Source organism: Paroedura picta, chromosome 1 (genome assembly GCF_049243985.1).
Source record: "Paroedura picta isolate Pp20150507F chromosome 1, Ppicta_v3.0, whole genome shotgun sequence".
Taxonomy (NCBI): Eukaryota; Metazoa; Chordata; class Lepidosauria; order Squamata; family Gekkonidae; genus Paroedura; species Paroedura picta.
Window position 1 is genome coordinate 100,595,154 of NC_135369.1, and position 243,793 is coordinate 100,838,946.

Genomic DNA, 243,793 nt, shown 5'->3' on the forward strand with positions numbered 1-243,793 from the left:
CGTGCGTACATAGGAAGCGGTGGGGCATGCCACCCTGCCATAAGGACCCAGCAGCAGCAATCACTTTACAAATAACATTTTGAGAATTCCTTTATCTAACAAACTCTGCTTGCATACATTCATATGAAACTATGTTACATGGATTTAGGCCAGTAGTTCCATACTGTCTATTGGGCAGTGGCTGAGATCTTAGGGAGAGTTCTATAAATGTATTCTGTTTGTAGAATTCTGGATCTACCCTACACATATTATATAAAATAGCATAGAATATATTCCCCCTCCTAGAATGCTCCAGTGAAACAAAATGTCATCTCGTAGTTTCCTTTGGATTAAATCAGTGTAGTAAAATGTGTCCAGCAGAGTAAAATAATAGAAAGTAGTCTTGGACTCAGATTTGTTGCTGGAGAAGCAGGCTGTTGCTAAAAGTGCTAAAAGGATGTATTATTTACATCCACCTCATAAATTTTCTGCCTTCTGGACTCAGCTGACCTAACCATGCTGATCCATTCTTTTGAGATACCCAGGCTGGATTGCAGCAACACTGGCCTTGGAGACAATCCAGAAACTACAATTGGTACAAAATGCAGCCACCTGTCAAGGAAGCCCTGGCCCTCAGTTTGCAAGATCTGAGCTAGGATGTTAACAGTAGGATCCATAGGGCTGCCATAAACTGATAACACTTAACATAAACTGACTTGATGGCACTTAACACAAAGACACAGTAGCCTGGGTACTTTTGCTCATGGATTTTTAAAAAATAATGTTAACTGATGATCTGTGGAGGGTATTATCTGTATACTCTCTGTTCAGTATATGCCACGTTGATATTCATAAAAGCATGATAATTTAAAAAAAAATACATTATTATTTTAAAAAACAACTAAAAATAGAGTTGCCAGCTCTGGGTTGGGAAATACTTGGGATACTTTGTGGGTGGAGCCAGGAGTGGGTGGGATTTGGGGTGGGGAGATGCAGCTAGGCAAGATACAGGAGGACCTGTGATCAAATGACCCTGAGGGTATATTTTATAATTGATAAAATCTGTGGGAGGACCTGCATTGGAGAATGGCCATGAATCTAAGTAAGGGGAGGAAGATGTTTAACTAAACTCTTTCCTCAAAAGAGTTTCTTAAAAGTGAAATACTGAAGGCTCAATCACAAACAATTCCCTTGAGAAGAAAAGTTGGAAGGAGTCTAAGGAAGCCAAGGTGGCTCCTTAAGCAGCTGTCAAATGATTTGAGGAATAAAAAAGAGTAATTTAGGATATGGAAGGGAGGCCTTATTACCAAGGATGAGTATAAACAAATAACCAATGATTGTAGGGAGAGTGTTAGAAAAGCTAAAACTCAAATATGAACTTAGGCTAGCAAGAAGTGCTAAACATAGCAAAAAAAGGCTTCTTTAGTTATATTTCAAATAAGAATAAAAGTAGGGACTCTGTGGGACCACTGTAAGGAAGAGAAAGTGAAATAACAGGTGATGAAGAGAGGGCTGAACTGCTTAACCCCTATTTGTCCTCAGTCATCTCTTGTGAGGGAAATAGTGCTCAGTGTGGCAAAAACTTATCACTGTTGGAGCAGTCCACAAACACCTGGTTTCTTTAAATAAAACAAGGTCTTCTGGGCCAGATGAATTGCATCCAAGAGTACTAAAAGAACTTGCAGATGTCATCTCTGAACCTCTGTCCATTCTTTTGGAGAACAGGGCTTAGTCTGCACACATAGGATAATGCACTTTCAATGTGCTTTGGCAGCTGGATTTTCCTGTGCAGAACAGGAAAATCTACTTCTAAAGTGCACTGAAAGTGCATTATCTATTGTGTGCAGACTAGGCCCAGGTGAGGTGCCAGATGATTGGAGGCAGGCAAACGTTGTCCTCATATTCAAGAAAGGGAAAAAGGAGGATCCGGGTAACTACCGACCCATCAGCTTAACATCAGTAGCTGGCAAATTTTGGAACAAATCAAACAGTGGGTCCTTGAGCAGCTGGAACAGAGAGCTATGATTTCTAAGACTCAGTAAGGGTTTTGCAAGAATAAGTAATGTCAGACCAACCTTGTCTCTTTTTTCGAGAAAGTGACTAACTTGCTGGATCAGGGGGATGCTGTGGACATAGTGAAATTTGGATTTCAGTAAAACGTTTGATAAGGTTCTACATGATATTCTTGTTGACAAGTTGGTAAAATGCAGTATGGATCATAATTCTGTATTCTATCTTGGGTAGATAGTACCCAAAGGGTACTCGTTAATTGTTCAGCATCCTCTTGGAGAAGAGTGACAAGTGGAGTACCCCAAGGACCTGTCCTGGGGCCTGTGTTGTTCAACATATTTAGAAATCCCCAGATAAGGTTACCCTTACTGAAAAGACATATAGCTATCTCAAAGCAGAAGCACAAAAGAACCAGCCAAAAGACACATTGGTTTGTCTTGAAAGCAATCATTCTAAAACAGCTTCCCAGGAAAAAAATGGCTCTGACACACCCCGGATTGGAGACCAGGAGATGCAACTGTTTCAAGATTCATTGGTGAATATTCTGTGGAAAAGAACACAACTTAATTTTCTAAGCCCTGATATGAGACCTCCTTAAGACGATTGGGGGGGGAGGCAAGAAGGCCAAAGAGAAGGGGGAATACGATGTTTGAAATTTTTTCTGTTTTATTCTGTTTCTGTATACTTTTATATAGATGGCAAATAATACTTAAGGTAACTGCAAAGATTTTAAAACAATCTGAATTGAAGAATTAGGAGCTGGAAATGTCATAATAAAGGGGGTTTTCCTTTTCTCATTTCTTTTTTATAAATACTGGGTTAAAGTTCATATTGTTTTATAAGAAACGCTTAATGTTATGTACTTAAAAATGTTGTTGTGAACAAGTGCAGGAGGCAGCTGATTTCTTAGCTTAAGGATATGCCATGGTTCAAGTTTAAGGGTAATTTTCATAACACCCAAGGTTGATTGTAAGTGCTGGAACTAGTATGTTTATGGCCTATTATGCATGGGCCATAATGCCTACACTGGCGGTGGCAGCGCTTCGGGGAAAATCCCCAATAATGCTCGTCGCGTGGGCACATCCTGGGCCAGGGCTACAGGAGGCCCGCGTTAAGCAAACATGGGAACTTCTGCAGCTTCCTGGGTCCGCCGGGGGCTGGCAGGGGCTAAGGCGGGCCAGCGCTGTGCATAGTCGCCAGCGCCGGGTCTTTTGGTCCACCCAGCCCCGACCTATGGTGTCCCTGTAGGGACACCGCATGCCCCTGTGGACTCCGTGGAGCTGTGGAGCTGGCAGGGGCGACCCCCAGCCTCCACCAGTGTGTATGGAAGGGGCCTGCCCCCCACTCACCCCAGCCCCTCTCCAACCCCCCCCCCCCCACCGTTTCAGCTTATCTCAGCCAGCAGCAATCCGGCCCTCCTGGCCCCGGTGTAAAGTGTGCACACGTGTGCTACGCCAGGGCAGCCCAGCATTCCCTGCCCCTGTGTGCACATAAAAGTTCAAAGTGGGTTTCTTTGTTGTCGCTTTGTTTTTATATTTACAGGCAACAGATATTGGCAATATGAAACTTCAAGCAAATTGGGAGGTAGAGGAAGGGGTGATATTGTAATCAAAGATATTTTTCCTTGCTTTTTTCGTATCTATATAAAAAACATATTTATAAATGATTTGGATGAGGGATTAGAGGTGTTACTTATTAAGCTTATTAAATTTGCAGATGATACTGAACTGGGAGGTGTGGCAAACACAACAGAAGACAGAATCAGAATACAGGATGATCTTGATAGGCTCGAGAAGTGGGCTAAACTAAATAAAATGAAATTCAATAGGGACAAATGTAAAGTTCTGCATTTAGGTAAGAAAAACCATATACACCAATATAGGATAGGGGAGACTTGTCTTGGCAGTAGTATGTGTGAAAAGGATCTAGGAGTCTTAGTAGACCACACATTGAACATGAGTCAGCAGTGTGGGATTTTGGGTCGTATCAAATGGAATATAATGTCCAGGGCCTCTTTTGCACGATGGAAAAGCTAATGAAAACTCACTAAAAGCATTGTGGTTTTTCTGATCTCTGCACAGGTGAATGAATTTACTCTGCAAAACTGATTTTGATGTCTTTTTGCTTACAGTGTCTCTTCATCGTCGTTTCTGAAAGACGCTAAGAGCCGATTTATTTCTCTTCTGCCAGTCTCAGATCATTAGTCATGCAGAGCTTCCTTGGTTATGCAGATTAGTGACTGCATCAGAGAACAAATCATGTCACTGAGTTTCTAATAGAGTCTAGCAAGTGGAGTTGCCAAATCTACAGTGGGCAGGGCTATGAATTGTTCCATGCAGAAAGCATTGCAGCGTAGTTTTTCAAAAGAGTATATTCAATGCAAAACAACGATTGTAGTATAACAAAGCGGTCTAAACTGGTTGTTTTTTAAAATGTTTTATTTGGCTCCGTGCAAAATACATCCTGATCACAAGAGGTGATGGTACTGCTTTACTCTGCTTTGGTTCAGCCTCACTTGGAATACTGTGTTCAGTTTTGGGCACCACAGTTGAAGAGGGATGTTGACAAACTGGAACGTGTCCAGAGGAGGGCTACAAAGATGGTGAGGGATTTGGAGACCAAGACGTATGAAGAAAGGTTGGGGGAGCTTGGTCTGTTTAGCCTAGAGAGGAGATGACTGAGAGGGGATTTGATAACCATCTCCAAGTATTTAAAAGGCTGCCATATAGAGGATGGAGCAGAGTTGTTCTCTCTTGCCCTGGAGGGACGGTCCAGATCCAATGGGATGAAATTAATTCGAAAGAAATTCCGTCTAAACATCCGGCAGAAGTTCCTGACAGTTAGAGTGGTTTCTCAGTGGAACAGGCTTCCTCGGGAGGTGGTGGGTTCTCCATCTTTGGAAATTTTTAAGCAGAGGCTAGATAGCCATCTGACGGAGAGGCTGATTCTGTGAAGGCTCAAGGGGGTGGCAAGGTACAGTGGATGAGCGATTGGGATGTGAGTGTCCTGCATAATGCAGGGGGTTGGACTAGATTACCCAGGAGGTCCCTTCCAACTCTATTGTTCTATGAATCTATGATTCTATGAAATTCTCCTCCTCCTTCCGTATCAAAGCAGAAAACACACCTAAGCAATACAGTGGAACATAGGTGCCTCTATGACTGCAGGTACTTTTGTGATATAGCACTCTCAAGGTTCCAGCCAACCTTACACAAGCTAGGAAAACACCTCATTTTTAGATGGAGCCCATTCAGACTGTGAGGAGAGACTCCCATGTGATTAGAGTTTCAGGAACAAGTGCATCGTTGTAATCTTAAATGTTACACTCATGCTGATCAGAATGTTCTTTGTTGTTCCATCAAAAAAAATATTTTCTCCTGTATGGCTGAGGAAGCATCCAGACCTGTATTTCTATTACTCGATGCCAGCTGCGATGTTGTGATGATGCACATCCATGAACAAACAGTACAGCCAGAGCTTTTAATACTTCACACCACCCCAACACACACTATATTCCAAATGCGGCAACTTCTTCCTGCAGATGTGAGCAATCAATTATATCACTGAATGGAGAAATCATTGAGTGATGGACAACTACTTATCTCAGGAAAGTGGAAGACACAAGTATATTGCAACATGGAGGACTTGGCTCCATATATACACAAAAACATTAAAAACTTGTTATATAACTTATAAGTTTAAGTGTGTGGTCTACACACACTAGTAATTCTTCATCTCCTTGGTTAGACCAACCATTCCCAGAAGTCTGCATAAAATCAGCTTTTTCTACCAGGAGATATTTTCCTTATCACCCTTTGCCCTCTTCACCTCTCATCCATGCCTCAGGAGAGAGCCCTGGTTTCAGTCTCCTGCTTCACCCTTGACAGAGCTTGCTCTGCAAATGGCCCACAACAGTATACATTCTAGTTTCCTCCTGAAGCGCCCTCTCACAAAATATGCGAGGAAGTTGATAGATAAAGGCCTTTTTAAAACAGCAGGGAAAGGAATGAATACCATGAAGGAAGTGGGATTGTTTTATGCAAAAGGGCTCTTCCCTTAGCCAAGTCCAGTAATGAGGGCAACTACCACCCAATCTACCAGCTAATCTACTAAATGCTTAAATACATCATTATAACACAGAAATGGATAAAATGAACTTGACTATTATAGAGAGAGAACTGAACAATATGAAGCAAATCTCTATTCCAGCTGGTATTTCTCAGGCATCTTTACCAATAAAATAGTGATTTCATTCAAAAGAGCTGCTTCAGAGACCTCTGTTTGGTCTCATTTTTTTCCCTTTTGTGGCAAAGGATAGATATTTTCCATCACACGACTTCCCAACTATTTTCTTTGACAACATTTTGTGGTCATTTGCTACTATATGACCATTAACTTTGCCAGAACTTCGCTCTCAAGCTGTGTATATTTAGACCAAAATGTTAGCAATCTGAAGTTACATGGGCCCTGGGCAAGAGACCCCTGATACTCACCCCACAGGGCACATGGGGACGACTACTGCAGAGATAAGCTCCTACTCCTCCTGTGCTGTGTGTGTATGGCCAGTGATGCCCTCTGCTGCCATGGGCATCACTCTGCTGCCATGGCCATGAGGGTAGAAGGGACCTGGTGACAAAACCTATACTCAAATTGAGTGGAAAGAAAGGCAGACTAGGCAGAATGTACAAAGATATGCCCAGTATGGGACTGAAGAATTTAGACAGGAAATTAAGCATACCTGCTGGTTGGGACTATTCAAGTGGATGCTAGACTCAGAAACAGAGTTTAAAAAAATCAGAAATAGTTTTTCTTTCATTCAAGCAAAACTCTTAAATTTGGGTGTCATCGCACCCTGACATAAAGATTAGAATGGGTCCAAATGGTTTCTGCAGACCTCCATACAAGCTAAAGGCTCTCTGTACCTTGTTCCATTTATTCTTCTTTTTCCAATTACTTGGCCTGGCAGTGGTGGTTTAGTAAGAGCAGCCAAGTGGCCTTCCTTTTCTTGTCCTAACTGATGGGACTCTCCGAAGTGCCAAGGATCCTTGGCTGTTAGGATCTCTGGAATCAACATGTTACAGGACTCTTTACGCCTGGGATGCAAAGTCATTGTGCATTTCAGCACATACCAGTGGGAAAGGGGAGTTATTCTACAGTGCTGATTACAATAAGGATTAGAACATAAGAAGACCTCTGCTAGATCATACCAGTGGTCCATCTAGTCCAGCACCCTCTTTCTCACATGGGTCACAGTTGCCCTGGAAAGAAGACTTCAGTGTCCACACTGATGAATCTGCCTGTAGTCAGAACCTGGACCTGGCGACACTAGATCTCTCACACTTTACTGGCCCCACCCATAAAGCAGGCCACACCCTGGATTAATTTATTTATTTTTAGATTTATTTCCCACCTCTCCCGACAGGCTCGAGGCGGGTCACAACAACTAACCCCATTAAAATTCCCATTAAAACATCAATCTACTAACATGATGGCTAAAATATCCCATCGCTCCCCAGTTTGGATCTATGGGTCCAAATGGACTCCTGAATTATCTGCATGACCGAGTGCCCCCAGCGACTCACTCAATGACTGGAATAATCAGTTATCAGTGGCCATCAATACAATTGCACCTCAATGCCCTCTCCAATCCTGTTTCAAGTCAGTCCTTTGGTATACAGGGGAGCTGTGAGATGGTTAGAACAAGTTTGGAGGAAGAGATGGCAATGAAGGCAGCAAAGAGGGATTTCTATGCAGACTCCATTGCATCCACGAGCTCATACCCAGAGCAGTTATTTAAGGTAATTCAGTCCCTTACCACCCTTGAAGAAGGGCACTCAACTGGTTATCAATTGGCATTAAGCTGCAAGGCCTTTGCAACCACAGCCTTTTCCCAACAGTTGATGCAGTAAGAGAACTGGAGGCCCCTGGACTGTCTTCAGGGGTTGCTTTAAAATGCTTCAGGGGACTTTTGCAAGCTGAAGTGGACAGGCTCCTGACTCCAGTGAAGCTGACCACTTGCCCCTTAGACCCCTGTCCCTCATGGCTCCTTAGAACAGGCAATAAGAGGATCGGGATACCCCTTAGGGAAAGAATCAATCTGCCCCTAATGAAAGGGATATCCCCGAGTGAAATAAAAGAGGTCTCTGCTGAAAAATATTTCAAGTGTTTTTCCCCCATGTTCCTCATTCATTTCTGTCTTCCTTCAACTCATTTTTCTGTGTTTCCCCTCCCCCCCTTTTTTTTCATGTCTCATCACTATCTTGCTTGGTGACCAAATGTATTTAAGAGTAGTATAGTAGCAAACCTTTGTTAACAACATGAACACAAGGTTTGCTAGGCAACTGTACGTTGCACTACTTCTGCTGAGCTTCCATCCCCACCCCCCGCTTGGACTATGATTCTGTGATTGACATTGTTGCATTGTTGTGCATTGTACATTGCACTGGTTCTGTTGGGCTTGCAAAAATGCCTCCTCCTCCAGGTTTCTACTGCAGAGATTCCCTGGTTTGACTTTAGCCTTTGGAAACAATGGAGGAAGGGGGCACCTTCTTTGGAGCACCTTCTTGTCATTCAGTCTAGTGAAGCTAGACTGCTAACTCCTAAAATGCCTTGTAGATGTTTGGGATGTTCAGCTCTTGAGCTTCAAAATGGAGAACAGAAACCCTCCCAACTACCTCTTCAGAATACAAGTGATGTGATGGAAATTTTTAAAATGTCAAATCACAGCTGACTTATGGTGACCCTGTAGGGCTTTCAAGGCAGGAGGCATTAAGCAGTGGTTTGCTGTTGCCTGTCTCTATATCAGCCGTGTTTAGCTTTTGAGATCTGACAAGATCAGGCTAGGGTGGGGAGTGGCTCAAAATCTCCAATAAGCTTCCATGGCACAAGTGGGGATTTGAACTTGGATTTCCCTGTTCCTAGTCTGACATTTTGACGACTACACGACACTAACTCTCATGATCCCATGTTGGAATTAGATTTTTTTAATTGGCATGATTATATATATGAAGTCAAATAAAAGGGTTTTCAATCTCTGTGTTTCTTTTCTGGCCATTAAGCTTTGGGTCCAGGGGTACCTTGAAGTCCAAACTTTGTTCTGCTGATTCAGACCAACATTGCTACTTACCTAAATCTCTTTCCTGGCCATTATTATTATTTTTATTTCATGATTATTATTTAAAAGAATACATGGAGGAGGGGCCCTGACCTAGATAGCCCCTGCCTAGCCTGATCTCACCAGATCTCAGAAGGTAAGCAGGGCCATCATGGAGACAGGCGATGGTTATCCACCTCTGAACAGCTCTTGCCTTGACAACCTTATGAAGTCACTTGATGGCAAAAAAGTGAGGAGGGTGTATTAAAAAATCTGCCCCAAGAACCAAATAGGCTAGGTATGTCACTCCATGGGGACAGATCGAGAAAAGTAGCCATGTTGGTCAGTCTGTAGGAGCAGAAAAGAGCAAGGATCCAGAAGCCTTACTGGTCTCTTGTCTTTTTCTGCTCTAGCATGGAGTTTGTGTTTTTAAAATCACTGCCTCGTATTGAGTCATCGTTTCATCAAACTATCTACTATAAAAGAGCCTCTTGTGGCGCAGAGTGGTAAGGCAGCCGTCTGAAAGCTCTGCCCATGAGGCTGGGAGTTCGATCCCAGCAGCCGGCTCAAGGTTGACTCAGCCTTCCATCCTTCCGAGGTCGGTAAAATGAGGACCCAGCTTGCTGGGGGGTAAATGTTAATGACTGGGGAAGGCACTGGCAAACCACCCCATATTGAGTCTGCCATGAAAACGCTAGAGGGCGTCACCCCAAGGGTCAGACATGACTCGGTGCTTGCACAGGGGATACCTTTACCTTTACCTTTTTATCTACTATAAACCCAAGATCATTTTCAATATTTATCTCAGTCATTTCAGAACCCATCAGCCTCTATTTAAAGTTAGGTCCCCTCCCTGTGCGCATTACCTTACGCTTACTGATACTGAATTTTCACATGCCATATTGTTGTCTACTTACTTTTGTAACTTTTCAAAAACCTCTTTGGTTTTTATCATTTTGAAAAATTTGGTATAATCTGTAAGATTGCTTACCCCATTCTAATTCATTTATGAACTAATTAAATACCACCGGTCATCATCCCAGTCCTTAAGGGCAGTGCTCACTTTGATCTGTTGTGAGAACTGATTTGTTCTGCCTGCTTCCTGTTATTTAACCAATTTTTAATCCATGAAATCTATTCTCTTATCCCATGTCTGGTAAAGCTTACCCAAGAGTCTTAAGTAATGTGTCTTGTCAAAATCCTTTAAAATGTCTAAGTGAATAATGTATCTGAGAAAGTGTGCCTGCACACAGAAGCTCACACCTTGAATAAAACTTTGTTGGTCTTAAAGGTGCCACTGGACTCTTAATGCTGCATAATGTCTAATCATCCTTGTCCACATGCTTGTCAGCCTGCTCAAAGTACTCCTAAAGGCTAGTGAGGCATGGCTTCTCTTTGCAAAATGCCATGCTGATTTTCTTTCAGCAGGATTGTTCCTCAATGAGCATAATAATTCTATATTTAATAATAATACCTACTGATTTACCTGGAACAGAGATTAAACTAAATAGCATGTAATTCACTGGATCACCACTGGATTCTCTGGGCCACAATCCTTACAAAGATCAGATACATAGTATATGTCACTGAAGTACATAAACCAAGAAGAATTCTACTTTCTCTGTAAAATGTTATACTAAAAAGTGTCCTTTTCATCCATGAGAAATCCTGCTAAAACATTTTCATGTTTTGTTTTGTGATGCACATTCCCTGAAGCTGTTGAAAACCTGACTCAAATTCCTCAAATACCTCAGACTAGGTCTGGATTGTCTCTTCTCATCCATACTTTGCTTGTTTATTAAAAGGTGCTAATAAAAAGACAGAAAAGAATCAATTACAATAGGCAGAAAAAGAGATCATCAAAACAATCCAGAGTCTTATGTATACTCTAATACATAATATAGAGCTCATGTGCAATGTGCAGTTCAAGCTCATTCACACATGCAGGCTTTCCCATTCATTATAGTGGAGTGAACAAGTCCATTCATGCCTTAAAATACACTCTGTATTTTATGCACACAAACTGTGGCCAACTGAAGGACTGCTTGCATGCACCAGGATCCTCACCATTGGAATGGACAGCTCATTCAGAGCGATTACATGGAAGGAAATGCATGTATTATTATGGTTGTCATTTCTGGTACTTCTTCTATTTTGAAAATGCAAGATGCATAATCTTGGCTTTAACATATTCTTCTAACAAAACATCTGCAATCAAATTTGTTGCTAGCTATCCTAGGGTCAATTCCAGTTCATCTTGATTTTAGTCTGCAATGGCTTTTGTAGTCTGTTTTCAGAAACATAAAATCTTAAAATCCTTTCTGGTTAAATTCCTCTAAATCCAACTTTCAGCCAGAGAACTCTTGTAGAATGCAGAGGTGATGAAATGGAATCCTCACTCCAGAAACTGTTACTAAACAAAGGCCTTCAATGGAGGAGAGTGATTACAGAACCTCTGCCTACTACACTTATGGGCTCCATCGTGCTTTGCCTCTGAAGAGGCACAGCATGTGCCTTTGGCTGCAGTGGTCCTTAGGCAACAGCATGGATAACATTAGAAGAGCAAGTTGAGAATCTAGCCGCATCCCGCAAGCTGGTAGTTTCATCAGCTTTAGTGTCTCAAGGGTAAGTGGAATGCTGAAAACCTAGCTTCTGTTATTTTAAAGATGTTTTCACAAAATACAAACAGAAATATGAACCGACTGTTGAGCTGCAGCCTCCTGCTAACTTGCTGAGAGATGTTATATGTGGGTTTGGCTCCACACTCTGTAAATGTGGATGGAGTTTTGAGAACATCTGCAGGCTAAAGCATGGTATTTAGAGCATGAAGAAGAATACTCAACATCTCTAACACAGGCTTCTTTTCAGCAGCAGGTTAAAATAGTGTGTCCTGCTAAGATTCAGGCCTGGCTTCTAAATTACTTAACAGTATGTGCATGTGAATACAAACACGCAAACTGGGGATAGAACTATACTGGAAGAGGTTTGAGCGACATGCAGGCTGTTCCAGGTACGATCACCAGTATTTCCAGTTAAAAAGGATCAGGTAATAGGTGATGTGAAGACTTCAGCCTGAGACAATAGAGACTTACTGCTAGACTAAGTAAATACTGACACTGATAGACCAAGAATCAGATTCAGTATAAGGCAGCTGTATGAGTGTTTATATTTTTGTCCAGAGGTGATTATGCACTTACCTTTTCCCACTGAAATCAGTCTGCTTACCCTTTTAAATCATCCCTTTTCAAAATCGGTCTCATATACGCACATGTGCTGGTACTGCAGGGTTTCTTTTCTTTCTTTTTTTGCCTACTGTAGTAAATGATGATGCATTTGAAACATTTAAAATGACAAATCCTCAAAAACTGGGAAAACCTGATCTCAGTGGGAGGAGTCATTCCTACATTGTACTTGAGGCTCATTGGCTAGCTTTGAAAATAGATGTGCCAATAGTAATTGCTGACATTTTCCCCTTGGGTCTGCTACAGCATAAGCTGTCCAAGTTCATTGCAGCGCTAACAGTTGGCCACCAGAAGTGCTGAGGTCAGACTTTGAGCAACATGTAACAGCTAGCGCATCACATGCTATCACTTCGTAACAGACTGCTAAGATTTCTTCTTCTATTGCTGTACTTGGTTTTCCCTGTAAACTTGTATTGGGATATATCTTCTTGTTAGAAACATTTTCTTTCTACGATTACACCTACTCCATCTGGGGGAGCACAGTGAAGGGGGAGGGAGGCCATTACTTGCAGGCAATTGGTGGGGAGCAGCTACTGAGGCATGCAACTGTGATGTGTGTTGTCTTCAAAATGGAAGGAGTCCTAGCATGTTCAGATACACATGTGCATGCCATTTTCTTGGAGACATTTTTATCCACTCATCACATGTTTCTTGCCAAACTTATGTTTCATGGGACATCCTAAGCTACGCTTTCCCGACTGCTGTTGAGCAATACCAAGCAAGACAGCCAATACCAAGCAAGTCAGGCTGCTGTTGTGGTCTGACTTTGCTGGTCCAAATCCACTGTGTGTTTCAAAAAGCATGTATAAATGACAGCACTCCAGCCCCCCCCCCCCAATCATTCTGGCCACAAAGATGTGTGCTGCCTCTTAAATGGGACAGGTCCAAGTATGCCTAAACACTCATGGGTGGGTATGCAACTTCCTCAGCACCGTTCAATCATCACATGTTTCTTGCCAACCCATGAACCTTATGTTTCATTGGATATCCTAAACTAGGCTTTCCTGACTACTGTTGAGCAATACCAAGCAAGACAGTCAGAGGAGTAGGTGGCATGTCGCGAAGAGCGTAAGACATCTGCTGGCTGCAGTTACTGGCTGACTTTGCTGGTTCAAATCCCATGCTGGAAGGTTATGTTTTTGACTTCAATAATAAATGTAAAAGTGTTTGCATGCACAGCGCAGCGCTGAAAATAACTGTTTCTTAAAGGTGTCGCTTTAACTCTAAGGACATCCATTGGAGCTGTGCATGAACATGGAAGGTCATGCCAAGATCCCTTTAAGGAAACCTTCAGAAGTACTAACTTAGCAATAAAACCCTTAAAAAAAACATAGCCTCCATTCTCTGTTTTCGTTGCTGCCCGTGGATATGTCCCCTTCCAAAACTGTCATTCCCTCAGAGGCATTTTAATCCACTCTCAAAAAGGAACATTATTCTTCAGAGGGGTAAAGGTGGTAGTTTTTCCAGAGATACAAGTTGGCATTTAAAAGGCTGTGCGCCCCCAGGGGAATTTATTGCTGTTGAATAGTGATCTGGGTCTAACTCTGCACTCCCTGCTGATGTGATGTTGTAATAGCAGAGGTGGGAGGGAGGGCACAGAGCAAGGGGCACATCGACCTCCCATTGGTGGATGAGGGACTGCAAACAGAAAGGAGCTGTCCATTCACCCATTGGTGGGTGAGAGTATAGAGGAGAAGAGAAAAAAAAATACAGAATGTTTATGCATCCCGTAGTACCAGTGTAAAGGAAAAGCCATTGCAAAGCAAGTTTAAAATACTGTGATGAAACAACATGGAAAACATGCACTCACCTCCACAAGGAGAGAGTACCATGCAGAATTGAAATGGTATCATGGTGGGGCTTCCGTGAGGAAAATGGTGCCAAATGCAGAAACAAACAAACAACACGGCATTTTTTGCCAAGTTTTTGCGAGGTTTTCCCCAGTGGATTATTTCCCCAGGTGTCAACTTTGAGCAAATAGGGTTTTGCAACAATACAATAGTTTGCTCCCACTAGCATGACTTAAGGTGGGGGGAGGTCTTGTAAACTAATTATTCCAGTTATCACTTTAACATAATCTGGTTCTTAGCTCTCTGAAATTTTCAAGAGGAACCACTTTAGATCTCTATAATTTTAATATTTTAAACATTTCTTCTTAAATGAAGAGTTAACTTACATTTACAGCTAGTGGCTAATTTATAGGAATTAGATCTTAGTCATGTGGTTTTCTTTAATGCAGACAGCATTCTACTCTTTGCAGGCTTCAGTTTTCCTGTGCTTTTCTGCCATGGTTTTATAGATCAACAGGATATCATAAACGTTAGAATGTTCATATTCTGCTTCAGTTGTACATTCCTTCCATTTTCCTTTTTTATGCAAGAATTTTGCATCTTTATATGGTTAAGCCTGGGCATATTTTTCTGCTTTAGCATTTTCCAATGGTTCATACAACAGGGTATTAAATTGCTATAAGGGGCATTATATATAACAGCAATGTTAAAATTGAATGAAACAATGTAAATAAGGAACAGATTGCTGACAGGGATAAGCAACCGCTCTTTGCCGAATCTAACATTCCAGTACTATAATTGGTCAGGGGAGCGGGGAAAATGCTGATAATTTTTCAAGTTCTCTTTAAAGCAACCTACCCATGGACATGAAAGAACTGCCAAGTGCCCCTTTCCCCTGGTGTCATATAAATTTTAAAATCACCTCTTTATACTTCTGGTGAAGGAACATTCCAGCAGAGAAATAATAGCATCACAGGAATACATTAATGCACATTCCATCCAGTTCAGATTTGAGGATGCCACCCAAAGGGACATCTGGTTACATTGGCTTAAGATCAACCAAGTAATTCACTTGAGTTACTTTTTTGAGTTTCGGTGGCCAAATAAACCATTATGTAGTTCTAATGTCTCCTGTAGTCTCTAAAGTAAATCTCAGAATGCCAGAAAACTGTTGTGGGTGAGATCTTTGAACAGCCGGCTGCCATTAAGCTGCACAACCAGATAACTTCCATAACACAAACAACACGAGTGGATTCTGCCACTCTGAGAAGACACAGGAATGAAAACAAGGAAATAGATTCTTCACGGTCTGTCAAGAGAGGCTGAGATGCTAGTTTTGCTCATTCCTCCAAACAAAAATGTAACACTGATGAACATTTCAAACCAAGGTTTTAAAATTATTTCTTTTAAAAATACTTTTAAATCTGTGCCAGCAATAGGTTAGGGTTTGAGGTTTTTACTCAAGCTGTCAAAGATGCCTCTTAATTATCCCAAAAGCAGTTTCATCACAACAGGATCAAAAGATATCTTCTCCTCCAGGGTGGAAAAAGCAGGCCTCCACTCAATTAAAGCAGGGTCCATCTGGCTATGCTGGTAGCTCTTATTTTTCTGCTTTCCCATGTCATCATGAAGGTCTTTTAAATAAAAATACTTACTTCAATATAACTACAGCAGATTTTCAAGTTTCAAGATGACAGGGAGAGGGTCTAGACCTTACCAGTCCAAACAGCTAATACAAACTTTTCCATGGCCTTCCAATCTATGATTTCCAGGAAATGCTGTGCATTGCATACATAACAGCCAGTCAAACTAATCTGAAGGGATCTTGATCTCAGCAAGGTATTCACATTCAAGAGATGTTCATCCTTCGGCTTTCACTATTGGCAGCAATAGTTGCAGACTGACCACAGGGAGTCCTTTCCCTTTCCAAAGCCAACTTTGGGAATGCTTTTCTTGCAAGCGTGAACCTGCACTGCTGACTGAAACAGTAATACTGACATGTTTTTACTTTCGTAATACTGTATGTCTCAGAACCTACTGTTGAGAATCCTAGGAGGTTGTCTTTACACCATGAGTCTCAATGAGAAAGGCAGTCTATAAAGAAAATAAATAAACATTTAGAGGCATTCCCTTCCATTTTACTGTTTAGATGAACAAGCCCTAGGACCGGGTTTATTGACCACTGTACAAGGTGCTGTTTTTCCTTCTAGAGTTGGTTTAGACCATTCCTCATTCTGGTAGTCTTAACTCTACCACAGGCATCTTTATTGCATGACTAGGACTGTAAGTCTAAAAACGGTTCTCTGGGATTAAGTTCTAATGTATGAAATTGATCTTACTTCTGAGTAGACTGGCTAAGGATTGCTCCATAAGTGACCCAGTAGAAAACCTTGTTGTCCAATTAACAATTGTTTGTATTATTGGTATTCTAAATAAAAACCTACAATGGCCTTGGGACCAGTCTTTCCACGCCTTCTTACCCAATTTAATCAGCTATAGCAATTTAAAACCACAGGGGTACCACAAAACAGCTGGAAAAGATTATCTGATGATTTGTAAAGAATGTAGCGTTGTATCAGCTATCTCCTCATCTTATTCTTGTCCGTGCAACAAAGTATCAACAGCCAGTATTCGATTTTATGACTACTGACTTAATAGACAGTATTTCCTGGGGAAAATCTAACATCCAGCTAAGGTCACTGAATTCACTTTAAGCGTGTGGGGACTGTGAACCACCTGTGCACTATCCTGGCCTGAACATCCTACAATTGTAAGATTGTCTGGCAGCTGGGCAAGAGATGTGTGGAGGTGGTTTGCCATTGCTTGCCTCCACCTAGTGGTCTCCCACTCAAAGACTAACCAAGGTTGACCCTGCTTAGCTTCTGAGACTGGGAATGCCTGGGCTATCGGGGTCAGGGCTGCTCAGCTGCAGAGTAAGAGGATGGGAAGAGGGCTGCAGTTTATGGGTGGAGGCCTTATTTGGGCCCACCACCACAAATCTTCAAAAGAGAGTCAACTGATGTTGCATTCCAGGCCTGATCATGATGAGCCTGAGCATCACCTATATGGCATCTGGATGGAAAGACAACAGCTGGCCTCATTTGGCGATTCCTCCTCTGTGGACTGCTGTTGCTGTAATCCCCATGGACAGCTGATGGGGTCAGCTGCAGTTGCAAGGGGGCAGTCTCCTGAGTCCAGTCAAGCATTCTCAGAAAGCACTGCAGTCAATGGCATTTCCATTTGTAGCATGGGCAGATCTCTTTACACTTTGTATTGTATTGATGCCTGTAAGGCCTTATAGGGATAGAAAGCACATGAAACCTCAGGAGACCAGATTAGTCACCATTGCAATAGCCACTGGAAAACAAAGCTATAAAAATCTACCCACAGACAACAACACAACTTACTCTTTTCTACAGCAGCCAGAGAGGGGCCTTCTAAGCACTCTGAGGGGTCATCACTGCCTATTAAACTCAATGAGGTGTCTGTGGTATAAATGGTCAAGGAATCATCCCCTTTGAGGTCTTCTCCAGGGACTGTGATGACTGCATGTGTGCTCATGGACTATTAGCTACTATTTCCCCAGAAAACTATAAAGATGCCTTTCCATTGCTATTTTAAAAACACACATAAAACCTGACTCAGCCAGCCGTCTGAACTCCACTATGGCAAGGGGCTTGCACATTCTTCTCTGCTAGTTTTCCTGCCTTTATGTATCTTTAAAAATAAACTGTGGTGTAACATTACATACATGCTCACCAAGATAATTTTTCCATCATTGTCTCTTCCAGTAAAGCCTATTACCATGATTTCTTCAGCAACAATTCATCCCTGCTGCTTAGTTCTTCTATCTACTCCTGTCAGTATTTTCACCGCTCCATCCTCTTTCTTTAGAAAAGTCACATCTTTTCCTGCAGTTACACACCAGCCCTCAACAAGCATTAGTACAATCATTTTTTTTTCATTTCTTCATGGCTTCCTATAGGAAAAATGTTAGAGCCATGTATCATAGCTGCTCTTCTTTACTGAGACAGTGGCTCTCCCTCCCTCCCTCTCTATGACTGATTCCTAGTTTTGTTGGGACAGAAAGATCTGACCCCAAGGTCCCATGTGACTCACCATTGCAATTAACCATTGCTGGCCATCAGCACAGATTAAATGCACAGGTCTGAGGATCAAATGCAATGCAATGCAATGGGAGGGTGTCATTTTAAACAGATAAAAGTGGTGTGGTGCTGATTGTATTGAGGCAATGGCACTGTAGCAGGAAAGTTTAAGTCTTCCATTTCCATGGTTTTCCCCATCTAATTTGGCCTTGTCCAACACTACTAGTTATTCGAGGGTAGGGGGAAGCACGTACAAATACACATAGGTAGTATGGAGATCTCCAGTACTCTATTGTATAGTTTGTGCCCCAAAAGGTAACTATGCAATTTAATGACCTTCCTCTGATAGGGGGAGGGAGGAAGGGAGGGAGAGAGAGACACACAGACAGACCGTTTCTGCATGAGCAATATAGTATGGATTTTCTGTCCATTTCTGCATTCAAATTTGTCTTTCTAGGTGCAGACCCAAATTGCCCTCTGACTTACCAAGTGTTTAGGAAATTTCCGGTTACAGCGATTTCATCTGTCAAGGCAGAATCTAATTTGGGCCTTCCCAATGGGGAAATGCATGCATTCCAGTTTTGCCCCACATCCACCATTTTGAGTCATATGTGTCATATGTGCACACCCCTTTCATCATCACCATCCTCCCTCCCCCCTCCCGTGGGAAAGGTGCCCAAGTGCTCCCCTCTTCCATTAGCTGTGCATCTCACTCACCCCCCCACAAGCCTTCTTGGGAGCATCCATGAATCCACAGATGGCCTGAAAAAAAATGATAGGAAGGAACTCAAAAACTGAGCTGTACAATAAAATAATGTAAAAATGTTTATTATTTATTATAGTGCACAATTAAAAACAGAATAAAAACTTCATAAAAACTATTCAGAACTAACAGCACATAAGACCAAATGCATTTCGACCCTACTGGGTCTTCCTCAGTCGTCAGAACTGTGATAATACACTCTATATAAAATATTTATATTAAACTCATTAGAAAGTGTAGCTGAGTAGTTGAATGGGATCCTGGAAGATAAATAGATATTGAAAAATATCAGAATGAGCATGATTAAAAAGGAGAGTCTAATATGTAAATCATTCATAGTTCTGTATTGTTTTATGAAGTTTTTATTCTGTTTTTAATTGTGCACTATAATAAATAATCAACATTTTAACATTATTTTATTGTACAGCTCAACTTTTGAGTTCCTACCTGTTTAGGTTGGGTTGTGTTCCTTTTTTGATTTTGGTTTTGTATTGAAAAATATGACGCCTGATTGCACCTTTCTTTTAATAGCACCCCTTCATTCCAGGCAGCATTCTGTGCCCTCAGCCACCTCCTCTCTCCCCCAGGTATATTATTATTATTATTATTAATTGGATTTATATCCCGCCACTCTCCGTAGGCTCGTGGTGGGTCACAGCAGTCCTATCCCCATTAAAATACCCATTAAAAGACTTTAAAACAATCCCAACATGGCGGAACTTATTATTCCCACCCCTGCTATCAGAGCGGCAGGGAGGGTGGGGAGAAGATGCTAGGTCTGGGGGGGGGAGAATGTTGGCACTCATTCGCTGACCCCGGTCTCAACCAAAAACCCGGCGGAAGAGCTCCGTCTTGCAGGCCCTGCGGAAAGCTGGTAAATCCTGCAGGGCCCGCAGCTCACCCGGGAGCTCATTCCACCAGGTAGGGGCCAGGACCGAAAAGGCCCTGGCCCTGGTTGAGGCCAGGCGCGCTTCTCTAGGGCCAGGAACGATCAGGAGATTCTCCCCCACTGAGCGTAAAGCCCTGCGGGGGATATAGGGTGGTAGGCGGTCCCTCAGGTATGTGGGTCCCAACCCGCGTATAGCCTTAAAGGTCAAAACCAGAACCTTGAACCTGATCCGGGCAGTAATTGGCAACCAATGCAGCTGCCTCAGCACAGGCTGGATATGGGCCCTCCAAGGTGTACCAGTGAGGACCCGAGCAGCTGCGTTTTGCACTAGCTGGAGTTTCCGGATCAGAGACAAGGGTAGGCCGGCGTAGAGCGAGTTACAGAAATCTATTCTGGAGGTGACTGTTGCATGGATCACTGTAGCCAAGTGGTCAGGGGACAGGTAGGGGGCTAGTAGTCGGGCCTGGCGAAGATAGAAAAACGCCTGACCCGCTACTCTCTTGACCTGAGCCTCCATAGTCAGGGAGGTATCAATGGTCACCCCCAAATTCCTGGCCTGGGGCGCGATAGTAAGTTGCGTTCCTGCCAGGGTGGGTAAGCGCGCTGTCTGGTCCTGCCCTCTGCTTCCCAGCCACAGGACCTCCATCTTGGAGGGGTTGAGTTTCAGGTGACTCTGCTCGAACCATTCAGTCACTGCTTCCAAACATCTGGCGAATGGTTCCGGGGGGGAGTCTGGGCGGCCGTCCATGAGGAGATAGAGCTGGGTGTCATCAGCGTACTGGTGGCAACCCAGCCCAAAGCTCCGTACCAGTTGGGCCAGAGGGCGCAGAAAGATGTTGAATAACGTGGGGGAGAGGACTGCGCCCTGCCCCACAGGGGAGTCCGTAGGGATGCGAGAACTCTTCCCCCACCGCAACCCTCTGGGTCCGGTTCTGGAGAAAGCGTATCCAGGGCAAGGCTGTGCTCCGTATCCCTGTGCCGGTGAGGCGATGGATCAGAAGGTCGTGATCCATCATGGTCGTGAACCTAGGGAGGAGTTGATGATGTCTCTGAGCTGGCCTCCTATCCCCTGGCTGCCTCCCTTGAGGAGCCAGGAAGGGCAGGGATCAAGGGGGCAAGTGGTCGCCCTGACCGTGCTCAGCAACTTGTCCACTTTGGGAAGAGAGAGCCACCTGAAGCCATCAAACCTCACTACCAAAGGCGGCCAACAGGTCCCCAGTTCATTTACTGTATTAATTGTGGCGGGAAGGTCGCGACGGAGTGACAAGACTTTATCCGCAAAATGGCTCGCAAATGCCTCGCAGCCGAGTGCCAATTGTCTAGTATTTTGGCACCCCTCAAGGGCGGTGAGTGATCTAACTACCCTGAATAACTGGGCTGGGCGAGAGCTTGCGGACGCGATTTCCGTGGCAAAAAACTCTCGTTTAGCCACTTTCACCGCCATCTCATACGCCCTCATAAGCGTGCGATAAGATGTTCTTGTAACCTCGTCACGAGTCTTCCGCCACACTCGCTCCAGTCGTCTCACTTCCCTTTTCTTCTCCCGGAGCACCCCCGTGTACCAGGGGGCCCGTTTGAGTCGAGGGCAGAGAGGACGTTTAGGGGCGATCTCATCTATGGCAGCCGTCAGGCGGGACTGCCAGTCCTCCACCACGGCCGCTAGTGAGTTGCCAGGAGGCATCGGGTCCCGCATCGCATTCCGGAATCCAATCGGATCCATAAGTCTCTGCGGGCGGGCTAAAATCTGCCCGCCGCCCAACTGGGGAGGATGTTATTTTAAAAAACAAACCCTACGTTACCCCATTACAGTGTTGCTACTGCAAGATTGCTTTTTTAATCCATAGAAACAGCAAAAGTGGTGGGAGGCTGCTGCTGGGGGCATGGCAGCACACTCCCAAGGGGATTCAGCAAGAAGGATATAGAAGTAGAGTTGGTTCTTATATGCCGCTTTTCTCTACCCGAAGGAGTCTCACAGTGGCTTCCAGTCGTCTTCCCTTTCCTCTCCCCCAACAGACTCCCTGTTAGGTGGGTGAGGCTGAGAGAGCCTTGATATCACTGCCCGGTCAGAACAGCTTTATCAGTGCTGTGGTGAGGCCAAGGTCCCCCAGCTGGCTGCATGTGGGGGAGTGGGGAATCAAAACCAGCTTGCCAGATTAGCAGTTCGCACTCCTAACCACTACACCAAACTAGTTCTCCCCCAAACAACTCCCTTTTTGCAGGGGAGCGGTAGGCTTGATTGGCCCCTAGTGCAGAGGCTCCTTCTTCCTCACCAGTCTCAGCATCCACATCCAGGTGCAGGGAGAGGGCAGGGCAGGGCAGGGCAGGTTAGCAGCACCCCCTAACCTCTCCCCACACCAGGAGGTGGATACTGAGACTACCAAAGGCCCTGCTCACTTGAACCGCATGCTGTGTGGAGATGGATAAAAATCAAGGTGGGGTCTTTATTTTGGAAAAGATATAATATTTGATATTCCATTTCTTAAGAAAGGGGAGGCCAAAACAGGAGGTTGCCAAGCCCAAAGATATACGAAACTTTGTCTGTGTTAAGGCTGAGAGTGCACTTCTTTGATGTCTTTGAGCTCAGGGCTTTACTAGTCACTCAGCTAGTAGGGTATAATGCTAAACTGTCCGGGCATTTTCCTGTTTCATTTAAGACTCGTACGATTTGTCGCCAAGTGGGAACCAGGAAACACATCAGTAGATGCCATGGTGTCAACAGGTGTCACATGGATGACCATTGTGATATGGACAGGAATTGGAAGAAAATTATGTAGCCTTATACATCAGATATACAGCAATAGAAAATTCTACCTTCAGAAGAAATCAATACATTTGTAAAATACCCTTTCAACAAGATCTTAACAGACCCTCTGTATTTTTAATACCTGTGCTAGGAAGATTTAACATACTTGCTAAGGATCTGTCAAGTATTATGGCAACCCCCAACACCAAATTTTAAATGAATCAACTCTCTTCCTGTCAATTTTCTTCATTGTCCAACTTTCACACCCATTCTTACCACAGTTCCACTATATATTTTTGAAAGGGCCATCTGGGCGACACTGTCCAGGTCTCAGGGCTGCTGTCTGGGTCTCGGGGCTGCTGTCCAGGCCTGTCTGGCCCTCCAAAACCATAGGCAGCAGGGCAATAGGCCCCTAGAGTGCCCACCTCCCCCAGCAGCGGGGGACTGCTTGCCCAGCCTCGCCACCACACTGCTCATGGGCGGTGAGGGCTGCGCTTGGTCACCTTGCCTCCATCCTGGCTCCAGGCTGCCCCATCGCCCTCTGCCCACCCACTGCCGAAGCACCCGCTCCCAAAGAACATGGCCGCCAGGGATGGCCCGTGGCCCTCCGCCTGCCACGGACCCATCCGCTCCAAAAGAACTCACCTCTACAGGGGCCTTCCTGCCTGTAGAGCCCTGCTGCGGCCCTCTGCCTTCCCGCCATAGAGCTGCCCCCTCTACACAGGCCTTCCCACCTGCAGAGCCCCACTGCCTTCACCAGTTGCTCACTACGCGGCCAGGACACACTGCTGCACCCACCATTTCCTGGCCCCCGCCAGGACGCTGGCTCTTAGCCCTCCGTGCGGCCACCACCGCTTGCCCCGAACTCCAGTGGCCTGCCCGCCACCGACCACTCACTGCTGACGTGCAGCTCAACTCAGGTACGCCCCCCCTCGGCCAGGCTCTCCCTGCCGCTGCCTGCTAGTACACAATAATGGGGAATACTATGGTATGAATTATCTTGATCTTGGTTGCTAGTAACATTTCCTTACACTTAACAATCCTTTCTAGTTAGTTTGTGGCTGCCCTTCCCAGTCTCAATCTTCTTCTGATTTTTTAGTTACAGTTTCTCTTTTGGTCAACTGTTTGAAAACAGCAACTGTTGTTACTCTGGGAAGAATGTTCTAGTTAGGTAAAACTGTAAGCAGCAATTGACTATCCACATGGCCAAAACCACTGTCACCAATCACCAAGAGTGAAAACATATTATAAACAAGGAAAAAAAATTCTAGCAGCACCTACAGCAGTGTATTGGCTGAGAGGACAACCTGCTCCACCAATCACCAGCTAAACGATAAAAAGAAGAAAGAAGGTAAAAGTGTATATAAACCAATAATGGAAAGCTGTTGTGAACAAAAGCTCTCTTAATCTTACAGTTCTGTGATAATTATATTCAAATACATCTGCAGCAATACAATACAATAAAATACAATCTTAAAAAGACAGATATCCAGCAGTGACTCGAGAGTTTTATAGTGGGCATTAATGATTGTTGTGATCATGGCTCCCCCTAGTGTTTATAGGTACACATGAGAACCCAAGAAACAGTTAGAGGAATTCTCAGGGCCATTCCGCACCATTCTCAGGGCCATTCCTTGCTCTTGCTCTTGCTCTTGCTCTTGCTCTTGCTCTTGCTCTTGCTCTTGCTCTTGCTCTTGCTCTTGCTCTTGCTCTTGCTCTTGCTCTTGCTCTTGCTCTTGCTCTTGCTCTTGCTCTTGCTCTTGCTCTTGCTCTTGCTCTTGCTCTTGCTCTTGCTCTTGCTCTTGCTCTTGCTCTTGCTCTTGCTCTTGCTCTTGCTCTTGCTCTTGCTCTTGCTCTTGCTCTTGCTCTTGCTCTTGCTCTTGCTCTTGCTCTTGCTCTTGCTCTTGCTCTTGCTCTTGCTCTTGCTCTTGCTCTTGCTCTTGCTCTTGCTCTTGCTCTTGCTCTTGCTCTTGCTCTTGCTCTTATTGTTTAACATCAACAACATAGACCAAGTCAAAGTAATACAGGAAAGATTATCAAGTTGCTTCAGGTTTCTACATAACATTATACATTATTAAACTGATTGTTCAAAGGCCAAATACAGGTGCCAATGGTTCTGAAAGTTGCTTCCGCTTAATAAAGCTGCTGATTCACAAATGCTTGCCGTTTTCTCAGATTTATACATTTCATTGTATAACATCAACAACATAGACCAAGTCAAAGTAATACAGGAAAGATTATCAGGTTGCTACAGGCTTCAACATAACATTATATATAATATTGTACATTATTAAACTGCTTGTTCAAAGGCCAAATACAGGTGCCAATGGTTCTGAAAGTTGCTTCCGCTTAATAAAGCTGCTGATTCACAAATGCTTGCCTTTTTCTCAGATTTATACATTTCATTGTTTAACATCAACAACATAGACCAAGTCAAAGTAATACAGGAATGATTATCAGGTTGCTACAGGTTTCAACATATTATATATAATATTATACATTATTAAACTGCTTGTTCAAAGGCCAAATACTGGTGCCGATGGTTCTGACATTTTCTGGCAGTCTTGTCTTCATGAAGCTTGTCAATCTTGCTATCTTACTCAGTTTGCAAATTTCAGCAAGCCATCCAGTAAATCCCATTGTGTTTTCTTGCTTCTCTGTTCCGTTCTGCCTCTTGTCCTGCCAAGCTGGAGTGCCTGGTGGGAGACTGTGCTGAGCTGGGGGCTCCGCTAGAAGACCATGATGACACGAAGACGAAGCATTGGTTCTCATATTCCGCTTATCTCTACCCAAAGGAGGCTTCTAGTGGCTAACTGTGGTCTTTCCTTTACTCTCTCCCCAACAGACACCTGTGAGGTAGGAGAGGCTGAGAGATCCCTGATAACACTGCTTCGTCAGAACAGCTTTATCAGCACTGTGGCGGGCCCAAGGTCTCCCAGCTGACTTTTCTTAACTTTTTACCATTGAAATTTTTTAGCCTGAAATATTCTTCAGGCTTTGACAAACCCCAGACGTGGGATATCCAGGGATGCCAATCTCTAGGTGGGACCTGGAGAATCCCTAATATGAAAGCTCCTCTCCAAACTACAGAGATCAGTTCCCCTGGAGGTAAGGGCTGCTTGGGATGGGGGGGGGGGAGCTGTGTAGCACTCCCTTCTACAGACAAACAGAGAGAGAGAGAGAGAATACAGAAGAAAAACCATTCCTTCCTTCTCAAATAGCAAACCCTATTAACCATAAAATCACCTTTTCATGTAGGAAATACCTGAGTGTCTCCCACCTTGGATTGCTTTGAGAAACCATGGCTTGAAGGTCAATATTTAAAGGGAAAGAATGCCATAGCAGTCAGTGAGCTAGTAAAAAAAGACACCATCCTCCTGCAACAGCTTCTGCTGCTTGTGCTCTAGCTACGTCTCTTTCAAGCAATGGCAATTTGTACAGCTTGGTGTACTGCTGGGGTAGTCAAACTGTGGCCCTCCAGATGTCTATGGACTCATGGGAATTGTAGTCCATGGACATGTGGAGGGCTGCAGTTTGACTATCCCTGGTGTAGTGGTTAAGAGCAGCAGCTTCTAATGTGGTGACCTGGATTTGATTCCCTTCTCCACCACAGGCTGAGTGACCTTGGACTAGTCACAGTCCTGTTAGAAACTGTTCTCACTGAGCAGTTTCTCTCAGAGCTCTCTCAGTCTCACCTACCTTGTGGGAAGAGGATGGGAAGGCTATTCTAAGCCACCCTGAGACTCCTTTGGCCAATGAAAAGCAGGGTATAAAAACCAACTCTTTGTCTACCGGGAAGGTACTACTGGGAAACAGTAGTTTTCCATCCACATGACCTCATGGCATTTCTTTGCCCCATTTATAGTTTCCCCATCTTTCATGCCATTGGTCTCAAATTTGCTTTGTTGTGGTGGTCTTAGGAAGACAGCAGCAAGAACAAGTTGGTATCCATATTGAAAGGGAAAGTCTACATCTTCCCAGTCTCACCTACATCAGCATTAATTTCCCTGCTGTAATTGCGTGTGATGGTTACCCCCAAAACATTCCACCCTTCTCAGACTGCACATTGCAAACCTCACATGACTTACAAACCACCCCGTATTGAGTCTGCCATGAAAACGCTAGAGGGCGTCACCCCAAAGGTCAGACATGACCTGGTGCTTGCACAGGGGATACCTTAACCTTTTACCTAGCCAAACTCAAGCCCTTGGAGTCTAATGAATTTCAGTGGGATAGCTAGCACATTGCCAAATCTTTCCTTTTGAAATTGAAAGTGTTCTCTTTGGTTAGATCTTGAATACAGTCTGCTGCTCTGTGGGCAATTGGGATAAAGGCAGGCAATAATGCAGTCATGGTTGCCAAAACTAGTAAGCACAAGCTACAAGAGAAGCTTATTAAAGGGAATGGCAGAAATTAGCCTTGCAGTCTTGATGTATTTTGGAATTCACTATACAAGTGCCATATCTGTTAACTGAAGCATGGATCGGACCTCCTTTTCTCCCCTTCAGTTATGCCATGCTATTGTTTATCTACCACTACACTGAACATTCTTGGCAGGAATTCTGTTAGAGAACGGGGATTACCTGATAAGGCTGAAACCTGCTCCACATTCTGTGGATGCATGGTGCATAAGAATAAACATTCCCAGGGCAGAGGCTTTTCCTGGGTCCCAGAGGATCAGCATGGAGCTGTTTCAGAACCTCCCACATCCTCTGCCTCCAGAACACAGCTTGCTTTCCCCCATGCCCCCTGAGTTGAAAGAAGCCAGGGCAACTTACCAGCAACACAGCATGCTCTGTTCCTCTTCTTCTACCCATAAAACTTCTGAAACTTGCTAGAAGTTGGAGGCAGAGAGGTGAACCCTCCTGACTGAGGTTATACTATCAGTGTGGGTCAATTCTGGCTGAGGGCCATCTTTTATTGGGGGAATATTTCTGAGGGGACCAATCAGGTAGGGAGTAAATTGTCTGCATGCAATTTGAGTTGATTGGCCCTCAGAGTACAATTTGAACTGACTGCCCCTCATTGGCAGCTTGCAATTTGAACTGATTGGCAATCATTGGCAGAGTACTCTCTCCCTATTAGCAGCCCACTCCCAGGGACGGCTAATCAGGTAGGGGATTGTCTGCATACAATTTGAGCTGATTGGCCCTCATTGGCAGAATGCAGTTTGAACTGATTGCCCCTCAGTGGCAGAAAGCTCTCTATATATAGGTGGGACGAACTCAGGGAGGGCCAACCAGGTAGGGAGTGAGTTGTCAATGTGAGAATGATGATGATCTGTGGAGTTCCAACAATTCTTTTCAAGTTTTACAGATACAAACCAGGGAAAGTGAAAGAGAACAAGGGCCCAGGCTTCCTACTAAGTGTAGCTTCTCCACTGCTTTATTCAACAATGCCTAAGTGCTGAAATGAACTCTGATTCTTTAGTCCCTAGAGGCAGAGGTAACACTTTATTTTTATTTTGTTTATTTAGATTTTGTTAATTTAGATTTATTTAGACTATGTACAAATGTAGGCAAAGGCCTCTGTTGTCCTTACTGGATTTATATGCAGCTTTTGATTCAGTAGGGAATTTTAGGGACTTTCAGATAAAGGTCTCCCATCTGTACTGTTCTAAGCTCATGGACTTCAAATGATTTGTAAGACTGTAAATCTTCTTAGGAAGGCAGTGTTTATGTACCAATGTACTAAAAGGAGTAGCTTGGACCACAAACCATTTCAGAGCAGGAACCAAGTCAGACTGTCCTGAGTAAAGCACTCCTAAGAGCTGCCAGATGACACCAGTTCTCAGTCTTTTTATACAGTTGTGGGTTTGTTTTAACATTGGAGTTAACTACTCATATCTAACTTAAATGGCAATGCAAAGTGTGAAGAGGAACTAAAGAGCCTCTTGATGCGGGTGAAGGAGGAGAGTGCAAAAGTTGGCATGAAAGTCAACATCAAGAAAATGAAGATCATGGCATCTGGTCCTCTCAATTCCTGGCAAATAGATGGGGAAGACACGGAGGTAGTGACAGATTTTATTTTCCTGGGCTCCAAGATCACTGCAGATGGGGACTGCAGCAAAGAAATTAAAAGCTGCTTGCTCATGGGGAGGAAAGCTATGGCAAATCTAGACAGCATCCTAAAAAGCAGAGACATCACCCTGCCAACAAAAGTGCGTCTAGTCAAGGCTATGGTCTTCCCAGTTGCAATGTATGGCTGTGAAAGTTGGACCATAAGGAAGGCCGAGCGTCAAAGAATTGAGGCCTTTGAACTCTGGTTCTGGAGAAGACTCTTGCGAGTCCCTTGGACTGCAAGGCAAACAAACCGGTCAGTCCTAGAGGAGATAAGCCTTAGAAGGCCAGATCCTGAAGATGAAACTCAAATACTTTGGCCACCTCATGAGAAGGAAGGACTCCCTGGAGAAGAGCCTAATGCTGGGAGTGATTGAGGGCAAAAGAAGAAGGGGATGACAGAGAATGAGGTGGCTGGATGGAGTCACTGAAGCGGTACAAACTTAAATGGACTTCGAGGAATGGTAGAGGACAGGAAGGCCTAGAATCATAGAATCATAGAGTTGGAAGGGGCCATACAGGCCATCTAGTCCAACCCCCTGCTCAATGCAGGATCATCCCAAAGCATCCTAAAGCATCCAAGAAAAGTGTGTATACACACTTGGAGGATCATTGTCCATGAGGTCGCGATGGGTCGAACACGACTTCGCACCTAACAACAACAACAACTATTAGTATAACACTAGTATCCTGTAAGTCCCCTTTGGTAGATTTGATGTTAAGAAGTATGATGGCTCACTCACACATACAAATTACGGGGATGTATTAAAACTAAGGACGGTGACTGCCCATAGACAATATATGATTGCCCATAGGGAATATATACTTGCCTATAGGGAATAATGGGAAGCACAATTGCCTATAGGAAACAATGGAATAAATACTTCCCCATAGGAAACAAGGCAAATCACGTCTGCCCAAAGGGAATAAAGAAAAGCACACCTGCCCATAGGACATAAGGCAAAGCATGCCTGCCCATAGGGAATAATGCAAACCACAGCTGCCCATAGGGAATAATGGGAAGGTTGCCTGACCATAGAGAATAATGGGAAGCATTCCTGACCATAGGGAATAATAGAAGGTGTGCCTGTCCATAGGGAATAAAGCAAGCTTTCTGAAAGAGAAATGATTCAGAACATACTTGCCCTTCGAACATTATATGAACCACATTTGACTGAAAAACTGTGAGACATCTTTTGGAGAAATTAACAAAAGTAACCCTCTCAAAATCTCTATTGTTCTGTGATCCTCCACTATTCCTTTTTCAATAGACAGAATTTTCTTCAGAACCTAGTGGGTCTTTTGGAGTTGTATCATGGTAAATTTGCTGTGTACTATTATGAATTTGGTTATATCCCCTTATTGAAATGTACTGGTGTTTTGATATGGTCCCTCGAGTTTTTATTTATTTATTTAAATGTCTACACCCCATTCTGTGCTTGAACGCACTCATAAGTCCCACAATACATTACAATGTTTTAATACAATACATTAAAATACAGTTTAAATAATTCAAAAATCAATTCTCAACATTCTGCCCATGGCTGTAGAACCCTGAACCCAGTGTGGGGGTGGGATACTGGAGGGAGGACAATGTAATGTTGATGTTTTGATGTTCTATTGGGTATGATAACATTTATTGTATGTAGCCAAAGGCCGTTGCAAAACACAATTAAAACAATATGGCACAAATATAAATAAATAAAACAATATTTCTCCAATATTGTGTATCTAAAAATGTAAACATGGACTACTAAGTTACAATAAAAGGGATAAAATGGTGTATCAAGGTGGAGGCTTCTGTAAAAATGCATTAGCTCGAATCTTCCTGGCAGCCAGAGCAAAAAGTGCCACCCTATATGAGATATAGGGGTCGACATCTGATAACAGATAGGTGACTTTGTTAAAATCAGAAATAGGGTGAGAGTTTGGTAATAATTTGGCAAGGAATTTGCCCCTGGGTTCAGAGTACAGGGGACAAGCCAAAACATAGTGGGGCAGGTCCTCCACAGATGGATTTCCACATATACACAAGCGTTGGGCTGTGGGTATTCGGAGATATCGCCCAGAGAGCGTGGCTGATGGCATCATTTCAAACTGCAAAGATGTTAGGGCCATTCTAAGATTACGTGTTGTTATATATACTAAATATGATGCTCTAGAATGGTCTTTTTAAATTGTTTTATACCATGGGGCTGATTGTGATAGCTGAATTGAGGAGTGGTCAATCAGTGAGTCAGCTTTGAACACCCAGTCACGTAAATCGGAAATATTGGCTGATGTATGCAGTAAGTCATCTGGTATGGTATAGCGTGAAAGAATGGAGCTGAAAAAATCAGACCGAGTCCTGTCTTTGCTCAATAAGAGCTTAAAACTTTGATGGCTTAAAGAATCTAATTTAGTTGTGATGTCTTTCTTCCAAGATTTCAGAATAGCTAAGTGGGCACAGGCTTTGAGTGAGGGAACACCAAGCTCTGCCCTCATCAGGGCTGCAGGAGTCCCTTTTGGAAGAGCCAGGATATGTCTGAAGAAAAAGTTCTGAATGGGCTCCAAGCTATTGATTATTTGTTCTTTCCAGCCCCAGATGTCGATGCCATATACTAGGTGAGGAATGACCTTGGCTGCGAAGAGCTCTAGAGCTGGGTCAACTAGACACCCTCCCCTGGTGTAATAAAATCTCAGAATGGCTCCAATGATTTTTAGACCAGAGGCCTTTAAGGTTGCAAGGTGGGTATTCCAGTTTAGGGTCTCACTGTAAGTGATTCCAAGATATTTAAATACTGTTCTATAGGAATATTGTTTATACTCCAAATAAATTTTTTAGGTCTTTTCCCCAAAACCACAACTTTTGTTTTTGTGTAATGTTTTATTGGGTGTTTTATTGATGTTTTATTGATGTTTTATTGAGCTGTGTGCGGCTCCCTATTGGCCACTTGGCCCTGGAGTGCCACTCAGAGGGGCATTGGCCCCTCCAAGTTTTTATCATGGACTCAGCCCCCCTTTCTCCTCCCCCATTAGCCCTTACTCCTTTATTTATACCGCTCCACAGGAACAGTTTAAAGATATAATTTTATCTGCAAAGTGGTTCACAAATGCCTCACAGCTAACTGCTAATTGCCTATAATTTGCATGCCCCTCTTCAAGGGTGATAAGAGACCAAATTATCCTAAACAATTGTGCTGGACATGAGCTTGCAGATGGAGTGGAGGTTGCATAGAACTCTCTTTTCACGACCACCACTGCCATCTCATACATCCTCAGAAGCATATTTTAAGATGTTCTTGAAGCTTCATCATGAGTCTTCCTCCAAACTTGCTCTATCCATCTCAGCTCTTACTTCTTCTTGCATAAGTCCCCAGTGTGCTGGGGCACTTGTTTGAGATGGGGGCATAGAGGGCACAATCTCATAGATTGCTGTCAATAGCCAGTTATGCCAGTCACCAACCAGTTCATCTAATGAGTCATTTTAAGTCATGGCATTCTGCAGTGGAGTCAGGAAATTGATGGTTTCCATAATGAACATGGGGGAAAAACACGGAAACAGTCAACATATAATACTCACAACTGGAATACTAAAATTGAGGGGTACAGTGTATTCAGAAGGGACAGACAAGAAAAGAAGGGGGGATGTGTAGCAATATATGTTAGGAATCTTTATACTTGTGAAGAAATACAGGTACCTGAGCATGAAAGTTAAGTTGAGTGTATTTGGGTTAATGTAAAAGGAGTATGATATGAGAGTGGTATTATTGTGGGGGTCTGCTATAGACCACCAAGCCAGTCAGAGGACTTGAACGAGATACTGCTAGACCAAATTACACAATTTTCAAAAAAGGGGGAAACAGTGGGCATGGGTAACTTCAATTACCCAGATATCTGTTGGAAGACCAACTCTGCTAAAAATGCAAACTCCGTTAAATTCTTAACTAGTCTTTCTGACAGCTTCATTTCCCAGAAAGTAGAGAGGGGAACCAAGGGGTCTGCTATTTTAGACTTGATTCTCATCAATAGGGAAGAATTGGTAGATGAGGTGGAAGTAGTGGGCACACTTGGTAGCAGTGACCATGTACTTTTGGAATTTTCAATTGTGGAAAAGAGAAAACCTTTACATAGTCATACGTATAGACTGGACTTCAGGAAAGCTGATTTTCACAGACTTAAAGGTATGTTGCATAGAGTCCCATGGTCAGAAAGAATTAAAGAGATGGTAGTACAAGAGGGCTGGGAGCTTCTTAAAAGTGAAATACTGAAGGCTCAATCACAAACAATTCCCTTGAGAAGAAAAGATGGAAGGAGCCTAAGGAAACCAAGTTGGCTCCATAAGCAGTTGTCAAAAGATTTGAAGAATAAAAAAGAGTCATTTAGGAAATGGAAGGAAGGCCTTATTACCAAGGATGAGTATAAACAAATAACCAATAATTGTAGGGGGAGTGTTAGGAAAGCTAAAGCTCAATATGAGCTTAGGCTAGCAAGAAATGCTAAACATAACAAAAACGGCTTCTTTAGTTATATTTCAAGCAGGAAAAAGAATAGGGACATCATAGGTCTACTGCGAGACCAGAAAGCGAGACCAGTCTTCTCTTGTGAGGGAAATAGTGATCAATGTGGCAAAAACGTAACACAACATGGGGGACAGGAATGGTGGCCTAGGATCACTCTTGGAGCAGTCCACAAACACCTAGTTTCTTTAAATGAAACAAAGCCTTCTGGGCCAGATGAACTGCATCCAAGGGAACTAAAAGAACTTGCAGATGTCATCTCTGAACCTCTGCCCATTATTTTTGACACTTCTTGGAGAACAGGTGAGGTGCCAGACGATTGGAGGCGGGCAAATGTTGTCCCCATCTTCAAGCATGGAAAAAAGGAGGATCCGGGTAATAATCGACCCATCAGTTTGACATCTGTAGCTGGCAAAATTATGGAAAAAATAATCAAACACTCGGTCCTTGAGCAGCTGGAACTGAGAGTTGTGATTTCTAAGACTCAGCACGGGTTTCGCAAGAATAAATCATGTCAGACCAACCTTATCTCTTTTTTCAAGAAAGTAACTACCTTGCTGGATCAAGGGAATGCCGCGGACGTTTTATCTGGATTTCAGTAAAGCTTTTGATAAGGTTCCACATGATACCAGGTGCCCCCAGATGTCCCTCCAAAACTGGGAAGGCAGCAGCAATAGCAATAGCAATAGCAATAGCAATAGCAATAGCAATAGCAATAGCAATAGCAATAGCAATAGCAATAGCAATAGCAATAGCAATAGCAATAGCAATAGCAATAGCAATAGCAATAGCAATAGCAGGGTGTCAGTTCAAGGACTTCCTGGTTGCTAGGCTTCCCTTAAAGCGACTGTGCTCCAGAAGCCCTAAGAAAGAGCCTCCTGCTGCATTCGCCTTCCCTCCCAGCAGAGATTTGCCTCTTGGATTTATTTCCCCTCCTCTGCTGTCTCCAATCCTCTCCCCCGCTCCATTCTAAAAAAGAAAGAGCCTCCTGCTGCATATGCCTTCCCTCCCTGTTCTGAGCTTCCCCAATCACGCGCAGAACACTTTCTGTTTCAATGTGTGTGTATGTGTGTGGGGGGAAGTGGGGTTGAGGAAGACCTGAGTTCAAATTGATCTGTATCCAGCAGGATCCACACTGGAATAAACAAAGTAAGTGCAAAATCAGCCCAAGTGTTTTCACTTCTATATAACTATTACCAAACTTTCATTGACAACAAATATTTAATGTGGACAAAGACTATTAGGTACTGATCAGAAAATGTGCTTCTCTGCCCACCTAGGCCACATTTGGAAAAGTAGTTTAAGGTGACCAGATTGTCCCAGTTTTGGAGGGACTTCTGGGGGCACCTGGAAAATTGTACTTATGTTGCAAATAATATATATATATATATATGGGCACCAGGATCTATGTGGCAAATTGGTTGCGGAACGAAAAAACGCCATTTTAAATAGTGGAATTTGTCGTTATGCATCCCTGGCTTTGTAGTGGAATCCAGTTGCGTTTCTATCATTTCCCACAGGTTTCCAGTCTCGGCAAAAATCGCTAGCCAGGAAGCGATATTGCTGAGCTCGTTCCGCCCCTGGCCATCAAGCAGCCAATGGGCGGCCGTTATCATGCTCCCCAAAAGCCCCTTTCCCTTTAAGGAAGGTTTTTAAAAAAAAAACACATACACGTTGCAACGAATCTGCGTTGATTCGTTGCAACGGAGAGACCCATCCAGCTAGCAGGTGGTGTTTGAGCTGCTGTTTCATCGTTGCCACGCTCCCCCTGAGTGAAAAAAAAAATACCCCCCCTCCCGCACGGGTGCGATTTTCGGCCGAAAATAGTGTGAAAAATAAAGGGAAAATAAACCAGCAAACGGGGCTTGTTGCTTGTGCTTGGTGACTTTAAACAGAGGGACTGCAGCCGGGGAAGCCTCGCTGGGTAAATGAAGGCTTGCCGGTGTGTTGATCTCCGCTCGCTCGGAGAAAAAAAAATGGCGATCGCTTTGCCGGAAGATCAGAGGAGAGAGCCAGGGGGAGGGACTTTGCAGAAACCGCAACAATGGTAATGCACAGAACTTTCCCGCTAGTGTTGCTGATTGGTTGCAAGAGTGTAGCGCTTTCCGGAGGGTGAATCCACTTTTTGGGATTTCCCTGAAAGCGCCACAACGAAGCGCTTTTTGCGGATCGGTTTCAGGAGTGTTGCCGATTGTCAACGACATTGTGCATAATGGCAAAACTGTGGCGATTTCAATTTGTAACCATTGTGCTATTTTGGACGAATGCGGAATGGCTCCAAATTTTTAATCAAGAACCCTCCTGGTCAATGATGTCCTGCTTTACCAATGTTAAAATCTGGTCACCTTAAGTTAAGCACATCAGTTAAAGGAAGGATAACAAATAACAAATGTTACATTACGGAATTTTTTTTTAAGAACAAACACACAAACAAAGAAAGGTTTTGTAGACTTCTTTCAGCATTCCAGTATTTCAGATCCTGACCTCCAATTTACACTGATCGAAATCTTGGGAGACAAAGAGTTTTGCTTCATGAATTAGAAGAGACAATGCCCTTTTTAATTAATATTATCTGCTTGAGATCTTGAATGAAAAGCTTTGAGAAGGCTGGTAAGTAGCTGAGAAATAATTTCACCACCACCTCAAAAGCAAATTTACAGTATAGTTTCTTCTAGCTAAGTATTTGTTTTGGGAAATAGGTCTGCAAAAACTACACATGGAGGCAAAAAAAAAAAAAAAAAGTGAACAGGAATGAATTATCTCCTTAGCTTTTCTGCTGAATAAACAATTCTTGTTTCTGTATAACAAATGAAGCTCTTGTGCTGCAAATTCTAGATAATATTTTTTCCCTAAACAGGATGTTGGAACACCAAGAGGTAATATAAACAGACACGTTTCTTGAACTCCAGAAGGCAATTTTATAGAATGAAAACTCCAGCACTTAAAACCCAAGGTGAAGGGGGGGGGGGGAAGGTAGTGTTTCTCTGCTTAAAAAACACCCACACAGTAGCACTATGCTTGCACAGATTTGGGCATGATTTTAAACCATTGGTTGTGAGGAGGAGCAGAATCATGGACATATTGGACAAGCTCAACGGACTGAAGAGGAAGAAGGTAGGTTGCATGACAAAGAGATTTGTAGGCACCCTTTCATATTATCACCCAACTTCTGTAGGCTGCTCCAGTACAGAACGTGCGGGGAAATCTGTCCTTTCTCATCTCAGAAGCCAGCTAGACTTGCTGCATGGTTTGAACAGCTGCAATTTGGGGGACTGGATGCACCTTCTGCAAGAGGAATGGTGTATAGCCAAATTATTGGGCATCATGAAAGTGTATGTGTTCCCCCTGGGCCTCTATGTCTAGGCCACCTGGCCTTTGTGTGAGCTCAGCAGGATGGCTTGTACTCCACAGCTGAAGACATGCCTGTTTAGTGCTACTCTATGTTACCAGTTTCCTTCTGTTAAGGAACAAATACAGCACAACCACCTTTATGCAAAGTATTATTTTAAAAGGTACGCACATGTGGGCAGCTCCTGTTTTCCAACAGCAATAGTTGTACTACTACCATGCAGAAAATCAGTGCATAAGTTCGACACAGATTGATGATGCAGGCATGTGGGCAAGGAGGTCAGGTTACGTGCTCTGAACAAAGAGTGCCTGGCATCGGCTGCCATTTTGAGTGATGTACTTTCATGCAGCTGCTGCCTTCCCTTTATCGATCCCACACCAGGAATCTGAGCATTTTATGACTGGAGATTACAATTGCCATGTAGCCTTCCTACAGAATTTGATAGTATGTGATAATATATTACAATACTTGTGGTATTTGTGATAAAGCATTTATTGACTGCTAATAATTTCAAAAGGCAATGTGGACATTCCTGTTCTTTATGGAAGTAAGGGAAATAGTTATTTTCCTTTGAGTCAGAGTATTGTTTTGGAAAAAGAGAGCTGGCTGGACAATTATTCCTTCTCCTTCCATGATGAGGAGACATGCACAACTTTGTTTGACACTGTGATATTTATAAGACAAAGTTGAGGTCAAAGCTGCTGAAAACTTTCCAAATTCCAGTGCTGTACTTCATAAAGAGCCTTGCTGCTATTGAGTCTCTGTTCAGCTCAAGCTTCTGTCTTGCATACATAGGCCCAATCAGTCTCCCACACAGACACCCTCCTTTGCCAATACAAAAAATAAAAATCCTTATTCAGGATTTTCACAGAAAGTTTCCAACAAGCTATCCCTTTATTTGGAAGGAGCTTTTCATGCCCAGAAAGGACATGACCTCATAACCTTAAGCACATTCCAAACTTTGCAGGACAAATACATAGAGGACTATTTCAGCCATGTTGAAGAACAAGATTGGAAGAATCTGTCCTTCCATTCTTCAAACTCCGCCCCCCATTTTACTTGTCAAGCTTGGTGTAGTGGTTAGGAGTGTGGACTTTTAATCTGGCAAGCTGGGTTTGAATCTGCGCTCCTCACATGCAACCAGCTTGGGTGTCCTTGGGCTCGCCACAGCACTGAGAAAACTGCTCTGACCAAGCAGGAATATCAGGGCTCTCTCAGCCTCACTCACCTCACAGGGTGTCTGTTGTGGGGAGAGGAAATGAAAGGCAAATGTGAGCCATTTTGAGAGAAAAAAAATTCCTTGGCACAACTTTCCTGGCCCTTTCCTCACTTATGCAGTTTTCAGTTTTCTTAACGTTCTTCATAATAACCCGTCATGATCATCCTGTGTCCTTTGAGAAAGTCATTTCATTTGGAATAAACATTTTATTAGAAGTAGATGTTTTGTTTTGAATAAACCTGTGCATATGTGAACTGGAACCCTAGTAGCCATGGTCTTTAACTTTATCCAATTATGGAGGGTTGGTTAGATGAGTCTGGGGGTTCACATCTGTGTTCTTCACATTTCTCTGTACAACAAGAGGCTAGGCCAGGGGGATGGGGAGATGCAGCTGTGGTAGTCTACAACGGTTCCATCCATCAAGTCTGCTGTTTTTGAGTGTGTGTTCCTGTAGGTGGGACAGTGTGGGGGTTCTACTTGTGTACTATCCACCTGCTGCCTAGCTGTCGCTTTCTGAGCTTGCTGACCTGGTCTTGGGCATGCTGGACGAGACCCCAGGACTGGTGGTTCTGTTGACTAATATCTATACTGAAGCAGAGCATACTAGCTGGCTTGCCAACTTCTGGTGTCAGGTTACATACAGCATCTTTCTAATTCTCACAAATAACAAATACAGTGTCATTCAGGTTTCCAGGAATAAATCAAGGCAGTGTCAGCAGTTCAGCAATTGATGTAAACATTGCGTCCACATCCCAAAGTCTCTCTCAGGAGACTTCATAGCTGCTTGCCAAAACCTCGTGCATATAGCCAGCCTCTCAAGAGCAATCCTGCAAAGATTCAACTCCACTATCAGCAGGCAGCTGGCACTGAGTGGGATGCACTTTGCCTCATAGCCTGTAAATCCAGTCTCAGGCTCTTTCTGCAGCATTTCAGGGGAGCAGGTGAACCCAGAGGGTTGGGGGTGGGCAACTGACTTTTGTTTGTTGAATTAGAGCTGGAGGGTGGAGGTGATTCTGAGCCACCTTTCAGCTGCCCATCCGGGCATGCCTGCACTTCATTTGCCTGTTAGTGTTGACTCTGAGCTGGTACACAGGGCTCCTCCTGCTCTGGGGAGTCCTCTCTGTAGATGATCCCTGCTAGTCCATGACACCAAGCTATCAGGGGGCAGCTCAGGACTTCATGGCCTCCATCGACCTGTCTGAAGTAATTAATGGGCACACACTGGATCCAGTCAACTATACTGATGGGAAGGTGATCTGCAGTAGGGAAGTTAAAACTTGATCTCTTGCCATGGACAGATCACCTAACAGAGTTTAGACTTACTGCTTCGTCTACAAGGGAGATGGATCCTGATGGTTTCCTTTCAGCACTTGGGGATTTTCCTACCGTGCCTGCTGAACTATTCTACTGAGGCCCTGACTGCTCTCTGGAAAAGGGAAATGACCCAGGCTGTTGAAACAATCACTATTAAGCACCCTCTTCCTCCAGACAGGCTGTCTCCCTGGTTCACTGATGGCAATGAAGGGGGAGGGAAAAGGGCTGGAGTGCCCTTGGCAGAAAACTGGGAATGAGTCTGATTGAATGTGGCACAGAGCCCACATCAAAGCCTAGTCTGTGATAGGGACGATGTCACAGTCTACATTAGCACAACCATCCAGAGGAGCTGTTTTGTGTAGTTTTCAGGGGCTTTTATATTCTGACCACACACAGCTTACTTACTGTATTAAATTTGCTACTTACCTTGCAGAAAAAATTGCCCATAGCTTACATGCTGATGTGGAAGCTTGTTCAGATGATGGGCCATTGGCACTTATTTGTCTGATTTCTATGGATACTTTTCAGCTTGTGGAGTATGATGATGTGGACAATATATTTAGAGAGATGATACCTCCTGTGTTCTCTACCCTGGCTGATCAAGGCTCACAGAGAGGGACGGACTGAATGTGAGTAAATGCTTCATGGAGGGTGAGAGTTGTGCCACTTGGGCTCAAGAAGGCAGTGACTACACTGGTTTGGGAAAACACCTCCCTATGCCCTACTGTGTTAGATAACTTCCAGAGAGTTTGCAGTCTTCCATTCCTGGGCAATGTGCTGCTTCTCAGCTCCTGGGGCTCTTGGAAGAGATTGATTTCTGGCTCAGAGTGCTTTTGCTCAGCTTTGTCTGTTGCATCACCTACGTCTGTTGTGGGTTCAGTCAGATCTACATCTAGACCAGACTATTGTAAGCCCCTCTACTTGAGGTTATCTTTGAACAGTGTTCAGAAGTTGCAGCCAGTGCAGAATACTGTGGATAGATTGCTGGTTGAGGCGAGCTATTGGGAGCATGCAACTACAATATTACAGCAATTACATAGGCTTCCGATCCACTCCCAAGCCCAATTTAAGGTACTGTTTTTTAAAACCTTTAAAGACCTATATGACTTGGTATCTGAAGGATTATCTTCTCCCATGTGTTCCTGCCTGGGAACTAATATCACAGGAAGAGACCCTACTGACTGTCTCCTCAATAAAAAAAATCATTTGATGGATACACAGGATAGGAAGGTAAATAAACGGAGCTAAAACTGATCACGAATCTCTTAAGGAAATTGTTACTTGGGAGCCAGAAAATCTGTTCAATCCCCAATTCAGCATGTTTACATTCTAAAATCTGGCTGAGAGAGTATTCTCCTGACTTTCTGTAATCCCATTTTCTCAGATTAATTTTGGCTTTTCCTAACATCATAGCCACCTTTCTCTGCTGAAGTCAGCAGGTGATTTGGTTGGGTGTAGTCCAGCTCACAAGAGGGCTTGTCCTTAAATCCTTGTTTGAATTCTTCAGCAAAATACCTTCATTTAGGGGATCTAATGTTCTACCGTCCACTGTTGCTTTTTAGACCAATACTGATCGAGTCTCCTCCATTTTTGTCACTTAGGAAGTTCTTTGACAGCTTTTCAGCTAAGGAGTTCACTGTTGTTTTTTTGGAATTCTAGTTTTATATTTACTTGATCAATCTTCACATATAAATTAATGACAGTCTCTGTGATCAAGGTTGTTTGTTTGGCTAGCAGTTCCAATTTATTAATCTTTTCCCCTAAACTGGATACAACCTGATGACCCAAAGCTCTACTGGGCAGTGGAAGTGACTCTAAAGAGCCCTGAAATCTTGTTTCTCTGTCCTCTTCCTCCCTCCATGAAAATTCTTTCTTGCAAACTTCCCAATTTTGCTCCAGTTCCAAAAACAGATTCTTGTTTGCAGCTTAAATTCAACACAGAATTTTTATTTTCCAATAACAATTCCATCCCTAGCTGTTTCCCTGAGTTTTTCCTTGTTTCCTCTGAGGGAGAACATTGGCATTTTTGCCCCCATTGGGAAAACAGTAGCAACAGCAACAGCAAAACAGCCACGGAGGATTAATGAGGATAATCCATAAAAGCAGAGAAGCTAAGTCAAGGAGCTATATGGTCAAGCAGCATCGAGATATAATGATTTGACTGAAGTAAGCTAAGAATGAAACAAAACGCCGGTGCAGCGATAAGGGTCTTTAGCTGCCACCATTGCCAAAAGCAACAAATCACAAAGTCTGTCAGACACTCATTAAAGAACTCCATAAACTTATCTAAAGCGGATAAAAACCACTGTCCAAAAAGAAGCAGTCTTGATAAAAGCAGGGAATATAATAGTAATATTAATTAGAACTTGCAGAGCTCCAAAGGGAAACATCTGTAGGCCATAGCAACTGGAACCGGAACCCCATCATAACATTAGTCTTATAAATCCCAGGTCATCAGTCTTTTCCACTACCAGAAGGGCAACCAATATGTGCCAGTGGCTCTTTAGGTTTTTCATGCCTCCATGATACCTCGACAGCTCTTTGGGATCCTCTTGTGGATCCAGTCTCTTAATAAATAGGCTGTGTGGCTGCAGCTTTCTATAGCAGGATGCAGGCTTACCTAATTCTGTAACCTACTCTACTTTATGTGCTGAGCTTTGCCTCCATACTATAGAATCTCGAGCTTGGACTACATCCATTAAATACTGGCTCCATCTATTTTTTAGTCCTCCTTTAGTCCTTCTGCTTTTACTATCTGGCCAAAAGGAGGTTGAGAGGGGACCATGATAGCCCTCTTTAAGTATTTGAAAGGTTGTCATTTGGAGGAGGGCAGGATGCTGTTTCTGTTGGCTACAGAGGAGAGGACATGCAGTAATGGGTTTAAACTACAAGTACAACAATATAGGCTAGATATCAGGAAATTTTTTTTCACAGTCAGAGTAGTTCAGCAGTGGAATAGGCTACCTAAGGAGGTGGTGAGCTCCCCTTCACTGGCAGTCTTCAAGCAAAGGCTGGATACACACATTTCTTGGATGCTTTAGGATGCTTAGGGCTGATCCTGCATTGAGCAGGGGGTTGGACTAGATGGCCTGTATGGCCCCTTCCAACTCTATGATTCTATGATTCTATACTTCAAAATGATCTCAGGCCATAGTATTTAAAATTTCATCTATAGGTAGATTCCTTAGCCAACTCTGGAGAGAACCATATATTCCAAATCATCCAAAGAAGAATCTGGATATTGAACCTCAGGTAATTTATACTGGTGCAGATGGGTCATATTCTCCATGATCCCTTGGTCTTTCCTATATCTCAAATTTTATTATTCCAACCTAATAATATCATTGTGATGCAGAGTGTTTATGTTAGCTAGACCAGTGGTCCCCAACCTCTGGTCCAGGGACCGGTACCAGTCCGTCGATCAGTCAGTACCGGGCCGCAGCTCCTCCTCCCTTTGGGGGCTGCATCAGGGGCTGTCCTGCCACTTCGCCACCAGCTCAGCTTTGGTGCTATCTGATGGCCGCCATGGCTGGGGCTCCCCCTTGGCGTGGCACCGCACAGCTGCTTCTGGCAGTGCCCCCCAGTGGGCAGCGGGAAGTTAGGGGTGCTGACAGGAAAGCAAGTGGAGCAGGGGCTCAGGTGGTGGTGGCAACGTCCCTCGGCAAAAGACTACCCCTCCCCGGGCCTCAGTAAAATTGTCAAGCGTTGACTGGTCCCTGGTGATAAAAAGGTAGGGGACGACTGAGCTAGACTAAATGTGAGGTAGGTCGGTCTGAGAGAGCTCTGAGAGAACTGATTAGCCTAAGGTTACTCAACTGGTTTTATGTGGAGGAGTGGGGAATCAAACACAGATTTTTTTCAGATTAGAGTCCGGATTAGATTAAAGCTGGCTCTAAAAAGCTCTATACTGCCTCAGACCAATATACCTTAAGGATTGCCTATGCCCATATGAATGTATCTGATCACTGCAGTCAGGGGCCTTGTCATCTGAAGCTATTTGGGTAACCAAAATTACACCAAAATTATAAATTCCCTCCCTATATACTATTTAATGTTCTCCCAATTTTAAAGTAATATTTCATTGATTGATTAACATTAAAAAGCTGTCAGGACATAATATTTCTGAAGATAAAATATGCACAGCTCCCCCACTCCCAGCAACAGAGAAACACTCTGCATACAACTTATCGGCCTTGATTACAAGGTTGTACTGTGAATTGCCACACTGGAAACTTTTGAAAATATGAGTATTTATGGATGTTTTTAGAATAAAATCAATATGCCTACCATTCTCAACTTGACATTATTAGCAAAGTCATTATTTCTGTTAAAAAAGATACAGCTGGATTTAAAACACTTGCATTACTTTACTAGGCAGTTTTATTCTCCTGCTTATACATGGCATTCCACTGAAAGACACTAGCATGCTTCAATTGTTTTCATTTACTTTCACAATGAATACACCATGTGGATATTTAAACTGCAGGAATAATAATACATCACTTACAATAAAGAAGGATGCACACATAGACACAAAAATAAGACTATACTCTTTATCCTTGAGAATTACAGGCTTTTATTAATTTGCATGGTATTTAATTATTTTCAAATATTTTTTCTTGGAATAACAACATAAATTCAGTGTAGATTCTTTGAGCAACAAATAGTCAACACTATTCCTTTGATAATGCTGGTTTTGATTGCTTTTTATCCAGCAGAATCCATCCTTCTAGACTTAAAATAATAGTTTTGCTTTACTAGCCTGGATTATCAATTTGTACCACAGTATGGAAGCAAGCAATCACAAGAGCAGATGACAATGAATGTTCATAGAAAATAAAATGTTCCACATGTATCTTTTAGAGCAGTGGTCCCCAACCCCTGGTTTGGTGACCGGTCCCGGTCCGTAGATCAGTGGGTACCAGGCTGCGGCTCCTCCTCGACCTCCTCCCTGGATGCTGCCTCAGGGGCTGCCCTGCCACTGGCTCATGTTTGGTGTTCTCCAGTGGCTGCCATGGCTGGGGCTCCCCCTCGGCGTGGCACTGTGCAGCTGCTGCTGGCAGCACCCCCCAGTGGGAGGTGGGAAGTCAGGGGCGCTGGCAGGAAAGCAAGTGGAGCAGGGGCTCAGGCGGTGACGTCCCTTCACAAAAGACTCCCCCTCCCCCAGGCCTCAGTAAAATTGTCAAGCGTTGACCAGTCCCCGGTGATAAAAAGGTTGGGGACCACTGTTTTAGAGCATCAAAGACATTCATGGTGTCACGATGATGCAAGTGCATTTTGAGATAACAGCATCACTGCAGTATCTCCACAGAATACAATACATTAAACAAATGTACATTTTCTTAATACCATTTTGAAAGGGTTTTTTTTTTTTTTGCCATTAAGAGCATTTTACTTCTTGGGTTCATTTTTTAAAGAAAATTGTACATTTGCCTGGGGATTGCGGACAAATAGTGCCTACATATTATGCAGCATATCCTAATCTGTGTGATCTAGTTAAAAACAATGCATGACTCATAGCTCCTTTCACTACATGCCAATCATTATGCCGATGAACAGCACTACTATACGTTGTCGGGGCACTGCCGAGTGCTTGCTGTGCTCTTTGTACTATTTTTTAAAAGCTCTGCTTTTGAGCTTTGTACACCTCAAGGTATAACTTTGCGGCCAGGTAACTGAACATCCATGTCACTCTTAAGATCAGCCGCAAGCCAACCTACCCTAACTGGATCAATGACTGCAGTGCTGTAGGGGGGCAGGGTGTAATGTTTCCCCCATACACTGTTTTCCTGATGCAAATTACCACTACCAAAAGAGCTACTTACTTTGATAAGAAAGACATAAAGATACCTTTTCCTTGGAAAAAATTAAAGGGAAGATCCTTTAAGCATTGTGTCTGGAGAAATGGGAAGGACATTCTTTGCAATATGAAGAGTTCCAAACAGAACTATTAGTGGACTAAAATAGAAGGATTAAATGAATGGTTTATTATCTGAAAAAGTCAGTGAATAAGTTAATGAATATTTCATCCAAATATATGCTGCTTTCATTTACAACTAATGTACATATATATTCTCTTATTTTCACATATTCCAAGAACCCCCCTCCCCTCCCCCCTTACAGAGATTTACAGACAACAAGGATGGCACGTTCTAAAAAGCTGTCAGGGGCTGAAGGCAAGTAACAGCGATTTTCATTCTGAAAATAAAAATAACCATTAGACCAAAATAATATTATCTAAATGAACTCCTTTCCTGAGCAACTTATAATTTGGAATGTGCTGAAAAGTTGCAATAAATAAGTCACAAGATTAACAAGCTAAACTGTGCTTCTAAACCATTTAAAGTAAATTCTAAAATCTATTTCATGACAGATAAATGGCCTGTTGCATTATGAGTCTTAAAAGCTTATGTGCCAAAATAAATTTATAAAGTACCTTTGTGGGAGTAGAAGACAAGTTGCTGATACAAAAAATATACAACAATAAAACCTAGCAAGTAAATCAGCTGACAGCTGTTGCTTTTAACTTTGCAAAGTATTCATGGCAGAGAATAGTATTAAATAAACTGATAAAAATAGATTTAAGTGGCGGTAAAATAGCTGAAAAAGTTAGCATGTTAAATGATCCAGGACTCTTGTAACATGGATTAAAAAGTGAGCATTTTTTTAGAAGTGTGAATACTAATTTTCTTCCCAAAACAAAACAAGTCCACAGTGTGTAAACTAATCATTAATCTTCAAATGTAATTTCATAGAAACCACTTAAAATATACAATGCAGCATCTTGGTTAATTATTATTGACTATTTCCAGCTCCCAATATGTTCCTTCTGAGTAGTGCATTGGAACCATAACATTAGGATCAGCTAATGATAACAGAATTTGTTCACTAAATGCTAACCAATTATGCGTATTTACTTTTGCCCTCTAAATAGTAGAAAACAGAATACAGGATTGTGGTGAGTTACATTATCACTTGTGTTCAATGGGTTTCAGGAAGGGACTTTGGTGGAGATGTATGGACAGATGACAACAACATCAGAAGTAACACTAGATGCTGCCTCTGAAATGCCCTCCTCCCAACTTCCTTGTTCCCAGGAGTAGTAATTGAATACTATTTACCATAGTTGGTGACTTTACTACTCTGAACTGCGCCTTAAGAAGACACTTGTTATCCCATTGCCTTAAACAGTACCTACAAAGTCTAGACATCTGCTGTTGTTAAAGAGAAAAGGTTGATGGTTCTCTTGATGACTACACTAAAGTTGGTTCTGTACCTCCATAACCATTACTGAATATGTCCCTAGTTTCATTTGATACTGCAATATTCACTATATTCTCCAGAGTGCGAGACATATATCAGAGGGAGACAATGATCTTTTTGCAAGCCCATCCTCATATTACAATCAGGTAATGAGATAAGCAGCTCATACATATATGACATTACAAAAATGTTCTTTCAGCCAAGAACAACCCACATATTTCCCCCCAGCTACTTCAATATTCTGGCTCCAATCATTAAAAAATGTCTAATAACACACAGTAGGAATAAAATTATAAAGGTTTCTTCCTTTCTTATAAAAAAGTAACACCCATGAGTTCTTCAGTCTGATACCAGCATCCATGAATCACACTATCCTTTCTAGCTTTCCTCCACTTCGAATGCTGCTGGACTTTTCTTCATTATTTTAGTAAAAGGATACTTCCTATTTAGATGACGACACAAGTTTCTTGTACTGCCTTGTTAGTCCCAGAAGCTCAAATGAGAATGTGTACCCATTTGTATAAATACCATTACAGAAAAAAAATCATTTGTGATGAAATAAGGTATTTTTTTTTAGATGTATGCTCTAGTCACTATGATCCTATGGAGCCAAGAAAAACAAAACAACATCAAAAACACATGTAAACCCTCCCCAAATGAGGTCTCTACCTTTCTCTTCAACTTGGGAGAAAATGTCTTTATGCTGCTGCACGTTAAATCACTTCCTTAAGGAATTTTACTTTTAGTGTTTTTAGAAAATCTGGAGTTATTACCCATTTGGAGACAGTGATGCTTCCATCACCTCTTATAGATGTCTTCCAACCACTTCTCATCATCTTGTTCCTCATCTTCTGTTATTGGCTCTTCAGTTTCCAGAGGAGAAGGAATGGCAAATTCTGGCCTGGGGAAAGCATTACTGCTTGAAGATCGCAGTCCAAACTTGCGCTTTAACAGGTGAAACTGCTCTTTGACATAATAGTAAAACTCATATTCATATTTCATGCGCTGGTACAGGATCTGTATGGCTTCTGGAGAAGGGACGGTCTTTTTCACTGTCACAGTCAGATTTCCAAGTTTCCTATGCTCTGCAAGAAATTTACACATATTTGCAAAGATGATTCTGGTCAACATCTGTACAGTAAATATGTCATGTGCAAACAGCATTAAGTGGCTAACTAACAAGTAAATGGCAGGAATGTGACTGCCCTCAAATAGAAGTCAATGGACATGACATCCATAGTCCCTCCCCCAGGGACCACGCCAGTAGATGGAGAATGCGAGCAGCCTAGAAGAACAAGTGGTGGCTGGCTAGGCTCAGAACCAGGCCCCATTCACCATGTTACTGCCACCTGTCCTCCAAGACTGCCTGCACTCTCAGGAGAATGTGGGTGGCCACTGCCACTGCTTGTCCTCCAAAGTCACCCCCACCTTCAGCAGAGTGTGGGCAGCCTCAAAGATCAAGTTTCAGTAGCTGGCGAGCCCCAGAGTTCAGCCCTGTTTGCTGCACCATTGCTGCCTGCCCTTTGAGCCTACCCCTGCCTTAAGCACTGACAGGAGGAGGAGGCAGCGGCAGGAGCAGTGTGGTGGTCAGGATCTGGCACCCGGACTCACCAGCTGTTGCTCCGGCCATTACGTGGGGTATTTCCACATGATGGTCGAGAATCTGGCTGCCAGCACTTTTTTCATTATTGTATTACAGTTGCCAGCAACTTTTAACATTGAGTTTTTGTGCAAGGAACCATGTTGCCCTCCTCTTCTAGCAGTTTCCATGTCCCTTCTCCCATCAAAATAGAGGCCTTAGACAGCTAAGCCTACCTACATAGGTTGGAGATGCTTCAAAGAGGAGATCTGGGATCTATGATGTGATTAGGACAGAATTCCATTGTCTAAGAAAAAGATTAATTCCAGGTTACCCTGGACTATGAATAGAACTGGGGTGTCTGAGCATGTTGAGTGGTGATCTGAATTAAGGAATCATGATAGGGATGTCAAGCCTCTTGACTTGCTCTTCTTGAAATGCTGGCAGGAGGGAACAGGATGGGGAAGGTCAGGCGTTCCGACATCGTGCTGGTGTGCTTACATCGTTTTGAAAAACACTAGAGTGTCTGCCATGTCACTTCCAGTTTTTACCAGAAGTGACATAAACTTGCCAGCATGATGCCAGCCTTTCCTGCTGGGGGGGGGGGGATCCTGGCTGTGGCCTAAGATTACATGCCCTTAGCATTGCTCTAATGGTAAAACAATTTTCAGAGAAAGCCAACGCTCTATTGGAATCCTATGTAGAATAGCTGGTGAAGGGCCTCAACAACTCAATGATTAAACAGTGAGCCATATGCAATATTACTGGAGTGTGGAACAAGAAAGCAAAGGCTTTGCTAAGATTCCCTTGTAGGCGCGGGCTTGGGCATGCGTTCTTTTCCCCTGAAGGCCCAGAAATTCAAGTAAATAAAGAAGCATGTGAGGAGCCAGCTAGGAAATTCTTTTGAATGTGCATCAAGATTTTGTGAGATTTCCGCCTAGACATGTCTAACGTCCAATTGTTCTGCGAAATATTTGCATAGTGAGAAGCAAATTCTGCAAGATGTTTCTCATGATGTCTCTTAAAGAAAGTTTCTCTCTTTATTACGGCACACTCCAGGCTCCTCTTCTCCCAATTCCTCATCTTACTTCCAAATAGTAATATCTATTTTTAATGGCTTATAGTAAGCATCCTTCTGCAAATTGAAAGGCAAAAAAGCAAACCCAAACCCAATACTTTTGGTCATATTTGCAAGCAATGCTCCCGTACCATTATAGATTAACACAAAACTGGCAAAGCTTCTAGCCTCTACATTATTGCCTTCTTACTTGTTTACATTATTTTATACTCTCTTAAAAAGCCTCTTTTAATAAAAAACTGAAGTAACTCACAAATTTTCTCCTAAACCCTCACCCTTCCATCTATCAACTGCACATAATGGAAAAATTATGCATGCCTGGCTCTGAGCCAGACTAAACACTCTAAAAATGCTGTGTAAACCCAGCTGTTCCACCAGAAGACGGGGGACCCACGCTTTATGACCTTCCAGACAGTTAGCCATATGGAGGGCAACAAACTGCACTATTTACTTTCAAGACTTTATTTTTGTTTTACTGTGTTTGCTTTGGCTTTCACTTTAGGTTTTTTTTTTTTAAGTGTACTATAGTACTGTGACCAGGAGATACTTAAACCAACTGAAGTACAGCTTGCCCTTTTGAAATCTAAACTGGAATTAAAAGTAGAATGGAATCACAGGAGGTGGGAAAAATACATAAGGCAAAATGGTTATAAATATTTGTCAGGCAAATCTAAAAACAAAAACACCCTCTTACAGCAGTGGAAAAACACAGGTAACACAGTAATGAATGTTACATAGCTTTGGTTTCAAATGGGGGGGAATCTGTGGGATTGACTTGGTTAACTAAGCACATCTTTTTATAGTACAGGGAATCAAGGAAACATGGGTGGGCAGGTAGTTGTGAGTTCCAGCACTGCGCTGGGGGTTGGACTAGATGACCCTGAAGGTCTCTTCCAACTCTATGATTCTATGAACAATTTTAAACAAGAAATGTTACTAATTATCTGCCACTATGTATGTATGTATGTATGTATGTATGTGTGTGTGTGTGTGTGTGTGTGTGTGTGTGTATGTGTGTATGTGTGTATGTGTGTATATGTGTATATATGTATATATATATATATGCACGCCAAAATGCAATGGGCTCTAGCAGCCCCCAGGCGTGAGAGTGGGTATGGGGGGGGACTACCTTTTCAGCTGGGGAGCGGCTGGAGCCTTTGTCTTTTGTCAAGCGGCTGGCGAGCGGCTGGAGTGCTGTCCTACAGGAGAGTTCGACGCTCCACGTCCCAAGACTTCCAAGGAAGGCTTCCAAGCGTCCGAAGACTTCCAAGCATCAGGGGAGCAACTGGGAGCGTCAGGGCGCCGGGAAGCGAGTCCCCAGCAGCCGCGCTGCGCGTGACTGCCGGGGGCTCCCTGCCCGGCGCCCTGACGCTCCCAGTTGCTCCCCTGACCTCGTTGCTCGCCTCTCGCCTTTCGCCGTTGCTCGCCTCTTGTTGCTCGCCTCTCGGCGCGTCAGGGTGCTGGGCAGGGAACCCCCGGCAGCCGTGCTGCGCGCGACTGCTGGGGGCTCCCTCGGGTGGCGCCCTGACGCGGCGAGAGGCGCTTCGCGCCTCTTGCCGCATCAGGCCGGGAGCAACTCACAGTTCCTGGGGCTGGGAATCGGAGGGACCAATCGGTAGGCGCTTCGCGCCTGCCGATCGGTCCCTCCGATTGTCTGTCCTGAGGAAGGGTCCAATTCAGACCCTTCCTCATCACGGACACATCCTGCCTCAGGAGGGCTTAACCATTTATTTAGTCCGTGGCGCCCGTGGCGCCACGGGCGGTTTAAAGATATATATATATTTATTTTCATAAAGATAGAAATATAGAAATGAGACAGTATAAGTAGTTAATACAAAGAACAATAAAATATAGTCTTCATTTGTTACACTTACACCCCCTCCAATAAGTGCCTCCTTTTAGTTAAGCTTTGAGTTTAGGCTGGGAGGCCCTGCGGGGATATATTTAATAATACAGATTCAGCTTACATAGGAAATCTAAGACCCCACGTTAACTACACAATGGTATGAACTTTTGCCCAAAACTTATAAGCTTTTTCACATTTCCACCACATTTAGGAAAAGAAGCCTACTTTGTTACCACATTTCCAACATTTGTTAACATAGTTTTTAGCAATTTTAACAGTCACGTTTGGTGTCACATACCACCTATAAAACATTTTATACTTGACACAGTCTAAGAGCCATCCTGACAGATATTCAACACCATATTTTCAGATTTGAATTAAATGCTTAACATTATTATTATTATTATTATTATTATTATTATTATTATTATTATTATTATTATTATTATTATTATTATTATTATTATTATTATTATTATTATTATTTTGATTCATTTCCCGCCACTCCCAAATGGCTCGTGGCAGGTTACAATGTCTTAAAACCCCATTAAAACTCCCATTAAAAGTCTTAAAAATATCACAGCATGGCGGCACAATAATAAAATCCCCTTCCTACCCCCCTTCCTAAAAAAAGGAGGGGTGGAGGAGAATGAGGTCAACGGTGTTCAAGAAGAAGTCTGGAGGAGAGCAGTCGATGTACCACAACATTGAACATTTCTTGTAGAACAGTATGAACTTTGGCCCTATAACAATACACTAATAAAGAAGAATAAAATACACGGTGTTTCTTCTCTGTATAATCTATCCTGTACATTCACAAGTGCCATATTTAGATACAGTGAAAGAAAAATACTTTTTATGTAAAGACCTGAAACTTTATGCCCAGCTCCCATGGTTGATAATCTCCCAGCACAGAGGTAAAACTTATTTTAAAAGCATAAAACAAACAAATACATTAGCTAAATTTATAGAAATGGGGAGTACTGGTAGTGCATCAGCATGCAGCATGTTCAGACTGAATATACCTTTTTCAGATTAAAGATGTGCATTTCCTATGCATTTATTCATGTATTTACTATCCATATGAAAGCAGGGTCCATTTTTTGATTTACAGAGAATATAGGGAAATAAACTCTCTTTTCCCACCCTTCCCTATCATACTGCACTCTGCAGTATTTTTCTCCTGGCCCATTTCTGATATCAGAAGAGAGCTGAGTTAGAAGAAAATTAATTCAAGCAATGGAGCACAGTGACGTAACATAGGAGAGGGGAAATTCCGGCTGTTTTCTCTAAATTAGCTCTTCCTGCTTTATATGCTACTGGGTGAAGATGTAAATAAATGCAAGGGGATGTCCTGGCATGTTCCCTTTGGCTCTTGGAAACTAGTCTTCCTCAAAATGGCAGAGACTGCTTTTCATTACAGAATGTTTTGTGGCCAGTTGAGTCTGTACGACTTTAGGCTTGTTCAACATCTCAGAGGCTAAAGCTTTGCACTGCTGTTGTTTGATGACATAATGTAAATGTTTGACTTTAAGAGCACTAGCATAGCTAGTAACGCTTGATTTCAATAAGGCTTTTGGTAAGCCAAATTGTATATTATTGACAAGTTGGTAAAATGCGGTATGGATCCTAATACTGTTAGGTGGATCATTAACTGGTTATCTGATTGCCCTGAAAGGTTGCTTGTCAATGGTCTGTCATCTTCCTGGAGAGGAGTGACGAGTGGAATGCCTCAGGAATCTGCCCTGTATTGTTCAACATATTCATAAATGGTTTGGATGAATAGAAGGGGTGTTTATTAACTCTGCTGATGACACTAAACTGGGAGGGGTAGCAACCACTCCAGAAGACTGAATTAGAATAGAGGATGATCTTGACAGGCTAGAAAACTGGGCTAAAATGAATAAAATGAATTTCAATAGTGATACATGTAAAATTCATTTAGGAAGGAAAATCATATGCATCACTATAGGAAGGGTATGAGGGCGGAGGGGAGGCGTGGGCGCGCCAGCTGGCAAACACATGTGGGTGCAGAGCTCTGTGCGGCGCTGGCTGTTTCAGGCGCAAATGGCCGCTTTGGATGCCGAAGCGCCCAACCTACTCCACACCTTGCTCCCCTGTGCTTTGGTGTTCATTTGGCTATTCTACATCTTCTTGGAGAGGAGTGACAAGTGGAGTGACTTAGGGATCTGTCCTGGGCCCTGTGTTGTTCAAAATATTTATAAAAGACTAGCTGCAAAGCCCATTCATGGGGAGGGCCCCCCCAGGCTTCTGCGGCTCGGCGGTGGAGCGGGCAAGTTCCAGGGGGACCGGCAAGCTCTCCTGGTGGCTCTGAGAGGTGGCGGCTGTGCTTGGTGGGCCGCAGGGAAGCGGGTACGACTTTGGGATGGGGGGCACACTTGCCGGGCCATGGGGAAGGCCTCGCTTGGCCCCATCCCCCCGCCATGAGTCACTGGGAGTAGCGAAATAGAAATCCAATTAATATACAATAAATAAGTTGGCACGGCTTCCCCGTGGCCTGGCAAGCATGCTAGCCGCCTCTGTGAGGCGACGAGCACACATGCTGGGCCACAGGGAAGGCCTCCCTCCCTCCCGAAGTTGGCGGTGCTTTCCATGGCCCGGCAAGCATGGTCGCCTCCTCCACAAGGCGGGGAAGGGCTCATTGGGCTCTCACCTCCTGAGGTTGGTGCTACTTCCCCGTGGGCAGCTGCTGGGTAGGCGGCTGGAGGTGGCGAGGCTGACACCGAGAGGCACGGGCGCACTCTTGGGTGGCCAGCGACAAGCATGTCCGGAAGACACTGGTGTGTCTACTGGGGAGACCGGGGAGTGACAGGGCGGTGGCAATGGTGGGAAGGCCATTTGGGGGTGGCACGGTAGCCGTAGCGGCGCTGTACCAGAGGTGCGGGCGGTGGTCAGCGGCGACTGGTCTTACCGGAGGGTCCCTTGGTGGTGTGGTGTCTGGGCAGCGCGGCAGCTGGTGGGGAAGGGCCTTACCAAGGAGGAGTGGGTGCTCCAGGAGCACCTGCTCCTGGGGCTGTCCCAATCCGGCTCCTGGAGGCAAGTGCTCCAGGGGCCGGACCAATCCAGATGTGCCCAGCGAAACCACCTGGACAAGGTGGCCCTTTGCAACCTGGGTTGTTTCTAAAATATGGCTGTTTCTAAAATATAAGAGCTACCATGGTAAGGATTTGAATGAAAGAATAGACGGGGTCCTTACTAAATTTGCAAATGATACTAAACATACCAGAAGAAAGAATCAGTATACAAGATGATCTTGACAGGCTAGAAAACTCACCTAAAATGAATTTCAATAGTGTCCTTGCAAGGGCCTTCCTGTTTTAAGGAGGGCCACAAGGGTTTTTGCCATCTGTTAAAATCTTGTGTACTGTAATTGGGTTTTAATGGGGTTTTATTGAATTTTATTGTATAGATTTTTTTTTATGTGACCCACCATGAGCTAATTTTTGAGAGCAGTGGGCTATAAACAAACAAACAAATAAATAAATCCCAATGGGAACTAAATTGTGGAGTCCTGCAGGGAATGATCCTATCCCCAATGCATGCATTCATTACATTTATGTATCGCCCACCCCTGAGGCTCAGGGTAGTTTACATGGAACCAAGAGTACACTGAACTCAGTTTTGACAATAAACTGGAATATAGCAGTGGTAACAATAATAACAATAATAACAGTAACAGAAGATAACAGTTTAATAGAATGTAATCAAGCAGGTCCATGGTTTAGATTCGGATACATGGAGGGAAGTCCAGGGGCCCAGGGGGTGTTGCTGATTCTGGTGCTGGCAGAGTATAAGGCTTTTTGAGGGCTGTAGGCCAACAGGTGGTCCCTCAGGTACACTGGCCTTGGCTGTGTATGGCCTTAAAGGTGATTAGCAAAACCTTTAGCCTGGTCCAAAATTTGACTGGTAGCCTCTGTAGTTGGTGGAGGATGGGCCTCCCACATACACATATACTTAACCTCTAGCAGATGTTGTCAGGAGGTTTGGGGTTGGATGCCATCACTATGCTTATGACACCCAGGTCTACCTCCTGCTTGATAAGCAACCAGAAATCTCCTCCCTGGCCCAATACCAGGATAGATAACTTAAGCTAAACCATGCAAAAATGGAATTCACGTGGCTTAGAGTTTGCCACTCCCATCGTTCAAAAGAGCCTAGCTTTCTGCTGTGGACCCTGTGAAGAGTTTGGGGACATGGTCATATGCTTTCCATGGACAAACAGGTCTCCCTAGTGACTAGAATCCCATTTTTTGTTTTCACCAGGCCTAACAACTTCTCCTGTAGCCATCTCAATCCAACCTTGCCACATGGATCTATGTGACAGTAACCTCTTGCTTAGACTATTGCCATTCACTCTACATAGTCCTACCCTTGAGGTATGGAACATGGCTGCTAGGTCACTGATAAAGTCATCATCGTGAGCTCATATGATACCAATCCTGAAGCAGCTGCACTGGCTACCTCTTATTGTTGCTGTTGTTATTATTCCGCCACTCCCATAGCTGGCTCGTGGCAGTTAACAAATAACAAAATCCATACAGTGTAAAATCCCCATAACAGTTAAAACAATAAAAACAATTTACAACATATAACAAGGACTATTAGCAAATAGCAAATAACAAATGCCAGCAACCTAATATAACCATCTCCACTATTCCGGGCATCAATCAACTGAAAGCATGACATAAGATGGAATGAATCCAGCTGGAAGATGAATTTAGGCCTCACAACAGTCTAACACTGCAGTTCAGTCGGGACTTAAGAGGTGTGGGGGGGGGGGGACCTGGTCGAAAACCCCGGGAGCTCCTACCTGGCCTCAACCAAACACCTGGTGGAAGAGCTCCGTTTTACAGGCCCTGCAGAACTCAGAGAGTCCCAACAGTGCCCGCAGGAGCTCATTCCACCAGTTAGGGGCCAGGACTGAAAAGGCCCTGGCCCTGCTCGAGGCCAGGTGGGCCTCCTGAGCCCCCGGGACCTTCAGCAGATTCATACCGCAGAGTGAAGTGCTCTGCAGGAGGCATAAGGAGGCAGGTGGTCACAAAGGTAAGCAGGGCCCAAGCCGCGTAAGGCCTGAAAGGTCAAAACCAGAACTTTGAACTTGATCCGGGAGCAAATTAGCAGCCAATGAAGTTGTTTTAATAGTGGCTGCACATGAGCCCTCCAGGAAGACCTGGTAAGGACCTGTGCAGCTGCATTCTGCACCAATTGCAATTTCCAGGTCAGGGACAAGGGTACGCCCGCGTAGTGAGAGTTGACGAAATCTAGTCTGGAAGTGACTGTTGCATGGATCACAGTGGCCAAGTGTTCTAGGGACAAGTAGGGTGCTAGTAGCTGGGCTTGGTGTTGATGGAAAAACGCCGTCTGAGCTACTTTAGTGATCTAAGCCTCCATAGATAGGGAGGCATTGAAGATCACACCCAAATTCCTGGCTTGTGGTACAGTTGATAGCTGTATCCCATCCAGGCAGGGGAGTCGCACTTCCTGGTCTTGTCCCTTCCTACCCAGCCAGAGGACCTCCGTCTTAGAGGGGTTGAGTTTCAGGTGACTCTTCCTGATCCATCCAGCTATGGCTTCCAAACAACTGCCAAATTTTTCTAGGGGGGGGACTCTGGCTGGCCAGCCATCAGGAGATAGAGTTGGTGTCATCCGCATATTGGTGACAGTCCAGCGCATAACTCTGGACCAACTGGGGAAGAGGGTGCATATAGATGTTAAATAAGGTGGAAGAGAGCCGCATGACAGTGCAAAGGGGTCGGACAACTCATTACCCACTGCCACCCTCTGTGACCTGTTCTTAAGGAGGGTCAGCCATTTAAGCACTGTCCCTCCTATCTCCGTGTCAGCGAGTTGTTTGAACAAGAGCTCATGGTTGACCATATCAAAAGCAACCAACAGGTCTAACAACACGAGAGTGGCCGACCTGCTTCAGTCCAGTTGGCGCTGGAGATCATCCATCAGAACAACCAGCATGGTCTTCATCCCATGGCCAGGACGGAAGCCTGACTGGTACGGATCTTGGGCCGAAGTTTCATCCAAAAAAGTGAGGAGCTGGTCAGCCGTGGCCCTCTCAACCACTTTGCCCAGAAACGCAAGATGCAAGACTGGGTGGTAGCTGGCGGAGTCCTGTGGATTCAGAGATGGGTTCTTCAGCAGAGGACGGACCACCACCTCCATGAGTCGCTGAGGGAACTCCCCCGAAGAGTGAGAGAGGTCGATAATATCCCTCAGCAGTTTACCTATCAGCTGGCCACCTGATTTGAGTAACCATGATGGACAGGGATCAAGGGGGCAAGTGTTTGCCCTCACTGATCTCAGCAGTTTCGTGTATAGAGAGCCGCCTGAAGCCATCAAACCTACTCCCCTGCGACGGCCACGGAGTTTCCAGTTCATTATCTGCATCAACCATGACAGTAAGGTCACGGCGGAGCGACAAAACTTTATCTGCGAAATAGCCTGCTAAAGCCTGACAACCTAAGTCCAATTCACTAATATTTTGACGCCCTTCCTCGAGGGCAGTAAAAGTCCAAACTACCCTAAATAATTGGGCTGGGCGAGAGCTAGCAGACGCGATTTCCAGATCCATTTCAAGCTGTTGGTACTTATCTTTAAAGCTCTTAATAGTCTGGGACCCTCATATACCTTCCATTGTGATCCTTCCACCTCATTCATTCGTCTTCACACAGCTTGCTGATGGTCTTGGAACTTTCTTCCAGCAGGGGAGGGCCTTCATGATTGTGGCACTTTCCCTCTGGAATGCACTGACAGAAGTAATCCTTGAGCAACAGGATCTGATGATGTTTTGGAGACTCTGTAAGATTTATTCTGGCATGTATTTGGTTCATATCTCTCTATTGTGAAGTATAGTTGGCTGCAAGTATTGTAATATTTGATGCTATTTGCAGGGGTTCCTACAGTTTTAGAGATGGGAATAAACTGGCTTTATGTATCTGTATAACTTAATGTAATTATACAGGATATTACTGGATATTCATTAGATTATGTTTATACTGATGTTAGTTGATGTAATTGCTCATTGATGTAAACTGCTTTGAGCTCTTAGATGAACAGAAATGGTACAAAAATGAAATAAAAAATAAATATATATTATCACCATATTATGGCAGCATGGCAAATTAAAAGGGGCACCAAATTAATGAAGTAGGTTTTGATTAAAAGTAGCACCAATCATTCCTTCCACTCTAGTTTGAACATTTGACAGCACTTTGTATAATGGAAGTATGAGGGTGGTCAAAAACTGGGGACATCTGGCGCACATGGAAAACAATATCAAAAGGCAAAAAGAAACACCGAATCTTTAAAGCACACCGCCTTTGGCACTGAGCCCGAGTGTCCTGGCCTACAGCCAGCGGTTTAGAAGCAAGGCTCTCCTCACCCCAGCCGTGTAAAAACCAAGGAAAGCTGGCTTCAGAAAAGTGAAGCAAGTAAACAAAATTACAAGGGAACTCTGAGTAGCTCAAAGTTTCAAAATTCCCTAGTGAAACTAAAGTAGCTTTTTCCCAGGGTTCCGAGGTCCCTCGGAAAGGGAATTATTGACTCCATTGGATTACAGTTAAACAGGAAAGAACAGACTGGGAGAGGGGGAGTGTGTGAGTAATTTATAGATCTCCAAGTTTTATGGGCTGTATCCAAAGCCTGCTCTTTCATGAGCAGAAAGGTGCTTCTTCAAGGGAGGAGGAGCTAATTTCATCTCCCACTGCAGACCACCCACATCACATTCAGTGGTGTTCCTCAAGGACCAAGGTGGAGGCAGAAAGGTTCTGTTCTCTGAGCTCGGCTTGCAGCCCTTTCAATCTCGTCTCTGTGGATTTCAGTAAAAGGATGCAAAATAGATTTACACTGAATATGAATTGTACATGATATTGCTTTCTAGCCGGAAATTTTTACATATGGGGCATGCCCACTTCCAACCAACAGGAAGCAATTTTGTCAAAATAAACCACAGAGGTGGTCTAGATAACTGGTCATTTCCACAGCACAATTATAAAAATATATCTAGCCACTGAAGTGCACGACGCCTCTTAGGCAAAAAGACACATCCTTACCAGGCCACTGAGCAAAGTTTGAAACCCTGCGGCAGCATAAGGAGACTAGTGTGACGAGGCCTGGGAGCAAAGGATGACAACTGCTGTTTTAGGTAGTAACCGATTATGCATTTTATTATATGTTTTAATTAATGGTTGTCCACTGACCCAGGACGGCTGGGCCTTGTGTGGCAGTCTTATAAATTCAATAAGTAAATAACTCCAGTGTAAATGGAAGAAGAAACATTTAAGTTGGAGGAAAGTTCCTTGGGCAAGAATAAGGCTTCAGACTCTGTTCAGTAATATGAAGTGATAGGGGTAGGAGTCATTCTTCTGTCTTTCCAAAATGTTAGCTACCTTTGTTCACCTGAATCTTAGAGGAGTGAAACAGATCACTAAGAACACTGAAAAACAGACCTCTTGTCAGCGTAGTTCGTCTCCAGCCATGGAATACAAATTACTAATTGTGTAGATCACTATCACCCCACACTGTGAGTTCCAATATCCATTCTGTCTGCCTCCAGGGACATGAAGTCTTACCGACAGAAATTCCCATTTATTTTATGGCTGTGGAACAGATCACCCCAAAGAAGAAGAAGAAGAGTTGGTTCTTATATGCCGCTTTTCCCTACCCGAAGGAGGCTCAAAGCGGCTTACAGTTGCCTTCCCATTCCTCTCCTCCCAATCAGGAGAGTAAACAAGAACTGGAAGCCTTCTGAGGGGTAGGGAAAGCAGTATGGACACAAGGCATTTGTAGTGCGAAAGAGACACAACTCTTTCTGCAGCTGCTCCTTGAAACTATTGCTACTAAATTTATTTTTAAATGAGACAGGCATGCCTTTTAATATCATTAATAGTTTCCTCCTGGAATTCCAGTGAATAAAGGTTTATCAGTGGAGGAAGTTAATCTGTGATTGAACCATGGTTCAAGAATTACAATATCTATATAAAATATAATCTGATAACCAAGAAACTTCCACCTGTCGTCTAATCATACCCAGTTTTGGAAAGGTATTTCAAGTTGTCAAGCATGGTATGTCAATCATCAGAAAGGCCAAAGCTGAGAGTGAGCGATCTGCAAACATCTGGAGGACAATTTGGTGATCCAAGGAAGTCAGCATGGATTTGTCTCCAACAGGTCCTGTCAGACCAACCTGGTTTCCTTTTTTGACCAAGTAACAGGTTTGCTGGATCGTGGAAATTTGGTTGATGTCATTTACTTGGATGTTAGTAAAGCTTTTGATAAGGTTCCCCTTGATGTTCTGATGGATAAACTGAAGGATTGCAATCTGGATTTTCAGATAGTTAGGTGGATAGGGAATTGGTTAGAGAACTGCACTCAAAGAGTTGTTGTCAATGGCGTTTCATCAGACTGGAGGGAGGTGAGTAGCGGGGTACCTGAGGGCTTGGTGTTCGGTCCGGTACTTTTAAACATATTTATTAATGATCTAGATGAGGGGGTGGAGGGACTACTCATCAAGTTTGCAGATGACACCAAATTGGGAGAACTGGCAAATACTCCAGAAGATAGAGACAGAGTTCAACGAGATCTGAACACAATGGAAAAATGGGCAAATGAGAACAAGATGCAATTTAATAAAGATAAGTGTAAAGTTCTGCATCTGGGTCAGAAAAATGAAAAGCATACCTACTGGATGGGGGATACGCTTCTAGGTAACACTGTCTGTGAACGAGACCTTGGGGTACTTGTGGATTGTAAACTAAACATGAGCAGGCAGTGTGATGCAGTGGCAAAAAAGGCGAATGCCATTTTGGGCTGTATCAACAGGGGCATCACATCAAAATCACAAGATGTCATAGTCCCATTGTATACGGCACTGGTCAGACCACACCTGGAGTACTGTGTGCAGTTCTGGAGGCCTCACTTCAAGAAGGACGTAGATAAAATTGAAACGGTACAGAGGAGAGCGACGAGGATGATCTGGGGCCAAGGGACCAAGCCCTATGAAGATAGGTTGAGGGACTTGGGAATGTTCAGCCTGGAGAAAAAGAGGTTGAGAGAGGACATGATAGCCCTCTTTAAGTATTTGAAAGGTTGTCATTTGGAGGAGGGCAGGATGCTGTTCCCATTGGCGGCAGAGAAAAGGACATGCAGTAATGGATTTGAACTACAAGTACAACGATATAGGCTAGATATCATGAAAAATTTTTCACAGTCAGAGTAGTTCAGCAGTGGAATATGCTGCCTAAGGAGGTGGTGAGCTCCCCCTCACTGGTAGTCTTCAAGAAAAGGTTGGATACACACTTTTCTTGGATGCTTTAGGACAGTGGTCCCCAACCTTTTTATCACCAGGGACCGGTCAACGCTTGAAAATTTTACTGAGGCCCGGGGGGGTAGTCTTTTGCTGAGGGATGTCGTCACTGCCGCCTGAGCCCCTGCTCCACTTGCTTTCCCGCCACCCACTGGGAGGCGCTGCCAGCACCAGCTGTGCAGTGCCACGCCAAGGGGGAGCCCCAGCCATGGTGGCCACTGGAGAGCACCAAAGGTGAGCTGGCGGCAGAGTGGCAGGACAGCCCCTGAGGCAGGATCCAGGGGGAGAGGACGAGGAGGATCTGTGGCCCGGTACCGACTTATCCACGGACCAGTATCGGTCCCTGGACTGGGTGTTGGGGACCACTGCTTTAGGATGCTTTGGGCTGATCCTGCGTTGAGCAGGGGGTTGGACTAGATTGCCTGTATGTCCCCTTCCAACTCTATGATTCTATGTTTCTACAGGGCAATCAACGCACATTGCAGCTTACAGTATAATAAGCCATGCCAATAACATCTACTCTGAAAAATTTAAAATCTAAATGCCAACTCAGGTGAAGCCACTTGAAAAGGGGAAGTGGAAGATTTCAAAGCTGAAATGAGGGATTTGCGCTGAATCTGAGGGGAGGGGGAGACATTACACGGCATGTCTGCACAGCATGAGATGCATGATGGTGGCAGCTAAAATCATTATAGATCTAAGGCATGAGAATATAATAGCTGAAGTAGCCAAGGAGAGGTCTATTCACACCTGACTTTTCACTGCAGTGCAAAGAGGAACAGTCATATATTTTGCTATGCTATGTAGGAATACTATGTTCTACAGTAGTACAGCTAACCTTACTCCTGAATCAGCTTGGAAGGTAGTCAGGAAGGATGAACTAACAGCATAATACAAAGGCAGATATAAAGTCTATGTTCACTAGAGACACTTAAATTCAATGCATTAGTGATACAGTCATGAGCATTGGGTTCCATCATATTAGTCTGATACATTCAGGATTGTTGTTGTTGTTATGTGCGAAGTCGTGTCCGACCCATCGCGACCCCATGGACAATGATCCTCCAGGCCTTCCTGTCCTCTACCATTCCCCGGAGTCCATTTAAGTTTGCACCTACTGCTTCAGTGACTCCATCCATCCACCTCATTCTCTGTCGTCCCCTTCTTCTTTTGCCCTCGATCTCTCCCAGCATTAGGCTCTTCTCCAGGGAGTCCTTCCTTCTCATGAGGTGGCCAAAATATTTGAGTTTCATCTTCAGGATCTGGCCTTCTAAAGAGCAGTCAGGGCTGATCTCCTCGAGGACTGACCGGTTTGTTCGCCTTGCAGTCCAAGGGACTCGCAAGAGTCTTCTCCAGCACCAGAGTTCAAAAGCCTCAATTCTTTGACGCTCGGCCTTCCTTATGGTCCAACTTTCGCAGCCATACATTGCAACTGGGAATACCATAGCCTTGACTAAACGCACTTTTGTTGGCAGGGTAATGTCTCTGCTTTTTAGGATGCTGTCTAGATTTGCCATAGCTTTCCTCCCCAGGAGCAAGCGTCTTTTAATTTCTTTGCTGCAGTCCCCATCTGCAGTGATCTTGGAGCCCAGGAAAATAAAATCGGTCACTATCTCCATTTCTTCCCCTTCTATTTGCCAGGAATTGAGAGGGCCGGATGCCATGATCTTTGTTTTCTTGATGTTGAGTTTCAAGCCAACTTTTGCACTCTCCTCCTTCACCCGCATCAACAGGCTCTTTAGTTCCTCTTCACTTTCTGCCATTAGAGTGGTATCATCTGCATATCTGAGGTTGTTGATATTTCTCCCTGCAATCTTGATCCCAATTTGTGACTCCTCTAATCCCGCATTTCTCATGATGTGCTCTGCATACAAGTTAAATAGGCAAGGCGACAGTATACAGCCTTGCCGAACTCCTTTCTCAATTTTGAACCAGTCAGTGATTCCATGTTCAGTTCTCACTGTTGCTTCTTGACCTGCATATAAATTTCTCAAGAGACAAATAAGATGCTCTGGTATTCCCATCTCTTTAAGAACTTGCCACAATTTGTTGTGCTCCACACAATCAAAGGCTTTAGCATAGTCAATGAAGCAGAAGTAGACGTTCTTCTGGTACTCCCTAGCTTTCTCCATGATCCAGCGTATGTTGGCAATTTGATCTCTAGTTCCTCTGCCTCTTCGAAATCCTGCCTGTACTTCTGGAAGTTGTTGGTCCACATATTGCTGGAGCCTAGCTTGTAGGATTTTGAGCATAACTTTGCTAGCATGAGAAATTAGTGCAATGGTGCGGTAGTTTGAACATTCTTTGGCATTGCCCTTCTTTGGGATTGGAATGTAAACTGACCTTTTCCAATCCTGTGGCCATTGTTGAGTTTTCCAAATTTGCTGGCATATTGAGTGTAGCACTTTTACTGCATCGTCCTTTAAGATTTTGAATAGTTCAACTGGAATGCTGTCACTACCACTAGCTTTATTGTTGCTCAGACTTCCTAAGGCCCATTTGACTTCACATTCCAGGATGTCTGGCTCCAGGTCAGTAACTACCCCATTGTGGTCATCAGGGATGTTAAGCTCGCTCTTGTATAGTTCTTCTGTATAATTTTGCCACCTTTGTTTGATCTCTTCTGCTTCTGTGAGGTCTCTACCATTTTGGTCCCTTATCATACCCATCTTTGCATGAAACGTTCTCTTCATATCTCCAATTTTCTTGAAAAGATCTCTGGTCCTCCCCATTCTATTGTTTTCTTCTATTTGCTTGCACTGTTCATTTAAGAAGGCATTCTTATCTCTTCTAGCTTTTCTCTGGAATTCTGCATTCAGTTGGGTGTATCTTTCTCTTTCTCCCTTGCCTTTCACTTCCCTTCTCTCCTTAGCTATTTGTAAAGCTTCCTCAGACAGACATTTTGATTTCTTGCATTTCTTTTTCTTTGGGATGGTTTTAGTTGCTACCTCTTGTACAATGTTGCGAACCTCCGTCCATAGTTCTTCAGGCACTCTGTCTATCAGATCTAATTCCTTAAATCTATTTGTCACCTCCACTGTGTATTCGTCGGGGATATGATTTAGTTCATACCTGAGTGGCCTAGTGCTTTTCCCTACTTTCTTCAATTTAAGCCTAAATTTTGCAACAAGAAGCTCATGATCTGAACCACAATCAGCTCCTGGTTTTTTTTTTATTGACTGGATAGAACTTTTCCATCTTTGGCTGCAGAGCACATAGTCAATCTGATTTCTGTGTTGACCGTCTGGTGATGTCCATGTGTAGAGTCGTCTCTTGGGTTGCTGGAAAAGAGTGTTTGCTATGACCATTGTATTCTCTTGACAAAATTCTACCAGCCTGTGCCCTGCTTCATTTTGTACTCCAAGGCCAAACTTGCCTGTTATCCCGGTTATCTTTTGGCTTCCTACTTTAGCATTCCAATCCCCCATGATGATAAGCACATCATTTTTGGGCGTTGCTTCTAGAAGGTGTTGTAGGGCTTCATAGAACTGATCAACTTCATCCTCTTCAGCAGCAGTGGTTGGGGCATAGACCTGGATCACTGTGATGTTGAATGGTTTGCCTTGGATTCGAACTGAGATCATTCTGTCATTTTGGGGATTGTATCCCAAGACTGCTTTTCCTACTCTCTTATTGATTATGAAGGCTACTCCATTTCTTCTGCGAGATTCTTGTCCACAGTAGTATACCTGATGGTCATCTGAATTAAATTCACCCATTCCTGTCCATTTTAGTTCACTGATTCCTAAAATGTCGATGTTCAGTCTTCTCATTTCTTGTTTAACCACGTCCAGCTTGCCTTGATTCATGGATCTGACGTTCCAGGTTCCTATGGAATAAAAATCTTTACAGCATCGGACTGTCTTTTCGCCACCAGTTACTTCCACAACTGAGTGTCCTTTCGGCTTTGGCCCAGCCGCTTCATTCATTCTGGCGCTACTCGTACTAGCCGTCTGCTCATCCTCAGTAGCATATTGGACACCTTCCGACCTGAGGGGCTCATCTTCCAGCGTCATATCGTTATGCCTATTGGAACTGTCCATAGAGTTTTCATGGCAAAGATACTGGAGTGGTTTGCCATTTCCTTCTCCAGTGGATCACCTTTTGTCAGAGCTCTCAGCTATGACCTGTCCGTCTTGGGTGGCCCTGCACGGCATAGCTCATAGCTTCACTGAACTACGCAAGCCCCCTTGCCACAACAAGGCAGCGATCCTTGAAGGGGGACATTCAGGATACTGTGCTTTATGTGGCTGTCAACTTTTCCTAGACTAAATTAGGAAAACCCTGCAATCACACAGCATGAGATGGTATCCCATCCTATATTGAGCTCAACAGTCTAAAAACTTGAGCTTCTCTTCCTGGGGTAGACAAGAATAGGAACTGGTGCTACCACAATCCTTATGCAAATAATATCAAAGCACAGGGATGGAATACTACCCAGTGGTTTGAAATCTATTAGCCTTTTTGTTACCATACTCTTCTGATATAGTCAGTAGAGATATAGCATATTAAACATGCGATTCACAGTGCTGCCCTGAATGGAGCCAATAGGAGCTGGAAGGGTGTACACTCCACCATGGTATACAAAGACCTCCAACACAGTTGCATGAATTAAGTATCTTGGGTCTTCGACTTAAATTTCCTGTATTAACACACATATACCCTGACAGTTTTGCTCATGTCCTACTGAAAGCAAAAGAGAGCCTCTTCCTACTTGGCTCTCATCTTCTAGGAAACAATATTTATGATTACCAAGGAAGAGGACTCTGGCATTTGGCCATGAAGACTTCCAGACTAAACTCCTTGAGATGGCTGCCTCATCCATCTGCAATGCTGCTGACCCTGTCAAACTAGGTGAGACAAGAGATGAGTGGCATGAGGAGAGGAATTGAGCCAAAGCCAGAATAAAAAGCACTACAAATTGTTGACTGAAATCTATACTTCAGAACTGCATAATTAGCAAAAGAAAGAACATTTCTGAGCCAGCACAAATCAGGCTATAGTCTGCCTCTTGCTGCTAGGCATTAGTCAATCAGAGTGGATGCAAGGAAATCGATAGTATATGTAAGGCAGATGAATACACATATGGCACTAATGACTATGAATCAACTGACTCTCTTAGGAGAAAACTGATTGAGACTTTATTGCCATCTACTGGATATTAAGGAGAATAATTATCCTATCCCATGTGAAAATAAAGCATATTGTAATAATCCAGGGATTTTTGTTTTAGCGGTGCGAGTCAAGATTAATATGCAGTATTGATTTCTATATCAATCACAAGCAGTAGTTAAGGATAGACTGTACTATTCTGCATGCATACAATCCAGATTCTTCTTGTCTTTATACAGGCTAACTGTATTCCTGGGAAAGTCATTGAACTAAGTTGCTCAATGTATTATATATATTAACATGCAACAATGCAAGAGTGTTTTATGGTTCAGCATGCCCTTGACAGTTTAATCAAGGAACCTTTTAGCGGTTTCATTAAGCTAAATTAAGATCACATTTCCATTTATGCTGTTCTGGTGCTGGCAAAGAAAAAGAACCCCTCAATCCTGCTATTCTTTTATGGTTTTATCAGTTCTTCAAATGAAGTCAGTTTCTTCAGGCATGCTACACAGACAGCAGACTACAAACTTCCATAAACCAAAAGCATAACTGTATTGTAATATTCATGAAAGCATAGGTTTTCTGAGGAAAATGCAATCCATGGACAATCTTCCAGAAAAAAACCCCAATGAATGTAGAGGCTCTATATACCAATATCCCTGACCAAGACAGACAAAGAAACTCACTTCAGATCTGATAATAACTGATTCCTTCAGATTAATGACACAGTCACGGATACTCCATCTGTACACCGCGGCGACACGGACTAAATAAAACAGTAAGCCCTCCTGGGGCGGGATGTGTCCGGACAGACAATCGGTGGGACCAATCGGCAGGTGCTTTGCACCTGCCGATTGGTCCCTCTGATTCCCAGCCGCAGCAACTGCGAGCCGCGCACAGCGCGGCTCACAGTTGCTCCCGGCTAGACGCGCCTCTCGCCGTGTCAGGCCGCCGCCCGAGGGAGCCCTCGGCAGTCGCGCGGAGCCCGAGGGAACCCGCGGATGGCAGGGACTCCCGGAGCTCCGACAGACCCGGCAGGAATCGAAGATGGCCGCCGAGGGCCAGCCGAGGAGCCGAGGATGCCCCGCCGCCGCCGCCCGCCCTTGACAACGCCTCTGCTACGCCCAGCTGGCGGGTGCTCTTTGCCCGGTGGCCTGACGCTGCGGGAGGCTTCCCGCCGCGTCAGACTGCCGGGCAGGGAGCCCCCCGCCAGCCGCCCTGCACGCCGCTGCCAGGGACTCCCGTGCCCACCGGAATCGAAGATGGCCGCCAAAGGCCCGCCAAGGAGCCGAGGATGCCCCGCCGCTGCCGCCCGCCCTCTCTAAGGTCAGCTTCCTTGCTGCACGGTGCCCTGTCCCTCCCTATCCCCCCATTCTAGCGCCCGTTGTATTTTGTTTACAATGGGCTCTTTTACTAGTTATGCTAATATTTTCATGAGTGATTTGGAACCCCACCTCCTCAGCTCCTATCCATTAACAAATATCTTGGACTCAAGATATACTGATACACTTTTTAAAATCACCTGAACACATGGAGGAAAGCCCTTGAGAAATTTCACCAGGACCTCAGACACTTTTACTCTACCATCAGCCTATGAATTAATTATACACTTTCTGGACAGTACTATAAAAACACATGATGACTGCATAAACACCATCTTATGCCAGAAAGACTACTGATTGTCAAATATACCCACTTGCATCCAGTTACTATTCAAAGCACACTGAACAATCTTACATGACAGCTGCGCCCATTGACAGAGATTCTCACCTTGGGGATCTTGGAATTAAACTATCAACTTAGTTAGGAAACAGACTTAAAAAGCGACAATGGAATTAAGGGATAACCTGCTACAAGTGAGGCTCAAACAAACAACAACAGAATAGCACTACTGGCCATATGCAGCTTACAGCTCAAACTGGTTCAATACGTCATTATGACCTGCAACTTATGCTTCATAATGATATTTTTCTCTCACAGAAACTTGGAGGCAGACCTTTTCTTGTCTAACAGCAGCCCTTTTAAATTAAACAACTTCTGACTTCTAATAATGTACTATCTAATGTGGACACAGACTCTGAAACCAGGGCCTGTGGTATATCAAGACAACTACTTTGTCCCCATATATACTCTAACAACACAATCTCCTTTCCTAACAACACCAGCTATACCAGCTCACTCATTTTCCAATGTTACATATATTATCCAGTGTTAACAATGCTCTTCTGCTCTCTACAATGGACAAGTAGGCCAGTCCCTATACAAAAGAATAAATGGACCTGCCATTAAAAATTAAAATGTTCAGAAACCAGTGCGAGGATGTTTTAACCTTCTAGGACAGTCCATTCCTGATCTGTGGCAGTCCTCTGACAAAGCTTCAAAAGGAGAGTACAATGTATACCTGCTGAACTCAAATTTGTTAACAAGTTCAGAAAAATGGATGCCACCACCTCTACACATCTCCTAGTTTTAAACAAGCTGATTATTTTCATTTTACCTCTGTATCTCAACTAGGCTGTCTTTGAAACACCCCTCCCATTTTCCAACATGAATAGAATGGCTGATGGACCTTTATTCTGTGTTCACAGGTCCTGAGTTTATTATAAATACATAATCTCAACCACTAAACCTCTGAAAATATATCAAGTTTGCTGCTAATCTGCTATACACAGTTTTGAAAGAGGGTGATATTATTAAAGCAGCTTTTAAGAGTCACCTAAACTCAAGAATGAACTTGAAACTCAATGGAAAAAATTTAGCTGAAGCCATCATATTTTGGACTAACTCAAATTACAACCATGAAAAATTTGCTGAGCATGGTTTCTAATAAAACACTAACATCTTTTCTGGAAGATGTGGATGGGGTTGCTTGTAATTCAGATCAGATTTGAAACAAATGGCAAGCTTTTGATTAGTCAGAACAGAAACTCAGACTCATGAAAATATTTTAAACCACTGCTTGTACAGATTGGTTAGTTATTTAATAGACCAATGTACATATAAACCAGAGTATTTGCTGACAGTAGTCCCTTCATTTAAATTTGAAATGTATCCATTTCCTCATTTCTGAATTCCAACTATGGCCATAAACATCTCATTGGTGTACCCAGGATAGAATTACACCAATAGGAAGCAAGCAGACTAACCTATTCCATTTGTACAAATAAACAAGATCTTCTCTCTAGCAAGTTGAGGAATTTTCTCCTATCTACTGCCGTGCATTTTTTATGGGTGGAATCGGTGGAACAAATACCAGGGCTACTTCATCTTCACTGTGTGAATCACTATAGCTCTATGGACAATATTGCCAATCTCCATTATACCATTTTGAATGCTAAATGCAAGAATAAGCCTGAGATTTCTATTTACAATTCCAACTTAACTCAGACAGGAACAGTGACCAGTCATAACAGATGTAATCAGTGATTACATTTAAGTTTTACACAGAAATAATTATAGACTTTACTGCTTCCACTTCATAGTCTTTTAACTCTACATTTTTCCCTATAATTGTGTGCAAGTGAGGAGATCCTGGTGGCTTTGAAAATTCAAATAACACATCTGGAGTTCCAGTCACAGAACTCCAACATCACCTGTAGTTTAATATCTATCAAAGTCCAAGTCAGAAGCTATTTTAATATCATTTGAAAATAATAATCACATCCACAGATATTTTTCAGACATTTTTCAATAATTTAGAGTGGATGTGTTTGCACATCCTAAATATGGCAACTGTATTCTCCAGTTTTTAATCATTGGATATTGAAATAATGAAACCACTCAAAGAAACTTATTGATTAACATTGAGCATTGATGCATAAGCAATATTCTGAATAGGCATGGGCGGTTCGTCTTATATAACTCTTCCCCTCACCTCAAACTTTGGCTATTTACTTTCAGCAGGTTCAGGCACCTCATCCAATAAATACGATATTCCTGCACTACTACATAGAATCATAGAATCATAGAATCATAGAATCATAGAATCATAGGGTTGGAAGGGGCCATACAGGCCATCTAGTCCAACCCCCTGCTCAACGCAGGATCAGCCCTAACCATCCTAAAGCATCCAAGAAAAGTGTGTATCCAGCCTTTGCTTGAAGACTGCCAGTGAGGGGGAGCTCACCACCTCCTTAGGCAGCCTATTCCACTGCTGAACTACTCTGACTGTGAAATTTTTTTTCCTGATATCTAGCCTATATCATTGAACTGGTAGTTTAAATCCATTACTGCGTGTCCTTTCCTCTGCAGCCAACGGGAACAGCATCCTGCCCTCCTCCAAATGACAACCTTTCAAATACTTAAAGAGGGCTATCATGTCCCCTTTCAACCTCCTTTTCTCCAGGCTGAGAAAAGGTGCTTGCTGTGCTTGCTAGATTCAAAATCACCAGCTCCCTCAATTTTTCCTCATACGACTTGGTCTCCAAACCCCTCACCATCTTTGTAGCCTTCCTCTGGACACGCTCCAGTTTCTCTACATCTTTCTTCAGTTGTGGTACCCAAAACTGAACTCCAAGTGAAATCTAACCAGAGTGGAGTAAAGTAGTAACATCACCTCGCATGATCTGAATACTATGCTTCTTTTAATACAGCCCAAAATCCCATTTGCCTTTTTAGTTACTGAGTCACACTGCTGACTCATGTTCAGTATCTGGTCTACTTTTTTTTAAAATAAATTTTATTATAATTAATAAATAACAGACAATCAACAGAAACGCCCCACCCCCCAAAAAATTCACCGCAGCATATCTGGTCTACTAAGACCCCCAGATCCTTTTCACACATACTATTGCCAAGACAAGTCTTGCTCATCCTAGGTGTAAACTGCACGGAGCTTTTATTCCAACCCCAGATTGATTCAGTCCCTGCCCTCTACACAGAGTGCGATTTCTGTTTGGATTTGGGGTAATTTTAGTTTTCCTTCTGCAGCAAGAAGGATTGATCTGGAGTGACCCTACCTTTATTGTGCGATATCTCAGACTGCTTTTAATCCTGAATATCCAGCTTGGGAAAGAAAGCTCCATAGTAGAGAACCTCTGATAGGCTACACCTGGTCATGTGACACACTTGCCTTAAAGGAGAAGCCCCTAATTTCTCTCAACTTCTGTCGGTCCTGGATTTTTCCTCCCTCCTCTGCCTTTTTCGATCCTCTCCCCCTCCCCTCCAAGAAAAGAAAGAGGCTCCCTGCCTGGCTTCTCTCCCCCCCCTTCAAGAAAAGAAAGAAAGAGGCTTGGCTCCCCCCCCCCCCACCTTCTGAGCCTCCCTAACCACGTGCACTTTCCTGTTTCAATGGGGAAGGGGGGGAGAGAGGAAGACCCGAGTTCAAAGCGATCTGAATTCAACAGGATTGACAATGGAATAAAGAAAGTAAGTGCAGACTCTGCCCTATTGTAATGCATATGATTTTTCCTACCTAAATGAAGAACTTTACATTTATCATTATTGAAATTCATTTTAGTTCAGTTTTTTAGCCTGTCAAGATCATCTTGTATTCCGATTCTGACTTCTAGTATGTTTAATGTCATCTGCAAATTTAGTAAGGACCCCCTCTATTCTTTCATCCAAATCTTTTATGAATATGTTGAACAACACAGGGCCCAAGACAGATTCCTGGTCACTCCTCTCCAAGAAGATGTAGAATAGCCAAATGTACACCAAACCACAGGCGAGAAATGTGTGGAGTAGGGTTGGGCGCTTCGGCACCTGAGTGTACGTGCCAACTGGCACACCTGCACCTACGCCTCCCCCCTGCACTGGCTGCTTCGGGCGTGAACGACCGCTTCGGACATCAAAGAGCCCAACCCTAGTGTGGAGTATAGAATGTACTAAAAATAACATTCTCTCATACATAGGATTAAACTAATGAGATGCTTGCCAAAAAGGAAGGCCAGTATTACAGTATTGTTCCTAGGAAGAGGCCATGCTGGGATACAATGCTGCTGCAAATTAAGGCAGGAAAAGCTGACCCCACTAATAACTTAGTGTATATGTTATGAATTCCTGAACCCCTGATGCAAGGCACGGAGGCTAATTACTCTCTGGCTTTAAAGTTTTCAGAGAAATGCACACAATCACATGCACTCTCTTTCACCTTGCATCTGTGTTTTATATATATTTGTAATTTTATATTCATGCCATTTGCAGCTGGTGAATCAAACATCTTGTGAGTGAGTCCAAAGGAACTCAAAAGACAAGGCACTGGAGCTCATATGGAATTTATCTACAGAAAGGGGGAAGGACATAAACTGAGCAGCTATGTTATTTTAAATGGGTTTTATGTTTTATATATGTACAAGCCAGAACTGGAATTTCATAGCTGGCATTTGCTTGCATTCATCATAAAGCATGTTCTTTGAGGAGCTGCTGCTGTCACTGCTGCCACTAGCAAAACAGCTGCTGCTTGAAAAGCCAAAGGCCAGCACTCTCAATGGTTCTTTTTACCTCTGGCAACTTAGCATGTCTGACAAACGAAATCCAGCATTTTAGTAAAAAATAATAATAACATTGTATTCCTTTATCCCGAGCTGCCAGATTTAGCAGGAAATATTCCAGAAAGTATCTGCAAGTTAGAGCCAAGTCAACCCAAACATTCTGACTCAAAACACATATAAATTTAAACAGATTTGCTGATTTTGCACAAATTGTATTTGGAGGTTGCATCAGTAGCTGTATAACATGGTGTCTGTTTTCCAAGAAAGCACTCCCCAATTGAATTGTCCCATCGGTTATGGTTTTAACAAAAAGTATTTGAAATCCAGAACAATATTTCTCCCTACTTGTTTTTAAAGCTTTGCAAAACTAAAAGCCACATTTGGCACTGACCTATATGGAAGCTTGTGCCACAAGCCCAAGTCCTTATTGACTGGGAGATTATTTTTCAAAACAGAAGCAATCAACAGACCCAGCATTTCCTGGCAAGGTCTTCAGTGACTGCACTAAGGGCTGCTTGATACAAGGTTTTATTTATTGCACTTGGCTAGGATGCAGATGTATAAAATACGTGCATTACACGTTGGATGTGAGGCACAAACACATGTACTTGTCACTCCGCGTCCCTATGAAATATAGATGAGTGCATGCCGAATCCTTCCCCAGTAACAGCTTCTGCACATTTTACAAAAGACGTGGTAAAAAACACATGCATGTGTACTTCACATATGTTGCAAGTATTTGGCTTTATGCTTTTAAGCTCAAGTCTTCTAATCTGAAATTCTTCATGAAATTGAAGTTTGTTAAAATCTAAAGTGAAATTTGAACGAGGCATTCAAGCTTAGGGCACGAGACATTTGTATATATACAGTAAGGAATACAACGGGCACTCGATTAGGGCGGTGGTGGTGGAAGAACTCTGTGGATGGCTTCCCCTTCCCCCCAGGACCTGGAAAGGCTACAGGCAGCTGTTATGGAGCAAGGGTTTGCAGCCTCCAAGCCTCAGAGGGAAGTGGAAGGGGGTGATCAGGGGTGGGGGACGGAAGGCGATTGGCTGGCCACTGGACAGACAGACAAGCTGGTTGGAGGAGGAGGCACTCAGGGATGAGACAGCCACCCTGAATGGGTGTTAAGCACTGAGTGGCAATTAAGCCATTGAGACACGCTCCTCATCCAACGCCTTACCAGAAATATATAGTGGAACAGATATATCAAGGATAATTAAGCCTTCATAATCATCTTTAGATTATGGGTGGAATATATTAAAAACCCTGCACTGATATGGTGGTTAAGAGTGGAGTGCCCTCTAATCTGGAGAACAGGGTTTGATCCCCCACTCCTCCTCCACATGTAGCCAGCTGGATGATCTTGGGCCAATCACAGTTCTTATAGCTCTCTCAGTTCTCTCAGCTTCACCTACCTCACAGGGTGTCTGTTGTAGGGAGAGGAAAGGTAGGCAACTGTAAGCCACTTTGGGACTCTTTCAGGTGGTACTAAAATGGGGTACAAAAATAGCCTTTCTTCTTGATGCAGTTTTACTACAGTACATATCTAGTATACTTCCTTGGTAAGCAGCAAAAAGCTCCTATAATCAGACATAATAAAAGGTGCAGGGTACTTCTGATGATGTGCTGGCCCTCTGATTGGTCCTCAGAGGGAGGGCCCATCCTCCCAAGGGCTACTCAGAGGAGTTGGTGTGACATTGGGAAGCACTGGGGGCCTTCCCCTCACTGGGAGGGTCCTCTCCCCAGTGAGAGCCAATCAGAGGGCTGCTGCATTGTCTGAAGGCACATCCCATGCCTGAGGAGAACAAGCCACCACCAGGTCAGGCCAAAAGCTGGGGATGGCCCTTCAGGAAGCCTCCAATGCACCCTGCCAAAACAGTGGCTCAATTACCTCCGCTCCTAACCATGGAGAGGCTAACCATGGCTATCCAGCCTACCCCCCATGCTGCTCGTCCACCATGTGCTACTACCACTCCTTGCTGTGAGGAGGGTGGGGACAGGCAACCAGCCATGCTCAGTGCCAGCAGCACCACTCTCCTCTCTAAGCCAGGAAAGGTGGCAGGAGGCCAAGCATGCGCTCCCCCTCTCTTCTCTCCACCGTGTTGGAAAATGCTGTGGGAGACTGAGCATGTGCTCGACTGACCTTCCCCCCTCCCCAGAAAGGCAGTGGGAGTCCGACCACCTGCTCCACTCCGGCTCCACCGCTTTTGTCCCTGCCCCCATGCTGGGAATGGAGGCATGAGATTGAGTGCATGCTCAGCTGCTCTTCTCCTCCCCCCCAGCCCAGAAAGGTGGTGGGATTCCAATCCCCACTTGCTCTGGCCCCACTGCTCTTCTCCCCCCATACTGTGAGTGCGCTTTCATTGCCAGACCTCTGATCTTTTGTCCTCAATCTGCTAAATGCCCGGATAGCTGGGAGGGCACTAGTGCCTCCAGCCCATTTTAAAATGGGCTGCACAACTAGTGTAATTTATACAATTCACATGTATTCTGTCTGGTAAACCAATGAGAAACCAATAAGGGAATACCACAACCAGCTCTCCACAAATCTGCTTTCCAGGGGCAATTACTTCTGGCCTTTTTGAGGCAGCATACAGATACCACCCCCCCTTCTCCAAAATACAGACATCCGGCAACACGGATGTTTTCTTGATTCTGATTTCTCATGTGATCTCCAAGTCACTTCTGTCTAGTGATGGACTGTCCCCACAGATCCTGACTGGCTCTGTTGTACCTTACAGACCTGCTACTTATCTGACCCTCTCAATAGACTGGACTTCTGTAACTTGCTCTTCGTAGGCCTATCTTTGATGTGGAAACTGCAACTGGTCTGGAATGCAGGAGCCAGGTCCTTATGGGCGGTGGTCCCGCAAAGGCCCTGGCACCGAGCCGCGGCTCCCTCTCCCTGCCCCCTCCAGTAAGAAACTTCCCAGGCCGCAAGGAAATTGGCCGTAAAAGCGGCCAATTAGCTTTCGGCCCGGCAAGCTTCTTTTTGTGGGAGGGAGGAGTGCCGCGCATGCGGGATCGCCCACCCCGTCCCCGCCGGTCCGCAGCCTCAAGAACGTTGCGGACCACTGCTTATGGGTACACCTTGGAGGGTGCACAATCGACCTGTGCTCCAGCTACTGTACTGGCTCTCAGTTGAATTGTGAATCAAGTTTCAGGTACTGGTACCCATAAGATCATTTGCGGTCTGAGTTCTAGGAGACCAACATTCTATCTATACCCTCTGAAGAGCACTTTGCTCTGCAAACATCATCCAGTTGGTGGTCTCTGACCTCAAGGAGGTATGTCTGACCTCAACCAGAGCTAGGACATTCTCCGTCCTGACTCCTGCCTGGTGGAATGAGCTCCTGGAACATATCTGGGCCCTGCCAGAGCTGGCACTGTTCTGCAGGGTCTGCAAGACAGAGCTCTTCCTCTAGGCCTTTAGTTGGGGCCTACTGAGGCCCTACCTACCTACTTACTCATCATAAGAAACCTCAGATTGTAACCTGGCCTTGGAGAGAAAATCATCAACTACTCCAAAAATGGGTTGTTGCTGCTGACACTTTAATTGACTACTCTGACTATCTTGAACTAATTTTAAATGTAACGTTATCTTAATTATTGTATTTCATATATAATGTTGTGAACTGCCTTGAGCTGGCTTGCTGGGAGGGTGGTATAAAAATAAAAATAAATTAATTAACTACTCTCTGGACACTGTTTTTGTGCTTTGGTTGATGAACCACTCAGGGCACCCTCCAATAAGATAAGAGTCAACCACAGTTCTCCGTGTGCTAGTCATGTACTGGCCTGAATGTTCTGAAAATACAACAGCCAGGATGACATGATGAAGTGATTATTTCACATTGCTGAAATATCTTCACTGGTAGCCAGTCTGTTTCCATGAATAATTCAGGCACTGGTTTTGTCAGAGAAAGCCTGGAATGGTCTAGACCAGGGGTAGTCAAACTGCGGCCCTCCAGATTTCCATGGACTGCCAGCGGGGCTCATGGGAATTGTAGTCCATGGAAATCTGGAGGGCCGTAGTTTGACTACCCCTGGTCTACACAAAGAGTATCTGCAGGACTGTGACTTCTCCTATGTGCATGTCCAAAAACTGAGATCTTTTGGTGGGGGGAAACTTTTCTGGTCAGGGGCTGATTGCCAGTGAGAAGGCCTACTCAATGGTGGGGTATCAACGCTCTCTACTGGGGACCCATTCTCTCTGAATGGTACCATCTTCACCGTCATCACTAAGATGACAAGCTAAGCTCTAGCTTTCCACATCAGCAGCCATCAGTCTGATAAATTCAGCTGGAACTAGATCTGAGAGCCAGTTTGGTGTAGTGGTTAGGAGTGCGGACTTCTAATCTGGCATGCCGGTTTCGATTCTGTGCTCCCCCACATGCAACCAGCTGGGTGACCTTGGGCTCGCCATGGCACTGATAAAACTGTTCTAACTGAGCAGTGATATCAGGGCTCTTTCAGCCTCACCCACCTCACAGGGTGTCTATTGTGGGGAGAGGAATGGGAAGGCGACTGTAAGCCGCTTTGAGCCTCCCTCGGGTAGGGAAAAGCGGCATATAAGAACCAACTCTTCTTCTTCTGCCTGCTGGTTTAGCAATACCGGATTCTTCTTTGCTTACCATTTTTATATTTAAATATCTGTAAGATACCAGAAGCTCTTCGAAGTGGAGCACATATCTGTACACAGCCCGTGGCGCCACGGGCGCCACGGACTGTATAAAAGAGTAAGGGGTAGTGGGGAGGAGTTAGGGCGGGCTCGGTCCGGGATAAAAACTCGGAGGAGCGAATCAGGAGCCGCAAAGTGGCTCCTGATTCGCTCCTCCGAGTGTCAATCCTGGACCAAGGAGGCAATGGGGAGGCGCGCGAAGCGCGCCTCCCCATTGCCTCCTTGGCCGCCATTGTCTCCGAGTCGATGCGGGGGAAGGAGCAGGGCTGCCGCGTCGCAGACGCGGCGGCCCTGCTCCTTTCCAGCCGCACAGCCGCCCGAGTCGATGCGGGGGAAGGAGCAGGGCTGCCGCGTCGCAGACGCGGCGGCCCTGCTCCTTTCCAACCCCACAGCCGCCCGAGTCGATGCGGGGGAAGGAGCAGGGCTGCCGCGTCGCAGACGCGGCGGCCCTGCTCCTTTCCAGCCGCACAGCCGCCCAACTGTCCGTTCTCCCGGCCGCTGGGTCGCTGGGGGGGGGGCCGCGCCGCCTTCTCCCGCCTGGTCCGATGGCCGGGACCCACCTGAAGACTGCTGCTGTCGCCGGGCTCCACCGTCTCCCCTTTTCGCCTCCAGAAGCCTATCCATGGCTTGGGGTGGGGAGGCGCGCCGCCTTCTCCCGGCCGTTCCAATGGCCGGGGGGCGGCTGAAGATCGCTGCCGTGGGCGGCCCCCGCCCTCCCGCCTTCTCCCCGCCGCGCTGGAAGAAGCCTCTCCATGGCTCGCGGTGGGGGGGGGGGCGCGCCGCCTTCTCCCGGCCGTTCCAATGGCCGGGGGGCGGCTGAAGATCGCTGCTGTCGGCGGCCGCCGCCCTCCCGCCTTCTCCCCGCCGCGCTGGAAGAAGCCTCTCCATGGCTCGCGGTGGGGGGGGGGGGCGCCGCCTTCTCCCGGCCGTTCCAATGGCCGGGGGGCGGCTGAAGATCGCTGCCGTGGGCGGCCCCCGCCCTCCCGCCTTCTCCCCGCCGCGCTGGAAGAAGCCTCTCCATGGCTCGCGGTGGGGGGGAGCGCGCCGCCTTCTCCCGGCCGCTCCAATGGCCGGGAGACGCATGGAAATGCCTGTCGTGGCCGCCCAGGGCCCTCCCGCCGTCTCGCCGCCGCTGCAGCGCCCTTGCAGCTTTGGGAACGTCGCCCCACTTCACCTGAGCTGACAAAGAACCACGGATGACGCCCACAAGGTCAGTCTAGCGCCCATTTTATTAAAAACTAAAATGGGCTTAAAATCTAGTACCTTAAATAAATAACCTATACTGCAGTAGGAGAAAAAGTAACATAGGACAATCTCTTTTGCTTCCTGGCAGGAACCAAGTTTATAGGTGACCAAAGTTTTTTAAAAAAATCCTAATGTAAATGAGGCCACTCAAGTAACCATTCACTTTTAGTTCACAATTACAAAAAATACATAAAAGAGGCAGCAAATACCTATCAATGGAAATGGACCATCACAGCCCTTACAAAGCATAAACATACATTCAGCGCATACCCAATCAAAACAGGATGCTTTACAGACATGGTTATTTAGTTCACAGTTTTTACAGTATGTTAGCATTCTTCTATGGAATTCAGGATTTTATAGAAACCAAAGGAAGGGCAGATAATGAATTTTAGATATGCATTTTCCTTTTGTTTAAATGCATGTAATGTGAGAACTGCATTATAGGGATATGGAAATCCATGTGTGCCATTTCCAGATAAAAGTTTTGTGATGTTTGCAGAAATGTTAGGAAATGATGCCACCTTCTGGTCAAATTTAGTTACCAGCAAGTAAAAGGATCAACAGATTTATATATATATCCCACAGACATGGCCCTTTAAAACTTTTTTTCTTCATTTACCTTCCTTCAATTTTGAGGTTTAGCACCTTTCTCAATAATAGATTAAGCTTATCTGTAAGAGGTTTTTAAAAATTTGATTAATAAATACTGGTACTATATTTTTAAAAATTGCGTTCTACCCTGTACAGGCTTAAGTTCATTCCCCTTGCGTTGACCTTTTTAGGTTATTGTGCTATACACAGAAACCAGGAAAAAAAGATCAAGGTTAAAGACAGATGCAGTATCTTTAAAGCAGTGGGGTGCCTTCAGTGTGCTCAATCCAATTATTTAGGGTTGAGTTCTGTGTGACTGGGTGGGAGAAATCCAGTGCAGCAAGTTCATAGCATATATCAACTGTGCATGGCTATGATTGATCAGGCACCCGTGAGGACAGCAATAAATCTTTTACTGACTTCATTTATACACTGCATTTCTTGCCAATAGGGACTCAAGGCAGCTGACATCTTTCTCTTCTCATCCATTTTAGGCTGAGAAAGTATAACTGGCCCAAGGTCACTCAGCTAGAGAGCCAGCTGGATGTCGTGGTTAAGAGCAGCAGCCTTTAATCTTAAGAACCAGACTCGATTCCCCTCTCCTCCATCTGCAGCCAGCTGGGTGACACTGGCCAAGTCACAGCACTCTCAGAGCTCTCTCAGCCTCACCCACCTCGCAGGGCGTCTGTTGTGGGGAGAGGAAGAGTATGTGATTTTAAGCCACTTTGAGACTCCTTCGGATAGTAAAAAGCAGGGTATAACCCCCCCCCCAGTTCTTCTAGTTTCTATTGCAGAATGGGGATTTAGACATCAGCCTCTGAGATCCTAGCCCAACACTTTAATCACTACTTCATGCTGGCTCTCCATCTACTTGCTGTCCCCAATAAAGTAAGAAAATGTCATTTTCATCCCCAACTAATGATTGATGCTTGTATTACCAGTGTTTTTCTCCTTAGATATATACTATAAATGACTGGAAAAAAATTTCACAATGCCCAGGGGGCATCCTTCCAATAATAATAGCAACCACAACAAATGGGATAAATGAAGCAGGCTACTTAACACAAAATAGTTCTTGGGACTTTGGAAAAGACAGGCCTCTACTCTGCGTGATCTTGAACACAAATTAGGGTGTGCAGGATTTGTTTTTATAAGCATGCAGCACCAAAAGTAGATAAGAAAATAAATGGGAGGTTGTTCCATAATAAATATATCAGTAATAAATAATTCATATAGTAAATATTTTAATCTTTAGGATAGTGTATAAAATAAACTTACACTGAAAGGCTAATCCCTTATGTCAGGATTGAATGTTTACAAAGTAGCAGTATCTTCTAATCCTTTGGTATGTGTTTAAACTACATGTCTGTTTTGTTGTTCTTCACTGTATGCTTCAATATCCCCACCACATTTTCGTCAACTTTTAAAGCTCTTTATCAACACGCTGAAGACATTAATGTGGTGTGGGTAGTAAAGTATTTAATGAGAGCCAGCTTGGTGTAGTGGTTAAGAGTGCCAACTTCTAATTTGGTAAATCAGGTTTGATTCCCTGCTCCCCCACATGCAACCAGCTGGGTGACCTTGGGCTCACCACAGCACTGAGAAAGCTGTTCTGACTGAGCAGTAATAGGGTTCTCTCAGCCTCGCCCACCTCACAGGGTGTCTGTTGTGGGGAGGAGGAAGGTGAATGTAAGCCTCTTTGAGACTCCTTCGGGTAGAGAAAAATGGCATATAAGAACCAACTCTTCTTCGTCTTCTAGTGAGCCTCATGTGCAAATCCTGATTTGATGACCTCAGTCCAATTATTCTCTCTCAGCCAAACCTATGTTACATTTACGTTGTGAGGATAAAACAGAGAAGGGGACAGGCAATGAACCATGAGCTACTGGGGGAAAGGCAGGATAAAATATACTGACAAATTGCCTAAGTGATTAATTTCTTCCTTTCATAGGCATTTCACTTAAATATTACATCTTAAAAGGTATCCTTAAGCACTATAGAACTAGAAGTTTAATTTTTTTCATGCACCATCCATAACAGTATCATTCTAATATATAAATATGACAACTATTACTGCATATAAATACCATAAAACAGTAGCCCAGTTTAATGTATCTTCCATTATTAACAGTAAACACCAACCACTGCAACAACTTCCCATTTTTAGGCTCTGCAGTGTGCTGTATTTCAGTCAGCAGATTAAGAAGATGTGGCAATTTGTAGCTTAATCCAATGTAAATATAAATTTTAAAAAAATCTGAACATTTACAATTTGGTTATTGCTTGTGTAGTATGTATGTGACATTTATGAATCTTAAAAAATAATTCACTCCTAAAGAAATAGAAACCCAAACCAATTATTGTTAACAGATGACAGGCTTTGTATAAAAAATTACCTGGGTTTTTGTAGATGCTAAGTACATCCTTGAAATAATGAGGTAAGAATCTTTCTAGTAAAAGCAGCACATCCTCCAATTCTTCTAGAATCCCCACAAGTAGAAAGTTTTCATTCACATTCACTTTTGCTCTCTCGAGGGCCCATTCACCAGGCTCCCTAAAAGAACGTTAAATAAAATCTTGTTTCATCTGAGCTTTGCACATGAAAACTGATGAAGTTACAGCATAACAATCTGTTGGCAAACCTTTCAATAACTGCAGAGTAGCAGTCATTTTTGATAGATAAGTGTTATTGGCCATCATAATAGTGTCAAATCTACACATTTTTAACAGTATCTAGCAATACATTTTCTGAGTCACATGCAAATTGTTTTGATCACCTTCTTGAAAACTGATTCTTTTAAACTCTGATGAGGGAACTGTGATTCTGACATACATAAGAAGGCCTAGCCCAAACAGCATATATGTTTGTTTGGTAATTTAACGAAACAAAGCATTCACATGATCATTGTCCTCAAAACAGCAGCCTACTGTAGGGGACAAAAACACTTGTGTTTCCAATACAGTCTAAAGAGTCAATGAAGATTTAATGGGAATCAGTAAGAGGAAGCTTAACAAAGTCACCTCATTTTTATTTTCAAGGCTCAGCTGCTCAGTTTAGGAAGAAGGACTTCATAGCCAAACTGTTAGATGGCACTGAGGCTTATATTGTCCCCAATAGTACATGGCGTAGCTTGCTTGTTGATGACACCATTGGCCTTTTGCACAACATCTTGTCCTTCAGAATTACTCTGATATGGCTCTCCTGCTGATTGCTGGGTACTCTAAACCCCTCTATTTCTGTTAACAGCTAATTTAGCAATAATCTTGTAACATCTGGGCAGAAAAAGGGACAAAGTTACCTGCATCTTGGATGCTGTCCACAGAAATATGGAATAATATAAAATAACCTGGGATTGGAACATTCAGGGTAGTTCTCAAGAATACATACATTAATATCCTAAAAGAAGAGGGAAGAAGAAATAACATGGTCAGAAGTTTAAAGTTCCCTGTTGTCTTCCATAGATCTGATTACAGGCAAAATCAGTACAAATCAGCATCTTGTTATGTGAGCAGAAAGTCAGCCTTGTGGCCTGCCCATCACAGGTGACGTCGCCCCCCAAACAGTCGAACTTCAGCATCAGTGACTGCAACCCACTGCTGAACCAATGTTCCATGTCCAGGAAGGATCTGCCAAGTGCAAGTGCTGGGGTGACTGAAGCAAGCTACTGGCTGTGACCTGGGATCTGTGGAAGTTTCCCAAATCACCTTAACATTACATGGTATAAAGCTGACAAGCTGGAACTGTGGCCTGGAAAAGAACACAAATTGCCATGGTAAGGAAGACAACTCAACCTGGGAACTAGGAAGCCATGCTTGTCTAGCTCTTCCAGAATCACCCTGCCAGCGCTGTGGAATCTTCCGCCATCAAATGCCTACCCCCACCCAGCGCTGCTGCTCACCTCCTTCTTAGCAACAGACAACCAGAACTGGGAATTCTGGCCTTTCCAGACTCTTATTGGACTGCACGCCTCCCTCCCTCCTCATCCCACTCTTCCCCAGCTTATTTCGCCTGCTGTTGCCTCCAGCTGCATCCATGGCTATGAAGCTGATACACCTCTTTGCAGAGGCTGTATTTCCACTGAATGAGGTGCACGTTACAGAAGGCAATGCTGCCCTTGATCAGGGGGTCACAAATGCAGGCCAGCTTGTACTCCCACTCTTTTGTAGAGAGGATGCAACCTCTCATTGATGACTGTCTGCAACCTGACTGCCATGGCCCCAACTTGTGAGAGAACTAGCATCCCCTTGGGGCCTGGCTGCACCATGTCACCCAGAACCTGTTCCAACACTTGAATGAGGGGAGATGACCTGCCCTAGGGTGGCCATGTGGGCACAGAGCACATCAGTGGTCTCTTGGAATGGCTTTAGAACACACTCAATTTGGGAGACGGTCACCCAGTCACTGGAGCTGATGCTGAGCTCCTCTACTCTGTGTTTTAGAGTCACAGAGGACGTGACATTGTGTACCATGCTCCCCTGCTTCACCAAATGCACAATCATGATGTACGTGGATTTCCACCGGCTGGCCATATCGAGCATGAGCTGGTATTCATGCTCTTCCCTCTCTCCCTGCCTCTTTGAATTGCCAAGGGAAAGCACCCTGAGTTAGTGATTAATTTGTAATAGATACTAAGGGTATGTTGATATGGGATTTTCAATGGTGCTTCCTTTAATATTATAGCTGCTATTGATACATGTAGGCAAACAAACAACTAATACACTGAATACTAGGATTTGTCCATCATGACCAATGTTCTTCTACATTGTTAACAAGTGGCTAAATTGCTATGTCAAGGAGAATACAGACTATCAGTATAGATACTATGAGAAAAACACCCAGTTTGGCTGAGGGAAAATTTGATACAGTCCCCACATGTTGTTGATAAAAAAGTGGGACAACAAGCCATGGAGCTTAGGAAGTGGGTGGTTGGAAATTGCTAAGGAACTGAATAGGAAGAAAAACATACAACTCCTAATGAAATCTCATCTGTCAACATTTGACAATTTGTGATGATAAAGAACTGTGCATATATACAAAAATTAACTACACAGTAGATTAACTAACAGTAGACTTTCTGAAATTTTAGTCTCAGCAACTTCCACATCCAAACATCCAAACCATAGGAGTGGGGACTTTTTTGTTTCTATATCTACAGAATTTAAGTTACCTTGCATTTAAACTAACAAAAATTTTTTTTGAGCTGCCGAACAACACATGGTTAGTAGATTAATGACCAGTTTCATTTAATGCCATACGCGGCTTGGGTTCTACTTACTGGCGGGACCGTTTGGTTGCTTATGCCCCCCGCAGGGCTCTCCGCTCTGCTGGTATGAATCTACTGACTGTCCCGGGCCCCCGGGATGTTCGCCTGGCCTCGACCAGGGCTAGGGCCTTTTCGGTCCTGGCCCCAACCTGGTGGAATGAGCTCCCGGAGGAGCTAAGGGCCTTGTCAGAACTACCATCTTTCCACAGGGCCTGTAAGACAGAGTTCTTCCGCCAGGCATATGGTTGAGGCCAGGGCAGAGCCCGGGTTCCATCCAAGATCCCTAATCCATCGGCTAGTCTTTCTCTCCTCTCTCTCTTACAGGATTAACGTCTGACCTCTCTCTGAACAAGCGGGGAAAGTGAGGAGAGTTATAGAATAGAATGCCATCTTTTTATTGTAATAAGGGGGCATTTATGGGATTTTATGTGATTTTACTTTGATTTTATATTTTATTGTGAACCGCCGTGAGACCTATTTGGCGAACAGCGGTATATAAATACAACTATAAATAAATAAAATGAATAAATAATGTAAAGAGGCATCTAAGCAATGGCAGATATTGCTTTGCAAATTTATGTTAGGGCTGTTTTCTTTGTCTTGGGAACACAGCACACACAGTAAATAACTTGTCCAGGACAGAGTATACTACTGAAAATGTTTTATGACTATGAAGAATATGTACATTTACCTACAAATACAGATTTTATGAACTTAGGCAGACTGTGAGTGAGTGGGCAAGAAGGGATGTGCCAGTGTTTGTCTCTTGTGGCCCATCCTTGCATACCCAGGGAACTGCTTATCACCATCGTGGGATGGTAGGTAAATTTCCTCCAGGCCAGGTTGGATTCTAGAGATTTTTGGTGGTGGTGGTGATTGCTTGGGCATGAAGTTTGGGTCACTGTGGGTGGGCAGGTACTGCACTGTGCAGGGGGTTGAACTAGATTACCCTGGAGGCCCCTTCCAACTCTATGATTCTAAGAAATATCTTTAACCACTCCTGCAGAGCGGAATAAATAAAAGAGTAAGCCCTAAGGGGGAGGAGAAAGGGCGTGCTCAGTCTGGGATAAAAACTCGGAGGGACTCACCGCACACAAGGAGAAGCAGCCTTCCCCGACGGTGAGTACTCCCACTGGCTTCCCCTTGCCCTCGCGAAAGGAGCAAAGACACCGTGTCCTTGCTCCTTTCCTGCCCAGGGTCCCTTCCTGAGAGCCATCGTGCCGCCGGCGCTTCCCCGCACCCAGACACACACACAACCCCCCTGCCCGCCCCCCATCGCGCCACCGCTGCTTCCCTGTGCCCAGAGACGCGCACACACACACAAACAGCCTCACCAGCCAACCCCCCCTGGCCGCCCCCCACGATCGCCCCACCGCTGCTTCCCCGCATCCACAGACACAAACACACACAGCCACCCGCCCACCGCACTCTCCCACCCCTTCCCCCACCCCGCACTCCTCTCAACCCCCTCTTCCCTCATCACCTCCCCCCCAATTTGCCCCCCTGCGATTCCCCCCACCCTTCAGACACACAGTCCCCTCCCCTTTCACCTACCTCTCTGCCTGCCTTCCTTTCTTCCTTCTTACTTCCTGACTTCCTCTATTTCTCCATCACCTTCCTGTCTCTCTGTCTCTCCCTCTCACTTGCTTTCTGTCTTTCTCCTTTACTTCCTTTTTTCCTCCCTTCTACCCCTCCCTTCAACCACCCCTTGACCTCCTTTCTCTCTCCCATACCTCCTTTCCTCTTCTTCCTTCCTTTCCTACCCATCAGCTAGCGCCCACTGTATTTCTTCTACAGCAGGCTTAATTTCTAGTTTATTATAAAAATTTGTGTGGATATGTCTTGCACTTCTGAGATGTATCTGTATAGTTTTATGATGAAAGACTAGGATCGTTTACGCGTGGGAAGGGAAGGGTGGGCCAGCCACCTGCATGACAGTGGAGCTAATCCCTGCTTATGCACAACGCCAACGCTGCACAGGCTCCCTCCTGGACTTGGCACGCTTTAGGGCCCCTAATGGCCTGCTGGACCTGGCCTGCTTTAGGGCCCCTGACTGCCACAGGAGCCATCACAAAACACCCCATTCAACTTTGCAGTGCTGCAGAGCCAAACAGGGCCTTTCTATAGCCCCCATGATGGTGGGATAACTGCATGTCGCTATCCCACCATTCTGCGATGGGATCCCTGTGCTCCTCACCTCCCTGTTGTTGCTGCAAGACTCAGTGGAACCTTCCAACCCTGGAGTTGTGTGTAGACATGCACAAATCCAGGGCAGACTGTGTGTGCCGGGGGATTCCACCCCCCGTGCCTACACGGGAAGCGGCGGGGCATGCTGCCCCACTGCAACAAACTGGCAGTGGCCCAGCACAGCCTCTGTCATGCATAGTTGGTCTACATAGCAGGTGGTATGTCATGGACCAATTTGGTTTGTACCAATCTATCATTGTCACTCCACAGTATTTTTCTGAAACAGTAGACACCCTATGCTGTCCTTCCCCTATTTGTTAGGAGTAAGAATCTCTTCAATGGAAAACCCACAAGAGATTAACTTTTAATAGCCTTATATTAAACTGAAGAGTGCAAAATACTTGGTTAATGTATTGCCAATAATCTTTCAAGATATAAATTACACTTTCCTATGTACTAACCTGATCCTCTTTAAGCATTTTAAAAAAACTTTAAATACTTCCCTAATAATTTCTGAACATTTTTTTGGTAAAATGCTAAAAGATTTGTGCAGTCTTTCCCTTTTATTAATAAGCTCCATTAACTAAAGGTCTTCAGCATAAAACCAGTATAAGAGAGAGCATATAGATTTTTTCCAATGCTGTGCAAGTTTTATATTCAAAGGAACATTCAAATTGGAATCCTCTATATTTGGTACAGCTCATGTTACCACCTCATTTCACCCTGTGAGCCCCTACAGTTCCTACAACAAAGTGCCAAGTTGGAGGTGATTTATGGACACAGAGGAAACAATTACATACTCTATTTAAGTAGCTGCCATCACTTGGTATGCTACCACAACTATTTCACAGGGTAACTGAGAACAGTTTTGCCCATTCAGGTTATGAAACAATGATTAAGGATATCATTTGGATAACATATGAACACATATGAACACACTCTTAAGGTGGCACATGGAGAAAAACTACCAATGAAAAATATTTATATGCTAATAGCCAAGTCGGCTAAATCTGAGGATACTTAAATCCAGTGATTAAAGCCATAAGCAAGCCAGACATATCTTTCTATAAATTTGAAAAATGCTCCAAACCTGCAGATAAATCTGTAATCTAAAAAAAAATAATACAAGGAACAGATTAAAAAAAAACCCCAAACGATACAAAAGATATAAAAGAGGAACCTATAGCTTTAAGAAACAGAAGCCCTGGGTAGCTGTTGTTAGGCAACCACAGGATTCTCTGCTCAGTTTTGGTCAGCAAAAGGCAGGGAGCATGGGCAGGGCCATTTCACTTACCACTTACCAATACCTGACTTATATGAGTCAGTTATACTTGGCTGCTTGATACCGTTCAACAGTAGCCAACCTAAGAAAGCCAGTGTGGTGTAGTGGCTAGAGCCTCATGCTAGGGTCTGGGAGATCCAAGTCTGAATCGCCGATCTGCTATGGAAGCTCAACAGGTGATGTAGGGTCAGACACACAGTTTCAGCCTAACCTACCTCACAGGGCTGTTAAAAGGGTAAAAAGGACAAGCGGAGACAGAATTGCCAACTTTGGGGCTATGGCTAAATAACTTCTGGGACTACAAATGATCTCCTGGTGACAAGAGACAAGTTCCTCTGGAGAAAAGTGATGCTTTGGAAGATGGACCTTATGACATTATAACCCAATGAAGTCTCTCCCCTTCCCAGATTCCACATCCAAAATCTCCAGAAATCTCCCAACCTGCAGCGGGTAACCCTAGGAGAATAATGTAAGGTGCCATGTTCCCACTGTGGAGAAAAGTAGGGTAAAATAGACAAAACCAAATAAAAAATATAGCTGAAGATGGGAGGCAGATAAAAGTTAGGTTGGAGAATGGCTGAGGAGTGGATGAGGCAGGGAAGGGCCAGAGGATATTGGGGCTGCCAGGAGGAGGGAAAAATGAAATAATACAGGAAAGGAAATAACAGGGCATAGTGATGTCCTCCCCCCACAAGTTGCAAGGGTACCCTATCATTCAAGTGTACCTGGGCCAACAGTTAACAGCCTACAACTGGGCCTTAGTTTTCCTAGGTAGAGGCTGCAGGGGGCAACTAAAGACATGGTGCAGCTTGGCTGTTGAGTGGAAAGGGGAGAAAAAAAGCAGGAAGGCTGTAGAGATTTTCAGGGAAGGAGAGGAAATATGGGGAGAGGGGAGTTAGATATCCCTCATAAGTCCTTGCAGGTTCCCACTTGTATTTTTTAAAAACACATCGAAAAATATTTTTATACCCCATTTTATACCCCATTTTTATACCCCATCAAAGACGTCTCAAAGCAGCTTACAATCGCCTTCACTTTCTTTCCTCACAACAGCATCTGGAAGAATGGGAAATCAAACCCCGTTCCCCAGATTAGAAGGCTCTTCAAATTATGTTTAAATTGTTTTTCAAAGATATTTTATTTTTAGCCACTGTTGTGTAAAACCTGGAAAATTAGAAGTTTTTAAAAATGAGCAAAACATGTATCCATTTTTAAAGATGAATAAGCAATCAGGTTTCTATAAAATTCATTAGCCAGAAGGAACACTCAGAAAGCCTCATAAATCACAGTATAAAACAAATCTTGATATGAATAATTTCCTGGTTCAGTGCCTTCAGTGCCTTCAGGAACTGAAGTGAATGTAACTGTGCAATCCAACTGTGCCATCTTTTCAGGGGGATGAATTCTGACAAAAACAGAATATCCAAACTAAGTGCATCATAAACTTTTGGATTAGTTATTATTCCTTTCTTTATACCTCTTAATGTTAAAATTGAAGAAAAAGGGGCCCCAACTTCACTAATGCCTTACACAGAATACTGTTTTTTAACTGTACTTTCCCCACTGCACATAAAACAGTGCAGGGATTTCCTCCAATCGCACTGCCTTTGGTGCAGTAAATAATTCCTGGGATAGCCTATGGCAAATTCTGACCCTGGGCTGTTTAAACAAACAAAACTCTTTTCAGCTTCATCTATTAGTCCAACACTGCCCTCCTGCCATATTTGTAGTTTGGGTTTCTGAATCCATGTATTTTCCTATTACAACCAACCTTCTTCCCTATGTGGTTGGCATTTTCTAGCACCCCTATCTCTTCCATTGTCTCCTGCTTAAACCAATTTATTCCCTGTCTGTGCTATTGAGATGTACCTCTGGCTTTTGCCATTTCTGGATCACAACAATTTCCTTGCATATGTCACAGAAACTGGGGCCCTAGAATGGGAGGAATTAGTCATACAGTCGCTTTCCCCTATGTCTCCTTTTCTGTTTCCTTCCCACCATCTTGCTTATTCACTGAGAGGGTACAGTAAGGCACAGCTACCATCCTGGATTTGGAAATTTTATTTTACTGAAGGAGGAACAGGTTACCTCTCACTTCATCGTCCGATTCCCTTGGGTGAGCACTGTTTATTATAAGGGGTGGCTAGACTCAGCCACCAAGCCTGAGGTACACAGAAAATCCCTGTGAGATTTGAAAAACATTTAATAAAACAGGTTACATCTCATTGTACGCTTATGAGGGTGTATGAAATAGCAATTAGGACAGGCAAACATGAGTCTTAAGCCACCTCTATCATGTCTGTGAGCTCTCATCTGGCCCAATTATTTAGAGTAGTTTGATCTCTGACCGCTCTCACAGTCAATTAGCTCTTGGCTGTGAGGCACTAGTGAGTTTTTTTGCAGACCAAGTCTTGTTGCTCGACCGGGACCTTCCTGTCACCTTTAATACAGAGTGGGAACTAGAGGCATCTTGGCTATCTTGGAGGGATACATTTGGTGACTTCAGGCAGCCCTCAGAAACTAAAGTGGATGAGTCGCTGGGGTCAGTGACGGCGACCACCTGTCCCCTTGATTCCTGTCTGTCTTGGTTGCTCAAGACGAGGGACCTGCAGATAGGAAGGCGTCTTGGAGAGATTATCAACCTCTCCCTGTCTACTGGGGAGTTCCCAGAGGTGCTGGAAGAGGTGGTGGTTTTTCCCTTATTGAAAAATCCATCACTGGACATGCAGGACCCAGCCAGCTACTGCCCAGTTTCACATCTTGCATTTCTGGGAAAGGAGGTTGAAAAGGCTGCAGTGGACAAGCTCCTGGCATACTTGGAGGAAACTACAGTCCTTAACCCATATGAGTTGGGCTTCTATCCTGGCCATGAGGTGGAGACGGTGTTCGTCGCCTTGGTGGATGATCTCCAGCACCAGCTAGATTGGGGCAGTTTGGCCATCCTCATGATGCTCTGTCGGCCATGTCTGACATGGTCGACCACGAGTTGTTGGCCCATCACTTTACTGAGGCCAGGATTTGGGGGACAGCCTTTCAATGGCTGTGCTCCTTTCTCTGGAACCAGACACAGAGGGTGGCAATGGGGGAGGAATTATCGACTACCTTGTGAGGTCCCACATGGGGTGGTAGTCTCCCCTATGTTATTTGACATCTTTATGTGCCCTCTGGCATAGTTATGGGCCAAACTGACACACAGCCCTATCTCTTCATGGACAACTCTCCCTGGATACATTTGCCAGATGTTTGGAAGCCATTTCTGGATGGTTAGAGCATAGTCACCTGAAACTCAACCACTCCAAGATGGAGGTTCTGTGGCTGGGCAGAAAGGTGGCAGACCAGGAAGCGCATCTACCCACCCAGGTCAGTGCACAACTTAACATCTTGTCCTCAGCCAGGAATCTGGGGTTGATTCTGGATACCTCCCTTTCTGTGGAGGCCCAAGTCACAATAATCTGCACTGGGTTTTTTCCCTTTTGTTAGGATAGGCTACTAGCACCCTATCTTCCCCTAGACTGTCTAGCCACAGTGATCCATGCAATTGTCACCTCTAGGCTAGATTTATGTAACTTGCTCTAGGCAGGACTACCCTTGTCTTTCACCTGGAAACTCCAGCTATTGCAGAATGCAGCTGCTAGGGTCCTCATTGGTACATCTTGGAGGGCCCATATCCAGCCTGTGCTGAGGCAGCTGCATTAATTGCCAGTCCTGACCCGGATCAGGTTCAAGGTTTTGGTGTTGACCTTAAAGGCCATACGTGGCTTAGGCCCTGCCTTTCTGAGTGACCGCTTGTCTCCTTATGCCCCCAGCAGGGCTCTCCACTCTGTGGGTGCTAGCTGACTGGGGGTCCCCGGCCTTAAAGAAGCATGCCTAGCCTTTGGCCTGGGCCTTTTCAGTCCTGGCCCTGACCTAGTGGAATGAGCTCCCCAAAGAGCTGAGGGCCCTGATGGAGTTACCAGGGTTCCACCAGCCATGCAAAATAGAGCTCTTCTGCCAGGTCTTTGGTTGAGGTCAGAGCCAGGAACAATGAGGGACTTGCTATTGGCTATTCCATGTTCTTCACACTTTCAACTAGCCATCCTGTATCTGCACCATTTTGTATGTACAAGCTATAGTATACTATTGGTACTTGCAATGCAAGTTTTAACCAAGTGAACATATTCTGATGTCTCAAAGTAGCTGAGAGGGAAGCCCTGGAGGAGCAAAAAGTTTGAGCCCAAGGAAAGCCCCTGAAGCCACTGCCATGCTGCATCCATGGAATGTATCTCAATTTATGTTACTTAAAAATGTATATACTGCCCTCCCCATACAGGCTCAGGGCAGTCCACAACAGTACTTCTAATGCTGCTAGGAGCTCAGAGAAGGTAGAACTCGGTCTGCTCTAGAGATGGGCACACATTGACTCACAGAGCACAAACTAAAGTTCATGATGAATTTTCCTTGTTTCCTTGTTCAATCGGCACAAACTTTCCATGAATTTTCAAGTGATTCATGGTGGTTTATGAACCGATCAATTTTCAGACAGACTGTCTCTACTCAATCAAAGTCAGGGTAAGGTTCCATGTATGTTTGCTGTGTGTATCTAACGTGTGTGGGTGTGTGAGGAGGGCACCTAGTATTTCCTCCAAAAGCATTTTCCTGCTGTCACCTTATTTGGGCTGTCATAACTTGAACACCCTTCACATATCTTGCGGGGTATGTAGAAGAGCATCAGGGGAAGGTCCCTTGTGAGTTTTATGTCTCTAGTTTGCAAAGAAACAATTCTCTATGTCCTGAACCAGCACCTGCTAGTTCCTCTGAAAGCTCTTTCCTAGAGGCACCTTTTTGGGGGGATGTGTGGCTAATTTGGTTCCCATAAATCCAATTCTCACCCAACTTGGAGAGCAGGTGGAGAAGAGTGGGATGGAGCTCCCCTGTAAGTTCGATATCTCTAGCACACAGGAGGGCCAATTTATTTTCTAATGAACCTCAGAAATCTCACCAGTTTGTTGGAGCCTAAAACTCTGAGATGGTTCACGGCTCATGAACTGGGCACACCACAAACCAAAACAAACCACATTTTCTTGGTTCGTGTTCATCACTAACCTGCTCTCTATGCCTTTCTGTAAAGTTTACTACAAGGAGGCAAATATTTGCATATCCTAACCCAACACCCCAGCATTGGAGTAAGACAAGACTAGCTCAGCTCATCAGGCTGCAGTCTCCATTCCAGGTTGTTATTTCTAGCAGTTTGCTTCTCTTACTTTCCTTCCACTTAGCTCCATAGTTCTGTTTGCTGAGCCAGTTCTTGCAAAGCCCTGTTAGTGTACTGTAGAGAACAAAACATCCTCTTCATTTCTCTTCCTCTTTTCCATGCCATGCTCCTCCATTTTGCTCACTTCCTTTCGTGATCTTCATTTCTCTCTCTGCCTTCTAATTCTCTGCCCCCTCTTTATTAGTCTTGATTTCAATCCCACTCATTCCCATCCTAGTTGATAATTTATAATGAATTTAACATATAACAGCAGACTCTTGCTAATATTATGAGGTCAAGTGGAGGAGCGGAATTAATATTTCCCTATGAATTTTAAAATTAGTAAAAGCGTGCCTCCCCTTTACATGCATGGTAATGGACTGCTGATCTCTTATAACTGTTACAAATGTGGAACGGAAGTTAGATGCCCCCTTGTTGGACTTGATTATGTTTGACACTTGCTTCAGGGAATGGGTTATTGTTGTTGTATTGGTTGGACATTATCTCTTTGTAAATTCTACTTTGATACTGTAGGCATTAAGCTTCATGTTATATGACAAACTAGAAGTAAAGCCCGGTGCATTTGGAAATGCACCAGGAGCTAGATAGGGGCTTGGGCTGGAGTGGGGCAGAGGAATCTGGGAACTACGCAGTGCCCCTCCCCAGCAGAGAGGCACTTCCCGGCTCCCGGCCCTGCCATCACAGAGCACAGGGAGCTCCCTCTCTGTGCTCTGGGGGGGAGGGGGACTTCTCCCTGTACTTCATGGGGGCAAGGGACTTCTGCCATTGTGCCAAACATTCAGAAGGCTCCTGGAGGGTTGAGCTTGCTCCGGAGACTTTTGAATGTCCAGTATGCAGTCGGAAGTATGAATCAGAAATGATGTATAACCTTCTTAGAGAATGTCAACAAAACCAATCCCAGTGATCCCAGTATTCTTCATTCAGTACTACTATGTAATCAGTTTGTCCCTGCTTTTGTGCTAGATAAAGGTACATGTGTAAACTTAAATAGATTTCTTGCTGATTCACTTCCTAATGATTTAGTGGCATTATTGTTTTTGTGAACTATAGCTCACTTCATCAGATGTAAGAAATATGTCCTATATTGTGACACATATAAAAATATAAAATCATAAAATTAGACACATGGTTTGGATCAGGGTCATACGGAGGGGGCAAGTGGAAACTTTGTGTGGAGGCTCATGGTGGCTCTCAGCAGCCCTACTGATTCTAACTATAATGGGAAAAAGTTTAAACAAACCCCACCCAGCTAGTGGGATATGGCATAGATGAACATCACGTTACCAAATGCCAAGTTGATAAAAATGAGACCAGAGCATCCGTATCTATTTTCTCTAATGCTTAGATAAAAGAAATTTCAGCAGCTGCAGCTTTGCCTACTCCCAGTATGCCAAGCCACAATGTCAAATTTCTTTATTCTGCACAATTATTAACAGACCCAGGAGTCTACATCTTGTCACTCCAGTAAGAGCATGGTTTTAAAATCATTTCTACCCTACATGCTTAAAGTAAGTTAATAGCTGCTCCATTCTCTCCCACGGACCTGTAGTTCTGTATGAGTGGCTACAGCTCTCAAGTGGAGAATTCTCAGCACTTTGACCAAGGAATAATTCTCAGGATTCTTTGGGAGCAGCAGTGACAGTTGAAAATAAATATCAGCATGAGTTTTACGCAGAGCTTCCCAAAACACTCCTGTGCCAAAACAAACAAATGTTCCCTGCTGAAAGTTTTCACATTCTGCATTCCCTCCTCGACAGCAATCTTTACACCACACAACCAAGAAGAGCGTTTCCCTATATACTACAGGCACTTGACATTTCATTTAGCATTTATTTCTCTTTCTACTCACTATTCTTGTTGCATTTTCAGTGATGATTTGTAAGCTGTTGGGAAATTCCTTAAAAAAAATTCTTCTCCTTCTGCAAAATTAGGAACCTCATAAACAAAAACAAATATGAAGGTTTTGTATCAAAAGCTGCACTACCCCAACATTGAATGTCTTGTATTGGGGGACTTCAAACATAGGATCCTGCCTTACATCAAATCAACAGTCCATCTAACTCCACACTGTTCAGAGATGGAATTACACACAAGTCAAGTGTCACACCTATTACAGCCGTAGACTTGGGATACTGTGCTCACCTGTACTGGAGGCACCCTCCCTATTTCCTCCTCAGCTAGTGAAGTTGCCTTAGCCCACTCCAAATTCACGCATCATTTTCCCCAGCCTACATCAGACCTCAGTGCCTTCTTCCACTGAGTCCAGCCCCCAATCTACACTCCACAACTTTGTACCTGTTCCACAAGTCTCCTTATAATCCTGAAGCCATCCCCAGATATTTATCCCTGGCCCCTCAGCCCTTCAGACAGACTCCTTCCCTGCAGTAATTCAGCTCTCCTTAGCTCATGCCCCCTCATCATTGCCTCCCCTCAGTCCTACCGTCTAACGTTCTGCTCACTGAGCATCCCAGGTCCTCTTTGGGCCTGGAGTGGGCTGCAGTCTCATATCCATCTCCCTGGTTTCCTCCATGTCTGCCCACTGGCCTCCAATTGCTTTGGAGCCTTGTTTGCCAGCACCTCCCCCAGTAGTCCTGTTGGCAGCTCTGCATCTTCCCACAACCTCCCTGGCTGGCTGCTGACTTTTCATCCACCTTTGGTGTCAGGAGTGTGCCCCCCCACACAATACCTCACTCTGCCACACTACTCCTGCGTATCATTGCAGCTGTTGCCTACAGGACCTTCACCAATCCCACACCAATTTCCTTGGCTACTGCCTTCCTTCTCTCGTCATCTCCCGCACTCATTTTAAATTCCCCATATGTCAGGCTGGATGACACCTCTGTCATTGGTGGAGGACAGTCATTTCTGGCTTAGTTATTCTTATTTATAACACTTCCAACCAAGCTGGGTGAGACCGCTGGCCATCAATCAAGCTTTGTGGGACCAGCTTTTTTCTTTGGACTACCCTCCCACTTGAGATTTATCTGGTTCCTGTTTATTGTTCTTCAAGTGCCATGCCAATACATTTAACTTTAGCCTGGCTTTTAGTGGAAGAGTTTTGTTTCTTAAAAGCTGTATTCTGATTCTAGACTATGTGTTGTTTTACAGACATAACTTTAGGATGTTTTGTGTTCCTGTTTTAATGCTGATAATTTTTAAGTGTTTTTTTCATTTATGTATTATTTTACATTGTAAACTGCCTTCAATAGGTATCTGAAAGGGCAACATATACATTTTCTAAAGAAATACATAATATTCTATACGTTTCCAGGCCAGGATCTAGCTTGACCTCTGCATGATCTAAAAGCATTCCTCCTAACAGAGGAGGGAGAGAAATGGGGTGCTAGTTCTTTTTTTCTGCAGGTACCACAGAGAGACCATTTCTATACCAGACGCTCTGCACTGGGCTGCAGGCTGGAATTTGATCCGGCGCAGGTTGCCATGCTTCTTCCTGCTCCTGCATGGGGGAGCATTTGGCCCGGTGTACCATATTTGTGCTCCCACACGGGAGCCAATGCAAGCGAAGTTCCCAGTGCAGAAATGGTCAGAGAGAAGCAGCCAAACCACTGCAGTAGGAAGAGGGGCCCAAAGAATTGCCTTGTTCCCCAGCCACGCATCAAGGGAAATTTAAACAACTTCTCAGAAAACTACATTTTACCACTTTAAAAATATATCAATTTTTGACTGTTAACAGAATTTAGTCTTTCTTATGAACATAAGGGGTTGGCTAAAACGATCCATATGGCGAGCAGATGCAGTGCAAACCTGCCTGCATGCGCTGGCAATGCTACTCAAGCTGAACATTTTGCAGCCAGTACTATTATGCCATGGGGTCCACTTCAAAGAGGTATGCTAGTGAGCAACCACCATGCTAAACTGTATAACTATTTTGTAAAATGGCAAAGAGTCCTCTGGATAACAGAATAAGGCTAGCAGCGCTATTTAAGTTCCTAAGCTAGTTTGTTGAGGTGTGAGGGAGTTACATTCATTCTACAACCCCAGTGGCCACACTATTACAACCAAACTTAAGGTGAACAGCAACAAAACATACCACTTGTTGTCCCTTCCTATGTTGTTAAATTAAACATGCAAAATTACTAATGATTACTAAAGCAAGAATTCTTTCATGGGGAAGCAATTTGGCCCATGGTCAGGGTTAGTCAAAGTTTAGTCGTCAGCCTGTGAAGATACCCATGAAATATGTATTTTATTATTAGGCAAAAATATCAGGATTGGTAGCATTGGCTGAAAAATGATGAGATCAGTACCACTTACATTTTTTCTCCTCCAAGTGCAAAGTCTAGAGAGAATGTAACACTGGATGGCTCAGCTATGAGTGTGAGATTACAAAGAGGCTGTGAGATTATTCAACTCCTGCCTTCCCTGAAGCAAATTTCTCTTTTAAGTGTAGTTAGTTATTTGAATATTATGATGAATGACATTCAGTTTTAAATTCCTTTCTAAACTATTTACACTTCTCAATCATGCTGAGAGTCTGGCCTTCAACTGACATGCAGCCTCTGAGATAATTTCCTTTATGAATCAGTTCCATTTTTTAAGATAAACATTGTTAATGAGAAACATTCTCCAGCTTTTCTGTGCATTTTCCTCCCTGTATTTTTCTCTTTAGATGTGCTGGCCTTATCATGCATTAAGCATTTAGTGTTACCTACCTAGCTGCCAACTTTCATTGTCTTGTTCCAAGTTCTGGAAAAATAATCTTGCCCTTTGTTCTTGGCATAATTACAATAGCAATAAATATCAACTTATACGTGTGTCCAAATAACTGTACAAGTGAGTGTTACTAAGAATCCATAGATCACTTTCTAAACATATGAGAAAAATCTGGCCTGTTGGTTTCTCTGATGAAGATTTTCTAGTTGTGGTTCTATCATGATTTTGAGCGACAACTTGCCAATATCCAGTTAGAAAGCAATGTTTAAAAGCTGTTAATTTTCTCACATCCAATGGTAATTGGGAAGTCAATATGGATAATTGCACTGAAAATGCAAATACAGCAAGCATTAGAGGAGTATAAAGATGTTGCAGACTATGCAGATAAACATGCTCAACTGGCAAGCACAGTTTTTGACAGCCATGATCATTAAGAGAACTGATTCCTGATCTCCTTGTCTTGTTGTCATCTGATTTGAACAGTATTCTCCTGGATTTAATTTTCTTCTGTCTCGCAGCTGCCTTTATTTGCACTGGCAGAGAATGGTTTTCCCCCATCCCCAGGTTCATGAATAGCTGGGTGAAGTGATTAAGTAACTATGGGGAAGGAAAACTTCAACTCTCATGAGGCTCTTTGAAAATGCGCATGGACTAGGAATATGCATTTAGTGTGGCGCAGGGTGGTAAGGCAGCAGAAATGCGGTCTGAAAGCTCTGCCCATGAGACTTGGAGTTCAATCCCTGCAGCCGGCTCAAGGTTGACTCAGCTTTCTGAGGTCGGTAAAATGAGTACCCAGCTTGCTGGGGGGTAAATGGTAATGACTGGGGAAGGCACTGGCAAACCACCCCGTATTGAGTCTGCCATGAAAACGCTAGAGGGCGTCACCCCAAGGGTCAGACAAGACCCGGTGCTTGCACAGGGGATACCTTTACCTTTACCTTTTTATATCAAAACTGAAAAAAATAGCCATAAAATACTGTATCGATATTTTCCAGCTATTCTTTTAGATAGATATAGATTGGGGCTGTATTTCAGCTATCCAAAATGGCTGACCTTGAAAAATCCCAAAAATATTCAGGTTTCTTTGAGACAGTTGGATAGTTGAATTTAGAGGGCTTGTAGGCTCTTTAAATGGGATTGTAGGTTCTTTAAATGGCTTCCAGGTAAACTTGCAGCTTGCAGAAAGCAGTTAAAGCAATATTGCTTTAAACACCTTCATAGTTCATTTATGTGTTCCCTTTAAACCTCCCTCCTTTCTATGGAAAGCCTATGGAATTGTATCTGTGGTCCAATCTTTTTGAAACATTGGTTTGTTTTTTTAAGAAAGGCATCAGCAGCTATGCTACGAATTTGGTGCATCTACCTCAAAAAACACCCCACGCCCAAAAGCCCTAGATACTCCTGGATTGATTCTCCATTATGACTATAATGGTCCACAGAAGGTATAATGGAGTAAAAAAGAAGGGGGGGGGTTCAGGAATATTTATAGATTCTGAGTATCATATCATTAGTCAGGATTAAAAGAAAATACTGATTTTTTTTGGGTTCAATAAACCCAAACCTGAAAATGCCTGGGTTTATTTTTGCACATCCCTACCATAGACAATGCTAGGTTGATGAGCTCCCTGCTCATAACCACTGATTAGAATGTGAGTCAAACTGATGGCATTCAAACTTAGATAGAGTTCTGCTTTCCCTACATGCTTGTTCAATTTCCCTACAGTGGTCTTAGTGCACCGGTCTGAAATATAAATATAATAAATAAATTAAGTTACAAAATAAGGCTTCTTTAGGTAACATAAAAAAGAGTAAAAGTTGAAAACAAGAATTGATGTGTTAGATCCAAGGGTGAAAACACAGACAACATCTTGTTTTCATAACAGGACAGCTAATATTTATAATACAGTGTTTGGCTGAGGGTAGCTGAAACAAAATTCCAATATACTCTTTTGTTTAAGAACTTGTGCATCTACCTCCATGTATAAACTACAAAAATTATAGCACTACATGAACACTAACACAACACTGTCTGTAGCTATTCCTTTCTGTTTATGTTTCTTTGGATCAAAACTATGTCCCCCCAAGACACTGACAGATATTAAAATAAACATGAGAGTGCACAATACTACGTGCTTTTCAGCAGTGTCACTGTCAGTAAAAGTGAAATACGTGTATTAACTTAGACCTTTTCATGATTGGAATACTAGCTATTGTGGGAGATTTATTGCATTTGTGGCTCCACAAGTTCTTTCTCTTCTCAGTTTGAATTTCTGAAGAATTATGCAAAGAATTATGCAGGCTTTTCCTTGCCTCAGGATGGGCATGTCTTTAAAAAAGTACTTGCATACAGTTCTTTTACAGGATCCATGCATGCATTACTTGTATCCACAACCTCTAGGCTATGTGAAATGTTAACATTCTCATTTTACAGTCAGGAATCTAAAACTTGACTTGACTTTTTCAAGTTCATTGAATGATTCCATGACTCAGCAGTAATTTCACTTTAGCCCTCTCCCAAACACTCTACCCAAGGGATTCTGGCTCTTCCTGAGCAGTTTGAGGGACTGCTTCTATCGTCAGCACTATTTTTCACAGTCTATGGAAGTAACAATACAAGTTGTTACTTTAGGAAGAAAGGATGTCATAGAGAAATTGAGGAAGATCTTGTCTATTTCAGAATCACATAATCATAGAGTTAGAAGGGGCCATACAGGACATCTAGTCCAACTCCCTGCTCAACACAGGATCAGCCCAAAGCATCCTAAAGCATCCAAGAAAATGTGCATCCAACCTTTGCTTGAAGACTGCCGGTGAGGGGGAGCTCACCACCTCCTTAGGCAGCCTATTCCACTGCTGAACTACTCTGACTGTGAAATTTTTTTTCCTGATATCTAGCCTATATCATTGTACTTGTAGTTTAAACCCATTACTGTGCGTCCTTTCCGCTGCAGCCAACGAAAACAGCATCCTGCCCTCCTCCAAGTGACAACCTTTCAAATACTTAAAAGAGGGCTATCATGTCCCCTCTCAACCTCCTTTCAACAAAGTTTGATAGAAATGTGCACAGCAACCTGTCAGTATTTACTTACATGCAAATGTTATGAAGTTTCTAATAACAAAAGCAAATTTTGCAAAACTGGTTGACTTCAAGAATACTGGTTTGGGAATGTATTCAATGAATTTCTTGTGACTGACTTACTCTTTCACTTCAAGGGGAAAGAAAATTAGTGTTTTGTGCTTTAAAGTCAACTGACAATAGGCAGTTGTTAAACATAGCTTTCCCCCCATTTTACTTATTGAAGGAAAATGATGGTAATCCAGGATTACACTTCAACAAAAAGTTCCAATGCCATTTAAATTATACTATGACAATCAATAGTACTAGATGATGATAATCCCAGAAACAACCAGTTTTACCAGCTCTCTAAATGGATGTGGACATGAACAGAGAAAGCACATCCACAGTTCCAGCATTTCCCCTCTGTTTCTGGCAATGACTGAAGGGAAAACCTGGAGCACAACTTCCATACCTTGCCATGCCCAGAACTTTTTAGATGGGAGGTGATCACATGGGGATCCATTATCTGAAATAGGAGGCTTGTGCATGCTTCTCACAGAAAGATTCAGCTTCATCGCATTTCCCCAGGGCTCCTCCATGTGCGAGCTCAGATCATGTGGCTGGGAAACACTGAAATGCTATCTGAAGAATCACTCCTGAGACTCGATGGTGTCCAACTGACAGCTGTAGATTCTATAAAGATCCTGGGGTGTGGTTTGCACTATCATTGGATGAACAAATGTTCATGGTAGTGCAGTCAGCGCTTTTTTCACCTGCACCAGGCCTGCTAGCTGGCCCCTTATTTACCTTCAGATTGGACTGCTGCAGTTTACTCTACGTAGTTTACTCTGCAGTTTACTACTGTAGTTTACTCTGTGCAGTGTACTCTATGTATGTTAAGAGTTTTAGAGCAAAATCTGATTCAAACCACCACCCTGTCATAAACACAGTTACACATTTTCAGCCTATCTTACCTCCCAGAGTTGTTGGAGGAACGGAGAAGTAGGCAAGCTACTTTAGGTTCCCATTGTGAAAAAAACAAGGTATAGAGTAAATAGGTAAACAAATTGAGAGCAATTAAAAAGTGGGTGGGTATGAATAAGAGAAAAGGAGGAGGGAGGAGAGAAGGGAGGAGAAGGAGGAAGGAAAGAGAAAACTATGTCAGGAGGGAAATACAGAGGAAAGTGAGGTTCCCCATACAGGTGCTTGCAAGTTCTCACTGCACAACTGGGCCTGGCCCAGTAACTTGTACCGTGCAACTGAAGAGGGTGTTCAGTCAAAATGAGTTTGGTCCTTTATTACTTTTAATAATGTGAATGCTTATAAATATTTTGTGTATCAACTAAAGTAGAGATTTATTTGGAATACATATGTTTCTGAAATAGACTTGAGTGTTCCTCAATCTTGATCTATTAAACTGCTAAACTATTTATAGTGGGAGTTGCCAGTGCCATTGTGTCCTCATTCTTGTTTGTTTAAATGATTCTGAGACACAAAATTTTCATTACACATATACTAAGGCTGGAAAAGAAGTGCTATGATTTAAAAACAAGAGCCTTATAATACTTTTTATTATGACTTAGTGGGGTTTTGGCATGTGTGTGTGGGGAGAGCGGATTGCTTGTTTTGTTTTGGCGGAATACCTCCATGTTCTGAGCTATCTCCGTAAGGCAATCAGCCAGCAGAACTTTGGGCTCTTATTTCATGGATTTTTCTTAAGGTTATTTCTAGATACTTCCAGAGTACAGCTGTATATGCAGAACTGCACTATAAATTTATAGTAACTGAATTATATTGCAGGATGAAATTTGTAACCATTTTTACAGTGTAGAAAACTAAATATTAAGTAAATTCTTGTTTTATGTGTGATATTTTACCGTACGCTGCAGAGATATTGCATTTAGATCTTCACAGGTCAAAATACAAACTACCACAATTGTTTACATTAAGGGAAGCCTATTGGATGTTTTGTTATACATGGTCAGCACCTGTACTTAAGAACTTGATTAAAGGCTTTGATCAGTACTAGGATTATTCTATACCCCAGAAGAAATATATTGTTGTTGTTGTTAGATGCGAAGTCGTGTCCGACCCATTGCGACCCCATGGACAATGATCCTCCAGGCCTTCCTGTCCTCTACCATTCTCCGGAGTCCATTTAAGTTTGCACCGACTGCTTCAGTGACTCCATCCAGCCACCTCATTCTCTGTCGTCCCCTTCTTTTTTTGCCCTCAATCGCTCCCGGCATTAGGCTCTTCTCCAGGGAGTCCTTCCTTCTCAAGAGGTGGCCAAAGTAAAATATATTACATTACAGCAAATACAAGGAAGCAGCATACTTTGGAGGAATAATTAATGTAGTAAAAGGAAACTGCTGAACATACACATCCCCCATCATGAAGAACAAGGAAGTTTTTAAATTTGCCATCTGACAAATGCTACAATTGGAAATCACTTGATCTGCATTCTAAGTGTCAGCAGCACCACCTAGAGCATTATGGTTGTGAGACTGTTAAAGAATTTGTATGTTGTGAGGAACTTATTTTTAGCTACATAAAGTTAAACTGAAGACACCTGAAGCAAATTGCCGGCTGTCTTCTTCCCACATTGTCAAATGCTGTCTCGATAGGTGGCATATTATTGCAACTATACAATATTAATCAATATGTGAATCCAACACATAACAATATACCTCCTCTGGAAGAACAGTGACAAGCAATCTAAGATGTGGGGTATGAAATCCTTTTTTCCCCACCTAAGTACTATTTTCTGAAGAGCAGATTTCTGTCCATTGAGCCCCCCCTCTCCCCCCAAAAAACAAAAAACCATCAAGTCTCACCTACAGCTCCAACAGAGCCCTGGATAAGAAGCATCCAGCACTAAATATTATCTCATTCAGATATTCACTTCAACCTGCTCAACACTGGTAGATGACTGAGAAAGACAAAGCTTTAACTTTCCCCAAAAGTCAATTCAAGTAGCGAACTTACACTATGCAGCAGCTGCTTATGTTGGATTTGTCATTGGACAAAAAATCTGCTGGCTTTGAGTGAAGACCTAATAAACACAGACATTCACAAAAGCACTTAAAACAAGTTTATCCAACATTTTGTATAAATTGCTGTTTTCTCTGGAGCAGTGTCAAAGCTTCAAACTATATTTACGCAAAGATCCCAACTGGTCAGTGGAATTTTCCACAACAATTTCTGATATTTAAAAGTCTACAGCCTCTGGACTTTCAGACATAAGTGATTCACACTCTCTAATACAGTAGATACTGGAAATTTTATTCTTGGTTTCTAGCATGGCAAACAGGATACATGTTAGTTGGTGAAAAAATGTGGAAAATAATCAACCTAAGATTTAATTCTATGCTTTAAACCTGCCTTTCTCAACCTTTATTTCTGCTGAGAAACTTCTGAAACATTCTTCAGTCTTCAAGAAACCCCAGAAGTGGGGTGATCGTGCAGAATAGAATTGGGAAGCATAGTCATGTACATGCCCAGTTGGGGCCCCTCTCCTTACCACCCTCTCCAGATCCCATCACTGGCCATTTTGGAAGGGGGGGGAGAGGTTGACATGACCGTATATGGTCATATCACCTGATAAATGTTTAACATATTTTAAAAATATATTAAAATTAATTAATTCCCGCCCTTCAAGAAACCCTTCCAGGGACGTAACGAAACCTTAGGGTTTCATGAAACCCTGGTTGACAAAACCTGAGCAAATATGTTTATATGCATACATTTAATCTTGAGCATACGGAGGTAACTTCCACTTTTTTTGAAGCAAAAAACGGTCATATCAATTTAAAAAATGGAGACAAAAATCTATGGAGATTTATAAACTGATAAAATTGACTGATTTAAGGAATGGGAAAGATCCACAGCAAATTGTAATGGAACTCTGTAATACGAGAGCAGTGTCATTTTGTTGTATAAGTTGTTTTATATCTTCTTTATTGCTGTTGTTCTTGTGGCATACTTTTTTCTTTTGAAATAATAAGTGAGAACCCACAAGGACTTGTGGAAGCAACTAATTTCCCCTCATCCACTATTTCCTTTTTCTCTTACTAAAAGCCCCCTCAGCTTGTCCTCTTTTCCTGCTTCCTTCTCTCCTTCCCACCGAACAGCCAAACAACCTTTATCTGTGGTTGCAAGCTCTGGGTTGGGAAATACCTGGAGACTCTGGGGGCATAGCCAGGATTGGGCTGGATTTTGAGTGGGGAGGGACCTCAGAGGAGTATAATGTTATGGAGTCCACCCTCCAAAGCAGTCATTTTCTCCAGGACAACTGATCTCTGTAGCTTGGAGATGAGTTGTAAAACTGGGGAGCCTGTGGTCCCACTTGGAGACTTCTATACTTAGCCTCAACATAAGAAAATTAAGTCTAGTTGTGTGGTGTTGTCGGGGGGGGGGCAGCCCAACTAACTTGGGAGGTAATCTTCAAGGGGGGCACAACATTTCCTCCTTTAACCCCTCCCTACACTATTTCCTCTTTGTCTCTTCCTGAGTACTCCCATATCCTTGCCCCTTCCCGGCCTCATTCTCACCCATTCACCAACCTACCATTCAACTACCTTCCATCTTCAGCTACATATTTTATCTATATTTTTCATTTATACACCTTTCTCCACAATGGGGGCCAAGGCACAATATATCATTCTCCTTTAGGGCTGCCAGCTCCAGGTTGGGAAATTCCTGGAAATGTGGGGGGTGGAGTTTGGGAAGGGTGGGACTTGGGGAGCAGTATAATGCCATACAATCCACCTTCCAAAGCTGCCATTTTCTCCAAGGGAACTGATCTATCAAATGGAGATCATCTGTAGTCCCAGAAGATCTCTAGCCATCACCTGGTAGTTGGCAATCCTGTCACTTCATTTTTATCCTCACCACAACTTCATGATGTAGGGTAGACCTAAATTATGCGATTGGACCTACATCACCTGTTGAGTTTCCATGGTAAACTGGTGATTTGAACCTAGGTCTCCCAAATCCTAGAAGGAAACTCTAACCATTCTACCACACTAACTTTCATAGGGTGGCTACTGTTGAATAGTAGGGAGTAGCTAGGCCTGGATGAGTCAGGTAGTAGCAGGTCGCATAATGGCCAAATGAGTCCTCTCTCAAAGAACAAAACAACCCTAGAAAGGGCCCTGCCTTTTACTGACATAAACGGAGCCTGGGATGCTATAGTTGCCTAGGAGCAGCCATTGAGGGTTTCTATACCTATATCTCAAAGCTTGTTGTTGTTGTTAGGTTCAAAGTCGTGTCCGACCCATCGTGACCCCATGGACAATGATCCTCCAGGCCTTCCTGTCCTCGACCATTCCCCGGAGTCCATTTAAGTTTGCACTGACTGCTTCAGTGACTCCATCCAGCCACCTCATTCTCTGTCGTCCTCTTCTTCTGCCCTCAATCGCTCCCAGCATTAGGCTCTTCTCCAGGGAGTCCTTCCTTCTCATGAGGTGGCCAAAGTATTTGAGTTTCATCTTCAGGATCTGGCCTTCTAAAGAGCAGTCAGGGCTGATCTCCTCTAGGACTGACCAGTTTGTTCGCCTTGCAGTCCAAGGGACTCGCAAGAGTCTTCTCCAGCACCAGAGTTCAAAAGCCTCAATTCTTTGACGCTCGGCCTTCCTTATGGTCCAACTTTCGCAGCCATACATCGCAACTGGGAATACCATAGCCTTGACTAAATGCACTTTTGTTGGCAGGGTGATGTCTCTGCTTTTTAGGATTCTGTCTAGATTTGCCATAGCTTTCCTCCCCAGGAGCAAGCGTCTTTTAAATTCTTTGCTGCAGTCCCCATCTGCAGTGATCTTGGAGCCCAGGAAAATAAAATCTGTCACTATCTCCATTTCTTCCCCATCTATTTGCCAGGAATTGAGAGGGCTGCATACCATAATCTTCGTTTTCTTGATGTTGAGTTTCAAGCCAACTTTTGCACTCTCCTCCTTCACCCACATCAACAGGCTCTTTAGTTCCTCTTCACTTTCTGCCATTAGAGTGGTATCATCTGCATATCTAAGGTTGTTGATATTTCGCCCTGCAATCTTGATCCCAATTTGTGACTCCTCTAATCCCGCCTTTCTCATGATGTGCTCCGCATACAAATTAAATAGGCAAGGCGACAGTATACAGCCTTGCCGAACTCCTTTCTCAATTTTGAACCAATCAGTGATTCCATGTTCAGTTCTCACTGTTGCTTCTTGACCTGCATATACATTTCTCAAGAGACAAGATGCTCTGGTATTCCCATCTCTTTAAGAACTTGCCATAATTTGTTGTGCTCCACATAATCAAAGGCTTTAGCATAGTCAATGAAGCAGAAGTAGATGTTCTTCTGGAACTCCCTAGCTTTCTCCATGATCCAACGTATGTTGGCAATTTGATCTCTAGTTCCTCTGCCTCTTCGAAATCCTGCCTGTACTTCTGGAAGTTCTCGGTCCACATATTGCTGGATCCTAGCTTGTAGAATCTTGAGCATATCTTTGCTAGCATGAGAAATGAGTGCAATGGTGCGGTAGTTTGAACATTCTTTGGCATTGCCCTTCTTTCGGATTGGAATGTAAACTGACCTTTTCCAATCCTGTGGCCATTGTTGAGTTTTCCAAATTTGCTGGCATATTGAGTGTAGCACTTTTACTGCATTGTCCTTTAAGATTTTGAATAGTTCAACTGGAATGCTGTCACCACCACTAGCTTTATTGTTGCTCAGACTTCCTAAGGCACATTTGACTTCACATTCCAGGATGTCTGGCTCCAGGTCAGTAACTACCCCATTGTGGTCATCAGGGATGTTAAGCTCGCTCTTGTATAGATCTTCTGTATAATTTTGCCACCTTTGTTTAATCTCTTCTGCTTCTGTGAGGTCCCTACCATTTTGGTCCCTTATCATACCAACTTTGCATGAAATGTTCTCTTCATATCTCCAATTTTCTTGAAAAGATCTCTGGTCCTCCCCATTCTATTTTTTCTTCTATTTGTTTGCACTATTCATTTAAGAAGGCATTCTTATCTCTTCTAGCTGTTCTCTGGAATTCTGCATTCAATTGGGTGTATCTTTCTCTTTCTCCCTTGCCTTTCACTTCCCTTCTCTCCTTAGCTATTTGTAAAGTTTCCTCAGACAGCCATTTTGATTTCTTGCATTTCTTTTTCTTTGGGATGGTTTTAGTTGCTACCTCTTGTACAATGTTGCGAATCTCCGTCCATAGTTCTTCAGGCACTCTGTCTATCAGATCTAATTCCTTAAATCTATTTGTCACCTCTACTGTATATTCGTTGGGGATATGATTTAGTTCATACCTGAGTGGCCTAGTGCTTTTCCCTACTTTCTTCAATTTAAGCCTAAATTTTGCAACAAGAAGCTGATGATCTGAACCACAATCAGCTCCTGGTCTTGTTTTTATTGACTGTATAGAACTTCTCCATCTTTGGCTGCAGAGCACATAGTCAATCTGATTTCTGTGTTGACCGTCTGGTGATGTCCACTTGTAGAGTCGTCTCTTGGGTTGTTGGAAAAGAGTGTTTGCTATGACCATTATATTCTCTTGACAAAATTCTACCAGCCTGTGTCCTGCTTCATTTTGTACTCCAAGGCCAAACTTGCCTGTTATCCCGGTTATCTTTTGGCTTCCTACTTTAGCATTCCAATCCCCCATAATGATAAGCACATAATTTTTTGTGTTGCTTCTAGAAGCTGTTGTAGAGCTTCATAGAACTGATCAACTTCATCCTCTTCAGCAGCAGTGGTTGGGGCAGAGACCTGGATTACTGTGATGTTGAATGGTTTGCCTTGGATTCGAACTGAGATCATTCTGTCATTTTGGGGATTGTATCCCAAGACTGCTTTTCCTACTCTCTTATTGATTATGAAGGCTACTCCATTTCTTCTGCAAGATTCTTGTCCACAGTAGTATACCTGATGGTCATCTAAATTAAATTCACCCATTCCTGTCCATTTTAGTTCACTGATTCCTAAAATGTCGATGTTCAGTCTTGTCATTTCTTGTTTAACCACGTCTAGCTTGCCTTGATTCATGGATCTGATGTTCCAGGTTCCTATGGAATAAAAATCTTTACAGCATCAGACTGTCTTTTTGCCACCAGTTACTTCCACCACTGAGCGACCTTTCGGCTTTGGCCCAGTTGCTTCATTCATTCTGGCGCTACTCGTACTAGCCGTCTGCTCATCCCCAGTAGCATATTGGACACCTTCCGACCTGAGGGGATCATCTTCCGGCGTCATATTGTTTTGCCTTTTGGAACTGTCCATAGAGTTTTCATGGCAAAGATACTGGAGTGGTTTGCCATTTCCTTCTCCAGTGGATCACCTTTTGTCAGAGCTCTCAGCTATGACCTGTCAGTCTTGGGTGGCCCTGCACGGCATAGCTCATAGCTTCACTGAACTACGCAAGCCCCCTTGCCACAACAAGGCAGCGATCCTTGAAGGGGGATCTCAAAGCTACAGGCAATTAAAATTTTGTTTAAAAAAAAACCCTCAATGTTTTTGGGTTTTTTATATTTCAAAGTTTGTTGCAAACTTGGAGCCTTTTTAAGTTTGTAGAAAGTTCTGTCTTGCCATTCAGAGTTCCAATCACCACATTTAAGTATCCTCAGATTTAGCTGTCTTAACTACTAGTTTATAGATGATTTAAAACTAATAATAATTTCATTTTTTTCACTCCTATAGCCATATGGACCCTTAAAGCAGCTTATAAAAAACAAAACCTCAAATAATTTCACATAAAATGAATATCAAAATATGATAATTAAAACATACAATATGCTTCCACGGTGTCAGAATCACTCCACCATCGCCTTTTTAAGGTATGAGCACCTCCACAGTTTCTTTAAAAAAATCACAAGACAACTTATCTTGTGAGTCTTTCTGGGGAAGAAATTTTGCAACAAATGATGTCACCATTGAAAAGACTCTGTTCCTTGCCACCTCTAGGCATGTGCAAATACAACAACAACAACAACAACAAAACTGAACTGTTTCAGGCAGAATCCAAAGCATCCAAAGTGTCCTAGCTCAGTTATTCTGCAAATTTGGTGCTTCTATCTCAAACCTCTGCCCCCTTCTCAGATCATTGAATGGACAGAAAAGGGAAATTTAAGTCCCTTTAATCTGCCTGATTCCCTGCATGGCTGAATCATGCCCAAAGTGCCGTTCAGCAATTTGGCCAAGGCTTATTTAGGAATTTTGACTAAGAGGAATGATGCAGACTGGATCACTCCCAAGTGTCTGAATCATCATTGATTTGGGTACTTTTCGGACTATCCAAACCAAATCGCACATGCTTCATCATCTTCAAGATATGAGGAGGGGATAATGCAAGACAGCTAAAGTTCACCAAGGAACCATCTAGGTATAGTGGATAACTGCAGCAGCAGTTAACCCCCCCCCCCCCCCCCGCAATAAGAAACTTCCCAGGCCGCAAGCAAATCGGCTGCCAGAGCCATGCGCAGCTGCAAACGCACATGTGTGGCAGTTTCTCAGATGTGCACATGAGCATGCGCTGCCGCTGGATCGCCCTCCCCCACCCACTGGTCCGCAGCCTAAAAAAGGTTGCGGACCACTGAATTAGACTATTAGTCAGTCAAGTCAGTAAGCTGGTCCCTGCTGTTCAGGGCAGAATACAACAGGAAGCATAGTGTGATGCTATCAGGAGGGCAGGTTGCCATTATCTTCAGCAGCAGCTGCTTTCAAGAATCTTCAAAGGCAGCTTTACACAACACATGCATAGATGGCTTTAATTTTCTTCAGGGCTTTTTGAAACAACAGTTCATAACGGGACCTACTTAAAAGTACCCCTCGGAAGAATGTCGCATAACATTTGGATAAAGATCACACCTTAACAAACAAACTAACAAACAAAAACCTTTACCATTTATAACAACCAACTTTTGTTACCAAAAATTTTACTGGTAACAGGCCAGTACTTTCCTCAAACAAAAACAACAGTATCCTTTGAGCAGGAGAACTGAGAAGCAGAGACTGCCAAAAGGAGGAGGATGACAATCCAATAAAAAGATCAGGCTTTTGCACAAGACCTTGGGAACAGTGAGTATTTATTCTGAAAAAAATAATTGAAATTAATGAACAGAATTTAATACAACAAGGGTAGAAACTCTTAAAGACTTTGCATTGTAACAACACAGTCTCACATGGTGGATTTTAAAATCTGCCTGGCAGCCTTAAGCTTCATGAAGTATTGCCTAGCTTTTTGACTTCAAGAGAATGCTTTTGAGATGCAGCCAGCACCCTTGAATCCCACTTAACATGAAAGCAGAACGGATCCAGTGTTTTGTAAAGTCTTGAGGTACAAATTGTACTAGCAACGTTTGACTTTTTCTGTAGTAAATTTCTGATGACTCTAGCATCAGTATGCTTTTCCAAAGCCTTCTGCCTCATGTGCAAACCAAGAAAAAAAAAACACACACACTCAAATTACACACACAATGGAAAGCTGTTAATATGCTTTCCAACACTCTCATAAATGCAGAATCTCAGGGGGCTCCTTCAGAAAATGCAATACTTATGTTTTTAATGATCTAGAAGATGGCACAGTAGTCTAAAGGAAGCAGTAAAACAAAACCCAAAAGATTAACTAGCATACCTACTGACCTAGAGGAATTCAGGCTGCCAGGACAGTTCGCATAGAGCCACATCAAAATATTTTTGCATCCTTATATTCATCACAAGGCAAGTGGTGTTTTGAGTTTCTTGCCTAGTCCATCCCATGTAATATGTACTACAGAAATGTATCCTTGATAAAGAGGGTAAGAACCCTCAGTTCTAAGATGGGTCAGATCTTCTGCAATAATTCCAGCTAATAAAAGTGCTCAACCAACAACACATGGTCCACGAGGATGTTAAGGCTCTCCAATTGCCTGAAAAATTCTCTGCCTAGCATGAATGATAAGAACTCCCTCAAGAGTTCTTATCACTCATTATCCACTAGTATCAACCTGCCTCAAAAATAATATCCCTGCTTTTCTATGCTTGAGTTTATTTGACCCAATTCACTTACAAAAAGTTTCTAAACTTTAAATGCTTTTGCATATATGGAGAGAAATCTAGAGCTGGATGCTATTAGCATATTAACAGTACTCAGTTCCAAAGCTGTGAATGCCAAAATTAGTTTGCCCACAGAGGCACTATGGTTTAATTGAATTATAGCTACTTCCTCTGCTTTTCCAGATGTACAAAGTGGCAAAAATATATAAACTTAAGAGGATACAATGTCCCTAGGTACTAAGAACTTTAAAAATAAGATATTTAAGCTTCATGGTTAAGAAGCTGGCAGATGACTGTTTAATATCACAAGATATCCCATGCCCTGGGGACGCTGAATTGGGTGGGAAGGCAGCATAGGAGACAACTCCCTTCCCTCCCATTGGCTATGTCCAGAGTCAAATGTCCCTATCCTTCCAACTGCAGCATAAAACCTGTGAATCCTTTTATGCAGCTATTGAGGGCATACAACAACCCTGATGGCTCAGATAACGGACTGGATCCATCTTACTAAAAACACTACAGAAAAATTGCTCTGCACATGCAGGTGACAGTGCTATTGCTAATCTAAATTGAAATAGATACAATAAAAACAGTTAAAACAATGCATTTCATAGCTTGTTGGAAACCACCCCAGGCAAGCTTGGTTGGAGAATGCAGGCTAAATAAAAATATGGACTCTAGCAGGTCTGGGAAAACATTAGCGAGGAGAGGCAAATAAAGACCTATTAACTATTGCATTCTGGACTAAGCACGAGAGCATATTACATTATAGTCTTACGCATACCACTCCATAAAAATTGATTTAATTTGTTTCAGAATTTCTATTGTACCTCTCATTCATTAGATTAATTTTGGGGGTTCTGTCTAAGACATAGCTGCATAATAAATCAATTAGACATTCCGACATCGGTATGTGCCAGAACTGCCTTCCGCTGGCTGTTGAATTGTTTAAAAGGAAGTGCTGCTATGACTCCTCCAAGAAATAGTCATTATCAGGACAGCAGGGAAAGAAAATGTGAACCCATAAATCAAAAACAACCATGTTCAAAGCAGTTTCCACGGTGACCTGGGTTAATACACTGAGTTGAACCACTGTACACAAGTGCACATCAATTTTTCACTTGGTAACAAGACTCTATTTCTTGCCTATAATGGATTTCTATTAAATATAAATTATGCAAACTAGATAATTTCCTTTTCCAGTAGGTTACATTATTTTCTTGTCTTGGACATAAATGAGTATAATGTATTTGGTGATCAACAGAAAAGCTTGATTTCAAGAGACAGTGTGGTATAGTGATTAGAGTGCGGTACTAGTACATGAGAGACCCAGGTTCAAATCCCAACTCTTCCATTAAAGCTTTCTTAGACTAATCATACCTTCTCAACCTAAACAACCCCTCAGGTTTGTCATGTGGATAAAATGGAAGAGAGGAGGATGATATAAACCACTTTGGGTCCCCACGGGGGAGGAAAGCAGAGAATAATAAATAAAATCCATACATAAGATTCCAGCCAGCAGATGTAATTGGCTTGTGCTATGGACTTAATCAAGACATCCATAATTGTTTTTTTGAAAACTCACCTGATTGAATGCTGCATATTCAAAAAAAATTGATTTTTTAAAAAATAAGTTACTCAAAGGCATAAATCAATGGGCAGGACAAAATTCATAAACTTGTAAGTGTTGTTATTGTTATGTGCGAAGTCGTGTCCGACCCATCGCAACCCCATGGACAATGATCCTCCAGGCCTTCCTGTCCTCTACCATTCCCCGGAGTCCATTTAAGTTTGCACCTACTGCTTCAGTAACTCCATCCATCCACCTCATTCTCTGTCGTCCCCTTCTTCTTTTGCCCTCGATCTCTCCCAGCATTAGGCTCTTCTCCAGGGAGTCCTTCCTTCTCATGAGGTGGCCAAAATATTTGAGTTTCATCTTCAGGATCTGGCCTTCTAAAGAGCAGTCAGGGCTGATCTCCTCTAGGACTGACTGGTTTGTTCGCCTTGCAGTCCAAGGGACTCGCAAGAGTCTTCTCCAGCACCAGAGTTCAAAAGCCTCAATTCTTTGACGCTCGGCCTTCCTGTTACGCATGGCAGGATCCCTGCCTTATGCCTTGGCACACTGTCTTCTATAACCAATGGCACCCCACAATAGTCTAGGCTTAAGCTAAAGCCATGACACTGCTAGGGTCAGCCGAGCCAGGCCAGACTCCATCTTAGAAATCTTGCTCTCTGCCTCAGGTTTGGAAATCCAGGTGCCTCCATGCCCTACTCTCGACCCCCCCCCCCCATTGTATTTCTAAGTGAGTGGACTGGCTTCTTCCTGTTTGCCTAAGGGCTCCTAGGAAAATCCTTTGTCTTGCAACATTTTTCACACTTGGCCCCTCTGCCAGGGGATATTTCCTCCCCACACCCTGCCAGCTAGACCTGATGGCTCTCTTCCTTAGAGCCATTAATACCTTTATCCAAATCCATTTACGGCCATCATCCCCCCCCCACTTGGCCAGGTATTGTCCTAATCTCTGGGGACCCTGGAAACTTCCAACACATGCTTACCTGAGCCTTGTCACATAGCCCCCTTCCCAAAATCCTATAAAAACTGTGGCTTCACACAGCCACTCTGAGTGTCTTCCAACCCGGGACCTCCCACGCTGGTTCGTGTTCCTTCCTCTGACCCACCACTCCTCGGACAGGTAACTATCAAGCCTTCCACTCTTCCTCCCCCTTCTCTATATGACTGCTTGTATGTGTGTTAGCTATTTGTGTGTCTTTTTGTTATTTTCCTTTTAATAAAAGCTTATATTAATATTTTACCATTTAAATCTGTGTTTGCCTTGAGTTCCTACAGGCGTAATAACCCTCGTATACAAAGGTAACGATCCGATAACGCTAAGTTACCCCCCTCTCGCAGCATTTGAGCTAATATTCCCCACAAGCTCAAAGATACGTGTTTTTAGGACACGTGTCCAAGCAATTTGGGTAACAGATTATGGTGGATCTCGCGGGCAGTTGCCCCAGGCTTACTCGGGAGTAAAGTGGACGCACGGCACTCTCCAGTAACCCGGACGTAAGGGGAAAAGCTCGTTTGAACTCTTGGCATAAGTGTGTGAATGTGCTCTTGGAAGTGTGCTTTCTAAAAGGGTTGGCCTCTCTCTCTCTTTTCTACCCTTTTGCTATTGTTTTGCTCCTGCTGGAGATTAGTTTCCTTTAAGGCTAGGAACACTGAGGCAAGGTTTTCTTAGGCTTAGACGGGCGGGTGGACGATACGCACCCAACAACAGTTTTCTTAAGGCTAGGATCACCGAGGCAAGGTTTTCTTAGGCTTAGACGGGCGGGTGGACGACACGCACCCAACAACTAGGGATTAGCCAAGCGTAGGAAGGCGTTAGGCAAAATTCCTCTTAGCTGTAGGAAGGACCAGGAAAATCCCCCTACTGCTAAAATCTGTGCAAGCAGAGTCGCTCTCTGTAGCACAAAACTGCCCTGCGGCCGCAGGAGTTGGAGTTTCGAGTGTCGGGAGTGGCATGAGAACTCAAGCGGGCTTTGCGAAGCTCAGATGATCCAGGTTTTGGTAATTTTCCCCGTGTTCAGGAAAGCCAGGGCGATCCTAACCGAATAAATTAGCCGGTACCCTCAGGTTTTCTTGGTAGTTTTGTCCCTGAATCGAGAGAGCCCCGGCCATCTCGGTATAAAATAAGAAAACTAGCCAAACCCCGTAAGGACGTGCCTTGACGGGAGCCCTTCCCCCTTTTCCCCTTGCCGCTTTGAAGGATATAGAAGCCGCAAGAAAATCCCCCAGTGATCTCTTCCCTAAAAATACCTTCAGGTTTTCGGTGGTTTTCCCGAGGATCAAGTGCGCTCTGGCAACCTTGATTGGAAAAATCAGCCATTTGCTTGGTTTTTGGTAGTTTTTGCCCTGAACTGAGAAGAGCCCCGGCCATTCTCAGCCAAAAACAAACTAGCCACACCCGTGAGAGGTTAAACTCCACGGGATCCTTTTCCCTCTCTCCCCTGCTGTTTAAGAGACGAGCAGCGGCTGCCCCTAAACTCATCCCCTCTGTGCTTGCTTGCCCAGCGACAAGAAGCCAGAAAACCAAGCCCCGTCCCCTTTAAGATCTTGGAAATTAATAGGAAGAAATGGCATCCAGATTCAATCTGACTGGCCTGATTGCCCGTAAGGAACCGGCAGACAGATTGACACTCTGGGTGACCAAGAAGGGCGGCCAGAACCCCTGGCGCCCGGGAGCTTTTAAAAGCTCCAACCCCCTGGAAACCCTTACCGAGGCTTTCCAAGAATGGTGTAACACCAGGAAGCTCGGGGGTGGCAGTAAGGACTCTTATGCCACTTGGGGTATGTTTGTTGCCCTTCAGGACAGTGTAGCCCAGATTGCTGAGCTGCAACATGCCCTAGAAGAGAAGGATGCCCTATTGAAGGATCAGGTAGCTCAGCTCGAACAGCGTGAGGCTCATATCATCCACCTCTCTGACGAGATGGAGGACATGAGAACTGAGCGCTTGAGTGCACGGGTGGAGAAGGCTCATCAGCTTCAGACCATCCAGGAACTAGAAAGTCAGCTCCAAGCCACAAGGCAAAGAGCTGAGGTAGCAGAGGCTTGCATTCTCGAGCTAGAAGCAGAGCTAGTTAAGATCAAGGGAGCTGCACAGTTCCTAGTGGAGAACAATGTGGCCAAACATGCACAAGTCAGTCATGATGCATGCTACAGGGAAGTAGAAGCCCTGAAAAAGAGATTAGGGAGTCAGAATGCCCTGATCTCTGTCATTTGCCCTAATGGCCTTCCCAGTCTGCCAAGTTTGGTTCCATCTGAGCCCTTGCCAGAGGAGGCTGTTAGCAGTCTACCAGTAAGCCCTGACTGGGTAAATCTGGCCCCTGCAAACCCAGTCCAAACTGAATCGGTTCAGCGGACCACCCAGGGTGATCCCGTGGAGCAACAAGAGATCAGAAAGACCCTAGCTTGGAAACCACATGAGGTTAAAGTAGTAGCAGACTGGCTTGGACCTCTAGACAAGGACACTGGAGTACAGTGGCTTTCGGTGGTTTATTACCAGCACACTGATGCCACTGCGGAGGACTTGTGCCGGCTAGCGCGACTTTGCATGTCAGGGTCTGACCTAGCTGTCTTGAACTCGGCAGTTGCATCTAGAGGGCTGAACACGCTTCCGCGTCTAGAGTGGATCCGCGAGGTAGCCAGAATACTCTGGCCAGCTCAGCCGCTCCCTGGCTTGTTTTACATGGACAGGCAGAAAGCGGATGAGGGTGCAGATGTATATTGCAGCCGCAAGCAGTTCTTGGGTCTGCTCTCTGGTTTTGTCCGGGTGGACGGCAACGGCGCCCCCCAGTACAACACTCCCGAGTTCAAGGAGGCCGTCCTGGGAGGCATCAATAATCCGACACGGATTATGATGGGTCCGACCAATGCAGCCGCTTTGAACTGGGGTGAGCTTGAGGAGAAGCTCCGACAAATCGCGGACATAGTGAGATTGACAGGTCCAGTTCCTCCCCCATCGGGGAGGAAGAGACAGAGTAGTCAGGAGCCTGTTCAGACAGTCACTGATGCCATCTTTGACCCCCATTTGAAACCTAGAAAGAACAGGAGAAGCAGCAGCTTTAGAGCCAGGAAGAACCCCTCTGGTCAAAGTGCAGAGTCTTCTCTTGGCATCCAGGCTGCTGCTCCGCCAACCCCTCATGGGAGCCCTCAGCAGGCCGTTCCCTCTGCCCAGAAACAGTCTCAGCCCCCAGAAACTTCCCTTCGGAAGTGCTTGTGGGCTAGACTCAGGAAAGCCGGACTGGACATGGCCCAGTTCCATAAGCAGCCTCTGGACAAGCTGGTCCTAGCATATGGGAGACTCTCCCTCAACCAGGCAGAGTTCCCACAGCCACCTTCCCCTGTACAAAACAGGGATAAGCCACAGAGTGGTTTTTCTTCCAATAAGTTCCCCCAGAACAATCCCAAACCTAATAGAGATTCTGTCCCTCAGTGGCAGAATAAAATTAGGGACCGGATTTTTCTGTGGCGGGAACTTAGAAATACTGGGGCAGACATGACCCAGTATGATAACCAACCCACATCTGTGCTCATGTGTGCCTTTGTGAAGGCCATGAGGAAGAGGAAAACCAGGAAAATGCTCAGATATGAGCCAGAGATGGAGACAAGAACTAGGCCCACAGAAATTTCTTCTGAATCCCCTAAGGATTGGCAGAAGGAAATAGAGAAATTTAAAACTCTTACCCAGAAACAAGATCTAGAAATTAAGGATCTTGATAAGAAAAACAAGGAATTCCAGGGTGAACTTTTAAAGTAAAAACACATTTGCAAAATGTACTGGATTTCCAAAGCCACACAGATAATAAATTGAAAAGAAAATACAGTAGACCCAGTAACCCAGCTTCACCTCTTGTCTTTAAAGAAGAGGAAATATTCTCAGTTCCCACATCTCAGAGTCAGGAAGGAAACCCTGCCTCTGAACCTGTACAGAGTTCCAAAATCCAAGGTGACAACCATTATTTTAACAGGGAAGAATTTGTTGCAAGGACAACATTCCTTTTCAATTTTCTCTTAGCTTCCCTCCTCCCAGTAAATATTGCAAGCAAAGTTAACAGATTCAATGATATACACAGGAAAAATAATGGTTCAACATGTGTGCTTCCATTTTTACTTTAAAATTTTCAAATTTTAAATTTGGCTGCAATTGGTAGAGCCTCCAGCTATAGTTGCAGTCACACTGAAACAGCCACTATTTTGCAATCTTAAAACAGACTCTCTTTGTCTAACTGCCTTCCTAGGCACTTAGCCCCAGGACTCATGCCTTGCTCTCCCCTATCCAGGCAAATAATCTACATAACTAAGGAACTTTATTCTTTCTTCCCAAATCAGTAAGGGAAGAAGTTTTGTTTCTTTAAAGACTGACCCCTACCTCAGAGAGAATCTAAGGGGGAGAGAGTACAGTAAAATAGTTCTGTTCTAAGATATGTTTTGTTTTAGTTTTTATTTTAAGACAATTTTGGCTGCTTTTAGTATTTGAAATATTTTCTCTTTGAGAAAAAGCATTCCCTCCATAGCTTTTCCCTCTGACATTTTTACTTCCTAGTTTAAATTTTAATTGGCAGTTAACACTTTTTTCCCTTTTTTCGTAAGAAAAATCTGTTTTTGCAATTTTGCTTTTGTTTTGAATATGTTTAGAAAGCTTCATACAGACCTTTCATTTGGGTACTCAGGCTTCCACTCAGCCTGACTCCTATGAAAAGGCACTCTGTGTATGTACAGAGGAACAGTCTTTCCTCCTTAAAAACACAATTCTTTTGACCCACTATTGTGTAATGGGACTCTTCATGTTCTTCTCATTCATTCTTTCCCACTCATATTCTCAGCAGTACTCCAATGTAACTTTTTAAAGAAGCAATTGACATCTAATCAGCCTGGCCTACCAGCAGGCAGATCTCAATCTGAAAAACAAGCTTCTATACCTCAACCTTTACATTTTCGTTAAGGTTATTTGTTTTATTCATTTTTATAAGAAAACCTTTGCTTTTAGATTTGTGCTTATGTGCTCTAACTTTTTAGATTGTTTATGTCAATCCACAATATTTTGCAAATTCTTTTGCCATGTTTTTGAGTCCTCTTTTAATTAGGAGTCCTCTCTTGTGCTCTTTATTGCAAGATCTTTATAGATCACAATCAAAGTTTTGTTTTTGAAGCTTTCTTTTTGTGTTTTGATTTATCTTATGTTCCTTATAGAGAAAAATCTGTAGTATGTTTTCTGCTTATGCTTTTAACCTATTGCATATCAGAGCTTCTATTTCTTTTTGTGCTTATTAACTTGGGAAGCAATTGACCAGATTCTATCTAGCAATTCTCATTTTTCCCCTTCATATATATATTTGTATTTGAGCTGCTAATCTATTCATCCACAGACCATGTGCTACATGTTTGCAGGAACCTTTAACTTTGGCTCTTTGATTCTTTTTCTGAATGCTTCTTTTTACACAACAGTGCAGAAGGCCAGTAGACCTAGCCTCCAAAAACGATCTTCTTACAGGACTTGAAGGACTTTCTCTCCTCTTGTGTATTTCTACAAGCATCTTGATTCAGTCACCCATAGTAATCTATCAGTTTTTTTCTCAAATTCCCAAACTCACCAGGAGTTTGGCAACCTCCTTCTCTTGTTTTATGATTGCACTCTAATCTCCCTCTCCCTCCCTGGAGATGGCATCTAGCTCCTCTTAAATTCTATTTTCAGTCTCTATAAGGTCATGGTGGGCACCCACCACAGTAGATCTTTTTGACAGTCACTTATGGGGGCACCCCTCTGCTCCAATCTTTCATTTTGAGTTCATTGTCTTCAAAGCTCTAAATTTTTGAGTATTTTTCATCCATCAGGCTGGGTGCCTACTTGAGCTCAGCCTCAACAGACTTTGCAGCCTCACTCTTTGCAGCTGCACACACTTCTCCATTGAACTTTTGTCAATCTTTTGTCTTTCTCTCAATTGGGTGTCTCCCCCTTGAGCTCTTCAGCTCCACTGTGCTGTTGACGCTCTGGGTCACTCAAATATTCTTGCAACCCACGTCTGCCAAGCCTGCCCTAGTGAGGCTCCAGGCTTGTGCATCACAAACCTCAGATTGCCAGGCCAGTTCCTGATGGTCCTGCCTGTGTGCTCTTCACCTGTATCCTGCTCGCCAACCTCCAGACCTGACCTGGTCAAGACGACAGCGATCCTCTGCCTGCGTTTGCTATGGATGTGTCCTGTGGTCATGACCTGCTGCTCTGCGCTTTTTGCCCCAGCCTACTTGCTGGTGAACTACTGATGCTTGCTGTTTACCCCAGCTCCTGCTGTATGAAGCCTTGCTGCCCAGCCTGCCTGCTGCTTCTTCTGTATGCTACCTCTGACCCTGCGTACGCTCTGACAACCTGGATTAGTGCCTTCACCGCCTCTTCCCCTGCCATTTCAGTCACAAGGGGGGGAAGAAAGATCAACTGGTATGCTGAACACATCTCCAGCTATTGGCTTGTTTCCACAACCACTTTTTTTTTTACCCCCATGGAGGAACCTCCTTCACCATTCTATGTGTTTGCAAACATCACCCAGCACCCAGCAATGTCTTATATATATATCAACATCTTCAACTGCTGAACCAGTTGCTCATCTTCATCAATCCTCACGTTCAACTATTCAAGGAATCTCCGGCTTCACTCCCACCTTTACCAATGGGACAAGGGGGGGAGGAAGTTTTTCAAACTGTATTGTCTGTATTCTAAATTGTATTGTGCCCTGTATTTCAACTCACTGTCTATTGCATTGTGCCTGTATCATCAGTTTTAAATAGTTTGCTAGTTTATGTATATAAGTTTTGCTAAATTGCTTAGCTTTACCTTGTTCTTATTGCATTGCTTATTAGAAGCCATTGCTTAGTTCATTGTCTAACTTTTTAGTTTCTGACACTTTCTGCCTGCTTCATAGTAATTGCTTGATATTAATTGCCAGCATTTTTAGGATTGCCTAGTGCTCGCATTCTAAAATATTGCTCAGGTACTGCCCACAGTTTCCTGCCTGCCTAGAATTTGGTTTTCACTGCATTTGCTTTTTGTCTATTGTTTGCTAGATTGCCTTGCTCAATGTATTAGTTTGCATTGGTTCATTGCTTTATTCATATGGTGGAGACCTCACGCTTAGCTAGTTCATAGTTCATGTATGTTACATTTAGTTTTGAGTGGCTGTGGTAAAGAGGAACAGCAACTTCACAGCTTTCTTTAAGTCACCCAAACCCCTCCTAAATGTGTTTTGTTTTTAATTTGGCTTAAGTTTTTGTAGTTTTTGTAGTGGCAGAAGATGGCCCCACTTTTCTCTCTGAATTTCTAGTCTGAATTTCAATCTTTGCCGCCACTAACACAGTATACATTGGTCTGTAGTGAATAAATTGGACATATAATTCACTACAGAAGGGGGGGAATGTTACGCATGGCAGGATCCCTGCCTTATGCCTTGGCACACTGTCTTCTATAACCAATGGCACCCCACAATAGTCTAGGCTTAAGCTAAAGCCATGACACTGCTAGGGTCAGCCGAGCCAGGCCAGACTCCATCTTAGAAATCTTGCTCTCTGCCTCAGGTTTGGAAATCCAGGTGCCTCCATGCCCTACTCTCGACCCCCCCCCCCCATTGTATTTCTAAGTGAGTGGACTGGCTTCTTCCTGTTTGCCTAAGGGCTCCTAGGAAAATCCTTTGTCTTGCAACATTTTTCACACTTGGCCCCTCTGCCAGGGGATATTTCCTCCCCACACCCTGCCAGCTAGACCTGATGGCTCTCTTCCTTAGAGCCATTAATACCTTTATCCAAATCCATTTACGGCCATCATCCCCCCCCCACTTGGCCAGGTATTGTCCTAATCTCTGGGGACCCTGGAAACTTCCAACACATGCTTACCTGAGCCTTGTCACATAGCCCCCTTCCCAAAATCCTATAAAAACTGTGGCTTCACACAGCCACTCTGAGTGTCTTCCAACCCGGGACCTCCCACGCTGGTTCGTGTTCCTTCCTCTGACCCACCACTCCTCGGACAGGTAACTATCAAGCCTTCCACTCTTCCTCCCCCTTCTCTATATGACTGCTTGTATGTGTGTTAGCTATTTGTGTGTCTTTTTGTTATTTTCCTTTTAATAAAAGCTTATATTAATATTTTACCATTTAAATCTGTGTTTGCCTTGAGTTCCTACAGGCGTAATAACCCTCGTATACAAAGGTAACGATCCGATAACGCTAAGTTACCCCCCTCTCGCAGCATTTGAGCTAATATTCCCCACAAGCTCAAAGATACGTGTTTTTAGGACACGTGTCCAAGCAATTTGGGTAACATTCCTTATGGTCCAACTTTCGCAGCCATACATTGCAACTGGGAAGACCATAGCCTTGACTAAACGCACTTTTGTTGGCAGGGTGATGTCTCTGCTTTTTAGGATGCTGTCTAGATTTGCCATAGCTTTCCTCCCCAGGAGCAAGCGTCTTTTAATTTCTTTGCTGCAGTCCCCATCTGCAGTGATCTTGGAGCCCAGGAAAATAAAATCTGTCACTATCTCCATTTCTTCCCCTTCTATTTGCCAGGAATTGAGAGGGCCGGATGCCATGATCTTTGTTTTCTTGATGTTGAGTTTCAAGCCAACTTTGGCACTCTCCTCCTTCACCCGCATCAACAGGCTCTTTAGTTCCTCTTCACTTTCTGCCATTAGAGTGGTATCATCTGCATATCTGAGGTTGTTGATATTTCTCCCTGCAATCTTGATCCCAATTTGTGACTCCTCTAATCCCGCATTTCTCATGATGTGCTCTGCATACAAGTTAAATAGGCAAGGCGACAGTATACAGCCTTGCCGAACTCCTTTCTCAATTTTGAACCAGTCAGTGATTCCATGCTCAGTTCTCACTGTTGCTTCTTGACCTGCATATAAATTTCTCAAGAGACAAATAAGATGCTCTGGTATTCCCATCTCTTTAAGAACTTGCCACAATTTGTTGTGCTCCACACAATCAAAGGCTTTAGCATAGTCAATGAAGCAGAAGTAGACGTTCTTCTGGTACTCCCTAGCTTTCTCCATGATCCAGCGTATGTTGGCAATTTGATCTCTAGTTCCTCTGCCTCTTCGAAATCCTGCCTGTACTTCTGGAAGTTCTCGGTCCACATATTGCTGGAGCCTAGCTTGTAGGATTTTGAGCATAACTTTGCTAGCATGAGAAATTAGTGCGATGGTGCGGTAGTTTGAACATTCTTTGGCATTGCCCTTCTTTGGGATTGGAATGTAAACTGACCTTTTCCAATCCTGTGGCCATTGTTGAGTTTTCCACTTGTAAGTATGACAAGTCAAATGCCTGTGGGAAAACCCTCACTGATGTTACAGTAAAAAACACAAACTAATTTCTGAGTAAAGGTGAGAAGTCGAAGATGAACATACAAAATACATCATCAATATTTTGAAATCAGGCAAAAGTCGACGTGGATTGAAAGAACTACTTAAGAAAGCAAGTTTTAAATAGAAAAGCTTACTAAGTATCTCTCTTCTTGTCTCATGCTTGGTGTGCGGATCATGTGGTTCTGCTCCCCCCTCCAGTCTCCAAATCGTCGGAAAAAATAGTTAGATAAAAAACGGTTGATGGGATCTCTAATGATATTGATGTATACTGGTTGGTCTCCTCCAAACCTGACAAATGAAAATCAGAATATGACATCAGAATATTGCAGTTACCTACATTGGACAGCTACTAATACTGAAGATAAACTTGTAATCTAATCTTTGTGTGTCCATTTGCAAAATTAAGGTGTTAACAAGTGAGTACAGTACAATACTTACCTACCAAAACAGTTAAATTAGAAGTTGAAAGAGGGTGTTCAAATATTTCATGAATATATATTTATTATTCTTCCATATGGTCTTTAATATATTAATTCATACTGAAGGGAATCTTTTAATTAAAACATAGAAGAATTTTTGAAAGAATAAAAACCAAAGATTTGGGAGGGGTTTTGCTGTCAAGTCACAATTTATTTATGGTGACCCCCCCCCAAGAGGCTTCAAGGCTAGAGATTTTCACAGGCACTTTAACCACTGGCTGCCTCTTCTTCACAGCTCTGGTATTTCTTGGTTTTTCTTCCAAATACTAACCAGGACTGAACCTGCTTTGCTTTCAAGATCTGCCAAGATTGGGCTAGCATGGGCTATCCAGGTCAGGGTTTCTGCTAAGCAATATTAATAATCCATACTTGAAGCATTTGCAGAAGACAACAATAAATAATCAGAAGTCAAACTGATGTCCAATTCAACATAACCCTTAGGCTGGACACAATTATTCATAAGAACATTTCATTGGACTTCCATATAACTGCTGTGGAACAAAGAAAATGACTAATCTATGCTGTAACATAAATTTTAGTTTCAATGGCACCAATGGACTAGAACCCGCAATTTAAGTGTATACCTATAAAGAATTAAATCCACCAATTAATCACCGACAAATCTTTTAAAATGGGTCTTTTTCCAAGTTGGGGCTTGAGAATGACTGCTTAAAGAGACAATACGTGCTTAATATTTTTCTCCTTAAAGTTCTAATAAATCAAGAAAGGAGTGCTGGTTGTAATAAAGAAAATGACTATAACACAAATGAAACCAGTTCAGTCAATCAGTTTAGGCATGTTTAAGTCCTACTGAATTCAATGAGATAATGTTGTAATCCTATCCGCATTCACTTGAGAGTAATTGGGCTGCGCAACATTTCAATTACATGACCTTTAGAGTTGCCTAGCTTTTTTTTTATTTTACTCAATATGTTCTGTACTAATGTCATATTAATGAAATACAAAATCATTCAAAATAAATTACAATCTATGTTTGCAATATGAAACAAAATGTTATCTGACGATCAGACAGCTGTAGACATCTTTCAAACTTTTGCTCCCATTTGGCATTTGTACCAATTTGTAGATTTCCCAGCAGAAGAGCTTGAAATATTATAAGCTATGTTTATATGATTATTCAAAAAGATCACGACTGAACAAAAATTTCCATGTGAAATAGCAGCTGTTGGACAAAATGAATACTAAAGCTTCCAGTGATCAAAAGTTCAGATATATTAACAACAGAGATCAGCAAAGCAGGATTACTCAACACTACCAGGTATGAGAAATGAAACCCTGCAGGTCACATGATCTCCGGGGCTACAGAGGTGGATGGAATAATTTGGCCAATCAGTAAAGTGATTCACTTTGTAATTGTTTGTGCTTCCTGTAATGTTACCCCCTTCTGAGTGTTGCCTTGAAGTCCCTCATAGACCATTTATGCACTGGGAACTTCACTACCCCACCTCTCATGCAGGAATACAAATCGGGGGCGGATGGGGTGTACTGGGCTAAATGCTCCCCTGTCTGGGTGCAGGAAGAAGTGGGGCAACCTGCCACAACTAAAACTCCAGCCTGCAGTCCAGCATAAAGCTTCCAGTGCATAAACGGTCATAGTGAGGCAGTACAGAAGAAACGCACTGCGGATTTATATTTTGTTCAACCACGAAAGGCACTGGGGCCAAACTGGAATAGCAAATCTCTTTTATGAAACTGCTTGGCTTGGTACAACAGAATACAAACCATCATCCTATAAAGGAGTAAGAGAAAGGGACATTAAATTAATTTTTATTTCCTAGACTTTCATTAATTCAGTTCACTGTGGAGGCAAAGGGTGTTTGATTAAATCTAAGCAGGTGGACACATGAATCAGAGCTTTGGTTCATCAAGGTCGGTATCATTTAAGACTGGCAATGACTCTCCAAGACTCCAATGACTCTCTACACACTGGATGTTTCATGCCAGGCTGCAAGCTGGCGTTTTAGTTGTGGCAGGTTGAACCACCTCTTTCTGCACCCACACGGGGGAGCATTTGGCCTCGTGCATCTCAACTGCCCCCAATTTGTGCTCCCGCATGGGAGCTCGGGCAGTGAAGTTCCCAGTGTGTAAACAGTCCAAGGTTTCAGGTAGAGATGCAAGGGATGAACTGGAGACATTCTGAATGGCAAGTAGATGCTCTACCACTGAACTTACAGCTCCCCCCCTTGCCCAGAAGGGGGTGAATTCAGAGGTGACGGAATACTTTATTCCCCACGGTGCATGTTCCACTATCTTCCCTCTTTTTACTTGCTTCTCATTTTTTATTTCTAAAAAGAGGCCAGGCACATAGTTGCTGAGCCAAGTGCCCAAAAGCAAGAAATAGTTCAAGGGACAGGGGAGATAGACAAGAAGGGAATAGCTGATATACCTGCAGACATTTTTATTCAATTTTTGCCCTCATATCCAGCGGCAACGACAGCTTTCATTAAGCAAGCTGCTGTTCCACAAATAAAACATATAACCAACCTAAGGTGAACAGATTGTCCCACTTTTGGAGGGACATCTGGGGGCACCTGGCAAATTGTACGTATGCTGAAATTAAATATATATATATATATATGTATATATATATATATATATGTGTGTGTGTGTGTGTGTGTGTGTGTGTATGCATATATGTATATATATGTATATATATGTATATATACACACACACACACACACACATACATATATACACACACACACACATATATGTATATGTATATATACATATGTATACATATACATATACATACACACACACACACACACATATATATTACAATACTATTTTTGCGTTCTATGCGTTCTTTGAAAAATTTTGTTGCTCCATATATAACAATTTTTAATCAAGACCCCCCCCCCCCCCGGTCAGTGGTGTCCCGCTTTACCAATGTTAAGGATCTAACTTATCCAGTACATGTACATTTTGTATGCTAGCCCAAGATCTCCCAAGAGTTCAGGGAGCAAAATGTTTACTTATTTTTTGACGTTACTTCCTTGCAAGTAAGACAGTTTGTATACTAATACATCAAAACAAGTGCAGCACAATCCGTTAATCAAAAATATCACCTATACAAGAAAAAAAAATTAGAACAGACGGCAAACAAAAAAAAATAGTTTATGGTGTATAAGTGGCATTTAAGTGCAAGGGTGTTTTTTGTATTGTAGTACAACTGACCAATATTGTTACAAATTATTAAAATATTTATTAAAATTATTGTAAAATATTTTAAACAGCTATTACTTCTGCGTAGCACTGAGATGTTCATCTTCAAGAATACAAAAATGGTTCAAGGATGCATTCACTGAATTCCAAAGGAATTTGACTATACAGAGAATATACAGTCAAACACTGTCCTAAAGCCACTCCTGTAAGATTCATTGCAGCTGCTAAGCTCACTATGGGATTAACCACTGCTCTGTTTTAATAATTGCAAAACTGTGTTGGCATTATGAGCAGCAGCAGTTTAAACCATATGTTGTCCATGAAATATATATTTTTTATTGTGGTATTTTTTAAAAATTATTTTTTGAGTATATTTACAGGAAGATCTGGACGCACACCCCTAATAGCATTCAAAGGTTTACTGCTCAATAATGCCTGAAAATCATATTAGACAGATCACTCTATGAACAGATGTACTGTTGCTGTGTGCCATATCATAGGAGGAGAAAGACAACTCCCAAGTACCTCATAGCTTTGGTGCAGAAGGATTAACCAACTGTATGAAATCAGCACTCCAGCTGCCATGTATTTTTTTAAAATCATGAACAGACAACATGTAGCATGTACATAAGTCATATTTAAGACAACTGAAAATATTAACCAGGTGGTTTTTGTTTTGTACCAATCCGCTCTCATTGTTATCTTTGTATTTCTTTTCACCCTTAACTACAGTACCAAAACTTAATAGGACATTCCTTTTTTGTTTATATTATTCTATAAAGCATAATACACACTAATGAAAATGTACATTAAAATAAGAAACAACTACAGGCAACAGCCTTAAATATTGTTGTTGTTATTATTTATTGAATGTATAGCCCAACTTATTCCATAGCTCAAGGTTGGTTACATATAAGCATACTCCATTAATACCTCTCCCCTAACATCAACAACCCCAATCAAAGGATCAAGAAAGCAAAGTCTCTCCACACACCCTCCAGTCAAACCCTCCAGTCTGGACCTGTTGTGGTATTGCACCATTCCATCGTTATATTATTCTCTTATATGGTTACAACCACTGTTATTAATTACTGTATGTTTTAACGAAGACTGTTTCATGTATCATTGATTAGTTTTAATGTAAACCGCCCTGAGCCTTCGGGGAGGGTGGTATATAAATCTAAATAAATAAATAAATAAATAAATAAACATCAGAGGGGTTCGCTCGATGACACAGCGTAGCCTGAGAGGGCCCAGTGATCTTAAGAACCCGGCATCAACCAAAGACCTGGTAGAAGAGCCCCATTTTACAGGCCCTGTGGAATGCTGACAGCATAAAGCCCTGCGGGGAGCATAGGGTGACAGACGGTCCCTCAGATACGCTCGACCCAGACAGCATATGGTATTAAAGGTCATAACCAAAACCTTGAACCTGATCTGGAGAACAACTGGCAACCAATGCAACTGCCTCAACATGGGCTGGATGTGGGACCTCCATGTGCCTGTGAGGACCCTAGCAGCTGCATTTTGCACCAGCTGCAATTTCCAGAGCAAGCCCAAAGGCAGGCCAGCATAGATCGAGTTACAGAAATCTATTCTGGAGCTGACCGTCGCATGGATCACTGTGGCCAGGTGTTCGGAGGACAGGTAGGACACTAACCTGGCGAATATGAAAAAATGCCTGGCTAACTACCCTCCTGACCTGTGCCTTGACTGTTAATGAAGCATCAATGGTCACCCCCAGATTTCTGGCCTGGAACGCTATCTCAAGTTGCGTCCCTGCCAGAGAGGCTAAACACGTTTCCTGTTCTGCCCCCCCATGACCCGACCACAAGACCTCCATCTTGGAGTGGTTGAATAACCAAGACAGACAGGGATCAAGGGGGAAAGTGGTCACCCTCACCGACCCCAGCAACTTACGCATTTCGGTTCCTGAGAGCTGCTTGAAGCCATCAAATGTATCCCATGAAGGCCAATGGGCCTCCAGTTCCCTTTCTGTATTAAAGGTGGCAGGAAAGTCCCGGAGGAGCAACAAGACTTTATTCGTAAAAAAGCTTGCTAATGCCTCACAGCCTAATGCCAACTGACTACTATTTTGGTGCCCCTCCTGGAGAGTGGTCAGAGAATAAACTACCCTAAATAATTTGGCCAGGCGAGAGCTCACGGATGCGATAGTAAGAGGCAGTCATATACAGTCAAGTAATAAATAAAACAAATGAAATGCTATTCTTGCTACAGTTGGGAAGCCCTGTTAGATGATTCTCCAACACAACATCAATTAAGGAATATAACTAAAATTAAGCTTTGTATAATTTTATTTTTAGTGATGTTGCATATAGCCCAGAGTGCTGAAAATCATAATCTTCACAGTACAAGTATCAACATTTCTGTTTAGCAGAAGGTGCTGGCAGTCCTTAAACACTAAAAATAGCGTTGGCCAGGGAATGAGTGGACATTTGCTGTGGGTGCCTTCTAAAATCTGTCATTTATTCCTGCCATAAATTATTCCTCAGGTCAGTGTTTTTTAAAACTTATTTAACTCTATAAAGTGGTAAGACATTTATCATCATAACCATATGTGATCAGAATCTGAAAGCTTCCTAACCCCAGGGTTTATACATCAGTGAGGAGGAAAAAGAGTTAACAGCAAAGACTTTGCAAAGCTGCAAACACTGAGGAAAATAAAAATTAGATGGAAATCTGGCTAGAGTTTTACATAATGCAGAATACAGTTTTCTGTTGAAAAGGTTATGAAACTAAAATGACCTCTATGGAAAAGAATGCTGAGCAAACAGGCAACTACATATTTTTTAAAAAATTGCATGAATACTATTGTATCCATGGATTCTACCCCATCCACCAAATTGTCCACCCTCCCTTAACCATGGGTCCTGTCATTTATCTCTAATCACCTAAGCTCTTTCAATGAATACTTTAAGCAGCAAAGGAACTGCTTTGTCCTGTTGTATCCCCACACTTTATATGAATCCCACACTATGTATTTCCAAGAGAAATCCTGGAACCTAGAATTGCTAGATCCCTCTTGGGAGCCGGTGGGGGATGGCAGAACTTGCCAGGAGTAGGAGAGAAGCCCACTCTTTGCTGCTGGCAATGCTGGGCTGTCCTGGCAACGCTCTGGCATTTGGGAAGAAATTCAATGGGTAAAATGGCTTTTACCATATATTTCCAAATACCAGAGCATTGCCCAGATGTCATTGACATTGCCGTGTTGCCAACAACAAAGCTTGGCCATTCATCCTGCTCCTGGAAAGCCCCCACACCATCCAGCTGACTGACAGCTGATAGTAGGGTGTAGGTGCAGGGGCAGGGGATCCCACTCCTCCAGTGGGGGGCTGGTAAACCTCGTGGAACTACATTGGCAAGATCAGTCACATGAGTCAGTATCAGATGTGCAAGAGCACATCATTAGTCTAGCCCAGCCTTTAATAACCTTTTTTTTTTTTTTTACAAATGAGAAACCCCTGAAACATTCTTCAGACTTTGAGAAATCCCAGAAGTGGTGTGATTGTGTAGAATATGGTTGGGAAGCATAGCTGTGTACACACACACACTGGGCCCCTTCCCTTCCCACCCCCTCCAGGCACATCATTTGCCATTTGGGGAAGAGGTGGGTATGTCGATATGGCCATATATGGTTGATATGACTATATATTTTTTAACAAATTTAAAAATATATACAAAAAATTAACTCCCACCTATTCAGGATACCCTTCCAGGGTCATCAAGAACCCCCAGGGTTTCATGAAACCCTGTTTGAGAAAGTCTAGCCTACCCTGAAATATTTTGATAATAAAGACATACATGACAAACATTTTTCTATTCATTTGAATAAAAATAATTTTAACCGAAGAAATTTCTTACCTTGAGAAGTTGAGGAAATGAACATGTCTAGTGAATAAATAGGGTTGTTCAGCAGTGCTTATATTTTTAATCAATTCCATCTAAAAACAAGACCATATAAAATGTAATTACCCTTTGCAAAGTCAAGTTCTAAAACACAGCTCTAAAACAGCAACATTTTTTTCCTGTAGGAGATTACTCAATTCCTGCAACCTGAAGCAGGAATGAACACAAATACCCATGCCAGGCTAGGATTATGGGGGAACTGGCAATCCAAACCATCTCTCTCCTGACCTGTTCATCATACAAGCAAATTCTAAATATGAAGACATTTGGGTTTAACATTTTCCTGTCATTTATATCAGCATTTAATTAGCTTTCTCTTTCTCCTGATGATTGCTGCAATTAAGTTTTTAATTTGTGCAGGTCAAACCTTTTCTAACTGCTACATAAACCAGGCTAATAACAGGCAGTGAGAAGGTACAGAACACTTTAAGACCAAGTCCAGCCATTTCTGTGGCAAGAGAGAGGCTCATTGTGTAGATACAAGCATCATCATACATATTTGCATGAGTTGAAGCCTGCAAAACATGACCCCTGCTTCACACTTCAGTTGACAATCAAAACTTACAAGTATTCCTCGACCTGAATCCATTTATTTATTTAACACCTTTTTATGTAACCTTTTTACACAAACAGGGTCCCCCAAGGCAGTGCATATAAAAACATTAAAATATTTGAACAAGACAACATTTAAATTATAAATAAGTCAATAAAAACATAAACAAAGAACATCACATCTCAGGATGAGGGCTACTAACTGTTATCGAGAATATGACAAATAAAACGAAAAAGTCACACACTGGCAAAATGGAGGGAGACAGATGAATTCCCCTGGGCATGAGTTCCGAAGTTTTAGTGCTACAACTGAGAAACCATTTATTGGGTCACCATTCGTCTAGTCTCATTTATAGGGTTTTGCGCGGTGGTGTCTGAATCAGCCGTTCTAGGCCGATGCAGCCAGCCTGCGCTGCGGGGGGGGGGGGGGGATGCAGGCTCCGATGTGTAAATCGGTGCACGTGTGTCCGCCAAGTTATACACCGGTGCCCGCTCCTCCCCTCCCCCCGCGGTGCAGCACTGGCTGCGTCGGCCAGGAACAGCCGATTTAGACACTGCCATGGACAACTCTCATATAGCAGGGCCTCCACAGATGACCAGAGTTAATGGGTAGATCCATATGAGAAAATGCAGTCCTTAAAGTATGTTGGTTCCAGTGTATTCAGGGCTTTAAAGGTGTATGCCAACACCTTGGATTGAGCCTTGAAACAGAATGGAAGCCAGAATAGATGGAACAAGACTTGAGTGATATCACCCACTCTGGCCAATGTGTGGAATTAATAAATGCTACTCAAAAACATGACCACTCTTATGTTTATTTATTTATAAGGTCCTAAACAGACAATCCATCAACATTAAAACACTACCTTATTTATATAGTAGCATCAACATTCTATTTCAAGGACAAGGAGTCCCAAGCAATTTAGGCTTTCCCATCTGCACAATATGTGTGTGTGGGGAGTTCATGCTTTGTTTTGAACAGCTCTTTCCCCTCTCTGCTTTGGCCTGGCTTTGTTTTAGACATCTTAACCAATTTTGCCTGTTTAATTATATATTACAATACAATTATTATATATTTTACTAAAATATTAATACAATTTCACTATGCAAGATCACTGGTGAAAGAAAAATGTGCCCATGCTGTTCTTTGAAAGCCTTGATTGTTCTTTTTTGGAGTGTTCTGAAATATTTCAGGCTGCTGAAAGTTCTAAATTAGATGCATGCAAAACATTCCAGCCATTCTTGCAGCTCTGATTTCCTGACTTTTGCTCTCCTCAGATTATTCTAATTGGTTATATGAAGGCTTCAAATTGTATGAAAAATAACTTGACTGTTAGCATGCCTTTACACAGTAGCCACAGTAACTGTATTATACATTTAGATTTATGCAATAAGGCAGGTGGGGGGCGGGGGGGGGGGAGAAACCGGAAACAATTCAGTTTATAGAAGGATGGCTATCAGATCCATTTCTACACATATTTTTCAGAAGTAAATCTTGAAAAATTCCAATAAGATTTGTACACCAAGAACTAAATTTATCTGTAAAATAGTATAATTTCGATGCATTTATTAAAAACAAGAGCTTAGTGGTATTAGTAAAACTGTAAAAATCTGAGAATATATTTAATTACTGATATTTTAGTCCAAGTGGAAGCCATCATCCTTTCTCTGTTAAGCCATTTGAAACAGGAAAGCAGATGCCATGTGTGTTTCCCTCTACTCTCACTGCTTGAGATATTGTGGTCTCTACTGATCAGCAGTTTCCCTTTCTCATCTCCAAAGATTTGGGGGGGGGGGAATAGGGGAGAAAAAGGAAGGTTTTTTAAAGACAGAAATGGGAAACAATGAAGTGCAAACAGGCAGATTAAGATCAAGGTGGAAGTAAGGTTGAAATAAGGTTGAAGTAACGATAAGGAGAAGAGGAGCCATCTCCCGTGCTACACTTCCATCTGTTGCAGGAAGTAAATTGGGAAGGGTAACTCCCACAAGGTCAGATACAGGAAGTTTAAAATGAGATTCTCTTAAATTAGGTGGATGGCGGGATTCACCCAACCAAGATGTCCACTGCCTCAGAGGGAGATGGAGGCTTTTCCATTTCCAATACTGGGTGTAGTCTGCATGGGGCTTTTTACCCACTCCCTCTTCAAATAAAACTCTTGCAGTCTACACTGAATTCAATTTCCACTTTAATTTGGGGCGCTTTACATTTTCTCTCTGCAACAATTTTCTCTCACACATGTGGAGTCCCACAAGGAGCAGTCTTCTCTCCTATCTTATTTAACATATTTATGCACAATCTTGAGCCTCTTGTGGCGCAGGGTGGTAAGGCAGCCGACATGCTGTCTGAAGCTCTGACCATGAGGCTGGGAGTTCAACCCCAGCAGCTGGCTGAAGGTTGACTCAGCCTTCCATCCTTCCGAGGTCAGTAAAATGAGTACCCAGCTTGAGGGGGGGGGGTAAAATGGTAATGACTGGGGAAGGGAATGGCAAACCACCGTGTACTGAGTCTGCCAAGAAAACGCTAGAGAGCGTCACCCCAAGGGTCAGACATGACTCAGTGCTTGCACAGGGGATATCTTTACCTTTACCTTTTACCTTATGCACCCTCTGGCTCAGGTGGTGTGGAGGTTTGGGCTGGGTTGCCACCAATACGTGGATGACACCCAGCTCTTTCTCCTGATGGATGACCACCCTGACTCTCCCCCAGAATCCTTAGCTAGATGTCTGGAAGCAGTGACAAAATGGATCAAGCAGAGTCATCTGAAGCTCAACCCTGCAAGGATGGAGGTCTTGTGGTTCGGTAGGAAAGGACCAAGAAAGGAAGTGCGTCTGCCTACCCTGGATGGTGTGCAGCTCTCAGAAACGCAGAGAACCGGGAATGATCCTAGATGCTTCCATTACAAAGGAAGCCCAGGTCACAAAGGTAGTACAGCTGGCATTTACCACCTCTGCCAAGCCAAGCTACTAGTGCCCTACTTGGCCCCCAAACACCTAGCCACAGTGATCCATGCAACTGTTACCTTTAGACTGGAGTTCTGCAACTCACTCTATGCAGGCCTGCCGTTATCCTTGATCTGGAAACTACAACTGGTGCAGAACGTTGCGGCCAGGATTTTTACTAAAAGATCATGGAGATCCCACATCCAGACAGTACTCCAATAACTTGGCTGGTTCCCAGTTGAATTCTGGATTAAGCTTAGGGTTATGGTAATCACATTTAAGGCCATACGCAGTTGGGGCCCAGTGTTGTTGACAGACCACCTCCCTCCCTATATCCCCAAAAGAGCCTTATGCTCCAACTGGCTGCAGATCCTTGGCCTCAAAGAAGCATGCCAGACCTCAACAAGGACCACAGCCTTCTCAGTCCTGGCCCCCACCTGGTGGAACAAGCTCCTTGAGAAGATCAGAGCCCTGCCTGAACTTCCACAATTCCACAGTCTTTAAAAGAGAGCTCTTCCACCAGCCATTTGCTTGAGGCCAACCAACTGAAAACATCTGCTTGTCCCCCCTTCAGATGCCCATTCCGTGACTGAACAATCTGACCTCCCCAGTGATATGTCATTATTGTTGTTCTGTTGAAATACTATTCAGGTTGGCATAGTATGTAATGTTATTATTGTTATCTGACAGATTGTTATACTGTTCTATGTAACTATTTTTACAATGTTCTATGTAAACCTCCCAGAGCTGTATGGAAGGGCGGTATAAAAATTCGAATAAATAAATAAAGAAGCATGATTGATTTGTGGTGACCCTACCTTTCCCCCGCAATACCCTGGAGTGCATATAAGCCTCAATATTTGAAAGACCAACATGAGTAAATATATAGACTGCTCCTTTTTGTGAATTAACATGCCCGGAAGCAAAAGAGTCTTCACTCTTTTGGCCAGGGCGTCAGTTCAAGGACTTCCTGGTTACTGGTTGCAAGGCTTCCCTTAAAGTGACTGTACTCAAGAGGCCCTAACTTAGCAGAGATTTGCCTCTTGGATTTGTTTTCCCTCCTCTGCTGTCTCCAATCCTCTCCCACACTCCCTTCAAGAAAAGAAAGAAAGAGCCTCCTGTTGCCTTCCCTTCCCATTCTAAGCTTCCCCAATCAAGTGCAGAACACTTTCTGTTTCAATGGGGGGGGGGAGGATAGAGGATGACCCAAGTTCAAATCAATCTGAATTCAGCAGGATCCACACCAGAAAAAAACAAAGTAAGTGCAGAACCAGCCCTGGTTAGAAACAACAACTATATAGCTTTACTCAGGATAAGGGAGCCAGTTTGGTGTAGTGGTTAGGAGTGCAGACTTCTAATCTGACAAACCAGGTTTGATTCCATACTCTCCCGTATGCAGCCAGCTGGGTGACATTAGCTCATCACAGCTGTGATACTGTTCTGACCGAGCAGTAACATCAGGATTCTCTCAGCCTTCACTAAATCACAGGGGGTCTGTTGTGGGGAGAGGAAAGGGAAGCTGATTATATGCTGCTTTGATACTCCTTCGGGTAGAGAAAAGCAGCATATAAGAACCATTTCTTCTTCTTCTTCTTCTTCTTCTTCTTCTTCTTCTTCTTCTTCTTCTTCTTCTTCTTCTTCTTCTTCTTCTCCTCCTCCTCCTCCTCCCCGCTTTCCAGCCCTCATATAACTTTAATCCTAAAATGACAGCCCTATCTGTCTGTTTGTTTCTTTTTGGTTTGTCACTGTCCCCTCGCAGCTCAGGACAGTTTACAGAGAACATGAAAATCATAGACAGGTACAATATGGTTCACTAGTAACATTCAGTAGAGTTGGGTCTCTAGGTGACTTCTAGGAGGTTAGAATTGTCCCATAGCCTGACTCTTGCACTCCTTTATGGTGTGTTGCCTGTTTTCTGCTTACAGAAAACTAATTCTCTTTCATAAGAATCTTGTCTCTGAAAGCATAATGAACTTATCGACTTACATAAATCTTAACTGAAATATATATTTATTATATATTAAATAAATATTAAATAAAATTATTTAATATTTTAAATGTGCTTGAGTCCATTTACTTGTATGTATTTGGACTGATAATAAATTTATGCTTTTATTGCACAGAATAGAGAGAGAAGTCTTGAAATAAAGCAAGGAACAATTTTGTATCAATAGCAGAGTTCTCTTGACTGCATTAATTACAGTGGTTGTTTCTTCTACAGATTATTTATTCTGTATACAATATGCTTGTTTTTAATGACAACTACAGTTGAATAATAGGAAGACTTAGCAAAAGACAAATTTAGTAAAAATGCCTATTAATATAAATTTTGTCTGACTGCCAGACAGCAAGGTGATATGTTTTAAATATGAGTATCTGACCATTGGGCATGTTTTATTACATATCTTGGTTATTGAAAAGTATATTATTGATAATATATTATAATTATCTAAATCACTATGTGCAAACACTATATATAAGAGCAAATTAAAATAAAAACATAATGTAATATCCTAATTTTTCATATAAGGATGTCTACATTCTGCACTACAGTGTCCGAAGTCCTCAGATTCTTAATGGGAACTTTTAAAGAACAACATAGAGAAAGGGAAATTAGCTCTGCATAGTCAGAGTTCTGCTTTTTTCATTGATTGACAACTTCTCCCTATGCTTCAATATGCATTTTAAAAACAGGTGTTCCCTTTATTGGACAGTTCCTATCTGCCCATGATCCTTTTTCATCCCACCCATTCCCAAGCTAGTCTTAACATCTCTAGAAACGTAGATAATTTTCAAACATTTGAGACTCAGTGTTATCTGTTTTAAACCACAGAGTCCTTAAGTTAGTGATCCCCAACCTGTGGGCCGCAGACCACATGTGGTCCTTCGACTAATTGGAGGTGGGCCCTGAAGGACGCCTTCTCCCCCCCCCCCGGCCCTTTACTTCATCCCCCCCAGCCCTTTACAACACACTTCATTGTTGTGGCGTGCCTGTATCTTATTTTGAAGGGATGTTTAAACATTACCATAGCGATCAGAGAGCATTAGGGCAGTGGTTGAGAGTAGAGGAGTAAACTACCCCCCCACCGGGCCTCAGTAAAAGGCATTATGCATACCTGCCTTTGTAGTGGAATCAGTTGCGTTTTTTAGCGTTTCCCACAGGCTTCCGGTCTCGGCAGAAATCGCTAGAAAGGAAGCGCTATTGCCAAGCTCGTCCCGCCCCTGGCCGTCAAGCAGCCAATGGGCAGCCATTAGCATGCTCCCAAACAGCCCCTTTCCCTTTAAGAAAGGTTTTTTTAAAAAAAAAACCGACCCATAGCAACGAATCTAGGTAGATTCGTTGCTACGGAGAGACCCATCCAGCTGCCTAATGTGAGCTGTCGTTTGATTGTATGATCGTTTGCACGCTGCCTCGAGTGATAAAAAAAAAATCCCCCCCCCTCTCACGGGCCCGATTTTCGGCTGAATTTATGTGTAAAAAATAAAGAGACTTTATTTCAGCAAACGGGCTTTTATGTGGTTTGTGCTTAGTGACTAAAGGTGAAGGACTGAAGCCAGGGAAGCCTCTAAACAGAAAGAGGCTCGCTGGTGCGTTTATCCCCGCTCGCTCGGAGAAAAAAAAATGGCGATCGCTTCGCCGGAAGTTTGGAGGAGAGAGCCAGGGGGAGGGACTTTGAAGAACCAGCAACAATGGTAACGCACAGGTCTTTAGCGCTACTGTTGCAGATTGGTTGCAGGAGTGTATCGCTATCCGGAGGGTGAATCCACTTTTCTGGATTCCCCTGAAAGCGCTACAACGAAGCGCTTTTTGCGGGTCGGTTTCAGGATTGTTGCAGATTGTCTACGACGTCGTGGGTTATGGCAAATTAGTAGCGTTTCCAATTAGCAACCATTGTGCTATTTTGAAGCCGTGCGAAATGGCCCTAAATAAATGAAATACATCAAGTGTTTGCTAAATTTCTTTCAGCTAAATTATAAAGTGTATGTAGGCATATTTCTAGACAATAGCTCCCAGCATATGACCCTGCAACCTTTTTGCATTGCCTTCATTACTGAGTTAGCCATTTATCTCAATGTCATAATGCTACATAATTTATCTGGGGGGGGGGATGATGCACAGATTTGTATGTGATTATTCGCACTTACATGAAAACATGGAAATGATGGGCCACTGGGATGGGAAAGGTTATGCTCCCTTATAAATCATTCCCAAGCATTGGTGGAACAACAGAAATCAATACAGAGCAGCTGAGCTGAACACAAGAGATACACGTCGCAAGACAGCCAGCAGGCATTTTATGGAGGCTCCTCTGCATTGTTCTTGAGTGTTGTTGAGGCAAAAGGAATCTTTCAGCATTGTCCATCAGCAACAGCAGAAAGTACAAAATGCAATGTGAGCAATCTGAAAGCCCTTCTAACAGTCAAAGTAGACATAAATTCATGTGTGCATTTGTGTTTGCTCATGCTAATTAAGTTGCCATACTCACTGCCATGGGTTCTAGTCACAGCACCTACCTTCAATGATTTTACAAGGGGATTTGATTTGAAAAGGTTTGTTCCAGATTATTTAAGCAGATAGATTTTTAATAATCTTGGATAATAAAGTAGTAAGTACTTTGTTGGTGAATTATATGGAATTACTGGAATGTAATAGTTAGTTTTGAATCATTTTAGATTTATAACTTCCAAATCTCAGCTCTGTCAACAACTGCAGAACATAGGCTGGGCTGTCAAGCATTTCAAATTTCAATGAGAACTGGTATGCTATACAACATATAGCTTTAACAGAAACAGTTATGCTCAGGAGCTCAAGAAGCAGCTACCGCATTCTTCAAAGAATTATAAAATAATGGCACAGGTATTTATTCTGTTTCCTAATATCTGGAAGATATATACCAAAGTTGTACTATGTCAGGACATCTCAGTTTTATATCCCTCTTCCTTCTCCAATGTTCTTTTAGAAACGCAAGGTAGTTCAGTGTTAACACATGGCTGTATTTTCAGCAAAACTCCATCTGGTGGCATAGAAAGATGACTCACAGTAGGATGGGGGAGAGGTTCCTTAAATTCCTGGGAAGTCTGGAAAAACTCCATTCATATCTCTTAAGCAAAATGTCACGTCACTTGGGAGAAATAAATGCAGTTTAATGTCTCTGTAGTTAACATCTGAGATTTCTAATGAATTTTCTTCTCTTGTGGAATAAAGATAAACTTTAAACACCAATAGAGAATTCTGATTCAGTGATTTGTTTGTGATTGGCTTTCTTATACTACTGCAATTCATTAAAATGTACTAGTCTATATAACTGTCAAAAGCTGATTAAAATCAATTAAATAACCACTTCCACACATTGGGCAAAATCACGTAATGTTTCCTACCCACAAATGCTTGATAATAAATTCAGCCATTTCTTTCCTCCACACTGTCGTGACATCTTGCATTTCCTCCTTCTCACTGGCTGTGAAAAAGGCACTGGCAAGAAAAATGCACTCTTTAAGTCACTGCTCCTCAATGGAGGCAACCAATCAGAGGTTTGGGTGCCTCCATACGATGGTCACCTCCAGAATTGATTTCTGTAACTTGCTCTACATGGGCCTACCCTTGTCTCTGACAGAGAAATTTCAGCTGGTGCAAAATGCAGCCACTAGGGTCCTCACAGGAACACCTTGGAGGGCCCACATCCAGCTAGCTCTGAGGCAGCTGCATTGGTTATCGGTTGTGGCCTGGATCAGGTTCAAGGTTTTGTTTTTGACCTGTAGGAAGGAGTGCAGTCATTGAAGGGCTGTGCTCTGTATCCCCATCCCGGTGGGTCAGTGAACCAACAACTCATGGTTGACCACATCAAATGCAGCTGACATATCTAACATCACAAGGATGGCTGACCTACCCCAATCTAGCTGGCAATCTAGCTGGCGCCATGAGTCTGCATGACTGTGCCACGTCTGGGGTTTCTCGAAGCCTGAAGAATGTTTCAGGAAGTTCTCAACAGTAAAAAAGTTGAGAAAGGTTGCCCTAATCCCACCATTTATACATTTATAGCACTGGAACAGAACTATTGTAATTTACTATATATTTCAACTCAAATTTCCTGAAAGGAATCGTTTTTTCTCTACATTTGCAGTCTTAAATTCACATGTATGTTACACTTGCACACAGTAGACAAGTATCATCTTTGTCCTATTGTCTTACATTCAGGGTTGACTCCACTTAACACTTTCAAGTCCATGAATTTCATTTATTTATTTATATTCATTTGCTTTAGTTACACTCTGCTTTTCTCACATATGAGACAATACAATCAACAAAATGGGACATCCAATAAACAATGCATTAGAATTGCAGAGGTCTTGAAACAACCATCAAGAACTGAAGCATAGTATAAGAATTAATAAGACACATTAAACAATGCAAAAACTGCAAGACAAGCGCATTCTTGAATAAGGTGCCCAGATTGGGAGGGACATATAGCGGAACACGGGGGGCAGGGGGGCGGTGGATCCTGCGAGGCAGCACGGGGAGAGGCGAGGTGGCTAGCCCTGAGCCAGAGGCGGCGGCGGCAGAGCCTGGATGGGGCTGGTGGCTAGGCAGCTGCCTCAGCCCCGCCCAGTGCAACCGGATAGTGAGGGTGGCTGGGCAGCTGCCTCTGCCCACCCAGGTCAGCCGGATAGAGTGGGTGGCCGGGCAGCTGCCTTGTCCCTGCCCCCAGCTTCACAGGGCAGCCAGATGGGGCGGGGCCGAGGCAGCTGCCTGGCCGCCCGCTCTATCCAGTTGCCTCCGCGAAGCTGGGGGGTGAGACCGAGGCAGCTGCCCAGCTGCCCGCTCTATCCGGCTGCCTCCACAAAGCCGGGGGCGGGACCAAGACAGCTGCCCGGCCGCCTGCCCCATCCGTGCTGGCCCGTTGCATGACGCCGACGCTGCCTCACCTCTCCCATTGCTGCCTCGCCCCTGCCCCGGGACAACTTAAGCAACATGGCGGGCTGCGGGGCAACCGACCTGGAGGCGGGGCAGCCCCGCCAGAAGCGGGACAGATGGGCACTTTATTCTTGAAGCAACTTACAGTAAGCTATACACAGAAGTACAGATTACAGTCCCGAATTATTTGCTGAAGCATAAGTCTATGCACCATTCTATATAGGCACTCTTCAATGAATCAGTTTTTCATAGTGTGCAGAAAGCCAGTAGAGTGGGAGCTTTCCTGACCTTCTCAGGCAGGCCATTCTAAAAGGTAGGAGCCATAGTGGGGAAGGCATCTGAATGGGTAGTTGTTGGTTTTGCCCATTTGCAGAACTCCCTTCTGACGAGCAAATTTGCCGTGGTAGAGCACAGGGGGAGACAGGCAATGTGGTATAGGTATTAGCATGTTAGGTCAGGACCTGGCTGACTCAGGCATTACTCAAACCATGATAGATTCAAGTGGGTAGCCACATTGGTCTGAAGGAACAAAACAAAGTTTCAGTCCAATGGCAACTTTAAGACCAATTTTGTTCAAGATGCAAGCTTTTGTGTGCACAGCACATTTCATCAGACAAGACCATGTAAGTAGAGAGTGGGTCCTGGATTAGCGCACAATGAAGATGTTTACCAGATGCAAGGAACTTACAGAAATAACAAGCTAGGTTTATCAGGTTATCATTCATTTGGGTTCAACTCTAGGTGAAAAGCACAGTAAAGGAAATAAAAATGTCAAGATTAAGGAGTAATGCACAAATGCATTCCCAATTGTGGAATCTGAGAATAATTAAAAGAACTTGTCACTACGAAATGGACCCAAACAGATTCTTCCCTGGTGTCCCAGCTTGGCACCACCTGATATAGTTAGCTTGTTATTTCTATAACTCTTATTTCATTGTCTAATGATGTGTGCTAGGTACCCGAAAGCTTACATCTTGGATAAAACTGAGTTGGTCTTAAAGGTGCCATGATGACTTTGAACCAGTCACTCATTTAGATAACCTTGAACCAGTCACTCACTCAGAGTCTAGCTACCTCATTGGCCTGGGTAGAATGTACGTAGGATAAAAATGAAATACCTGAACAAAAGCATGCATCTTCAGATACTAATTGGTGGCTATTCAGAAGCTGCAAACAAAAGAATGCGTTATTGCGTACAACACCTTGTAATCATCCTTGGGAACAGACCTAATTTACAATGAAGGCAATGCTTCCTGGATTGAGCTCATGGGGAGATGTTAGCCAGTAAGTTCTGAGGAGAAACAAAAGCTGGAGAAGGAAGAGGGTTAATGCTACTTAACAAACACCTTTCATTATTCCTATGCACAAATTACAGTGAACATATGTAAAATCCATGTGCAATGTACACTTGATTTTTCTTTATATATACAAGTAATTTTCATGTTACATTTATTTATTTATTATTTATTATATTTATATACCACCCTCCCCGAAGGCCCAGGGTGGTTCACATAAAACAGAACAGAAACAATATAGATAACTAGATTAACAATAATGAATGAAGTGAAACAACAAGCAACAAGGAACAGGAGAAAAATGGGGGAAACATTAAATTAACTCATGCTGATAGCCCATGAGTTAGTTTGGTGTAGTGGTTAGGAGTGCGGACTTCTAATCTGGCATGCTGGGTTCAATTCTGCGCTCCCCCATATGCAACCAGCTGGGTGACCTTGGGCTCGCTAGGGCTCTGATAAAACTGTTCTGACTGAGGAGTGATATCAGCGCTCTCTCAGCCTCACCCACCCCACAGGGTGTCTGTTGTGGGGAGAGGAATGGGAAGGTGACTGTAAGCTGCTTTGAGCCTCCTTCGAGTAGGGAAAAGCGGCATATAAGAACCAACTCCTCCTCCTCCTCCTCCTCCTCCTCCTTCTTCTTCTTCAGTGTGTTGGGCAGAATTATGGTGGGTGCCATAGGAGGGGGCTCAGGAGGAGGGCCCTTGGGAAGTGATGGTAAAGGTCACACATTCAGCCCACATTTATCCAGATACTGGCTACAACGTTTCATTTTTAAACTACACATGTGTAGGCCCTTTCTTACAACTAGATGTCTGCAAATACATACATGAATTCATTGTTACTATAATAATTCCTCTAAAATCACAGAATATACCACTGTGTTTAAACACTGATGAAACCTCATAAAAACTGGCTTAGCCTTACTATATTATCCTTATTTATTACATATATATACCAGAACCATATTTTCAGAAGATGCTAGCTACTTTTGCATGTGGCAGCTTCCTAGATTAAAAACCATCAATTATTTTGAAAAAAATCTTGTCACAAAACAAATTTACTTCAATGCACTTTTAACAATACATATCATGTATTTCACTGATTACCTGCATGTAAGTAAGCTTAAAATTATAGCATTGTTTGATAGAGTTAAAACTGACTGTTAATATACACCAACAGAAACCACATACCTGTTCATTCTTGGTCAGTCTGGTTTTGTTATGAATGTCTGATGTCACCAAGTTGAACCCATGTCTCTCAGACAGAATTCTTAACAGCAAAACCACAGTGCGACTTCCACACTTTCCAACCCTGTTGTATACTACTTGGCTTGGGAATGGAAGAACCTAAATAAAAAAGCACATTAACCCTCTCATTTTGGGATTTTCAGATGCACAAAGTAGTTGCACCATGGCTCAAGTTACATACACATCAAACACACATATTGATAGAAATACCAAAATTTCTGTTTCAAGTTTGCCAGGACTAAAATTCAGTCCAGTGGTGGTTTCTTTAATTTCTGTTGTAAGTCAGCCACAGGACAATGGGGACTCTGCAGATGAAGAGCTGGACAGTGAGAGCTCAGCCCTGGAAGAATCCCAATAGGGTGAGACAAAAGGACAAGTTGTCAAGACTAATGGGTTGAAGAGTCTGCAGATGTGCTTCAGCCTGGCACCAGCTGAGGGCACTAGGGCTGTTCACCAAAGTCACCTGCAGAACAACACAGGCAGCATTTAAGAAGTGAATGGCAGCTTAAAAAGCATAGTGCCCAGTTACTAGTTCAGCACGGCTTGCTGGAAATTGATGAGTCATCTCAGGATGACAGCTAGTATCTGAGTGAAAAACTATTTAAGGGGTGCTTTGACAACAGACAGATGTGGATGCAACTTTGCACAGGGATTGCTGCTTTGCTGATACCCACCCTGCTCAACTCCCACACTCTGATCTTGGACTGGAACAGTTGGACTTTGACTCTTAGAACTGCTTTTGCCTGACTTTCACTTTGACTCAGTTAGCACAATTAGTCAGAGAGTGATCAGTCATCCCCGAGTTACTTTCTCCCCTGCTCTGATCTAGTGTATTTGCATTTGTGAACCAATCAAATCTGCAAGGGATACTGGCCCATCCAGTCCACCACTCTGTCACACAGTGGCTAAAACCCAGGTGCCTTCAGGAGGCCAGAAAAGTTCTGCATTATTGTTGACTGAGATGAGATACAAGTGAAATTCAAAATACAGTACAAAAGATAATTTATAACTGTTCAGTTATATGTTCTTTATTAAATAATATACTTAAAAATTGGCCATTGAACCAAGCATTGTATGTTGCTATGATGGGCAGAATGTAAAATGCCTTCTAGCCCATGCAATCTTCATTTGTAGCACTGAACTCTCCAAAGCAACCTTTCCTTGTATGCCTACCACATCACAGGATTAAAATCTCTAGATGACAGACTTGGAAGTGAATAAGTCTTTTCTTATAGAAAGGCTGCCTTTGGGAAATCACAGCTTTCATTTACTTTTCAATTCAATTATTAATATTTTGCCTTACCACCATCTCATTGGGTCCACCCTTTGACACTGAAAGTCATATGGCTGAATCAGAATTACATCTTCATGAGTACCCAGGGCCAATATAATTTATTTATGAGCAATGCTTTGCATTTTTAAAGCACTTTAATAATATTAAGCAATCACTATGCTCTATATTTCCAACAACTTTAAAGCAATGCCAGTAAACAAACTGCAGTTTGAAAATGGCAACAGTAAATTACAAAAGGGGGAAAATCAGCACATTCTGATTACTTTATTTTTGGTAAAACTACCAACATTATTAATGGAGAAAGACGGCCCAAGTTTTTTCAAAGGAAAACAGACGTAGAAAACAGAAAGCGTTGTGCCTGTAGACTTGATTAGCTTTAGGATACTAAATAGCATCTGCTTGATGGTAATTGTTTTCTGAAATTCATTTCTTTGTTTTTTCACTTATGCAAACGGGGGATATCAGTTTAGGGTAGGGTTAGCAGCTCTGGGTTGGGAAACGGATTGTAGGGGTGAAGCCTGAGGAGGGCAGGGAAAGGATTTCAGTGGGGTCGTAATGTCACAGAGCCCACCATCTAAAGCAGGCATTTTCTGCAAGTGAACTGACCTCTGTCGCATAGAGATCATTAGTAATCCCAGAATAATGTCAGACTTCTGGAATTACAGGGGAAGTGCTTCTTTAATATTAACCTTATAAAAATACGCTTGAAAAGTTAGGAAGTAAGCAAATGTCCACCAACCCAGTGTTATAGCTACTAGCAGCGAAAAGGTTCCATATATTTAACTGTCTTTGGGAGCCAGCCATGATTCAGGAGAGGTCTTTTGTTTTATGTCAGGCTTTGGCTGCTTCTGCATCAGGAATTCGGCCCGATTCACTGCTCATCCGGAATCAGGCTAAATTCTTGCTTTTTCAAGACACTGGCACTGATCCAGGGCGGTCGTAGGCCTGGCAAGACTCAGGCCCTCAGCAAGGAAACACAGATGAATCCACTTTCCCTTTTTTGCCACAGGCCTGATTAGGGCATACGTTGGGCCTGGGCCGTCCAGAAGGGGGAAAATTGGGGCATCCTGACCCAGTTTCTCCCTACCCCCTCCCACTGACAAAAAAAAAAGAAATGCTCTAGGCAGCTCTGATGTACTGCACAGCATGGCAGAGCTGCCTGGGGTATTTCTTTTTATTTTGAAGAACGTTCTTAGAAATTAAAAAAACCCTGTCCACCCCACCCCACAGCATGGTGGAAACTCGCTGCCCTGGCTGCCTCATGCGGGGGCACAAATCTAGGGTAGGTAGGGTGCAGAGGGCTAAATGCTTCCCCCATGAGGGAGTGGGAAGGATTGGGGCAACTAGCCCCGGACCAGAAACCAGGCAGCAGCGCAGAGCAACATCTTCCGTGTGGTAAATGTCTCTGAAGACTTCTTACTACTTTCGAGAGTCTCAAAAGTATATTGTGAGACTGAACTCTCCTGTAATTTCTCTGCACATATCACTGAAGGCAGGGGTACATAAAAAATTGGAGATGCTGGATTTTGCTAGACATAAAAAAACAAAAGCACCTCACCTTACGTGGGGGTGGGCCATGTTCATCCATATAAGTGGAATTTCCTAGAGGGCGAGAAAAAAAAAGATGCAAGGAATTAGTGACAAACACAGACAATAAGAATTCAGCAATGGTTTATAGCAGCCTTTCTCAACTTTTTTTTTACCATTGAGAAATCCCTGGCACATTCTTCAAGCTTCAAGAATCAAGGAATCAAGAAAGTACACTTATTAATTACTTAACAGAGGGAACCTCCAGTGAGCTTGGTAATCTCCATAGTTACCATATGGGAATGTACAGTGAACATAAAGATGAACAACTTTAATTTTTACATGTAAAACTGGAAAAAGAGACATCCTAATGTGGACTACAAAGAACTGCAGAACTGACAAGTGGAGGAATATTGAGGTAATACTTGTAAAATAAAGATTCATATTATAAATGATGTACTAAAATAATCTTTAAAAGCCCATAGATCCAGTAAGAAGTAAGCAACAGAAGAAAAACAGCACAGGCACATGCTATTATGATTTCTCCAGAAGAGTTTCTCCTTTGAAGAAGAATTGGTTCTCAAATGCTGCTTTTTGATGTGGAAAACATCTTCTGGATCGCTTCGCAGGATGTAAATGGGTATGGACATCCGTACTCCTGCCTCAGGGAGCGAGCCAGAAAAGGGAGGGAGGGAGATGGCTAGGAGAGGAATAGGCTGCAGCGCTGATTGTGAGGCCACCGCAGGCTGAGGCGCCACTTTGAAGCCTCTGGGGGCCAAGGTGAAGACTGCACAGCTTGCGGTGGCCAGCCCCCACTACTTTCCATGCCCTTGAGGGATAGCCACAGGCCATGTGGCTCCCAGGGCTGTGCAGCTCCTGGAGGGTGGGCCGATGCTTCCATGGCCTTTGGGGGCAGGTCCCAGGCTGCGCAGCTCTCGGGGGGGGCAGCCCACTGCTTCTAAGGCCTCTGAGGGCAGGGGGCAGGGTCTGCGGCTCCAGGGTGGGGGTTGGCCGCTGCTTCCCAAGCCTCCGGTGGCCAGGTGCAGGCCACATGATTTCCAGGGTCTCCCCAGTGCTTCCCAGCCCAGAGGAGGCCAGAGACCTCTTGACACAAGAAGTAAGGAGGGGGGAGGAGGTTGGAGAAGGAAGAGGAAAGGAGTGAGAGGGGAAGTGGGGGTAGGAGTATATGTGTCTCTGTGTGTGTGTGTGAGAGAGAGGAGGGGGGAGGGAGGGAGGGAGGGAGGTGGATCAAAGATCTCTGGAGCAGGTATGTGTTCTACATACTTGTGAGAGCCTGAGTGTCACGACTTTTTATATCTACCAGAAGGAGTCTCAAAGCAGCTGCATGTGGAGGAGCGGCGAATCAAACCCGGCTCACCAGATTAGAAGTCCGCACTCCTAACCACTATGCCAAGATGGCTCTTCTTTGCATGATGCTCAAAAGCTTCTATGGATGCAGATATGTCCATGTCCTTGGGAAGGGTTTTATAGGCAATACTGAGAAAAGGCCCTACATGGATCTTAGAATCATAGAATCATAGAGTTGGAAGGGGCCATACAGGCCATCTAGTCCAACCCCCTGCTCATCGCAGGATCAGTCCAAAGCATCCTAAAGCATCCAAGAAAAGTGTGTATCCAACCTTTGCTTGAAGACTGCCAGTGAGGGAAATCAGTTTATGGTGATAAAATTTTTAAAGAACCATTAACCACTTTGCTCCTTGATACTCTCAGAAATACCTTTAAGCAACTTTTAAAAGATTTCTCACTGTAAACTCCTGTTGCTTGCTAAGTTTTATGCTCTTTTATAGCCCAACCCTTTATTTAATTATTCTGCATTTCTCCTTGTTTACCAAGTAGACATAAGAATACATCTTTCCTCCAGTCAATTTTTTCCTATAGTTTTTAAAGAATGTTTGATGTAGGAGATAATACAAATAAAACTTTATGAAGGACACTAGTATAAGAACATGCAATCTTAAGGTAGATTTACAATAAAAGATACAAAGGTAAAGGTAAAGGTAACGGTATCCCTTGCACAAGCACCGAGTCATGTCTGACCCTTGGGGTGACGCCCTCCAGCGTTTTCACGGCAGACTCAAAATGGGGTGGTTTGCCAGTGCCTTCCCCAGTCATGACCGTTTACCCCTCAGGAAGCTGGGTAAGATACAAAGGACATGTTCAAATTGAAGTCAAGGAATTAAGTATCAAGAACTGCAAACAAAGGCCCACAAAAGTGACTTAGAGTCAACTAAAGATTAAGGACCAATTATAACACCACAGGAATAGTAATGGCATTTCTAAAAGTTTGTAAGGAGGTCATGCTGGCAGTGGGACAGAGGTTAGTTTGTCAGCCCCTCTCATGAGATCTTCCAATTTCGTATATTTGACAGCACAGACTTTGAAAGCAGAAATCAAGTTGATACTGTGATGTAACAAATCATTATTGCTCTCCTTGTATTTATCCATAGCTATCAAATGTGAATAAATAATCTGAAAAGTGATATTTGAAGTTGTTCACAGGATGGGAATAGGAAGCCTTGAAAGAAAACAAGAGGTAGATTTATGAGAGTCAGGATCACACAACACAGAAAGTATGATTTTATGTAAGATTTAAGAAGATTTAAAAACCCTAGAGGGGTCTATAAAAACAAGTTTGAAAGTTTTGAGATCGGCATTCTTAGTCATTTCAGCAGCAGAATAACGAACAATAAATGACTCAGGCCCATTCCACACACAAAAGATATTGCACTTTCAATGTGCTTTGGCAGCTGGATTCTCCTGTGCAGAACAGGAAAATCTACTTCTAAAGTGCACTGAAAGTGCATTATCTATTGTGTGCGGAATAGGCCTCACAGTGGCAAGGAAACAAAGAATGCATGTCAAATTCAAGAGCGGTATCTAATAATCAGAGCTTTGCTAATAGTTTTTAAAAGAAAAAAAGGAAAACATTCATGTTGCAGATAATTGGCACATCAAAATGGCAAAAATTGAGGTGGTTAGAAAGGAGACTCTTGTAGCACAGAGTGGTAGGGCAGCAGACATGCAGTCTGAAGCTCTGCCCATGAGGCTGAGAGTTCAATCCCAGCAGCCGGCTCAAGGTTGACTCAGCCTTCCATCCATCCAAGGTCGGTAAAATGAGTACCCAGCTTGCTGGGGGGTAAACAGTAATGACTGGGGAAGGCACTGGCAAACCACCCTGTATTGAGTCTGCCATGAAAATGCTGGAGGGCATCACTCCAAGGGTCAGACATAACCCAGTGCTTGCATAGGGGATACCTTTACCTTTTAGAAAGGAGACACAGTTACATACCTTGATGATAGGACAGACAGTGTTAAGATTAGCATACATAGAAATGACTTAAGGCAGTGGTCCCCAACCTTTTTATCACTGGGGAACACTCAACGCCGGGGACCACTCACCGGGGACCACTCAACGCCTTTTACTGAGGCCCGGTGGGGGGGGGGTAGTTTACTCCTCTACTCTCAACCACTGCCCTAATGCTCTCTGATCGCTATGGTAATGTTTAAACATCCCTTCAAAATAAGATACAGGCACGCCACAACAATGAAGTGTGTTGTAAAGGGCTGGGGGGGATGAAGTAAAGGGCCGGGGGGGGGGGGAGAAGGCATCCTTCGGGGCCCACCTCCAATTAGTCGAAGGACCACATGTGGTCTGCGGCCCACAGGTTGGGGATCGCTAACTTAAGGACTCTGTGGTTTAAAACAGATAACACTGAGTCTCAAATGTTTGAAAATTATCTAGGTTTCTAGAGATGTTAAGTCTAGCTTGGGAATGGGTGGGATGAAAAAGGATCATGGGCAGATGGGAACTGTCCAATAAAGGGAACACCTGTTTTTAAAATGCATATTGAAGCTTAGGGAGAAGTTGTCAATCAATGAAAAAAGCAGAACTCTGACTATGCAGAGCTAATTTCCCTTTCTCTATGTTGTTCTTTAAAAGTTCCCATTAAGAATCTGAGGACTTCGGACACTGTAGTGCAGAATGTAGACATCCTTATATGAAAAATTAGGATATTACATTATGTTTTTATTTTAATTTGCTCTTATATATAATGTTTGCACATAGTGATTTAGATAATTATAATATATTATCAATAATATACTTTTCGATAACCAAGATATGTAATAAAACATGCCCAATGGTCAGATACTCATATTTAAAACATATCACCTTGCTGTCTGGCAGTCAGACAAAATTTATATTAATAGGCATTTTTACTAAATTTGTCTTTTGCTAAGTCTTCCTATTATTCAACTGTAGTTGTCATTAAAAACAAGCATATTGTATACAGAATAAATAATCTGTAGAAGAAACAACCACTGTAATTAAGGCAGTCAAGAGAACTCTGCTATTGATACAAAATTGTTCCTTGCTTTATTTCAAGACTTCTCTCTCTATTCTGTGCAATAAAAGCATAAATTTATTATCAGTCCAAATACATACAAGTAAATGGACTCAAGCACATTTAAAATATTAAATAATTTTATTTAATATTTATTTAATATATAATAAATATATATTTCAGTTAAGATTTATGTAAGTCTATAAGTTCATTATGCTTTCAGAGACAAGATTCTTATGAAAGAGAATTAGTTTTCTGTAAGCAGAAAACAGGCAACACACCATAAAGGAGTGCAAGAGTCAGGCTATGGGACAATTCTAACCTCCTAGAAGTCACCTAGAGACCCAAGTCTACTGAATGTTACTAGTGAACCATATTGTACCTGTCTATGATTTTCATGTTCTCTGTAAACTGTCCTGAGCTGCGAGGGGACAGTGACAAACCAAAAAGAAACAAACAGACAGATAGGGCTGTCATTTTAGGATTAAAGTTATATGAGGGCTGGAAAGCGGGGAGGAGGAGGAGGAGGAGGAGAAGAAGAAGAAGAAGAAGAAGAAGAAGAAGAAGAAGAAGAAGAAGAAGAAATGGTTCTTATATGCTGCTTTTCTCTACCCGAAGGAGTATCAAAGCAGCATATAATCAGCTTCCCTTTCCTCTCCCCACAACAGACCCCCTGTGATTTAGTGAAGGCTGAGAGAATCCTGATGTTACTGCTCGGTCAGAACAGTATCACAGCTGTGATGAGCTAATGTCACCCAGCTGGCTGCATACGGGAGAGTATGGAATCAAACCTGGTTTGTCAGATTAGAAGTCTGCACTCCTAACCACTACACCAAGCTGGCTCTGAAAAATACCCCCTCTTCATACAAGTTCTTAACTTCTTTACTGTCTGTATCTGTTGCCTTTATTAGAAAAAACTACAAAGACCACTAAATGCAATGTTCTCACTAATGCAGTTCTCTCATGCATGCGTGTACACAAATACTGCACATACACCAACTCCAGGCAACAATGCCTTTCACTAACCAAACGGATTTTAAGAAAAAAAACTGAATAGAGAAAAAGAGAAAAACAGTTTCATCTTTCATTTCTAACCTTGGGGTTGATATTTTAAAAACAGGGTGAGGCTGAAGAAATGTGATTGCATTTTCGCCCAGCCATTTATAAGGGCAGCCAATAAAACCATTACTCAGACTTAAGCCATTCTCTATAAAATAAATGTAAGGGAGGGGGAGACAAAAGATAATGAAGAAATGCTGGAATATCCAAATTGGCTAATCAGAAATCCTTCATAAATGAAAAAGAAGATTTTTTAAAAGGAAGAATCCAAAGCTTGTTAAGGAACCTGCAACACATATTCTCAAGCAGAAATACGGTAACTTGACACTACATATTCCAGCTCTACTTGCAGTTAAGTCTGTACATGTCTGGGATTTTCATGTCTCTGTGATGGTCATGCAGCTTTAGAGCTCCCTCTGCATGGAGGTCCCTTATGCAGCTACACTTGGAAGCCCCAGACATCAAGGGAAGGCATTATTCTTCTACCAGGCTTTACTGTTTGGCTTCTGGCTTCATTTATGGTACAGATTATTGATATGTGTGTGTGTGTGTGTGTGTGTGTGTGTGTGTGTATGCATACATACATACATACGTGTGTGTGTGTGTGTGTATATATTCACTGGACATTTCTCAGTTGATGCTCATCTCTAAAAGAAGAATTTATGGAAGACCTGGGTGTAAACTGCACGGAGCTTTTATTCCAACCCCAGATCGATTCAGTCCCTGCCCTCTACACAGAATGCGATTTCCGTTTGGATTTTGGGCGATTTAAATTTTCCTTCTGCAGCAAGAAGGATTGATCTGGAGTGACCCTACCTTTATTGTGCAATATCTCAGAGTGCTTTTAATGTTCAATATATTTTAAAATCTAGATTGGGAAACCAAGCTCCGTGGTAGAGAACCTCTGATAAGCCACACCTGGTCATGTGACACACTTGCCTTAAAGGAGAAGCCACTAATTTCTCTCAACTTCTGTTGGTCCTGGATTTTTCTTCCCTCCTCTGCCTTTTTCAATCTTCTCCCCCACCCCTCCAAGATAAGAAAGAGGCTCCCTGCCTGGCTCCTCTCCCCCCCCCTTCAAGAAAAGAAAGAGGCTTGGCTCCCCCCCTCTGAACTACCCTAACCAGGTGCAGAAGACTTTCCTGTTTCAATGGGGAGGGGGGGGGAAGAGGAAGATCCGAGTTCAAAGAGATCTGAATTCAACAGGATTGACAATGGAATAAAGAAAGTGCAGACTCTGGCTAGGTCTTCATACACTATTAGCCTTTTCAAAACAACTAAAATCCTAATTAGTTGTTTGGTAGATTAAAAATTCTAATTTGCTGGAGACTGCTTCTCAGCATCACTCTGATGGTTCCATTATGGGCAGCATAACTATACAATTTAATTTTGGATTTCTTATGCTTTAAAAATATGAAAAGGGAAATTCATTCTAAAGAAGCTGTCTAGTATTTTCCATAATTTCTCTACTTCTTATTTAGATTGAAGCAATGGACTACATCCAGACAAACTTGACAATTTCCATGAATCCCTCCCCCTCATTGCCACGGACTCCATCCCATAAAATTTCCCAAGTTCCAGTAGGATGTTGTAGAGGTCAGTGGGCTGCAATTGGAACTGAGAGGCAGGAAATTCCTTCTGCTTTTGGACAATGTAGACTGAATTCAGCTCAAATAATTGAATAATTAGAATATGGAAGTAAGAAAACAAGATAGCCTACTTCCTACTTTGCAAGAAACCACAATTTATTTTATTTTACTTTGTGGAACATGTGAACTACCAGGAAAAGCCTGATAGTATTATTTGGAAACACTGAGTCATGTTAGTGACTTAAAATAAGTATATCCAGGAAGAAAATTATTCCATTTTATTAGAACAGCAAAGAACTAAATCTGACCTTATCCAAAAGAGTTGGCATTATTATGAATATTTTTTAAAACTTTTGTGTAGAAAAGATTTTTTCTGTTTTCTACATAGGGGTTGGAAGCAGGAAATCCCTGTAGCTCTAGAAATAGTCACTTTTTTGTACTGTATTTATTCCCCCCCCTCTCCCCCAAGGTTGGGTTTCTCCATCCACTGTCCACAGAGATTGCGGGCTTTGAGTGAAGACGAAAAAATCTTGATTGCTGAGGTAATTTTTTATGAATTGACAATTGGGGGATAACCCCCCCCCAACATTTTCATGACCTTTCTAAAGTTCCCTGCTGTTTGCCAAGTCAAGTACTGACATGAGGGATTTCCCCTCCCGCCTATCCTTGCATGCATATTTATAAATCACTGGCCAATATACTTTAAGGATCAATCCTTAATATAAATTAAGTCATTTCTTGAAGACAATATATTTTAAATAGCAGTTCAGAGTGAGTTCTGCTTTTGTAATTTCCTAATGAGCTATTTAAGCTATATCACAGTCTTTGAGTCATTTATTTTACATTTTAATTTACAGCTGAGATTTTTATTTGAATCTGTATATACCTTTCCAATGATATTTGAACCATGGAAATATTCACCAGGGACCCCAGATTTTGCCTTAATATCTGGAGAGCTACAGAAAAGTGATAGGGTCCTTATCTCTTATGAGACAAAAGAATTGAATTTACTTGTAACTATTGTTCACCGAGTGGTCGTTTGTGCAAGCTGCTCACTCCCACTGCTGTGGGAGATGAGCTTCCAAGCTTTTAGAAGAGTGCTCCCCCTTCCCCTTCATCTCAAGCCCTGTTTTTGCTGCCCAAAGGGTCAAATGACAGAGGTGGGAAGAGAATTCCTCCCTCAGATTTCCCTCTGCTGCCTTGAGGGCTAAGAGAGAGGTCAGCTGATTAGCCCACAGTGGGGAAAGTAGAGATAATGTGCACCTGCTCAATAAACAACAATTACAGGTAAGTGCAATCTTGTTTTCATTGCCATGGCTTCTTTACAGTTCCACATTGGAGAGTACCAAGTTTACTTACTGAGAAGGTGGGTAGACTGACTACACCGCTTTCAGCACAGCAGCCTCATTCCTGGAATCCACATCCATGAAGTAGTGCTTTATGAAAGTTGAAGGTGTTGACCAGGTTGCTGCTGTACAGATATCATCTAGCAACAGTCTGGACAGGAAAGCTGCCCGTGTAAAGTGAGCTTTCAGTACAATGGGGCATAGCATGTTGGACTCTCTGTCAGCTATTTTCATAGCGGAGACTACCCATCTAGACAGTGTCTGTGAGGATGCTAACTGGCCCTCATGGAGAACTGTGTGGTTTAAATTTAAAGGAGTGCTCTCCTAAGATGAGCCATGTGTAATGTTTGTTTAGATATCAAAGTTGAGGTGTAGGTGGTAATCAGTGGGTTATCACACCTGGACCACACCTACCTTCCTACTCTGGGAGTAGTAGTTGCTAGAAGTTGTGGATGCTAGATGAACCTCGTAGCAAATTGTTCACTACCAGATGTGTGATGCCTTTTTGCACAACTGAAGGGAGACTATACCCCTTGTTTAAATAGAATTTTTCTATGGTGTTATCTGCAGCTAGTAAGATGTGTTGTCCCTTGAGCAGCAATGTAAAACAACCAAGAGCATACCTGATCACTCTTAGTTCCATCAAATCAATGTGAAATTTTACTTCAGACTGTGACCATGTTTCCTTAGCATTATAGTGATTGCAGTGTGCTTCCCAGCCCATGAGGGAAGCATGTGAACACTTGTAAATCATGACACCAAGACCTTAAAGAAACACCTTCAAGTACTTTTCTTAATGTACCTCATCATATTGGTGTTTTCATGATGGCTCTGGGCACAGACAGCTTTTTCAACTGCAGATGTATTGTGGTGTTAAATGTACAGATAAACTAGTTCTACAACAATCTTATCTATGACTTAGAGTGCAGAAACATGGTTTTAGTGGATCCGATGTATCCCAATAGTTTTAAATATTGTGTGCTAAATGGAATCTGGTAGCAGACATCTGTTTTAACAAGGATATTATATCTTTAATCCTATGGAGTAGGAGGCAGGCCTTCCATTCAACTGGGTCAATCAGGGCCCCTATAAGCTCAACGAATTGTGAGGGTGAAAGATGGAAATTTTCCCGATTGACTATCAAACTCAGGGGAATATAAGGTTATGTAGAGCAAACTCCAGGTGCGTTAGATCACTAATATCTGTCATTTGTTTATTTTGCCCTCTCCTGCTGGCTCCTCTGTTCCCTTTCTCTTTTTCCCATGGGAAATGCTTTGAGGATTTTAAGGCTACCTTATGCTTCCTACAGTGCATTGGTATGGTGAGTACATACAGTGCACTGATTCTCCTTCTCCTAGCCACTGAGTGCAGCTAATCCATTAAATCTATCAAGAAAGCTATAGATGAAGCAAATGTACTTTTCTACTTGGCAAAGTACTCACCTGGCAGCAAGTGCTATTGACTTCAGGTGAATAAGTATCTGACCTATTACTACAATGAGAATCTGTGAAAATACAATGTGATCTGTTACAAAGCAAAGGGAGTAGATAAATGTGCTGCCCAGACACCACCTTTTCTAAACAGTTTCTTAGATAAAAGGAAAAGTGATATATCCCTAAGGCATCTTTCTAAGAGCTGATAAATTAATTGATCAGGGTATGATATAGTGTCGTTTAGTCAAGGCTATGGTCTTCCCAGTTGCAATGTATGGCTGCGAAAGTTGGACCATAAGGAAGGCCGAGCGTCAAAGAATTGAGGCTTTTGAACTCTGGTGCTGGAGAAGACTCTTGCGAGTCCCTTGGACTGCAAGGCGAACAAACCAGTCAGTCCTAGAGGAGATCAGCCCTGACTGCTCTTTAGAAGGCCAGATCCTGAAGATGAAACTCAAATATTTTGGCCACCTCATGAGAAGGAAGGACTCCCTGGAGAAGAGCCTAATGCTGGGAGAGATCGAGGGCAAAAGAAGAAGGGGACGACAGAGAATGAGGTGGATGGATGGAGTCACTGAAGCAGTAGGTGCAAACTTAAATGGACTCCGGGGAATGGTAGAGGACAGGAAGGCCTGGAGGATCATTGTCCATGGGGTCGCGATGGGTCGGACACGACTTCGCACATAACAACAACAACAATGATATAGTGTGGAATTGGGGGCTTGGCTACTGAATGTTACATTTTCAGGGAGAGGACATTTTCCAGTTCAGTTTACCATATGGCGATGTGGTAAGCAAAGAGGAATCCTACACGCCAGACATCACCCCTAGTCTCTATAGTCAAAACATTAAGCTGAATATTTGTTGTGAACTACAGATATACCAATGAACTAAACAGATCCAAATTTCCTTGCTGTATACAAGCCATAACTTTTATTTATTTATTTATTTATTTATTATATTTATATACCGCCCTTCCCCGGAGGCTCATATGCCACTTTACTTAGAATGGTAATACAACATAAGCATTGAGAAGGAATGGTCTGTGCCTTCCACAGAACCACAGAGTTGGAAGGGTCCATACTGGACATCTAGTCCAACCCCCTGCTCAATGTAGGATCAGCCTAAAGAATCCAGGATAAGTAGCTGTCCAGATGCTGCTTCAAGACTGCCAATTAGGGGGAGCTCACCATCTCCTTAGGCAGTTGATTTCATTGCTGAACTACTCTGACTATGAATTCCCTCCCCCTGATATCTATCTGATATCATTCTACATGTAGTTTAAACCCATTACTTCAGGTGCTATCTTCTGCTGCCAACAGGAACCTTTCCCTGCTCTCCTCTAGGTGACAACCTTTCACATACTTAATGACAGCAATCATGTCCCCTCTCAACCTCTTCTTCTCCAGGCTGAACACTCCCAAGTCCCTCAGCCTTTCCTCATAAGGCTTGGTCCCCAGGCCCTGGATCATTCTTGTTGCTCTCCTCTGAACTCTCTCAAATTTGTCCACGTCCTTTTTGAAGTGAGGCCTCCAGATCTGCACACAGTACTCCACATGGGGTCTGGCCAATGCGGTACACAGAGGGACTATGGCGTCTTGTGATTTTGACATGATGCCTTTGTTGATACAGCCCAAGACTGCATTAGCCTTCTTTACCGCCACATCACACTGTCTGCTCTTATTTAGTTTACCCTCCAAAAGTACTCCAAGATCACATTCACATACACTGCTACCCAGAAGTGTATCTCCCATCCAGTATGCATATTTCTCATTTTTGTGACCCAGATGTGAACTCTGCACTTCTTGTTTTTGAATTGCATCTTGTTCTCATTTGCCCACTTTTCCAGCATGTTCAGATCTCACTGAACTCTATCTTATGGAGTGCTTACTACTCCTCACAATTTGGCGTCATTTGCAAATTTAATGAGGAGTTTCCCTACCTTCTCATCCAGATAATTGATAAAAATGTTGAAAAGAATCAGACCCAGTACTGAGCCCTGTGGCATCCCACTGCTCACCTCCCTCCAATCTGATGAAACACCATTGACAACCACTCTTTGGATGCAGTTTTCCCTATCCACCTAACCATCTGAAAATCCAATTTATAGTCCTCCAGTTTACCCATCAGAATATCATGGGGAACTTGTCAAAAGCCTTACTGAAATCCAGGTAAACAACATCCACTGAGTTTCCATGATCTAATAAGATTGTTACTTGGTCAAAGAAAGAAACCAGGTTGGTCTGACAGGACCTGTTGGAGACAAATCCATGTTGACTTCCCTGGATCGACAAATTGTCTTTCAGATGATTGCATATCGTCCTCTTTAAAATCTGTTCAACATATTTATAAATGATGATTTGGATGAGGGTTTAAAGGGAATACTTATTAAATTTGCAGATGATACTAAACTGGGAGGGGTAGCAAACACAACCAAGACAGAATCAGAACACAGGATGATCTTGATAGGCTCGAGAAGTGGGCTAAACTGATAAAATGAAGTTCAATAGGCACAAATGTAAAGTTCTGCATTGAGGTAGGAAAAACAAAATACACCAATATAGGATGGGGGAGACTTGTCTTGGCAGTAGCATGTGAGAAAAGGATCCAGGAGTCTTAGTAGACCATACATTGAACATGAGTCAGCAATGTGACCCGGTGGCTAAAAATGCAAATGGGATTTTGGGCTGTATCAAGCGGAGTATCATGCCAAGATCACGGGAGGTGATGGTACCATTTTACTCTGCTCTGGTTTGGCCTCACTTGGAGTACTGTGTTCAGTTTTGGGCACCCCAGTTGGAGGGATGTAGACAAACTGAAGCATATCCAGAGGAGGGCAACAAAGATGGTGAGGGGTTTGGAGACCAAGACGTATGAAGAAAGGTTGGGGGAGCTTTGTCTGTTTAGCCTGGAGAGGAGACGGCTGAGAGGGAATTTGATAACCATCTTCAAGTATTTAAAAGGGTGCCATATAGAGGATGGAGCAGAGTTGTTCTCTCTTACCTCGGAGGGATGGACCAGAACCAATGGGATGAAATTAATTCAAAAGAAATTCCATCTCAACACCCGGAAGAAGTTCCTGACAGAGCTGTTTCTCAGTGGAACAGGCTTCCTCGGGAGGAGGTGGGTTCTCCATCTTTGGAAATTTTTAAACAGAGGCAGGATAGCTATCTGATGGAGAGGCTGATTCTGTGAAGATTCAAAGGGGTGGCAGATTACAGTGGATGACACCTCTCCAGTTTTCCAAAAGGTCATAAAGATGATGGACAAGGGTTCCATAAGCTCTCCAAAATGTTCTTTGGGCACTCTTGGGTACATATCATCTGGCCCAGAGGATCAGAACTCATCCAGTGCAGCCAGGTGCCTCTCAACAACCTCTCTGTCCATGTCAACTTGCCACCCAGACAGTATACCCTGCCTACTACCATTCCTAGTTGTATCCATATTCATCTGGGAAAACACAGAGGCACCTGTTCCTTTCATGTCACTGACACATGAGCATGTAATGAAGTTTTATCAAGAGATTAGAAGCATACCAGATATATTTTGGTCTACCCAAGTTTAGCTGCTTTTTTCATTTGCAGGGAGTGGGAGTGGGAACACTACAACCAGTCTTAAAATTCCACAGAGCAAACAATAATTATTTAGCCATGCTTTTTTCTGTGTCTCTTTCCTGTTTTTGTTTAGTTTGCAGAACCACAGCAGTATATCACCATATAAGACCATTTTAGTATAACCTTTCACACAGTGCTCATAATCTCTTCCACCTCTCACACTCTTTGTAAACAACCCCCTCAAAGAGACAACTTAAACTATAGTTAAAGAAGGCCATCTCCACACAGCAAGAGAGGTTCAGCATTGTATACTACAACAGGGGTAGTCAACCTGTGGTCCTCCAGATGTTCATGGACTACAATTCCCACGAGCCCCTGCCAGCAAATGCTGGCAGGGGCTCATGGGAATTGTAGTCCATGGACATCTGGAGGACCACAGGTTGACTACCCCTGTACTACAAGGCACATTGTATGCAGGCATTAAAAACTTATATGGTTCATTGCTTTGGAATAACTTTTGCTCTAGTTACATACTGAAGACTTAAGCAGAACTGGACATTAAGAAAGATGTAGCAATATAGGGGGTTCCTGACTTCCCATTCTTTTACAATCTTAGTGAAATGCAAATTGGTTCATCTCTACTCTCCAGTCTCCTAGCCTAAGCTTTTGGCCTGCAACATGTGGTTACTGCTCATGATGACTGCTGATACCTTATTTTCTCAGTCTTATACTGCCCATGACAGTTTAACAAAGAAAGAATTATAAGGAAAGGGAAATTAATGAACAGACATGATGTGCCTTACATATCACTTATTCAGAAACTGGGCTGTAAATATTATTACAGTTGTAATCTCTGGTATTCAGATGTAATAACTAATTTTCAAATTTGCAACCTTGAGAGGTAAAGCAACAGAACACACAGAGCAGATGGTACTTCACTGGGAATATATTAATATTTATTCATTAAATTTGTGTTCCACTCTCCTGCCAAGAACTGATATTAGCACATAAAAGTGTCACACCATTTTATCATGAAATAGTTTCAGTGAACTAGTGACATTTGATCCAGGGTCACTCAGTGAGCTTCATGGAATTTTAAGCATGTCTCCTAATCTGATACTGTATCACACTAGCTCTATATACGACAATATAAATATTGTCATATCTAGAACTGCACCTACAGCTACAAGTTTAGCACTATCTCCGCCTCCAGGTGTCCCGTCTTTGCACCCGCCTCCCTCTTCATTCTTACAGGGGATGGGAAGTGCTTTTTTAAAAACGGAGAACACCCTGGAGCAATAAATAGGTGGATAAGTGTGCAGGTGATACCAGAAATAAAAGTATTTTTTTCCAAAGTTGTGACACAAAACATCCCTTTGGGGGAGTTCCCCCTCCCCCAAAATCTGGAATGAGATGAATCTTTAAAAGTATCTAAAGACTCATGATTCCATAAGGGGTGACATTCAAAAAGTACTATGCATCTATGCACAGGTGTTTAAATAGAGAAGTATAAATTTTAAAAAAATTATTGGGCATTGCGAGACCTTTAAAACACAGAGAAAGGGGATTGGCTGCCTGGGTTGATTGACAGGCAGAAGAGAGTCATGTATAAAGCGTGTTGCTCTCTTCCGCCATTTCCAGCAGCAGTTGCGGAGGGTGAGAAGTGCGAAAAGGCGGCAGACAAGAGCGAGACAGCAAAAAGCTGAGGAGTAGGTAGGATGTGCAATAATATTTAGTGCTACGCCATTCAGCTGGCGTAATGCTATTTTTACTGATGTGAGGAAATGCCCTCAGTAAACCAGAAACTAGTCAACAGCAACAACGAAGTCTTTAATAGCATATTTAAAATACAATATAAGGAAGAAAAGTGCAGAAGGATCCACTGCAATACAGAGTAAACAGTGGGACAAAAGAGTGAGGCAAAATACATTCATGATCTCTCATGGCGAGATATAAAAACTTTGCAACTGCTTCAATTATATCATGGTTTTGGGATGTCAAAAGAAACTGAATCTTAAATTCATCCAAATGAATTCTCTTTTACAAAGCAGCGTTAAGAAATTATGTTCAGATTGAGAAATAAAATGGACAATGGGAAAAAAAAAAACATGTGTGATTGCTTCTTAACAGCATTGTCCACAGGGGGAAAGCCTAGCTGAATATGGGACCTGTTGAAATCTCCCATATAGAACAGCATTATGTAGAGCATTAGTTCTAGCTAGTGTAAGTGCTCTACACTGTTGTGGGATGGTTAGATGATAGAAATATGCAGCTAGGGACTGAGAACTTGGTAAGATCCCCAAGCTCATTGGAGAGCAGGTATTCCTAGCTTTACTGCTAAGTTCCTGCAGTACAAGGAGCCTAAAGATATTCCTACAGATTTAATTCCCCCCTCAATGTGTCTTAGCCATGTTGATGATTCATGTTCAACTAGCAAAGGGGAAATTAGACCTCTAGGATCAGATCTGAAAGGCATACAAAGCCACAACTTGATTGTTAACAACCATGCTGTGGTTTCCAATAGTCTGGCTGGTTTCTAGACACAGGACTAATTAAGAGGCACAGTTCGGTGTCCCAAGGATTTTGCGCAGGAAAATAGATTGGAGATTTTCAACAGCTTGGTTAAAATCATTGATCCAAATAGGGATGCCATAGAGCAGGTGGGCACTTAGTTTCACATTGAATACATTGAGGGCTGCTAGTACGTATTGATTACCTGCAGTGTAGAACAAGGGTAGTCAACCTGTGGTCCTCCAGATGTCCATGCACTACAATTCCCATAAGCCCCTGCCAGCATTTGCTGGCAAGGGCTCATGGGAATTGTAGTCCATGAACATCTGGAGGACCACAGGTTGACTACCCCTGGTGTAGAAGAAACATGTAATTGCCAGGGAACTAGTTTTTGCAACTGTGATTGCATATTTCCTCTGTGTAACCCAGTTTGCATTTTGGTGAAAATTCCTAAGTATTTGAAGCTTTTAACTAGTTCACTTATGTTACCTCTTAATTTTCATTTAAGAGGCTTCCATGGATTTTCAAAAACCACAGTTGTTGACTTCTAGAAGTTCAGAGCAAGTCTATTTACTCCACAGAAGCCCAGGAATTGAAGCAATAAGCGTTTTAGGCCAATTTGTCAATGGGACAGTACTGCAGCATCATCTGCATATAAAAGTAATGGGGTATGAAGGGAACCAAGTTTTGGGCTATGGCCAGCTTTGGAGGATAGGATCGGAACAAGATCATTCTTAAGAAGGGTAAATAAGAGGGGGGCCAATATGCATCTTGTTTTACCCCTCTATTAATTGGTATTTTTCGAGTAAGACTCCCAAGGGAGGTGAATCTGACTTGGCAACAGGTAGAAGAATAGTGTTTTCTTATATGAGCCTTTTATCTATCTCCAACAGCTTAAATGAAAGGATGGGCAAAGATTGCTCTGCACTTTCAAGAGCACTGGGCTTGGACCCAGATGAGCTCCTATCCAATTTTCTTTCTGATGCAAGGCATTCCATATAAATGATACTGGACTGGCAAAATTTTGCATACGTTTTGATAGAATGGTACTAAATGGCTAATTCCCCCATGATTACCCTGGGGAATTTACATTTGCTTCTGGGAGAAGTAGCAGTGTGATTGACTATATATTGTTTTCCCCTGTTTTGAGAGATTAAATTGAGGTATTCTGTATTAGAGACTGCATTGATAGCTATCACTTTCAACTGATGTTGAACATTAAGGCTACCTCTTCCCTAAGGTTGCCCCATCTATTGAACATTAATGATAATTCTTCTGAGATTATAAAATCTTATGATAATATAATTACTTGCATTCATCAATTATTTAGCTCCCAGTCTAACATACAGAAAGTAGAAACTCAAATTCTTGGTTTGATAGAGAATGTTGTAAATTAAAATCTCAAATCCATACCATTTATCATGATTATAGTGAATCCAGCACTCAGCTTATGCCTGCAGAATATTTCCATTTGAAGAATCAATTATACCAACTAGCAAAGAAAAAGTGGTTATATTAAAAACAATGGGAACAACTTGTGTAGGCTACAATTACCAACAATACAGCTTTTATGAGAAATCTTCTTTAATCAACATCATCCCCTCCCATACTTGGTATGAATATTTCTTAAACCAATTCCACAAGGATAGAGTAAGCTCTTGTACGCTCCCTGAGATCAATCCAGCAGACATCCCACACTGGGCCCCAGTCATGCCTGATGAAGTCAGGGCTTGTGCCTAGGAAAGTACCTGGATCTGAGGCAATCCTGCCTGAGCTGCTCAAAACCTTCCCAGATTGGTGGGTTCCTCTTTTGACTGCTCTCTTTACTGTGATCAACAAAACAGCCTTAATGCCTGATTCACAGACAAATGCAATCCTTGTTCCAGTATTTAAAAAGGGTGAGCGTTTGCTCCCAACCAATTATAAACCCATCAGCCTTCTTTCTATTGTTGGGAACTATATGCCAAACTCCTGTGAAATAAACTTACTTTGTGGTTGTCTGAGGAAAGGATTCTAGGCCCTGAGCAGGCTGGATTCTGTCAAGAGAAATCCACTCTTGATCACTGCGTCCACCTTGATCACATTCTTGCCCACCTTGTCAACAAATATAGTAAGAAAGACGGTCCAACTCTTTGCAACTTTTCTGGACTTTAAAAGGGTCTTTGACTCTATCCCTAGAGATCTTCACTGGTAAAAGCTTAGTTGAGTGAAGTGCAGGTAGACAAAGGAAGGTGACTGCCAAGTCAGAAGGATTAAGCGTGGGCACAACATCCATTTCCTACAGAAAACCAAGAAAAGACACTGGCAGGCAGTAGCATATATCAGAAAGCCTTTTCAAAACACTTTTCAAGTGTTCTCTATAATGTTGCCTATTCATCTAGCATCACAGTGCTTTTACTTATGGGACCTGAGCAGAGGAAAGAAACGACCATGTCATAGCACTTTCCTTGTTCTTTTCACGTGCTCCAAGGAGAATCCCTTCAGTGCTGGAGGGTGAAATGGAGAGTAGGGAGGCAGCAGCACAACAATAGGATAGGGCTACTGGGAATCACTTTCAGAACAAATCAGATCCACAATCAGTCAAGAGGCTCTTTTTAGACCTTCTCTACATTCTATGTGATGACATCACAATGCAGGCATACTGGCAATTCTACCTTCTTCTGTTGCACAAAGGTCTCCACTCCTCACCACATATCTTAAAAAATATATGAGAGTTTTAAGATGGACTCCATACATAATATCAAGGAATCTTAACCAAAGAGTTCTGCTAGGATATATGTTATCATTTTAAAACATTACCAAAAGGAAATTTAACTTCCCACCATAATTAGGCTGGGAAATTCCCAAATAATGAATTACTTTGTCAGTTAAATAAAATTCTAAATAAAGAACCAAAACAATCCATAGAATCATTTTCATACTTTTCTAAAACTGCCTCAGAGCAAATTAAGATGAAGATGCTTAAGATCCACTGATAGCAAAGTTTCTGCTACCTAAAGGAAAGACTTTTTCTGCTAATTGGTATTTAATATATATTTTATCAATGATTTGTATTGCAAAAAGAATTTGACTTAATTTTACTACATCTGTCCAAGAGCTCTGCCTACATCATAGGACTGAATCCTATGTCTCCAAAACAATGACACTGTATTTTAATGGCTCCCTTCTCATTGTTAGAAGAGGCCATTGTACCCCTACTGGGGAGAAGAATTCAAACAAAAAGGGAAAAAGAGAGAGATATCTCTTTTGCTATTAGATATATTCGGGAAAGGTAACTATATACTTGAAAAACTAAAGTAGCTCCAGATCGAGACTGTGAAATGCTGAGGGGATTTGCTGAAGGCATTTATTAATAGGCATGTAACATACAATGTAGAGCACTTAGTACTGTGAAGCAGCACATATTCAAACCAGAGCCCCTGCTGTGACAGACTACTTTGTATGAGAGCTATAAGTCAGGCAGTTTTCTGTGAAAGCACTAGAATACAATGGGATTGAGGAAGCCCACTATTAAGGGGAGATTTTTCCCTTGTGATGGCTGAGAATTGCAGGGATGAAAAAGTTGTAAACCTATTCACTCTTTGTCCCATTCCAAAAGCCAACAGACCTACAAAACCTAGTGAAAGCAGTCTGCAAGCCAAGAGAATTAGGTAGCCTATAAGCCAGAGGCATCAGAAAAAAACTACCTCCAGCATCACATAACTCTGATAAATTATCATCAAGATCCAGCAATGCTGTGACAGGGGCATAAATAAAACAGATGAGCCCTTAAGCATTAAATTAGCCTCCAAAAAGGCAGCTTGATGTAAATCAAACTGATTTTACTACTCAGTTTTGGATACCTGCTGAAAAGGAGAGGGGAGAGAATAGAAAAGATCAAAAACGTGGAGGAAAGGCAGAAGTCTGCCTAACATGACTACACCTTAGTCCTGCCAACCCCCACTTTTCCCTTCCCATTTGCTATATAGTTGTATTTTTTACAGGGCTATCCTTTTGGGTCCAATTCTGCTGGGACTCTTTCTTAAGCAGGATGAAGACTATAACAGACTGTTTCTCAGAGTTCGTGCCTTCTGCCTATTTCTGACAGAAAAATTTTTACTTACCACCTGACAGAGAAAAATACACTTACACATACACATATGATGGATGAAAGAATTTGGTGAAAAACATGTAGTCTTATGGTAAAATTCTTTTAGTAAAGCTCTGTCCTATTCTTACTAGCATAAGGCCATGAGTATCTCCGAGAAATAACAGAAACAAAGAGAAAAGGCCATGAGCAACATAAAGGCAATTAAAACCTCCTCCTTGTTCCAGACACAAGCAACATTCCTTGCTAGTCAGGTTTTCATATTTTTAATTTCCTGTTTGGCATACACTCCTGTCCCTTTTAGATGGACACTCTTTTTACAGGGATAATCAACAACGAGACAAAAACTATAGTCTTAAAATTAGTTGCCACTACATATAATTATCAGAATGATATTGGTGAGAGCATCAGTGGCTTTAAGTGAAACAAGGCGTTCCCCCCCCCCCTTTGAAATTCCAGGGCCCTCTAAATTTCACAGAGAACCAAGATATACCTTACCATCAGTGTTCTTCATTGCACAGACATTGGAGATTTTTAAGCTAAGGACAAAAGTTCTCAAGATTAAACTGATCTTGAATAACAGAACAGGAATAGTATCTGCCACTTGACAATTTTCAGCATGCGATAAAAAAGTGTGGCTTTGTTTAACTACAGTCTATTTTTATTTAAAGAGCTGTGAATTATTGAAGTGATTTGACTGCCAAAGTGAATGATCACAATAGTGGTGGGAAAAGTCCAGAATAACTGGAAGTAACTGTCAGGCTCTAACTCCTGAGAAATGGAGCCCGGTGTTATTCACCCTCAAGCATGCTGTATACAATGCCTTAGTTGTTGGGGGAGAAGGGGAATTCTATATCCCCCCATAGGGCCTGCAAGATGGAGCTCTTCCACCAGGCATTTGGTTGATGCTGGGAGGCAGAACATTGACTGGGTCCTCCCCTCAAACCACCCCACCTTATGGAGGGAGGTAGTGTTTCCAGCCATTGCATAGTCATGTATAGGGAGGTGGGGGGCTTAGGGGGAAAGTTTGTTCTAGTTTTAGATTTGCCTCAAGATGTCTGGCCAGGAAGGATGGTAAAAGGTAAAGGTATCCCCTGTGCAAGCACTGGGTCATGTCTGACCCTTAGGGTGACGCCCTCTAGCATTTTCATGGCAGACTCAATACAGGGTGGTTTGCCAGTGCCTTCCCCAGTCATTACCGTTTACCCCCCAACAAGCTGGGTACTCATTTTACCGACCTCGGAAGGATGGAAGGCTGAGTCAACCTTGAGCCGGCTACTGGGATCGAACTTCCAGCCTTGTGGTCAGAGCTTTCAGACTGCATGTCTGCTGATTTACCACTCTGCGCCACAAGATGCTCTAGGAAGGATAGTATATAAGCCTAATAATATATATAAGCCTAACAATATAAATAAATAAAGTCTGGCCTGTCTTCTTTGGCTACCCTGCTTCCTGCCTTTTAAAGAATTTCCCGTGAGCACAGGATCATTGGGTTCCTTTAAATCCTCATTAAAAGGGCACAGTCCTGCTAGGTTTGAGTAGTCAAAAAGGTTGAGTTCCAGGCCCAGGCTTTCCTAAAGGTCCTCTCTCCTGATCTGAGAAGGTTTAGCATGCTGCCAGACTCATCTCTTTGAGCTCTTACTCTTCTCTGTGCTGTACTCATCCTACCCCTCCTTGCTTCCTCTTAGGCAGGGCTTCCATAGGGGGCTTGGTCTCGCTGTTTCAACTGCCATCCAAATCTGTACTGCCCACCAGGGATCCCCATGGGCCCAGGTAAGTTTGGGAGCGGGACTCTCATGGCTGACAGCAACATATGGTACCTAGGCCTCCTCTGGCCTCTACAAAAGGGTGTCTCAGTATCTCTTGTGCTGTTTTTGTGTTTTACAATCTTAAATGTGTGTTTTTCAAAGGGAATAGCATTTCTCTGGTTGAGGTGGAAACTTTCTACTGCTGATCAAGAATAAGTGACTACAGTACAAACAACACTGCCCATGATGAACAGGAAGTCAGGGAAATGAGACCAGAAAGAGCACAAAATCACAGTAATAAAGTACCTTTGTTGTATTACCACCTCCTCTATGTCTTTTTAACCAGTCATTACTGTTTACCCCCCAGCAAGCTGGGTACTCATTTTACCGACCTCGGAAGGATGGAAGGCTGAGTCAACCTTGAGCCGGCTGCTGGGATCGAACTCCCAGCCTCATGGGCAGACAGCTTCAGGCAGCCTTACCACTCTGCGCCTCAAGAGGCTCTTAGAGATTATATAGTTTATAGTTTGACAATATTTTAGTAGAAACCCCCTTCTAGTCCAACATACATTATCTTCTTAGATAATTCAAATAAGGATCCCATTGTTCTTGAAAAACTTTCCATTTTCCCATTGACTATCAGTGTCAATTTGGCCATTTTGGCCAGATCCGCCAATTTAGTCAGCCAATCCTCTATCAAAGGTAATTCTTGTGCTTTCCACTTTCTGGCCACGACTAATCTAACTGCAAGCACTTTGGACCTAGTGCTGAGAGGCTCCAGGATGGGATTTAAAGAGAGGCCTCAGCCATCCCCCTGCACGTATTTCCTGTCAGTCTGCATGGATGTCCAGTTTCTGCACTCCACAGCAAAGCTCTGCCCGTTTAACTACTCTCCTGACTTCAGTTCAGCTTTGGACTACTTTGGTCTTGGAAGGACAGTCTAGAAATCTAATAAACAATAATAATAGTCTCTTAGAGCAAGATGTTAGCCTTTAGTTCTACTACAGGCTAAGCCTTTTCACAGGTAGGGGAGCAATTGACCTTGCCATGAGGAAGCTTCCCCCCAAGACACAAAGAAGAGACCATGAAGAGCGTAACTATATATGTTTATTAAGGGTTACCAAGGATACATACTCTTGGTGTAAATTGTACAACTGAGACAGTTTTGTTAATAAGCATCAACAGTTTGACTTTGAATATAGTTTAGCTCAGCTCAAGTGCAAAGCAGTCCTTTAAAAGTGAACGTTCAACAAATTTAAATATCTAAGTGCTCACGTAGCAATGAGTTTTATTACAGAACTAGGGGCAAGGCCTGTTGTATCCAAGAATACAACGGGCGCTAGAGCTTGGCTGTGGGAAGAGGAAGGGGAGGAGTTGCCCAGTCTGTAAGGGCACGGGGTTGAATGTGTGTGTTGTGTGGGAGGTTGTGGTGGCGTAGTGGCAAATGAGGGTATGGGTGTGGAGATATGGGTGTCAAGAACATGTGGTGTGGAATATTCGTTGAGTGTGGGACAGGACTGACCTTTGGGGATTGTGGCATAGTGGTTACAGATGAGCTTTCCAGAGTCTTCAAATATGTGAAGGAAAACTGGAGACTCTTCTTAGGTAAGATGACCAGATTGTCCCACTTTTGGACATCTGGGGGCACCTGGCAAATTGTACTATGTTGATATTATTAATATATATATATATATTACAATACTATTTTTCCATTCTATGCGTTCTACGAAAATGTTTGTTGCTCCATATAGACCAAATTTTAATCAAGAACACCCCCCCCCCCGTCAATGGTGTCCCGCTTTACCAATGTTAAAATCTGGTCACCTTATTCTTGGGGGAAGATTACAAGGCAATCAATTCCTCCCAGTTCTGCGTTATTTCCCTTCTTGTGTGAATTAGGTCACAGACACCGAAATGCCCCTCTGCCCTAATACACATGGGGTAGTCACAGCACACAGGTGTCCCCCCCCCCCGTTCACTGTTGATAAAATGTTATCTGTTATGCTTCTTTCATAATTGCTCCTTAGAAGAATTTTGTACCCTGTTGTTTACTACCCAAAGGAGTCTCAAACTTTTTTTTTCTCAAACATCTTTACAAACATCTTTTTTCCTTCGTTTCCCCATAATAGTCAACCTGTGAGGGATGTGGGGCTGTGAGAGGTCTGAGAGAACTGGGAATGGGCCGCAGTGACCCAGCAGGCCTCAGGTGTCTCAAAGCATTTTCCAATCGTCTTCCCTTCCTCTCCCCATAGCAGACTCCCCACGAGGATGGTGGGGTAGAGAGCCTCATATGGAAGCTGGCAACCCTAAGAGGAAGACTGTGCACAGCAGTCTTGATCTTAGTAAGGTTTTTTATACTGGTTTTTTATTTGCCAGGCCAAGCTTGAAAAAAGTTATTGTAGTTCCCATGTCTCTCCAGCCATTTACTTGTTCACTATTTACAGTTTCAGGCTGCAAATATTTATTTAGATCTTCCTGCACTTTCCAGACTCACAGGACTGATGCTGGTCTGCCTATCTGCACCCCAGAATACAAATAGTTGCTGGTAAGGTCTGGCCATAGCCCATAGCCCAGGAGGGACACACCTGCACCACTCCCACCCAACTGCAGGTAAAAATGGCTCCTTTGAAGGCTGAACTCTGAGGCATTGTACAATTTTGAACTCCCACCTCAAAATCTCCAGGAATATATCCAACCCAGGGGTAGCCAACCTCCAGGTAGGGCCTGGAATTACAGTGAACCTGCAGAGTATAAAGATCAGCTCTCCAGGCAGAAAGGGCTACTTTGGACAGGGTTGTGGTAGAGAAGAAACATTTAAGGCCTCCCACACAAGTTGTTGAATTGAAAGACTTGAGGCCTACTGCACAGGGTTGTTGTGCAGATGAAACAGAAGACAAAAGAAACTATGCAACAGCATCCATTTTTGTCAGCAGAATAACGCTGTCCAGTAGGCCTCAAATCTGCAGAGAGTTGCAAAGAAGAAAGACACATGGCTTGGCTGTGTCTAACCCTCGGCCAGAGCAGTATTTTAAGTGAAAAGGGGCTTTTCTGTGGCCTCCCTGTCAGCCATCTGTTTGCCAGAAGGGAAACGTTCCCCACCCTCAAAAGGAAGGCCCTCAAGCTCCCCTGCATTGCTCTCTGAAGGAAAATTCCTCCCTCCCCTCAGTCAGGGCCTTTCAGAGGCTCCTTCGCAGCAGGCCTGTAGGGAGGGGGGAGGGAGCGCACTCTGCAGCCTCCTGCCAACTCTGTCAGGGTTCTGAGGCAATTTACAGTTGGACATGGCAGTTAGGACAGCCTTGGGGCGAAAAGGGCCGGCGCAGCCTGTCCAAGCCTCTGTTCTCATCCCCCTTGGCAGCCCTACTGACCTCCTCTCACTGCGGTGGTCAGGGGCAGACTGGCAGCCATGTCTCCTGATTGTCCTGGAACTCTGGTCTGTCCTGGTGAGGGGCCAATCGGAAGGCGCTTTGTGCCTTCCGATTGGCCCCTCCACTTGTCAGTCCGGGGCCAAGGGGCCAATTGTTGTCCCCCCCATCCCGGACTGAGCCCACCCCAACTCTTCTTACTGTTTTATTAAGAGGGACAGATGAACTGACGCATACGCCCCACAATTCTATTTTTACCATGGCAGAATAAAGCAAACATACTCCAGGTTACGAACAATCCGTCCTGACGTGAGTGCTCTGACATATACAATATCAATGGTAGCAACACCCTAGCAATGCTAGACATCTGAACACCGCCCGTGGCGCCACGGGCGCCACGGACTAAATAAAACAGTAAGGCGTTCTGGGGCGGGATGTGTCCGGGATGAGGAAGGGTCCGGATTGGACCCTTCCTCATGACAGACAATCGGAGGGAACAATCGGCAGGCGCGAAGCGCCTGCCGATTGCTCCCTCTGATTCCCAGCCCCAGCAACTGCGAGCCGCGCGCAGCGCGGCTCGCAGTTGCTCCTGGCCTGACGCCCGAGGGAACCCACGCAGGCCGCAGCCCCCGCGCACCACCCCCTCGCCCCCAACTTACAATGGTCTCCGCCGTCCTCGCAGCCGCTCCCGGTTCCAGGAAGAAACAGTCCACCAGCGGCCCTGCCAGCAAGCGGCCCGATGTGCGGGCGCGGCTCGCGGGCGCGGCTCGGCCGCGGCTCGCGGGCGCGGCCCGGGCGCGGCTCGCGGGCGCGGCTCGCGGGCGCGGCCCGGGCGCGGCTCGCGGGCGCGGCCCGGGCGCGGCCCGTGCCGGTCCCCAGCCTCAGAAAGGTTGGGGACCACTACTTAGGCAGAGAGCCGCCGTCCGACAAGGTCAGTTTCTAGCGCCCGCTGTATTCGGCATACAGCGGGCTTAATTACTAGTATACATATATGACATTTAGGGACTTTTTGAAGGGGCAAGTCCAAATGGGGAGTTACATAACATAAGGGGGAATTTTACTAGAAATGGAAGAAGTGGTCAGCAGTTTAGATTATAGAGATGGTGCCTATGAGATTCCAGCAACCAAGAATACCTAGGATAGAATTAGGACACGTAAGATTATTTCAACATGGTCAGAAGAACTGAATCTTACACTTTTCTGACACTGAGCCCTCAAACGAGCTGAGATGTAATTTCTAAGGATTTCTAAGTATTCTTCTAAGAAGGATCCCACTTTCAGGGGATTCCCTCAGCCCTGATATTCTCTTTTTCCAATGTTGTTTCAGTCCCATAACTCTGAAGTTGGCCGGTCACCACTCATCCTATCACCTTGCTAAAGAATGGTACTAGACGGCTGTTATTCAACTCAACTGGGCTGAGAGTAGGTTTCTTTAGCAGTGGACACGGCACTGCTGGCTGCAAGGCAGGAGCAACATCTCGTTTGTCAGGGGGGCATTTACTGTCTACTAGACCCAGTCCAACAGCACCTCCCCAACAGCAGCTTTATGAAGGCAGGAGGTGTAAGGGTCAGGCAGACAGGTTATAGGTCTTCCAGCTTCCAAAGATCCTGTCCACATCCTCAGACTTCCAAGCCGAAAAGTATCTCATACAGCTAGACAAACTGGCACTTTGGGACCATCCACTCCTGCTGTTGCTAATGTAGAGTCTACGTCAGAACACAGGCGAGCGATTTTATTCCTAAGTACTTCGCAAAAATGATTGCAGTGAACCGTAGAGTTGTCCACCTCCCTGTTAGCCAGAACCACCCAGAAGAATTCAGCAGGTCTTCACTGCATGGAAACAATGGTGATGGGGGAAATACTATTTGTTTGCTGCCCTAAGTGCCATGGAATATTTGATTGAAGAAGAAGAAGAAGACTTGGTTCTTGTATGCCGCTTTTGTCTAGCAGAGAGAATCGATCCTGAAAATGTAAATACAACTGAAATATTTCCAGCTCCAAAATATGCCACAGAAGTCTGATGCTTTCTTGGTACATTTTCCTGCCTGGCCTATCAGATCTTACAAGCCCTATTGAATTAATGCTGCAATGAAACTCTCAGTTAGTCATGGACCCAAATCAGGAATAAGTCATTCAGGACTCTCATCATAGGACCTGATCTGGTGACACTTGATTCAATGAGTAAAACTTTTATTGCAGCAGAAACGTCATCTTACATACTTGGCACAGTACCACAACAATATTAAGAAGATGGACAATTTCAGCTGAATGCTTTCGCTTCAAGGACATGGTCAGCATAGTCCTTTTTAAGGATTTGTGGAGCCTGGAGCACCAGAGTCAGTTTAAGGATTTGCAGGGCCTTTGCAATCCACAACTGCACTGTTACTTGTGCTGTACATGTAACTGCAGGCCCTCTCCCCTGAGGAATAGTTGGAACTTTGGAAGCAACTGAAAGCTTCACTTTGTTGAAAACATTTCTTGAACCTTTGTGGGACACACAAACCCTATGCCCTGGTACCTAAGGAGACCTTCACACTTATGCAGCTTGTGGTCTGCATACATGTTCAGTTACTAATAGAACATGCATATCACCTTTTTCATTTTTACAGTCCACAAGTCACATAAGTATGAAGACCCCCTAACAATCATAGTGTGAAGGCCCTTAACCGTAGCACTGCAGGGGCCCTGGAACAAGGGAGGGTGGTGGGCACAGCACATGCTACATGCTACATGTGCTGTCAGGATAAACCGCTTCTGAGTCAGTATCAGAAAAGCACTCTACCCAGAAGCATTAACTATCATACTTGCCAGCAGCAAAGGAGCCCAAACTTCATCAGCAGTTTAAAATTCGATATATATTACTATGAAAGTGCATCCTCCACTTATTCAGTCCAAATTACCTGCTTTCATAATTATAACTGAACATACGCTACCATTCTGAGTTTCGCTGTTTTAAAAAATCCTCTTTCTTCAGGGAAAACCTTTTCTTCCTGAATGGATTTTATATAAAAGGTCCCAGTATTTCCTTGGTTCTTCCATCGCTGCCATCCATGGGCTCCTTCTGTCCTCCAGTCATCTTCCTCTATGAGACATTTTTAGTCACTTCACACCAGCTATTTTCTCACTAGGCAAAAAGGCCACACAGCCATAAGAAATCTAGCTGCTTATACTCCAAAAATAGAACACCCAGCACACACTTTGGGTGGCCTTAAAAACAAGAGTCTCACCATACCAGGACTAAGGAATTACTATTAACATAGCATAACTCATTAAATAAATTTATAATTAGGGGTTTCAACCCATAACACATCACATTGAAAATTAAATATTTCTTTTTTCCTGGCTGTTTCTCTGTGTTTTACACAACCTACTGACTCTGCCGTCTATAACTAGATTTTCCACTTCCAAGCTTTGAAGAAGGCTAACACTGAAGTCTAAGAGCTAACAGTGGTAAAAAGGTGAACATTTGCTGAAAAGGTGCAACACACAAGCAAGCATTTCAAGCATTCTATGCAATGGGAGTCACAAAAATCCTATCCTCAGCACCCAAATATTTTGTTCAAAATCTCTGCAGACTGATAGCTTCTTGCTATTCATGTTAGCTTGCCATTCTCTCAGGGTGGGATCCATCTCACCTGGGCTGATCTAAGTTACAGAAACATTTACTGTACTTCTCAGACTCGAGTACCTCCCCATCTAAACTTTCTGAAAACAAAATACTCAGAAACCACCGAGATAAATTAACATTTGCATTGAGATTTATCATAAAGAGCCTTCTCTATTGCTGGATCATAGACATTTGGTAATAAAATAATAAATAAATTTAATTTTTATAACCTGCCCTTCCTGAACTCAAGGGCAGGTTACAACAAGGGATAAACATCAATGAAATATAACCTCTTATATAACATTTACAATAAAACATTTTATATTTCAGTTCATCTACAACTTGGGGGGGGGGGGCAGATCTTTCCTCAGTTTCCAGTGGTGGTCCATAAGAGCCCCGACTGTAGGCCTAGTGGAATAACTGTCTTGCAGGCCATGCAGAACTGGTTACGGTAATTCAGGCCCAGCCTCACCTCATTTGGGCTGGGATCCTAAGCAGATCCTAAACAGATTTTGGTTGGATGATCTTAACACCTGGGGGGGGAGGGGGAGTGGAAAATTAGTTGCTACAACTGTCATGCCAATGACTATTTTTAAAAACCATCACAACCTAGAAACATTACAAATGGATATACAAAATATGTCATACTATCTCCCAGTAAAGAAGTATAACACCTAGCTTTCAAAAGCCCACTTCACTATTTGAAATAGATTGTGTGTTTTGCTAGGATAAGTTGTAAAAGCACCCTGCAGTACTTGGAGTACATTCAGTACACTACACTAAAGCAGCACTGGAAAGGAAACTGTGCATGGCACCCAAGAAGAAATGAGAAATAAAATAGACAAACTCTGTACTTGATTCCAAGGACTACTATGTAAGCACAGGAGTATGGCTTTGCTGGCCAAGAGGCACGTTGAGACACCCCGACTCTCTATTTTCAGGAAAAGTGGACTGTGGTTCCCAAACTTTTTGAATAGGAGGACTGAATTTTAACATTTAAAAAATTAAGACACCTCCCAATGACAGTGATTGCAATATTAGTATCCACTGACTGAGAAAATACAAAAAGAAAAAAAGTAACAAACACATTGCAAATATGGATTTCCAGACTACCTGTTATAACACCATTCCCCTCCAGGGTTCTCTGGCCTCCAGTTTAGAAACAACTGTTCTGGTTTACTAGACACCCTTATACTGGATGTTACTTTAGCTGCTGCAGTGCACAGAGAAGACTCATGAAAATTAAAACCCCGGAATGAATCGCACTACATTAAATTACAGAACATTAAATTGATGACTTCTGTACCATTACAGAAGTCATAAAGTAAGTATTCACAGCATTTATTTTAAAATAATTGAAGTCCATCGATATCCTTGTTTACTGAGAAAAAAAACATTTCTACCTTGCACAAAATAAGAAAACCACGAGTTATGTTAGGATCCAATCTCTCATTTTGTGTATGGAATTGAAGGACAACCTTGTACCATCCCCAATTAAATCATATTGCTCTTGAACCTCAGATCTCACCAGGCAGAGAAATAGTGCATGGTTTATAAAACACTGAACTTTCTCAAAGCCAGGTATTATTGTTTAAATGGGGGAAAATACCGGGTTCTGAGTGTGATTGTGGTGCAGCCCACCAGACTATTTTCCATCTGTCACAGGAATGTGAGCATTGTTCTTTCCAGGAAGATGTGATGGAGCCCTCTCTCTTCCCAGCTGCAATTGAGTAGATGTAAAACTTAGTACTTAGAGGAGTAGCTGAATCTACATAACCATTGTACCTACCTGGCTATATATGCTTCTGTGTGTAACTCTGCCATACGATAAATAAATAGAAGTAGATACATGTTTTCGGAACACTTTCCAATGACTCTGTGGAAGAATCTCACTGAACCTGGCAGTACCCAGGGCATTTCCACACATCAGAAAAAATAGCATTACACCAGCTGAATGGCGTAGCGCTAAATATTATCACACCTCCAAACCCCTCCTCACCTTTTTGCTGTGATGCTTTCGTCTCCTGCCTTTTTGTGCTTCTCATCCTCCACAAGTACTTCTGGAAATGGCGGAAGAGAGCAATGCACTTTACAGGTGACTCTCTTCCGCCTGTCTGTCAGTCCAAGCAGCCAATCCCCTTTCTCCATGTTTTAATGGTCCTGCAATGCCAGCTAATTTTTTAAAATAAAAAAATCATAGTTCTCCATTTAAACAAATATGCATATTTATTTATTTATTTATCATTCTATATCACTTTTAAAAATTAATCTTGTTCCTGATTTGGGGTGGGGAACTTTACAGAGGCATGCTTTGTGTTACAACTTTCGGGGGGATTATTTCTGGCATCACCTGCACACTTGTCCGTCTATTCATTGCTCCAGGATGTTAGACCTTGTTCTTGGGAACAACAGAGAGGGAGGCGGTTGCAAGGGCGGGATGAGACAGGCGCCTTTAGCGCATTTTAGCCTCCATAACTTCCTTCTGGTGGTTCCTCTCCTGTAGCTTGAACTAAATAGGTGGGTGAATCCACTTTATGTGATTCCCCAACTAGCGCTTTAAAATGGAGGATGTAGCCAGCTGGCTACTGCCCAGACGCTGGATGTTGGTGACGTCATATGAAGGGGCCGGAATATAACGACTATGTAAGGTAAGCAGTTCACTGCATTTAAAGGGTGTGGAAATGCCCATTTTAGAATGTTATTGTGAGTACTGTAGTATAAATAGCTGAAGTACTCATTTTATCTAAATTATATATGCATGCACACAGGTTTCTAACGTAGGCAGCAGGTTAATGTACCCCTGAACATACTATTTTCTGCTTTGGGGACAAACAAGACGAAACAGGACATCCTAGCTACGGTTTAAAAAAATGTTTATACCCATATGCATTATGTCCAGAACAGAGCTGATAAATAGGAATAAGGAATGTATATATTCCACTGCATTCACTGTCAGTGCCATGATCGGTTCAACCACTTTTAGTTTTGACTTCAAAACAGCAAGTGGGAGATCTGATTTTGGTTAATGCTGTACATTAGCTGAGGTGTGGCACTGGTCCTTTCCCCCACAGTTATTAATGTGAAAACATCTTTAAGGATGCACTCGGCTAACCCGGGAAATGGATGTGGACTATGGAAGGGGAAGGACTCTTGCAGCCTCCTCTGCAGAACAGCAGAATGAGGAAGCTGCTTCTGTCAGCTCAAGCCACAAATTACCACAATCCTGTTTGGCATGGAGGCAAAAATATAAGATTGCATTCACTCTGCTTGTATAATAGTTGCTGCTTCGTTCTCAGTGTGCATGCTAGACATGCATCTTCCTTGGAGGGGACTACTTAAGATTTGCTTTTTGCAGCCACCGCCCTGTCATCTGCATCAAAAAGGATTCTCTTCCCACCCCTTCCCTTCTCTCTCTCCACACCCCCACTCCTTTTCTGAAAAGAAACAACTGCTACAAGGAGCTCACTTAAAACAGGCCCACATCACAGCTCTAGATGCCAAATGTCAATGACTGCTACACACAAGACTCCTCCAGTCTCTCTTCCCATCTCTTGACATTTTGGATCCAGATATGCAATGTGGGCCTGCCAGTAGCCAGACCAGTTTCAAGACACTCCTTGTGGCAATTGTCTCTTTTCAGAAAATGGTGTGTGTAGAAGATGAGTGAGTAAGAAAAAGGAGATGGTACAAAGAAACTCCTGACTGTGGGTGACACATCCACCATGGCTGCAAAAGACAATCCAATAGCCCCCCTCAAAGGAAATGGATCATGGAGAGAGCTTTCATGAGACGCTGCTCACTTCTGTAGATCTGCTAAGAGCACCTTGCACACTAACACAATTGGTGGCAGGGTAGAAGCCCTGATGTTGTCACATAATATCATGTGAGAATTGGATGCTCACAATTGTTTTAATGTAGTTTGACCGTCTGATGAAATCACCAAGCTACCTTTCAGAGGCACCAACAAAAACCCAGAAAATCTGATTAAAGAAATGAACAATTAAATACCAGTGTTGAGGATCCACAAGACCACCAGTACAAATGCATTATGGAACAACCGGTCCTAGCATTTCAAGAGGCATTTGAGTGTGAGAAATCCCAGTCACCATGAACAAAAACCCTGCACAAATCATTTACAATGTAGTAATTATTGGTCCATTTCACTCCTGGGCTTTGATAACAATAATATCCTCTGTGGTGACAGAGACTGAATAATTGCTCTTAAGAGGTAGTGAGCATGTAAAGCTGCTTGCATATTCATATGAAGCAAGCTAAAATAGAAGGCAGTACCAGAGGTTGCCTATCATGGTCTACTATGCAAAACTCATTAACAATGGTTGGTCCTAATCTGGCATCTTGAATTAACTGACTCGTACTCTATCAGTTCAGCTTCTCTTTCTCTAGCACATCCCTTGGAATAGTTCATATGAAAAAGTCAGGATAGAAAAAATGTATTCATGTGGAACATCTACTGGTGTGCTCCCTCAAATGGAAATGTAGACAGATGTGATGTCTGTCATCCGGCCTTAGGGAACACACCATTAGATGGACCGCAGCAGAGGTGGTGGCACCAGAGCAGTGAGGCGCTGTCATTGCTCTGGCATCACCACTGCTGTCTTCCAGTCTTCCGAGGCTGCTCCCACCCTCCACAGAGCAAGAGCAGCCTCAGAAGACTGGCGGGGATGGCAGCAGTAGGCGCGCCATAGCGCTGTGCCTCCAGAGAGCGAGATAAGCCTCAGGAGACCTGTGGGGCAGGGACAGCCCAGCGGGTCACAGCAGTGGGGCTCATTGGGCTGGCGCCGCCTCTGCTCAGCTTCCGAGGCTGCTCCCACCCTCCAGAGAGTCACTTCTGCTGGGCTTCTGAGGCTGTTCCTGCCCTCTGGAGAGCAGGGGAAGCTTTGGGAGATGGGCAGGGGTGGGGCAAGCCCAGCAAGCCATGCCAGCAGGTAAGGACAGGAGTAGGGGGGTGGAGGGGAGAAGAGAGGGCGCATGGGACAAAGATTCTCACCCCTTATGTTGATGTCCCACATAAGGGGTGAGAATCCTTGTCAGTTGATTTTTTCTTTCTACTTATTGAACAACTTTTAAAGATTTAGGAATACATCAGCATAATATTATCAATTTAGAGCTAGGAAGTGTATTTAACCATTTATTGTCTATGGCAGGGGTTCCAAACCTTTTTGAACCTGCATGCACCTTTGAAATTCTGACACAGAGCATTGGGCACAACCACAGCAGGTGGTCCAACTACAAAATGGCAGCCCCAGGAGATAAAACCAACAACAACATCTCAGGAAATGAGGTTTCATATAACTCTATACTAGTGCTTCATCAATATTTTAAGCAGAAACTCTTAACAGAATGTCTTTCTGGTAGGCACCATGGCACCCACAGAAATTATATTGGGAACCCCTCTTCTCTGTTTATACTCTCCTATGATCTTTGATGTTTATAATTTCTCTGAGTTCCACCAGTCAATAAAATATGCCTTTCATATTCAACAATGAATGTATTTGTTATGTTTCTATACTGCCCTCCCTTGCAGCTCAGGATGGTTTATAATGATGCTGGTATAGTACAGAGAATACAACAATTTTGGACATAACATTTGAATACAACAGTATAGGGGATATATCAACAATTTTGGACTAATAACATTTTGAACACAATAACATTTTAACAGTCATAAACCATGTACCTCAACTGTTACCCACTCAGACTTTTGTTTGTTTAGTGGGTGTACAGGTCTGGAGTCACCTTATGTTGTGTACAGGTCTGGAGTCACCTTATGTTGTTCTGTTGGGTGCGACTGGTCGTTAGGAGGTGGCTATTGTGATGGTTTTGCTCCAATTGGCTTCAGCCAAAGGCCTGGTGGAAGAGCTCCATTTTGCAAGCCCTGTGGAACTGTTTCAGTTCTGGCCTGATCTCTTCTGGGAACTCATTCAATCAAGTGGGGGCCAAGAGAGAGGAAGCCTTGGCTCTGGTTGAGGCCAAACAGGCTTCCATGGGAAGCTTGTTGGAATTTGTGGAGTGGAATTCTCTCGGGGGGGGGGGGTGTAAGCAGAGCGCCAGTCCCTCAAGTACACAGGGCCCAGACTGCATGTGGCCTTGAAAGTGATTACCAAGACCTTAAGCCTGCTCCAGAATTCAACTGGTAGCCAGTGAAGCTGTTGGAGAGTGGGCCAGACATGGGCCCTCCAGGGTGTTCTGTACCAGCTGGAGTTTCTGGAGCAGGGATAAGGGTAGGCCTGCATAGAGCAAGCTGCAGAAATGTATTCTAGAGGTGACTGTTGCATGGATCACTGTAGCTAGGTGTTCTGAGGTAGGATGCTATTAGCTTAGCTTGACGCAGACAGAAGAACGCCAGCTGTACGACTTTTGTGATCTGTTTCTCCATGGAGAGGTAAGCATCAAAGATCATGCTCAAGTTCCTGACTGAGTGTGCCACTGATAGTTGCACCCCATCCAGGCAGGGCAATCTTGCTTCCTCGTTGGGACCCTTCCTACCGAGCCATAGGACTTCCGTCTTTGAAGGACTGAGTTTCAGACGCCTCTGCTTGAGCCATCCTGTCACTGCTTCCAGACAGATGGCTAACATTCTGACTAGTGATAATGCAAGATCATAACCAACCTAGTTTTGAAAACGATAAAATATGACTGATCTAAAGGAGTCTTATATGGAAGGATGAAAGAACTCCTGAATCCAGAAAGGCTGATAAATATAGACTTTTCCTTGCTTCCAGTTTCTATGCTGCCAGAAGCCAACCCATCCCTCTCCATAAATCCTATAAAGGTATAATCTATCAACAAAGAACCTAGATGCAACACATAGGGGGCTGGTGGCAGCTGATAAAAACTGTTGTGTGGACCAAAAAGTCAGTCACAAGTTGGAACATCAGTTTCCAAGTAAAAGGAAGTGCTTTAAATCTCAGATTAGTATCAATATGATATAGCAATTTTTCGTTACTTTCACAAGGGGAACTAAGATTAGATGTGCAAAAGATCACCCCTTTAACCACAGATTTACACCAGCTCAAGCTCAGATTTTTACCATGGTGTCCAAATATAAAACACTTGTACACAATCAAGTTTATTATACAGCCACAGGCCTTTACAAAGTGCAAAAAGACAACCAACTCACTCCCTACCTGACTGACCCTCCCTTGGGTGTGCTGCCAATAGGGAAGGGGCACTCTGCCAATGAGGGCCAATCAGGTCAAATTGCACTCTGACAAAGAGGGCCAATCGGGTCAAACTGCACTCTGCCAATAAGGGCCAATCAATCAAATTGAGTGCAGACAGCCAGGAAAAGCCTCCTCGCCGAGATCTTTTAAACATCTGATTTTGCCATTGTGAAGCTTTAGGCAAGTCTTGTTCTGTGTGTATCTTGTCATATTTGTGATGTACAAATCATAACATTGGCCTGCATTTATGAGCTCCTGTAAGGATTACTAAATAGTGTGAGAGCCAGCATTCTGTAGTAGTTGGTGTTGAACTAGGACCTGGGAGACCCAGGTTAAAAGCCCCAGTCTGCTGTGAAAGATTGCTGGGTGATCTTGGGCAATTCACATACTCCCGGCCTATTTTATCTCATAGGGTTGTTATGAGGATTGAGTTTCTCTAACATCTAAGGTTTGCAGCTTTTAGTATAAAATTATTGACCTAGTTGGTGGACACAATGGACCTGAAGAAGTGAACTATGACTCACAGAAGCATATTAATTTAGCCTTCCAAGAATTAGGTGCTTGTGCTGAGTACAACAAAAAGCTTTTGTTTTTTTTTCAAGGCACTCTGATTACTTTTCTGCTTGATATTATTTTGCTGTTCTATAAACAACTATGTTGTAATTTCATTATGGCTTTTTAAAAAGAAGGTGAGTTTTTATTTTTTGTATGAATTAGTCATAGGATTTTAAGTGCAGACAAGATAGTGAAAATCATTTAGTACAGTCGCATTAGTGAATTAGGAGCTGCCTTTGATTACTTGACATTATATCCATATGTTAAAGCACATCAAAGGGAAAGCAAGCAAGATAAAAGCATACTGAATAAGCAGAATGAAAGTCCAGAGAGGTACTTAGAATTATTCCAGAAGTTTTCAGGTAGTGCCCTGAAATGAGTTGTCGTGTCTTATTGGTGTCGTGTCTTATTCCAGCACATAATGCCCTCTTGCAAGTCAATATGTACCAATCTGTACATGCTAATCTGTGTGCTCATCTGCTTGCCCTCTTTTTATACAGATACTAATCTCTGAGATTTAAAGCACTTCCTTTTACTCAGAAACCTGTGTTCCAACTTGGCTGGGACATGTGGAGGAAGGGGATACACTGTTTCCCAGTAGAAGAGTTGGTTTTTATCCACTGCTTTGCAGTACCCAAAGGCATCTCAGAGTGGATTGTAATAGCCTTACCTTCCTCTCCCCACAACAGGCACCCTGTAAGGTAGGTGAGGCTGAGAGAGCTCTGAGAGAAACTGCTCAGTGAGAACAGTTTCTAAAAGGGCTGTAACTAGTCCAAGGTCACCCAGAATGTGGAGGAGCAGGGAATCAAATCCAGTTCACACATTAGAAGCTGCTGCTTTTAACCACTACACCAAGCTGTACAAATTGCCATTGCCTTAAAGAGATGTAGCTAGATCACAGGCAAAAGAAGCTGTTGCAGGAGTATTGTGTAAGTCTTTTTTTACTTGCTCATTGAGGGTTTTGGAATTCTTTTCCTTTAAATTTGGACCTTCTGGCCAATGGCTTTTCAGAGCAATTCAAAAAGGGAGACTAAAAGGCATTTCCTACATGGAGAGGTGCAGTCTGCAGAGGAACTTCCATTCTGTGGATTCTCCATGTACCACCTCCAGGCTGGCATCCCTGACCAGTGGCGGGGATGCTAGCCTCAAGCTGGGACCTGGAGATCCTACTTCTAGGGTTTCTTGAGGCTTGAAGAATGTTTCAGGGGTTTCTCAATGTTTAAAAAGTTGAGCAAAGCTGACTGAGACAGTAATGGAGAAACCCGCTGTAAGTTCTTTGCCAACCAATGTTTTCATGTTTGATTGTAACTTACAACTGTTTTTGATTTACTCTGATATTGAACTGAAAGGTGTTCAGTTCTTTAAGCAAATTTTGCTATCAATTAAATCACAAGATGTCATAGTCCCATTGTATACGGCACTGGTCAGACCACACCTGGAGTACTGTGTGCAGTTCTGGAGGCCTCACTTCAAGAAGGACGTAGATAAAATTGAAAGGGTACAGAGGAGAGTGACAAAGATGATCTGGGGCTAAGGGACCAAGCCCTATGAAGATAGGTTGAGGGACTTTTTTCCACAGTTTTTTCACTTTTTTTCACGTTTTCCACAGTCAGAGTAGTTCAGCAGTGGAATAGGCTGCCTAAGGAGGTGGTGAGCTCCCCCTCACTGGCAGTCTTCAAGCAAAGGTTGGATACACACTTTTCTTGGATGCTTTAGGATGATTAGGGCTTGAGCAGGGGGTTGGACTAGATGGCCTGTATGGCCCCTTCCAACTCTATGATTCTATGACTTGGGAATGTTCAGCTTGGAGGTTGAGAGGGGACATGATAGCCCGCTTTAAGTATTTGAAAGGTTGTCACTTGGAGGAGGGCAGGATGCTGTTTCCGTTGGCTGCAGAGGAAAGGACGCGCAGTAATGGGTTTAAACTACAACGATATAGGCTAGATATCAGGAAGAAATTTTTCAGTCAGAGTAGTTCAGCAGTGGAATAGGCTGCCTAAGGAGGTGTTGAGCTCCCCCTCATTGGCAGTCTTCAAGCAAAGGTTGGATACACAGTTTTCTTGGATGCTTTGGGCTGATCCTGCGTTGAGCAGGGGGTTGGACTAGATGGCCTGTATGGCCCCTTTCCAACTCTGTGAGTCTGTGATTCTGTGAAATATTTTCACTGAAGGAAAAACTGTAACAAGTTTATAAATTATTTGATTTGATGTTTTTTGTTATTAGCAATTACTGCCACCTAGCATTTCTCTTTGTTTCCCACCTGGAGTTTGGCATCCTTGCACCTCCATGGGATCCAAAGCCAGGGCTTTTCTCCAGTGGGACTGATCTCTGTTGCCTGGAAATGACCTGCAATTCCAGCAAATCTCCAGGTCCCAACCTCTCCCATCCTGCAACCTCTCAGCCACAGAGTTCCCCTCTCCCAAGCCATCCCTTTCCTCTCTAGGATCCTGGATATCTGTTGTCATTGTAGAGTCCCCCCTCCAAAACAGCCATTTTCCCATGGGGAGCTGGTCTCTATAGAACAATTCCAGGAGATTTCCAGGCTGCAGCTGGAGGTTGGTAACCATGGGTCAGGAATGGTCACAGTGCAGGTGTGCATCCTAGCACCTGTTTTCCTGGATGTAATAGGCTTTGCCTCTAATGTATATATATTTGAGATAACAGATTTTTATTCAGGTAAAACACAAACACCCTGGAAATGCCACTAGGCAATAAGACAAGTGTTCAGTCAGTTTTCTGTGATCTTCATGTCAAGTTATGGATCTGCATTGTATGCATGCACTGTAAAATCCAAAGCACGTATGTATTTTGCCTCATGGGCACCTTGAAAACATGATATAAGAAACCAGCTTCCTGTTGTTTTCATGGTGCATATTGTTGTTGTACACGTGAGGTGAAAGAGTGCTTCAAACATTACATATTTAGTAGGTACGCATTGTAGATTTGTAACATTTAATAATTTAAACTGGAAGATGTGAAATGGCCCAAGATTATTATTTAATCATAGAAGGAAAATACATGTGTGTTTCTTTCCTAAAAGCATTTTAGGGTAGAAGCACACATGTGGTGCACCATCTCATGAAATTACAATGTTTTAAGTGTCAAGAAGCTTAGACCAGTATGTGGGACTACTTATTTTATGATACATTCTCAATTTACAGTGGTTATGATGCAGGTTGAAATATCCTGTGGTAAAATACACTAAAAGGGCCCCATTGATCTTTGTGGCTGGTTTAGCAGCTGTGATTCTATGCAAGTATTGAATGTTTTATGAATAGCCACCACAAATATAATTTTTGTGTGGTAGTGTAAGTGGCACAGCTTTCCTTTTCCACATGTGCTAGTTATAATACAGCTAATATAGATTATATCAGTTGGTTGATGAAGCTTTTTTTGTAAAAGCAGTCCCGGTTTCTTGATGGCACTGCATAAAATAATTATCTTTCTGTCACTTTATATTTGATAATTTTAGGTGGGTTGCCATGTTTGTCTCTTGTAGCAGAACAAAATTTGAGTCCAGTAGCACCTTAGAGAATAATAGAATTTTCCTGTTATAAGCTTGAATGTACCAGAGGTCACTTTGTCACATAAGCGTTGCCACATTGGATATAATCCGTAGTATATTGTTGATTTATAATTCTGTCTATGAAAGAAAGTTCAATGCAATAGGACCTGTCAAAAGAGTAAGTTTATATTTTATACCTCTTGTACAACAGCAGCTATTAAAGCAGACCAATGTTTCTGACATGCATGAGAGGATTAGGAGCCTGTTTAATGAAAATAACTCACAGGTGGTCTGACTTTTTCCTGCAAAGATTTCCTTCTGGTGCCAAAATATACATTCAAAGTGTTTGATTTTTTTTGAAGGAAAACCTTTTGGACTGCACCTTCCTGAAGTGGTGTGTAGGCAAGGTGTAGACCTACATGGTTAGGGAAAGGAAAGCTCAGTATTTCAGAGTGTGTTGAGGGAAGAAGAAACCCTCTATAAATACTGGGAGGTTTTTTTTTAAATGTTGGCTTCTGACAGCTTGTTCATGAGCTGTGGCACTGTAACAAGATTTAAGGGTGCTTTTGTTCATCCTATCTTAGTTTTGTAGCAAAACTTGGTTGTGAATAATTATTTTGTGTTTTGAAGCAGAGAATTGTGACTCATTACTACAAAGCAAGTAGATTGGGATCAAGATTGCAGGGAGAAATATCAACAACCTCAGATATGCAGATGATGCCATTCTAATGGCAGAAAGCGAAGAGGAATTAAAGAGCCTGTTGATGCGGGTGAAGGAGGAGAGTGCAAAAGTTGGCTTGAAACTAAGCATCAAGAAAACAAAGATCATGGCATCTGGCCCTCTCAATTCATGGCAAATAGATGGGGAAGAAATGGAGGTAGTGACAGATTTTATTTTCCTGGGCTCCAAGATCACTGCAGATGGGGACTGCAGCAAGGAAATTAAAAGACGCTTGCTCCTGGAGAGGAAAGCTATGGCAAATCTAGACAGCATCCTAAAAAACAGAGATCACCCTGTCAACAAAAGTGCATCTAGTCAAGCCTATGGTCTTCCCAGTTGCAATGTATGGCTGTGAAAGTTGGGCCACAAGGAAGGCCGAGCATCAAAGAATTGGGGCTTTTGAACTCTGGTGCTGGAGAAGACTCTTACGAGTCCCTTGGACTGCAAGGTGAACAAACCGGTCAGTCCTAGAGGAGATCAGCCCTGCTTGCTCCTTAGAAGGCCAGATCCTGAAGATGAAACTCAAATACTTTGGCCACCTCATGAGAAGGAAGGACTCCCTGGAGAAGAGCCTAATGCTGGGAGCGATTGAGGGCAAAAAAAGAAGGGGACGACAGAGAATGAGGTGGCTGGATGGAGTCAAATTTAAATGGACTCCGGGGAATGGTAGAGGACAGGAAGGCCTGGAGGATCATTGTCCATGAGGTCGCGATGGGTCGGACATGACTTCACACCTAACAACAACAACAACACTACAAAGCAAATCATAACATTAAATAATCTCTGATATTCAGATTATACAAGACTCTGTTAAATGACAGAAATGTGGGGGGCTATGTTGAACAACTGTATTGCTTCATCATGAAATCTTCTGTCGTGTGTACCACCCTGCATTCCTTGGAATAAGGGTGGGATAAATAATATGTTGGTTTTTAAAAAGTACCTTGCTCTTAAGCCATGTTATATCTTCTGCCAACCCCCTTCTCTATACTGCTAATGTCACTGAGGGGTTTACACTCCCTGTTTTTGGCATGGACACACCAGAATGTGTGATCCAAGGCCTCCTACAAGTGCTGTGTGTGATATTTTGTTGTATGGATTCTAGTGTAAGTGCTATTATCTAGTGACCTGCTTTTATTTGTTACTAGAGGCAAAGCCCGTTGTACCCAGGTATACAACAGGTACTAGGATGCACACCTGTACTGTGGCCTTCCTGGGGGCTGGCTATATGGCAAAAGCTCCTGCCCACTCCTGGACACTTGAGGCCATGCCTCCAAACCTCAAACAACATTCCTGACCCAGGAACCTCCACGTGCAGCCTAGAAATTTCTTGGAATTGGTGGTCATCTGGAGAATACAGAGATTAGCTCCCCAGGGCTACATGGCTGTTTTGGAGGGGGGACTCCAGGCTGCTGGAGATGAAAGGCCTTGTTTGGGAGGGGACTGTGCCCCAAAGAGGTTGCAGGATGCCAATCTCCAGTTGGGACCTGGGGATTTGCTAAAATTGTAGGTCATTTCAAGGCAAAAGAGATTAGTTCCCCTAGAGAAAATGGCTATTGGGGAGGGGGGATTTATTGGCTTTGGATCCCATGGAGATGCAGGAATGCCAGGCTACAGATGGGAAACAAAGAGAAATGCTGGGTGGCAGTAATTGCTAATAACAATAAATATCAACTAATTCATAAACTTGCCACAGTTTCTTCCTTCAACGAAAATATTTAATTAATAGCAAAATTTGCTTAAAAAACTGAACACCATTCAGTCAGAACATTTTTCAGTGCAGTTCAATATCAGAGTAAATCAAAAACAGTTGTATGTTAGAAACAAAACATGAAAACATTGGTTGGCAAAGAAGTTGCATACCACATCTATGTCAGTTTTACTCAACTTTTTTACCATTGAGAAAGCCCTGAAATATTATTCAAGCTTTGAGAAACCCCAGAAGTGGAATCTCCATGTTCCAAGCTGGAGGTTAGCATCCCACCACTGTTCAGGCATGCCAGCCTCCAGGTGGGACATGGAGAACCCACAGTATGAAAGCTCCTCTCCAGACTGCAGGAGGAAGGAGCTGCTTTGGATGGGGACAGAGGGATGTGTAGCAGTCCTCTCTACAGACACATGCAGAAAAAGAGAGAACACAGAAAACAAAACCATTCCTGCCTTGTCAAATTGCAAACCTTATTAACCACAAAATCACCTCTCCATGTAGAAAATACCTGAGTATCTCCCTCACTGGATTGCTCTGAGAAGCCATTAGCCAGAAGGTCCAAATTTAAAGGAAAAACATCCCATAACATACAAAGAGACTTACACTATACTCCTGCAAAAGCTTCTTCTGCCTGTGTTCTAGCTACATCTCTTTAAGGCAATGGCAATTTGTACAGCTTGGCATAGTGGTTATGAGAAGCGGCTTCTAATGTGGCAAACTGAATTTGATTCCCTGCTCCTCCACATGCTGGGGGACATTATGTTAATCACAGTCCTTTTAGAAACTGTTCTCACCAAGCTCTCAGAGCTTTCTCAGCCTCACCTACCTCACAGGGTATCTGTTGTGGGGAGAGGAAGGGAAGGCTATTATAAGCCACTCAGAGACACCTTTGAGCACCTTTCTTGGCCAAGAGTTCCCTCATGATTGTGACTAAACTACCAGGGCAGGCCATTCCTGGCTAAGGGCCATTACTTACTCTTGAGTGAGGGCCTTTACGCATGGGGATCTTTGTTGCAAATTGTTTGCGGAATGAAAAATCGCCATTTAAAATAGTGGAATTCGTCGTTATGCATACCTGCCTTTGTAGTGGAATCAGTTGCGTTTTTTAGCGTTTCCCACAGGCTTCCGGTCTCGGCAGAAATCGCTAGAAAGGAAGCGCTATTGCCAAGCTCGTCCCGCCCCTGGCCGTCAAGCAGCCAATGGGCAGCCGTTAGCATGCTCCCAAACAGCCCCTTTCCCTTTAAGAAAGGTTTAAAAAAAAAAAAACAGACCCATAGCAACGAATCTAGGTAGATTCGTTGCAACGGAGAGACCCATCCAGCTGCCTAATGTGAGCTGTCGTTTGATTGTATGATCGTTGGCACGCTGCCTCGAGTGATAAAAAAAAATCCCCCCCCCCCTCTCACGGGCCCGATTTTCGGCTGAATTAATGTGTAAAAAATAAAGGGACTTTATTTCAGCAAACGGGCTTTTATGTGGTTTGTGCTTAGTGACTAAAGGTGAAGGACTGAAGCCAGGGAAGCCTCTAAACAGAAAGAGGCTCGCTGGTGCGTTTATCCCCGCTCGCTCGGAGAAAAAAAAATGGCGATCACTTCGCCGGAAGTTTGGAGGACAGGCTCAGGAGGAGGGACTTTGAAGAACCCGCAACAATGGTAACGCACAGGTCTTTAGCGCTAGTGTTGCAGATTGGTTGCAGGAGTGTATCGCTATCCGGAGGGTGAATCCACTTTTCTGGATTCCCCTAAAAGCGCTACAATGAAGCGCTTTTTGCTGATTGGTTTCAGGAGTGTTGCAGATTGTCTACGACGTCGTGCGTTAAGGCAAATTAGTAGCGTTTTCAATTAGCAACCATTGTGCTATTTTGAAGCCGTGTGAAATGGCCCTAAATATTCCCAGTGTAGAGGCTTTCCTGGCTGTCCTGGGTCCCAAAGGGCCAACAGGGGACCATTAGTGGGCCTCCCACAACCCTCCCCTCCAGAAGGCACACAGAAGCTTCCCCAGGAGACAGTTTGCTCCCAGTCCTCTGAGTTGAAAGAGACCAGGAGGCCAGGGCAAGTTACTGGCAGCAGGGCATGCTCTGAGGCTGCCTTCTCTTCCAGCAAATTTTTGAAACTGGCTGGAAGTTTGAGGAAGAGAGCTGACCCCTTATTAGCACTTACTAGATCAGGACTCCATCCTGACTGGGGCTAAAATACCAGGGTATCTTCACAGAATCAGCCTCTCTGTCAGATGGCTATCCAGCCCCTGTTTAAAAATTTCCAAAGATGGAAAACCCACAACCTCCCAAGGAAGGCTGTTCCACTGAGATACTGCTCTGTCAGGAACTTCTTCCTGATATTTAGATAGAATTTCTTTTGAATTAATTTCATTCCATTGGTTCTGGTCTGTCCGTCCGGGGCAAGAGAGAACAATTCCGCTCCATCCGTATGGCATCCTATATCAGCGGTCCCTAACCTTCATCTGGTCGGGGACCGCCTCCAGGGGTGGGGGCGGCCCGGCTGCTGCAGTTGCTCAAAAACGTGCACGCACGGAACGGCCGCGCATGCGCGTTTTGGCCACCAGGTGGCGCTAACGCACATGTGCGGCAGTTCCGCGCGTGCGCATAAGCATCGCTGCCGCGCCGGCTTCTTTCCCCCCCTCTCGCTGCAGGGGGGGAGGCAGGCGCGGCCGCTGGCGGCCCGGTACGATGGCCTTTGCGGCCCGCTACCGGGCCGCAGACTGGGGTTTGGGGACCCCTGTCCTATATGGCAGCCTTTTAAATACTTGAAGATGGTTATCAAATCATCAAGTCATGCAACTTTCTGACCTGCCTGGCTGACAATTTCATTTATCAAATGGTAGATGAACCCACAAGAGGTTCAGCCATACTGGACTTAATACTGACCAACAGGCAAGAGTTGGTGGATGAGGTGAAGGAGGTGGGGACCCTAGGGGGAAGTGACCATGTCCTCATAGAATTCCTTTTGATATGGGGAGTCAAGGAAACTTGTAGCCAGATGCGGATGTTGGATTTTCGTAGGGCAAACTTTAATAAACTCAGAGACATGATGAGTGTCATACCATGGACGAGAATGCTAGAAGGGAAGGGAGCATGTGAAGGGTGGGCGCTACTCAAAAAAGAGCTATTGCATGCTCAATCAATGACTATCCCAGAAAGACGAAAACACTGCAGGAGCTCTAAGAAGCCTATTTGGATGAACAGAGAACTTCAAGAGGAACTAAGAAAGAAAAGGAAAATGTTCAGGAAATGGAGGGAAGGACAGAGCTCTAAAGAAGAGTACCTACACGTTACTAGGCACTGTAGATCAATCATCAGAAAGGCCAAAGCTGAGAGTGAGCTAAGATTGGCCAGGGAAGCCCATTGTAACAAGAAAAGATTTTTCAGTTATGTCAGGAGCAAATGTAAAGTAAAGGAGGCAATAGGCCCACTGTTGGGTGCAGATGGACAAACTCTAACGGAAGATGCAGAGAAAGCAGAAAGGCTTAGTGCCTATTTTACATCTGTTTTTTCCCACAGGTCAAAGTGTTTAGGCACATCTAGAGATGGCCATAGCCAAAGGATAGTGTCTGGGTGGCAGATTAACATGGATAGAGAGGTTGTCGAGAGGCATTTAGCTGCACTGGATGAGTTCAAATCCCCTGGTCCGGATGAAATGCACCCGAGATTACTCAAAGAACTTTCCAGAGAACTTGCACAGCCTTGTCCATCATCTTCAGAACCTCTTTAAGGACTGGAGATGTCCCGGAGGACTGGAAGAGAGCAAACGTTATTCCGATCTTCAAAAAAGGGAGGAAGGATGACCCGGGAAACTACAGACCAGTGAGTCTGACCTCTGTTGTGCGGAAGATAATGTAGCAGATATTAAAGGGAGCGATCTGCAAACATCTGGAGGACAATTTGGTGATCCAAAGAAGTCAGCATGGATTTGTCTTCAACAGGTCCTGCCAGACCAACCTAGTTTCCTTTTTTGACCAAGTGACAGGTTTGCTGGATCGGGGAAATTCGGTTGATGTCATTTACTTGGATTTTAGTAAAGCTTTTGACAAGGTTCCCCATGATGTTCTGATGGATAAGTTGAAGGACTGCAATCTGGATTTTCAGATAGTTAGGTGGATAGGGAATTGGTTAGAGAACCGCACTCAAAGAGTTGTTGTCAATGGTGTTTCATCAGACTGGAGAGAGGTGAGTAGCGGGGTACCTCAGGGCTCGGTGCTCAGCCCGGTACTTTTTAACATATTTATTAACGATCTAGATGAGGGGGTGGAGGGACTACTCATTAAGTTTGCAGATGACACCAAATTGGGAGGACTGGCAAATACTCCGGAAGATAGAGACAGAGTTCAACGAGATCTGAACACAATGGAAAAATGAGCAAATGAGAACAAGATGCAATTTAATAAAGATAAGTGTAAAGTTCTGCATCTGGGTCAGAAAAATGAAAAGCATGCCTACTGAATGGGGGATATGCTTCTAGGTAACATTGTGTGTGAACGAGACCTTGGGGTACTTGTGGATTGTAAACTAAACATGAGCAGGCAGTGTGATGCAGCGGTAAAAAAGGCAAATGCCATTTTGGGCTGTATCAACAGAGGCATCACATCAAAATCACAAGATGTCATAGTCCCATTGTATACGGCACTGGTCAGACCACACCTGGAGTACTGTGTCCTTCAAGAAGGATGTAGATAAAATTGAAAGGGTACAGAGGAGAGTGACGAAGATGATCTGGGGCCAAGGGACCAAGCCCTATGAAGAAAAGTTGAGGGACTTGGGAATGTTCAGCCTGGAGAAAAGGAGGTTGAGAGGGGACATGATAGCCCTCTTTAATTATTTGAAAGGTTGTCACTTGGAGGAGGGCAGGATGCTGTTTCCGTTGGCTGCAGAGGAGAGGACGTGCAGTAATGGGTTTAAACTTCAAGTACAACGATACAGGTTAGATATCAGGAAAAAGTTTTTCACAGTCAGAGTAGTTCAGCAGTGGAATAGGCTGCCTAAGGAGGTGGTGAGTTCCCCCTCATTGGCAGTCTTCAAACAAAGGTTGGATACACACTTTTCTTGGATGCTTTAGGATGCTTAGGGCTGATCCTGCGTTGAGCAGGGGGTTGGACTAGATGGCCTGTATACCCCTTCCAACTCTATGATTCTATGATTCTATCAAATCCTCTCCAGGCTAAATAGACCAAGCTCCCCCAACCTTTCTTCATATGTCTTGGTCTCCAAACCCCTCACCATCTTTGTTGACCTCCTCTGGATACGCTCTAGTTTGTCTACATCCCTCTCCAACTGGAGTGCCCAAAACTGAACACAGTACTCCAAGTGAGGCCGAACCAGCGCGGAGTAAAGAGGTACCATCACCTCCCATGATCGGGACACGATACTCCATTTGATACAGCCCAAAATCCCATTTGCCTTTTTAGCCACCGAGTCACACTGTTGACTCATGTTCAATGTATGGTCTACTAAGACTCCTAGATCCTTTTTGCTCATGCTACTGCCAAGACAAGTCTCCCCCATCCTATATTGGTTTATTTGGTTTTTCCTACCTAAATGCAGAAATTTACACTTCTCCCTGTTGAACTTCATTTTATTCAGTTTAGCCCACTTCTTGAGCCTATCAAGATCATCCTGTGTTTTGATTCTGTCTTTGGTTGTGTTTGCTACCCCTCCCAGTTTAGTCTCGTCTGCAAATGTAATAAGTATGTGTACTAATAATAGTACACATGTTTTGAGTTGCAGGGGAAATAAATATTTTCACATCACTTTTCCTGCTTTACAAGCATTCCCCCTCCTCAAAAGATCTCATAACATAAACCACCTGTACCATCTATACAGGAATGTCAACTATGCAGCATCAGTCTTCTTCTCCTTATTACATTGACAACAATTGTGCATAACCACATTAGCCAAAATGCAAAGTTGCCAAGTTATCAGAATTCTCCATTTTAAATTATTGATTAATTAAACCATTAATTTCCCACCTTCCTTTTTGGCTCAAGGCAGCTTTCAGTAATAGTTAAAACATCCCCAGATAAAACCAGAGATAAAATAAAAAGTCCCAAATCCCTCCCCACTTAAAAGATGTCTGCCATTCAACCCACCCCCCAAAAGCCCTAGCAGACAGACATGCCTTGTAGCACCTCCTGAAGAGGGTGCACCTCTATGCTAGTCATGAATTGTACACAAAGGCAATATCAGTCAATTACATTATTAGTCAATGGTCAAGCAGGGCAGCTGCCCTAGGCCCCACTCGCAGGAGGGGGCATTTGCCCATGGTCACACAATCCTAAAGCGGGGGGGGGGGGGGAGAAAGGCAAACTTCAGGCATCTGGCTTCATTAGCAGCAGTGGTTCATGTGCAGCACACACAGTAGTGGTGGCGGCAGCAGTGATTTTGGGGCCCCATTCCAGACTTTTGCTCCATATAGGTCTCTTGATAATAACAAATAACAAAATACAAAAAAAGGAAGAAAGGTTCAAAACATAAACAGAGAAAAGCAGAACCTTTCCAAGGCAATTGGAAACATGTTTTTTGACTGACATTCCCCACAATAGCCGGTGGTCTATCTATATATATAAAAATTGTTTGATAAGAGTATAAGGAATCAACCACTGAAGAAAAATTGTGAAAACGGAATATATCTAGAAACCGTTTTGGTTGGTCCTTAAAAAATTATCAATATATAAAATTTATTGTACCAATTGCCTTGGAAAGGTTCTGCTTTTCTCAACAAATAATAAAAGGCAGTAATCTGTAATATATAAATACATCTCCCCTTCTATCATATTTATTATAAGAAATTACAGAAAACATGTTCCCAAAAACTTAAGTTACAAAAAATGCTTTTAAGATTGCACTGTGGACACTGTACGTGTACTCAAGCAAATGTCTCTGACTTCCCTTATTAAGAAAATTTTGTATCCAGTTCCTTACACTTGTATCATATTCACTCATAAAATAAAAATGGCTTGCTTTGTGGCATTAATTCCAATCCTCTCCAAACTCCCAGTCCTTGACAGATAGACTGGTTTGAATTATACCCAAATTACCAGAGATATCAATTTCACTGCACTAAAAATACCATTTTGTTGAAACAAGTTAGTGCATACCTGGTCAACAAGAACTTCTCTAGAGACCAAGCTAAACAAAGGCAGGGAGTTACTGAGCTTAGCTGTCTCTAAACCTTCATAACATCTCTTCATAATTAAAAATCACCACCTGTTTTAGTCTACCTTGGTATAATCATGTCCCACTGTGATCCTGTCAGATTTTTGAGAATATCAATTTTCATTTAAAAGCTTATTTTTACTTACTGTTCAATGTTCCTTTAACCCATGAGGGCAGCGTTTTCTTATTTACCACATTTTAGTTCACCTTTTCCTAAAAAGAACTTGAGAGTTTTCTGATGTCATTTAAAACCATAACAAACAGGTAGAAAGCATAATGATATAACAATCTGCTCTCCTAAAAGCAAGTTCTTAATAATGCCCATCTGAATAACCTGCTTTTTACAGCCTACCAAAATTTAATTACTAAAAATTTAATAACCTGTGAGCCTTCCTGACACGAGGGAGCCTCAAGGTGCTCTCGTGAGCAATCTCACTCTAATCCTCTAGTGGAAAGGCTAATTATTCTATTGTGACTGGTTTATTGCTTGTCTGATTTTTAGTGTATATTTGTATGTTCTAGTTTTGCATTTTTCAAATACACGCTTCTATTTGTTACAAGACATTTGGAGAATGATGGTAAAATCAAAAAAAAAATTTTAGTCCAATGGCAATGGTAAAAGCAGAATGTATATTTAAATAAAAGAAACCTACAGAATTCACTTCCACATAAATATAGTTTGAACTGGGCTATAACACACCCAGAAATAATTAAATCACTCTGTTGGACTGAGCTGCCACTAAGTGGGTGAATTACTCTACTTGAAAAAAAAATCTAAAAATGTATTACTTTAAATCATGCAAGTAACATACACATGTGGTAAACAGAATTTCAGCCAGAGTCATTTGCAGTTCCAGGAACCAAGCATATGATGATGATGATGAAATCACATGTTTGTTTTAAATTTAGTAAAAAACTGTAAATCTTGTGCTTCAATTAAAATGTGTATTCTCATGGCCACTGTGGTACAACCAGTTACACATTAATATCTTTGTTTTTTAACTATTTCTCTCTCGCTTTTCTCCCCAATGGGCTTACTATTCTCCTCTCTTTTATCCTAACAACCACACTGGGAAGTATGCTAGGCTGGGAGTGTGCAACTGGCCTAAGGTCATCTAGAGCAGGGGTAGTCAAACTGCGGCCCTCCAGATGTCCATGGACTACAATTCTCAGAAGCCCCAGCCAGCATTCGCTGGCAGGGGCTCCTGGGAATTGTAGTCCATGGACGTCTGGAGGGCCGCAGTTTGACTATCCCTGCTCTAGAGAAACAAAATAAATAAAACATTCTCCACTGGCTACCCAGCTCAACCATCAGCACCTCCACATCTAAGGAGAGCCAGGAAACAAAGGAGAATGTCTGTATAGCACCAGGGATCCCCTGCGCACATCACACAGGTGTCCTGGTGTTCATGGAGACATTTCCTGGCACCTGCTGAGATTTTCAAGAAGTGAGTGGGGCCAGGTAGAGCTTTTGGGAAGTGGAACTTCTGTTTGTACATTATAGGTGCTGCCAAAGCAATGTTTGCAGCCAGGAGCCACAGCACAAGTATCTTCAACTGCCAGAAGAAAGGTAAGCTGTCTCCAGCAAGCCAGCATGCCTAAGGGGTTGGAGGGCAGTCAGGGCTGAAAGTGGGGCAGAAAGGGGAGGGGCTTGCCCTGAAATTTCCCCTCCCCCCTCCCCCCATTGAACCCCCCCAGTGCCCAGGGCAGGAAGAGAAAGGAATCCAGCAGGGCTGTTGTGTGGCAGTTGATAGGGGACAACACAAACAGACAGCCTGCCCTGTCTGACTGCATTCAGCTCCTAATTGAGTGTGGGAGTTCAGGGGCAGGGATTCTAAGCATCATAGTTGCTGTGTGCGGGAGATCCCAGCCTCTGCCAAAGCAGTGTTTCTCTGACACACACTCTTCACCTGCACTCTCAGCCCCTGCCTGCTTGGAGACTGCACAGTGTGCATGCACACATACACATTTCTGATCTGCACTGTCCTGCGGGATCAATAACAAGAACCCTCAAGCCAGACACCTTCCTTGCTGCCAGAATCCTGGCTTGGGAAGCAAGCCATCCAGAGGTCTCCTTATGAGCAAACATCTTCCTTTAGGGGCTGCTGTCTCATCTCACTTCCCTCATAGTGCTCTGCTCTCTATTCCATCAGTAAGTACTAATGGCTACATTACATCTAGGAACTTGAGGTTTTACTTCTACTCCAGGGGTAGAAGTCTAAACTACCCCTTCTGTGAGTTCCCCAGGATGTTGAGAACAGACAGAAAACACACAAGAACTGAGCATATGTAGAACACAGTTTATAAATAGCTTTTAAGGTTGCAAGAGCTTCTTGTGCCACAGAGTGGTAAGGCAGCGATATGCAGTCTGAAGCTCTGCCCACGAGGCTGGGAGTTCAATCCCAGCAGCCAGCTCAAGGTTGACTCAGCCTTCCATCCTTACGAGGTCGGTAAAATGAGTACCCAGCTTGCTGGGGGATAAAAGGTAATGACTGGGGAAGGCACTGGCAAACTACCCTGTATTGAGTCTGCCATGAAAACGCTAGAGGGTGTCACCCCAAGGGTCAGACATGACCTGGTGCTTGCACAGAGGATACCCTTACCTTTAAGGTTGTAATACATGCACAAGCAGCAAAGCCAAACCAAAGGAGTGTGACAGTTTTAAAAGGAAATTAAAAATCCTAGCTGGGAGGTTTGACAGAAGAAAACCTAGTCTCTCTTAAGAAAATCTTACACTGGTATGCACAAAATCAGGGTTCATCTGTCATCGAGACCTTCCAAGCTCAGCAAAATACCTGGCTAGATATACCCACAAGTCTCTTCCACACAGGGGCAACAGGCAATTAAGATTAGCTGATAGTTTAACAAGAGCCAGATGTCCACAGTGACACAGGTGTGAAAGGTTCTTGGACAAGTCCAGTGTTATTCCATGTTGGCAGAGCTGTCAATTAAGTACCATCCTTTAAAGACAAATTACTAGGGGATGCCATGTTCTCATGACCTGGCATGTTGGCACAGATGAAAGATAGCATACTGTCCTCACAAGACTGAACAAAATGGTATGCTCAAGTGCTGGGGGCAGGATAAATTCCCTCCCCAAGGCATTTGGATGTGTCAATGAATTTTCTTAAAGTATGTTTTTGTTCATGTTTTCCTCTTAACCAGCATGACAAAGTGTAGTAAGCTGGACAGTAAAGAGTTAACTGGAACCTGGTTAGGAGGGGATGAAAACTCCACCCTCTGAATTGGTTGTTCTTCCTTTGCTTTCTGTTCCTATGTTCCTACAAATTGGGTTGCAGTTATTCTGAGTACTGAATAATTGAGTACCGTATATTGTTTTCCTCTTCCCATGAGATTATAAAAGAAAGAAATTATTTGATTTTATTCAAAAGCATCTCTCTTATGCTGAAAACTGAACCACGCACACAAAAGCTTCTACCTTGAATACAATTTTGTTAATCTTAAAGGTTCTTATGGCCCCAACCTTTGTTCATTTTACGTTTCTTTGACCCAGCTTGTTCTGCCACATGGCTTTGTGTTGAATGATGCAGTGTTTGCTATGGTCCTAAATCTGCCTGGCAGTAAGTTCAGTGGTGCTCACTGCCATGTTACTGTGGGGAAGGTTGCTGGTCTTAAAGTCTGCTCTGCTACTTCAATCCAACATGGCTACAGAACAGGTAATGTTCCTACAAGCATATAGATTTGAAAAGAGACCTGATCGGCCAATTTTTATTGAGTGATAAGGATGCCGATGTCACTTTTATTATGGCTGAATCGCTGTCTTCAGTTTTTAAATTTAAACTGACTGATGTATCTCGTCTATCTTTGTTTATCTTGCTAATCTGCTTTATGCCAATAAAGGTATTGTGTGTGTATATATAGATTTGAAATGTTGCTGGTGGTAGTTGTACTTAGTGTTTTGCAGCGGAAGAGAAAAAATGGGTTATCTTTTTTGGCAGGAAACAGAAATCACTTGATAGTGATTTACATTCTTTGATGTACAGTGGCTTGCTGGTCCATTGTCAGATACTTTCCTTTAGCTGTATAAGAATAGTAGAAAACTGTTTAGGTTTCTATGTGGGGTGGGTAATATCCCCTGATTCACCCTTACTTCTATAGTCAATCTGTGAAACATTTTTTACTAGAATACATAACTCTGGCTTACATATGGGGTTATTTGGGAACAATTCAATAACTTCTATATTTTCTTCTTAGAAAATGATCAGGTTCATAACTAGCAATGGACACCAACAATCACTCATAGAATCATAGAGTTGGAAGAGACCTCCAGGATCATCTAGTCCAAGCCCCTGCAGAATGCAGGAAATTCACAACTACCTGCCCACCACAGTAACCCCAATTCCATGCTTAAATAATGGCCCCTCCCCCCAAAAAACAGAATCACAGGCCTTCTGATCCCAAAGTGGCTATCAGTATTTCCCTGGGCATGCAAGAAAGGGTCACAAGAACCAAGCACTGACACAATCCCTTCTGCTAACCCACTCACGATCTCCCTACGTTCACAGAATTAGTATTTCTGTCTGATGGCTATCTAGCTGCTGTTTTTTTAACTTCCAAAGAATGAGAACCCACCACTTCTTGGTGAAACCTGTTCCACTAAGAAACTGCTCTAATTGTCAGGAACTTCTTTTGGATGTTCAGCTGAATTTTTTAAAAATTAATTTCAACCCATCGGTTCTGATCCAACCCTCTGGGACAACAGAAAACAACTCTGTTCCATCTTCCATGTGACAGCCCTTCAAGTACCAAGATGCCTATCATATCACCTTTTAGTCATCTTCTCTCCAGGATAAACAGACCAAGCTCCCCCAACCTTTCCTCATACGTCTTGATCTTCAAACCCCACACTATTTCTGTTGCCCTCCTCTGGATGTGCTCCAGTTTGTCTACATCCTTCTTCAATTGTGGTGCCCAAAACTGAACACAGTATTCTAAATGAGGTCTAACCAGAGCAGAGTAAAGCGGTACCATCACTTCATGCAATCTGGACACTATATTTCTTTTGATACAGCCCAAAATCCCATTTGCCTTTTCAGCCACCAAGTCACACTATTGACTTATATTCAGTGTAAGTCTACTAAGACCCTAGATCAGTGGTCCCCAACCTTTTTATCACCAGGGACCACTCAACTCTTGACAATTTTACTGAGGCCCGGTGTGTGTGTGTGTGTGTGGGGGGGGTAGTTTACTCCTCTACTCTCAACCACTGCCCTAACGCTCTCTGATCGCTATGGTAATGTTTAAACATCCCTTCAAAATAAGATACAGACACGCCACAACAATGAACATAAGGAACATTTTATTTTCATGGAAATTTTAACTCATGACAATGACAAATCAATGGGAACCCTGAGCTTGTTTCTCTGCAACGAGATAGTCCCATCTGGGAGTGTTGGGAGACAATGACACCCGAAGTGTGTTGTAGAGGGCTGGGGGGGATGAAGTAAAGGGCCGGGGGGGGGGGAGAAGGCATCCTTCGGGGTCCACCTCCAATTAGTCGAAGGACCACAGGTGGTCCGCAGCCCACAGGTTGGGGATCGCTACACTAGATTCTTTTCGCATGTAACACTGCATTCGATGTCAAGTGTAGAACAGCAGGAGAGTAGAAGTACTGATCCTGCGTTGGGCTGATCCTGCATTGAGCAGGGGTTGGACTAGATGGCCTGTATGGCCCCTTCCAACTCAATGATTCTATGAAGTATAAGCATGGCAATTCTGTATAGACACATAATAGGCTGCTCTCCACTTTGCTCTACTGTCCCCTCACCAAAGCAATTGCCCCTAACAAAATAATTCTGGCTATGGCCCTGGGGGGAGCAAAGAACTCCTTTAATTATTGGCTTGCTTTGATCCAGACACTCCCTGCTTTTTTTATCCCAGGCATCCTGGCTGGCTGGCTTTTTGTGTTGGGGGATGGGGAATGCATACTCATATACTCTCTTTTTCAAGAGTAAGAACGTAAGAAGAGCCCTGTTTCTGCTCCTGTGTTCCTAGAAGTTGGTTTGCAGTTCTTGTGAGTACCCAAATATATTGTTTCCCCCTTCCCATGAAATTACAAAAAAAGAAACAATTTAATTTTGGATCAAATCAGTGGCTTGGCACTCATGGCAGAGGGTGCTGGGACCAGCTGGCCTGTCTGTGGCAGCAGTGGTAGATGCTGGGAGTGATGCCTTACCCAGCCATGGTCGCAGTGGGTGCCAGGAGAGGCTTCAGGTCCAGCTGCTGCAGCAGAGGCCTCTGGGAACCACTACAGGCCTGCCTCAGCAGAGGAGGACTGCAGGAGATGGGACTGGCTGCAGCACTGGGAGCTGCTCCAGGCTCAGAGCAGTTCCCAGGCACTGGCACTGTCATGCTGGGTGTAAAATGGGAGGTAGGGCCTGGCGCAGCTCCCAGTGTCTGGAACGCCTTAAGCTAGGACTGTTCCATTTGAAAACAATTTGAAATGTGATGTCCCTTGATAAAGCTACGCAGCAAATCACATTGGGATTGATTAAGAATACTACTTATTAAAAAATTAACTGAAGATTGAAGACTCCCTGGAAGTCTGTTTATTACACTGGAATAATTTGATGTACTATATTGGGGTCCCAGTGCTTTATTGTTTGTTCCTTTGTTGAAAGTGAGTTGGCATGGAGGGAGAGAAGGCTTGGTAGGTTTAGTGGCTGGGAGCCATGCAGGGCTTGCTGCTACCACTGTTGTTGCTAATGGGGGGAGCTTGGGCTTGCATAATGGTGATGGTGGAAGAGGTGGGGGGGGGAGGAGAAGTTTGTGGGCCATTCTTGAAGGGGGGGATGAGAGCCCCAAGGAAAGCAGCAATGATAGAGTTAATTAAGGTTGGGAGAAGGAATATTTATATAAGCACTCAAGTTATAAAATGTATACCCATGAAAGCTCATGGTCCAGGTTTGGCTGTTCTGATACAAAAAAGTGCTTCTTGCCCTTTCAGATTAACTCACAATAATGTGTTTGTTTGTTAGTTAGTTAGTTAGTTAGTTAGTTAGTTAGTTAGTTATTTGTATTTATATACCTCCCCTGCGGCTCAGGGCAGTTTACAGAAAACGGATTACAGAAAACATTAGATGAGTAATAGTACAAAGAAGTTGGATAACTGAATCAAAAATCATATGTTTATTGAAGTATTAATTGTAGCGTGTTATCCCATACGCATAGTGAAACGTCAGACTATAAAAGGGCTTTAAGTCTAGTGTGTATTTAATCCAGACATCTCACTTTTCAACTCTGGTCATAACCAACAAAAGGCTTCATTGCTTGACAGAAATTTTTCTGACAGGCAAATTAGAAACCTTTGGTTTTGTCATCCACTTGATAACACAGGTTTTTATAAACTTCTAATAAAATATGTATCACAACAGGATATAAATTTAGGTTCATACTTCAACTACAACAATATCTTATTTAGGAAACTGAAATTCTTACTCATAATGAGCACCTTGGAAGATGAAACTCTTTGGGGATTAAAGTGGAACTAGAGATGGAGAATATATTTTGCTTGTTAAGGACTGAAGCAAAATTCAATAGCCTGAAGACCATTTTATTGGATTGTCTATTGTAAAAAAAACTATTTGTAGTTAATCCCTAAATGAATGAAGACAGCCTTGAGTCAGGACACATTAAATCCTGTTTGAGAATGAATATCACATCATTAAATCTTCTGGAACAAAGCTGTGAGAGAAGGGATGAAAATCTTATCTCCAGGATGCATAGGGAGATTTTCCAAAACATTAGTTCTGAACTTTGAAGAGTAATACAATCATAAGACTACAGAGAGCTATAACCTAGAAAGGTTTGTATGTTCTTAAGTTGAAGAATATAAGTAGTGAGGAAAAAGGAAGTAATAAAGTTATTTTGATGTTTATTTATAATATACTGTATTTATAGTACTATATTTGAGCCATGACTCTTTATTTGGATGCACATATCACCCTGCCAACAAAAGTGCGTTTAGTCAAGGCTATGGTATTCCCAGTTGAAATATATGGCTGCGAAAGTTGGACCATAAGGAAGGCCGAGAGTCAAAGAATTGAGGCTTTTGAACTCTGGTGCTGGAGAAGACTCTTGCATGTCCCTTGGACTGCAAGGCAAACAAACCGGTCAGTCCTAGAGGAGATCAGCCCTGACTGCTCCTTAGAAGGCCAGATCCTGAAGATGAAACTGAAATACTTTGGCCACCTCATGAGAAGGAAGGACTCCCTGGAGAAGAGCCTAATGCTGGGAGTGATCGAGGGCAAAAGAAGAAGGGGACGACAGAGAATGAGATAGCTGGATGGAGTCACTGAAGCAGTAGGTGCAAATTTAAATGGACTCCGGGGAATGGTAGAGGACAGGAAGGCCTGGAGGATCATTGTCCATGGAGTCACGATGGGTCGGACATGACTTCGCACCTAACAACAACAATACACTTTGCTTTGTGATGCAAACTATTATTTGAAGATGAATGACTGGAGTTGATCACATTAACTTCTTGAAAAAAACAAAAATGGTGAATTAATCCACCATTATGTTACAAAGGAATACATCCAGCAAAATCAGTTTACACTTTTACTACAAATCCCATGCATTGTAAACTGGTAATTTTAAATTTAGCAACAAGCATAGATTAAATGTTTTGCAATTTGTCTACTCCTTCTTCCATTGACTTTCCCCAATTTGTACATTTTGTAGGCACATATTTGAATGTTTCCCCCATGTGAGAAGATCTAATTAATGCAGAAAGCTAGCATGTCAGGATAAATGCTAAGATATATCAGAATTCTTGTCCACGATGAGCAAGCCTTCCATAAGAAGGGAGGATTTTAGATGAAAGTTTGAAACAGGCCTGCCCATCATGTACAGAATGGAGTGAGCATAGAAATGACAAGGTTGAGTGAAGATGCAGTTGGACACAGTTATGAATTTTTATTCTACCTGTATGTAAAAGAATAGAACAGCAGGCCGCAGGGTGAGCGAGAATCACTTTTAAAAACATGTTTGTCTACAAGCATCTCTGTATTGCATATGATGGCTACATAGAGCACCGGTTGCATGGAGCACTTTGCACTGCTTATCTTGAAAAACTATTCTAAAAAAAAATCTTCCCACTAAAGGCTGAACACACAGAGAAAATTATGCTGGTGTCTCCTTACAGGAAAGTCATTTGCTTTTGGCTAATACACAGCATAATGTGTAATCAACTAAACTTTACCCCATACAAATGGATTCATTTTTACTATGTCTGGAAATAAAGTATTATGATGGGATCACTGGATCCACTGGTAAGAGCATGACTTCTTCCCTTCTCTTCCTGTTTGAGTCCAACATTTCCCCCCTCCAAGACTGCTTCTGGGAGACACGGAGCCTGAGGGAACAGTATAAATGGAGAGTCAGAGGTCTGCAGCAGGAGGGGGAATTTGATGAAAATCATCTCTGTCTTTGACTTGGATCCAACAGCGAAGATCAAGGTCATTTTCACATAATTAAGCAAAATAGAAGCTAATTGGTAAGTACTTCTTTCAGCTCTTCCTGACTATGATTTAACATTTATGATACCTAAACATATCTGAAAATTATCCAAGACAGAAATGAGTAAAGTGAATAATATTTTATCAACATTTGGTATGCAGAATGTTAAACGCAACCTCACCTGGCTGTCTTGGGTTGGATAGTTGTTTGAAGGGGAAAGAATCATGAGGATGCCTGAGGGAAAGATGCATCTCTTTGCCAAGGCTTGAAAAGCAGCAAGTTTGTTTGGACTTGTAACTTTTCATTTGTAGCTTCCTTTTAGCTCAGCTGCTATAAACTAGCTTTGAAGTAAGGAAGACTTGAAAACAAGGTGGCTTTGCCTGAGCATGCTGTGCTCTCAACCACCTTATGGCACCTTGCTGTGAGGTCTTTATATACACTAGAATGAATAATACAATCAGTGTTACTTTATCGTATGGAGTGTGCAGTGTAGTCTGGAGGCCCAAGGATTGTCTGGCAACTAGGCAAGGGATGTTCGGAGGTGGTTTGCCATTTCCTAGCTCCATGTCTTGACCCACAGTGTTCTTTGGAGGAACTAACACCCAAATCCTTTGAGGTCTCCCATCCAACTACTAGTCAGGGTCGGTCCTGCTTATGTTCCAAGATCTAACGAGATTGGGCTTGTCTGGGATAGTGTGTCATAATCATTACACTGAAAAATTGCAGATTGGATCCAAAGATTGGATTTGTTCTGCTTATCGAAAAAATTCTGTTGAGAGAACGATGTTACACACATTGGCAGAAGGCTAGCTGTATCTGCACGTAGCTGAAGAGAAATCTTGAATCCAGTGTAAAATCAAATTGAAATTAGGGCTCCACAGTCAGAAATGAAAATCTATACCCGAAAAACCTTGATTACTTGATCTGCATAATAGATTCTGCAGCTTTTGGTTTGCTGTATAAGTAACAGTGCCATTCTAAGCAGAGTTTACCTTTCTAAGGCCATCAACTTCAATGGACTGAGAAGGGTCCAATTCTACTCAGAATGGCATTCTGGCTTCTTCCTTATAAAGAGGGGCAATTGGGAAGGGCAGTAAAGCCCCAATTAAGATTCTCAGGAAGCATGATTTTGTGCCCAGTAATACGTTCTGCACTATTTCTGCATTCTGTGAAATCAGAATACCCCCACAGATGTGTGATATGAATAGGAGTGTGCACAGGACTACGTGTGGCTTGAATTACCCTCAAGGAATGTCACTCCATGCAGATTTTGTGTATTGCATATACATTTAATAAAGATAAGTGTAAAGTTCTGCATCTGGGTCAGAAAAATGAAAAGCATGCCTACTGGATGGGGGATACGCTTCTAGGTAACACTGTGTGTGAACGAGACCTTGGGGTACTTGTGGATTGTAAACTAAACATGAGCAGGCAGTGTGATGCAGTGGTAAAAAAGGTGAATGCCATTTTGGGCTGTATCAACAGGGGCATCACATCAAAATCACAACATGTCATAGTCCCATTGTATACGGCACTGGTCAGACCACACCTGGAGTACTGTGTGCAGTTCTGGAGGCCTCACTTCAAGAAGGACGTAGATAAAATTGAAAGGATACAGAGGAGAGCAACGAGGATGAACTGGGGCCAAGGGACCAAGCCCTATGAAGATAGGTTGAGGGACTTGGGAATGTTCAGCCTGGAGAAAAGGAGGTTGAGAGGGGACATGATAGCCCTCTTTAAGTATTTTAAAGGTTGTCATTTGGAGGAGGGCAGGATGCTGTTCCCATTGGCTGCAGAGGAAAGGACATGCAGTAATGGGTTTAAACTACAAGTACAATGATATAGGCCAGATATCAGGAAAAAAAATTTTCACAGTCAGAGTAGTTCAGCAGTGGAATAGGCTGCCTAAGGAGGTGGTGAGCTCCCCCTCACTGGCAGTCTTCAAGCAAAGGTTGGATACACACTTTTCTTGGATGCTTAGGGCTGATCCTGCGTTGAGCAGGGGGTTGGACTAGATGGCCTGTATGGCCCCTTCCAACTCTATGATTCTATATGGAAGATATCTGGCAACGTGGATGGTAGAATATCATGAATTCAGCTATGTTTCATTCAGTTCTCCTACATGTTCTCTTCCTTCCACACTATAGACATGTTTCATGTAAATGGTGAAATCGCTTAGAATTAAAAAAGGGTGACAAGCAGGTAGAATGAGATCCAACTTGTTAGTTATTAGCAGTGAAACATCATTTTGGGACATAAGCAGAACACCAACAGGTGGTTGGACATTATGGCTAAAGACGGAAAGCTAAAAGAAAAACATGGCAACAGGCAAGCACTAACATTTCAGAAGTCTCTTCTACTCTGACAAAGGTTGATTCTTGTACATCCGAGAGCACTTTGTATTTTGCAATGAAGTGCTGGCAAAAAAAGATAGTTACTATCTTGCTGGACCAGGGAAATGCTGTGGACATAGTTTATCTAAACTTCATTAAACCTTTTGATAAGGTTCCATAGGAGCCTCTTGTGGTGCGGAGTGGTAAGACAGTGACATGCTGTCTGAAGCTGTCTGTCCATGAGGTTGGGAGTTCAATCCCAGCAGCTGGGTCAAGGTTGACTCAGCTTTCCATCCTTCCGAGGTCGGTAAAATGAGTACCCAGCTTGCTGGGGGGTAAATGGTAATGACTGGGGAAGGTACTGGCAAACCACCCCGTATTGAGTCTGCCATGAAAATGCTAGAGGGCGTCACCCCAAGGGTTAGACATGACTCGGTGCTTGCACAGGGGATACCTTTACCTTTAAGGTTCCATAAGACATCTATTTTGATATGATCTTTCAAGGCCAGTTAATCCCATTAAAATCAACCTGCACCATAAACTCTTCTGCAGAGTATGTTATGCACATGCCTCAGCCTTGCCTGAAAATGAGGCTTTGAACAGTTGTGCCAGGGCTATGGAAGTGCCTCCCCAAAGAAATTCACCCTACTTTTTTCCCCCATAGTGTTTCAGTGTCAGGTTAAAATTAGGTTTTAGGGGACCTTTTGTTCAGAACTGATGCTGTTTCCTCCATTTGGATGAGTTATTGTTTTGTTTGGCTATTATACTGTCAACCTGCTTTGCCACAACTTATTTTTTTCAATAAACTCTCTGGGATAAGAGCTCTCACCTTCTGGCACCAAAAACTAAAACAAACAAACAAACAAAAAAAAACAGCCTGAGGAAGACGATTGCAGGAAGGGAATTCCATGATCAGGGCACAACAACTAAACTTTGAGCAGCATGATTTGGGGTGTGGGATATACAAAAAGAATTCATTAATAACAAAAAGAACATTAAGGCAAAAAGTAATCTAAAAGAGAGGCAGCTTGGTGTAGTGGTTAGGAGTGTGGACTTTTAAAATGGCAAGTTGGGTTTGATTCCCCACTCCCCCACATGCAACCAACTGGGTGACCTTGGGCTCGCCACGGCACTGATAAAACTGTTCTGACCAAGCAGTGATATCAGGGTTCTCTCAGCCTCACCCACCTCACAGGGTGTCTGTTGTGGGGAGAGGAAAGGGAAGGCGACCGTACGCCACTTTGAAACTCCTTCGGGTAGAGAAAAGTGGCATTTAAGAACCAACTCTTCTTCTAAAAAACACCTTGCTATTTATATTTTGAAATGCTGTTAACTCCTGTCAAATGTTTTAATTCAACATTTAGGCTTCCTGTGAAGAAGCAGTAAGCAAACTTTTAGACCAGTAGTTCTCAACCTTTCTAATGCCGCAACCCTTTAATACAGTTCCTCATGTTGTGGTGACCCTCAACCATAAAATTATGCAAGTCTTTTTTCACAGAAATTAAACCGAAACTGACCAATGGCGTGAAGATTGATTGTTCATGATTGTATATAAATTTTTTTTCCCGGGGTTTCTCAGTTCAGTTCTGCCTCTTGTCCCACCATTCCCATCTAGCTCTTTTCCGCTGCTCCAGACAGATGAACTCTCTTGATCTACCCTGCAAGGCTGTTGTGTGGATGGTGACCCCTGGCCAAGCTGCTTGCCCTGCTGCGACCCCTGTGGAAGGGTCGTTTGACCCCTAAGGGGTCCCGACTCCCAGGTTGAGAACCACTGTTTTAGACTTAGTATATATTGGGTGGATACATTTACCAAGAGGCAACACAATTGGACATTTAACACAAATTAAAATCCAGAAGTACAACTTGTGAAGTTAGTATTTGAAAAATCTAATAAACAAAGAAGAAATATTTTGAGACAGGAGTTTTCATTTTTTGGTTAAAGCCCAATAAGCCATATAGCACACCTTATAAAAAGTAACCCAGAGAGAGAGAGAGAGAGAATTCATTCCAAATACCCAGTCATTCTGATCAAGCAGCCAGGAATAACACAGGGAAACCCACCCATAAATTTGGCATGGCATGCTGTTCCTACTACAAAGTAAGTTCAACAGAACATGAACACTGCAAAACTAGCATACCAAGGCAGACTTTCTGCCAACTTGACATCTGTGCCAGAACAGAACACCTAACTATTTACCTAAGCATACTTCAGTTGCAATCAGGAAATACTCTGAATGAACCAATTTAGAACTCTTCATTTGAAACAGAAGTGGATGACTTTTCCTTATCACTTCAAATGCAAGAGCATGCAAATGCAAGCACCCTGATATTTATCTCATAATTTACAATACTGAAGGGGGTGCTAAGCCAAATAGGAAGGTGTATCGCATCACACCTTACCAGGACTGGTATTGGGACTGGTGCTATTTCATAAATGATTTGGAATTGAGGGACTGCTATGTGGTTGCCAAGTCAGGAGATGATAAAAAATATTCAAGATGGTGAAAACCAAGGCAGATTGTGAAAAGCTAGGAAGATCTCTCTAAACTGGATAAGAGAGCAACAAAATGGCAAATGGTTCTGTGTAGGCAATTTCAAGTATAGACAGATTTGTTATCTGGCCCAAAGGGCCCCCATTACTATTAGCTATATATCTATGGAGAGGCCTCATCTAGGGCAGCATCCGCAACCTTTTTTGTGTTGCTGCTACCAGCAGCAACGGACTGCTACCAAGGGGTGGGGGGAGAGGGTGACCTGGGGCCCCACGCATGTGCGGCAGCCCCGCATAAACGTGCATGCTCGGACCTGCTGCACATGCGCGTTTGCACCGCTGGCGTACCAGCAGCCGCGCTTCCCTCTCCCCCCTTCCCACAGCAAGAAGCTTGCCGGGCCACAAGCTAATCAGCCGCTTCAGCGGCTGATTTGCTTGTGGCCTGGCGAGCTTCTCACTGCAGGGGGGGGCGGGGAGAGGCAGCCACGGCCTGGGGGTTGGGGACCACTCATCTAGAGTACTGCGTGCTATTTGGGTTACCATATCTCAAACTTGATACTAAAAAAAGTACAGATGAAGGCAACCAAGATGATTAATGAGTTGGAACATTTTTCAGTTTTAAAAAAGTCTCTGATTTTTCAGTTAAAAAAAAAAACTTAGGGGGAGATATGTTAGAAGTTTATAACATTATGCATGGAATTTATATAAATGGATACAGAGAAATTTTTGCTTGTTCCCATAATAGTAGTAAAGATAGATGGATTCTTTTTGTCCAGTAGATTCAGGGCAAAAAGTAATATTGCTTAACTCAAATATAAAATTGTGGAATTTACTGACAATGACAGGCATGACCGTTTTAAGATAGGTTCATCAATGGGCGCTAGCCATGGTGACTAAAAGGAACCTCCATATTCAGAGGCAGGGACAAGAAAGTGATGAAGAAAGGGCTGAACTACTCAATTCTTCCTTCTCCTCAGTATTTTCTCACGAAGGAAATTATGCTCAATGTGACAAAATTGTATGTGATAAGGGATGAGAGTTGCAGCCTAGGATCACGATAGGGGTAGGCTATAAACACGTAGTTTCTTTAAATAAAACTAAAACCTGTGGACCAAATTAATTGCATCCAAAGGTGCTAAAAGAATTTCCAAATGTAATATCTGAACCTCTGTTCATTATTTTTGACAATTCTTGAACAACAGATGAAGTGCCAGAAGATTGGAAGCAAGCAAATTTTGTCCCCATCTTGAAGGAAGAGAAAAAGGGGGATGCAGGTAACTACTGACCCATCAGTTTGACATCTATAGCTGGCAAAATTTTAGAACAAATCATCAAAAAGTTGGCCCTGAGCAGCTAGCGCAGATGGCTGTGATTACTATGACTCAACATAGGTTTTTCAAGAACAAGTCATGTCAGACTAATCTCATCCTTAAAAAAAAAAGATAGTTACTACCTTGCCGGACTAGGAAAATGCTGTGGACATAGTTTATCTAAACTTCATTAAACCTTTTGATAAGGTTTCACAAGACATTCTTGTCGACAAGTTGATAAAATGTTGTATGGATTCTATTACTTGTAAGGTGGATCATTAACTGTTGACAGATTGCAGCCAAAAGATGCCTGTTAGTGATTCATCATCCTCTTGGAGACAAGTGGAAGGCCTCAGAGATCTTGCCTGGGTCCTTTGTTGTTCAGCATATTTATAAATAAGGAACAGAGGGAGTGCTTATTAAATTTGCAGATTATACTAAACTATAAGGGGTAGAAAACACAGCAGAAGACAGAATCAGGATACAGGATGATCTTGATACACTGGGAAACTGGGCTAAAAATAGGGATAAATGTAAAGTTCTGCATTTGAGTAGGAAAAATCAAATGTAATTATAGGATGGGGGAGTCTTATCCTGGCAGTAGTATGTGCAAAAAGGATCTGGGAGTCTTCATAGACCATACACTGAACATGAACCAGCAGTGTGACTCGGGGGCTAAAAAGGCAAATGGGATTTTGGGCTGTATCAAAAGAGGTATAGCATCCAGCTCAACCAAGGTGATAGTACTGGTTTATTCTGCCATTGTTAGACCTCAATTAGAATACTGTGTTCAGTTTTGGACACCACAATTGAAGAAAGATGTAGGCAAAGTGGATCGTATTATTGTTGTTGTTGTTGTATTTATATCCCGCCTCCCCCCGAAGGCTCGAGGCGGCTTACATAACCCCATCCCCTAAAATCCATACGATAACAATAAAATTACAATAGTTAGTAACCAATTGGTCACAGTAGCAACAATGATGGCATAATTTTACTTGTCTAGTCTCCACATCCTCAACTACAAGGGGTTGACACTCTCTACCGCCAGTTTGTGAGGGGGGGGGGCTGATCTTCCTTACCGCCCGGCCTCAACCATAAGCCTGGCGGAAGAGCTCCATCTTACAGGCCCTGCGGAATGCTGGTAATTCCCGCAGGGCCCTCAGCTCTTCTGGGAGCTCTTTCCACCAGGTTGGGGCCAGGACCAAGAAGGCTCTGGCCTAAGCCATGCAGGGTCCTTGGAGCCGGGAACGACCAATAGATTGGCCCCCGCAGAGCGTAAAGCCCAGCGGGGGATGTAGGGCAAAAGGCAGTCCCTCATATATGCTGGACCTAGACCATGGATGGCCTTGAAGGTCAAAACCAAAACCTTGAACCTGATCCAAAAGGCAACTGGTAACCAGTGCAGCTGCCTCAGAACTGGCTGGATGTGAGCTCTCCACTGTGTAGCTGTGAGGACTCTAGCAGCCGCATTTTGGACGAGTTGCAGTTTCCGGGTCAAGCCCAAAGGCAGGCCAGTGTAGAGGGAGTTACAGAAATCTAATATGGAGGTGACCGTCGCATGGATCACTGTGGCCAGGTGTTCAGAGGACAGATAGGGCACTAGTAGACGAGCCTGGTGAAGATAGAAAAATGCCTGGCCAGCTACCTGCTTAATCTCTGCCTCGAGTGTTAGTGAGGCATCAATAGTCACCCCTAGATTCCTGGCCTGAGACTCGATATTAAGTTGTGCCCTGGCCAGAGAGGGTAAGCGCGCTTCCTGATCTGCCCCCCTACAGCCCAACCATAGGACCTCCGTCTTGGAGGGGTTGAGTTTCAGGTGACTCTGCTCAAGCCATCCAGCTACGGCTTCCAAACATCTGGCAAATGGATCTGGGGGAGAGTCCGGGTGGCCATCCATGAGGAGAAAGAGCTGGGTGTCATCAGCATACTGATGGCAGCCCAGCCTATAACTCCATACCAGTTGAGCTAGAGGGCGCATAAAGATGTTGAATAATGTAGGAAAGAGCACTGAGCCCTGTGGGACCCCACAAGGGAGCCGGTAAGGGCCCGATACTTCCTCTCCCACAGCTAACTTCTGTATCCAGTTTTGGAGGAAGGAGCATATCCAGCGTAACGCTGTACCCCTTATCCCCATACCGGCGAGGTGGCTCACTAGCAGCTCGTTATCGACCACATCAAACGCGGCCGACAGATCTAAAAGAACTAGCAGAGCAGAGCCGCCTCGGTCAAGCTGGCGACGGAGATTATCCAACAAGGAGACCAACACCGTCTCAACCCCATGACCAGGGTGGAAGCCAGACTGGTATGGATCGAGCGCCACAGTATCTTCCAGGAACGCTAGGAGCTGGTCCACCGCAGCCCTTTCCATCACCTTACCCAGGAACGCTAAATGCGCTACTAGGCGGTAGCTTGTAGGGTCATGCGGGTCCAGATGGCTTCTTGAGGAGAGGGCACACCTTCGCCTCCTTCAGTGCCTCAGGGAACTCCCCCGACTGGAGAGAGCAGTTAACAGTGTCCCTGAGTTGCTCACCTATCCGCCCATCCCTCCCCTTAAGGAGCCAAGATGGACAGGGATCAAGGGGGCAGGTGGTCGCCCTCATCCTCCCCAGCAACCCGTCCATTTCAGATAAAGAGAGCCACCTGAAGCCATCAAACGTTACCTCCAAAGGCAGCCAACGGGCCTCCAGTTCATTAACTGTATTAACTGTGGCAGGAAGGGAGGGGCGGAGCGACAAGTCTTTATGTGCAAAATGGCTCACAAATGCCTCACAGCTGATGGTCAAATTCCTCCTATTTTGGTGCACCGACTTCCAGGGTGGAAAGAGATCTAACAACCCTAAATAGTTGAGCTGGGCAAGAGCTAGCGGATACAATTTCCACAGCAAAGAAGTCATGTTTAGCCGCTTTCACTGCCATCTCATACGCCCTCATAAGCGTGCGATGAGATGTTCTTGTAGCCTCATCATGAGCCTTCTGCCACACTCGCTCTAGTCATCTCAATTCCCTCTTCTTCTCCCGGAGCTCACCAGTGCACCAGGGTGTCCGTTTGAGTTGAGGGCAGAGAAGACGTCTAGGAGCAATCTCGTCTATGGCGGCCAACAGGCAGGACTGCCAATCCTCCACCATGGTCGCTAGCGAAATGCCGTGAGGTTTCGGGTCCCGCAGAGCATTCTGGAAACCAATTGGATCCATAAGTCTCCTTGGGCGGGCAAAAATGCACCCGCCTCCCAACTGGGAAGGGGGTGGAGTCTTGATCCAAGCCCGCAGGGTGTAGTGGTCAGACCATGGTACGGCCAAGGCCGTATGCAGAACTACCTCTATCCCCACCCTGAAGATCAGGTCAAGGGTGTGGCCGTCCTGATGGGTGGGCCCGGCAACAAGTTGCAAGAGCCCCAGCGTCGCCATGGCCAACACTAGGTCCAAGCCAAGTCCCGGGACAGCACGTCTGCATGGACCTTGAAGTCCCCCAAGATTATAAGCCTGGGGTACTGCAAGGCCCAGGCAGCCACTGCCTCCAGCAGGCTCGGCAGGACATCTGGTTGCGCATTGGGCAGACGGTATACCAACCAGATGGCCAAGCTCTCGACCGAGTCCAACCCAATACCGACATACTCCACTCCCCCAATGTCTGGGGCCGGGAGAGCCCTGTAGGAGAAATCCTCCTAGACCAAGATTGCCACCCCCCCTCCTATGGACCCGGGATTGGTGCAGGACCGCAAAACCTGGGGGGGGGGCAAGTTCCTTTAAGGTGACCGTTTTACCACCCCTCACCCAGGTCTCGGTCATGCAAGCAAGGTCGGCCCCAGACTCCGCAAAAAATTGTTGCAGAGTCGAGGACTTGTTGTTGATTGACCTTGCGTTGCACAGGACCAAGACGGGGTCCACCCTAGCCTCCTCCCCAGTATATCTGGGGATGGGATGGAGGTTAGAAGGGTAGCGAGCATGCCTCGGGCATCCGCCGTGTAACCACGGCTTGACCCAAGGACTAGCACAAGTGCTCTCTGACCTTCTCTTATCTAACCTCCTCCCCCAGCCATATCGCCCTCGACCCATTATGGGTGAGATCCTGGCCCCAACTTGGGCCCCCCTCATGGTGGCTCCCCTCCAACCATACTCCCAGGGGAAAACCAAAACCCTCAGCTAACTAACTGCACTCATATAACCCTAGTACTAATCCCACTAAGCTGCACTGAAATATCCCACCCTAACCCCCCCAGAAGAGGGCAATGTAGATGGTGAGGGATATCAAGACCAAGATGTATAAGGAAAGGTTGAGGGAGTTTGGTCTGCTTAGCCTGAAGAGAAGATTACTAAGAGTTAATATGATAGCCATCTTCAAGTACTTGAAAGGCGGTCATATAGAGCAGTGGTCCACAACCTTTCTTAGGCTGTGGACCGCTGTGCCGGGGTGCGGGGAGAGGACGACCTGGGGCCCCGCGCGTGCACGGCAGCCCTGGCGCAAACGCCCATGCGCGGACTTGCCGTGCGTGCGTGTTTGCGCCCCCGGACGCAAACGCGCACGCGCAGCAAGTCTGAGCGTGCGCGTTTGCGCCAGGGCTCCCTCTCCCCGCCCCCCCAGGCCGCAAGGAAATGGGCCGCCGAAGCGGCCGATTAACTTGCGACCCGGCAAGCTTCTCTTCCCGCCCCTTCCCAAAGCAAGAAGCTTGCCGGGCCGCAAGGTGATCGGCCGCTTCGGCGGCCGATTTGCTCGCAGCCTGGCAAGCTTCTCGCTGTGGGGGGGGGGGCAGGAAGAGGGAGCCGCGGCCCAGCGCTGAGGCCTTCACGGCCTGGCACCGGGCCATGGACCGGGGGTTCGGGACCACTGATATACAGGATTGAGCAGAGTTGTTTACCATTGCCCCAGAGGGTCAGACCAAAACCAATGGGCTGAAATTAATTCAGAATAATTTTTGGCTAAACATCCAGAAAAAGTTCCTGACGGAGCCGTTTCTCAGTGGAACAGGCTTCCTTGGGAGGTGGTGGGTTCTCCTTCTTTGAAAGATTTTAAGCAGAGGCTAGATAGCCATCTGACAAAAATGCTGATTCTGTAAACTTAGGGAGATTGTGAGTGGGTGGGCAGGTAGAGTTGTGTCAGGGTTTGGCTCCTGTGGCCCTTTCTTGTATACCCAGAGAATTGCCAATTGCCACTTTGAATTTGTTTGGCCTTCCAGTGCAACTGATTGGCCATTGGTCTGATCTAGGAGAGCTCATATATTCTTGAACATGTCCAACTGTGGCAATATTTACCAACTTCAACAGGATTAGATCAGATTTATTCAATTGATAGAACTGCCCCTCTCAGCACAGGTATCTCAGGTTGCGGTATAACAATTTAAACCCAATAATACAATAAAAACAATAACTATAACTTACTTATAATCCATCAGGAGCAGCAGTCAGCATCCTTTTACTCCCAGACTGATCAGAGCTACACGCCTCATCTAGAGTATTACTGGGGGGGGGGGGGTGTAGATGTTCCTTATGGCCTGGCCTCAACAAATGCCTAACAGAAGAGCTCCATATTGCAGGGCCTGCAGAACTCAATGAGCTCTGACAGGGCCCATGTCTGTTCGGGGAGCTCATCCCACAAGGTGAAGGCCAGGACCAAACCTCTCATGTTCGAGGCCAAGCAAACCTCTCTTGGGCCTGGGACCACTGGCCTGTTGGGACTGGAAGAGTGTAATGCTCTTTGGAGGTCATATTGGGAGAGGCTATCAGGTACACTGGGCCCAGTCTGTGAATGGTCTTAAAGGACAAAACCGGCACCTTGAGCCTAATCTGGTACTCCACTGGGAACCAATGCAGCTACCTGAGCACAGGGCGTATATGGACCGTTCATAGTGTTCTGGTGGGGGCTCTGGCAGCTTCATTCTGTACCAGCTGGAACTTCTAGAGCAGTAGTCCCCAATCTTTATTAGGCTGGGGACCGGCAGGGCATCGGGCCGCGCCTGCGGGGACTGCGCCCGCGAGCCGCGCCCGCGAGCCGCGCCCGCGGATCGGGCCACACCCGCGGGCCGCGCCCGCTGGTCGGGCCACACCCGTGGGCTGTGCCCGCGGATCAGGCCGCGCGGGCGCGGCCCGGCCCTGATTCCCTCTCCCCGCCCTCCCCGCAGTAAGAAGCTTCCCGGGCCGCAAGCTTGCGGCCTGGGAAGTTTTTTACTGCGGTGGGGGGGACGGGGAGAGGGAGCCGCGGCCCGGCGCCATGGCCTTTGCGACCCGGCGCCGGGCCGCGGCCCGCAAGTTGGGGACCACTGTTCTAGAGTAACAAAAGGGAAGACCTGCATAGAGAGAGTTATGTAAGTCAAATCTGGAAGTGACCATTGCATGGATGACTGTGGTTAAGTGATGTAGGGCACTAGTAGTTTAAACTGGCAAAGATGAAAAGATGCCTGCTGAGCTACCCGTGTAACTTGAGCCTCCATAGAGATGGCGGCAACAAATATCACTGTCTATGCTGGATAAGCATGCTTCTTCTATAGTCGCTTTCTACTCAGTCACAGGATCTCTGTCTTTGAAGGGTTCAGCTTCAGGTGACTCTGCTTTAACTATTCAGCCATAGTTTCCAAGCACCTGGCAAGTTGTTCTGGTGGGGATTTTGGCTGGCCGCTCATCAGGAAGTAGAGCTGGATATCATCTGCATATTGAGGACACCCAAGCCAGAACCTTCAGACCAGCTGGACCAGAGAGTGCATAAAGATGCTACATAACATCGGGGAAAGGACCACCCCCTGTGGAACTCCACAGTGGAACATCCAGCAATGGGACTGATCTGCCCCAAATGCATTTGGCAAGCCCCGTCCTTCCAGCTTGGTTACTCTATGCCTCCTCCCTCCAAAATGAGCTCTCCCAGTATGTTTCCATCAGCAGCAGTTCTATTCCCTCAGTAGGTAGGGTTGCTTTAACAGCCAGCTGAATGCAGTTCTAGTCACCCAATGTCCCTGTAAAATGTGCAGCTGTCATGTAGCCAATAGGATTTGGGCCATTTGGAAATCCCTTAGCTTCATTTGCCTTCCTACTAGGCTCTGTGACAGATTAACATTTTACAGGCACAGAACAACACTTCTGAATAAAAATAGTGCTAGTACATCATAAGGAAGGCTGTTAATTGAAGCAAATAGGCACCAAAAGGGTAAACATTACAGAAAACAGGTTCAGAAGACATTTTAACCATTGTGTAAAGCTTCCTCTAGCACTGAAAATATTCAGTGCAAAACAATTCAGCTCAGCATTAGTAACTGTATAAGGTTCTCTGAAATTCACTTTCGCAGGATTTTAAAAATATATACAATTACCTATTTTTATCTGTAAATTGCTGGTTAAAAAATACAACTCTAGGGAGAGATTTTAAAAATTCCAAGAAAACAGTCCAAACTCCTTACAGCACAATAGCTGCAAAGAGGTAAAGATTTTCAGAATTAATTGGGCATATTTCTAAATACATTATTTAGTTTAAAGACTAACCAAAATTAGGGGGGACCCTACAAAAACAATCAATTATTACATTATTACTAATGGTACCCTTTGACCACAAAAGATACATTTTCCAAAATAGTAATCCCAGGTTTTAGTATTATTTATTTTGAGAGATATTCCAGCCAATGTTATTAGATTATGGGATGAGAGGCCACCAGTACTCAAACTGTAGTCCCAGCTACCTGAGTAGGCACTAAAATTTAAAAAAAAAATTTTTTTAAAGCACAGAGGTGGATGCCAAAAGTTCAGCCAGCTGACTGGAGGGCCTTAGGACCCAAAGATTATATGGGGCATGCCATCAGACCATTTCAGGCTCACTTCATATTACATTTGACAATATATACCCAGCTGGACATCTCTCATGGAGCTCTGTCCATAGTAAAATAACAACAGGGGAACAGGATTCTATGAAAATATTTATAGAAACCAAGGCAAGCAGTACCACATGATTCTACAACAAGAACAGTCTGAGAAATGCATGTATTTCTGTTTTTCTTCCATGAGGAAAGGGAGTACCAGTCACTATGGAACAAGAAAGGAATCTCAAGCACTCAAGGAAGTGGCCTCTGAACTGTTTTCATTACTCGTGTTTTCTAGGAGAAATCTATTTAAAATCTATTCAAAACCCAACTATTATCATCATCCTATTTTTGTGGCTTAGTTATGTTTAGGTGAAGAGACCTCAAACCACCTTGAATAATTGCCTATGATGTGAATGCTGCTGACACAGTGGGGGCTGAGAATGACTCCATCTAACATCACAGAGTTCAGCCTTCCATGCCCCCCAAGAGCCTTTATTACAGCATCTCTATTAGGACTATTAGGACTTCTGAAATTTCCTAGAACATTCTGGAACCCAGCTGACTGAGAGCAGACCATCCTAACTAGAATACTTCAGTTCAGGTACATTTAGTTTAATACACGATCAGTTCTTGTATTAATAAAAAATAAAATTAATAAAATTTAATAAAATTAATAAAAAGAATAAAATTGCCACATACAGTACCAAGACCAACAAAAAAGACTTGTGCCACATAAAACACTTTTGCACAAGGCTGCGAGGTAAAGCTTGCAGGCCTATGAATAGTGGACAGTGCTAAATTATATGACATCTTTGTGTTATGATCATTTCCCAGAAACAAGCTGAGGTCAAACTATGTATAAATAACCTTTCTGCATGGCAGTAGATCCACTCTGTATGAAACTTTGTTATTCTACTACATGATGGGTGGGTTTTTTAGGAACTATCTTCTATTTTGCAACACAAATCTCATAATTACTTCCTCTGTGACAGTTAAAACATTTTGGCAGATGCTAGAATAAGGAAGCTGAAATAAAAGCTTTTGAAAAGATGGTTCTTCTACTTTTTCTTTAAAAAAATCATGTTTATTCAATTTCCAACAAGAGGAGAATGTTTGCCTCTTAACCTTCTCAGCACAGGTCAGGAAAACTAATATGATCATCACAGTAGATATAATCAGACATTTCTAAATGAGTTTGATACATCAAACTGACTGTAATGTAAGTATCCTCATATAAGGCTAAAGTTTTCAAGCTCCAGCTACTTAATCTCCTTTTGCCTATCTCAGATTTACTGGGAAAATTCGAAGCTGGCAGATGACACAATTTTACACACACTGTAACAATTTTAAAACCATATTAAAGGTAAAGGTAAAGGTATCCCCTGTGCAAGCACCGAGTCATTCCTAGTCTAAAAGTTTTTACCATTTTTCTTAGCCAAGTGATTGTTAATACATATGAGATCTGTTATAGGAATACATTCTGTTATTATCTTAAATGATATTAGGTCAGTCTCCTTCACTACTGTTGTCTTGTTAATGCCTATAAAATATGGTTTGTCATCCTCTTTTGGCATACATATTAACATACATATTCAATTCCCATCGCATATTAATCCTGATCTAGGAGTTATTACCATCTTTCTTAACAAAGTAGTTGTTGATACATAGGAAGGTATAATCTATTATAAGGATATATTCTATTATTGTCTTAAGTGATATAAAGTCAGTTCCCTTCATATATTAGACCTGTCCTAAAGGTTGCTACTGCTTTTTTTTTTTTTTTTTCTCACAAGAAGCCAGGAGAGTACTCCATTGTTCAGCTCATCTTTCAGGTGGTCGCAGAAAATGAAATTGTATTTTTTTCCATAGTAGAGTGTTTCTGATTGTCCTTCTGTCAGGGCCAGAGAAATCTCTGCAAGCACCGAGTCATGTCTGACCCTTGGGGTGACGCCCTCCAGCGTTTTCATGGCAGACTCAATACGGGGTGGTTTGCCAGTGCCTTCCCCAGTCATGACCGTTTACCCCCCAGCAAGCTGGGTACTCATGTTACCGACCTCAGAAGGATGGAAGGCTGAGTCAACCTTGAGCCGGCTGCTGGGATTGAACTCCACAATCCCATATATTCAGCCAAGGCCATTGGTCTCCAACACTTTTTTTTTCGCAAGCACTTATTATCCAAGGCCTCTTAGCCAGAGATGCTTAAGTTTGCATCTGGGACTTCCTCCATGCATAAGTTCTATGAACTACAGTCCCCTTGACTTAACTTGTAGTGAAGTACAGAAACAAACATGTATTATACATTTCAACAAAACTTCATGATTTGAAGAAGTAGTTAGCAAACAAGAGATCTGTTGCACAAGATCCCAAAAATCAAGAGGAAACTTAAAACACAGCATGGCATTCTGTGAAATCAACATGGAAATACAAATTCTTAACAAAAATACACCAACATATAGACAATAAAATAAAATAATGCCTCAAAGACCAAAAACACACAATTGACATTATAGCTCCAAAAAACAGAGATATCAATGACTGTGACAACTATCAGACCATCACATTAATTTCTTGCACAAGTAAACTAATGCTCAAAATCTTACAACAAAGATTGTTACCATATATGAAACAAGAAATGCCAGATGTTCATGCTGAATTTTTAAAAAGAAGCACTCAGGATTATATTGCAAATTTGCATAGGTTATTGAAGCATACAAGAGAATTTCATTAAAAAATCAGCTTGTATTTCATAGATTACAGCAAAGCTTTTTGCTGTGTGAATCATGAAAAGCTGTAGATTGTATTAAAAGAAATGGGTGTGCACAGAATCTTACCATTTTGATGCGCAAACTCTACTCCAGACAAGAGGCCACTGTTACGACAGAATTTGGAGGAACAGAATGATTTCCAATAGGCAAATGTGTCATACAATGATCTATTGCAGTGGTCCGCAACCTTTTACAGGCTGTGGACCGGCGGCGGGGAGGGCAATCACCCGGCCGCGGAGCCACACATTGCGCAAACGTGCATGCACAGCCCAGCCGTGCATGCACATTGTACATGCGCAGCCCTGCTTCCTTCTCCCCCCCTCCCACAAAAAGAAGCTTGCCGGGCCGCAAGCTAATCGGCCGCTTTTGCGGCCGATTTGCTTGCAGCCTGGGAAGTTTCTCACTGTGGTAGGGGCTGGGAGAGGGATGGCCCAGTGGTTGGGGACCACCAGTCTATTGTGTCTCCCCATCTGTTCACTCTATATAGAGAACGTATCATAAGGAAAGCTGGATTAGATTCCAATGAAGGTGGAGTGAAAATTGGTGGAAAAAATAGTAACAATTGAGATATCAGATGACCCCATATTACTTGCAGATTACTAATGCTAGTTAAAGCAGAAAGATCCAAAGCGGGATTGTAGCTGAACATCAAGAAGACAAATGTAATCACCAAAAAGGCAACTTTATTTATTTAGATTTTTATACCGCCCATTCCATATGGCTCTCGGCAGTTTACATAGAACATCTTAGGGTAGTTACATAGAACACCATAACAAATAGAACAAACATATAAACTAGAACAATATTTCAACTGGAACAGTAACTTTGACAGAACCCTTAGGTAGGTCAGGTTATTCAGTCATGGAAGGGGGTGTCTGAGTGGAGACCAGCAAATGTTGTTGAGTCAGTCAGCCTCAAGCAAATACCTGGTGGAGGAGCTCCCTTTTGCAGGATTGCGAAATTGTGTTAGTTCAGGCAGGAACAAGGGAGCTTGTTCCACGAGGTGGGGGTCAGGTTAGAGAAGTCTCTGGCCCTTGTTGAGGTCCAACAAGCTTCTTTGGGGCCTTGGATCACCAGCCAGTTGGAGACGGTGAAGCATAAGGCTCTTCTGTGGGCTTAGGCAGGGAGGTGGTCTCTCAGGTACACAGAGCCCAGACTGTATATGGCCTTGAAGGTAAGTACCAAAACCTTAAGATCAATCCAGAATTCAATTGGGAGCCAGCTGAGTTGTTGGAGTACAGGCCGAATGTGGGATCTCCATGGTGTATTAGTGATAATCCTGGCCACAGCATTCTGCACCAATTGTAGTTTCCAGATCAAGGATAAGAGTAGGCCTGCATACAGCAAGTAACAAAAGTCCAGTCTAGAGGTGACTGTTGCATGGGTCACTGTGGCTAGGTGTTCTGGGGCCAAGTAGGGCGCTAGTAGCTTGGCTTGGCGGAGGTGGTAAAATGCCAGCCATGCTACCTTTGTGACCTGGGCTTCCTTTGTAATGCAAGCATCCAGGATCACACCCAGGTTCCTGGTGGAGTGAATTGTTGAGAGCTTTACACCATCCAGGATGGGCAGATTGCTTCCTCACATGGTCCCTTCCTACCCAGCCATAGGACCTCCATCTTTGCAGTGTTGAGCTTCAGTTGTATAAATAAAGTGAGATGTCCACGTATCGAGGCTGGTCTTTGAAACAAATCAACATTTCCCCACAAAACAAAGTAAATTATACCTCAGACAAGGAGGAAGAAACAGTGGAGACTCAAAAAGCAATCTCTGTAAACCCTTCCCTCCAACTGATTATTTTGGTGCACGGCATGTTCTGTTAAGGTCAGCATTCCCTCAGGCAATCCAACCTGTAACCAAATCTTTTCCATTCTTCAGAAAGGCACACATACCAACATACATACATATCCCATGGTGGCCAAACTACTTTTAAATTAAATCACAGCTGCAACTTTATTCCTGATATGCCTAAGTATTAATCCAGGCACTGCTACATGCTGCACCGCATATTTTAAGATATACTATCTTGTTTCTTAACTATGAAAATATTTATTCACTAATATATTAAAAATGTCTAAAGATAATTTACAATGGCATCCATAAAATAACCTTGTAACATGCATAAAGCAGCACAGACAACTGTGTCATGACAATTAAGCTAAAAGTTTAATGAAGGAAAATGGTGCCTTTATTCCTAACTAATGCACTCTTAATTAAAACAGTTTCCATTCATTAGTATTACCATGAAACTGCTATTTCACATCAAGCACTGACATTTAATATTAGTAAAAACAGCAAGCTCTCTAAGCCTTAATGCAAACCAAAAACATCCAAAACACAGGACACTTGAAAGTGACTGATATAGGAGAACTTTGAAGATTTCAGCAATTATTGTGAGGATTTCTACTGTACGTTTCCATCATGATGCTCAACATTGTCAGTGGCAAAAGGCAGCGCAGTTGGCAAATGATCCGCTGGCTCAACACGATCAAAGCCAATACAGGGATGATCATGAACCAATTAAAAGAAGCTGTCAGAGACAGGGGCGCATGGTGAAGACTCCAAAATTGCCAAGAGTCGGACACGACTGAATAGATATCATCATCTACTGAAAGTTTCCACCATCATGAAAAACAAGAAGTACTTGAAGCAGATACTCAAGCTATACAATAATTAAATTATTAATACAATAATTAATAATTAATTAATTATTCCACTTGTATCCCACTACTCCCACAATGGCTCATAGCAGCGTTGAGACACTGAGGAAGAAAATACGAAAACAAGATGATTACCTAGGAACCTGTTTTGACTCAGTGCTTTGAATAAACTGGTTAATCACATAGCCGTTGTCAGTTTCTTCTCTGCTGGATTTTGGACTGACAAGTTGTTCTTTACGACCATGTATAAACCCCACATTAAAACCCACCATAAAAACATAAAACCCCTTGCATCTAAAACATAACCAATTCCACACTGCAGTAGCCAGCCTCGGTCTCCCAGCTCAAACAGATGGACGAGACCACATGGGGGGTTAAGGGAGCCATGCCAATCTAATTTGCTCAATGGAGGAAACCCAGTTCTTAACCAACCCGGCCTCAACCAAAGACCCGGCAGAAGAGCTCCATCTTAAAGGCCCTGCGGAACTTTGAAAGCTCCATCAAAGCCCTCAGCTCATCCAGTAGCACATTCCACCAGTTCGGGGACAGTACTGAAAAAGCCCTGACCCAGGTCGAGACCAGGCAAACTTCCCTCTGTCCAGGGGCAACCAGTAAATTAGCTTCTGCAGAGCGAAGGGCATAAGCAGGCAAGTGGTCCCTCAGATAAGCAGGGCCCTGACCACGGATGGCCTTAAAGGTTAGTACTAGAACACTGCACTTGATTCAGACCACAACTGGCAACCAGTGCAGCTGCCTCAGCACAGGCTAGATATGGGCCCTCAAAGATGTATTAGTGAGGACCCAAGCAGCTGCATTTTTTGGGTCAGGGACTAGCGTAGGCCCACAAGTTACAGAATTCCAGTCTGGAGGTGACCATTGCATGTATCACTGTGGCCAAATGTTTTGTGGACAGATAGGGCACTAGAAGCTGTGTTTGGCACAGATGGAAGAAAGCTGTGACCTGGGCCCCTATAGATAAGGAGTCCCAGATCACTCCCAAATTACTTACTGATGGCACGGTATTAAGCCAAGGTGGGTGGGCACACTTTTATTATTTTTATACTTATTCTTAATATTCATGAGTAACAATTCTGTACTGATTTGTGATATTTTAATTTTGCTAATTTTTACTGTTTGTTATACAAGTTTACTGTTTTGGTCCTTATATGGGTATCATTTATATAGGTCAAATAACTGAATAAGTTTGACTGACAAGGTATAAAATCAATCTCTAGTTTTCATCAATCAATCTGAATACACCAAAGCAGCTACAACCTAGGGAGAACTATTTAATTGCATTTTGAGTTCCCTATTTTGTCTTTGCAATCCATGCACATTCATGCAGATAACAGGCCAAATTTCATGCTGTGAACTTTGAAATGAAAAGTACTTTGCATAAGCACATTACATTTCACATCAAAAGTGGTGAACCTGGTTTTACTAAACTGGTTTGTTTATAAGTATGAATAATAATTTGAATAATTCTCAAACCAAAATGTTTTAAAACAGTGCTGCTGCATTCTAAAATCAAAAGCTATATAATACACCTAATTATACACCTTTCTGATTTTATGCTATAGGATTCTTAGTCTTCACTTCTTACTATCAATTATCAAAGCACATTGCTATAATGTTAACCCTTCAGCACATTTTACATTCAAATTTTTCTTAAGACTCTCCCCCACTTCTTTTTCATCGTAGTCTTCAAATCAGAAGTTTGGATTATAGTGTTTTGCTTGGTGTCACTTATTTCTGCTTCAGGAAACTAGAAGCTCAGATTCTCCAACCCCCTATGGTTTTCCCAGCCACATACTTGAGAGCAGTTCACATTCCTTCAAGGAAGCCTTCGGTGTTAAATGAATTCAGTGGTTACAGGGCTTTGGAAAGTGCCAGAATTGACAATGAGATGTGGTAGTTCAAGCAGCTTGGGGCAAAAAGGGGGGGGGGAGCCTTTTAGAAAGAAACCTTTCTTTCTGTTGAACTCAACAAAAACAGCTAGAAGAAATACTGTCTTAAAATATGCATATTTTATTACTCTGAGGAAGACAGGCTATACTTGCCGTCCAACTCACACAAACATATACATACACACACCCCTCTCCACGTGGGGACTGGGACTAACACCTGATCTTGAAAATTAAACCAATGCTTACATCCCAAAACAGGGTGATATAAGCTCACACAACACTGAAACACATTATGTCCATGACTGAGGGTCAAACTATATATCACTGAGATTGCATTCCCAATATATGATTTAGCATCAGAAAGCAGCTTCTGGGAGTGCAGACAGAAAATACTATAAATCTTGTCTATTAGGGTCAAGGGAATAGCACCAAGAGCACAGTACTTTCCTCTTGTGTCATGACCCTAGTCCATATCAGGCCTTTCCTTGACTGTCCTTACATATCTGAGAATCTGATATCCTTGCTTCTTCAACAGTAAAAAGCAATGCATTTGCATTGGATGGACAGGGCACATATTAGAATATGGAACTGTGAAGCACAAACAGCAGCTAGCAGAACTCTTAAGATAAAGAAGATGAACGAGAGTAGATGGGGCAGGCTTATATTTATACTAAATACATAAGGACATTGCAAAAGTATGCAACTGAACCAAAAAGCATGCTGTGGGAGGAAGCATGGCAACGGAAAATGAAAAGGTTTGTAAAGCCAGGTATATGAAATCACTGTACTTCTAAAGGCATGACCATTTCCTTAAAAATAACACTTCTGCATAGGAAAACCACGTATACCATGAACACCCTTGCTGAATGCAGCGTATCCTCACTTAGAGTCTCCAGTACAAAGAAAGGTACGCAGGTATTCACCCCATAAAGACAACAGAACACAGAAGATTTGTGTGCATGAAAATATTACTGAACACTAAGCTTCCATTTATGAAACAGTACATGTACATGCAGTGACACTAGATGGTAGTTACTGTCCTTGTTATCGTGAGTTCTTGTGTCTATCAACTTTCAACTGAACTCTTGTAACGCTCTTCAAAGTTATTTGTAGCCAGTTTGTCCAAGCTTAATGTCAGTTAACTTTCCAGCAATCCCCTAACTCTGATACTTTGTTTTCTGGCCTTCATTTTACCACTGGGACTGGCTTCAACAACCACAGTGATTTATTTTTGTGGTTAGGCTGAGGGTGACCTGTAGGACATTCCTCCTCCTCCCTCCCTCCATCTCTCTCTCTCAAACACACACGCACGTTCTTCCACCCCTCAGCTGCGAAGTCCCCACATGGATACTAACAACAGTGCAACTGAACAAGGACCCAGCTGCTCTTACTAAATAAAATGGGTTCATTTAGCCTGATAAAAACTGGAGGGGAGGAGGGAGAATTGACAGTTTCGAAACATTTAAACGCATACAAGGAAGAAGGCAGGGAATATATTATACCTACCAAAAGCTGAACACAGGTATAAATAAGACCGCTATCTAAATTAATGGGGGGAGGTGTCAATAAAACATAGTGCCTGAGAACATTATACAGCATTTTCAGGCATAGTGAAGATTTTAGGTGTACCCATCAGTATACTGTCTTCCCTTCTTACTTTCACACATTTATGGGTGAACTGTGAATTCCTGAAGATAAGACTCTGCATCACCAGAAAGTATAAGGAAATGATTGAGAGGCCAGGTCACTAATATAATCCCGAGTTCCACTCTTAAGGCTTCCTTATATTTACTACAGTACAGCCAAAGAATTCACCAACTTGCCAACTTGGGACACATAACTGCTTGATCAGCCATAATGTCCTGTCAAACTGGAAAAGATCACGTTACCACTTTCCCTGGCACCTGAAAGGGTGCAAGGAGGGATGTGAGAATATTCTCCCCCAAATTCACCTGGCCCACAGACTTGCACAAGACTACAGTCCCTGATTGCATTTGCCACATTCAGGAGACTGGGGAGAGACGAGGGCCATCAGTCCAACGTTTAAGGCTCCCCTCCCCCCCCCGCTTCCGCCAAGAGCAGCCAGAAAGGCAGCGAAAGTGGTCGTCGACACCCCCCCCCCCCGCTCCCGCTCGGGCCCGTGGAGGAAGCGCTGTCCTCTGTCCTAGACGGAGGCGGCTGGTGGCTGGGAACCCGGGAGCTGCATGTGCGAGCCCAGCAGGCGCCCCGGGGCTCGTCCGGCTCCCGCGGCCGGGGAGGCAGCGGCAGCCTCGCGCCTTACCCAGATAGTGCCTCAGGTCCAGCAGAAAGTGAGGGGGGCCCCCGTTGAGCTGGTAGAAGAGGGAGCCGAGGCAGAAGAAGAGCAGGACGGCCATGCAGAAGCTGTAGTCGCGGAGGGAGAGGAAAGGCAGCAGCGAGAGGGGCCGCCGCCGCCGCCAGCCTGCCCCCGGGCCGGGACCCGCCGCCGCCGCCGCCGCCGCCGCGGGGGCCCCATGGTGGAGCCGGGGCTCCGGGCAAACCGCGCTGTGGGGAGGCGGCGGCTGCTGCTTCTTCTTCATCGTCTTCGCTTCCTCCGCCGCCGCCTCTTGCTCACACAGCCCGCCGGCGAGAAAGCATCCTCCATCCGCCTGCCCCTGCCCGGCGCTCAATCGGGGGAAAGTTCGCCGGGAGCTCAGGCGGCTTCCCTTCTGCCCACTGACGGCGTCCTCCGTGGCCCGGCCGCCTCTAGGCGCGGGGGGAGCCGGTCGCCATCCCCCTTGGCGGCTCCGTGGCAGGGCTGCCTTTCTTCCTCCTCCTCCTCCTCCGCCGCCGCCGCCGCCGCTTTCTCGCTCCCTCCAGCGTCTCGCTTCGGTGTCAGGTTACAGCTCATGCACGGCGGGCCGGTGCTCGCAACTAGCGGCAAAAAGTTGTTTGCGTCTCTCGCTCTCGGCCCCGCCACCATCTTCGCCGCCGCCGCCGCCGTCCGCCCTGCCCCGCCCCGCCGCTGCCGCCGCCCGCCACTCCAGCGACCCCTGGGGGCCGCCTCGCCTGCCCGCCCGCCCGCCCGCCCAAGCGCGCTCCCCTCGGCGCCCCGCCGAAGCGGCCAGGCTGTGGGCCGAGCAGCCCCGGCCGACGGCTGGCCGCGAAGCTCTTGACCAGCGCCCTTCTTTCTCCCCCCCCCCCCCGGCCTGCCTTGACCCGTCCCCCCCCCCCAGTCGCCATTCGACAGGGAGGGCGCCTTCGGCTTTCTGCTTCCCGTCACCGCCTTGTTCTCCACGATGCTTTGCAGAACCCCCGAGAGAGACGGAATGAGTCCCGGGCGGCACCCCCCAAGGCTCCGTGGGGTTCACCCGGAGACACTGCAGAGCTCCGTCTTACAACTCACTTGTGGGATTGATCTGACAAGTGGCACTGGAGAACTTGCCTTGAAGCAGAGCTAAGGTTGAATAAGCCTTGGACAGTTTATGGGGACAACCACAATTAAGGACTATGTGTGAAATAATCACAAGACCATATATGATGTTCCCACTTCCAACAGGAAAGCACAAAGGACCAAAATGCACCACATTCATAACTCGCAGGTGACAAAAGCAGAAGACATCCCTAATAATAGTCTCTTCTTTACAAAACGAGAAGGCAAGAATTGTAAATCCCCGGAAAAGGCATGTGAACAGAACATTAACAAAGTGTATTCAAATGACAACACAAGGAGCCGTAGCAAAAGTGGTGGAATCTTTGGAAGTTATTCCACTAGCCCAAGGGGGGCAGAGGAAGTAGTACCCCTGCAGTACCCTTGAAAGCCCTGGGAAGACCAGTTTTATTTGGGAGGAAGAAACTCCACATATGATTTGATATTTACAAAATAGCTGTTTAGAGTTTGAGTTTCTTGTTCATAACATCTATTTCCTCATATCTCATAATTATCATTATTGCAATAATGTGTTTTCACTTTAAAATTCACAGCATTCCCAGTGGTTTTTCATCTGAGCAAATGGAGGCATTCAGTGTAGCAGGCTTTGGGGTTCTTGTTTACTCACCACCTTCTGGTTTGCTTGGAGTACATCTGCCCCAGGGCCATCATGGACAGGTCACACATTATTCAAATGCAACTACTTTGTGCTGGCATTTGCAGGATTCCATCCTGTTCCCAGAAAGCAATGTGACAACAAATCAAGTAATGGGGATCCAATTCTGAACATTCAGCTTGATTATCATTGTATACATGATACTGGAAAACCTACAGATTCAAACAACAAAGCTTCTTCCATTGCCCAAGGCAATTCAGGAAAAGAGACCTTTTTTGTAAGTTTGTTGTTGCTGGGCGATGGGTGGGGGAAGGGGACAGCCATGGCAAAGTAGTGTGATCATGCATGATCACAAAGTACATGTAATCACTTTCTAGCTAGAAGCCTCCAGATGAAGCAGCTGCAGCTGCCCCAACTCACTCTGCCATGCCTCCTACGGACAACTAGAGGGACAAAGGCAAGTCAGCCAAGGAGGACAAGGACCCTCTCAACAAGTTTGGTGACAAAGCCAAAAAGAAGATCACGGGAGGTGATGGTACCACTCTGCTCTGTTTCAGCCTCACTTGGAGTACTGTGTTCAGTTTTGGGCACCACAGTTAAAGAGGGATGTAGACAAACGAGTGTGTCCAGAGGAGTGCAACAAAGATGGTGAGGGGTTTGGAGAGCAAGACGTATGAGGAAAGGTTGGGGGAGCTTGGTCTGTTTAGCCTGGAGAGGAGATGACTGAGAAGGGATCTGATGGCCATCTTCAAGTATTTAAAAGGCTGCCATATAGAGGATGGAAGAGAGTTGTTTGGTGTAGTGGTTAGGAGTGCGGACTTCTAATCTGGTGAGCTGGGTTTGATTCTGTAGTCCCCCACATGTAGCCAGCTGGGTGACCTTGGGCTCTCCAAGCTCCATGAAGATAGGCTGTGGGACTTGGGAATGTTCAGCCTGGAGAAAAGGAGGTTGAGAGGGGACCTGATAGAATCATAGAATCATAGAGTTGGAAGGGGCCATACAGGCCATCTAGTCCAACCCCCTGCTCAACGCAGGATTAGCCCTAAGCATCCTAAAGCATCCAAGAAAAGTGTGTATCCAACCTTTGCTTGAAGACTGCAAGTGAGGGGGAGCTCACCACCTCCTTAGGCAGCCTATTCCACTGCTGAACTACTCTGACAGTGAAAATTTTTTTCCTGATATCTAGCCTATATCGTTGTACTTGAAGTTTAAACCCATTACTGCGTGTCCTCTCCTCTGCAGCCAACAGAAACAGCATCTGCCCTCCTCCAAGTGACAACCTTTCAAATACTTAAAGAGGGCTATCATGTCCTCTCTCAACCTCCTTTTCTCCAGGCTGAACATTCCCAAGTCCCTTAACCTATCTTCATACGGCTTGGTCCCTTGGCCCCAGATCATCTTCGTCGCTCTCCTCTGTACCCTTTCAATTTTATCTACGTCCTACTTGAAGTGAGGCCTCCAGAACTGCACACAGTACTCCAGGTGTGGTCTGACCAGTGCCGTATACAATGGGACTATGACATCCTGTGATTTTGATGTGATGCCTCTGTTGATACAGCCCAAAATGGCATTTGCCTTTTTTACCGCTGCATCACACTGCCTGCTCATTTTTAGTTTACAATCCACAAGTCTCGTTCACACACAGTGTTACCTAGAAGCGTATCCCCCATCCAGTAGGCATGCTTTTCATTTTTCTGACCCAGTTGTAGAACTTTACACTTATCTTTATTAAATTGCATCTTGTTCTCATTTGCCCATTTTTCCGTTGTGTTCAGATCTCGTTGAACTCTGTCTCTATCTTCCGGAGTATTTGCCAGTCCTCCCAATTTGGTGTCATCTGCAAACTTGATGAGTAGTCCCTCCACCCCCTCATCTAGATCATTAATAAATATGTTAAAAAGTACCGGGCCGAGCACCGAGCCCTGAGATACCCCGCTACTCACCTCTTTAAGTATTTGAAAGGTTGCCATTTGGAGGAGGGCAGGATGCTGTTCCCATTGGCTGCAGAGGAAAGGACACACAGTAATGGGTTTAAACTTCAAGTACAACGATATAGGCTAGATATCAGGAAAAAAATTTCACAGTCAGAGTAGTTCAGCAGTGGAATAGGCTGCCTAAGGAGGTGGTGAGCTCCCCCTCACTTGCTGTCTTCAAGCAAAGGTTGGATGCACACTTTTCTTGCATGCTTTAGGATGCTTAGGGCTGATCCTGCGTTGAGCAGGGGGTTGGACTAGATGGCCTGTATGGCCCCTTCCAACTCTGTGATTCTATGATTCTATGAATTTCAAGCAGGCATGTGGAGGGGGAGAAGCACGAAATGGCAGAGAAGAGAGAGACATCAAAAAGGTGTGGAGGGGCCAGAAGGTATTATTATATTTAGCATTACACTATTTTTAACGATGTGTGTAAATGCCCTGAGTCTGCCAGGCAAACAATCTCAGAACATATTAACTATTATACTATTTATTATTCTTATTGAGAAGAGAATAGAACGTTGAATTTTGTCTGTTTGCTTTTCATTCTTTTTAGATTTTTGTATTGCTCCCAGGTTTACGGTTACTTGTTGCATCAGCTATAATGCCCTGATAGCCTAGGCAACCACAGTCCCTTCAGCTCTTGGGAGCTAAGCAAGGTTAGGCCTGTCTAATATTAGGATTTATTTATTTATTTATTTATCATACTTTTATACCGCCCTCCCCGGAGGATGGGAGGCCAGCAAGGAATACTAAGGTTGTGACAGGGAGTTAGGCAATGGCAAATCACCTCTGATCATCTCTTGCCTTGGCAACCCCTATGTGAGCTGTGACTTGAAATGAAAATAAACAAAGTTTTATTGATGGGTTGTTTCATGGAAGTTGATACAATGGAGCATGAATGTTAAGGATATTATGGACTATAACAACACAAATTGAAATGGGGTAAAATGTTTTGTGCTCCTGTCTTTTTACATCTGTTGGCAACCCTATGTAGGGTTTTTTTAAAACTCATTGCCTCTTATATTAATATAATCTTGATTGCAAAGAATTTGGCTCTGCAAGTACAGATATGAATCTGAGTATTCACAAATATTATCTGAAAACCTGTAGAATCTAGATGTCAGAGGCAGAATCTAAATCCTTGTTTTTGACTCATTTATTGTGAACTTTCTTCACTTTTAACATTTCACCATTACATTCCAAGAAGTTCTTTAGAAATTGGGTAGTAATGAAATAAGAAGGAGCTATTTCACATATGTTGATCCTTATATCTCAAATAGAGAATCAAAACACTGAAGTCTCTCTTTTCCAGTATTAGCTGCAGATATACATCTGGAAGAAAATTTCTAGGAAATTGCCCATTAGATGCTGGAAGCAGTTTCAGAATTATGCAGGAATTCTAAAACAAAACAAAAACTTATACCAAATTAAAACACAACGAAGCAATGCAACTAGTATAAACATAAAAGCATGTTTATAGTCCAGTAATATATAAATGCTTTGAAGTAGTAAAACACTGGCACTTTGTTTACCTATAATGCTCATTTAATTGTTTTCTCATTCAGCATCCAAGCCTCCATTTGGTTTATCTTATTTTCATATAACCTCTGTTGAGAATCATGTACTTGGAGCAAGAAGTATTATTTCCTTTAACCATTACCAGATGCTTGACTTGAAAGTTTCAAACTGCAGAGAACTTCTAGAAGTCCAAATCACCCTGTCATCAGGGCTAGATCTGCCCAAAGTGGAATTTGTGTTTTGTAGCATTTGTGAATTTTTAACCGTCTTCAAAACCTCCCGCGCATAGATTTTATTTCTGGTGTAGGTTTTCAAGGAGGCATGCTTCAATCGGACACTCCATGTATTGTGAACATTATTAACCTATAATGTAAACTGATGCTCAGTCCAGGTTACATTGAGGGCCAAATCAGATGTGCACTGGGAGCTTAGCAGACACAGCTCCTAACATTTTTTTTAAATTCACTTCTCAGACACAGGAAATCCAGCTTTGGATTGGAGTGGGGGAGGATTTAACCTCCCCCCCCCTTTTCCAATCCAAATTGTGTGGGACAGAATGTTTTAAATTATCCGTCCCCTGTGGTTCTGATCCAAATTGGGCCTCCACATGCTTGTTAACTGGGGTTTCTCCTGATTACATAGAGCCTTTGGCTGATTTGCCAGCTCTGACCATTGTACAAGAAATGTGATATGTTAGAGGTTTCACCTATAAATTCACAGTGATTTAATCCATAAATCTCTATAATCATCTAGAATTAGGATAGTTAAATAGGCCATCTGCCTTCGTATACTGCTGCCTGATGATCTTGGGCTGATTCTGCACGCTTTGGATGGTGCATTTTCAATGTGCTGTTGTGCAAAACAGGAAAAATCTGCTGCTAAAGTGTATTGAAAGTACATTACCCAATGAGCCATGGTCTTTAGTCTTTTTTCACACCCCTCCCTAGCCTTGGGAGGAAATGGAGGTCACAAGTAGCAGAGACTTGCCAGCATGGCTGCCCATGGCTACAGAATGTCCATCCCTTTCTGCTGCAACGGTTGGCATCTGCAATTTTTTTCTTTTTAGATCCAAATCAAGACTTAAAATTTCAGCTGGCTTTCCAGGCACACTGCAGTTTTACATACCTCCCCTGGGTGATCCAGGCTAGCCAGATCTCAGAAGCAAAGCATCAATACTTGAATAGGAGATCACCAAGCAAGTCCAGGTTTGCTACGCAGAGACAGGCAATGCCGAATCACCATCTCTTGCCTTGAAAATCCTGCAGGACTCTTTAAGCACATGTTTTCTTGGTGATTGTTGTTTTAGTTGCTGGAGTAGTTTTGGCTTAATTGAATTTATGTTTTGTTGGAGATTTTATTTATTATGTATTTTTTTAAATAATTGCATTGTATACTGCTGTGAACTGCTTTGGGTATATCCTTATACAGATGTAGTATACAAATCCATCACCCTGAGATGACTTGGTTTGAGAGGGAGTGGTATATAAATCAAAATAATATAATTATAAATAAATATTTAAAATAAATACATACACATGCTTTCCTACCCATTACACTGTTCCCATGCACCAGCTGGCTGAGGGAAATGTGGCCTTTGATGTAATATATCCATTTGGTATCCTGTAGGTTTAACAAATTAATTATATTAAAAATTGGTGCCCGTGATAAGACCAAATATCTATATTTCTGGTTGAAATACAGCTCAGCTCCAACACCCGTTTTCTAAGGGAAATGCAACACAATGTGTGGTTTCTGTTTTGAAAACTGAGACATCAAAATGAATGTTAGTATAAAAGACTCATGCTTAGTTAGCCTGGATCTGGAAATAAAGACTCAACATGATAGAAGTTCAGTGCAAATCATGTACTTTAAATGGTAGACACACATGCTGTTCCAGTAGCATATTTGTATCAGACTTTAAACCTGCCCCCATAACAAAAGTCTAATACAACTGATTGCATTCTATGTAAAGCAAAACTGGAGGTTTTAAGGCATGAAAGCATATTGGAACTTTTATATGTTGCCTGGGAAACGTCCTAGGACATTCTGTGGTTAACTTAGTGTTCTGTTATATCATACATACTTGATACATGTTTTTGCCTTGTTCAGTACTTAAAGCTATCATTTCTGAATTTATTTTTCTCAGAAAAAACATTCAGCAGGAGATTGTCCCCCCTCCCAGATTTCTCACGTTGCAAATCACATGCTGCATTAAGCATTATAGTGGATCAGCCAAAATATTAAAATACCCAGACCAGAGGATTGACCTTATTGGTTTTTATTCCCCACAGCCACATTTGGAGTCATCAGATTGCATCTTTTCCAATATTAAGCTCAAAAATAAGCTAGAACAGCATCAGTTTCTTTATCTTTTCTTTAACCATTATACAGTTCAAGTTGCACACAGACAACTCATTCCCTTCCTGATTGGCCCTCCATGGGGGAGTGCCACCAATAGGCAGAGAACACTCTCCCAATGAGGGCAAATTTGCAGACAACGCACTCCCTACATGATTGGCCCACCCTGGGGGTGTGCCCTGAATAGGAGAGTATCAAACAAGAAGATAAGGACCGATACTTGCCGTACAATAAATTGCTGCCCAATTGGTTACAAACACTCAGACCCTCACGGCAGGCACATGTACCTGAGAGGTTCCAAGTGGGTTTTCTGGGAGGCAGGAAGAGAGGCAAGAGCAAATAATCTTTAATTTATCTGACAAGGTCTTGTCTGACATGTTTTGAACAAAGGTTTAAGATATGTCCCAGCATATAAATAAAATGCCTTTGACACACGGGTGGAGGTATTCCAAATGACTAGGCTTTTAAAATTGCAGCATCTTTGTGCTAATAGAGATATTGTTGATCGTGAGAAGCTTCCAATTAAATTTAAGTTTATTCCTACCCATGAAGTAGTTGACATCTCTACATTTGAGAGAGTTGTTTTGAGAGATCTCAGGATTATGGAGAAAAAATCCAGCCCAGCCCATTTATATGTTAGTAAGGATGAGTTCGTGGCTCTCAGATCGCTATAGGAGGAGTTGAATATTGTAATAAAACCAGCTAATAAGGGGAGTGGAGTGGTTATGATGAACAAATCTGACTATGATTTTGAAATGTTGAAGCAACTGAATGATGTTAAATATTATAAAAAGGTGGAGTACAGTCGAATTTCTGATATCATGAGAACTATAAGAATTTTGGTGCATGAAGGTTTGAGATTAGATCATATTACTTGAAATGAAGCTCAGTTTCTGGAAAATAAATATCCGTCTATCCTACATATTTATTTAGTATCCAAAATAAAGGGAGGGGGGAACCCAATCTTAAACCCTGGGTCCACCACCTGGCGGAAGAGCTTCATCTAGGCAATGCCACTGGTGAAAGGACTGAAAAGAGTATTGTTTGAATCTGGAGACTTGTTTTGGCATCTTGACCTAGCTGATACACACAGTAAAGAGACAAAAAAACTTTCTAGAACTTTGATTTACTGTATGACAAATGTCGGTCCTTATTTTCTTGTTTGATACTTCATTGGATCACCAGGACTTCTTTTGGGACTTCATGAATAGGGAGAGAGCACACTCTCAATAAGAACAAATTGTGGGGCTTCAGTGTCTTCCTCTTCCTCCTGCTTGCTGGATGGAATAGAAGCCAGTGTCTCTGAAATGCCCTGCTGCTGGTAAGTTGCCTCATCTTCAGCTTCTTCTCAGCCTTCATCTCCCCCAGGCAAGGTAGAGGAAGCCAGCTGCTTCCTTTGCCACCTGTGTTCATCTCAGGTTTTAGCTTTCTGATGGAAAGAAGCACAAACAAGCTGACAAGAATGCAGAGAGAATCAATAAAATGAAATGCCAAGTCAGAATGCAATGAATGTCTTTATTCATTTCGGTCAGTCAAGGGTTCATTAAGGCAGTCTGAGGGCATCAGCAGAAGAAGCAGGTTGTATCCACACCCCAGGCCTCCCAGCCACAAGTTAATATAGGCTGCCAGCAGCCGGTCAGTCCTTACTCTGTGATGACTCAAAGGCTTCTTCAGTCAGCAACTGCCTTGCTAATGTGATGTACCTTTTAGACTCGAACACTCTTCCAGCAAATAGCTGGCATTTCTTAATTGGCTCAGGTGAGCCAGGTGGGCTGACAAGGCAGGGAGCTGCAGCTGGTGGTTAGGCAGAGCACTGAGGAGCTCCTACAATAACTTTGGAATCTGAGCCCTGGTTTGTCTGCAGCTGCATTCCTTCCTGCTGGTTAGAGCTCACTGCCTGTTGAATATCTGGCTGGAGTAAGCTCACATCCAACTGAGGCTCAAGTGAAGCTGGGAGCTCCTAGAAAGGCTTTTCCTCCAAGGAGTCCTTCCTAACAGGACATGGGCTCATAACACCTTCCCATGGCCCTGCAGCTGGCTGTCAGAGCACTCTTTGCTTTCCTCCACCCTCCCTTCCTCATAGAAGCTCAGGGGATCCAGCAGTCTTCCCTGCCTAGCCAGGCTCTTGGGATATATGGGGAGATGGGAAGAGACATCTCTCCATGGCCTTACCTGTCGAGCCTGTTCTTTGGGAGATGTGGGGGGAGGGTGGAAAGGAGACAGCCCACCTCCAATGGCCTTCCCTGTCCAGCCTGCCCTTTGGGAGATGGGGTGGTAGGAAGAAGGCAGCCCACCACTCATGGCCTTACCCTTGAACTTTTGGAAGATATACGGGTGGGTGGGAAAGAGGCAGTCCACCCCTCCCCCGTGGCCATCCTTACCCAGTCTGACCATTGGGAGAAGTGGAGGAGCAGGCAGGAAGGAGGCATCCCCCCTGCTGCCTTCCCTGACTGGGCCAGCCTTTGGGAATTGGGGGGCAGGAAGGTGGCAGCTCACACACACCCCTGCAGCCTCCTCCCTGCTGCCTTCCCTGACTGGGCCAGCCTTTGGGAATTGGGGGGCAGGAAGGTGGCAGCTCACACACACCCCTGCAGCCTCCTCCTGTCCTCCATTTTATATTCCAATGACCCTGTGAGATGGGTAGGTTGTGTGACTGGCCCAAGGTCAAGAGAGCTTCCTTTGCATAACGGGGATCCTAACCTGAATCTCCCAAATCCTACCCCAACACTCTAGCCACTACTCCACAAGGACTCACATTTAGCAGTACTGCTGAGTGCTGTTTCATCCCCTTGCCCCTCCTAACTCCAGTGCACCATCCCTAAGGACCAATCGTGGAAGGATGATTCCAAGGTTTGGAAACAGCAGCAGGAAAGGAGAGAAACATTGGAATAATTATTCCATGTATGGCTCATTAATTTCATCCTGAAATTTGGTCACAAGACCTGAATTTTGTGTTTTAATTGAAATGCCTGTTTTCCATGTTACTAGCAGTCCTTCAAAGAAATAGTCATTATTAATTAGAAGAAGAAGAAGAGTTGGTTCTTATATGCCGCTTGTTTCTACCTGAAGGAGGCTCAAAGCAGCTTACAGTCACCTTCCCTTTCCTCTCCCCACAACAGACACCCTGTGAGGTGAGTGAGGCTGAGAGAGCCCTGATATCACTGCTCGGTCAGAATAGTTTTATCAGCACCATGGCGAGCCCAAGGTCATCCAGCTGGCTGCATGTGGGGGAGTGCAGAATCGAACCTGGAATGCCAGATTAGAAGTCTGCACTCCTAATCACTACACCAAACTTCAGTAAAAGGCAAGTGCAGGTAATGACAAAGTGTATTTATATCCTAGTTCCTCTTCACTGAAAGAGAAATTACAAAACTAATGCAGTTTAAAAAGACTGCACAACGCAGTCCTAAAAAGCTGAGCATCAGGGAGCACTTCCCCAATGCTCAGTTGCTTTTGCAGCTTTCACAGGGAACTGGAAGTTCCCTTTAAATCCCTTCTTTTTGATCAGTCCATGAACCACCATGTACTGACATAAATTGCTTTAAAAGTTCATGAAAGTTCAGGAGACTTCTCTTCCAACAGATCTGTTGGGGAGACATTTAAAACCCCAGCCAATCAGCTGATTCCTAGGATCAGTTGTCAGGGGCTTTCTCAAGTGCCCAAATCAACTAAATCATACTCAAATCAATTCAGGCTTCTTTGATTCAGTTTGTTTAATTTGATGGGATGGGAAAATTGTCTCACATACAGCCTAAAAGCATTGATTTGGCTGTTTTTCAGCTTATTGAAACTGAATTGCCCATCTCTGCCTGGTGGTGAGGGATGCCCGGGGTCTGGGAAGCACTCTAAGTGGGGGTGGTAAGGATGGTGGCGTGGATGCCACCATCCTTGAATTTATGGCCCTGCTGGAGAACTGCTAGTTCCTGGCCAGCCACTTCTTACATAGCATGTGGGCATCTATTTGCTGTGAGAGAAGCAGGCGGAGGGCTGTTGTTGCCAAACTATGACTGTGGTTGCTAAACTACTTCTAATAAATGTAAGAAAGTATTTCAAAGATGTTATAGAAAGATCACAGTTATTGAAAAACAACTCATTTGGTTTCATTAGGGTATACATAATGGATACATTTGAAGAATATTTTTAAAAGCCATGGTCTTTCTTTTAAAAAACTGAATAATCGTTTTTCCTTCTGCCAACAGAATATTCTACAGCAGGGGTCATCAACCCCCGGTTTGCGACCCGTTGCCAGGCCCCGAGAGCCTTGGCAGCAGGCCGCAGCTCCCTCTCCTCGCCCCCCCACAGCGAGAAGCTCGCCAGGCCATGAACAAATCAGCCACTGAAGCGCCCACTGGGGGCCCAAACACACACACGCGGCAGTTTCACACATGCACGCATGAGCAGAGCTGCCAGCAGCGTAAGTGCGCACGTGTGATAGCTCCATGCATGCATGAAACTGCCGCACGTTTGCACGTTTGCGCCCTGGCGGGGGCAAACGCACATGCGTGGCAGCTCACGCATGCGCAATTGTGGGGGCTGCCGCTCATGAGCGGCGCCCCCGGGTCGCTCTCTCCCCCCACCCCTTGGCAGAGGACCGCATCCTAAAAAACATTGCAGACCGCTGTACTACAGCATGATCCTATGCAGAGTTCCTTCAGTATAAGCCCACTGATTTCAATCGGATTTTAGTGCTATGCTTAGTTCAGTTGATTTAGAAGACTGGTTAGGATGACACTTTTGGAGCACAACTACACACATTAATTTCTTACCTAGGTTATAAAATATTTCCCTTAGGATTCGCTTCTATCAAACTAGCCTTTATACCAGTGGTCCCCAACCCCTGGTCCGGGGACCGGTACTGGTCCGTAGATCAGTCGGTACCGAGCTGCAGCTCCTCCTCGTCCTCCTCCCAGCTGCTGCCTCAGGGGCTGCCCTGCCACTCTGCCACTGGCTCACCTTTGGTACTCTCCAGCGGCCACCATGGCTGGGGCTCCCCCTTGGCTTGGCACTGCGCAGCTGCTGCTGGCAGTGCTCCCCAGCAGGCAGCAGAAAGTCAGGGGCACCAGCAGGAAAGCAAGTGGAGCAGGGGCTCAGACGGTGGCGACATCCCTTGGCAAAAGACTACCCCCCCCCAGCCTCAGTACAATTGTTGACCAGTCCCCAGTGATAAAAAGGTTGGGGACCACTGCTTTATACCACAGAATGGGAAATTACAAAGAACAGAAGTCAGGAGTATAATAAATCAGCCAGAACTATTATCCCAATTCAATTAACTAACCATTGTCCTAATTCGATCGACGTCCAAATTCACCATTATTAAAGAAAACAATACAATAAATATTAAACTACCAGAATACTCTCTGGGTATGAAACAAGCAACATTGGATATAAAAGGTGTATTATATATGTTTTTTGAAACATTCCATTTGTGTAGATTCTGTGCAGGCTCAGCACGACTTAGTTTCACTTGTTCCTCTTCCGTGGTTAAAAAAGAAAAGTATATAACAGATGCCCATTTCCAGTCTTATACGTCATGAACTCAAGGTCAGAACAATTGTGTCTTCCCCTGCCCCTCACCAAACTTGGTCAAAACGTAATGCTAAGTTGCAAATTGGTGTATTCTAGGTGCTGAAAGTTGGAAATGCTCAAACTAATAAGTGGATGGAATAAACAATAATCTGTTAACTGTAAAGTGTGTATGTCTCTTCCCTCATCACAGAATTCTGGGATCTGTACTTCTTACCAAGACTCACACTAGCTAAACAAGCTTCAGCATCTTTCCAAAATATGGTCCCTCTAGCTTACAATGAGACATATTGTCCTCCCAGTTCTGGTATGGCTTTTAATGAGTTTCTGCCTCATAGTTTGCTGTGCACATTCCAAGAGGATCCAGGGCATAATCTGCAACCATCATACAAAAGGCTGCTTAGCAGTTTTAACATTTTTCACCTGAATTCCTGGATGAAAAACTTAGAACTTCTTATTTACTGTCATGGGGCCTTTCCCTATGATTTAGTTGTTACATTGCATCATTACAGGATGCATCACATTGCATCTTTATTTTAGCTATGAAAATTGAAAGAAGATGCTGTACTTTATGCTGACATTTTAATCAGAAAGATGTACTACTCTTTTGGACAGTGCTGATTCGTAAAATGTGTGATTACATCATTTGCAGAGCCTGACATGTCGGGATAATTGGCTAATTTATTACACATTTCTGGGTCATTGGTTTTCCTATGGAAGAACAAAATTAGAATCAAACTATCATCTGTTATTTCCCTCCAATCATTCATTTTGTCTGTCATAGAAGTACTCCTTTAGTCATTTTCTAATTCACATTTTCTTTTCACTGGGAGTAAAATCTTTATTATATAGCTCAAATTGCCACAGGCCTTTGAGCTGGACCCAGAGCTATTTTGTTGAGCCATGACTGCCAATTTTATTTTTGATAATTTGCAAGAATATGTCTAGACAAAT

The 243,793-nt window shown here is 43.5% G+C and overlaps 2 protein-coding genes across 2 annotated transcripts; one reads left to right on the forward strand and one right to left on the reverse strand.

Annotated features, from left to right (window-relative positions):
* Positions 1-43,614: 43,614 nt before the first annotated feature.
* UST (uronyl 2-sulfotransferase) lies at positions 43,615-230,425 on the reverse strand. The gene is made up of 8 exons (XM_077350321.1): positions 229,742-230,425; positions 147,278-147,321; positions 144,369-144,524; positions 131,434-131,513; positions 124,017-124,170; positions 82,523-82,620; positions 81,620-81,777; positions 43,615-47,403 (listed from the first exon to the last, which is right to left on the reverse strand). The coding sequence occupies exons 1-8, from the start codon at positions 230,016-230,018 to the stop codon at positions 47,117-47,119; spliced, it is 1,254 nt and encodes a 417-aa protein (XP_077206436.1). The 5' UTR covers positions 230,019-230,425; the 3' UTR covers positions 43,615-47,116.
* Positions 114,823-122,670, forward strand: LOC143843739 (uncharacterized). The gene is made up of 2 exons (XM_077350309.1): positions 114,823-115,197; positions 115,277-122,670. Exon 2 carries the CDS (start codon positions 116,103-116,105, stop codon positions 118,284-118,286), a length of 2,184 nt encoding a protein of 727 aa, XP_077206424.1. The 5' UTR covers positions 114,823-115,197; positions 115,277-116,102; the 3' UTR covers positions 118,287-122,670.
* Positions 230,426-243,793: the final 13,368 nt, after the last annotated feature.

Excerpts from the sequence above, each read along its gene's own strand:
- LOC143843739 (XM_077350309.1), top strand. The coding sequence starts at position 116,103 with ATGGCATCCAGATTCAATCTGACTGGCCTGATTGCCCGTAAGGAACCG.
- UST (XM_077350321.1), bottom strand. The coding sequence starts at position 230,018 with ATGAAGAAGAAGCAGCAGCCGCCGCCTCCCCACAGCGCGGTTTGCCCG. Across the intron at positions 147,322-229,741 it reads GGACCTGAGGCACTATCTGG|GAAATTCCACTTATATGGAT; the intron begins GTAAGGCGCGAG and ends CTCGCCCTCTAG. Across the intron at positions 124,171-131,433 it reads CATTTCCTCAACTTCTCAAG|GTTTGGAGGAGACCAACCAG; the intron begins GTAAGAAATTTC and ends TTCATTTGTCAG.